Below are 222,693 nucleotides of genomic sequence, written 5' to 3'. Positions count from 1 at the left end.
AAGGCAGTGGACACTATTGGTAATTACTAAAAATAATTATATAACACCCAAGCAGATCCTTGCCATTTGATTGGAGGATTGTCCGTCACGTGATAGCAAATAAAAGTACCATTGCACGCTGAGTCACTCGCCGTGCTTTTTCGTTCCATCCGAAAAGTACCATTGCACGCTGGCAGCGTGCAATGGTACTTTTCGGATGGAACGAAAAAGCTGAGTAAAAACATCACTGCGTGCGCGTGTCTTTGGTAACGCAGCAGGTGTTACTGCAAGAAGGCATAGTAAAATTACTAGCATTCGGCTTCTACAGTTGAAATTGTTTGTTTTGAAAGTTGTTTCTTTCAATCAAAATGACAAAGTTCTACTTGGATGTTATATAAAACAAATAATGAATGTTTTTCATTCGTGCAATGGTGCGAATATGTTCATTCGTTGGAAGCTGGAATGTTCCATTCAACTCGGCTCTGCCTCGTTGAATAGAACATTCCATCTTTCAACTCATGAACATATTCGCACCATTGCACTCATAAACATTCATTATGTGTATATTATCAGCATAAAACCTCACTTGGTAACGAGTAATAGGGAGAGGTTGTTATGCTGTTATGAGTTTGCTGGGGTGCACCAGAACATTTTTCTTCTAAAAGCGCCCTCATTTTACTCAACTTTCTTCAGCTCACTTAAACCGAACGCACACACACACACACCCACAGTGGCAAAATCCCGTGATACAGGCCGATAGTTGGAGATAAAAAACGGCTGAGGTATGAGGCTACATCCATTGACCCCGGACGTCTGCTCCCAAAACCTGCGTCAGCCACGGGTCTCTACGACGGGGTGGCGATTGGTGTGCCGCGAGGCGTGTGTTGGGGATGGGGCAAGCTGTGACGACACGCAGCGAGCCGTCCGGAAGGAGGAATATCGCAAAATAGTATTGTAACCAAACCATTTTATTAAAAAGACGAGCAAACCAAAGGAAAGAAGTCTCTAAATGCGCGCTATTCCTGAGCTTCATTACTTACCTAACTTTCAATTTGCAGCAATACACCGACAACACTCCCCCCCCCCCCCCCCTAACCCCTAGCTTTTTGCTGGGTAGGTGCTGTCAGAAATTAGCAGATTCAAAAACTCACACGTGGTTCCAGAACTTGTAATTACAAGGGTAAAGGTAGCTGCGTCCCCCTATTACTGAAAAACAACAATATTGTTTTAACCCCTAGCTTTTTGCTGGGTAGGTGCTGTCAGAAATTAGCGTGCAGGAATCCAGGCACAAAGTGTGTACACGCCGTGACCGTAGTGCGGCTGGTAACCTTATTCTGGCAAGCATATGTTGTGCTAACTTTTTTCGCGTACGTACTTCTATGAAATTGGACCCCGGTTCGTGGGGCTTGAAAGGGGCGGGGCTACATAATTGCGGCCACTTTTCATCAAAGCAATGGGTGGTAGGTTACGGTCCAAATGTGAATTTACAGATGAGTTGTTATATCTAATGAGTGATGAGTGTATGCCCCCCCTCCCCGCCCCTCCCCCGCCCCGCCCCCCCCCCCAATCGCACTACACACTGCAGCCGTCTTTGTCAGAACATGGGCAGATTCAATGTATACACAACGACATTGATATGATTCCTTAAAAAGGGGGGTCTGAAAATTTCCCCTTCCAGTCTCGGTTTGGTTACATTGCGTTGAATGGGAATGAATGCAGCTAGCCTGTTGTGGCAACGAGCTTGAAGTGGATAGATTTATGAACACACGTTGGATGGCCGGCCCTCCGATGTTCTAGTTGTTCCTATTCAAGTTGAGAAATTATATAATTGCTGATACTTTCTACAAAAGCCTGAAGTTTTGACCGTGAGGTACCCAGCTTTTATAGAGGCTCTTTGTTGTGCAGCCCTCTGACTGTGGCAACCGCAGTGTTTATTGGAAACGGATGCAACATTCATGCACGACTTCCTGTTCCAACTCCCCAGTGACATGATGACCTTTGGGGTCAGCGTAGCCTTGATCTTTTTACGTCTACGTCTGCTTCGAGGCTAGGGGAGGGGGAAGAATGGGGGTAAGGCCAAGCTTTCTTCCTCCATGGGCCAAGGTAGTGGGGTCATGTCGTGGTGACTCGGTTAGGGCTCAGGGCAGCTAGAGAGAGAGGAGGCCTTGGGTGGCAATCGTGCCCCTTTAAAGGCACCGGACAACTTGGTAATATTGTCAAAATAACCAAAGGTTAATGTTTTAAAACGTTTACCTTCCCTTTTAAAGGCACTGGATAGGTTTGTTTGTCAAATAATAGTATCCTCACTTGGTGTATTCAACATTGCATAAAATAACAAATCTGTAAACATTTGTCTTTGAAGTTGCACGAGTATAAAGAAAGAAAAAATACAATTGCTCACACAAATTGTGTGTGTTTTCAGATGCCATAAAAGGGCTTCGCCTTAAGTATTTCAATAACATTGAGTGAGAAATTACCTCTTTCTAAAAAACTACGTTACTTCAGAGGGAGCCGATGTTTTGAACAATCAACAGCTCGCAATTTTTATTTTTTATTTTATGCAAGTCGCTGTTTCCAGAGGCCGTTGCCACCTACTCCTAGGGCTGAAACAGGGTTACCCCTTTCACAGTCCATACGAATGTAGGCTTGGGTATCATCAATTCGAAGCCTGGCCGGTAGAGCAGAAAGCACTAACTCCCCAATCTTTAATTGCTCGTTATCAAGAAAGTTCTTATGCTAACAATCTTTTTGAGTAATAACCAATGTGTCAAGTGCCTTCTTTAAGCGTCCCATGTCCGTCTGTCGGCTTCCTCCCTAGGTCCCTAGCCTCTCGGGGGTTTAAATTAGTCATAGTCAGAAACAAAACAAAAGTCAGTGTCTTAATGTTTACATTGGCTGCGAGTGGCATTTGAAAATTTTGCACGATGGAAGTATAAATAATAGAGGCTTGCGGTAACAACATTGTGTAAATCTCTTCTATGTAGTGTTGGTTATTATAAATAAGAAGTGGTTATATAATGACTCAACGGTTCGATCAGCATGCTTTGATTGTCTTCAGAAAATAGAGAATTATTAACCCGGTGTTACCGCAAACCTCTTTAACGGTATCTCTATCATCACGTCTTCAAAGGTTAAGGTCAAAGATTGGGGAGAAAGGTTCACAAGAAAATAAGTTGATCTTAAAAAAAAAATACGGCAATTATTGTTTTGATTGTTCCATATTTTTTTAGTTAATAACGGGTAGCACCATGTGCATATTTTTGTTTCAGAAAAGAACCGGCGGTAAACGACTCGTTTTATAAACCACTCGTTCTTTTCAGAACCAACCCTAATCAAAAGAAGTATAGTGCTACCAAAAACCTAACCCATACTACCACTATTTGCAAAAAGAATCCTCTACATATACTGTATAATGTCAAATAATTTTTGGGGAAAACTATGTATTTACAATCTGGATAGTCAGTCAAATTAAACAAATTTATAAACTAAAAACGTTGAAACTTAATCAATCTCTCAAGCTCATGATTTTGTTTGATACAAAAAAGAACACTTATATTGTCTTTATTTGCAATATTGCATGTACATTCGTTAATGTCTTTACATTATCATTATTTATTTCAATACAACATTATAGTAACCATTATGATCAAATTACACGTTTCTTAGAGGTGTTACAAGAACACTAACATTTCATTTCTTTAAACTCATTTCTAAGGGTGCGTTCGTTTAGCTTCCCTGGGTCGAACCGGTGTGTGGCGGTTTTTTTTTCCCAGGACGAACGTGGGTAATTATCTGCACACGTTCGTTCTGGAAAAAACAACCGCCACACACTGGGGTCGACCCAGGGAAGCTACCATAAATTCAACCAAGGTGGGACCCTCTACAACATACATGTACACTGAGCCGATATACGTCTAGTCACCTGACGTCTTTTTCAAACACTGCTTTTTCATATTGTTTCAAATACTGCTAGGTGAAAACTTTACAAAAATGACAATATCAAGCGATGTTAAAAAAAACACGATTTCATTTTTAAAAACTACTGTAAACAAAGCGTTACACAAGGCCAAAGAGAGGTCAGAAGGGAATAGACGGGCACCTTTTTGTTTATATATACGACATAGAATGACAATCATTATTGTAAGCAAGAAAGATACTAGACAAAGATGGCTACGTTAAAATTATACAACTAATTAATAAAAGACTAACTATGTGGTTTGTACCATACTGTTCAGAAGTGAAACTATATTAGTCAAATTGATTTATACAAAAAAAAACATTTTCAATCATTTTTTTTATCATTAAAGTTAAACTTTACACTTATTTTGTTATAATCTAAAATACAAAACGTGCAGCCAAGACTCAGAGGGTCGATGAACACATTCGGATATTATTCGGATTTGACTCAGACGAATACTGGGAATCGTTCGATTCACATTGTTCAGAGAAGTATTCGAATACGTGTATTCGATTTTTATTTTGTGTCAAGGGAGGATTTCAAACCAATTAATAGTATCGACGGATGATGTTTGTAGGCAAGGAGGCAATTAACTACACATGGCCCAATTTCGTTAAGCTGTTAAGCAGAAGAAAAAAACTGCTAAAGAAATTCCTTTGCTTAGCAAAAAATGAGTGGGCACCAGTCACAACAACTTTATGGAATGTTAGCGGGAAACCTATTTTCTTTCCAAGCAAGATGTTTCTGTGCTTAGCAGGTGTTTGTGCATGAGTTGGGCACCAGTCACAAAAACAATGTCAACTTCATGGAATGTTGGCGGGAAACCTATTTTCTTTCCAAGCATGATTTTTCTGTGCTTAGCAGGTGTTTGTCCTTACAGTCATAAGATTGGGCCCAGATACACAAGAAACACTTCCACAGCACAAGAAACAGTCTTCTAGCTTTAACTTGTTTCCCCAAGAAAATAATGAGAACACTTATTAGTGGATTTTCATATTGGAGATACATGCCTGGAATTGCCTATAAACTGTATAGTAATCTGCATCGTGTGACGTACATAGACAGAGTCATAAAAAGATTTGATTAAAACCGATAAACTGTAACAGATTGGACGATTATTTATGGCAGATCGGACAAACTCTTCTTAGGTGGAATTCCGGCTGGTTTTTCCTTCTCTTTCCTTTTCTCTTCAAACATCAGGATGCTGAGAAACAAAATAAAGAAAGCAAAAAGTTACCCCACAAAATTATTTTATCCGATGAAAACTTTACATAATAGTATTGTAAAGTCGTTGAGTTGCGAGACCCGCTGCTAAAACATAGGATTCGAACTGCCCCTACCGGGCAACCTCTGAGTCTTTAGCTACCGGGCCATCTCGGTAGTCTAGTCGGTAAGACATCTGCTCTAGATTGGCAAAGGTCGTGGGTTCGAATCCCACCCCGAGTATTTATATGCATGTGATGTCCCCCCCCCCCCCCCCCCACAGAACTGGGAGAAGGTACCGACTATACAGTGCATCAACACGTCGGTTTATGTGGGTCACCAAGTAATACTATTTATCCGGTGCAAATTTAACATCATCAAATGTTACTTCTCAATATTTTTGATAGAAAAATACAATCGATATTAACTGTTCACTGACGTCCCTTTTGGGTTGGATTTTAGAGGGGGAAATAAAGGTGAGGTGATTATTTTGTCAAAGGGTACATTTTTGAAAGTTTGTTTTAAATTTGAGACTCAGTGTGCGTGTCGCGGTTCTATTTTGTTTTAGCGAAATTCTCACGTGACCCTTGTGGTATCTATAATATTTTTCTATGGTGATAAATATTCGATCTTTTTACCGCTTGTTTTGAAAACAATATTATGAAAAACGATGTGACACCAGACATGTTTTGAGAAAATGTGACATTCTGTTTATCAGTTCATATGTCTATACAAACGAGGGCTAACGGATCCGTTGGTACCGTCCTACTTTCGGTCAGTTTGGCGGCCATCTTGAATTACGTCAGCCATCTTGGATTTTCAAACCTCGGTTGAACAATCAACATTGCGTTTCATCATAAATGCACGCATTATATTACAAATTTTTGGGTTTTTAAATTTTAACTTATCCGTGAAGTGACAGCAAAGTGGAAATATGTCGAGGGTAGTTTTGTTCAAGCCTTTAAAAACAAGAAGAGCAACCAAAAAAATGTATTCGGTCTTTAATCGGTAGCCAGCGATGGGGTAATTATGTGATACTCACATCTTTAAAACACTGTTCTTCTTGCCCAGCATCATCTCAATGAACTCATTGTAGTTGATTGTGCCCGAGTTGTTGGTGTCTACTTCAGCAATCATCTTCTTCACTTCCAGAAGGTTCTTCGGTTGACCTAGTTTCTCCATCATGAACGTCACATCTTTGACGTCTGTGATTGGATAGTTTTTATATGAAAAAGATTTCCATGAGAGCAATTTAGTTCTACTCAAGGGGTATAAACTTAGGAAGAAACTATAAATAAATAGTAAATTTCTGGGTACAACCACGTGTAAATCTCTTTAGTGTGAGTGTTGGCTTTGAAAAGAGGTGGTTTGGTCTGAAAAGCGCCGGTTTGGTCTCGAAGTTTCGGACAGTATACTCTGCTCGTCTTCAGGGTATAAACTTGTTATGAAAGACTTGATAATCACACTCTATAAAACACACTTCAAAAATGCATCCCTGTGGAGACATCTTTTGTTCTTTCCATTGTCCCTGTTCTGTAGATCCTCCCGTATACATGTACTTTGTACACAAAATTCCTTGAGGAGCACCTGTCTTTAGAATTTCCCTATGGAGTTTTTCCCCCCTTTTTGTTTTGTCCTTGGTCTCCAAAAGGTACCGAATATGGGGCAGAGTTGAAACAAACAGTGTGTTCCTATTTCCATGCGTACAATCCATATCAAAGAAAACATTATTATTTCACACTCGAGTGCACGCCTTTAAAACAAGAGAGTGTAGTGTAACAAATTAAAAGATTGATAGAAAGTCAACGTAGATTGCAAATTTGGTTGCCCAAAAGCAGTCCTATGACGATCTGGTATTGGTTTTAAAAATCAATTTGAATGATTTAAAGACCATATGCTCTTTTCTTTGTGGGAAATCTGTCATCATGCCAGATGAATTATAAGAATAAATAAAGTAATAACACTCTCCTTCATGGCTTAATGGATGGTTAAACATGCATCACAAATTGAAGCTCTTCTTAAAGCATTGGTCTCACCCCAAACTATACAAAGACTTACCGAGGTCACCTGAGTCATCCTGATCGAATTCCATGAACTTGACTGCAATTTTAAAAGACATAAACAGTTGGTTTAAATATTATTGCGGCCATAAAATATTACGACTCTCTCTCGGAAACCACTTTAATATCACACATCACCATTTTGTAATTCGATCAACAATTAAGTGACATATAGTATTTTGTGTTTTCACTTCCTGTAACAATTTGTGGTGTTTCCCATTTAAAGGCACTGGACACATTTTTTTGTAATTGACAAAGACCAGTACTCTCACTTGGGGGATCCAAATAATGCGTAAAATAACAAACCGGTGAAAGTTTGGGTTAAATTGGTCATCGAAGTTGCAAGACAATAGTGAATGAAAAAAAAAACCACCCGTGTTGCACATATTCTTTGTGTGCTTTCATATGCATAATCATCATCATCTTCCAATACTGTGCAGAAACCTCCTCTGGAGTATAATACAAGGCTTGCCGTGTACTATTTAAGAGAGAAATTACCTCTTTCTCACAAACTACGTTACTTCAGAGGAAGCCGTTTCTAACAATGTTTTATATTATCAACAACTCTCCATTGTTCGTTTGTCAGTTTTTATGCTAACAATTGAGTATTAAGCAAAAGTTTCCAGTGCCTTAGAAAGGACTACTCTCTGTTAAAATTAAGATAACGTCCATCAGAGTGATTCACCACAGCACACAAATCAGTGGTGCATGGTGTTTACAGATAAGCTGATAAATTATCTACATCATCTTTGAACATAAGCCAAATAATGTTATACTCTATCTGTATATGATTATAAAATTGCAACCCGAATTAGCCAATATTAAAGGAACACTACAAAACTGGTTTTTGCTAACAAAACAGTTGCTGGCAGTGTAAGCACTTTATGTAATACACCATATACATAAACTGACAAACCTGTAGAAGTTTGAGATCGAACAGCCATCTGGGTCACAACAATAGTGAAAACCCGATTACACATTTTTGCAGGACATCCATTTCAATTTTCTTTAATAAAACGCTCACTGTGCGACAAACTCCGAACGGGAAATAAATTACTATTATTTTATTCCTAATCAAATAATATGACAATTCAGACAGAAATGTTTCAAGGGATGTCTTCTACTATCATCGTCATTACATACCGTGTAAGTTTTATGTAAATCTGTGATCTTAGACGATTTTTGTTCTTACTTATTCTGTCAAATGTTCCTTTAATAATACATGTTTACCAGATTACATTATGAGTAATGGCGGCAGCTCTTTGATGACATAAAGATACGTGTTTCAATATTAATACACTGCTATTTACTTATAGACACTACAACGCCTTCTTTCACAGTTGGCTGCAGCTTTCAATAAATTTCTGTCACAACTTGGCAGAAGGAATAACATCTGTCGTTGTATTTCAAGCTGAGGTTTGTTGACTTGGTGGAAAATAGTCTCATTATGACTTGACATCACATACATGACTTTATAAGATTAAGTGACATGGTTTGTTTTGTACGTAACTTAATTGGACCTGCAAATTAGCATCATTATGCACTGCGACTCTGGAATAGAGCGGTACTGTTTTGACTTTATTGCCGCCTTAAATATGGCGCCAAATGTTAACACATTTAATATCCAGGCAGGGCCATCTTACCCTTTTGAGATTTGGGATTGTACTGTTAAAGGGAACGTAATTTTTTTTTTTTTTTTTAGAATAGTTAAATTGTTTTAATTCTATATAATATATATACAATAAAACGAACCTGTGAAAATTTCATTTCAAAACATAGTTTTCCTTTTCGATCTGTGCTAGTATTTCTTGTTGCCATTTCACCGGTTTTCTAAGTTTTCATTGCTATGTCCTTTCACTTAGTTCTATCAAACCACCGGTTTTCCTACAATGTCCCGTTATTGTGTAGAGTGCATTATTTCGTTTATTCTCACTTAATTATGTTCCTTCTTGGTAATTTTTTTCTCTCTCTCTTTTACCGATTAATAATGAAAGAAAAAAAGAAACAGAAGTAGACCCAAAGAAAATAACACATAGACATGACTAAGTAGGCCCAAGTTAGTTAATTAAAGAAGATAATCATTCAAATTTCTGCAAACACATATTACGCCTTCATGGGTGATAACTATAATGTAACACTAATAAGTGAATTGTGATTCCCTCTTCGGTTTGTCTGTAACGTGATAACACCCATTGTGTCAATTTGAACACCCCAGTTTCTGCAACCAATATCTGGATCTTGTGAAATAATACTGCATACTCTCCACATAGTATCGGGGCATGCATTTTGGGGCAGAATAAATAACATAATGCAGGCCTGATACACGGAGACAATAAAGGCGATTGCCCCCCATGCCCGCTGGTCATTGCCTTGGTGCCCTTGAAATACTCCAGTATAAATTTACAATTTCCTCATTATCGGGTGCCCTTACCGAGGAGAAAATGCCTTGGTGCCTTCACTCTTTCAAAAACGAAGCACACAATCCATGATAAGTAACTATAAATACTGAATATTAAACTTGCGGGTACAACCATGTGTAAAATCTCTTTTGAAGGATTGGTGGCTCTGAAAAGAGCTGGTGTGGTCTTGACGTTTCGAACAGTATACTCTGCTCGTCTTTTTGAAGCACACGTGCCTAATAAAGTGCCCCCCCCCCCTAATGTTGTGTCCCATGTCCATTGGGGGATTGTAAACTTTGTCTTTAAAAATACCCACTTTTATAGTTGGCGAGTCTCTCTTCCAGATCTTCGTAAGAACTGTAGTCGCCATTTTTGACAAGTTCCTGCCAGAAAAAAGGAGAAAGAAAAACAATGTTTTTTTTTAGATAAACGAACCGGAAGTCAAACAAGTAAACCGAAAGTCAAACAAGGATATAAAACGGAAATGACCTTTGTAACTGATGCGCATGCGTGCTTTGATTGATTTGTATCCGTTTAAGAAGAATAGATGCATAACACTATAAGGCAAGAATTCATGTGCCAGACTAATTATTATTATTTTGGTAAACCCATCAGTTAGTTTTTATTTTAAAGGCAGTGGACACTATTGGTAATTGTCAAAGACTAGCCTTCACAGTTGATGTATCTCAACATAATGCATAAAAAAAAAACTGTGAAAATTTGAGCTCAATCGGTCATCGAACTTGCGAGATAATAATGAAAGAAAAAACACCCTTGTCACACGAAGTTGTGTGCGTTTAGATGGTTGATTTCGAGACCTCAAGTTCTCAATCTGAGGTCTCGAAATCAAATTCGTGGAAAATTACTTCTTTCTCGAAAACTATGGCACTTCAGAGGGTGCCGTTTGTCACAATGTTTTATACCACCAAAGGTTTTTGCTAATAATTATTTTGAGTAATTACCAATAGTGTCCACTGCCTTTAACGTTTTTAGGGTAACGAAATTAATAAATTGTGTACATTATAACAACCTAAGCTCCGCGTTTGGAACCGTCTCCCTCATCAAATCCGTTCCGCGGAGTCACTTTCAGTTTTTCAAGAAACATCTCAAAACTTTCCTGTTCAATGACTGATTGCTTTCACTGTTTTTCCATTATCAGTGCCATTATTTATTTGCTTATTGTACAGTTTCTTGTAAAGCGCTGTGGTACCTTGTGTAAGAGCGCTATAATGTCTCTTGTAGACCTTATGCACATGACGTCATTTCAGTAGGGCGCCCTCACCTAGAGGTCAAAAGCAGGTTGTTCATTGGCCAATCCTGCGCCCCGCGCGTACAAATCTGTGCGTTTCGATTGTTTCGTCACCGTTTTTCCTACTAAGATGGCCGCTGGATGACGTCAATGCATAATTTCTATTATAATTATTATTAACCTGTGGTCTCTGTGCTTTAAAGGCAGTGGCCACTATTGGTAATTACTCAAAATAATTATTAGCATAAAACCTTACTTGGTAACGAGTAATGGGGAGAGGTTGATAGTATAAAACATTGTGAGAAACGGCTCCCTCTGAAGTAACGTAGTTTTCGAGAAAGAAGTAATATTTTCCATGAATTTGATTTCGAGACCTTAGATTTAGAATTTGAGGTCTCGAAATCAACCATCCCAAAGCACACAACGTCGTGTGTGTGACAAGGGTGTTTTTCTTCCATTATTATCTCGCAACTTCGACGACCGTTTGAGCTCAAATTTTCACAAGTTTGTTATTTCATGCATAATGTTGAGATACACCAAGTGAGAAAACTGGTCCATATGACAATTAACAATAAGGTCTTTAACTTTTGAGGAGAGTTGATGAATTTAGGCGGTACAGTTGGTCCTGCAGGGTTTGGAATTTGAGGAGTGCATCATAAAATCTTGCAGCTAATCGGTTTTGGAAAAAGCATATTAATTTTTCGGGGTGTCTTTCTTTTTTGGGGGTAATTAGTAACAATTTCAGCCGGCTAAGAAGCCAACAATTGAAAAGAAATCTGATATTTAGTTGTCAGAATATATATTAGATTGATTTTCAAGAGTTTGATTAATCGTTGCCCCGCCCCTGGTTAAAAACAAACATACCGTAGGCCTTTTCGAAACATTAGCTCCAGCTCGGCCCTGGCTCCGTCAGTGTTGAGAACGTGCACGATTTTTGTAAGAGGCTTACGCATAGGAAAACAAAGCCTAAACCATGACCCAAACTAAAAACCGTGTTTTCGAAAGGGCTTCTAAGTGACAAACGTTGAAAACATACCTCGTTTATTTCCGACAATGCTCCGTCTTGGTCCTTCTTCAACGCGCCCCACTTTTTCCCGCCTAAAAACAAAAAACAAAAAAAAAACAACCAGAATCAATACAGGAATAGAGTTTTCAGGTATAGGAATGGGTATTTTGGACTAGTAGATAAACTGTATAAGGGCTGGCGTGACGTCATGTTGCTATGAAGTTTAAACAGCGTAGAATAAGAAAACCCACCGGTCTATATATCTATGGCAACGTGACGTCACACACTTGCAGCAACACGTGCGTAAAGTATGTGGTTGGAGCTTTCCCATGGTTTGAGAGTTGGCTGCGAAAGCGTGACTCAAGATCGACACCCAATAGTAAAATGCACTGGACACCTTTGGTAATTGTCAAAGACCTGTTTGTCTTAAAGGCAGTGAACACTATTGGTAATTGTCAAAGACTAGTCTTCTCACTTGGTGTATCTCAACATATGCATAAAATAACAAAATTTGAAATCAATTGGTCGCCGAAGTTGCGCGAGAATATATGGAAGAAAAAAACACTTTGTTGCTCAGGTTGTGTGCTTTCAGATGCCTTGAATTCGAGACCTCAATTGAGGTCTCGATTTGAATTCAATGAGAAATTACTTCTTTCTCAAACACTATTTTACTTCAGAGGGAGCCAGTTCTCACACGATGTTTTACACTACCAACAGCTCTCCATTTCTCGTAATCAAGTAAGTTTTTATGCTAACAATTATGTTGAGTAATTACCAAAAGTTCCTTTAAGGGCACTTGACACGATAGAAAACACTCAAAATATATAATTAGCATACAAACGTATAATTTGTCACGAGCAACGGAGAGCAGAGTAACAAATAGACTCCCTCTGAAGTAACGTTTAGTTTTTGAGAATAAGGTAGTTTCTCACTGCAATTTGATGAATCTGAGAAAGACTTTAGGACTGAAGCAAGCCTTTACCAGTCATCTGAAATTTGCGCAACAAGGGTGTTTTATCTTAATTCATGATTTTCTTGCAACTTCGATGACCAATTGAACCCAAATTTCCACAGATTTGTTATTTGGAGCATGTTGGGATACACCAAAGGAGAATACGGGTGTTGGCAATTACCAAAGGTGTCCAGTGCCTTTAGCACTAATACCGTAATCAGTAGTAGGCCTATACACAGTAATACTTGATTTGATAGTATACTTTATTTCTTGTTTACACAAAAGTTCCTATAGTATGTGGATTTCTGGGGCCAATGTTCACTCATGCCAACTTTGCAAGGTGTAATCCCTTCTATTTTGAGAATAAAAAATTACGCCGCCCGATCAAAACTAGGGTCAAAGGTAAAGCGTTTAATACCAAGTGTCAATAGGTAGGAATTAAATGAATCTAAACTTACGGATTCAGAAAGGGGATTATGAATAAAAATGATGTAGGCGTACTGTAAAGTTTAGGTTTGTTAAAACTGTGCTGAGTACGGAAGCAGCGCCATGTTGACACAGAGGTTACTCTGTCCCCCCCCCCCACCCCTTCTATAAAGAACTGCACTTGACGCCTTGAATGTGTGTTTTTTTTTACATTCTGGCGTGCGTTCCGGTCATATTAGTTTCTTTGCATGTCCTTTATCGTATATCATCAACATGTTTTTCGTGCCCAAATGGTCTCAACTTTTGACTTGTTTGCACACGGCCTAAACGGCTACATGTACGATCCCCCCCCCCCCGTGAAATCTGGAAGTGGATGTTTCAACCGAGTGTACTTTTTGGGCAAAGCTTTCAGAAGAATCACCCCCAAAATAAACGCCTCGAGCAAACTGTAGAGTCACGCATGATTTCAACTACCCTTTTACTTCCTTTTCCTTTATGAAAGAGGCCATTTTAAAGCCACTGTTGGACACATTTTGTAATTGTCGAAGACTAGTATTATCACGTATCACAACATGCACAAACATCTGTGAAAATGTGTACTCTATTGGTCCGTCATCGAAGTTGCAAAAAATTGATAAAAGAAAAAAAAACACCCTTATTGCACAATAAATGTTTGTGTTTTCAGATGCCTATAATAAAATGATTCAGGCCTGGTGAAACCTTTTAAATATGAGTGAAAAACTGCCTCTTTCTCAAAATCTTCGTTACTTCAGAGCATGTTCAGAGGGAGCCGTTTCTTACAGAGCAACAGCTCTCAATTGCTCGTTATCAAGTACGTTTTTATGGTAACAATGATTTCAAGTATTAAATTACCCAAAGTGTCCAGTGCCTTTAAAATTAGGTTTTGTTGTGTCCCCCCCCCCAAAAAAAAAAAAAATAAATAAAAATGTTGTTGTACCATATAGGGTACATTACAGAAAGTGTTTTTTTTCTTCTCTTGAATGAAAGATAATTTTAAACTACATCAATAAACGACGTGCAAACCATATCCGGGGTGGGAATGTATTGCGAAATGGAACAAAAATCCAGGGCCTACTCATCAATCCACAGAACTCATCAAAACAACTCTATACACCAGCGGTATGCTTTTGAGTCTAATCCAAGCATAAACATAACAAAATATAGGGGAATTCCCTTTAAACGACCAAAACAACAATAATCCAAAAGGTTCTTATATATATGGGCATAACTCTTTCAATGAGGAAGTGTTCCTCGTTTTCTGTTGTATTGCTATTTGATGCCAAGTGATGTCAAATTATATTATAATATATTTCTGGTAATGAAACCAAGGATGTCTCATAAAGTGAACTTAATCACCGTAGCTCGCAAGCCTGAGGAAACCTGTAAAACAGGGGTGCTTGTTATGTGAACCAGACACACCGGGGTTAGCTCCTATATTCTTTCACGATTATGGGGGCTATAAGGTACACTGCCAATCCCAGTAAACGGGACAACACCATACTTTAGCCATCCCAACCTCACTTTGAATTTAGAAAAGGAAGGTATGGAGAAGGTATGAAGAGAACGATGACACATGGGTTAAATTTCCAAAAGCCTGTATAATCAAAGACAAAATTTGCTTAGCACAAACAAACTTTTGCTTAGCAAAAATAGGTCACCAGGCAGACCGCTGCAACTGGTATACCCCGGCAAATTTGCTTAGCAGACTAAGTCTTCAACGGAGAGTCAGAACGGGTAAGAAGTTTGAATCTTTACATGGTGTTGATAATAATAATAAAAAACTATAAATAAGCTGTATGAAAACTTGCGGGTATACAACAACCAAGTAATAAAACTCTGCATGCTGAGAAAGTACCAAGAGCCGGTTTGGTCTCGACTTTGCGAACATATCTGCTCGTCTTCAAGGAAAACAAATTCAGAGCCAACACTCTCAGTCTCATAACAGAGTTTACTTACATAAACTATTGTACCCGCAAGTTTACTATTATTCATCCTTTTTTCTTCATAGCCTGGTATAGTTATCGATCATTCAATAAGTTTTGTTGTTGAGAAAATACCATCTTCAGAGAAATTTTGTGAGAGTCAATAACACCCCCCCCCCCCCACAGAAAAAAAGAAGTTGTACATACAAAGTTTTATATACATGGTTGTACCCGCAAGTTTGCTATTATTCATCCCTTTTCTTCTTAGCCTGGTATAGTGATCGACCAACAAGTTTTGTTGTGGAATATTACGGACAAAAGGGTTTGGAAACAAATATTGATTAGATTGAACTGTCTTCGATTTTGGGACCGTCGTGAAGATAAGGGGGGTTATGATAATCGCTCTGCGACGAACTGGGAATAAAGTGAACGCTGTCAATATAGATGCATATAGATCAAGATAGGAACAGATGCATAAAACAATTTTCTACCTCCATGGTTGAAGAGGAAGACAATTGGGAGCAGAAGTACACATTGATGAAATTGTTTTAATCTGAATCAGAATTTTATAATCGGTAAAGCATCCAAATGGAAACATCACACAATTTTTTTGTAGATAAAACAATGAATTCACATGGGAGGAAAACCATTATAGGCAAAACTCACACAGTCAGGTAGTGAGTGAAAATCCAACCCACTTTCAAGGCTCCGATCTGGGTATCGAACCGAGTTCCATTGCAGAGGGAGGGAGACCAAGCCTTCCCTGAGCCAACCTGACTGCTCTGACGATCTCTAAAGCCAGTCCGTCAACCATGAATCAAACACACTCGACAGCCGTTGACAAAGCAATTAAAGAGCAATCAGAGATGTACACAAGTACAATTGAAGACCACTTCACGTTGAAATGAATGACTAAACACAAACTATGCGCAGTGCACACCATGCAACTATACTGTGCACAATAATTACCATCTCTGTCTCCTCGAGATGGGATAAGATGATGATGGAATGCTAATTATTTACCTTGTTTATCGGCATGATCCACCTTGGTGCTCGGCATCTTGTGAAGTGTTTTTTTTTTCACAAACAATGGGATATTCTCAAACGTCCTGAGTGATAGCGTTGTCTGGATGTGTTCAGATGGGGAGTTTGAGCCTTGACCCTTGTCAAACCACAGTGTTTGTGCAGACGGTGTGAACACCTTGCACTGTCCTAATACAGGTTAAAATTAGCAGACGATCCCGGTAAAAATGTCTTTCAGATTGGCTCTTGTAACAGTATCCTCAATGGAAAAATCTTGCTGTCGAGTGTGTATTGGTTTCGCTTATGAAGAGTGGTACTTTATTTCCAAGCCCGAAAATCCCCCTAAAAACACTTCCTCAAATTCTGTAATGGATTATGCACATCGTGGGCATGCAGTCAACGGAGATTTCCTTGTTTGGATGCGACCATTATACGAAAGGGGGGTTATTTTATAACATCGCTGGATTTGGGCCCGCATAACAGTAATTTCTTCAATTCAACATGATTATCAATAAAACCAGCCACAGATTATTAGTTCATAATTAATATCTTGCCAATTTTGTGAGAGTTAATTAAGTGCGACCCCTATTTTACAATGGTTTTTCCCTTTCGTCACCGTGCACGCTGGTGCATGAGATTATAATTGGAATGGTTGAGTCATCGCGCCTGAACTATTTCTTCGGATGCACTAGACGTAAAACCAGTCGTTGAAAAGTTCTTACAGTGAGTGCCGCTTTGAACAATGAGGGCTCACTCACATTATTTGAAGTTATAATCTAAACAAAGAGCAAGGGAAACCTATGAAAACACAGAAACGAAACATGAAATTCGGTGCTAAAGTATTTTGTAAAAATTACACACTGTACTCGCGAGCAATGCTTGTAAATCCTCACAAACAAAGAGAGCGAAACGGGGAATTCTACATAAAACTCCTTCACGAAATCATGCAAAAAAAACCCCTAGACCTTTTCAAAGTTGAAATAGTAGGTGACTTAGTTATATTGAAGAGGAAATCATAGAATAAGCTGTTGCAAACTGCACTGCCTACCAACAAAACGGACCTATAATATTTATTTAGTGTTAATGGTAGTATAGACGGTTCAACACCCTACATACAGAGTCTCTCTTGAAGGCTAAAAAAGCCTTCGAGAAATACTTTTTCTTAGTGGTCAAACCGTATGGGTAAAAGGAGTTCCAAAAAGATGATGTTCGTGGAATAAAGCTTTTGGGATTAATTTTTGTTTGACATCTCAGAAAAGCAAGAGTTTATGGGTAAGAAACAAGCGTCAGCCTTCTTCCACGCAACTACCACCATGTGAACTGTGGATTATTGTTAATTTTAATCTGTAATGCATCCACAGGGTGAAACTTAAACAAACATAAAACTAAAACCACTCAAAAAACATTAATCTCATACACAAACTTTTCAGATAATAACAGGGTCCGGTCCCAGCCTAATCGGTTTATAGACCGAGACTGCTCCTTTAAGCTGGAGACATCACAACAAAAGAGGGCGCTATTCATATACACTGTTAAACAACAACAGACGAAAAGTTCACGGAAGGTCACCCGGTTAACGCGGAGACACTTAGCAACCGGCACGCTTAGTACGTCACGAATAATTACACTACGTAAATAATCAGAAATTTATGTATGTCGATTTTGGCGCGCCATCTCTTGTGCGTAAAACCGCATGGCCTGCATACTGCGCTATCGTCGTATGCTGATTGTTGATGAAGTGAGGTACGTCAGCTAGCTCGTCGTTGTATGTAGGAGACCGCACATTATGGAAAACATGACGAAGAAAGACCGGCCGGCCGTCGTAGTAAGCGAATAATTAAGTGACTGGGAAACATTTTCAGTGAATGAAATTGTAAATCCCACCTTTGTGATTCTTGTACACCGCGTACGGTTTCTGTAGAGGGGCCACAACTAGCTGCACAGGACATGCGTGTGGTAGACCGGCCGAAGTAGTAACATCAGACACTAAAAAACTACGTTTACCGGTGTCTGTGATTACCACATGGGACAAAATTACTCTGGAATTGTCTGCGTAGCGCAGTCTGTTTTGTGATAACTGAACTCAAGATTATTTGAGCACTGCCACTGGGATTTAGCTCTTCGTCACCACGAGGGGAGGTGTTTTACAGCCACAGCAAGGTTTGTAAATTTGTAGTTCTCTTGTATTGTTTTCACGAAAAGGTGCTTGGAAAAGTTTCCGTATGGCGCCACCACTTTTTCATTCGATATGAAACAATATAGTATCTTATTTACCTTAATGAGATTGAGATATCCCTTTTTGTAAAAATGAGTGAAAAAATGGTGGCGCCATACGGAAAGTTATCCCCATGCTGTCTGAGTATTCGAAGGAAAACTATAAACTATAGGGAAATAGGTCCCTATTCTGGTCACTCAAATGCCCTCGGCTCGGGGGAATAGTGTACATTATATAACACCCAAGCAGATCCTTGCCATTTGATTGGAGGATTGTCCGTCACGTGATAGCAAATAAAAGTACCATTGCACGCTGAGTCACTCGCCGTGCTTTTTCGTTCCATCCGAAAAGTACCATTGCACGCTGGCACGCTGCCAGCGTGCAATGGTACTTTTCGGATGGAACGAAAAAGCTGAGTAAAAACATCACTGCGTGCGCGTGTCTTTGGTAACGCAGCAGGTGTTACTGCAAGAAGGCATAGTAAAATTACTAGCATTCGGCTTCTACAGTTGAAATTGTTTGTTTTGAAAGTTGTTTCTTTCAATCAAAATGACAAAGTTCTACTTGGATGTTATATAAAACAAATAATGAATGTTTTTCATTCGTGCAATGGTGCGAATATGTTCATTCGTTGAAAGCTGGAATGTTCCATTCAACTCGGCTCCGCCTCGTTGAATGGAACATTCCATCTTTCAACTCATGAACATATTCGCACCATTGCACTCATAAACATTCATTATGTGTATACTAGTTTTAGTTACCTCATTGTTGCCAGTCAATATGTGTATACTATTTCTACCTCCATCCATGAGTTATGAGTATACGCAGTAACAGACAAATGACTTGAGTCTTGATCACTTAAAATAGAATTAGTAAAAGAGATTGCTTTTTAAACTTTAAGTTTAGTACCCCCGGCATGGGGATGATGTTTCGTTTTGATTTTAGACCGCTGAATAAACAGTGGATAACTTTCCGTATGGATGGCGCCACCACTTTTTCACAAATTTTTACAAATAGGGATTTGATGTAAATTAGATACATTATTTCGTGTCGAATGAAAAAGTGGTGGCGCCATACGGAAACTTTTCCTAAGTAACTAAAATCTACTCCTCTACAGAGAAGTAGAATATAATGAGGTTCATTCCTGTACCGTCTCCACGTACCCATGATGTAGACGATAGCGGAACGAGCCTCAACAAGTCATAGGAGTAATTAATATACCATGCTGGCAAGACAATCTACTTATGCTTTATTAAATTTGACGAGAAGAAGTAGTAAGGCGGACAAGACAAAACACGTTTATTAGAAAAGATGTTCGGTTCTGCATTTTGCTCTCATTTTCTGTTGCATCTTGCCCATGATGCAAATTATGCCATTTGTTGAGTCCAAGTGGCAGTGGCCATTTTTTAAAACAGCTGGGGACCATCAGGAAAAATATTTACTTGTCTTGGAATCGGATGGCCATTTTAAGGGGGGGGGGGAAAGAAAACATAAATAAAGCCCTCTTCTTTCCTCTGAATTATATGGTGACCCAAGTGACCGTGGTCCTTGGGCCGGGGAATAATTTGTGAAATTCCTCCAAGTATTTTGACCTTTAAATTTGTCAACAAAAAACCACGGAACAGCCGAGTGAAGAGGAAGTACGAATGCTTTCAATCAAACAAAATAGATGCTTCCCCTGATAAGAAAAAATTATATACTGCACGGAACGCTGTTCTACGCGATATTAAACCAATACTTCACATGCAAACAAAACTTGTATTTTAACAAAAATATAGGCGTAAATTTATGTTTACAATCTTTATACCAATGTTGTACACACCCTAAAGAAAGATAAAAATTAATAACTAGGTAGTTTTTTGTACTCTTCCCAATTCTCACCGAGTTAACAGAAACATTGTTTAATCAGTACTGGTACAAAAACACTTATCCGATGAATGCACACAATCACACCCTGATAATATTTTTCTGTGTAGTATAAACCAATATTTGTTTAAAAGATAATAACTGCAGATGTGTTGACTCACCGTGTAGTACCCTGACCCCAGATATTTAGTTAATGCTGACCTGACTGGGTTTTGTTTGAATAGTTGAATATTTACAGTACCAGTTCACAACAGGTATCGGCAAATCAATCATTTCCAGACGGGGGAAAAAAATACACTGGCCTCAAAATAACCCAAAACACTCTAGCAACTGCCGTGGTGCCCTGTGCGTTTGCTGTGGTGCCCTCTACAATGGACCCTTCCCATGAAATATGCTAATTACATTCACGCATGCGTACAGACCCTGTTGGTTTGCAAACGCCATAGAGTTGTGCACTGAGCAGACGCGCAATCGCGTCTGCGTCACGCAGCCATTAGTCGTATACAAAACAGCGCGATATTCCCTCATTTTGCCAACCAAAACGTTAGTGCGCACGCGCTATGTGCAATTTACATATTTCATGGGAAGGGTCTATTGAAAACCTGTCACGTGCCCTCCAAGAGCAAAGTTGAAGGCCTGGAACTGTTTCAAATTAATAGTTGAAATGTTCTCGAAGAGGGTCTGTATTATTTTTTCCAAAATAGTTTTGTTGGACAAATATTTGATTTGGTTCTTTGTGTATTGGGGTTAGTCATTTGTTACTCCAGTGAACACACTCCACAGTGTGAGGTTTGTGGTGTTAAAGGGAAGGTTAGGGCCACTGATTTTCCGCGATCGCGGAAAACGGACGGAATTCGCGGAATCCGCCCTTTGAAACGGAAAACGGGATTTCAGAAAATTTGATTTTTTTTTTTTTTTTTTTTTTTTTTTTTCTTGACGCCAAAACTATTGAAATTGCATTCTTTATTAAGATTCTTTTTGTTAAACTAAAAAGGCATCAGAAATCACACCATTAAAAAATACGAGATCGTAACCGTGGATCATTCTGTTCTACTTCTGCCACACCATCCTCAATGTTTACACACATGATGTACACACGTTGTTAACATGGTGAAGCGAAGGGCATTATTCGCGGCACAATAATACACAAACTAGCTTACCTATGATCTATAAGAACACATACAATGTTTTTTCATCTCGGAAAGGTCTAAAATAAAACCGTTAACTGTCAACATTCTGTCGCCAAAGCGAAAACAAAATGGCTGACATTTTGTTTGTGGATGGAGAATGGTCACGTCCATAGACTTGTTCCCAAGTCTTTGATCATGCTGAAACAGCGCCCTCTTGTGGATACACTCCTGTCATTAGCCTACAATGTGGCTGATGCAGAGAATCAACTGCAGTTTTAGACTTGGAATCAAGTCTATCACATCATGTGCATTGATACTGCAGTCACAGTGATACTGCAGTCACAGTGATACTGCAGTCACAGATCAACCTTTTTACCCTGACTACATGTTTTTGTTTCATCGAACAGCAGTATATAAAATAATCCACAGTTATAAAAAAAGTATTTTTTTGAAATTTGTCAGTTCAAATGAACATTTTACAAAGTCAACAGTGCAACTTATCTCAAATTGATTTTTATAATGTGTCCCTGGGTATTAAACAACCTTTTATCTAATTAAAAAAACATGAAACGGAATTTTTTGTGCCTGAAACGGAATTCATGTTTTTGCCAAACGGAATTTGCACTTTTCTGAAACGTTTTTGCCAAACGGAATTTGCACTTTTCTGAAACGGAAAATCAGTGGCCCTAGAAGGTACACTTTTGGCAACTACTCAAAACAAATATTAACTTCAAAACTGACTTGGTAACAAGCATTGGAGAGCTGTTGATAGTATTAAACATTGTGGGAAACGACTCCCTCTGAAGTAATGTAGTTTTTGAGAAAGGGGTAATTTCGCACTAAAATAATAAAAGACTTCTAGCTAGAAGTCTTTTATTCTTATCTGAAACCACACAATTTCGTACAACAAGGGTGATTTTTCTTTCATCATTTCCTCGCAACTTTGATGACCAATTGAGCGGAGCCCAAATTTTCACAGGCTTGTTATTTTATGATTGTGATTGGATACACCAAGTGAGAAGACTGGTCTTTGACAATTACCAAACGTGTACCTTCCCTTTAAGTGTGTTCTTTTAGTGAGTTGTTGATAGGGGGGGGGGTGTCTGAAAGATTTGTACATTTTTGACAAAATACAAATATTGGATGCATACAAGTAAGTGAGTGCATTTTGTCATTGCCAGGATGTTCATGTTCTAAAAACAACGCAGCCTGACATGTCCAGTCATTAGTTTACTGGCTCAACATAAAAACCTACTGGCCTCGGGCCTGCGTAAAATTCCAGTCCAGTATAAAATTCCAGCCCTGGACTACACGTAGTTTGCAGGTCTGGAATGTCGTCTGTAGAGTGCAAGGTCATCTTCGTTTTTCAAGGGGTACCAGGACAAACTGAAGACTCCTTGGTCTTGGCCTCTGGTAGTTTTGGTCTAGGCATTGGTTATAGTTTAGCCTTGGCCTTGGTTATTTTGGTCTTGACTTCAGTTATTTGGTCTTGGCATGGGTAAATGGTCTTGGTTATTTGGTCTTGGTCTCCGTTATTTGGTCTTGGTTTTGGTTATTTAGTCAGGGCCTCTATAGTTTGGTCTTGGCCTCAGGCCTGATGTAGCAGGCTTGATAGGTATGGAGGCGTTGAGGCTAGCGCCTTGATGCCCCTTGAAATATTCAAGTAGAAAATTTAAGTTTCCCTCATATCATACAGGTGCAGGCCTCTATGCGTTTTTGAAAGGGCAAGGGGACCAAGGCATTTTCTCCTTGGTCAAGTGCACCCTATGAGGAAATGTCTACTGTAAAGTGTTATAAAGGCACCAAGGCAATGACCATGGGGCATGGAGGCAATCGACTTCATTGTTCCATGAAGGGCCTGCCTGCAGGTGCCTTTTGCTTACACAAAAGAGAAACTGCCTTTCCCTTTAGAGTTACAGAGTTTCAGGCCTTAAGTCTGTGACTTGCATTTGTTGCTCCCAGAATTATTTATCCACTGTTAGTTAGGTTTCAATTTGTTCACTCTAAGTCCTAACGACACGTACACCATGACAATTTCAGGATATATCCCATGTGTTCATCAGGAACCTTGGAATCTGAAAATCCCAGGTAAGTCAAAACTATTGCACCATCATCATTCCATTTGTAAACAGTTGACATAATTATCATTTGGCAGTTTTGTGTACTTGTGTTCCTGGTAAACTGAACATCCTGTGTGAGGAAGATAGTTCCGTTTTAGATCAAAACAAACGCTAATATAAAGCAGAGGTTTGGCCTACTGTACATTGTATTACAGTAATTTTTAAACAAAAACATGCAAGAGAACACCAAAAACAAAACCAATCAAATCAAATAGATTTTGAAAGATATGCCGGAAATAAATACCTTATTGCAATGCTATTATCCAACAGATCTTAAAATATGCAACTTATAACATCAAAAATGTTTAAAACTATAAAAAATAAAAATTAAAAAAACAGTCATTTAAAACAGCAAAAGCTACTTTCTTCTTTATTTGTTTTCAAACACTTGGTGTTTCAGTCACTCTGTTGACATTCTTTTGTTCTGTACACTGTACACTTGACGAAAATGCTATTCTTCAACAGTGTAAATGTGTGGACGTGTGTAAGTCCACACAGTGTTTTCCTACATTATGTGGACTTATTTTGTTCTTGGGTCCACACTTTGTATCCACACTTAGTATGTAGCGTTAAAACACAAGACTTACACCACACTACTGCTGCACCACACATGTTTGTCGACTCTGTAATCAAGTGTACTTCTGTTTTGTTCTGCCATTATTTGTCCTGTTGATCAACTACAAATTCCTTTTAAAACAATCAAGAAAGTAAAAATTTTAATCAAGTACAAACAATAATCTGTGATCAAGTTTATTAGTTTTAAGATTTTATTTATTTTTTTTATTTTTTTTGGTTAAAAAATGTATGTTTTGCTGCAAACATTTCATGACCTGTTGAAATAGTTAGTCCAGTAACTCATACCATCCCACACACTGTTTCATAATGGAAGAGACTTTCCCCCGCAAGGGAATTTCCAGATATTAGGCCAAGTAGAATAAATAAAATGTTGCTCGTCCCCGCCCGTCTTGATTTTGGCAACCGCACCGATTTTTTTTGTTATTTGTTATTTCAAAAGAAAACAAATCTTTGAAATCAATTTACATATTATTGATAGCTATTTCAATTGTACCCTTCATTTTTATTGAGCAATTTCATCATCTTTCTTACATGTATGCCTACAAAAAATGCTATCACAACGCATAATGAGAAACTTGTTACTTTGAGACGTTTTGCCCTTCACGTTTGCATGCCACAGTTCTTTGCACCAGGGTGTGATGCCACACACACAGAATAACTTTGGAGCAAAAGCAAGAATAACTCTTTGGAAAGAATAACAATGTATCAAAATGGACACAGAAACAGACACAGAATTTGAGGACATACAGAACATACTCATAAAACGATAAAACCATCTTCAAATTCGATATGGCGGCCATCTTAGACATGGTGGCCATCTTGAAACAAAAAATAACAACAAATTCGAAAATAACAAATAACAAGGACCTCCCTCACCAACTTTTTCAAAAAGTCCAGACGAGCAACATGTTATTTATTTTAATTGGCCTTATGGGTAAGATGGTCGCCAATACTTGTTGAGGAAACACTTCAAGCATCACATTTTGAAATTACATTACTTGGTCTCTTTCCTGGAAATGTTGTTGTGAGTCTTGCAGCTGCCGACAAAGTAGTACATTTATCCTGTGGTAATGATCAACCGGGGGTTGACGCAAATAACACCTCTTGCAAAATGATCTAAAAGGAGAACAAGAATCTTTTTTTCCGGTGAATCTATCTATTTCCACTTGACTGCTTTTGTTACACTATTTGATTCCTGTTTATGTGTGTTGGGTTGTCATTTAGACTGTGAGAAAGACTGTGTAGTACAAGTAGGGTCGAAGGGGAGACGTCAGGCCATTAGCTAATTTCCTTGCTTTTGGAATTTATTGTATTTTTACAACGTACAACATAATACACAATGTACATGATAATGCAGAATTTGTGATAGTGGGGGGGGGGGGGGGGGGGCTTGTTACACGCTCTGTTTGTATGTTGTGTTGTCAATTGCCATTCGAGATAGGCTCTAGTAGGGTTGAAATGTCAGGAGGCAACTATTTTGTCTTGCTTTTAAAATTCTTGTTGTAACTTATGATAATACGCCATTTAAAGGCAGTGGACACTATTGGTAATTACTCAAAATAAATAGCATCATTAAACCTTTCTTGATTACGAGTAATGGGGAGAGGTTGATAGTATCAAACATTGTGAGAAACAGCTCCCTCTGAAGTGACATAGATTTCGAGAAAGAAGTAATTTTCCACGAAATTGATTTCGAGACCTCAAGTTTAGCACACAACTTCGTGGGACAATGGTGTTTTTTCTTTCATTATTATCTCGCAGCTTCGACGACCGATTGAGCTCAAATTTTCACAGGTTCGTTATTTTATGCATATGTTGAGATACACCAAGTGAGAAGACTGGTCTTTGACAATTACCAATCGTGTCCACTGTCTTTAAATGGTTTATATGTATCTGTGAATTCCTCTTTTACTTCAAATTGTCCCCTTTCTTGGCCTCTTCCCATCCCCTCAGTAGCCTTTTAAATTGTGAGTTTGCTGGAAAGGATCCTTATCATTTATACACACAATGGCTCTGTTTGCAGCTATCTGTTGGGACTGGTTTGCGCAAGAGTATTAGGCATTAAGCCATAAGGTTTATCTGGTTATCATCTCGTGACGCCTTGTTTTTAATTTCGAAATGCGCTTGACCCTTCAACAGAGTGATCTTTATTCCTCCAGGAAAACCTCCAAGGAATGACTCTCTTTATTTATTATACACACCAGGGAACGATTTCGGCAAGCAAATTTGCATGACAAAATATTGAGACTGAATTTCATGTGTGCACACTGAATGCTAATTTTGAGAAGCAAATACTAATTGTTGAGTAGCAACTGTCAACTGAGATAGCCTACATTTTGTGTAGCATTTTGCTCTGCTATCAATACAAGGGAAATCGTTCACTTCACAGAGTTTCTCTTTTGCAGCTTCCTGTTGCCCTGGTCAGAACAAGGCTGTTGTCTGGTCATTTTGTTGACTCTTTGTTCTTTATTTGAACATGCTTCTTTTTCTCTCTTTTTTTTTTGACCCTTCGCTGAGTGATCTTATCTCTGCTAGTCTCCTCCCAGTAGTAAGCTGTTTATGGACCAATATAGAAATAACTGCCATGTAAATAACATCTGTGTCATATTCCTGTTTCAACCAGTCCTGATTATAGTTAAAGGGACACACTGCCTTGGATCGGGCAATTTGGTCTATGAAAACCATTTAAAAATCGTTTGTTATAACATGCATATGGTTTGAAAGAGGTTTTAAAAGTAGTACTATAATGATCCACCAAAAATGCTTCAAAATTGAACGGTTGTCCTTATACGTCCTTATACATCCTTACGCCATTTTGTGGAGTAAAACCAAAGTGGCATGTCGTGTTAGTTCACAACGTACAAGGAAACCCTACAATTTTGAGGCATGTTTCTGTGGATCATTGATCATTATACTACTTTTTAAACATCTTTCTAACCATATTAATTTCAATTTGAGGTAAGCGCGGATTCCCTTCTTTGGAAAGCACCGATTCATAGCTTAGGGTATTAAGCAGAGCCCTGAAATTGGGCTCAGGCCATTGTCGTGTTTCCACCCCCTAGCCTCACTTTGGGTTGTGTGCATTTATATGGAACAAACAAGATGGCTGCAATGTTTTTCAGAATTTGTCTTCACCCACACTCCGATGTTAAAGCACTTGTACATATATATGTATACATGTATTCTGTACTTTCCCATGTTCTGTGAAAACTGAAGCCATATATGTAAGTTCACATAGAGAGTCTGATCTGTCTTAGTTAATTATCATACAGCATATACTCTCGATATAGTTGTTTTGTGTATAATGTTAGTCCATTTTGTGTGTTTGTTTGTCTGGTCATACATGTACCTACTACAAGCTTCAATGGCTTTTCAGATTATCACCCATTTCTCTTTCTGTACTTTGTAATCTTTGTTATTGTTATAAAGCAAGACAGTTCTCTAAGAACAAACTCTACCTGGCAAGTAAATACACACATGGTGTTACCGCAAACCAAATATATTTGTATATATACATTGATACCTCACCATGCAATGCCTCAAATCCTATATTTGTTATTGTTATTTTGATTCTCTGTTGGAATGGAAATGTATTGAAATGAACATGAAAATGAGATGTAGGAGGATAGTAGATAACTAATGGCTTGACACACCCAATCAGACCATCTGACATTTACATGAAAGGCAGTTCGTTGAACAGTCGAAGACCGAGTCTAGGCCTACAGCCCTTGCGTCTCGGCCCTCAAATTGCAGAAGCTCTTAATAGCAGACAGCGACCATCAAATAAATTGATCGTCGTTCGTTTTTAAGCTGGGGAAGTGTTGTGTGTGAAGAGGATACTCTTTTGTGATGAGAGACTGTGACACAATGACGGATAAGCCTTGTATTGTGTTTAATACAATATTAGAGCCAACATAGGTCTGCTGTGCTTGTTTCACGGATGTCCTGGTGTCGTTCGGTGTCATTGTGTCTTTTAGTTACAATCTATACATCTTATTGGTTTTTGGTAGAGCAAATTCACATGTCTCCTTGATCCCTCCTTGCCCCACCCCAATACTAGGCCTGACACATGTACTTCTCTGAGGCAGCGAAGGCGATTGCCTCCATGCCCCCTGGCAATTGCCTTGGTGCCCTTCGAAGCTCCAGCAAAAAGGAGAAAATGCCTTCGTGCCCTAGCCCTTTCAAAAACGAAGCATACAGGCCTGCATGCTATATTTCCCCTCCAATGTGAGAAACTACTTGTTGGTGGCCCTTTTTTCTTTCATATCAATGTTTTACTGTCACCGTACACATCAGGGCCCAATTTCATGGCTCTGCTTACCGCCTAATTCTGCGCTTACGATCACGATTCCCCGCTTACGTGCAAGCGCCAAATTTCTGCGCTAGCCTTGTAAGCGTAGAATACCTACATGTAGTAATGTGAATTACGCATGCGCAGAAGCCAAAATTCGCTGCTAACCCGTGAAATACGCTTGCCGTGAGCAGAGAATTCCCTGCTTCTGTAAGCGCCGATTCTATGCTTACGGTAAGCAGAGCCATGCAAATGGGCCCTGATATTGACAATTCTGATGAAGTATTGCTTCCATGAAGTATCAGACCAGTACATGTAGTTCAGCACTTGTACTCGAAAAAATATTCCTACTTTTTTCCAGGGACCAATGCCTTTTTGATAAAAGTTTTATTTGGGTCATTTATGTTTTCATTTCCATGACCTCTGTTCTATATTTACCTCCTGATATTTCTATAGTTTACAGAATCCAACAGGCACCTGAGTTTGTTTGCTTTGTAAATTTGTGGGACAATTTGTTGACCTTTTCACACTTGAACTGCCCACCCGGTAAAGTCCCAGGGACATATGGCTTTTTCTCAGGCAAAAGTTATCTCTACAAAGTACGTATTATCTGGCAACTTTGATTAACTCGCAACTTGGACGACCGATTGAGCTCAAATTTTCACTGGTTGTGTTGAGATACACCAAGTGAGAAGACTGGTCTTTGACAATTACCAATAGTGTCCACTGTCTTTAAAGACAATTTAGAATCTAAACAAATGTTACTGACTGTAACATTTCTCAGAATGTGTATATTTCATTTACAGATTATTCTTCCTGCATGGACATAACCTTTCGTTTCTAGAACATTTCTGTTGTTTTAATGCTACATGTATAAATAAGTGAAGTAAGTACAATAAAATCTGTTAAATTTCTTTTTCAAAAGAAGTAGCGTTTTTTTGTGGAAACATGAAATGCAAAATGGCTTCGCATGGAAGGGCACCTGCTGATGGTAGAATGGTTAAACCAAAGATCGTTTGGATTGGCGTTATCACTTCGACGAAACGTCCAACCGATTTTCTTAACTGACATGACTGAGGTGGTTTAAAACACATTAAGAAGAAAGAATATAGAGTGCCAAAGCAGTCAAATTATAGTATTCTTGACTTTAGGTCCAAAAACTTTTGAAGAAAAAGTATGGCAATACAAAAGTTCATCTAAACATCTCTTAGAATTAGACTTAGAATTATTTATTCAGCCAACGTTAAAAAGTTAAAAACATAAAAACATTGAATATTGTACCTCAAGCTCTCTAAATTTTACAATCACAAAATCACATTTAAAAACACTAATGAAGAAGATGGCAAAACTTCTCTTAGATGCCTTTAGATTATAGGGACTTCAAAGAGGAATCAAATTTAACAAACAGATAATGCACTCAGGGTTTTGAGTTTTGATGGATTGTGACATTCTTGATTCTTTGTAAATGCCAAGAGAGATGAGAGTGAGATGTCTGTTAATGCAAGGTTTTTTTTCTAATAATTAGATTCATTTGTCTTTATATTCATGGACTTCCTGCAGCTGGGAATATTAAATGGATAACTTTAGATTTTGTTCCTAATTGACCAGGCTCTTGTTTATTGATGACTACTATATATTTCCAAGGCCGAGAAAAGTGTAATATCGCTAAAAATAGAACTCAGGAAAGTACTGAGTAATACAGTGCATCAGTGTAAGGGTTAAAAAAACAAATTATAATTCTTTATCCCTGAAAAAAAATGACATTTTACTTGCGGTACTTGTGATAAGAATTTGAAATTTGCCTTCTAGTGATTGGGCTAGTAGTGTTCTAGTGGTAAGACAGAACTGCTATTTGTAAGCAATGCAAAGGTCGTGGGTTCGAGTCCCACCTTGATTTGCTTTTAAATGGATTTTTTTCAAAGAACTTGGGAAAGTACTGAGTACACAGTGCTTAAAGCAAATCCGTGTAAGGGGGGAAAAACAAAATAACAGTGGCTTAAAGACAGTGGACACTATTGGTAATTGTCAAAGACCAGTCTTCTCACTTGGTGTATATCAACATATGCATAAAATAACAAACCTGTGAAAATTTGAGCTCGATTAGTCGTCGGAGTTGTGAGATAACTATGAAAGAAAAAGAAAAAAACCTTGTCACACGAAGTTGTGTGCTTTTAGATGCTTGATTTCGAGACCTCAAAATTCTAAACTTGAGGTCTCAAAATCAAACTCGTGGAAAATTACTTCTTTCTCGAAAACTAAGTCACTTCAGAGGGAGCCGTTTCTCACAATGTTTTATACTATCAACCTCTCCCCATTACTCGTAATCAAGAAAGGTTTTATGCTAATAATTTTTTTGAGTAATTACCAATAGTGTCCACTGCCTTTAAATACATCAGGGGTTGAATTTGGGGTAAAAATCTCCAAGAGTGAAGGACTTGTTCATTGTATGTAGCTCAGATTTTTAACTGACTTTCTCAAAAACTTTGTAACTTCAGAGGGAGCCATTTCTCACAATGTTTTATACTATCAACAGCCTTGCATTCCTCAATACCAAGTAAGTTTTTAAGCTAACAAATATTGTAAGTAATTACCGATAGTGCCAAGTGCCTTTAAAAATATGGGTTATGAAAACTTCCTGGGGGCTAATAAAACGCCCGGTTTATTACCCTGGAAGTTTAAGGCTGAAGAATATTATCACCCACTGTAATTACTAGGTGTTCTCGGATATCGTGTCTTGACATTTACTCAAGAATCTTGGAAGAAAACTGCAGGCTCTTGCCCTTTTCAAACCCTAGACTTAACGCAAACAAGGTATACATAGTTCAGCTGTAATTACCAAACCAGATGGGTGGACTATAAGACATGACGTTAATTGGCGAGCTAAAGGCACTGTTGGATGACATTTATCGGGAACGAAAAATATGAAATAGATCTTCCAACTGAATTCAAACTTCAGTAAATATTCGCCTGGCGAGGGAAGTAGCTGTTGTTTTCTTCAGATATACAGTAACATAGACCTTGGTTGGTAATCCTGTTTTTATCAAAGAAGAAATTTGATGCTAAGCAAGTTTTTGTGCTTACAGGCTTTACGAAAATTGGGCCCAGGCCTTATAGCTGAATTCTGCGCTTACAAACACCATTTTCCGCTGAATTTCTACTCTAGAATGACATGAATAGGGCCCAGGAGAACACAACAATTAATTTGTTCACACTAGAAACGACCCGATATTTATAAATACACACATGAACCAATCCTCCAGAGGAATTTCTATCAGTCAAGAAAATAGCATTTAAAGGCAAACGCCTAAAACCCTCGTCTCTTATTTTGATTGGTCTTGACACTAATGACCTTTATGAGTAAGAAGTAACTGGTTCGAGGTCATACTTGGTTATTCTGATCCGTTTAGTTCTATGCCTTCCATGGTTACAGTGGCCTCTTACTGGTAGTAGGGACTTTTCGTTTTCGGCGACGGATGGTTCTGCGACGGTTGTTCAGCTAAACGTTGTCGTTTTCAGCACAACGAAGATTCATCCCAAGTACTGTCGTAGAAATTGAGGGACGACCGTCCTCAAAGCCGACGCATGCGCAGATGACGCCAAATGTCATCTTTACCGTCGCAGAACCATCCGTCGTTGAAAACGAAAAGTCCCTAATAAAGTACAGGGAGTGATGCATCTTAGCGTACAATTTTGCAAGGAAAACATTCACACTGAATTTCTGAATGCCAATATTGATAGCATAATGATGATGATTGGGCAGCAACTGGGTACATTTGATTACATACATGTACAGTATGATGTACAAGGGAAATCGCTAGCTGTAGGCCCATGTGGTGTTTGGGTGGCACACTGAATGCCAATTTTGAGTAGCAAATTGTGATTTCTGAGCAGATAGTTGATACATTGTGTGCAGCATTTTGTTATGCTAAAGCCGTGGTCGCACTGGACTTAATTTGGGCAAACTAACCGAGCCAATGGGTAACTTACCCATTTTAAGTCCAGTGCGAACAGCCTGGGTAGTTTTCCTGACAGGTAACTTACCCACGCCGCTCTGTTAGTTTAACCGAGCCAAAGGTGCCCAGGAAGATTGACCGAGTGCCCAGGAAGATTGACCGAGTCAGTTTAACCGAGCCAGAAAGTCCAGTGCGGACGCGACGTCTCGGTTAAATCTTCCTGACCCGAGGAAGCTGACATGTTTTGTCATGGAAGAATAAGATTTTTGTGATTATCGAACTATTCAATGTAGCACAAATCAGGAATGCAACTCGTAAGCTGAAAACCGCGGAATAATTTTCCCGTACACGGATTTATAAGTTCGAGAAATGACCCATTCAGAAGTTGCGATCAAAAGTTTCAATATGATAGGCAAATGCAGTCAACAACCGCTAGATCGCGTGTACTAAAGCTAGCCGAGTATTGGTCCCTATATGTCTTTATGCACAACACAAACACAACGGAGCCAGGCCGTGCAGAAAATAGTGTAGAAGGTATTCCTAGCCGAGTAATGGGCCCTCTGTGTCGGAGCATGCCTCATTGGCAGGCGGCGCTGTTTTCCAAGTTGTAAAAATACAAAAGAGGAGCGGTGAATTTGATATCGAATCGTTTGGATTAACAATATTGTTTGCCTGGAGCCAGCTCGGTTAGTTTACCCACGGTCTCGGTAAGTTTACCCGAGTCAAATCAATCCAAGTACGGACGGTGGGAACGTTAACCCGTCGGAATGTTACCCAGCGTCATGGTTAAGTTACCCAAAATATTAACCAGTGCGAACACGGCGTAAGGGGATCAATGTAGGGAAGTACAATCTACATGTGGCTATTTGGTTCAAGAAATGTGTTTAGTTTTGAAGACTGGTTGTAGAAATGGTGCAAAAGACTCTGAAACATTTTACAGGTGAAAGAAGATTTGGTGGGGTGCCCTATTAAACCCCTCCTCATCTTCTGCTAACATAGCATGGAGTACGCAAGCCCGCAAGCCGAAATTCCCCACATAACCTGTGAAGTACGCTTGCCGTAAGCACAAATTTCGCACGCAGATTCTTTGCTTACCATAAGCAGAGACATGAAATTGGGCCCTCGTAGTCCCGGGCTAGCGGCGTGGCAATTTCGCCCCTGTCCCCCCCCCCACCCCTAGCGCTGCTACTGTTCTTTTGTCATATTAAAATAGTATTTCCAATAGTGAGTTAATCTTGACCAAAAGCAATCATGCCATGACTAAACCCAGATCCTCTTTTAGCTTCATATAATCTGCGCCAGTGAATTAGTTGATGAAATATCGTCAACGGAGAGCGTGGTTGGAGCGCTATTTTTCCCCCAAGGTAATCTCCGAGTATTGATGTTAAGTGACTTTAATAATGATGCTAGGAGAACACTCGGTCTAGTTGGGGGTGTGATGTATTCTGTTAAAGCTGTGGGACATGGATGGTTTTATTCGGTGAAATAGAGTGAGAGCGCAAATACCAAAAATTTTACATTTTGTTCTTACAAGGGAAAGTCAAATATTTTGCAATAACTCTTAAAATAAATGGCAATAAAAACCTGGTTAAAAGCCTATGACAGCAGCTTTCGATAGTAAAGTATTTTGAGAAATGTTTCATTGACATATTCGCTCTAGATTTTCGGCGATATCTCAAAAACATGCTGTTGAAATGAAATGTTCACACAATTTTCTTTATTGTATACATCATCTACACTTGCATAGGATTAAAACAATCAAATAATTACAAAACAAGGACGACAAAATAGCGTTGAGCACAAATATTAAATGTATTGCAATGTACAGGGAAGTATCTGAAATGTCGTGTTCATTCTGCAAAAATGGTAAATTTTGTCAAAACTATACTGTCAAAGTGTCCCATAAAAAAATTACAAATCTCCAAGAAACCTGCCATGAATTTATTAACATAATGTAGACAGAAAAAACTGTCAATTCTAAATTACTTATTGTATTCCTTGCCGGGACTCTCAAGTTACAGTGAAAACATTCTTTGTTCCCTTCTTATTCGCATTCGTTTAAGGAACATGTTGCCTTGGATTGGTCGAGTTGGTCTATAAAAAGCGTTTGTAACCGTTTGTTATAAGATGTATATGGTTAGAAAGATGTTGTAAAAGTAGAATATATTGATCTACACAAATATGCCTCGAAATTGCCTGTTTTTCCTTTTATCTCGTCGACTAACACGGTCGGCCATTTATGGGAGTCAAATTTTTGACTCCCATAAATGGCCGACCGTGTTAGTTCGCAAAGTAAAAGGAAAACCACGCATTTTCGAGGCAAATTTGTGTGGATCATTATATTCTACTTTTAAATTATCTATCTAACCATTTGCATTTAATAACAAACGGTTTCAAACGCTTTTCAACGACCAACTCGTCCGAATCCAAGGCAACGTGTTCCTTTAATGTTATCTGTAACCTTTTCAAGTTAGTTGTGCAGTGCATAGAGGCACGAAGATATCTCTAAATTCAAATAGAGATATGTCTCCTAGTGATTTGTTATTTCATCATCATAATAATCCAGCTGCTTTACCGAGATTACCGATGCCCTATCTTATCTTTAAACGTTCCTTAACTCCCCCCAATTCTCCAGCAGGGAGGGACACGGTTATATATGCAAAGGCTCGATATTGCATACGTACATCCTGCACTAGAGACGAACAAGAAACGTATCTCATATTAATCCACAGCGTGTGTATGCAGGGCTTTTTTGTCTCCGGCGATATTTTGTGATGTTAATGTGGTGCCGAGAATGCGGCCCTCGGGCGTATAAACATCGATCTGAGTAAGGTTCTGAGAGCTTAAGGAAGTGCGCAGGATTGACTGTTTCTAAACAGATGGATCTACATAGAGGTCTTGCGTTGAATTTATAAATAAAGATGGTGTTGTTGTCTAATTTTCCATGTAGATATAATTAGTATTTGTTCATCTGAAAATAACCTTATTTTCTGTAAAAGCCATTTTAAGTAATATGTTGAGAGCAGTCCATTTGCGTTTGTCATTTTACTATATATGCCATTCATGTAAATGGGTTTACCCAAACTGCTCCGCTGAGAGCACTCTATGCCTCAACAGTCAGCTTGTCGCGTGTACAAAGCGTGATGCTTGTCATCTGTTTCATTTTGAACCGAAACAAGTCCCAGGGATCAGCTCTAGAAAGGCGTCATCACACACTTTCTGCGCAACAATCTGAGTGTTTGTGTATACACTCGTTGCAATAAAACAGCGTTAGAAAGTGCCCCAAGGTAAAGCAATTGCACTTTCCTTGCAGGCGAGCTTAGAATTTCGAGGCGAAGAAAAACCTTTCATCTTATTTACAAAAGGTCATCTCTTCAACTAAAGAACGAATATCACTCGAAATCCAACCTACGTTAGCCTTCTATTTGTAGCAACTTATATATTCGATGTACGTCGTTTAAAAGAAGGAAAAGGATCCTTCAAGAAAATGAGCTGCTGATAACTCGGTTAATTTACTCGGGCCAGGAACTTTTCCTAGCTGCATGCAACCCCCCCCCCCCTTACAAGGACTCTCTGGAGAAAAAACCCTGACGTAGAATCAATGAAACACGTCGCCCATGGAGACTTGCGCGGTGGGCGAGTAGAAAGAAAGAGATTACCTTGCATTCATCACCTTCTGATTGTTTTCTTTTTCAGTCTTTTTCAGATGTTTCATTGGAAGGGAGAATTTTAAGGTTTTTTCAGATTTTTCTTCTTAAGGAAGAAGACAAAACAAAATCAAATGAATGAGATGAATTTGGGGGTATTTTAAGATTTAAATCAGGAATGTTTTGGCAAGTAGTGTCCACTTCAACGATTTGGGATACAATCTGAATATTAAATGCAGATTCCGGACACTGTTGTTTTGCAGCAATTTTCAAGTGAATTTTTCATCAGTTAGGCCTATCCAAACCATACATGCAACTGGATGATTGGTAGGTTTACTGTGTAACCAACACTTGTGTGTACATGTATACAAAAAGTTCATGTACATTAATAAGGGTTGAATGCTTGGCGCATAGAAGGATTTACTAAAAATTATCACCACTTTTTATTTTTTAATTAGTAAAAGTTGGACATTATATTTTTCAATTTATTGCGTTATGGTTTTACTTCTTCATATCCTCACATCCAGGAGCAAGTTCGAGTGGCGACCATTTGTCAACCACTGGTCAATGTTCCATGGTTACCTATGCATTCAGTACATGCTGGGTACCAGGCAAAATCAACCAATGGTCGACTATAGTCAACTATAGAAGCCTCACTCGAACTTGCTCTTAGCTGTTAATAAACAAAACCTGTCCACATTTCTGCATACATCATGGAGCCTACTTATTAACTCTACGCCTGCATTCACCATATGGCCTTTCTGTATCTATCCACCAGGGAATGCCCGACCTCCCCTGGCCCCGCCCTGCTTGTGAATGTGCCCTCCTTGTTATTAGAGAACTTGACCCCGCCCAGCCATGAACTTAATCTGAACTCATGGCCTAAATACAAAATGGCATCGTTGACTACTTCACTACAAAATATATTGTCATGGTTGCAGTATTTACGCTACAGCCCGGATACTTTATTTGACATTTGACGTGAATTAAGTGCATTCATGACAACTATTATGAGGAGTTGAAATGTTAGACTAGGTTTCTTGTCACGGAGGGAATCTGTTACCGGCTAATATTTCACCGCTGATTTACTATTTAATAATTTATGACAAGCCCAGCCGGAGGGTACTGTTTATAGAGGCTGATCAGACGGTAGATTATGCAGAGCTGAGGGTTCTTTTCTTTCTGTCTGTTGCAAAGTGTCAGCGCTATTAAAAAGCAGCTTTCACATTCCCTTCAGGGTGCTGATATGTTCATGGAGATAGATGGCACATTGCTCTGATGTCACTGTATTATTATATCAATTAGCCGGGGGGGGGGGGGGGGGGCATGGCTTGTTACTGTCAGCTCATTAAAGGGTTTTGATACCTTTTGTAGATCAAGTTGTTGGCCATATCATGAATTTACATCACTCACTGTGAATGTAGTTTTAATTTACCTAGTCGGCAAGTTTTTGAGGGAAAAAAAGTGAAAATCGCCGAGCAATGTTTTTAGGAGAGTTCCTTAAACTGCTATACATGCTAAAATAATTACCGTCTCACAGAGAGTGAGGCAAACATTATTTTTGTGAAACTGTTTCACTAGTTAAACAAAAAACTACAGCACCCCGGTAAGTTGCATGTAAATCTGTGGTATTTGAGTTTTTTGTAAAATTATATTTTGGAACGCAGACTGCGATAGATGAAAGGTAGTTTTGTTTGCACAATTCAGTTGTGTCAATAAAAAATGAAGGTCAAGTCTGGTTTAATACAATCTTAGTCACCCCCCCCCCCCCCTTCGATGAGATCACAGGAGACTGCAATACAAGTCCTTGTCGATGACTAGTGAACGAATCATTCTCAAAACCTGAACAGCACCGCACGCGAGATCAGAGTAAATATGAAAAAACATGTTGTCTGCTACATTGGAGACAGAAATTACTCTTCATTCTAACGTATATAAGATGTGTCATTCCTAGGCTGTTAAATCTCTGTAGAAGAGGTGCTTGGGGAATTTCCAGCATTCGATTAAAGACACTGGACACTATTGTTAATTTTTCAAAGACCAGTCATCTCACTTGGTGTGTCTCAACATATGCATAAAATAACAAACCTGTGAAAATTTTAGTCCAATTGGTCGTCAAAGTTGCGAGATAACTATGAAAGAAAAACATCCTAGTCACACAAAGTTGTGTGGTCTCAAAATCGAACTCATATGAAAAATAACTTCTTTCTTGAAAACTACGTCACTTCAGAGGGAGCCGTTTCTCCCAATGTTTTATACTATAAACAGCTGTCTATTACATGTTACCAAGTATGCTTTTATGCTGACAATTATTTTGAGTAATTACCAATAGTGTCCAGTGCCTTTAACGTATATAAGATGTGCCCTAGGTTGTAAAATCTCTAAAGCAGGGGTGCTTGGGGAATTTCCAGCATTCGATTAACGCCTCATTGGTCTCCAATAATTACAGCAAACTGGGTCAACATGACTTAATTTCTTCAAAACTTCCTTAACGTTAATTTCGTCTAATCAGATTGTACAGTCAAAACTCTGTCGGCCACTAATCCATTTTGCAGCTAGCCTTGGGTGATTATTAGCCTTAACTCAATCCGGGTTTTTGTTGCGGCTTTGTTTTGATTTCCGATATCACTGTTTGGATGGCAGTCCTGTTGTGTAACTAAGTAGGTCGCCGCCGAAATGTACACAGAGTATTAGGTGTCGATGCTATAATGATTGTTCGTACCACATTTGAAACCGTAAAGGACAAACTTGACAAAGTTATCTTTGAAACGTGATCGTAAATGTCATTTTGCACAATATGTCCTCTGTTGTTCCATGGAGGAACAAAATAGTTGTTCCAAGGTGGAAGGAAGTCTGACTTATGGAATTGCTTTCTCAAGTGTGGTGTATTACTGTGAGCCGACCACGCCCACTTCAAACAAACTGCCTCAAAAGATTACAAGAAGCCCATACGAAATGTATAGAGCAAGGATTAATTTATTTAGTTTTGCATCGGGGATCACAAATATGATTTGTTTTTACCCTTAGGGCCTCATCACACAAGGCAATTTTTACATGCAACTTGCAGGCAATCAACTGGCCCGGTTTGGTAGCACATAAGCAATTTTTCAACAGTGTCTCAAAGAAAAATATGTGAACATTGAATGTGAACGAACTCATTTTTTTGAGATGGCGTGAACTGGTTGTCTGTAAATTCCCTCATGTAAAATTACCATTAAACTGACGTGTATGTATTTTAAAGCACTGTTTACTCAGTAGTTTCCCGAGTTCTGTAAAAAATTCTGCAGGCAAATCACTCGGGTGGGATTCCAATCAACAACTTTTTCATGCTAGAGCAGATGTCTTACCACTAGACCACCAAGCTACATTAGCTAGGAATAGTTTGAGAATTTATGTGTGCCAACAAAATGTTTGTTTTCAAAATCTCCTCAAGGTCTTGTCAGAATGATCAGTTTCTGTCATAGGAAATGACATTGATCAATTAAAGACCATAGACACTATTGGTAATTGTCAAAGACCAGTCTTCTCACTTGGTGTATGGGGGTACATCAAATAACAAACCTTTTGACGTGAAATTTTCAAAGATTGGTTTTATTCTATAATTTAGAAGTGAGAGCTTCAGTGTGTATCAGTTGAGTGTAGTTGAAAATTATGCTTATCAGAGAAGGTTTATCAGCCAAAATACCATGCCAATTGAACAATTTGTGACTGGTATCTTGCTTTAATTTGCTGAGAAAAATGTTTGCTTAGAAAAATATTCAACAATGTTTTTGCTTGAGCAATTCTATGAAATCCCGCCCAGATCTGAACAACAATCCATCAAAAGTGTTTTGCAATTTGCCAAAACTAATTATCTTTATTACTTTTAATCCGATTGCAGGAAATTGAATCAGTAACCAACCCTGTTGTCTGATCTGTTACGCATAAAGTGGTCTTCAGTCGAAGCCCCCAACGAGGGAGGCTGTGTGTTGGTTTGGCAGACAACCAGCAACCTAGAACTTTGCACCGTCCGAGAGCACACAGTGAAGTGTGTTTTGATTTCATGCTGATATAAAAGCACCATCGCATCACTCGCCAGACATTGAACACGGGACCCCACTCTTCAGATTGTGCTGTTTTTTGTTTTGTCAAGGGTGACTTGCCACTGAATAGCTACGGCCATGAGATCGGGTCGAGTCTACTAAAGAGTTTCCAGCGATCTAGAATGTCTGAAAGCTCCTCATCTGAAGAGGAGATCCTGGTTTGTCCCCCAGGGTACGGCGTCACATTCACTATTGGGGGACTACCCTTGATGGCCAGCACGTTAGCCAACGCTTTACCCTGTACATCCACCGGAGAAACTTGCAATGACACCAACAATAAACTCTGCCAGGAATGGCTCGAGGACGATAACCGCCGACGAGACCTGGAGAAATGGGCCATGCTGGCCGGTCAGGCCGCTTACAAACTCGAATCCCACATCTTCCACCAGGTCCTGCCGGATGAGTTCATCAAACCTCACATCTTCCCGAGGAACATTACAGACATGGAGGCCCTCATCAAGAAATACGGGCAGAGCGGCGAGGCTGCGAGGCTTGAGAATGCCAAGGGAAAGTGGAAGCAACTTAAGAACCACTGGAGGTGGACTAAAGACCATACGGCCGCACTTAGCCACATCAAGTTCGCCTACTTGCACATTTCAAACCCTCTGGAGGTCATGATGAGACTGGATCGGAACCAGGAAGAAAGCTTAGAAGAAACACGGCAGGCATTCCATCAGTCCTTGCCAACTAACCTTGACGAGGCAGGTAACCAGATCGTTGAGATGATGCACGAGGCAAATCTACTCAAGACAATGTCTTCCTTTTAAACTAAGTATCATTATAAAAGCACCGGACACTTTTGGTAATTACTCAAACTTATAGTTAGCATCAAAACTTACTTGGTAAACAAGCAATGGAGAGCTGTTGATGGCATAAAACATTGTGAAGAAACATAGTTTTTACGAAAGAGGTAATTTCTCACTCAAATAAAAAAAGACTTCAGGTCCGAAGCCTTTTTGGGGGGCATCTGAAAGCACAGAAATTTCTTCAACAAGTTTTTTCTTTTCATCATTCTCTTGCAACTTTGATAACCAATTGAGTAATAAAAGTTAACAGATTTGTAATTTTATGCCTATGTTGGGATACACCAAGTGGGAGTACCGGTCTTTGACAATTACCACAGGTGTGCAGTGCTTTTATACCCTGAGCAAATGATGATACATGTAAGGTGCTAAATCGATGTGATTGATTGCTGTAAATGTGCAGGTCATATCAATTTATTTGGGCAGCAGATTCCATTAGCTGGCCACGAAGATTGATGATTTAGACGTCTGTCTACACACACAGGTTTGATTCAATATTTTATGCAAAACAAAAACCCCAGCAACAGCAAAATGGTAAACATAAACTGATTTTAATTGGTGGAATTTTGTTTCAATTCTCGTAATTTTGCAGTTCTGATAAAATATTCACGATAATACAAATAATAAGTAGTTGTTGATCAAGTAAAATGGTCTAGATACATCCTTGCATATATTTTTTGAAAATTTGAAATAGTTCTACTTCAATACGCCTTGAATGTCAGCCTTGTATTAGTAATTGTCCTGCCTATATGACATATTTGTGACACTAAATGAGACATTCAGGGGTCTTTACTTGTAATTTCTTGATCAATTAACGAGCACCAGCAGACCTGGAACTTCATCTTTAACAAGAGTATGTGAATATTTTGAAAAGACACCTTTAAGCTAAGACCAGGGCAACAGATGCCATGGCCTCCGTAGTTTCTGTGTAATTCCAGGCACAAAATATACTAATAGGTAAGGCCAAGACCAGGGCAACAGATGCCATGGCCTCCGTAGTTTCTGTGTAATTCCAGGCACAAAACATACTAAAAGGTAAGGCCAAGACCAGGGCAACAGATGCCATGGCCTCCGTAGTTTCTGTGTAATTCCAGGCACAAAACATACTAAAAGGTAAGGCCAAGACCAGGGCAACAGATGCCATGGCCTCCGTAGTTTCTGTGTAATTCCAGGCACAAAACATACTAAAAGGTGGCACCAAGGCCAAGACCAGGGCAACAGATACCATAGCTTTCATGGCCCCATGTGTAATCCAGGCACAAAGTGTCAAAGGGGCTACCAAGGCCAAGACCAGGGCAACAGAGGCCATAGCTTCCATGGCCCCTGTGCTTTCATGGCCCCATGTGTAATCCAGGCACAAAGTGTCAAAGGGGCTATCAAGGCCAAGACCAGGGCAACAGAGGCCAAGGCATTTAAAGCCTCTGTGTAATTATTCCAGGTACATAAAATCAAAGGGGGCACCAATGCCAAGACAACAGATGCCACAGTTTCTGTTGTCACCATATAATTACAGGCCTCCAGCCTTAAATAATAAAAAAAGAGATTAATCAAACACTTGGATTCAATTCTGATCTTTCAGGCACATCATTATACCCCCCCCTTCCCAAGAGATTATCTACATGTAGTTAGACTCGTCAGACCCAATTGCAAGGGTTATGACTCCATTCCTTGATGCTAACAGCACATCACATCCTCTCTCTCAACCACATCCTTCACTACCCCCTGTTGTACCTCTTGCCCTCGGTCAAGTTTAAAGGCACTGGACACCAAAGGTTATCACTCAAATGGAGAGCTGTTGAGAGCTGTTGAGAGCTGTTGATACATGTATTTATAAATACTGAATAACGTAGTTTTTGAGAAATGGGTTTATTTCTCACTCAAATAATAAAATACTTCTGGCCTGAAGCCTTTTTATATGCATCCTGAAAGTACACAAATTTGTGCAAAAGGTTTTTTTCTTTCATTATTCTCTTGCAACTGCGATGACCAATTGAGCCAAATTTTTTCACATGTTTGTTATTTTATGCATTCGTTGAGATACACCAAGTGAGAATACTGGTCTTTGACAATTACCAAAGGTGTCCAGTACCTTTAAATGCAGTCAGGAGATCAGTCATGTTCTCTTTTGCACAGAGAGTAAAGCGAGACCCAAGACGGGGCAGGAGTTATCCGCAGCATTGCTCATATTAAATAAAATTAGAGGGACGTTTTAAGGGAATGGACAGTTGAGTCATAAGGGGGGGGGGGGGCACTCACAGTCGGCATGAACTCTGTGGAAGGTTGGGTCCGAAACAAACAGCTGGTGGCTGTCTGGTGGCTGTAATTATGGACTGGGTCCAATTTTATAGCTCTGCAAAGAATTTGGCTTACGGAAGCGGGGAACTCCGCGATTACGTCAATCGTATCCCAGGTCAAAATTCCAGTTGAACCTAGTTAACTGGTGTCAACTGGTTCAACTGGATAGTGACCAAACTCGTCCGTTTTCCATATTAACCAACTGGTTTGGACTAGGTTTAACTGAGTTCAACTAGGTTGAAATTAGAAACCAGTAGGTATCTTTCCATTTTCCATATTAAACCAACTGGTATTAACTGTGTTTAACTAGTTTATCAACTGGTTTTCAACTAGTTCCAGTTAAACCCAGTTTAACTAGGTTCAACTGGAATTTTGACCTGGGATTTAACAGGTTAGCGGGATATTTGTTTTTATGCGCGTGCGTACTCCTCGTATCTATGCATTCTTTGGTCAGAGATGGCGCAGAAAATTGGCGCTTGCACAGTAAGCAGAGAATTGTGATTATAAGCGCATTATTTCGTCGGTATGCAGAGCCATGAAATTGGGCCCAGAATTTTGGGGCATTCCGCCCATAGCCGCAGCTAAAGCCAGTGATTTGGACACTGCTTGTGAGGCCTGAACAACACCAGCTCTTTCAAGCCTTTTAAAGAACTTAATGGTGTAAAAGATTTCTTTTATTAAAAAAAAACCACAGTTTTGGTCGAGCGTTTTATGAAACAGAAGTGTCAAAACATACTTGCAAAAATTTAACACAGGGCATAATAATAATACGAGTCGCTTTAAGAAAACACAAACTCAAACCCCCAAAACATGGTTCGTCCATCCAAAAATTAATGTAATTTTACCAAAAACACTCTTTGCGACATGAGAAATATAAGGCTCTTACAGGTATGTCAATGATTGGTAATGGACATTAGTTTATTTGTTTTTAACCATTTAGTTGATGTAAAATATCAACTCTGCATATATGCAAATTGAGTTGAAGTTATCCACCTGTCAACTAAAAGACGTCAACAAGTGTTGGAATTTTTGTCATCAACATTTTTAATTTGATTCAATCAAACGTCTAAGACATTTCAGTTTTTATATTTTGTTTTTAGGCCTAATTTGATCTTTTAAAGGATTGGCATTCTTCCGTCCAGGAGAATTTTCTAATCATACCAAATTCAGAATATTAATTTATACATTTTTATTTTTTAATTTGATGATGTGCTTTCATTTACAATTGATTTGATTGGTTTATTTCATTGAGTCTTAAGCCGTATCTGAATGAACAGCAAATATGACTGCGGCTAGGTTAATATGACTGCGGCTAGGTTGTTGCTAGGGAAGAGTTTCCCATTCTGCAGTGCATGATGTAGCCGTAGCAAGAGCCTTAGCCGCAACATCAGAAACGGCTTTTTGTCTTTGTTGTGTTTTGCTGAGACCTATTTTAAAGAGCTGCTAAGCAGTTAAACGTTTCCTTGACAAAACAGTAGCAGGGCACCTGTGACAGTCAATGTATAAACACATGATGATTTAACTGGTCACCGTTTCTGCTAGGCAAAAGCTGTCTATTTTGCTGAGAAAGAAAAGTTTTGCTTGCCAACTCTTTAAAATACATGAACTTGTTTTCTCTGTAAAATAAAATATATAAAGTAATGGGATTGAAAAGAAGTAGTGTAAATAATGTAAAATATAAACTCTTGAGAAAAATTACCTGCAAAATAGCTACTATCTATATATTTTTTATTTCCTGGGTTTTGTTTTGCTGGGGAGGAAGCCATGTACGATTTCCAATATATCGCTTCCGTTGTGCGCGTGTGTGTGTGTGTTTATTTATATATATTTTAATAAGTTGAATTTCAGGGTTTCAACTTGATTATGAAGTTATTCAGTAGTGTGATATTTTTTAATGGGCTTTGATTGGCTGAAATAGATTATATTACAAAGCTATATTTATACACATACACACATCTTACACTGCAGTTTTGGTCGCCATCTTTTTTATTGAAGAAAACGTAAACAATACAGGCTTGCAGATTTTCAGCCTGGACCCAATGTTATGAAGCTGTTTGGCAGAAAATACTGCTCCGAAAGGCCTTGAGTGGGGCACCAGCCACACAAATGCAAAATGAATTTAAATCTACACTGTAGCTGGTGACCTGTTTCTGCTAAGCAATCCTATTCTATGCTTAGCAAGTTTGGTGCTTACAGGCTTTATGCAATTGGGCCCTGATAAGCTGATTTTCTCTTTAAAGTTGGATACCTGAAAACAGTGCAGCAATCAGGCCTGGCAGTAATGCTTTGATTAATGTCAAAGAAGGTGAGAGAAATTTTTCAAAACTGAATATGTGGAAACAAGTTTTCTTTTTAGTTTGGCCATTTGAAATTTTGATTTGTTATCTATCACAGTGTAGTGTTATGTTAACTACCATTACACATTATTGATAGTTTAATAATTCCTCTATGGTTTATTGACAATAAGTTGCTGGGTGGCCAAACGCATTTCTTTGCGACATATTTGTAACATTGAAGATGGAAACGTTCATTTAAAAAGTTGTAAAAAGCACATACAAAATTATCTCAGCTGGACTTGCATTTGGAAAGCTATTAGACAGGTCATGATTTGGCTTCTTCATTCTGAAGAAAAGTTACTTCCCCAAAAAATAAAGTGTAAATTTGTTAATTGTCCAGAGTGATTTTACATCATGGCTCAAACAAGGTGCGGAAAGTTATTAGCAAACCAATAATTAATATTTAACACCTGGAAGTACATGAGATAATGGTCACAGATAACAAAGTTATTGAAAGTGCATATTGTTGAACATGCGGTTTGGCGTTTTAAAGCTAGACTTTTGTGTAGGGCTGCAATATTATTATTATTTTTATTCAAGGGGCTATGTCGTCATGATCAAAGCAGACCTGTGGCTGTGTACACGACGTTATGAACTCTCACCCCAGTTACTGCATGCGCATTCACCATCCCTCGTACAATCCATCTTATGCGCATGACGTCATTTGAATAAGGAGCACTCGCCTTGAGGTCAAATGGAGGTTGCTCATTAGCCAATCTTATTTGCTGCGCGTTCAAATCTGCGCATTTCCATTGTTTTGTATTCATACAGATGGATTGCACTAAGCATCATCGACCACTGATGAAATGTGCACGGCTATCATTGGCTTACAGTTGTGTGCAGCGCGTACAAGCGTGCACTTTTGTTCTGTTAATCACCAAATATGGCGGTCGAATGCTTAGTGCATTCCATCTATTATCTCTATGATGGCAGCTTGATGAGGTCAATGCATTATAAGGTCTAGACCTTTAAATGGTTTGCACGCACACGCTGCAACTTGGGGCAAGTTCATACTAGACCCCTTGCATGTGATGTCATACTTTCAAATACTGCCCTCACTCGGGCAAAAGGTGGCAGATCATAGGCTTACAGCTGGGTGTGGGGCTCAAAATTATGCGCGTGACCTCAGCGTTTCAGCAGCTTTGCGCGTTATTCGAAGGGGTCTATTCCATGCAACAGCCACAGGCATGCGTTGATCAGGACAACATAGCCCCCCTTTAAGTTGTTGGGTTGAGCATTATTTAATTGTTGACTGACGTGACATTAAAGAAATAAAATTGTGATTAGTAGTTGGACTCCTATCTCTGCGGTTTGTCTCTTGGTGGTCTCCTCATGAGGTAGCCAAATGCTTAATTTGCTCAATGTCAGGTTCGCGTTCATTGCCAGATATGTTATGACATCTGGTTCCCATTAGAGAATGCTGCGGGTATACAAAATTCTGCTAATTACAGCAGGGAACCAGTGAAAGACGGTCACACTGCAGCGATAATGAAAACGATAACAATCACGACGCAAAGAGAACGAATTCTATTGGTTGGATTGCTCCACGCAGAACACGCACATGCTCATTCAACCAATCAAGGGATTGCATTTTTATCTTTGTCGTTTTCGTTCTCGGGGCCTGTGTGACCGGGCCTTAAAGGCTGTCGCACTGAAACGAAAACCATAACAATCACGACGCAAAGAAAACGCATTCTATTGGTTGAATTGCTCTACGCAGCATTAATGCACGCTGATTCAACCAATCGATGGCATGAATTAAAGTTCTCGTTTTCAATCTCGTCATCGAGGCCAGTGTGACCGGCCTTAAGTTATCACAAAAGCACGAGTGGAACATGAACAAGTATAGAGCATCTGCGTCCCATATCCAACACGCTGCGGTAAAGATGGATGACGCACCCGTCTGTACTCCGACTATTGCTAAGGCTGTTTCTTAGGACGTCTTACACTTCAATGCATGACCGGGCAATCTAGTAGCCATTGCCAAAACCTAAGGCACTATAGTGTGCTTGAAATGTTGATGCAATTTGCAGGGTACAATTCAAAATATTGCTGGACAAATTGTTGCTGATCAAAAATAGCATGGGTATTAACAATTACCAGGTGCAGCTTATCAGTAGTTAATGTGTGACTCACATTTCTTGGTATGATTTGAAAGTCTGTTGGGGTGGGATACAACTCTGGTTGTAGGGTTGGGTTTTAAACTTGGAAACAAAGAATGCCTCCCACGCCACGCCCCCCCTTCGCTTCCTCCGCCCGCTTTAAAACCGCAGCAACGCGAAACAATATTCATGGTTATTTCATATAGCAATAAACCTTGTTGATACCAATACTGCACCCCCAAAAATCAAATTTAGTGACTCTTTTTTAATCAGTGTTGGTGGGTGACTCGCATTTTTGCAGTATGATTTGTTAACACTCTTAAAGTCTGTCGGGGTACAACTTCGGTTATTGGGTTGGATTTAAGACTTGGAAATGAGGAATGTCCCCCATTGCCCCAACACCTCATCTGTGCATAGCTGAAACAACACATAGCCAAGCAACTCTTTCTTTCAAGTATGAATTCGACGCGACAGATTGTTGAACCATCGGTGAGCTCGACTGACAACTACAAAAAACGTCACTTGCATGAACTTGAATTATGATTTAAATTTTCATATAAATTGTATCATCGTTTCCATGTTTCTTTGTATGATCGCAAACCGCTGCGGTCTTGATGAAATTGCGGTATTATCATACCCCAAGTTTCCCTAATCTTCAGAACCCACCCACTTTCGGGGGGAAATTAAGCTTCTTTTGTAGAAAATAAAGTGCAAAGACGAATGTTATGACGTCACTGTTGAAGTGAGAGAACACGAGCAGAAATGTACCCATGGTCAGGGGCCTCTTTTACCGCTGACTCGTTATAAACAGAGCTCTAGCGTGCATTAACAAAAGGTTTATGCACACCCACGTGACGCGCTCTCCACAAATAGGAATAGCGAAACTGTCTGAGGTATTTATGAATTCTTGTTTAATCTGATGATTTGTGGAGTTAAACACGTAGGCATACGTGTAGCCTTCATAGACGTACAGAAAATGAATAAAACCAGGAATTCCTCCTAATGACTAAGAGATCAGAGGCAATGCCCGCTATGGGCTAGACGTGTTACACTTTAACCTTTGAGCAGTGCAATCATGCGGCGAACCTCAGTCATTAATATTAATATCAAGTGTGATTAATTTTATTTGAACTACAAGAAGACAACATTCCAATTGTTATTTTTGACAAACAGTTTGATTTGAACGACTGGAGTATGCTCCGTGTAGCGTAAATAATCCCGATACTTGAAGATAAAAATGTTGGAATTATCTTTTGGCGGCTGGCCTAAAACCATATAGAAACACAAAACCTAATAATGCGCACAGGAAAATCTTCCTTAGCAAAAAAAAGGTTGACAGCCAACATTCCATAAATTTTGCATTGTTAGGACATGTTTTGTGCCCCACTCATTTTTTTGCATAGTGAAAACATTTTTAAGCAGAATTTTCTGCTAAACAGCTTTATGTTTTTTTATACAAATCTTGAGAAAACAGCCATTCTTTTTCAAACCTACGATCTATGGCCCTTTTTCGTGTAACAGCAGGTTTTTTTTCTTCGTGGTCGAATCGAAACCGCGGGAGGTAAACCATTGGTTGGTTTCCCTATTAGCAGTGTCCTGCGCCGATAAATTGGCTCAATTTCAAGGTGCTGACTTAAGTCTACCCATTATATAACACCTTTGTCCTAGCTAAAGCTAAATGTCTGACCTTACTAACCCTTGTGGAAGGTTGTTGTTGTCGAGAACAGCAGTTTGTAAATTTGGCTTTGGGTGTAGTATTCTCATGCATTCATTATCTCATAGAACGGGTTTTTTTTTTGAAAGAATTACTTTACATCTTTAAAGGCAGTGGACATTATTGGCAATTGTCAAAGATGAGCCTTCACAGTTGGTTTATCTCAACATATGCATAAAATAACTAACCTGTGAAAATTTGAGCTCAATCGGTCATCGAAGTTGCGAGATAATAATGAAAGAAAAAACACCCTTGTCACACGAAGTTGTGTGCGTTTAGATGGTTGATTTCAAGACATCAAGTTCTAAATCTGAGGTCTCGAAATCAAATTCGTGGAAACTTACTTCTTTCTCGAAAACTATGGCACTTCAGAGGGAGCCGTTTCTCACAATGTTTTATACCATCAACCTCTCCCCATTACTCGTCACCACTGAAAGGTTTTATGCTAATAATTGTAATGAATGACAATAATGTACACGTATTTCAATGGAGAGCTGTTGATTGTGTAAAACATTGTGAGAAACGGTTCCCTCTGAAGTAACGTAATTGTTGAGAAAGGAGTTGAGTTTTCTCAATAAAACATTTGAATTGAATTCGAGACCTCAGCTGGGGTGTCGAATTCAAGGCATCTGAAATAAGCACACATATAACTTGTGCGACAAGGATGTTTTTCTTCCATTATTCTCTCGCAACTTCGACGACAATTGAGTTCAAATTGTTAACAGGTTTGTTATTTTATGCATATGTTGAAATAAACCACGTGAGAAGACTGGTCTTTGACAATTACCAAAGATGCATTATGGACATGGTAAAGAATATGGCCATTCAGACATAACCTGTGCATGATATTGACACCAAGTATACCAGAAAGGAAACGCACTCTGGGCTACATACCTATTGAGCCATGCAGTGACCTTACTAAACCGTACAAGTCAATACAAAAGAACGACCCCCGGACAGACAAAATTTGTCCCGGTAGCTTCATTGATTTGTTTGGTATACACAACCAATTCTACCTCCATGACACAACCAAATTGATCATACACAAAAGCCATCCCCAAACTCAATTGATTATCAGCTCCAATACAGAAAATTGGTCTACCGTGTCACAGTCCAGGCATGCTTGATGCACCATGATAATATCGTATTTCCACCATGCAAAGTTTCAAATCCTACTAATGATAATATTTGATAATAAGTAAGTTACACTTCAAACACAGGGGTTGGATTTCAAAAAAGAGTTCAGACTAGTCTTTATAAGGAAGTTTTGGTACTAGCTCCCAAAGAGTCCTTGGACAAGTCCTAAGTTAGGACTATCTTAATGAAATCGACCCAGTTAAAGAAATCGTCCCCGTGATAATATTTCTATAGATCGTACTTTTCCACCATGCAAAGTTTCAAATCCTACTAATGATAATTATATTCGAGAATAAGTTGTTACACTGCAAACACAGGATTTCAAAAACAGTTCAGACTAGTCTCTTATCGAGTTAGGAAGATTGATACTTGCTCCTAAAGAGTCCTAGGAAAAGTCCTAAGTTACTAAGTTAGGACTATCTTTGTGAAATCGACTCCATTAAATTTGACACCATGGGTTTTGTCATTAGATACGATACAAAGAGAGAATTTAAAAAATGACATAGTGTTAAAATAACACCAATGTAAATGTTTTGATTGCAGAAAGAAGTAGTATTTTGTTAAAGGCAGTGGACACTATTGATAATTACTCAAAATAGTTATTAGCATAAAAACTTACTTGGTAACGAGTAATGGGGAGAGGTTGATAGTTAAACGATTGTGAGAAACGGCTCCCTCTTAAGTGACGTATAGTTTTAGAGAAAGAAGACATTTTACACGAATTTGATTTCGAGACCTCAGATTTAGAATTTTAGGTCTCGAAATCAAGCATCTGAAAGCACACAACTTCGTGTGAATAGGGTGGTTTTTCTTTCATAGTTATCTCATAGTTTGTTATTTTATGCATATGTTGAGATACACCAAGTGGGAAGCCTGGTCTTTGACAATTACCAATAGTGTCCAGTGTCTTGATTCTTCTATTTCTAAAATGCGACAACCCCCATTGCGTAATTAACACCCCAGTTGTTGCAGCGTTAGTCACACACTAGGTACTCGTTGCGGTGTTACTGTTGGTTGTCAGCAAATCTTAGCAAAATAACCAATTTAAGAAAATAAATTGATACTATAGTTCGTTGCTTTTTCTCAAACCTTAAATAGAAAAAAGAAAAAAATCTCTGTCAATGACGCACCATTATCGGTTTATTATTAGTTTGTTTTGGAATGACAGCAACATCCGTATAATTAAAGCGTTGCAAATTGGCTTAATAAGCCTATGGATTTGAGGGGATACATTTCAGAATATAAATAGATATTGTGATTACATAAATAGATTTTTACATTTCCTGTCTCTGTATAATTATGAGATTTGTGTTTTATCGATGCTGTTGTCATGTCTACAATATGTTCCACTCACGTAGGCCTACGACCATTTACACACAGGATAGGCTTGCTTAACCAAAATAATCGAATTTTGTGTAATATAAAGTATCCTAAAAAATAGAGTTTGTTCTCCAGTGATCGTATAATTTAGCAACTGGCCTTCTGACGACTGTTGGTTACATTTTAAAAAATATATATATATGGAGAGTTTTAGAGGGTATGGCTTTTCATAAGTATAACAAAAAGCATGCATACTTAAATAACCATTCGCTCCTTATCAAACTCCCGCCATAATGTTACGCAGCAACATAGTCTGTTGTGTAAAGAGTGGATCCATTTAGTATGAGACGGTGTGCAGCCGGCCAAGCTGAAACATTTTCTTTAAAGGCACTGGATACATTTTGGTAATAATTCTTGTCAAAGACCACCTCAACATTATAGGCCTATGCCTAAAATAACAAATCTGTGAAAATTTGGACTCAATTGGTTTAGAGAATAACGAAAGGGAAAACCCTTGTGGCACACATTTTGTGGTGCTTTCAGTTGTCTAATTAATAGGCCTTAGGCCTGCCTGAAGCCTTTTACTTTGAGTGAGAAATTACCTTTCTCAAAAACTGCGTTACCCAGCCGTTTCCCACAACGTTTTACCAACAGTTGCTCGTTACCAAGTCAGTTTTCATGCCAACAATTATTTTGAGTAACTACCAATAGTGTCCAGTGATTTCAAATTACACCTGCTTTGAGTTTGATTGGAGTATCCAACCCATACTTATTGGGAATAGTCCAACTTTTTGTTTATAAAGCACACACACACCTTGACCATGTTCGTGATAAGTGAACTTTGAGCGCATGCTCAGATAATAATAATCTTCGTCATCGTAGATTTCCGTTCATCGTGCTGGGCACATGTTAGTCACATGCACAGCAAAATAAAACTATACTGATGGAATTTAACTAAGCCTAGGTCTTGTAACAATGTCAAGTGTGGAAAGAAAAAAGCCAGTGCAAATGCAACGTTTGAATATTTTTTATGACAAATTTTGAGGAGCCATGTTTAAAGGCAGTGGACACTATTGGTAATTACTCAAAAAGTTTATTAGCATAAAACCTTACTTGGTAACGAGTAATGGGGAGAGGTTGACGGTATAAAACATTGTGAGAAACGGCTCCCTCTGAAGTGACGTAGTTTTCGAGAAAGAAGTATTTTTCCACGAATTTGATTTCGAGACCTCAAGTTTAGAATTTGAGGTCTCGAAATCAATCATCCAAAAGCACATAACTTCGTGTGACAGGGGTGTTTTTTCTTTCATTATATCTCGCAACTTCGACGACCGATTGAGCTCAAATTTTCACAGGTTTGTTATTTTATGTATAATTTATGTTGAGATACACCAAGTGGGAAGACTGGTCTTTGACAATTACCAATAGTGTCCAGAGTCTTTAAGTAGGAGGAGAGTGGAGACGTACCTTTGAGAAGCTCAACATGGAAACAAAGAGCTGAAATAATATTGCTGACGGTTCACCCTGCTAAAACGTGCACAGAGAGATTTGTTTTTAAAATCGAATCATTTGGTTCAAGGGAACCCATTCGTTTGGTAATCCCACTTCTTCAAACGTATATGGCAATAATGTTAATTAGAAGCTTATAGCAGCAGGTTTCGTAAGTATAAATGATTTTGAGAAACATTTCACATCGAAATAATAATTAAAGGTTGTGCAAAATATATAAGAATATCCATTTGAATCTGAGAAGCGTTACTGTCAGTAACAAACACCCCCAACACCCCAACAAACAAACACCCCGACAAACACTCCGACAAACACCCCACAAACAAGCAAGCAAGCAAGCAAGCAAGCAAACAAACAAACAAACAGATAAACAAGCAAACAAAAAACACACAAACAAAAAAGCAAACAGGCAAACAAATAACGTACAAACACCACAACAAGAAAACAACAACAAGCAAACAAACACCGCAGCATCAAAAACGAACTTACAGGCAGTGGACACTATTGGTAATTACTCAAAATAATTATCACCATAAAACCTTTCTTGATTACGAGTAATGGGGAGAGGTTGATGGTATAAAACATTGTGAGAAACAGCTCCCTCTGAAGTCGCAGTTTTCGAGAAAGAAGTAATTTTAGACGAATTTGATTTCGAGACCTCAAGTTTAGAATTTGAGGTCTCGAAATCAAGCATCAGAAAGCACACAACTCGTGTGACAAGGGTGTTTTTTTCTTTCATTATTATCTCACAAACTCGACGACCGATTGAGCTAAAATTTTCACAGGTTTGTTATTTTATGCATATGTTGAGATACACTAAGTGAGAAGACTGGTCTTTGACAATTACCAATAGTGTCCACTGTCTTTAACAACAGTAAATATTAATGTTCCTGGCACAATGTCACTATAAAAATAATTGCATCTTTATGCGGGTATCATTATCCATGAACAGTCTCATCCCAGTTGAACAATGACAAGAAAAACCTTGGCCCGCCCAGGGACCAAGTTATTTAATTTAATTAAGACAACTGGATACCTGTTTACCCAAAAAAAATCACTGTTAACCAGCCAGTATCGAAAACAGTCAGACCTATATAATATGCAATTAACTTGGATCGAAGCCAATAGAATACTGCCCTCATTTATTATCCTTAGATATAAGATGACGCCATAGCAACAACAAAAAGGCGCTGACATTCTTGCGGCAAGAATTATATTCACACATGCCATGGCCACGCAGGAGGCCCGATGCAGTTCCTTCAGAATAAACCCAAACTGGCCCTGACATGAATGTTCTCTTGGATTTTATTTGATGTTGATTACTTCTTTGCATATGTTGTGGTGTGTGTGTGTGGGGGGGGGGGGGGGCTTAGCCTGAGCCTGGGACGGGGGACCAGCCGAGGTGATGTAAGACTAAGTGTTATAGAGGGCGTCCTTGCACGTTTATGGATTATCTAAATAGATTACTACGACTATGACTGGGTGCAGTGTGAGTGGGTGACTAAAGACTTGTCAACGCGTCATAATCATGCGTAGGTGTTCTGTCGATTGGAAGCTGATGCCGAAGAGGGCGCTCAGAAGACAGCGCCTTACGTGTGGAAGGAAGAGAAAATCTGTCACAATCTCCGGGGGGGGGGGGGGGGTTCAGAATTCTGAAGAGTTGTGAATAGAAAATTGTTTGGAAAAAATCTTATGACGTTTAAAATCTTGAGCTTGATGCGAAATCTGATTTTGACCATTGTGGGGGCAAAGTAGAGATCATTGGGGCAACCAGTGCCGGTGTGGCGGTTTCAGTCTTCCGCCGTGTTCAATTTTCCGGGTGACGTAGCCGGACATTTCAACACGTTGTTCGAACGGTTTTAGCTTTCCGGCGTATTCAGTTTGACGTAGCCAGACAAAAATACCGCCGCGAGTACCCTGGCAAGTACTGTAGTTCAGTGAAATAAAAAAAATAACTAAACAAAATACAATAAAATAAAAAACGGTAATAAATAAATTTAATAAACTAAACCAGAATAATAAAAAATTCTTCTGATTCTCTGACGCTCGTTCGGTATAAATACAGGATAATTTGCTTGGTCTTCACACCAAATTCTCTCATACGATCCATGCGTTCGCCGCTCGTTGTACTCGTGGACGCCGCCATGACAGCTACCGGAGAGTAACACGAATGACTCAATACGGCACTAAAAATGGACTACTTTCGCTTGCTGTGCGCAAGCATCGCATGACGTAATGTTACCGTATTTGGTCATTCGGAAAACTGAACACGGCCGGCGGAAAGTTGAAACCGCCACACCGGGAAGGACATGAGACCAACGAGCTTCATCGAATCAAAAAGTGTCATAGCGCCCTCTTTTGGTAATAGCCTTACCCAGTGATATGGATACTGACGGCTCTTTTATGATGATACTTCCCCCTTTTATGAAAGTTCTTGTTTGCAGATTCATGACATGGGTTTCTGTAAAACTGTAATCTTTACAACAATTTCTTGTAAATAAAACATACAAATGTGATAAAACATTTCAAGTGATGAGCACAAAATTATTGAACTAGGCAAATAGCAAGAAAAACCATACCATAATAGTATTTGGACATAGAACAGTTCTTTTGATACGCATGCGCACGACGAACTTGGTAGCAGACGATAAAAACGAGTAAACGACAATTCTTCGGAAAGTGTTGAATTGTAAAATCTACGGCTCTGATTTTGTCCATTTCGGGAAGGAACTCAAACATGTTATCAACCTGAAACTACAAGTGGGACTCGAAGGTGAGAATGAATAATACAATTGTAATTTATATCATGGCTACACGTGCTCAAATCAAGATGAAAAAAAAAAGCCCCCGTAAACTCAAACTTGGCTGTGTTGCCCCAGCTGAATGCAACATGCGCTGCCGTGTACGTTTCGCTGTCGCCGGCACGACGAACGAAGCGATCGCGGAAAGAACCTCGCCACGGACCCAGGCCAGGGGAGGGGGAGGCAAATACTAAATCATAAAGGGCACTGTGGCCGCCCCAAAAACTAACATCTGAGTCGGACTTCACGACTCCTGACTCCTGAGTTACCGGGACATTTTTCCTGTGAAAATTACTCTACTTATTTTAAAAGAAAGTGTGAAAATTACCACCAAAAATGATAATGCCAAAGAAAGTTTGAAAATTATCCACAACAAAAATTACCCCAAAGAAAGTTCGAAAATGAAAAAAAAAAAAAAAACAAGGTAGAGAAGAAAAGAAGACTAACTAGTGTAGTAATACTATTTAATAATAGTATTACTAGTCTTCTTTTCTTCTCTACTTTTTTAACAGTATTATATGTTACGTAATAGTCATGATAGTGGATCAGTGCAGTGGTTTTATTTTAGCTTAATATGTCAAAAATAACATCCACTATTAGAGTACAGATTAAGACTTTTTTTTCATTATAAAAACATGTGATGAAGAGGTTTTCAATTAGTGGTTTAAACCCAACGAGGCCTGGTTTAAGAACGAGGCCTCGGCGGGTTTAAACCACTAGTTGAAAACCGATTCCCATTCATAAATACCTCAGACAGTTTCGCTATTCCTATTGCTCTCCACCAATAGGAATAGCGAAACTGTCTGAGGTATTTATGAATATAGAATTGTGTAAGTAACATTTTGTAACTTATGTAGGAAAAAGGAATGTATAGCTCCATGGTTTTAGTAAAGGAAACACCTTCTTAATCTTACCTCCAATTGTCGAACAGCCAATTGTTGAAAAGCATTATGATTTATGGGAAGGAACAGGTAGAAAGGGGGCTTAAAAAGCCTCCCGTTCCTTCCCACAATGCCTTTTGACAATTGAGAAATATCAGCCAGGCGGGATTCTCGAAAAGGTCTAATACATTTATAGCCAACGTTTTTTTCACAGAGGAATTATTTACACCGTGAACTAATTGAAAAACATAAGACCACCACGCTTGTCCCGTCATCGTGAGTTTACTGGCTAAAATCACTTGCCATTCAGGCCTTTGGTTCAACGTTAATTTTAAGCCCTGAAGATTGATTGTCAGTACATTTTTCCAAACTTTCATCTTGCACAATACATGTTGTTAAAACCTTGGTCTTATGTAGACAAGCAACATGTTCTTATTAGTTATAATATAGCACATGTTATATTAGTGCAGTGATATTTTGAAGGTTGGTTGAGTCTGTGGCTTGCTGAGATTAGTTTGTCCATCAACAGGCAGATAATTGGTTCCTGCCCCTATTGACTTGCACTGTTGGCTATAGATTGCCAAGGCTCTATGGGAACACTCACTGCAAAATCACGCTGTGAAATGTACATTTGCATGCAGGAAGAACACTGTTGATGCCAAATCTAGTAGCTGGGAATCCAATTCCAACCACTCCTTTTTAAACATATTATGACCTTGTGTATGAACAAAGGATTCATTTTCCTGAAATTTCTACACATTTAGTTAATTATTCGTAGCCAAATAATTTGTACACAAGCGAGTACCGCTGCGGCTTCTGTATGCAAAGCAAATATTGCAACTGTATGCATGCATGCACAGCAAACACCCTACAAGGCACTTGTTAAATTAATAACACTAATTTAGTTGAAAATGTTTTCAGTAATTAGATGCACCAGTTAGACTGGTCGTCGACAAACTTGCTTCATCTCCGAGTAGGAGAATAAGTGTTGAAAAAACATGCCACCTTTTTCTGTATGCATGAACAAAAATGGCAGTGAAGGGTGGAAATTGTTGTTGAGTAAAATTGAAAACGAATTACTGCACTGCTAATCAACGTAGAAAAGTTTTTAAATGAGGATTTTTACCACTAGACATAATTTTGTAATTGATAGTTTTTCTGCCAGTAGGATTAGGGTTGCCAAAATTGTTGTTGTGATCTGGGCCCATATTGATAAAACAAATTTAAAAGCAGAAAACCTGTTAAGCAGCAAATACTTCCTACTAAGCCATTTTTTTGCTTTGCAAAAAATTAGTTGGAAACAGTGGCATCATCACTATAAACTCTATGAATTTTGGCTGGTAACCTGTTCCAGCTAAGCAAGATTTGTCTGTGCTTAAGGAGAACTTTGTTTTTGCATAGTGCTAATAGAAATTGGGTCCTGTACAAGTTTATTGTTTATAAGATGGTTGTCTTTTTAAACCATGGAGCAATAAACTAGAAACTCACCCTTTAAAACAGTACATGAGCACACTGTGCATTTATCTTTGTGCATGTTTCATCCTCCTAAATCCCTTTCTCAGTTTTCATGGCGTATATCAATCAATTTTGCCTTTTCCCTTTCTACTTGGCCGAGGGGCTCTAGAGCTTTACTTTTGAAGGGAGCTGATGTGTCAGTACAAGGCAGGTGTTTACACAAGCAACTGCCAGAACACTGAAATAAGGGCCAGCAATAAGACGGTGTAGAATTGGAGAAACAAAGCAACTTCATCACAAAAATAACAAATAAATAAAGAAAATCTATCTCGCATGAGGAGAGTTGAACATTTCAACAGCTGTGGCCATGAAGGGAAATAACATTTGGAATGAACTGGGAGATTGACATGAAAACAAATTATGATATTTCAAGGTTTTGTAATAAACAATCTAGTACAAGATGCATTGTACTCAATTGGAGCATTATGTTATTTAATGCACTACTATGGTTTGCAATGTAAATGAATTTAGGCTCAAGGAGAGAACTATCAGGTTTAAAAAAAAAAAATTCTTGTGAAGGATTCAGGAAAATTTCCACCATGCTCGTTATTGTTAGACTTCATTGTCACATCAGTGTAGTGTATGGTGTAGTTCATGCATACGATGTACTGGATGATTCACAATTTGTATTCTGTTACACAATTTTGAAATCACTTTTAAAATCAATTCCTGAAATCATCACTGGTGTACCAAAGAGGTACAATGGGGATAGATTTTAAGAACAAAATAACATTTTTAGTGTCACACAATGTAGTTGCAGAGTATCTCTGTCTGTACATATAGCGTGTGCTTAAAAATGCAATAAAATATGACAACTTTCAAGGCTCGGGCATCAATTTATGCTCTTCCATACATGAATAACATATAATTGAGAATTGATGAATCGCAAGCCATCAGATATATAGGTAACTGAACGCTATGGGATTCACACACAGACAAAGATCAGACAGGGTTCAGATGTAAAACAAATTTCACCAAACATATTTTTGAAGTCTGATGTTAAATCATGTTTGACATGGTCCCATATGACTTTATGAGTATCAGGATTTTTATGTTGCAGTGTGTTTGTTGTTGCCATGGTTACATATATTGGGTATTTAGGGTAGGTCTGACGTAGATTTCAAAGGTCTATAAAGGGCCAGCAGGGGCAGGGTCTTTTGCTTTAGGGTCCCGGTCATTTGATTATTTGTTACTACAGATTCTAGACTTGGCAAAGGTTTAGGGCCTACAATATACCATGGAGCTATTAAGTATACATACGTTTGTTTACAATCTTAATTAACGTGCATATATTTTTCCAATTACTAAAATATTGTTGTATGATTACTGAATCAAAATTTATTGATGTGTTCAATGCATAATCACAGACCTTAAACCAATGTGTGTATTAGAGAGATTGTCTGTTGCCAGCTTAGTGTTTATATCCCCTTGTGGGAGTTTGCCGAGTTCCCTTGACGGGAAAATCATCTAAACAAACATGCAATTTATTGGCTTGTATTGCTGTACACTGTGTACACTATACATTATGGAATTATGTAAATAATATTGGTTTGATAAGTGTATGATGTCATTGGGCCATGAAGGCTACATAAATCAAGATCCCTCCAAATAAGTGCAACTTGACTGTACAGATAAAGCAAAATGTGGCCGGCATTTTTGTCAGCACACTCATCCTTTAATGCCACTAGGGGGTGCCCTCAATTGAATCTCAAACCCCCTGTTGTAGCTAATCTTGTGGCTGATTCATACCAATAACATGTGCATTGACCACTCTGATGATAAATCCAAGTCAATTTAAACCATGGAGGATCATCAGGCCTGCCTGGTCCAATCTGCTAAAAGGCTTTTAAGAGATGATGCAGGAGTGATGTAAACACTGGGGTCTGTCTTCTGTCATCGTGGTGAGGTGGTAGTCTAGGAAACCAAATACAGTAGCAACAAAATTGCATCTTGACTGACCAGATGCAGCATGGAAAGACAATCTTATTAGAAGAAAATAATAAGAACTGTTTCATGGAAGAATAATTTTTTTGGGAATATCCCTGTGTTCACTAATGTGATTTCCCTGTGTCTTCCTAAAAAACTGGCAAGATGTAAATTCACCTTCTGATACTTGGTTAGAATCTTCAGCTCAAAGGTCTTAAAAAGCTTAGCTGTTAGGAGGAGGAGGATGTGGTTGAAGCAGCATTAATGAGCTTGCTACTTGGCACACAAATTTTGATGAAACAAAAATAAATGAACTTAAGGCAACACAATCAAACATACATGTAGTAAGTAAAGTGAAAATGTGACCATTTTATTTTTGTAAACAATCTTATTTATTATCATATTTTAAGTTCTTTTTTAGTCCTCTTTTCAGAGTTATTTTTACTACATTCTGATTTTTTTGTATGTTAAATCTCAATTAACGTGTCGATTTAAAAAAAAATATATTGTGATGCTTAGGAGTTCAAACTTTTCTTGAAATTAAAACATACATTTCCTTTTGACAGGTAATGTCTCTAATACATGTGCGTACCATGGTAGCAGTGAGAAGTCCATTACACTAAAAGTGTCCGCACATAAATTGTACCTCAGACTAAAATTTGATCTTCCCTTGGAATGTAAACCACACATATTACAATACCCAGTGCCGGAAACATGCAGGAAAGACTTGTGTTTAAAGTGCTAATCAGGACTACCAAAGGTTTCCATTTCCAAAATAATAAACATCTGGCATCCATTGTCAAGTCCTGATGAATTGGGAGCGAGAAATCAACTAATAAATCCCTTACATGTTTGGTCTGTCCAGTGATTTACAGTTACAACTGATGGTGACAGTACAGATAGAATGACTAAAGCCCCTTTTACATTAGACAAATTGCCCAGGAAATTCCCAGGTTCACACCTTTTCATACTTTGAATTGCTAACCCGGGCAAACTCCTGGAATAAAGCTACATGTATTTCCCCAGGAAATAGCAATTTCGCAGATTGTGAGTCTGGTTTAAAAGTGAACTCTAGAGCTAGCATACTTTTTTTTTTTAAATCTTTAGACATACACAATAGTGTATTAGTTTACTGAGTATCTGATAGGGAAATTGCATTGAGTGTGAAGCGAAGATGGAGTGGCGGTGGGGTTAAAACACCACAGAAATTTCCAGGGGGGTTTGTTCACTGGGAATGGGCTCTGTAATGTGAAAAGAGATAAAGAGATCGGAAAAATTGGTTTTGAAGTATTTACTTTACCCTTTGTGTTCATTTTATAAAACATAATTGTTAGACACTAGTAGGATTTTTGACACAATATTTTATTAGTTTATGTCTTATCATGGGCAAGAACCAGATGTTATAATACAAAACAATAAGTGATTTCTACAATGTCCAAAAGCAATCGATTTATCAGTTACCAACAAAACAAACCAGGAAGGATGGTGGAGTGATGGCACTTAAAATGCATCAGGCCTATACATACAATGAGTGGTTTTTATCCGTCATCTGTGGCACTTAGGAAGCTGGTTGTCTTGTTGAAACACTATCACTTCCTATCCACTGCTTTCACTTGTTTTTTTACCTTCTCCTGTCACAACATTACATTGAAGTGATGCACATTACGCTATACATAGCTTTATTCACTGCCTTTGGAATCCCTTATAAATATTCAGAATTTCAGGGGCACTGGCTTAAATTAGGAAAAAATGGGCATTTGTTACATCAAGACACTGTAATTTGTATTCTAATGAAAGTTAGCCCCTACATTTGATGACATTTTCTTTTTGCTTTTGCGGTCAGGTGAGCGGAAATTGTGTGCATTTGTCAAAACTCTAATTTGCTACTGTACATGTGTTAAGATTTAGTATATTTTAAAGAATGTTTAATATGCCAATATCAGTTTGTGAAATACTGTAAGGAATTTATAAATGAAATAATGAGTGAAATTCAAAAATAATTCATATTTTCGGCCACATATTTCACATATTGTTGACCTAAATTTATGCACCGTGAGTAATATTATGCAAATTGCATTTGGAAGAAATTATTGTAATGAGCAGAAATTAAAGTACAGTGCATCATTATGGCCTGTACTTAAAGGGGTTTCGACCTTGTGTGGCGTGGCTATTTTGGTTGAGCTCGAAATTAGTCACTTGCTGTCAGACAAGGAACCACAACAAAACCCATTCCCTCTATCACTCATGATGTCAAAGTCATTTCAACTAGAAAGTCACACAAAGAATTGACATTTGTTGGTTAGCTGATTTCTGTAAACAACATCCTTTAGAAGTGCCATTAAACCGATAACTGTCTGTTCTTTTTTTATCCACATGATTGGTTTGGGCCCAGGTCTTTTTATAATTGGATTTAGTCATCTGTGCATCAATTATCAGAATACATAAATATACCCAATTACTATACAAGAGACTCATCACTTTAATAATGTATTGTCTGTAATTGATGGTTAGACTGTTTTTAACCTGTGTGCTTCGCTAATTGACTTACTTACAGCATAGATAACCCTGTAGGAAGCCAATCTCTGTTGTATGCACTCGTACATATTGTATTGTAGATGCCTTTAGATACAAATTGTGTTAACAAAAGGAATGGATACGCTGCAATATATCATAATGAACCAAGTAATAAACCACAATCGAAACTGACTGACTCGGTAATTTGTAAAAGTAATTTTAGCTAGAGTAGGATTTGAACTAGCAACCTCAAGATTTTAATGTGCCAGCACCTTAATCTGGAGTGTGAGTTCAAATCCTGCTATAGTAAATTTTTCCTTGTTCAATGCCAAATAACATAAAGAATGTATTTTGTTTTGTTATGTAGTAGTAATGCCAGATATTTTGAATTTGTGATGTTATTTACATGTATCAGGGATCTTTTAAACCTGTCAAATTGTCAGAAGAATATGGCTTCATGTGGAACAGTTGAACATAATGCGTTAAAATAAAACCTTTAGCCAAAAACAGGCACATGTACACTTTTGTATGTAGATGATGATGTTCACTCTTCCAGTTTCATGTACAGAGTTCACGATCGAACTTGAGGACATGACCTTGTCTCACCTCATCTCACCTCATCAGTTGTAAATTCATCCCCAATTTACAACAATACAACCGCAGTGAACTTCGCTGAACCCAACCCATGCCTTTTTAAAGATCTTATACAAATATTTACATTCATTTCATAATTCACAGAAACTTTTGGCACCCTCTTGTCATTTCCCCCATTGATGCTGAAATTTGACACTCCATTCAGTCTGCTTTTATGATTATGACAGCGAACTGGTATTGTAAGCAAATTCTTGTGTCTGACACATGGCCCACATGTGACCCCAAGCGCAGGACCTCAATTGATATTTCCATGTCTTTGACAGTTACCAATAAATTTGGTTGACTCCAAATTCAGAATGATTTTCCAGACACTTCTTTTGAGTTTGTAGTAATGGTTTTACAATAGATTGGGGATACATACATGGATCCTAATTGGCCAAAGTCTACATGCCCAGTTTGATTGAAATACAGTATTGAGTTAAGATTTAAAGTGATTGTTAAGTAAATTGATGCCCCCCCCCCCCTTTAGGGAGTATCAAAAGTTGGGCACACTGTAGGTGCGAAGGAACGTTTTCTGTTCACATTAAGTCTGCAGTCCAGTTGATCATTCTGCTGTCAGACCGCAACATTGTGCCGAACTATGGAATATCCTTACACCGAGAATATTATGTTGGCATTTTTAATATTCCAATACATGCCCATAGGAATATTACTAAACCTATCCAATTGCTCAAATTAGAATGTTCCTATCGTTCTGATCAGTACAACAAAACAACAGTGGAGCAGTGGGCGGAAGCGACTAGTGATCCTCTGTTGGTACGACTCATTAACCTTGCCTGTTGGGGTGGGGGCAATTGGTGACTGTTGGGGTGGGGGTGGGATGGTACCATTTTACTACCAATGGTATACCATGCACTTATGAGGCTGCCCAATCTGATCATTTACCATGAATGTCCTACCACTGATAGTGAACACCCACATCAATATTTATCTTTTATTTCAGTACTCTGCCCCCCCCCCCCCCACCCTTAAAAAGAAACCGCCAAATGTTGACCTACCCTAATTTGTTTTTTGTCGGCACCTTAGCAGGAAAACAACAAACATGGCATTTGGGTCAAGCTTAGTTGGTTCATGCTGGGTCAACATTCAATATTGACCAATAGACTGAACGGTAGGAGAAGAGGGCTGGCGTTTGGAGTACAAGTGCGTTCTTGTATACTGATTAAACAGTGCTTTATCCATGCTAAAACACATCAGTGTACATGTGCCATATTGGGGTAAAATTCCCCAATAAATCTTGGGAAGGGGTTCATTTTTAGATTCTATAGAGACCCTTAGCTGTGATCATCTTTCCTTTGAACAAAAATACTCTTGAGATACTTTGGGTACAAATGAAAACGTGATCTTTGGTTGCCATTTAAATGCCCCAAGGGTGAATAAATATAACCATCTTTGGGTACAAAAAGTCCCCCCCCCAAAAAAAAGGAGAAAAAAAAAAAGGTCATTGTGTCCACTGTCGTTCTTGAAATTCTTTGAGGGTTCTAAACCACAGGTCAGTTCTGGTGTTACTGTGTTACTTTTTTCTCTCTCAATTACTGCTCAATGTTGACCCCCCTTTTTTGTTGGACCAGTGGAGTCAATTTGACCGCCGAAAGACGCCGCTAAGGGCCTCACAAGAATGTGTGAAGAGTTTGAGGTGAATTGAAAATGCTCACACAAACGATGGATAAGTAGCCAATGTGTCTAGCCTATACAGGAGAGGTATGGAGATTTGTCTGCAAATGAAGGGTGGTCAAAATATTAACTACTTGTTAGGTTTGGAAACTTTGACCAGTAAAGCACAGTAAAGAAAACAGGATCATATCTGAGGAAAGTGCCACATTGCTCTTATATTGCTGGAACTAAACCCTTCCCCTCCCTGTGATACTCTTACCCCCAGGTCAGGTTATCATCTAAAAATAGTGGACATTACAACAAGAGCACTGAAATTGGGCTTGTGTAAGAAACGTGGAAACAGAAAGTACAGTTTCAATTGACAAGAAGTTTTTTTTAAAAACCTTCCTTTCGAAAGGACTCACCATGGGGTTTTTCCGGAATCTAACGTGATGCTCTCGAACATGTATAAACATGGAGGTAGTATAACCGTCTGTTTCATTTAACGAAATTAGTGAATGCCTACCAGCAAATCTTTTTACTGTATGCCTAATAATCCGACCCTGTTAACCCGGGTCCTCATGTACAAGTAGATAATAGATAAAATAAGTTTGCCGTGGGTTCAAACTGAAGATTTGGTGGCCTGTTTGATATGAAATACTTAGCGGCCATCTTGAAAAAAAAAAAATAATAATAATAATAATAAGGCCCTCATCCTCCTCTTTTTGGAAAAATCTTTACGATCAACTGGTATTTTTTATTTTATTTGGCCTAATAGACCTTATGCATTGACGTCATCCAGCGGCCATCTTAGTGGAAAAACGGTGACGAAACAATCGAAACGCACAGATTTGTACGCGCGGCGCACAGGATTGGCCAATGAACAGCCTCCTTTAGACCTCTAGGTGAGGGTGCCCTACCGAAATGACGTCATGTGCATAAGGTCTATATATAAAACTAAAACAACCTGATGTCACCTGGTAGGCCTACAGGTAGGATACTTTACTCACTGAATCAAGGGCAAGATTTTTCTGCCTTGCAAAAAGAACATTGCTTTGGGAAAGTAACACTTGTGTTGGAATATTTCCTGGGGCTGTAAGGCATATTGGCTCTGTGGCTCTGTGGTTCTGTGAAGTGTCAATCCTGCGCAGTACCATAGTTATAATAATCAGAAGTGACTTAACTTCTTGTGAAAACAAAGATGTTCTTTTAATTTACAGACAACAGTATTAAAGATCATATTTGTTTGGTAAAAATTGTTAATGGACAATTCTTGTTGTAATGTGAATCGGACTTTTAGGTGAAAGGTCATATAGTGTTATACGCATGGTCTGCTACATTCGGAAGATTTGTGTGTGATGTAAACACGCCAGTCATCCCACACAAATCTTTAGTAATGTAATAACTTGTTTAGCAACAAGGACAAAACTGTGACAATGCTTAGAGGAAGCAGAGCACAGAATCTTGTTCTTTGATGCAGCTATGCTGAATAGCTGAGTCAGTTATGGATTACGTTGAAGCCTTTACAAAACTACATAGAACCACAAATGGTTCAGTAGTCTATGATTGAAGTGGCAGTTTCTATTCATACTGAATGCCTACTGAATGGGGGCTTAATGTGTCTGGAGTAGTGGAGTTGGTCCCCAAGGTCTCTGCTGGGTGGTGTTTTCTGCCTATTCTGATATTGTGTAAAGGTTTGGACCAGCATGTTTATGAGTGACTCACCCAAACCTGCTGCTGGCTGATTAGCGCCTGCGTGTTTAGAAAGTAAAGCTGCATCAGCAGAATCGGTGTGGGTATCATGTTTGTTCTGGATGTTTGTGAGTGTGGGAGAAGTGCACCTGTATTCTTGTTGGGGTGAGTCCTTCCTCCATGGTGTGATCACCTCTGTGCGCATGTGTGGTGAAATCAGGCATACATTTGCCAGCCTGATAAAGATCTGTGATTGCTCTCATTTTGGGTAAACTTTAGGGATTTGTTTCGTTTGTTACTCTTCACAATGAAGTCGAAACTTGATTGTATTTGTTTGATTGCTTGAATTCTATGTTTCTTGAATGGCACTACAGTTTATGGTTGCTTTCACCATAAATGTATGTCTTATGTAATCTGGGACTTCCTCATAGACTCGACTCTACTCATACTTGATATAGAAAACACACTATTAAACTATAAAAAAAAAAAAAAAATAAAATACAGTTTTGAAATCTGAGACAACCATTTTTATAAACCCCTTACAAGTACTGATTTATCTTGAGCCAAGAATTTCCCCCAAATAACCAAAACTGCTCCCTACAGCACAATGTATGATGAGAGGAAAGTAAAACAAATTCTCAAACAACTGAACCGATGAGAATGTGTGAAAATGGGACAGGGATATTTATTGGGAACAAATGTCCCATCTCAAGTAGTCCCCCTGGCCATGAAGTGTCTTGGCCTTACAGGTGATACTGATTTATGTGCCAGCCTGGTTTAGTCGTGTTTATTTCACATGGAGGTTAGCCATGATGGATGGTGACAGGTTACTGCTGACTTTTTTTATTTATTTTCACTCGGAAATTATCATAAGTGAGTCTTGTATTGTTTGAACCATACAGCTTGAACTGATCACCGATTCAGAGGAAAGGATAGTGCCACGTACTGCAGTGGTAAATTGGCAGGAGCAACATTATGTGAGATAGTTGTAGAAGGTAAGTCAATGTTTTTGTTCACCCAATGCCTGAAAATGGCTTCACATAATTTTACCATTGTGCGTCCCTCCTACCTACTTTAAGCCTCAGCACCATCAGTAGTCCAGCATTCTCCTGAAGACGAGCACAGTATACTGACTAAAACACGAAGAGCGCAACAACATCTCTTTGTACAGCCAACTCTCTTCCCAAAGAGAATTCAAACCTACATCAAGTACTTTGTTGTACGTCTGCAATTTTATCTCCTATATTCCACACCAAAGCTCAAAACTTTACTTAATTTTACGACAGTTCAGAAACTGATGTTGGAAAATATATAAATTCAGTTTGAGTTAAACAAATTATAACATAACAGTGTCCTTAAAATTTTGATATCGTTGATTTCTAAAAAGATCCTGAAGAAGAGGATGAGATTAATAACTTTCTAGAGCTTGGCTGTGGCCAGTTCTATTTAGTGTTATGCAGAAAAACTGCTTAGCAAATTTCTTTGCTTAACAAAAAAATGAGTGGGGCACCAGTTGCAACAATGTTAATGCTATGGAATTTTAGCAAGTTTTTATGCCTACAGGCTTTATGAAATCGGGCCCTGTGACAAGTTGAATCTAATTGGCAGCTGGTACTGCCACAAAAATATCTAATTGAAACTTTAATTGCATCAGGTTAGGAATGCTATTTAGATTAGATTTTAACACCAATATGTGATAAGCACTTTACATTGTATGTAATTTCTGCTTTCTACATCCTTGTGATAGTAGTGTCTTAAACATGTCTATCCTATCATGAACAAATTTTTTCGATTTGATGATCATTTTGTGACCTTTTTGTCACCCTATTGCCAATCACTGTAAGACCAATCAATTTTTGTTTAGTTCACCAAAGGTTGAGAAGGTATTGTGGTCAGTAAACCACACCACTTGAAAAAGGTATAAATCATACAGTCGGCAAATTTATTGTGCTACACATTCTTGTATCAGTATGAATCCAAAAGTGCAGGGAGATGTTCACTCACAATAATGTACACCAGTCAGTTTGAACTTGTTACCAGGATATTATGGGGGGGGGGGGGTTACTGGCCCAATGGATTCTTGCCAGTGGTGCAGTGTGTATTGATGAATTCTTTGGCTGCTTGTTGTGACTTTAACCCGCAAGTCAGACAAGAGTAGAGGCAGCCGGTTCAATCAATCAACTCAGTTTGTGGTCAAGTTCATCTGTGGATGACCTTATGTCAAGCAATAGAAATGGTACTAAATCCTTTGAGGGTTTTCATAGCCTTGAGAAACCCTATGGCCTGGAGATTTTTTTCCTACAAAGGAAACTTGATAATGCAGAACGTGTGAAAAGTTAACTGGTTCCTCACAAAATATCTAATAATGCATGTAATATCAAGTCAAATGCTAGTAAGGGGGTTTGACCCCTGGTGTTACTTCAATGTTATATGAAGTAAAGGGTGTTGGAGCCAAAGTTTTAGCCAGGATTTAGTAAGTGGGTGTCCAAATTTGTTGGAAATTTAAAAACTGGGTGTACAAATTGTTCACTTACAATAAATTCACAGTACATGGTAATGGCAGATAGACAGATGAGCAGGATGTTTGAGTTTCTAACAGGGTGTCCAAAAGACAACCATACACCCCTCTGGCTATCACTATGGTTGGAACTTAAAGGCAGTGGACACTATTGGTAATTGTCAAAGACTAGCCTTCACAGTAGGTGTATCTCAACATATGCATAGAATAACAAACCTGTGGAAATTTGAGCTCAATCGGTCATCGAAGTTGCAAGATAATAATGAAAGAAAAAACACCCTTGTCACACAAAGTTGTGTGTGTTTAGATGGTTGATTTCGAGACCTAAAGTTCTAAATCTGAAGTCTCGAAATCAAATTTGTGGAAAATTACTTCTTTCTCGAAAACTATGGCACTTCTGAGAGAGCCGTTTCTCACAATGTTTTATACCATCAACCTCCCCCCATCACTCGTGACCAAGAAAGGTTTTATGCTAATAATTATTTTGAGTAATTACCAATAGTGTCCACTGCCTTTAATGGTATGAAGCATACTTCATAAATAAAATGCGCCAACCAGTGTATTCAACAGGTGAATTACACAAAGATTTTTGGATTTGCCATATCTCACTCATGGAGTTTGGTTTCAAAACTAATTGGAAAAACATGTGTTTTCAACTTCATGTACGCGGTGTAAATAACCCGATTAATAATTGCAAAAAAGGTGTAATTCTTTGAATTTGGTGTATCCAACCACATCTTTCTTGATTGACATCTTAACTTGGTATGTTTTACAATTGGATGCTTATGAGTGAATTGATTCAGAAATCTGGAACAAGATAAAGCCAAGTGAAATGGAAAAAGCTAGATTTCACCATGATTTATATTTTGTGACAACTGTGCATGATCGAAACACATTCTATATTTGTTTTTAAGTATAACTCACACGTATGCATTTAATGTCATTTGAATTTAATTCACAAATTGTGCAAAACAGACCTGGAAACTTGTCATGGGGCGCCACCCAACTTTGTAAATTCTAAAAAAAAACTTCTAAAGAACGCGGAAGACTCTATCTAGACACAAACTTTGTCTCGTTTGGATAAACGTGCAGGGAATTATTTTTTTTGTAACGACTCTGCAAAGTGCCCAATGATTGCTTCCTACAATTATCCATACAGGACTCCTAGTCCTAGTCCTATATTAAATTTTTGAGGGTCATGGCAGTATACATCATGGCAAAATAAATGATGACATGTGATGCGTGCTCCACCACTCAAATGACAAGGATCTGTGTGTACGTTATACAAACATCACTGTCTGTTATTTTTAATACACAAATTCGACCATACTACAAACCTAACGTAAAATATATTTTTCATGTAAGCCCCCTATAATATAGGTTTGATGACAGCTGCCACATTGCAACGTACATTACATGTAAGAAAAACCTCAGTGATTTCAATGAGGGACATTTCAAAGAAAAATTTTCTAAGCCCTGGTTGTTTGATTTTGTGGTTCCTTTTCTAGGAAGACTCAAGGTCTTACTTGAATAGGATTTTCTTGTACAACTAGCCAGGTAAGCTTACTGTACATGTGTCCTGTTACCCATGGTAAAAACCTAATCACAAGACAGTGACAGCACACCTCATGATAAGATTTACTGTCTTATGTCATCCCTGTTACCACAATAAGGTGTAAATTGCTTAACTCCTTGCAATGCCAAGTAATTAAATGTCAATTACACCCTAATGTTGAGGCAATTAGTTTTGTTTTATGGCATGTGCTGATCCACTGTTCTTTTGATAAAACAGGTGTGAGTGGCATAGTGAATCACATCTTGATGTACCATTACTCCTACTCTAGTTAGTTGGCAAGAAGTGTGGTGGAGAAATTGAATTATTAAATCTTTCTGGTAATGAAACCAAGGGATGGCCATAGGTGATTGGCAGGCCTAATACACATATAAACAACAGTAGCACAAACATTTTGCATGGCAAGTCTTTTTTTGCAAGAAACACCGATAATCAAAACGCTAATTATTTCACAGTAAGGGAGTGCACAAGTTTTTGTCGTCATATACTAAAAGGCAATCTCTCTTCTTCCTTGTCTATCGAAAGGAGCACTTTTATGTGTTCAAAGACAGTTATCTGAAAGCAAACAAACAAAGTACTCTGAAATAAACAGCAGATAAATGCATGTAAATAAATTCACCCACTTGTCTGTGTAAACTAACTCTCTACATAATTATCTGGTGAGTCACATACATGTAACCTGTTGATATTTCAAAAGTTCAGGATATTAAAAGATTTAGTTCACATGTGCAAAATATTTGGCATAATTGTTTCCCCTGTGGTTAGCAATCTGGTTTATAACTTTTTAATGAAAATCTAACACACATATTTCAGGCTTTGAAATGAAGGGGCACGACAATTTTCCACTGGTAGGGGGCACTTCAATGAGGAAAATCTGAATCATATTGAAATTTTGCAGATGGCACCAGAGAAAAAGCACAGGGCACCATGAAAACTGCTGTGATGTTAATGTTTTTTTAATTGTTTTTTAAGTGTTATGGGTCAATTTTTAGTTTGTGAAATTTTCTCTTGTTAGAACATATAGGCCACAATTGTTGTATAGGCCCTAAAAGCAAACTTCTCAGTGATTTTCAATGTGAAGGACTTTTCAGAGAAAAGTTGTCTAAGTCTTGGTTGTTTGATTTGTCCATGGTTCCTTTTTTGGAAAGACTCAAGGTTTTACTTGAATATGATTTGCTTGTACAGCTAGCCAGGTACGTTTACTGTATGTCAGTCATGTAACCCATGGTTAACCATGGGTTAACCAATGGAGGAAGGAAAATATTGCTTCTCCTCTATTGTTAAACCTAAGCACAAGATTGACAGTAAGACATATTTACTTGTATGTGCACATTTTGATTTTAATTAAAGTGTGAATGACCTGTAAGAGTGGGTGTATGGTATTGAAACCTCTGCCAACTCAAAGTTTGATGTTACAACCCGCAAAGTCCCAAGACAATTCCTCAAACTGGTAAAGTCACAACTTTTTGGTATGGAACATATCAGTAAACAGTTAATTTTGCAAACACACCTTCCAGTTTCTTAGAACACCCTGAAGTTTTCTTTTAAGATCCAGACCAGCCCAATCTTGACCCCTGCGTGAGGTGATGCCTCTGGGTGCGATTTAACATTACAGAAAAATCAGTAATAACTGGACTTAATTGTAACCAGCCTGACACCCACTCACTTCCTGTGGACTTCACTTTTCTCATATTAAACAGGCCCTTATTATTAAGTAGTTAAGTAAGTGATTCTGTGAAACCAAGGTTCCCACCTGCTTAGTGGTCAATATTTTCAAGTGGTTTAACTTCTGAAATGTTCAATATCTCAACGGTTATATCAGAAGTAAGCGATCATGAACCTTTCATTTACAAATTCCTTCTCAGATGATGTTCTTATTTACTATAGGCAATGGAAACTTCCCTGTGACCAAAACAACAACTTTTAGGTAGGCCCTACGTTCATTCTTACAAGTTTTCCTTTACAAACAACCAAAATGCTTCTGGGTAAGTTTCAGGGGTGATTCAAGATGTTTATAATATTTTGATAATTTTACAGGCTACAGCTTGTAAAAGTGAATCGACATAACCATCACAATGAATGTCTGTGAATTCATGCTGCAAAGGTTCCTGGCCACCTTGGAATCATTTAAAACCCCTGAGGCAAAATGAATTCCTACAGTTTGGTTCCCAAGCTTTGGTGTGAACTTGAGACTGAAAGTTTAGAAGGTTAAAGGAGAAAAATAACCTACATGTGTTCGTATGCAGAAAACAAAAATTCATTGTGGAACTTATGTGCTTTATTAATGGTCCAAATGTTAAAGTTGGAGGGGGAACCATGGCTGGTTTTGTGCTTATTAGCTGCTGTAATGTTTCATGCCCTTGCTACTTTTGTTTGACATTCCATAGACTCCTGTTGACATGTGTAAAATGACTTGTTTACAGGAAACACAAAACAAATAATTTTGGGATACATTCTTCCAATTTCATACTCAATTTGCAAAGTGGTTTTCCGTACAAGGACATTCAGTTCTCCAGAAATGTAATGTATACTTGATGATGTTTTGTTGCATGGTGTTGTCAGACCTGTCTGTATGCTTCGTTTTTGAAAGGGCATCAAGGGCACCAATGTATTTGCTCCTTGGTAAAGGGCACCCTATGAGGAAATTGCCAATCTACTGGAGCATTTCAAGGGCAGGGGGCATGGAGGCAATCGCCTTTGCTGCCACCATGAAGTATCAGGCCTGTGTTGTGTCTTGGAGACATTGCAGTGTAATCCACAAGGATAAAGAAACCAAAAAAAGTAAAAAATTTAAATTAGGAAGGAATGGACCACTTTTGCCACTGCTTGTGCACTCAGGATTATTGGGCTACCTCCTCAATGGTGCAAACCATGCCAAGAATGTCGTTCCTTGGTATGATGACAGCAGGTCATTCTCTGTTATGGGATTATTTTGATGGCAGAAGAATTAGGGCAGCTGCATTGGGTCTGTGGCAAGTCAGTTAAATGGGTTATGTAGAGACTCCAAGTGTAAGATTATACATCAAAAGGAGTTTAAAGGCTGTGGTTTTTGGAAGTTTTCTTAATGGATTTACAGTGACCTTAGATTGACTGGAGGGCTTGGTTATTTTTGGTTATTTTCAGAATAGGTCACAACTTACACAAATGTAACCTACATTTCATACTTTAGGCTGTCAATCTAATTTTTAAATAAGAATTCAAAATTTGCTATTTGCTGTTATACATAATGATGAAATAGTGTGGTCTCAAAATTGCTTCTTTTCAATACTTTCAGCATTTCAGAGATGTCATGGTATGTAGGCTATGTATGTGTAGGCCTACTGTATAGGCTAATAGACAGGTTGACAAAGTATGAAGTATATATATAAATAATATTAATCATTATATCTAAATGCATGAGGGACAGAGAGATCTGGGGACAACTCTGTCATAACATCATTGACAGAGGACACTACTGGAAATAGAAGATTAGTACAGAGATGTGTACCTTTTTTCGTTCTCCAACATTTAGGCCTCTAGCAAATCCAAGTTCCAATGAAATACCAGTGAACTACATGTAGTTATTTCTTAAATACCAGGGAGGTGTACTGTTCTTTTCATGTACTGTATTAGTTCGTGGAACTCATCAAGTGACAAACTCCCCTACATAGCACAAATATTTACTGTGTCAACAGACCAACAGACATCAAAGTGCACTGCACCCCTTGCCGGCTGCCCGGCTGCACCTGGCAGAATTAAGCATGCTAAATATGTGTACACCAGTAATCAACACAGGATGTACAATAAAAAAATACTTGTTGGCTTCTTTCTAGCTCTACAGAAATCTGCAAATTGAGAAAGGAAATCGCTGTTTTAGTTAGGTAGTTCAATTGTAGCAGAATTATCAAGTTTGCTGTGTATAACCTTCCTCCGTGGTTAACATGTAGGTAGAGTTGCCATGATATTATTACCTTCCTCAAGCATTCACTGCTTTGAAAGACGTGCACAATGGGTGTCTGGTCGGGGTCAAGCAATATCGCATTGAATTCCTGCGTTAAACTGAAGGATTGGGAAATGGCCAAATTTAGGGTTGTAAACACCGAACCCTCTGCTTCTACTGAGTTCCCATGCATTTATCCCAGTGGGGAGAACTGTCTGGCCATACTGTATTCTGGCAGCGGTGTCTGGATGGGCTTATTTGGATGCCAAGGAGAATTATGAACCCCAATTGTGTTTCATATAACAAGCAAGTTGATCTGAGAATGAGTGTTCAATCTTGGTTCAATGTTACTGGTTTTGCCTATGTAGAGAACACATAAACCAGAACATGGGCCAAAATAAAATGTACACAATTTGTGACTTTTATCAATCAGTTGGGATTTTACAACCTTTCAATTTTTTGTTATATAAACATCATGTTAATTTTGTCCCAGTTTATGATTTATTACTCACTAATTCCTCATTTCATCATGCTACACTGCTAAGTTCAACTAACTTCTTCAACACAAATTGAAACTAATATTTGTTTCATGATCAGATTTTATTATCTGCTTGAACGGGAGTTATACTGAAAATTTTTGGAATTTCTGCCTCTCCAGCAAACCATCAAACCATGACATGGGTTTCTCAGCATGATGTCCCCACAGAGACAGAATTCATTGTGATGTTGTAATTTGGTACGAACCATGTGGCAGCCAGTCTGTAACTTTAGCTGGGAGTAGTGGAGAAACCTAAGGGCATTGTCTTTGACCTTTTGAGGTCAGGTGTGGAAAATGGTATATTTGAATGTTGACGTTTTCAGATAATGAATTCCTCTGAGACTTCTTGTATCAAAGCAGATAATGTTCAAGAACTTGTTACTGTGTCAGCCTATCTACAGGCTTGGAATTAAATCTTTGAAAGGGCAAGGCCATTTTCATTTTGCAAAGGGCACTTTCGTTTGAAAATGTTGAGTCAAGTAGAAACTTTTGAAGGGGCATCAAGGCCAAGACCAGGAGCAACGAAGGCCATGGCCTCCAGGGCCTGTGTGTAATTTCAGGCCTGTAAGTATAATATAAAAAGCACTTTTTAAGGCAGTGTCCAAATTGATGGCTTAGCCTGAATGACAAAGTGTCCTCTTCTTCAATATTGTTGATGCAGCCAGTGGCTACATGTATAGCCATAGTCGTTGTGAGCCAGCGGCTATAGCCATAGCCAAAGTGGATTGATTCGGTTGTGCTTCATTGATTTAAGAAACACATCTTTCTCAGTTTCGATCATTTTGTTTGCTGATTTTTTTTCTTCTTAAATTGCGCACATCCAGGCCTGACTCTTGTAAGGTCATGGCAGATTTTCTATTAGGGAAACCTTTCTGAGGAAAAAAAAAAAATAAAAAATACTGTGATATTTTATGGGCAACAAGGCATGAAGGCAATGACCAGGGGCCTGGAGGTTATTGCCTCATTTGCCTATTGATTTTTGAACGATAGATCATGAAGGAAGGAAATTGCATTAAAGCAGCCTGCAATGATATCAATTTGTGAAATGCAAACACAATACACAACAAAGTAGTTCAGGTTTTGAGTCATTGGTCGACTCACTGAAAAAACGTTACCCATAACGAACTTTGTGTCTAGTTATCCCTATATATAAAGACAACAACTAGTTCAAGTAATTAGGATATTAAACAGTTTCCTTGTTTAGCTCTTTACTAATTACATATCCTGTGTTTTGACAAGCTGGCATCAACTGTTCTAAAGAGATCAAACTCTCAATAGAAATAACTCCTGGGATCAAAAGGAGGGGCAATTGTCATGGTGCTGAAACCCAGAATTACTTTTTATCACAATTTTCCTTTCTAAAAATGGTGACTTTCCAGTCACTTTGTATCTTGTTAATTGACTCAGTTTACAGAAGGAACACATGATGGGTAAATGCACTATTAGGTTGTGAATAATTGATTGGGAGTATTTGTATGACCCCAAGGTGTGAGGAAACCAAGCAGGTGGTTTATGTTTATATGAAGTGTTTAATTTGGATATGTAACGTTTAAATGTTGGATTTAACAATGCAGTTTTAAATGCATGTCTTTTGAAGATTTCCAGTGAAACATGTCATGCTTTCTCTGTTAATAAAACCCTTACAATAGGAAACTTTTGGACGGTCCTTTTTCACAGGTACTTCCTCTATGGTCCTTGCAAGTAGTGCGCGTGCTCAGACCTACATATACATGTACGCGTGCAATACTGAGCATGTGCGCACAAAAGGACTGCGCACAAAAAGAGTGCCATAAAAGGACTGTTATGTCTGCTGCTGCCAGCGTCTTAAAAGTCTCCCATTGAAACAAAGGTATTGTGCTGTAAATACACACTTTAAGTTACAAGTCACATACACCTTTAAGTTACAAGTAAGCATACACTTTAGGTTACTTACAAGTACGCATACACTTTTAAATAAAATGCCTTTTCACTTCTCTATTTACCTATAACTGCAAAAAGAAATTGTAAGTTGCAATGTAAACATTATATGGAAAAGCCTCAAGCTATCATTTGAATGGAAAGGTTGAGCCGAGTATGTTTTTGATTGGGTGTGATTATGTATGCCTTGGCTGAATGGCCCGTGGTCTAATTACCAGAGTAGAGCTACCCAGCCCATCAATGATATCCCGATTGGTCTGGCCTGCTCAGGCCTGTCGCCAGCGATTTCACACTCTGCCACCTCCGTTGAAAAATACCGTAATTTTGGTGCGAAAGGAAACGGGTGCAGCGTTAAATATTTTAGTTGAGAGCAGAATGTCACATCCAGATGTCATCAGAGTTAAATTAAGATGGAATTCTTCATATTCCCAAGACACTCAAGTGAAGGAACAAGGAATCTTCAACGCTTTTGAAAACAAGGCGTTGAGTTCTTTGACTTTTGAGATGCAGATAATTATCTGGATAAAATATAGGGGTTGAATTTGAGGTAAAATTCCACAAGACTGCAGGGCTTGTTGTAGCTCAAAGTGTTTACTGGACCAGAATTTGTTTCATAAGACCAGAATCTTCATGAGAAAGAGCTTTCTACGTACAAAGTGTAACATGTTGGGCCTACATTGTTTTATTAGAACAAACTAGGCAGGGTATAATCCAGAGTTCAATGAATTTTAAGAAAATCTTGTACATGTGTAGCTCTGACTTATCACTGGAACAGAAATAATTGTATACAAGGCCAACAGTTTTTGGGGGTATATTGACTGAACTTTGAGGAGAAGATTTGGATTCGAAAAGATTTTTGGAAAAACACTAGACTGTGGCATTTGATTGGCTGTTGGTGTCCTGGCACGATGGTAAAATTACGGAAGCTGAACAGTGGTCCAGTGGATGTATATTTTGAGCCTTGTATTCTAAACTGACACTGTACACATCACATCAGTTTGTCAGTATGCAAAATATAGGATCAATCAACATGTTTCCCCCTTCCCTCACATCATCTCATCGTGCTTCAATTTTGTTTCAATTTCCCAAGCTGTCAGTCAACACAGTGTGGGTTTTGGCCAAGATCATCTATATTTAGGTGAGCAGCTCACCAAATTATTGATGCCACAGTGGGGGGCTCTGTATTATACACTAATGCTCTAGCAATAGAGCACATCATGGGTTACTAGTACGCAGAGGGAGTGCAGCTAACTCGTAATCTGTAAATCAAGTTGAATCTAGTAGACTCTTGTCGTTGAATAATTATTGGAAATCTTTTGTTAGTTTGGTTTCACTACCTTATACTACAATTTGAAAAACGTGACAAGGTTAGTAGTACTGTTGTTCCCCCTGCTGTTTGCTCTTTTATTATAAAGCTTCAGTCGCAGAGTGAGGCTAAAATACATAGTCATTTGCCCTTTATAGATGTATGACGTCATTGACCACCATCTTTGGAGAAACGTATCTGCGTGAAAGGCGATCATTGGCCGAGAGTTGTGCACAGTGCGTACACGCAGACACTTTTCCATTGTTAATCATCAAATATGGTGGTCGATGAGGCTATGTGTAGTGAATCTATAGTCTATGGTTCAAATCCCTCCCCTTCCCTATTGAACTGTCATGACTCAAAGCTATTTCCTGGTGTTAGAGTTTCGTTCACTATTATATGGCAATGAAACCCAAACTAGATGCTGCCGGGTTTGGATCAATTTACTCTTTTTCTCTCTTTGAGCATCATCTTTTGCAGAACATTCTACTTTTAGTTTGTGGGGTTTCTGAATAGTACACAAATCCAACTTCAAGTACCTGAAATGATGATTGGAAAGCCTCGGGAGGAGGATTTTGTGTGTTATCTTTTCCAATCATGCTAGTTTCCTGGCATCTACCTCTGGGCATAAAGAATTGCAATAATGCGCTCATTATTGATTTCCTATTACAGTGCCATTGATTTCCTGTATGAAGTGGAATGAGTTTGGCTAAGCTTTAAAGTCTTTTCCTGACTGTTAAACCTCCTAGCTTATTGATTTATAGAATGGCTTCATTTATGGGATTGTGAATTATACAAGCAGGATAATATGAAATTATTATTCAATACTGTGTTTGTGTCAATGCTTGGATCTCCTGTACAGTGGAACGGTTTTTCCAATTATTAGTGGAACAGTACGGGCCTCTCCAATAACTTTTTGCACTGTATCTCTTATCCCTGTGGAATACAACCCCGGGGAAGTTTTACCCCATGGCTACCCTGGCACACTTTTGAACTTTGTCCCTATTCCACAGGGTTAATGTTTCAAGAATGAATACCCCAAGATTTTACCAGTACTTATTCCCGGGTATGTATGCCTATTTGCTGGGGCAGACCGGGGCAAAGTGCTCATGTGTGAAAAGGCCGTCCTTCATGCCCTGGGGCAACCCCTGGGAATGCAGTAGTGTGAAAAGGGCTTAAAGAAGTAACAGGAAGGTTGATAAAAGGTCTCATTCCTTGACCATTCTTGAAAGTCTGTCTTATTAAGTTTGACGCCCTGTAATAACTGCCATGGGCCATTGATAATTAACAATTAGATTAGTTGGAACTTTTATATAGGTTGTTTCAACACAGATAGTTTTGATACATGGATTTGTACTCTGATGTTCTAGTTTATAAATATCTACAACATTGAATTGTCTTGGGTAATTGGTCTTCATTTATTACAACTTAAACTTTGCAAAGGTGTTACAAAAAAATGGCAGGACCCTGCAAAGTATATTTTTCAAAATATGCCCATTTCTTTAAAAATGGTTTTAGTTTTGTTGTGCCATATGAGGCCAAGGACTGGAATGTTGTAGCATGGTAGGTATATCAAAGAACATGAAGAACATGTGATGAAGTTGTAATAATTTCTAAAACAAACTAATCCCCTATCAGTGCCTTGCATCCTTGGAACATAAATCCACCTATCCCTTCCTCCCCTTGGGGCTAATCCGGAAATAGCAGCAAACAATTTATTTGTTGGGGGCTACACATAGCCAGAGGGGGGAGGGGGGATTTAATTTGAATACAACAGACAAGGTTGGTGTGAAATTCATTTGGGCGATCATAATCCGCTGTGACTATTGAAGGCTTGCGTAGTCCGTTTGTTGTTGAATGACTTGAGCGTGATGAGATGTGAAGTGTTTCTAATGTCCACCACGGCCTTGAACTTATAACATGATCCGATGAAAATTGAAACCATTAAATTCCGGCCACAGTGAAGGACAGTTAAGTGAGCACAGCAAATTAAAGCAAAGGGAAATTATGAAGAACAAAGACGAGCAAATTGTTACCAGATGGGAAATTTTGAAATATGTTGACAGCTATTAATGGGGTGGGGGCAAAAAAGCATTAATCTACAACAGTTCCTGAAAGTTGAAGAGGCATTGACTTACCAATGACCCTAGCCCAAACTTGAGTACCACAGAGAATAACAACCAATGCATATATATGCATTTTAATGTGGAGACAATGGGTTGGCTCAGGTTTATTTAGATTTCAGCCATCAAAATGGACTGAGATTGGGGGGGGGGGGCTAGCTTACGTTCACAACTTCATCATAATGAACACATCGCAAAGAAATGAGTTATTCACTTATTCAACATTCAACAATGTATCATCTGTTCTCATGCTTGAAGCTTTAGCTAAAATAAAATAAAAATACCCTATAAATAAATTCCTGGATGTCTACGTAAGCGTACATTTTAAATTATTCTATTCGATTGTGAGTCATCATTTCCAGCACACCTGAGAGATGCAGCATACTGCTCATGTACACAGCATTAACACCTGTACAAAAGGAGAAGTTGACTATTTGATACACACTACATGTCCTCCCAGGATCACGCCACTGTCACAAAGAAAGACTGGTGACTAAGATTGTTGGTGACAGCTCCTTTTTTTAAAAGATCAACAATCAGATGTGCTGTTGTGCAATACCACTCCTTTGAATACTTACAAAAGAAGCAGTTTGGCTGGTTGAAATTTTGTAGGCTTACAGGAGTAAAATATACTTTGCCATTTATCACTTTAGGTTGAACGGAAATTGGGTTTTTAATGAACAAACACAAAGCTTACACTTTACACTTCAGTTTACTGTCCATGAAATAGCTGCTTTAATTAGGTTGTGGTTTATTTTACATGAGAGATAAGGTATTTGTTTGGTAATCAATCCTAAAATTATTGGCATTAAAAACTCACTTGGTTTGAAGTACAGCAGCTTTCAATTGTGTATTTACAAGCAATTTGAGAATCCATTCACTTTGAAGTAATGTGGTTATGGAAGAAGATAATTTTTATAACCAAAAGTTTGAATTTGGGAAGCGTTACTGTCAGAAACATTGTGAATTCCAATTATCAATTAGTCATTTTTAGTGTTCTCAAAAGCACCTTTTGAAATGAAATGTTCACGCAAGTAAGGTTTGTTGTTTATAATCTACATTATATAAAATTAAAACAATCAAACGGTTCAAAAAACAAAGGTACATGATGATGTATACGTTCTCTTTAAAAATATGTCTTTGTAAGATTTAGTAATGTATAACTTCAAAGCAAAATGAAAAAATTACATTGAAACCTTCTGATATTATTAGTCTTTCACATTTAGTTTTCTGCCTGTTGTTTGATCAATCGGCAATAGGACAGATTGTTGGATTTAAAATGTCAGCGCTGTTTTCTTTTCTTGTGGCTCATTCTGAGCATACCTTCTAACATGGCCTTGCAATATAGACAGTAACTGGCTCATTTGCAATGCATGAGGTTTTCAAGTACTTTACCCTGGCTCGGAGGTAATTTCCGTTTGCGAGTATCGGCCCGGTAAATTTGTTGATTAAGTTTGCAGCGAAATATAAAACATTTGGATGTAGAAATGAATTCTGCAGGGCATATAGAGTGTCCAATTCATGTCTCTGTGTATATATTAATGTCAGATGAACTGGGGTTTTTGTTGCCTCGCAAATGTTTTAATACTTATTGCCAAATACAGCCTTATTTTTTATATCGAAATTTTGTTATCTTAATTTATTTGCAAAAGGAAAACCTCAAGTCAATAAGTATGGTACATTTTGTCATTAAAGTATTTTTGTTTACCTGTGTAAGACTTCAGCAGGTTGTTTGTTTTTTTGAAACTACATGTATCCATCCTCAAAACAAAGAATAATTGTGAAGATCCAAACCACTTGAAATTTAAAACAATCTCACATACACTCTAGCATGAAAACAAGACATCTGTCAATGCGTTTCAAAACATGACCACTCTTACAAATTGATACCCCAGTTGTAACATCAAGAGAGCGAGTAAATGAGCAAAATGTTATCCTTTAGAGGTCAATCACCATGCCAGACATTTATGTGGTATTTCACAGAAAAGCCAAGTATTTCTGGTCTGGTCATAAATCAGGGAGACAGTTTGTGCTATTTTGTTACAAATGTTTGATTTTTATTGATGTCTAGCCCATTTGAAATTTTCTGAGAAATTGGTTGGCAAATATTGTCATTCTCAAAATTTTAGTCTGAAGATGCTGTACTAATGTAATTTTATCATTTTTTTTATTAAATAGTTATCAAAGGATGTTTTTGATTGATATTATCATGGAGCAAGGACATTTAGGTTTTTTTTATTGTACAGTTTTATAGGGGTCACTCTCATCATGGAGGAATTTTCTTCCTCCATGCTCTCATACAGTACATTTTGGGGAGTCTTCACAAGTCATTTATAATGTGTAGGCCTATGGCCATTGGTACATGTATGGCCTCAGCAAAAACACCTTGGTTATGGGCAGACAGATTATCACTAGTCATTCACACAAACGTATGATTTTATCCACCTGGCCAACACAATACCATTTTGCTGGCATTATATGCTCCAAGTATTTTAAGTGGATGACAGTCAAGGGTCAATACCCTATGGGGGCTCGATGCACACACAAGCATACAACACACTGGGGTGTTTACAGAATTTGGGCAAATGGCATTCACTCACTGAGGACCATTCTGTGTTGAATGATCGAATGTGTTGGTGCTGTGGAACAGACGTGTGCAGCGATTCAAAGGCAGTCTCACTTCAGAACGGATTACGCGGAGGATTTTCCAACCGAGGGAAATTGGATGTAAGCGTGGATATAATTGTATGTACAGGATAAGATGTAATTATGCTTTGGATGTCTTGTACAGTCTATGACTTTTGTACAACCAGAGGCTCTGTACACAGGTAGGCTGTGTACAGTGTACAGCAGATCCCAGCAGTGCACCTGTCTGCAAGAAAGTAGTAGCTGTTTTCTTTCTTCGTGCCCATGATTTGTACATGAATGATTGTGGAATACAACATTTATACCCTGTATGTGAAGTGATGGTGAGTGTTGTCTATGATTACATCTGCTGTTGTCTATGATTCCAACTGCATGTACAAAGGATCCTTATCACTGAATATTGATCATTATGGACCGATCAGTGGTCTCACAATGAGGAGTACGCTCTTTTGTATAGGCTGTAATCAATGTACTGTACGTATAATAGTTACCATTCAATTGTGAAAACAATTCTAGTAGGGAGGATGGTAAGTAGAGCTGTATTACTGTATGTAGGTTGTCAATACCTAATGTTTTTTGAGGTGGCCAGTGGCCTTATCATTAAAAATAGCAAAAATGACATTCTGAGTAAACATTTGAGTCGGTAGGATCATTTTTCAACTGTACTTTAAATGGTACTAAAAATATACAGAAATGAATATTGAAGCAGTTCATGTCCTACTACATGTATAGTGTCAAGAGTTTGACCCCTACAGTTCGCCATTTTAGTCAAATTGGGTTTTTGGTGGTTTGGAATGAAGTTATTTTACTACAGCGTTGCAAAGCAATCCCATGATTGATCAGCATTTTGGGGACATCTTAAGGCTTCACGATTTTCTTGTTTGTTTTGCTCCAGCAAAAAACTATTAAGGACACCAGCTGGCCTGGCACTTCACCGATGCAACGGAGGCACTAAAGAGCAGGCATGCAACTTTTCCTTGGATCAGCTGATTTCCCCTTTTTTAATCTCAGTTTTACCATTCAAAATTGAAAAAATACTGTACAAAATCAGTGAAATTTTGTATTTTCCTCTTTTTTTGGTAAAGTTACAGTTGCATGCCTGAAAGAGGCAATGGAGCAATTGTTTCTTTGCCCGGCCTCTGGTCATAATGCCTCTTGTTGCCCCTTCGTTCTCGTTGCCCCTTAAAATGTCTCAGTACCAATTTACTCTTTCTTCATATAGAGTTGCCCTTTATCAAGGAAAAAAATGCCTTGCCCTAACAAACAAGAAATTAAGCAAAGCATCTTGCTGAAACCGTTAGGCATATTATTTTGTGTTGTTCTACCTAAACCTCTGATGTGTTGGTGAAATTGTTACCCTGGAGCTTCAGGGGGGCTTCATCCTCCAGCCATACAACAAGGAGGGTTTCATTTTCTTGTTAGGGGTGGATCTCTGCCCACTACACTGTTTCGGTGTTGTTATCCCATTATCCAAATCACACCATCAGCAAACATTATGTATTGCTGTACTGGAGCTTCATTAAGAAAGAACGATTTAATTAAGTTGTGCAATAAATTACAGGCATCACTTGCATGATAATAGAGTGTATCCACATGCTGTGATTTGCCAGTCAAAACAGCATCCCATGAAAAATTAATATGATGGCGGTCGTTCCAGCCTTTACCTGCAAGCAGCGGAGTTTGATGAGGTCTAAACATCGCTGTCGGATTAGATTTCATGCATCTGGGCAGGTTGCTTATTGGATTTCTTGGGGTTGTTTGTTGTTGTATTATCGGGAAGTACAGTAATTGATGGACAGGTAGCCCACTGAGGTCGATCAAATTAATTACTGAATGTGATGATGACTCAATTTATGGCTCTACAGAAATATACTATTACAATGTACATTACCGTTTACAGACTGTGTTTGATTGCGTACATGGAAAAGAGATAGCGCTGGGATATTAGATCAAGTTTTGGTAAGGGTGCTCAGATATTCATGACAATACCACATGCCTCTATGATTTGTTTTTGGAAAAGGCAAGGGCACCAAGGCTATGACAAGGGGGCATCGAGGCAATGGACCGTTCCGGCTTTCCACTAAGCTCCGCCCACCGCGCACGTGAGCAAGACATGTGTACGAGCACTCCCAATGACATTCTGCACGATTCTGCAGCGCGTGCCAAATATACGCGCACGCAAGACCGAGTTTGTCCGACCACAATCATTGCTGTGATTGGTCAAATGGGTGAACGCGCACAGTTTGATTGACAGGCCGGATCGGTCCATTGCCTTTGTTGCCTCTGTGTTGTATCAGGCCAGGTACCATCTAGAGCAAAGTAAAGATTACATTGTTACATGTACGTACCTACTTTTACATTACAATGTAATGTAGGGCCTATGTACCCACTTCACAGACAGTAAAACGGGCATGTTTACAACAAAATGATTCCCCTTGGAAGTTGATAGCATCATATGGTACTCTCCACTAATGTAATTTCACAATTGCTCATTTTCTTCCATGCCTTTCATCTCTGTGGACCCCAGTTTAAATCCCTGACCAGAGCCTTGCATGTGGATTGTGTTTTCAGTCCCTGCAAGTACAGGCTACCTACGATTGCGTCGGTTTTCCTCCTTTGTGTAGGCCTACATGGGACATGAAAACTGACATTTCGTCATCATTTATACTTGGCTCATGACATTATCAGCAGTGCAGGGAGAGCAGAACAAAGGAACACAAAAGAAACGATGCTCTCCTCACATTGGAAGGCCGTGTATTAAATTTGGCAAGGCCTGTATTTATCTCTAGCTAGGCCTGCAGGATATTACCAGAACATTTCATTATGATGTAAGGGACTGTGGTTTCTTATATAAAGATGTGTTTCTATGTAGGATGTATGTTTGTTGGATGGATGCAAATCTTGAGGAGTGGTCCATCTGGTTCAGCGGTTGTTTTAAGATCAAGAAGTTTTACACATGTTTCTTGGCATTGTCGATGTGTTGCTCTTCAGTGATTTATTAATTAGTTTTCTGCATGTGAGTGTTACTTCAGCAGCAGCAGCCCTAGTCTTGGTGCAAGACGTTCTTGTTGAGTTGGATGGTAAACATACCATATAGGTCCAACCATAGGCTACATACACACTTAGCGACTGTTCCACTGATACTGATAGAGGGCATTTCTGTGAGGCGCGCTCCTGTCAGCAAGATAGTGTGGTGGGTCTGGAAGCTTTTCAACAGCGCCCGCTATCTGTCAAAAGTAATGGGCTCAGCGAGGAGAAGTAGTGGAGTGGGGGATGTGGATATGAGTGATAGTGAATAACAAAAGTCAATGTAAGCACCAAGACTACATCATCCTGTGTTGTGCCAGCTCCATGGTTGTGCTGTGGGCATAGGAACTGGTACATGTATTACTGAGCCTTGAGAAGGAAGCATCCTCTTTGCAATGGACTTGATGCGTGGGAATATGGTAAAGCAATCATTATGATGTTGTTCCCTAGAGATTGACACTGCATAACCAGGGCTCTCCTCAAATCTTTCTGGAGGTCCTTGTAGTGTACATGTAATGCCTACATTGAATGTACCAACTATGTACAGTGTAGCCTAGTTGGCATTCCATAGTTTATTAGTGGTCAAAGGGCAGCCAATGTGAATATTTTAAATGGACCATCAACTCACCAGTGAGTTGGTTTTATGAGTCTGATAGAGTCCATTAGAGTCTGATGTGCTTTGTGGCATGGAAATCACACAGATTTTACATTGCACAAGATGTCCAAAATCTGTGTAGCCTACATCTTACAAAGATTGCACATTGCAAGCGTAGTTTGATTTGTTGTTGATATGAAAGCCTACAATACCCTCAGAAGTATAGCTTGGAAAATATATAAGACACTCCATGCAAAAACCATGGGCACTTCACTGCCAAAATCATACCTGGGTTCTCGTATAAGATAAGTATACATTTCTGACAGTGGCTGTGTACATGTACAGCTTCTGTATCCACCAATAAGTGCTCAAGATGCTTTCAAAAAGGAACAAGTTTCACCATAATATTGATTTGAGTGTTTTGCGCAGTTTGCAGTAACAAAGCAGTGAGAATTTGTAAAAATCCTACCCCCACCTGAAAAAAGGGTCAAAAAAAGAAGAAGTAGGCCCTATGCAAACAAATTCAAGAAGTGTTGATATTTTGTAGACTAGTAAGGTACATATACCATGGATGTACAAAAAAATACAGACAGCTCCAACTGTGGGCCTGGCTGTGATGTTTTCACCCATTATGAGAAGTTGAACTCATAAACATGTGGAGTGAGGTGAAAGATAGATTTCCAGATTTAGACTGCTTGAGTGCTTCATATCATGATGTCCTCACAGTGTAAATAAACATGGCTGTACTAGTATCATATTGTCTCCATAAATCCCAGCGGAGATTGCCGGACTGTGAATGATTTACGACTGATGTACCCTGGCTGCCTGATGAAATAAATTCCAGAAGCATTTAGGAAAAACTGTGAACGATTTCCTGGCCCTATGATTCTGGAAAATGTTGGTCAAAATTCTGTTGTGACTGAACTTGTGTTGAATGAATAATGGTTTTGTGTAATTTTGTAAAAAATATTGTCTTTCCAGAAATAGTTTTTATGGTACTGGCATTGTACATGTACATTGGAAATGCCCTATCCCTGGAGATTGTACAGATTATTTTAACTGAATAAATTGTGGTTCCAAAAGTTCTTTGATGGACTAAAAGAAGTACATATAGGCCCCCTTAATGTAAATAAATAATTTCTTCCGTTTATTTACATAAAAGCAAATGTACTGAGTGAAACATATTTTCTTCCTTCACGGTGAAACCATGCTCATATCAACTTGATATGAAGTAATTAATGTCTCCATTTTGAAAACAAGCACAGAAACTACGTTTCAAGTTGTTAAAAGGCTGCCTAAATGCTCAAACAGAACGGTGGTTGTTGTTGTGTAGTGAACTGTCTCAGCAACAAAACCTCCACCACTGTTCCAGGGTACATGTATAGCAACATATTTGTGGGCATAAATGTTTACTTTATGGTTTCATGAGGCACCATTGTTTGGCAAGGAGGCATACCAGTCCCTGTGTACACCAGCCAGCCTCCTGGTATTTTGTTTAGGATTTATACTGGAATTTATTTTTCTAATCCATCATGTTTATAGCATTTCTCCAAACACTAAATAGCGTTTTATTTAATGCAGCGCCACAAGGGGTAGATTATCTGATAAGGGGGCAAACAATTTTCATGCTTGAAGGCATTTTGCTATGTTTGTTAATGGCTAGCAGTGTTTCCCAATGTTTGTTAATAATAATAGCAAGGTCAGAACATACAGTTAGCATTTTAAAATCTCCTCCTTTTGACTGTAATTTGTAAAACATATTTTTGTGGGGAAAAAAATGGGAAAAAAAATGACAAGGATCTAGTGAGTTATATTTTAAACGCTGAATACATTTCACTTGTGCATTGTCGGAGAGTCACTCCTTGAAGTCAAGCTTTTGCATTTCACTCCGCTTTGCCTCGAATAGTCCAGATTTCACCTCATGGTTGTACTCAATGCACTCAAATGCCCTCAAACAACAATACTCAAATGTATCCAAATTGTGTTCAACTGGGGGTCTACTTGTTTTTCTTTCAGTGGTAATTATGTAAACAGAACCCTCTCATTTAACGGAGAATGTATTAACCCTCCATTGAATAATGGTAAAAGAAAAGCAAATTGTTCTTCCATATTCTTTCACTGCTACTTTAATATAATCCTACAATCCTAGATTGAAGAATAGAGAGACTGATGATTACCCTTGCAGCTTTTCATCGATTGGTGGATCGTACCATAGAACAAGGATTCATACCAATAGTATATTACCCACGTAGAATGGTACATCCCCGCTAGCGAGCATCCCGCTATTTGCTGATGTAGGTAACTGGAAAGCGCCTGGCCAGGCCAGGTGATGATGAAAGCTTTCACTTCTCATTGTGTTGTTGGAATAATTGCGAATGACAAGCCAGAATTTTAATAAAGTGTTTTTTGTACACCGCTGTACCGCAACTGAGAACTACAGATGAATCTGTAGATTGCATTTTAATAATTTTGTAATTAAAGTATGACTAAAAGAATGACTGTGTTATTTGGAACACAGCTTTGGATTACTCATGTTTCTTTATTTCCAGTCAGTGTTAGTGGGCAAAGTGTTCAGGGTTATGGGGGGGGGGGGCGGCATTGCAGACCTAAAGTCTTGGGATTTTTGGCCGATGCATGCTGAATTGAAACGGGGTCCTCGGAATGTTGTCTACTTGGTTTTTATCTTGGTTTTAAAACTGTACTGTTCAATCTGCTGCAGAGCATTCTACATGCATGGTTGTCTTTGGAATCATTTTTTTTAGAACTTTCAGTGTCCCAAAGTGTATTTGGGATGACATGTAGATTTGTTGCTGTTTTTTATCTACATGTACATGATGCAGAAGTGCTACATACAGACTATTAGAAGATGAATCAACACATATTAATTTTTACAATTATAATGATAGGCCTCTGGATCCAGTTTTTGTAATCGCAGAGAATTTTTTGATGATCAAAACAAAACCTTGAGTTATGACCCTGGCAAATATTGTGGATCTACAAATGCCAAGGCAGATGTCGTGACGTTCACAGAACAGCGTGGGGTCCGCCATCTTGTCCCCTCACTGATTGCCTGATAGCTGTCTGATTTACAGACGAGGCCTCCCACTATGGGTCAACTGGTATCCCGCCAGGCCCGGGCAGCGGTTGAACGTGCTGCACTCGGCAGTCGGTACCCAAAATGCAGAATATGAATGTCAATTACAATCGCTGTGTCAAAACAAAATGAGTTTCGAGGTTTAGGCTTGATGTCAGAAAATCGTTTCTGAAGCGTTTGATATAAACAGAGCGAGTGAAAAAACAGCTGAGTGAGCTGTTAATGGAATTGAAGTGATACATGTAGGGCCTATAATATAATAATACATTAATTTACACACTTTTTACATGTTTTACAAACACTGGTTCACACCAAAATACTTTTAACACAAGCCTGGAATTTCTTCTTGGGGGGGGGGGGGGGGTCAAGACGATTTGCATTTTGCAAAGGGGCACTTCCATTGGAAAATCTGAAAGTCTATAGAAAATTTTGAAGGGACAATAAGGCCAAAACCAGGTTAAGTATTATTGGCTGATTCCATGCCGATACATTTATTTTTACATCGTTTTCCTGAAATATGGTTCTTTAAAAATGAGTTCATGAATTCTGATATTTGAAAGGTTGAAAACACAGTGGGTTTTTGTTTCATTACAATGGTTTTGGTTTCGAACGCTATAATGCGCTTTGTTTAATGGACATTTTATATGCATTAATAAAAAAATAAGTGAACCATTTCATTCTTGTATAGCGTAGGCCTGGAATTTCATCTTTGAACCTGTTGAAAGTGCAAGGCCATTTTATGTTGCAAAGGGCATTTCCATTGGAAAATCTTAAAGTCAATGGGAAACTTTTGATGGGCACCAAGGCCAAGACCAGGGGCAACAGAGGCCATTAAAGTGGCCTGCGTGACTGTAATTCCAGGCCTGACAGTGCTTACATGTATCACACTCAAAAAGAAATATTTTGGGTATCACAACTGGAGCAGCATACCACCTCAGTGTTTCAAAATGAGATTTTGTTTCAAAGCATGAAAGGTACAATGGGAAACTTTTGAAGGGCACCAAGGCCAAGACCAGGGGCAACAGAGGCCATTAAAGTGGCCTGCGTGACTGTAATTCCAGGCCTGACAGCGCTTATCACACTCAAAAAGAAGTATTTTTGGCATCACAACTGGAGCAGCATACCACCTCAGTGTTTCAAAATGAGATTTTGTTTCAAAGCATGAAAGGTACAATGGGCACCAAGGCTAAGACCAGGGGCAACGAAGGCCATGGCCTCTGTGTAATCCCAGGGCTGATAGCGCTTATCACATTCAAAGAGAAGTATTTAGGGTATCACAACCGGAGCAGCATATCACCTCAGCGTTTCAAAATGAGATTTTGTTTCAAAGCATGAAAGGTACAATGGGAAACTTTTGAAGGGCACCAAGGCTAAGACCAGGGGCAACGAAGGCCATGGCCTCTGTGTAATCCCAGGGCTGATAGCGCTTATCACATTCAAAGAGAAGTATTTTGGGTATCAGAACTGGAGCAGCATACCACCTCAGTGTTTCAAAATGAGATTTTGTTTCAAAGCATGAAAGGTACAATGGGAAACTTTTGAAGGGCACCAAGGCTAAGACCAGGGGCAAGGAAGGCCATGGCCTCTGTGTAATACCAGGGCTGATAGCGCTTATCACATTCAGAGAGAAGTATTTAGGGTATCACAACCGGAGCAGCGTATCACCTCAGCGTTTCAAAATGGGATTTTGTTTCAAAGCAGGAAAGGGACTATCATCCTCGAAAGTTTATCTTCCTGTTGCAGATGATGGCCTCAGACATGGCGAAAGTGCTTATGAGACTGAACACATGAAATTAGATCCTATCGAATCTGAAATGTTGTTTAGCTATGGTGTTGCTTTTTTGTTATCGCAGACATTTGATACATGTATATGCAGTTTTTGTTTTCAAGACAGAGTAGCTTGTTGCAGTTCAGGCATTAGTTTGTGTTTTTGGAAATTATTCTGCTCGGATTTTCAATGTATACCCTGGTAGATTGGCAGATGCCATAGAGTTGTGCACTAGTACGTAGGCAGGTGCACAAACGCAGTGCGTCATGCCACTATTAGGCCAAATAAAAAAAAATACCAGTAGATCGTCCAGATTTTTCAAAAAAGATGAGGATGAGGGCCTTATTATTTACTTTTTACTATTTTTTTCTTCAAGATGGCCACTTAGTATTTCAAATCAAACAGGCCACCAATTCTCAGTTCGAATCAACCGCAAACTTATTTATACCTATTAGTTGCATGAGGACCTGCCTGTGTTAACGCTAATTACACTAAAAGGGTCAGAAACACTAAAAAGTTGCTGGTAGGCATTCACCAATATTGTATTATGAAACAAACGGTTACAAGTGTTCGAAAGAATCACGTTAGATTCGGGAAAAGTTTCTAGGCAAGACTCCTTTTACAAAAATCAGAAAATAGTAAATAGTTAAAAAAAGGATGCGGGCGGGGACGATCAACTGGTTTTTGTTTTGTTTTTTGGGCCTTATATAGCCCAATACAAAACAACACGATGTTCCCCCTTTTTGCCACCCACTACTGTTGTTATTGCGTTGTTAGTGCACACACTAAGTGTGATTTATTGTGATAACTTTTTATGTAAAGTAGCTGTACATTAATTTCTAGTCCATCAGCAGAATTACATGTTGAACACATAAATCTGCATACATTGCACGTTTATGTACATTGTACAAGTGTACCCGTACAAATACAAGTGAATTTGCAATGATTAGCAAGTACAATAAATGTAGGAAGGTTAAATACTTGATTGTGATGTCAATCAGTTGTTAAACTTCAACTCGGCTGGTAGTGTACAAGTAAACCGACAATCGTGTGTGCTAGTATACTCCAGAGGAGGTTTCTGCACAGTATAGGAAGATGATGATGATGATTAGTTTCATAGAATACTTGCACAAAGAGGGACAATGTGCACTCATACATGTATCATGTTTTACATGGTTAACATACAATGCTTAGACCAGTTGATAGTGAACTTAACCTTTCTACCCCTGCCCAAGGCGTTGTTTAGAATACCAAACACCAAGACCTGCTGGCACTTGGGCTCTCTGGGATAAATTACTTGAACTACTGACTGCTCCATGAAATCAAAACAAACCTACCCTCTTTTTCCCCAAACAAATGTCCTGGCACTGGCAGAGATTAATTATTTGGACATTCTTTTGGTACAAACAATATTTGACAGGGAGATTTATTTACAATTTACCGGTGGAGTTATTAAACCGTGTTTCATGGGAATCAGCATTTTTGCATGTATTTTTGATGATAAGGATTTTGTAAGGTTCATCGCGAGACTTACTTTTTCTACATAAACCGTAGCCTTTAGTCAAGGCGCACGCGGCACACCGGATGGCACACACAACCCCAAAAATGTAACGCACGAAAAAAGACTATCACCGCGAGTGGCAAAGCCGCGAAGCGCCTTTACCAACTCGTTTTTGGGCCTTATGTTTTTTTTTACATTTGCCAACGATTTTGGTGGGAGAAAATGTAATGCATAATGCATTAGCGTGGTGAGTTGCTGGCCAACAAGAAGTCCGATTACTTGCATGACGTCACAAGAACGTTTGATGCAAATTTGTTACATTTTCTCCCACCAAAATCGTTGGCAAATGTAAAGAAAAACATAAGGCCCCCAAAACGAGTTACATTTTTGGGGCTGTGCATGCTATCCGGTGTGCCGCGTGCGCCTTGACTAAAGGCTACATGAACCGGGGATACAGGCAAAGTTCAGACTTTGATCAGAAGTCAGACTTGTGTCAGTGTGGTGAAAGAATTTGCTGTTATTTTCTTTGGATATAAAGAAATCATGCTCTGCCAAATGATCTATTGCTTTAGCGCCGAGCATACTGTTCCCAGAAGCTTATTGATATCATAACAAGGATTACTGAGTGAAAGGCAGAAATTGTTTGACATACCCCCCCCCCCCCATAAATTTAGATCTTAGTTTTATAATTTTGTGTAAGCATTGCCTCTCAGTCTCACCCTGGATTAAAGTGAAGTCAAGTTTTTGAAGTCAGGCCTGGGTACAATTTTATAAAGTTACTAGGCAAACAAATTTGCTGAGCAGTGAGCACAGAAAATTATTCTTAGCAGAAACAGGTTACCAGCCAAACTGCCATTAACTTTACATTGATGCCACTGTGCCATTATTTGGTTACTTGGTTAACAATTTCATGAAGCTTTGTTTTCTGCTTAACAGCTTTATGAAATTGAGCTGTGATGAACTTTGTCTTGCTACCCTCAACAATATGTTTGTTTGCCCAGCAAAAAGGCAACACTTCTTTCACTTTGCCACAACAACAAGTTTTTCATCAGGATGTTGAACCGTGGGAAAAATCCAACTGTCATTGTTAGGTTTCTTCTCTTCTGTCAACCAAGCTCTTACATTTATTTCCTCTGTTTATGTTTATGTTTGTATACTCATTGCGCAAAACACTCATTGCTATTTTCACAACATGTTGATGCAAATGTATGTTTACAAGTCATTGTTTCCTTAAGTTGTGCCGTTTATTTCACAATTAACGGAAATGAACAAGAAAGTTGTTATACTGCTTACATAAATCTGTACTAGACATTTGGGATTGAACTTTATTCTGAAAGGTTCAATACTGTAATTTAAAGGCACAAGTGAAAGACTTTGGATTTATTGATTAGAAAGTTGACAAGACTATGGTGTCTGGTTTTGTATTAGTTGTGTACTTATAGACACAATATTTTGTTTGGCAACCATGCTCAACTTAAAATCATTCTTTCACTTTCATTTTAACAGATCTTGTGACAGTACCTGGAGACAGTCGAGGGATACTGAGAGTCGAAAGAAAGTGATGTGCAACCCTTCTTCTATTTTTGATGTCCGCAGCAAGCACTTAAGAAACCTGACTACGCCAAGTGTCTGTGGTTGTCTTGGATTGTCATCGGATAAATTATCACATTTAAAAATGAGCTGCACTTCCTTCATGTGGTAACTTTGTAGAACATTCCATTAGTAGTCTTAACAACTCAGCTGAGCCAGTTTCCAGAAACGCTCATGCATCATAGCGATCATCAGGATGGTAAACACAGCTCTGCCGGGCTAACCAAGTTCCCATGTCGGCGTACAGAGAACAGCTTCATGAAGCAACCAATCCAGGAACTACTATTATGAAATCAGACACCTGAAAGGCTGTACATATTTCTACAGGTGTAATATATCGGAGAGGATTTATTTTGTATCAAGTTTTAAGTAAGATAGAAACAATGACTTTGACATTGAAGATGAATATGAGAGAGTGGATCCTGCTGACGTGTGTGTTTCTACAGAGTTTGCTTGCGGTGATAGCACGACTGGATTTACGTAAGTTTTGTATTAAAAAATGCCCGAGGTACGCGCCACTCGTGGGTAGGAATGGCCCGAGGGCCATTCATCCCATGAATGGCGCGTACACCGATTGCGTTATGCAACTTAATCTCCACTTGTGACACCATACTATATTGTTCCAGCACTACGTTATTTCGCCCAAACAGTGTGATATTACTTAAAGGTAGCCATCACGCCATTTGTTCCAAAAATTTGAGCGACGGAACAATGGCATGACGTCGCTGGTGGAGGTAAAATACAGATCAACTTTATAAATAGTGCTTAATTTGGAGATGTCATGAGAAATTATCTTTAAAACCAATTTGGGTCAGTATTCAGAAAAAAATTATGACATGGTATTCCTGCGGTATTATTTTTCAATTTTTTTTTTAGAGCTTCTGGAATAATCGTTTTTTCTTCAGAAATATTGTCCTCACAATGAAACCCTGACTTGACAAAGGAAAGACAATACAGATTCCATAATAAACACTGGCATTTGATGTTGTCTTTGTGAGAACTTTGAGTTAGCGCTCACAGTGAATCGCAGTACCTCAGGCATGGCCGATAATGTGCCATGGCATGCATGGTACATGTATCTCGAAAAGCTTACCTCACATTGAACCTCGCTACATTGCAAAACAATGGTGGCGGCCTGTCCCCTTGGACAAGGGGATACAAATATTGCCAGTACCCTTCTATTCCTCTTTGTGTGGGTGAAGTAAAGTGTAACGCATTAGGTGCATGCCTATGACCGCTATGCAATGGAGGGTCTTCTAGATATTCACGTTAGCCGACCAGCTGCCAGCAACAAGTTTAGGGTGCTCTGAAGCAGTGTTGTAGGCCTGCCCAGAACTAACAAGTTTTGCCCAGCACTCTGAGCACTGTGCTGCCCAGCACAGATTTCCCCCATATTGCACTTCAGTAATGATGGCCCCATATCTAAACATGAATAATTTTGTTGAACCACTCCCCCTTGGTGGTCTAAATTGGAATTAGAGCCCACCACTAATAAAATTTGTCTAGCTACAGCACTGCTCTATAGTTGGTTCAGTTAATGAAAAAGTTACAATTTTGAGTTAATTTTCTTCCCATTGTAGCAACATGTCGTACACCGCTAGGAATGAACAGTAAGGAGATAACAGATGATCAACTCCAGGCAAGCTCTGTATACGGGAATGATGACCTCACTTTCGGACCTCAGAATGCAAGGTGAATATCAAGGATAACCTATTCAAATTCTGCCAATTTTCTATTTAAAACGTGACTTTCAAAATTTTCTCCACGGAACTACAGGTACTGTAATAATGATTATCTTCAAAAAAAGTTTAATCCTTGATTCTAACAGACAGACACATAGCATCACGAGTGTGATATGAACCTCTTTTGCACTGCCAATCTCAAACCTTGCTCTATGGTAGATTGGCAGTGCAATTTAAATCCCTCTTACTCAAACCACATTCCTTCAAAGGGAATTGTTTCTCAAAATCGCATATATTATCAACAGCTGACAGTGCTTCATACCAAGTAAGTTTTTACGGTAATAAATGTTTTTGAGTAACAACTCTCCCTTTGATTTGCTTAAATAGGTTAAACTTAGATGAGGGTGCTGGGGCATGGTGTCCAGTGAGTGCCAAGCCAGAAGCCGATGGACACTATGAGTATCTACAGATCAACTTCCGCAACATCAGCGTGGTCACAGCAGTGTCCATCCAGGGTAGATGGTACGATGGTGAAGGGCGAGAGTTCACCAGGAACTTCCGCCTGGAGTACTCCAGAGACGATCGCTGGGTGAGGTATCGGAATATGGAACAGCAACAGGTGAGTGTAAAGGACATTTTAATGATAATAAGATTTTTGGTGTTGAACAAAGAATTGACTAGAGTGGGATTCGCACCAACGACCCCTGGATAAACGTGCCGGCGCTCTAACAACTGAACAATTCTTTGTTCAACCCCCAAAAATCATTTGAAAGTTTACCCATTTATTTATTTTAATAATAATAAGAAGAAGAATTCTCATAATTGATGGGCATCTTAGAGCGCTCACTATGTTTTCCAGCAAGATGCAGAGCTACCTTTTGAAGTATGAGACCTTTAATCTTTACATAGCACCATGTTATGTTTGACAAGATGCTGTGGCGCAATATGCAGCCAATCAAACCAGGAACACCGGGGCTGACCCTATCTCCTTTCAGGCAACTTGGAGACAAGCACTTGTTTGTATGCACAAGGAAACAATTATACAGCCACGACCCTGTGGTTTTAAACGACCATTTAAGAACTTGTCTCTTTTATTGTCTTATTTTCTTGCTTCCTGTATAGATATTTGATGGGACACGAGACACGTTCTCCATCCAGACAGTTCATATCCACCCACCAATCATTGCCATGCAACTAAGACTGGTGCCTTGGGTAGAGAACTCCACGCCAGTTTGCATGCGAATAGAGCTTTATGGCTGTCTATGGGAAGGTAAGGATGTAAATAGTTTTAAAAATAATCCCCCATCCTTTTTTTTTTTTGAGGGGGTCAGGTAGGGGTGGAGTTGGGGATAGAGGAGTTGCAAGAATAAGGGAATAAAAGGGTAGCGATGAGTTCTTTAACGGCCGTTTAAAAGCGGCAGGGTCGTTGCCGTGTGATGAAGGCATTGACCCTGCAAGGTTTCGAAGGGATGTTTAAGAACGAGTCACTACTCTTTTATTCCCATTCATAAACGCCCTTTTGTTAAAAAAACGTTACAAAAATACAATTATAGACACTTTGACAATTGAAAATTTGGGTTTGAAATATGTTGCGCGTGGGTTGTGTGTATGTGCGCGCGTAGAAATAGATTACGTGCGCGTGCTTAGAAATAGATAACGTGCGCGCGCTCAGAAATAGATTACGCGCTGTTACTAATAGCTATGAATCGCGTTCCGCGTGATAACCTTGTGCGCTCGTGCCTGACACGGGTTATAAACACTGGTCATTATCAACCGTTTAAACACCCCCACATGCCGCGCTCTCCACCAATAGGAGTAGAGAAACTGTCTGGGGTATTTTTGAATGCTATTTCCATTATCCATACTAAAGGCACTGGACACTGACGGTAACAGCGATAATGATGCTGTTGTTGGATAATGGTAGGCATGGGGTTTCATCAGTAGGTGGTTAAAGTGAAAACAAAAGTTACTTCAAAGGAACTGGTAAAATTTGTATGTTTTGTACGTTACAGATCATCTTATTAACTACAACATGGTGGAACCAGACATTAGAGGAGATTATGCCTTTGAGGATGACTTTTACGATGGATTCTTTGATGGCGCTCGACTCATCAAGGGCCTTGGCCAGCTCACTGATGGCATTATAGGCCACTCCAACTATCGCCTCAGCCCATCCAACCTGGATCAGGCCCACGAGTGGGTGGGCTGGCGCAACACAACCCATCTGAACCCAGTGATAGAGTTCAAATTCGACAGTGTGCGAAATTTCACCAGCCTCCAGTTCCACACCAACAACTTCTTTACCAAGGACGTGGAGACGTACAAGTCGGTGGAAGTCTTCTTTGGGATGGAGGAAGGACTGTACTCAACGAGGACGATAAACTGGAATGTACGACAAGACCTCATTCATGACGACGCCCGCTGGGTGACTGTTAATCTCCAGAACAGGCTGGCGAGGTATATCAAATGTCGACTGAGACATCGGAATAAGTGGATACTCATCAGCGAAGTGTCTTTTGCATCAGGTAAGGAATCAAACGAAGATCAAAACGAGCAAAATAATAAAACATAAATTTATTTTAAACATGGAGATAAGCGTGAAGTTTTCCACATCAGGTTCAGGGGTCGATTTCACAAATACCTTAGGACTAATACTAAATTAGAACTAGTCCTATGAGATATTAAAAGCTTAAGGGTAGTTCTAAGTTAGGAAGAGTAACTCATCCCTACTCGAGATAAGACTAGTCTTAACTCTTTGTGAAATCCACCCCAGGACACTTCATTGTTGTGCTGTGAACTTTTTATTAAGCTGGTTAAAAACACAAACAAAAAGCTATGAAAGCAAAATTACGTTAACCAGAATAAGGCTACCAGACTTCATTGCCAGGTCACATTATGTACCTTTTGAGACTGGTATCTTGCTAACTTTTACTTAACAGACAGTATTCAAGCAATATTTTCTGCTTAGGTAGGCCTTGATTTGTACAGTATGGAAATCTGCTTTTAATTCCTATATTTGTAATGCTGTGAGTGACCTCATATTAAACATTTAAGGACAGTGACAACTTACATTGTAATAAATTGTGATACATCTTTCCCATTTCCCCCTAGAAGACGTATCGAGATATGAGGAAGTTGCAAAAAGCAAGTGAATTCCATCATTTAATATCATGCCCATCCAAACACACAAGTTTTTGTTGTAAACTTTTGTTGGAAAACAATATATTGATTTGGATTATTTTCTTAACCCATATTGATTTGTGCAAGGATGGTATTTTTTGTTGTGTAAGGTTGTGCTGAGCATGGTTTATTTCTTAAGTATATTTTAAGGGTTGGTTTAAAGATGCTATGTCAGATTTTTGGCCGATTTGACCCAAAGATTTTGATTTAAAATTCAATAGGTATTTTGATGGGGGTCAAGAAAGTTACAAGCTTTCATTTTAGCCATTGTTTGAAAAAGTCCGCCAATTATTAGTAGCAGTGAAATAAAGTGCTCAAAATTAGTTTTTTGTCGGGATCCCGACAATATATCACGTGACCAATTCTTATGTGTTTTATAAGAAACGTTTTAAATTTTTGTCATGGTTCCTGACCATTAAAAGTAAAAGTTAAACTTTTTTTCGTTAGAGCGGGTGATACTCTTTGAAGTACCATTCACTCAAAAAAATCTACTTTTTAATGTTTGGGGCCAAAAATCTGACATCTTTAACATTTGCAAGGCATTGTGCAATTCTATAGTAGCCATTGACAGACCGTACCGTAGTGGCATGCAGGCCTGATACGTCACAAAGGCAACGAAGGCGATTGCCTCCATCTCCCCTGGTGCCCTTGAAATGCTACAGTTGAAATTTACAATTTCCTCATGGGGTGCCCTTTACCAAGGAGAAAATGCCTTGTTTCCTTTTCCCTTTCAAACAAGGAAGCATACAGGCATGTATAAATGAAAAAGGCAGTGATCAAACTAATGGTTTGGACAGTGTGGCTATGGCTAGATTGATGGAAATGCCTATTCTCCAGCATGGCTGCTGGTGCTAGCAGCCATAGCTGGAGCTAGCAGCCATAGCTGAAGCCGCATGATTAATGTAGACTCTGCATCCCGGGGTCGATTTCACAAAGAGTTTGGACAAGTCCTAACTTATTCTCAACTAAGGACGAGTTGTAACTCAAGATAGGACTAGTCTTGACTCATTGTGAAATCCACCCCTGGTCTTAACTGCTTGTGCCCCCTTACTAATTTGTATACATTTCTTTAAATCTCAAAATGCATTTGCGGACTTTCAAATGTAGGTGGCGACAGTCATACCAGGGCCCTTTTCCATAAAGACTGTAAGCACAAAAACTTGCTAAGCAGAAAAGTGTTGCCAGAAACAGGTTACCAGCCAAAATTTTATTAAGTTTACATTGTTGCCACTGGTGCCCCACAATTTTTTTTTTGCTGAGCAAAGAAATTTGCTTGCAGTTTTTTTCCTGCTTAACAACTTTATGAAATTGGGCCAATGTAAGTTTATTTTGTCACAATGAACATTTGATTTACCTGGTATGAACATGTACACCTTGCTACCGAGTGTCCCCCGAATGTCTGCTTTTATTTTTTACTTCCACCAGAAGTTTGCCCTGTCATTAACACAAACAATTTAAACACGGGCAAACCCATTCATCCATTTAAAGTTTAAAGAAAGAAGACCTTTCTGAAATCAAATACAGCCGAGTCATTTAAAAAAAAAAATATGTGTTTTGACAAAATATTTTTTTCGTCAAAGCCTTTTGCAAATTGACCTTGCAAATAAAAAACAAAATGATAGCCATTCAATTAGTGGTCATTCACCAATGTTAAACCTTTCCTTTAGGATATAATAATACTGATTGGGAGAATTGCATGTGTTGCATGACCATGCTACATTAATAAGTATGGCTCCTTCATAATACTAATTATCATACTTGATTCAGTGGCGTAAATCGATGCGAAGTGTTCTACCTCTTTGAATTTCTCTTGATTTTCAAATATTTACAGGTTTTCTTTTCTTTCACCTGTCCTGACAAAAAGTAAATCCACCAAGTTTTACCCTTGATTCTCCTCCTTTGAGCTACATGTGTGTACAAATTATACAAATAACCTGGTACTTTATCTTTGCCAAACATACATTATACATCGTATGCTCCAAATAAGTTGGTGTTGCAATTACCATTCTTCTAAGTTATGAGATGAATTTTAAAGGCCCGGAATTTCATCTATCTGAGGGCAAGGCCATTTTCATTTTGCAAAGGGCACTTCTAGTGGAAAACCTTTAAGTCTATGGGAAACTTCTAAAAGGGCACCAAGGCATTTTTAAAAGAGCATAATTCTATTGACCCCTTGCACGCGCCTCACACGTGGCGACTGATGCCACTCTCCCCATGTTGGTGGTCAATAGGTTTACGTGAAAACGCCGCATCGCCTAAAACGCGCACTTCTCTGAATAACACACATTGACATTGACCACCAAAATGGTGCATCCAAGATTGTTCTGAATAACACCTGTGACATTGACCACCAAAATGGTGCATCCAAGATTATTCTGATGATGACGTCAGGTGAATTTGGTCAATTGGAAAAAAAACTTTAAAACTACGGGAAACTATAAAGGGCCACCAAACCCACGACCTGGGCAACAGAGGCTGTTTGTATTATGTATGTAATTGTGATGTAAAATGTATCCCCTTTGTGATGATAGTTTGGTTTGCCTGTGCATCTGTTTGCAGATCCTGTAGATAACTATGTACAACCTCCCCTGACGCAAATCCCAGCCTTGTCTCCGTCCTCCACCCCAGGTTGGTCTTGCTCTGTGTCTATGTGGGTGTCTGTCACCCCTTGTGCCCGAGATTTGATTTCTTCCTCTTTTTTTTCTTTTTTAATACCACCATTAGGTGCATTAGGTTAATTTTCTGTTAATCAAAGCATTATAAATATTTAAATAACAAAAAGTAGCAAGAGTTTTGGCAACATAAAGTTGCCACTCTAAAATCTGGTTTGGGTTTGCTGGGGGGCAAGAATTGACACAAAAATAATGACAGATTGTCAAATTGTATTATAAAATATTGGTGTGGTGATTTGTAGCTTCAGAATTTCTAAATATTCAGTTTAAAATAAAACTGGCAACATTTTAGTTGAAAAGGAAATTATAAAAAGTTAAACAAATTCCATTAAATATCTTTCGAAGCTGTATTTTTCCCCCAAAAATGTAGAATCACAAGCACAAGAAACACATTGGCTCAAACAGATTTGATTACATTTACCTATTTAGTGTTGGATGTTTCCCAGTTAAATGTTTTTGGTCCCATTTTCTTACAGTGGAGCATGAACCGGTCCTAACTGTCAAACCATCGGGGGAGCCAGATATCACTAGAATTGTCATCGGTGCTACTAGTTCAGCTGGTATGTAATCACCAATCAGATTAATGGCTGATTAATTATACTCTTTGAGAAAGACTCTGTTAGAATCAAAACGTGAGGCATTGAGTTGACAAATGCTTTTTTTGCATTCAAATCAAATGTGATTTTGGTTGGTAAACAGCTGATGGCAACATTAAATGACTTCTTCTTGGGGGTCAGAATTATCTAATTAATTCTAAGTACTAATTTTAAGGAAATGGAATTCGCTGTTGCAAACTGCTTGCACGTACCGACCCAAAGATTTGTTGGTAAAAGTTAAAACAATGGTCAATGGCCTGACGTTTCAACCCTAGAAGAGTCTTTCTTAAAAGATTTAAGTGACAACACAATACACATGATCAGTTGAGCTTGGTAACTGATTTGTTGGAAGGAGCGTAAAAGAAGCAGGTTATGACAAAGTCTTCTTTCCCATTACTAAGTGTTCATTTTTAAAGCCACTCTTTTAGCTCGGTAACCAATTTGTTGGTAGGAATTCTTCCTACTTTAGTCTGATTTAGGATTGTTTTTTGGGGGCCTTGGATGAATCAGAAAAATTGCGATTAAACAGCTTGAATAAATGTCTGTAAAAGCCTACTTAATGTGCACATAATAGGTCAGCCCTTGTACTTGATGTAATTGTTCTACTTTTTCCCCCAATGACCGAATAATAATAACACCGTATTTGTAAAGCGCACTTTATCTGTGTGACATTCGAAGGCGCTGGTCAAGAACAAGAAGAAAATTTCACTCGATATCTTTATAGGCCAATCTGAAGAGATGGGTTTTGAGAGAATGTTGGGTTTTGAATGTCATGCCTAAAAGAAGCAGTGTGTAACAGTAGTGTGTAACAAAGTCATCTCATTTTTACACCTATTAGAACCACCTACTGATGAAACCCCAGGCCTACCGCTATCTAACAACAGCACCATCATCGCTGTTATCGTCATAGTCCTCCTACTACTGCTCATCCTGGTCGGCATCTGTTTGTACTTTTACCGTCGCAAGTACCTCAAACTCAAGCACAGTGTGCCTGCGGTCTTCTTCGACAGCAATGGCAACGGGAGCATCGTGAATAACTCACGGGCGGTGACCATGCCGAGTCGGAGGATGAACCCAACGTACCAGATTGCCCATCCCGATGACGAACCGCAATATCACGTTATCGATAACATGCAGGACAGTGATGACGGTAAGAAGGTCACAATCTTAAAGACCTACTTGGGCGAAAACAGCAACAAGTGATCTTTGCTATAATTAGTTTCAAATGCAATAACAGGGATGTGATTTCTCTGTTTTTAATTGAAAATACCTTTTTTGTTTACCCCCATCCCCCAATAAAAGATAATGAAAAAAAAAAAATAATAATAATAATAATAATAATAATAACATTAATTAAATCATATGGAACACCTCAGATTGCAAGATAAATGTATGTGAGCAGGCTTTCATGCTTATAGTTCAGGTTGGGCTCATGGTTCAGACCTGTATGCTTCGCTTTTGAAAGGGCAAGGGAACCAAGCCATTTTCTCCTTGGCTAATTTCTATTGGAGCATTTGAAGGGCACCAAGGCAATGACAATGTGCTTGGAGGCAATCGCCTTCATTGCCTCCGCAAAGTAGCAGGCCTGAAAGCAAAAACAAAAAAGTTATCAATATGACCGCATAAACCCAAACAAGCCTTCAAAGATTTTAACTTTGGTGTCTTAACAAATTCACTTTAAAAGCAGAAAGCGCCCGAATCTACGCCGAGCCGGAGACCATGGGTTCCACCCTCAAGAAGGGAAGCAAGTGTGACACTCTAGCCCACTACGCCGAGACAGACCTGGTGAACATCCAGGGGGTGTCTGGGAACACCATATACGGGGTACCGAGCCAGGCCATGGAGAAATTGAACAATAACCGCTCTCCTGTTCCGGAGTTTCCCAGGGAGAAACTGAAATTTTTGGAGCTGTTGGGTGAAGGAATGTTTGGTGAGGTAGGTTATTCAGCATAGAATGGAGGCACACACTTTTGAAACAAGTTGAACAGCGCCCAATTTCATAGCTCTGCTTAATGGCCGATTTTGTGCTTACTGCGCGATTTCCATTTCATAGAGCTGCCAACCATAATCACACAATCATTATTTCAAAACATCATTTGGCGTATGTTTTTTAATTGACCAGGTACATCTTTGCGAAGCTGAGGATGTCCATGACTACATCCGTAACGGTTTCCCCTTCCAGAACAAAAACAAAGGAGAAAAGACGTTAGTTGCGGTCAAGATGCTGAGAAAAGATGCCAACAAGAATGCCAGGTAAGTTGCTTAATGATTTTTTTCTCTAACCCATGGATTCCTTTAAATGTTTGAATTGCATCAATATTAACACCATAAGAACCTTGGCCTAGTTTTGTAGAGCTGCTTATGCACAAAAAGAAGCTAAGCAACAAACAAATTTTGGGTACCAAAATAAGATTACCGGCCAAAATACCTTTTTGACTTGTATCTTGCTAAATTGCACCATGAAGCAGAAATTTTGCAAGCCATATTCTCTACTTGAACAGCTGTATGACATTGAACCCTGGGCCCAATTTCATACAGCTGCTTTAAGCACAAAAAGTAGCTAAGTCTTACAAAATTACGCTTGCCAGAATAAGGTTACCAGCGAACTACCATGTCACAAGCACAATTTGTGACTGGTATCTTGCTTATTTCTGCTTAGCAGAACAATTTTAAGCAATATTTTCTGCTTAAGCAGCTCTATGAAATTGGCCAACGGTTAGCTTTTAATTAAATCATAAAACACGATCTGCTTGAAGACAAGGGCAGTAATTGTGTGTGTAGTATGTTTCTTAGTGTTATTCTGCCAAAAACCGTTAATTGTCTGATGTTTCAACCCTAGCAGAGTCTTTTCTCTCTCTGTGTTATTCTATGAGGACTTGTTTACTGTCTTTGGATTTTCTGCCCTGAGGGCAAACCTGCACCTGATCCATCCCACCATGCAGCTCCCATGACCCTGGTAGCCTATCCCACTCATGTTCCTAATCCCAGCACTTGACGCTGGGTCTCCAGCCAGGGGGCCAGACTCCAACAGCTCACCCCTAGATGCTTTGGTTTTTACTTGCATCCATTGGGTTTTACTTAAAGAAACATTACAGAATTGGTTTTGTTAACAAAACATTTGCTGGCAGTGTAAGCACTTTATGTAATCCACCATATACATAAAACGACAAACCTGTAGAAGTTCGAGATCGATCGGCCATCCGGGTCAAGAGGAAGTTTTGCATGACATTGATGCAAACAAAAAAATGAATAAAACGCTCACTGAGCGATACACTCCAAATGCAAAAATTAGATTATTTATTTCTCATCAGATTTGACATTTCAGACAGAAATATTTCAAGGGATGTTTTCTACTATCATCATCATTAGACCGTGTTAGTTTGATGTAAATCTGTGATCTTCACGATTTTGTTCCTGACCAATTCTGTAACGTTCCTTTAAAGGCACTGGACACTATTGGTAATTACTCAAAATCATTCGTAAGCATACAAATTTGCTTGATCACAAGCAATGGTGAGCTGTTGATAGTATACAACATTGTGAGAAATGGCTCCCTCTGAAGTAAATAGTTTTTGAGAAAGAAGTAATATCTCACTAAAATATTTGACTCTGAGAATCACATCAGGCCACAAGCCTTTCTCAGGTCACTGAAAGCACACATATTTGCGCAACAAGGATGCTTTTTCTTTTATTATTCTCTTGCAACTTCGATGACAAGTAGAGCCCAAATTTTCACAGGTGTGTTATTTTATGCTTATGTTGGGAAACAATAAGTGAGAATACTGGTCTTTGACAATTACCAAACAAGGCCAGTGCCTTTAGCTGCCCTCGGTGTATACAACAAGCACCTCAAGTGACCTCCCTTGCTAATATCCCCCGTCTCGTGTAACTAATCTCACCCCATGACACTGGGTTACAGCCAGGGGGCTAGACTGGCTTTCATATCCCTGGATGTCTAGATGCTGTACATGGACCGCAAGCCCAAGACCCTTCAGTCTAATACCTCCAAGAGCTGAAGTCCTTACTGTCTTACCACTAACCCCTATTAACCCTGTCTACCTGCCCCCCTTGGCCATGGCTCTCTCCTCATGAGCTCTCACCAGCCTATCCAGGGTTGTCCATAGTTTTTGAAGTAACAGGTGAAAAAATATAAGTAGCTGGTTTTGTCAAAAGGACTGAGGAAGAGCGCTTGCACCTTAAGGTAACAAAAATATACCAGGCGGCAAATGACCGGGTAGTTGGCGCTTCTTGACAACACTGGCCTATCACTTGGCTGTGGCCTGGATGGTTTTTATAACAACAGTACATGATATTTCCCTCAGCCAGCCCCCAACTGATCTTGTGTCCAGTTGTGTTGTAACTGAGCCAATCACTAGATCACATTAACAGGGAAGATATAGTTTGGTTATAACTCTTAAAATTAGTGGCAAAAAAAACAACATTTGTTTAGAAGTGCACAGCAGCTTTCGGTAGTAAAAGCATTTTGAGAAAAAGTTCACATTAAGATGTAAAAAGATATCAGTTTGTATGCCCCAAAAGTTGAATCTGAGAAGCGTTATTGTCAGTAACGTTTCTCAGTTTTTGTAGTCCTGTTACATGTAGGAATTATTCTTCCTGCATGGACTTTTCAGCGATATCTCTGAAGTGTAATTTATCTAGACTTTTACAGGAATAAAATCCAAAGGTAGACTTTGCCTTTAATTAAGGCTTGCCTGCCGGATGGGCGCAGGTAAGCATCCATGTACCTTTTATTAGCAGTCAGACTCTTCAACCCTTTCCACCAGACCCTTCTTGACCCTGTCTGCTGGTATCAACTTCTCTTGTTACCAATCCCCCAGTCACCTAGACTTGACTCAAGTCCCCAATCCCGTGCCATCCCCAGGAAACTACTGTCTTGTGATGCTCTGCTTTCCAAAACCTGTTCTGCATGCAGGACAGGGACTTGACGATATCGCAGTCGCCTGGTATGTAAATGTATTCAAGTCCCATTGTCGGGACCACATTTTGACGGCGAGTGCGCACTGTACGGTGTATGCTACGTGTTGTTTTATAATAAGTTTGGGTATATGCTTAGGGACCTCTCACACGAGAATGGGACTTGAATCAAGTCTACCAGTCACCTGGCAATGGGTGTCACCCCTAGGGGACATAATTCACCAGCCCACCCCTAGCCTTGCAAAGCCTTCATGCAAAAACCATAGAGCAAGCTTGCTGTATCAAGTTGCTATGTTGTTTTGATGGATGACCGCCATATGGTTAGGGAAAAGCCACGGAGGTTTCAAAACACTCCATGGAGGCCAATTATGGAGCTTTGTGTTGTTGCAACATTGCACTTGTTTTCTCAAGTGAGGACCTATCAAATCAAATCAAATCAAATCAAATCAAATCAAATCAAATCAAATCAAATCAATCAACATGTATAACCATACAAACACAATATACAAATAAAAACAATAGGACTTATACAACCTATATTCTACAACTCAATGTTTCAAGTGAAGTTATTTCGGTAATTTTTAACTAAAGTACCAATATTTATTGTGCAATACTGCATTTGTTTTTCTTGTTTGAGGACCTACTTTGTTTTAAGTGAAGATTTTTTTTCCGGTAATTGTTAAGGAAACTTCATGGAGACTGAATTATGAATGCAAATGTTACTGTAGAAAGCTTACAGTATTAACATAACTTTCATAAAGGAATTTTGGAAATTATATGCCATTTCAATTCTAGAAAATGCATACATTACAGTCACAATCACGGGTACAGGTTTTTGGGGAACATTTTATTTTTATGAACAACAGTTTGTCGAATACAAGATCTGCAAAGACTTACTCAATACTTATCTTATGTTCATTTGGTGTCTTGTAACAAAAATTGAACCCATGATTGTAGCTGCGCACCATACACACATTAATCGATAACTCCCGATGGCGATCCACAGCCACATACTGTACTGCCACACCAAATGAAATTCCCTCAGCTTGTCAAGACCTTGTCAGTGAAATCTCAGCGGAGCTTTTAAAAGACCTCGCTGGAGCGCGAGAGTGTCCGGCCATCCTCTGAACGTATCAGGTTTAAATGGCAGAGATGTGTGACAAAGCTTGTCAGTGAGTTATTAATGCTACAGCATAGCGATGACTCAACACGACTAATTGAGAAATTGAGGCGGATCGGGGAACGACGGAATTCAACATGGGTTCAAATAAATAAATTGAAGTAATCAAAACAAGAAGTAATCAGTGCAGCATCCGGAGGGGGTCAAACAGGGCAACAAAACTTTTAGAATGGGTTTGAGTGCTTGACCTGTTTTACACAATGAATACTCAAACGATTACTGAGAGATTCTTGGTTTTTTTGTAGTTTTATCAAAAACTTTTTTTGAAAGAAACTGTTACAGCATGTACAGGGCCCAATTTCATGGCTCTGCTTACCGTAAGCACAGAATCGGTGCTTGCGGAAGCAGGGAATTCTGTGCTTACGGCAAGTGTATTTCACGGGTTAGCGGCGAATTTGGGCTTCTGCGCGTGCGTACTCCTTGTTACTAGGCATTCTACGCTTACCAGGCTAGCGCAGAAATTTGGCGCGTGCACGTAAGCGGGGAATCGTGATCGTAAGCGCAGAATTCGGTGGTAAGCAGAGCCATGAAATTGGGCCCAATTAGAAGCAAGTTGTTCCCATGAGCCATTGTTCAAATGAGGTGTCGTTAAATTTCGAATCAAGTTACAAACTCAAATTTAGGTACTCAGTGTTTGGACCAAAAACTCAGGCTGGTTCTACAATGTGGAAATTTCTTTTCATAAGGTGGTTACGTTTTGTTGGAGATATCACCAAAAAACTAGAGCGAATAGGTCCTTGCCAGAAGATAAATCCCTAATAGGAATACACAATCTGAGAAATGGTACTGACAGTAACGCTTCTCAGATTCAAATTTTTGGGCAAAACTTATATCATTTTACATAACCACATTACTTTGGAGTGAAATGTTTCTCAAAATGCTTTGTACTATTGAAAACTGCTGTCGGCTTCTTACCAAAGGTTTCTTTTGCCATTAATTTTAACAGCGATTACCAAACGTATATTTTGTATACCTTCCCTTTAAAAGCTAAGGTTGTGTCTTGGTTGCTTGTGAAAATCGATCCTTTAGTGTACCGAATTGTTTCCACCACTCTACTCGCCATTCAATTTCAGAAGGATGAAATATGAGAAAAAAATTATATATAATTTAAGTTCCAAAATTAAAAAGCCTTCATGATTGATGTGCAGCGATGTATCTCACACGTCCATTAATCTTGACTCTCCAAAAACTCTTAGCAGAGCTCTTTAATTACGTGTCTAGCTCGGTCGTGGAATGTATCAGCTAGACTATGATGTGGCAATGCCGGCCATTAATCATTTTTTGCGCGATATATTATCACGCACAGACACTATGGCTCTGTTTATGGAACAGCAAATCACTTCGGTATTTTTGAAGGAAAATATTAAACCTCAAAACACAAGTGGCAGATAACCTTCTTCAGGCATTTGTTTTTATATAATGGTAGAAGCATCCGGTAGATGTTAAGTCATTCATTTGTGGTACATATCTTGATGTAATATTGCTTAAGAAATTTCTGCTAAGCAGAAATGAGCAGGATACTAGTCACAAAATGTACTTGGGACACAGCAGTTTGGCTGGTAACATTATTCTGGTACGAACGTTTTTTGTGCTTAGCAGCTCTATGAAACTGGGCCGAGTGCAGTCCAAATCTAAAACCAGATGCCCAAGAAAAAGTTTGTTTGAAAACAATTTTGATGGTATTTGTTTTGATATTTTTCATAGAACGGACTTCATGAAGGAGATGAAGATTATGTCACAGCTTCGAGATCCCAACATCGTCCGCCTCTTAGCTGCCTGTACGGAGGATGAGCCGCTGTGCATGGTGGTAGAATACATGGAAAGTGGTGACCTCAATCAGTACTTATTTGAATCCGAGGCTCAGTGGGCCGTGGCCCCAACTGGAGCTACAAATGTCAGAGTTGTCACGTAAGTTCAGGCATTAAGCTCCTTTCAAACTTCCTGCAAATGCTAATGTGAAGCAAATTTTGACATCACAAATTTGCAACGAACAAAAATATGCAACAGTTGATCTGTACTTAACTCCTGCGAAACATTCGCAGCGAAAACAGCCATGTGACGTCAAAATTCCCTTCGTATCCGCAGGAAGTATGAATTGGGCTTAAATTTCATAAAGCCATTTATAGAGCTGCCAACCTCCCTGGTTCTGCAGAAAGTCTGTTCCCTGAAAGTATAACAATCTTACCATCTTCTGATGAACACTTTTTGGAATCTCCCTGATTATGGAAGCGTTCTTGTATTGTTGAATCTAATTCTAAATGTCTCCCTGATTGTTGTACAAAATCTCCCTTATTGCAAGATGCAACTGTTGGCAGCTTTACGTTGAGCACAACTGAATTTTGGGGTATATATAAAGCGTACATGTACATGTTTGTCTCAGATTAAAGGGAAGGTACACGTTTTGTAATTACTCAAAACAAATATTAACTTAAAAACTGACTTGGTAACGAGCATTGGAGAGCTGTTGATAGTATAAAACATTGTGAGAAACTGCTCCCTTTGAAGTAGCATAGATTTTGAGAAAGAGGTCATTTCTGACTAATATAATAAAAGACTTCTAGCTAGAAGTCTTTTATTCCTATCTGAAAGCACACAAATTCGTCCAACAAGGCTGTTTTTTCTCTCATCATTTTCTCTAGCAACTTCGATGACCAATTTAGCTCAAATTTTCACAGGCTTGTTATTTTATGCTTATTTTGGGATACACCAAGTGAGAAGACTGGTCTTTGACAATTACCAAACGTGTACCTTCCCTTTAAACTATGTTTAGATGATACAATTTTAATAAGTCATTGTGTGGCCAGATTGTTTCGGTCCTTTAGGGACTGCTCGCCAGGGCAACTGTGAAAAATGCAGTGGTGATGTAGGCTGCTATTTGGAGGGCAGCTCCACACTAGGCTGGACCTACATGTGTACAATCAAGCCCATCCGGGCCCAATTTTATAGAACTGTTTAAGCAGAAAATTTTGCTAAACACTTTCAAGCTTAGCAGAATAGAACGAGATACCAGTCACAAACATTCCATGTGACATGGTATTTTGACTGGTAACCTTTGACTTTTAAGCATAATGTAGCTACTTTTTGTGCTTAAGCAGCTCTATGAAATTAGGCCCAAAACTGTTCAATAAGCACTAAGCTGAATTTTGGGGTAAAAAAAGAAAAATCTACAACCATGGTGGCCAAAAATGACTTATATTTGAAACAATTATTTTGCAGACTTGGAGCTCTGATCTACATGGCAACGCAGATAGCCTCCGGCATGAAATTCCTCTCCTCACTAAACTTTGTCCATCGCGACCTGGCCACGCGCAACTGCCTCGTGGGCCGTGCCTTCACAATACGCATCGCCGACTTCGGGATGAGCAGGAACCTGTACTCTGGAAACTACTACAGGATAGAGGGAAGAGCCGTGCTACCAATCCGATGGATGGCGTGGGAGAGTATACTCATGGTAAATAAATAAAACTTTTGAAACATTTTTTTCCCTGAAATCTTAAGTCACCGTCGTTTTTATCGACCCCTTTACAGGCCTGTATGCTTTGTTTTTGAAAGGGCGCGGGCACTAATGCTTCTCAGATTCAAATTTGGGGGGATAAAAAGTTATATACATTACCTAACCACATTCCTTCAATTTTCAAAGCGAAATGTTCCTTTAAATGCTTTATACTAGCGACAGCTGCTGTACTTCTAACCACGTATGTTTGTACTGCCAACTTTAAGAGTGATTACCAAACATTTACCTTCCTTTCAAAGGCAGTGGACACTATTGGTAATTACTCAAAATAATTATCAGCAAAAAACCTCACTTTGTAATGAGTAATGGGGAGAGGTTGATAGTACAAAACATTGTGAGGAACAGCTCCCTCTGAAGTGAAGTGGTTTTCGAGAAAGAAGTAAATTTCCACGAATTTGATTTTGAGACCTCAAGTTTAGAATTTGAGGTCTCGAAATCAAGCATCTGAAAGCCCACAGCTTGGTGTGACAAGGATGTTTTTTTCTTTCATAGTTATCTCGCAACTCCGATGACCAATTGAGCTCAAATTTTCACAGGTTTGTTATTTTGTGCGTATGTTGAGATACACCAAGTGAGAAGACTGGTCTTTGACGTTTACCAATAGTGTCAACTGCCTTTAAAAACAATCTTTAAAATATTTTGATTATAAAATCTCACCAAATGATTGTGATTCACAGGGTAAGTTCACCAACAAGACAGACATGTGGGCCTTTGGGGTCACCCTGTGGGAGATAATGACACTGTGTAAGGAGCAGCCGTACTACCAGCTCAGAGATGAGCAAGTGATTGAGAACAGCGGCAAATTTTTTGAGAAGAACGGCAGCCCAACGATGCTCGCAAAGCCTTCACATTGTCCCAAGGTGAGAAACAGTTCGGATTTAATATGAGTTTTCCCAGCCAATTTCTGCTAACAAATATTTTGTTTTATTAACATTCTGTTCAGCAAGGTTCGTCATTTAACTCTTTCATGCCCCAATCGGTCGCTCCCGGTTTAAATCCCTTAAGAAAAATAGTTGTAAAATGAAAAATAAAGATCGCACAACCAAACAGTTTTCAGAATGGGTTGGTTGCCATTTGGCAAAAAGGACTACAACAATTAATGTGTTCATATGGTAAATTTATTACTAGAATAAATGGTGCATAACGGATTAAAACAGTCAAAAACTCTAGCAGCCAATTTTCAATGCACCTCTTACCCACTTACTTACTGACACACTGTTCCATTAATCATTGAAGGATATTTACGATGTCATGCTGCGATGCTGGCGACGGGAACCATCCGACAGACCTTCCTTCCAGTACATCTTCACATTGCTGCAGGCCAAGAATCTCGGCTACGAGCCACCGGTACCCGTCTAGATACCAGAGCCGCAAGTACTACACATAGAAGTCTCGCATTCTCAACGGTAACCAAAGCCTCTCGTTCTAGAGCAGCCTGGTTAAAAAGTGATCTATGCCTTTATTTTGAAAACCCTGTTGTCGGCTATAAATAGCTCCTCTCAGCAGTGTTGGAATGGGTATTATAAACCTTCTACTCTTGGTGATATTTTCCGATGAGTTCATCGTCCGTTTGAAACTGTTTAACTGCAGGGGACATGTAGGGTGGCACAGCTGTGCACTGACCTAATCGTGTACTGCTTCTATGCATTCACTTCTTGATATCGTATTGCAGGTTTGCATGGTTTATCTATCATCCAAAACCACACTGGATGATATTGAATGGTCAGACAGTAGGAGGGTCAACTGTGTAGATGCATTCACTTCATGATATCATATTGCAGAATGGCATAGTTTGTCTATCATTCAAAACCACAATGGATTGTAATTGGTCAGACAGTAGGAGGGTTAAGTGTTGCAGAGCTTATTGAACCTACTGAACGCTGTCAGCTATGAAGATTGGAAAACAGAAAAAGGGAAGTTGCTTTATTTATGAGCAATGTGGAAAGAAAAACTTAAGCTATTGGCCGCCCATGGCATTGCCCATAGTGGTCACTTTAGTTTACAGAGATGGGAACTTTGCATTGATGACCTGTGTGTGATTGAACATTTTAGTAGTTTTAAGCTATCCATTGATACCATTGATCCTTAAGGTTCCAAATCATGTCCAGGAGATTTTCTGACTTTGTACTGTGGGCTCAAATAACCATTGCTTATCATTGGAACTGGAATACTGATGATGTCACAAAACCAGACATTACAGAGATGTGTAACCATCGTGTGGAGGGTTTTGTAGGGTCTATCACCTGCAGACAAGACGCCCTTTGCAAAATTTGAAAAATGGCCTTGCCCTCTCAACGATTTAATTCCAGGCCTGTACGTCCAGTACTTGGTACGTTGAATTATTCCAGCACAAGTGAGTGTTAGATTGTATATGCGTGTGTGTGTGTGTGTTTTTTTTGTACTGACCTGTAAAATAATACTGTAAAACATTTTGTAAAAACAAGAAGCATAATATTAAAAAAAGTACTATATCAATTCTAAGAACAATGATCATTCTTAAGCAGTTCTACTTTACTGATGATTTTGAGGAAGTTTTCCTGTTTTTTATTCAGTTCTATGTTATTTTTTAATTATCCCTGCATTGTGCTTGTAATTTTTTGTTAAGCTGTTTTATTGGGAGTAAGATTATAGCGTTTTAAGCCAAAGTTATTGTTTTTGTTTTTTGATTTTGTTCATAATTATGTTATGCCATGTAGAAGGAAAAATTGCAAATTGCAAATTATATCTTTAAATAAAATTTAAAAGGTTTTCGGGGAGACTATGAAATACTTCATGTTCACAGAAAGATATTATGTAAAAAATGATTGAGATTTGGTAATTTTGAAAATTGAATTTTTGTATTGCAAAACTATCTGTATATAAAGCAATGTAATTGTTGGTGGTATATTCTTGGATAACAAAATATAGTTGAAGTGGTATCATACTTTAACAAGAAGAAGTAGGTGGAGGGATTTTTCGTAAAGATATTAAAACACTATCAAAGGTCCCTTGAAATTTCAGAACATAGGGTTTAAAGGCACTAGACACCACACCACTTTCTCCAAATTCACCTGACTTTGGTAGCTTGTGATTCTGATAGAAGAAGAAAAATTTTAAAACCTAAAAGGCAGTGGACACTATTGGTAATAATTCAAAATAATTTTTAGCATAAAAACTTACTTGGTAACGGGCAGTGGAGAGCTGTTGATAGTATAAAACATTGTGGGAAACGGCTCCTTCTGAAGTAACATATTATTGGGGAAAGAGGAAATGTCTCACTAAAATAATAAAAGACTTCAGGCCTGAAGCCTTTAATTATGCATTTGACCCAAAGGGTCTTTTTTTCTGTCATCTATCTCTTGCAACTTTAATAACTAATTTTCACAGTTTAAAAAAATTTTGTATACATATGTTGGAATACACCAAGTGAGGATACTGGTCTTTGACAATTACCAATAGGTGTCCAGTGCCTTTAATTAGGAGTTTAGATTTTCCACCCAAATTCTACTTTTTCAATTTTAGTGTTTTGCCAAAGCCAGTCAAATGTAATGATGTTTACAGTTAAAAGTGTGAGTCTTATAATGCACATAATTTTTCACCCCAAATATTGGGTTGGAACTATAATGATATTTTATAACAAATTTTATAAGAAAAATCAATTATGATTAGGTCAACATTTCCATGAAATGTTTTCGCCACCAAGAAAAGATAATCAAAAATTGCTGTTTGTCATTTTTCATTTTAAAAATTTATATTGTACCTAAAAATGCCATTGAACATATCTTCCTGGGTTTTATTCCTCCCCGACTTTTGTTTTGTAAAAAAAAAAAAATACTTGGTGATGAGTGTTAAATTAATATGCCCATTCCGCAATATTCTATTTACTTTATGCTTCACCTATTAGTACTTATGAATTTGTTCATTGGTTCATTTTTAAAACTGAATACCAGGGCCTAATTTCATGGCTCTGCTTAGCGCCGAATTCTGTGCTGACGATCACCATTCTCGGTTTACATGCAAGCGCCGAATTTCTGCACTAGCTGTGTAAGCGTAGAATGCCTAGTAACATGGAGTATGCACATGACAAGTCAAAATTCCCCACTAAGCAGAGCAATGATTGTAAACAACAGAAATGTCTTGAACCAAGGCTAATGGTCTTTGAACAGTTCTGTAGAATGTACATGTAATTGATTTCTTTTCGATGAATTTTTTATCCCACCCATAGTATAGAACATTCATTTTGTCCTGTAACTTTGTTTTTTTCCCCCTGGAAAGGTCATTGGTGTATGCAAATAACCTTAAACTGCAGCAAGGATGCCTCATGATTATCTGTACCCTGCAATGGTACCTGAAAATGAAGAAATTGTTCAATGTTTGTTAATTTTCAGGGTTAAACTTGGATGGTTTTGGATGGTATCCAAAAAGGATTACCAATAAATTCCGTGAAGTACTGTCAAAAAGCAACTTTTTTTTATTTTGAGAACTTTGCAGACGAGGCACACAAATACTTTTGGAGTTAGGTGGGTTATTTCATGACTTTTTTTGAAAAATGTTTTGGTTGACAATAATGCATGCATTGATGAGATACGTCATTGTGCAAAGTGTAACCATATAGCGTTGTAATGGTAAAAATAGTCTGACCCCTTTGTTGGTTAATAAAAATCAATATTTAATCATTACTGAAGATAGGGAACAACACGTCAAGGGCTGATCAGTTTTGTCCAAATTAAAACACAAATTTGCAAAGCAGGGAGATATATGTAACTAAGTTTTGTGGAAACGGGGCCCAATTTGATAAAAACAAATTACTTAAAAACGTTTTGCGAAGCAAACAATAGACAGGATACCAGTGACAGATGGTAAAAAAGACTTGGTGTTTTGGCTGGTAACCATATTCTGGTAAGCATAATTTTGTTGTGCTTACACATGTAGCTACTTTTGTTCTTAAGCAGATCTATGACATTAGGCCCAGGGTACTTGCTGGATGCACTTTTTGCAGTATTATACGCTAAGAAACTACGTGAAGTTAGTCCTAAATGAGTTACTGTTATGTGTATACTTCAATGTTGTTTTTAATTAAATTTCCTATTTGTATTATTAAGCTAAAACCAAAATGCCTGTACTATTGTATTATCAATTGCTAAGCGTCAACAGCTGGTCTGTATTCGGCTTTTAATTTGTATTCTTTTTAATTTTATGAGATGAGAAAGATGATATTATGTTATTATTTTAGTTACAGCTTCGGAAGTAGTGTAACAGATTTCCGCGTGAAATGTTCATACTGTGATTTTCAAAAGTTTCAGGGTAAAATTCCATCAGTCAATTGTTTGTGGACAGCTTCACAAATGGACTCTGACTTCAAGAGATAAATAAAGGATAAATTTGTAAAAAATTATGACCAGAGCATACTAGCTGAAACATTGAGAATAAGCTACAAGGGCCCAATTTCATAAAGCCTGTAAGCATACAAACCTGCTAAGCACAGAAATATCATGCTTAGCAGAAACAGGTTACCATGCAATATTCCCCAATGTTTACCTGGTTGTGACTGATGCCTCATTCAACTTTTGCTCTGTAAAGAAATTTGCTAAGCGTTATTTTCTGCTTTAAAACAGTAATGAAATTGGGCCTAGATCATTTTACTTTAAAGATTCTTTTACATGCTGATATCTGCTTAGCAGATATTTGTCAAGTGATACTTTCCGCTTAAGAAATTGGGCCTCTCCAGAATCTTAAGGACTTACATTAAGTGTCATGTTTGCTGAAAATACTTAAAATTGTAGTTGTTTTGATCCCTTAGTTGAGAAAATGTTTTGAGTTAAGCAAATGTTATGTTTAAAAAGGTGCTTAAACGTTTTTGTTCTCATAAGCATGGACGGTTCCCACCAATAAACTTGCTCAGTCAGAGATCAGTAACAATTTGTCAAGTTGTAAAATGTTTTTCATTTTGTAAATGTTAACTTAATAACTATCACCCTTGAACTTTTTTTCCTCAGCTATTTTGGAGTCTAGGCAGAGTCCGAGCCTGCAAAGACAGGCAAATCACAAAGCCAGAGTCGGAGGACCAGACTGATTCCTTTTCACTTCTTACCCAAGACCATGACCCAGAGTTCAAAGATTTAATACCGAAAAAACTTATAAGTAGTTTTTCCTGAAAGAGAGAACGGAAAACTGGATGATTGCAGTCAGTTTCAAGTAAGATTGAAAAAAAAAACATGTTCAGTTCATTTTTGTTTGTTCTTATGAGTTTTCCAAGGAAAATAAAGAGGTTTCACATGTTCATTAACAAGTATTTCTACTTTGAGAAACAATAACCATGGAGGAGACTTTTCTCCAAAAAATATATTAAGTCGTCCTTTTTGATCTACCTTTCTTGTGCTGAGGTTACTGTGCCCCAAAAGCTCCTTGGAATATATAACTTGAGGGGTTACATCCATTGCAGAAGGAAGTTCCTAAATCTCCATATCATGTTATTGTTTTACCGTTGCCCACCAATTTTGCCAGGAGAAAGTATGAAGTGAAGAATAGGATTCAAACTGCCTCGAGCTGTCGGGCAATCTCAGTGGTCTAGTTGGTAAGACACTGCTCTAGAATTGCAAAGGTCGTGGGTTAGAATCCCACCCAAGTAATATGTCTGTGATTTTGTTCACTGACCTCGGGGAAAGTACTGTGTGTAAGGGTAAAACCAACATTGAAAATTAACTACAGGTTTTCAGTTTGTTACTTTGTTTAATAGCTGGTGTAATGTGATGTTTATTTTGTCGTGCATGTAGTAGTGTGATGGACCCAGACTTGTCTTCATTTTTTAGTGCGGTTGAAAGACGGAGAAGTATCTAACTGGTAAGTATTTAATGCATTGCATGCTTACAGATAAGGTCAAGTTTGCGCAAGGACTATCAGTGACCATAGTTTGACCAACGCCCATTTCCCAGTTGGGAGCGACTGGAAGCGCTTAGGAGTCGAAAGATTGACTGTGGCAGTCATTCAGAACCACTTGGGAGCGCCATGGTTTTGGGCCATGATCTAATGTCATGAGCAAAGCCAATGTAATTGTTATGTTTAGTTTGCTTGTCTGAAACCAAAATTTATTTGGATCGACCTTGAGTCACTCCTAATCTACATGTATTTGGTTCAGCGGTGTTTGAAACGGGTGTTAGTTTGCCTAAACTCTGTCTACTCGATAATAGTAGGACTACTCTAGTCGACTATTTGGAACCAGCCAACTGGGCATGGTCAAACCGCTGGTTATAAAAATCTGTTTCACAGCACAGTGCAGAGTGGACCAGTTTGTTTTAACAAAGTAATGACATACACTTCGGATGGGATTAATCCAATCTCGAGTTAGACATTTCCACCTTTTGATGACCTGTGGAGATATAGATTGCAAGGAGCTTTTGGTTAACAATTTCTTGATGTCCGAAGACAATAACAGCTACTTTTTCACCTGGCAGACATACAAATGTTCAAATTCAAATGTCCAAAACTTCTTTCAGTTCTGTTTGTTGTTCCACACTGTACGAATAGTTTTAACAGGCATGATATTTGGTACTTAGAGAAAAAGTTGAAATGTCTTTAACAGCTGTTGTTTTATTCAAAAGCAAATATGGTCTTTGATTAACTGTCCTAGGGGTCGTTCAGACACAGCGCTAAAGTCGGTTTTAAGCCAGTTTTAACTCATTTAGTTAACTTTGTGTGTCTGAACGCCCTTAAAACTTAAAACGGTCGGCGAGGGTGGTTTAATGCTAAACCACTTCGGGACGACTGTAGTTAATGAGATACCGTTTCTAAAAGCTCATTGAAATCTACAACTCCTAGGGTTACTAAAATGTGGAGCTACCGTCATTTCAACATACCTTCCAAATTTGGGTCATTCTCCTTGTTTCGGACCATTTTGTCTGCATTAACTTTCACTGATAATGCTTTGTGTGTTTATCCTGGATTATCCGACTTGAGTTGTTGCCTTATTGATGTCCATAACATACATATGACACTAGACAACACTGATGAAACAAATAAAAATACTAAAAACAGAAGTCAAGTTCCAAGTTTATTTGAGACTGGCATTGTTAAGGACACGCTAAATTTACAAATTGTCATTCATAATGGCATATTATACCATATAAAAAAAATCCTATTATAATACCATTCACACTCATTGTCCAAACTTTATTGCACATACTTCTATTATTACCATTTCCTTTGTAAAATCTGGAATCATACTGCGTCCAAACTAACTCTAAACCAGTAAACATTGCATAATCAGTCAATATTTGGCTAACCCACTTAATATTTAGTCAAACCAATCAACATTTAGCCAAACCAATCAAGATTTGGCTGAACCAGTCAACATTTAGCCAAACCAATAAAGATTTGGCTGAACCAGTCAACATTTGACCACACCATTCAACAGTTGGCTAAACCAGTCAATATTTGGCTAAACCAGTCAAGGAGGACTTGGGAGTGTTATGTTCAATGCTTTCTGGACTTGTTCCCAACACCAATGTATCTTTCAACACTGCAAACAACCATATATAGACACAAATGACAAACAGGTAACAGACTTTTTCCATGCATATACATAAGAAAGTTATAAGGACGACATCCAATTTCTTTATCCTCAATCTCAATTTCGATTCTGAGTACGATTTGAAGAAAACAAAGATAGTTGCATTAAGTAGATCTACTGTCTTTGATAAAGTTACAGTACTGACATTTAACAAGATTTAAGAACAAGGCCAAACCATCCGCTTTTATCTGAAGTCATGGGACGGACTATTATTGTGATCATACAGTCTGGAAGGCATAATTCCAAATTCTGGTGTTGCCTGTACACGACGATATGTCAGTTTCGCGAGTTAGATTTGATTGATGTCCGTGACAATGCCTCGCTCTTTAATCACTCAATTAGTAATCCTCATACTAACACCGGTGTTTCTTTGTCACATGGTAATGGGCAAGCTTCCGTAAAACAAACTCCAGATTAGCAAAGACTGGTACCCTTGTACCACAAATATTGGATGGGTGTTGACTGCCTCTTACATAACTATGTACAGGCTCGTCCCAAAAAATGTGAAAAAAGTAAAGTCTGTCCCGAGCCAATATGGCTCATCAGGCCAGTGTTTATATCCAGTTTCTCAGGTATTAAACGACTGACAATATTTCCATTCCCCTGGACAGGATGCCAGTCCATCAAAGGTTACTTCCCAGCTCACGCCAGTACCCATTTATACTCCTGGGTGAAGAGAAGCACTTATGCTAAAGTGCCTTGCTCAAGGACACAAGTGGCTTGACTGGCCAGGCCAGGCTTTGAACACCCATTCTGTAACTTAAAGAACTCGAGTCCACCGCCCTAGACCCTTTGACCCGCAACCATGACATTCCTAAAATGTGACAAAACAACACTGGATATAGTCAGAGGAATTCAAAAATTGAGCATTCAACTGAGAGACGACAAAGCACACTCAGAAATTATAATCAAACTCGCGTATGGCTTAAGTACAATAATATTCTCTTCGGCTGTACATTAATATCATACCTCATAAATATACTACAAATAAAAAAAAGCATAATCAGTCGTAATATAAAATGGCATTCCTCTTTGTACAATTTGTAATCAGCAAAAGCTATATATAAAAAAAAGAATAACTCAATATAATTCACACACAATGTACTTAAATGTATCTACATGTATACATGTTTGTATCGAAATATGTATTATCATCAGGGCCCAATTTCATAAAGCTGTTAAGCAGAAAATACTGCTTGACAGGCAACAGCCACAACAAGGTAAATTTGATGTGGTGGCATGTTTCTGCTAAGCAATACTGTTCTGTGCTTAGCAAGTGGTGGGCGATTTACATGCATAGAATTGTCATGGGGACTTTTGGGACGCTAGGTGGCAGCAGACTTGCCAGATAAATCCATTGTTCTTGATTATGTGTGCATGCTCAGAGCAATGTAAGCAACGGGAATCTACTTTTTAAGTCTGCTGTTCCAAAGTCTCTCATTGTAACTTTACCTTGCATACAATTCACAGTTTACCTTTAACACTTCAGAAATACTATCAATTTGTAAGTTAATGAATACAACCACATAAAAGGTCATAAAATGTGTACCTGGTTACAGTCAACAACTGCTGCTCTAAGTGCAACCGTTTCCTATTATACCACAAGAAACGAGCAGTAATGTTTAAGTGTTGAATACAGTCTTAAAGGCACAGTTGTGTACCTCGTGAGAAAAGTATTCCTGAGTCATCAACATCTAGGCAGCATATGTAATGTCAAATTTAACATTGGAAATTAATCGTGGGCCGTTTTCAAAACCACTGCTTGGGCTTAGGGGCTTCAGCTTTGGATCCGTCAGCCTGCTTAAATCCAGGGGCAAAATTCATAGAGCTGCTTTTGAAGCACAAAAAACAGCTAAGCGCAAAGCAATTTTGCTTATCAGAAAGGGGTTACCAGCCAAAGTACCACATTATGTACATAGGTTGTGGCTCAGCAGTATTTTGCGCTTAAGCAGCTCTATGAAATTAGACCCAGGTAAAGAAAAGCAGGTGTTTTTTCAATAATTGACAAGAGCACTAGCCAAAGCCGAAGATGTGGTTTCGAAAATGGCCAATAGATTATCAGTTGAAAGACTTTTCTTTGACAGTGTAAATCTAATCATATATTTATTAACTTAAGGGTCTGTTCCAGAGCCACTTTTACCTGTAAGCAAAGAGCCTGATGCATGTTTTTTTCACAAAGGCCCCTGATACATGGTTTCGCAAAGACCCAGATACACAGTCATTCAAGTTGTGTAATACGGATAAGTTTTAATGTATAAGCACCGTGTTTTACTAAAATCTATCAAAACATGCATTAACATGGGAATGGTTTAAGATTTGGGGTACAGGAGTGGGTGAAGGCAATTTGCAGACGTACATGTATAGTGTATTTCAGAGAACTAGAGTCAATGGTAATACTACTGCTACTTTCTGCGCTAACACCGATTAAAATGTTGATTTCTTTACACTTGACCGAGAAAAAAATGTTCCAGTTGCATGTTTTAAGACTACCCCAGGGTTTTACCGCTTACTCCTACTCCGGAGCAGTGGTGGCTATTCCACAGGGTATTCCCACTTGCCAGGGTAGATCAGGAGTAAAGCGATCCAAGTGTGAAAGGGCTGCCCGTTATTCCCTGGGGTCACTCCCTGGGGTCACCCCCGGGGAATAGAGTAGAGCGAAAAGGGCTAATGAGTAGGAGGGTTAATGAAGGTCAATTGGTCGTCGAAGTTGCGAGATGAATGAAAAAACACCCTTGTCACACGAAGTTGTGTGCTTTCAGATGCTTGACTTTTTCTAAGGTCTCAAAATCAAATTTGTGTAAAATTACTTCTTTCTCGAAAACTATGTTACTTCAGAGGGAGCCGTTTCTCACAATGTTTTATACTATCAACAACTCCCCATTACTCATTACCAAGTAAGGTTTTATGCCAACAATTATTTTGAGTAATTACCAATAGTGTCCACAGCCTTTAATAGAAGTACGTACTAGTTCATTTCAGATTAACCGGGTCCTCTTTGAGCAATGTTGGAAGCCTCGATTCCCATTTAAGTTAATGCATTTGTTTTCTTCTTCTCAATAATCCCAGCCGGAAGCACCTACAAGATCACGGGCCACTTCGTGCCACCACGGGTCACCCTGTGTCACAACGGGTCACCCGGGTCACCATAGGTCACCCTGTGTCACAACGGGTCACCCGGGTCACACCGTCTCACCTCAACGCAGGTCACCCCGTGTTGCCACCCCGTGTTGCCATCCCGTGTTGCCATCCCGTGTTGCCATCCCGTGTTGCCATCCCGTGTCACCATGGCCTGTTAGAGATGTTGTGTGGGCTCCTGTGGGTCCCATTACCCTGTCCCTGTGGTTGACTGGGTGGGATACCCAGTATGTTCCATGATGAGTGCATTGTCTTTTTCTGTGGTGTCAAGCAGTAGTTACCCTCTTTAGTTACCGAGGTTCCAGGGGCGTAGCTCGTTGCAGATGAGTCTGGGCTGTGGTACTGAGTGCCATTAAGCGATCCAATACCGGGAAGAACAGGGCTGGCATGGGGAAGAAACAAACAGACGGAATTACAAAATAAACTGAAATTAGTTCAAGCCCGGAGATGGATCTATCTACCTTGGACCAATTTCATAAAGCTGTTTAGCAGAAAATGCTGCTCAGCAAATATCTTTGCTGAGCAAGAAATGAGTGGGATACCGGTGGCAAGGGTATAAACTTCATGGAACGTTGGCTGGTACCTAAGTCTGCTAAGCAGATTTGTTTGTGCTTAGCAAGATTTTGTGCTTATTGGCTTCATAAAATTGTGCCCTCGTAAGTCTGCAGCCACCTTGCGACCCCCAAAAATCTCTCATTACTCTTAATTTTTTTCAAACTTACCTTTGTCCAAGTTTTCCGCCAGGCACAGTGGTTGTAGCACTGGGAGATAGTTTCAAATGGCCGTCCCGAGTTCGAGTCGTCTGGTGAGAGTTGACACCAAACGTGTTCGGCCGTCCAAAAGGGGGCGTGGCATTTCTCACTCGTCCAACAGGGGGCGTGGCTTCCCTTACTCCCCCACTGCTCCCAGGCGTGATTGGCGGCGTATTTTGTACTAGATCAAGAAAACAAATTTTAAATTTCAAATATTTGATCATCTCAAGTTTTCTTAAAAATCTTACACCATCGTCACTGTTTTTCTTGTTTTTTCACCCTATGATAAAATGGTACCTACATCGGGTTGTGTTGGTCGCTATGGGTGAACTGCTCGCTTTTCCAGCTCTACCAATAGGAGATGGGGGTGTTCCAGACTGATACCTGCTATAATTGTTAGCTTGGGCCCCATAAGCTCTTGAGGTTGCACTGCGATGAAAGAGAACAGGTAATTAGGGGCAAATCAGAGTAGTCAATATTGAAAAATTTAATTGTGTTGTTGAATTTGGTTTGATCCACCCCAAATTCAAAATAAGGTTGTTGGCTGCAGTGACTATGCAGTGCTGCAGTGACTAAAATTATGCTGCCAGCATAAGGAAACCAGCCAAATTACCATTCCAATATTTGTGACTGGTATCCTGCTCATTTATGCTAAGCAGAAAATTGTTAAGCAAATCTGCTGCTAAAGCAGCTCTACGAAAATGGGCATTGGTCACTGCCACTGCTGCTGAGACCTTCAATTCTGGGCCTGCTTACAACGGCTCTAAGCTTACGGTACCCTGTGAAGCCCATAGTTCCATGGGCGGTAAGCACAGAAGCCTGGAAAGGCTGTGGCCGCACTCTTTAGAAATTTGCGTCTGCTCCCACCTAGGGTCTCAAAATCAAAGTTTCTCACTAAATATTCTTGAGAAAAATTAACTGATTATATCATACTGTTTCATTTCTGGCGTCCCATTACTCAGACGACTTCCACCGGACCCCCGCGAGCTAATGGAACCTGCTGATCCTGACCTTCCTATGCCAGGTAAGGGGACATCTCTCATTTGGTCCGTAGGGGTGGCTGTTGTGGGATTGTCCAGGGAGTTGCGTCTGGCTGTCACAGCACCGTGGGACCATAAGGCAGCGCTGGATGCATTCCGGTAACCAGAGTATTGGACTGATGGGGAAAATGTAATTGTTGCAATGTTAATGGACCTTAATAATAATAATAACCCATTTTTAAATAGCGCTTTTCACACCCGGAGGGCGTCCCAAAGCACTTCATTGACGTCATCCAACCGCCATCTTAAAGGTAAAACAATGTGGCAACAATCAAAACGCACAGATTTGTATGAAAACACACGGATTTGTGTTTGCTGCGCACAGGTTTGACCAATCACCAGCTCCCTTTTTACCTCTAGGTAAGGGCGCCCTACTGATATGACATCATGTGCATAAAAGGTATATTTAAATTGAAACTTTTATGTCAGATAGTTGGGCGTAAGGTATGTAAGATGGGGGCGGGGGGGGGGGGAGGCACCTATTACAGACTGATAAAGAAAATCATGGATGGCCTGAGTGGAGATTTGCAACCATGAACAGCAGTGAGTTCGCTAAACAGCACGTATTGTTGCAACTAGAAATGCAGGTTTTATTCCCTGGTTTTCACAAATGCAATAAAAATGTATACATTTTCTTTTCCACAGAACTCAAAACGTACTGACTATACAGTGCTTATGTCATATAAGTGCAAGGGTAAACTACAAAAACAGTTAGATTTAAGCATCTTGTTACGGAAACTATAAGTGCATCACTTAATGTGTAGTTTTAGAACAGGCCTGAAATTTTATCTTTGAGAGGGTAAGGCCAATTTTCACTTTGTAAAGTGCTCTACCATTGGAAAATTTTAAAGTCTGTGGGAAAACTTTTGAAGGGGCACCAAGGCCAAGAGCAAGGGCAACAGAGGCTGTGGCCTCCAGGCATGTTCGAACTGCAAAGGTCACTTACCATCTCTCTTGATTGGAGCCACTGGGGGCTTTCTATTTCCCACGGCTGACGATCGTTTCCGAACAAAGCTCTCCTCTGGTTGGCCTCGAAAGAATCCATCGAAGATGACAAAGTTGTTGACCTAGTATTAACAATAGACAAATAACCTGCAAAACCAGTTGTTTCTTTGAGTTTTAACAATAGGAAAATAACCAATTATGTTTGTGTGTAGCGGTGTTCCAGTGGAGGATATTGGAGGCTTCAGGTCCTAAGTGGGCCTGGAGGAGCGAAGGCTTTACCCTTTTCTCACCTGATGGATAGTAGCTCGTAGATTATAATGCTTCGTTAAGAATGACGTGAATTTGTGAGAAGGTCTGTCGATGGGTAGATGCTGTGCTTGAATGCCCTCATACTTTAATAAAAATCACAAGAAAAACAACATTATTAGTACAGTAATTGATTTATATTCAACGGGAGGTTGTTGGTTCAAGTCCCACTCCAGTCAAATTTTCTTTGTTAAATCCCAAATTATTTAACATTGTCCCAGTTAGTTTCTGTTGTGGTTTATTACTTTATAGAGGACAGGCCTGGAACTTCATCTTTGAGAGGGCAATGCCATTTTAATTTTGCCAATTGCACTTCCGAAACATTAAAAAGTCTATGGGAAACTTATGCAGGGGCGCCAAGACCAGGGCAACAGAGGCCATGGTCTCTGTGTAATTCCAGGGGTGGATTTCACAAAGAGTTAAGACTAGTCTTATCTCGAGTTAGGACGAGTTACTTGCCTAACTTAGGACTAGCCTGAAGTTTTCAATACCTCCTAGGACTTGTCCCAAGAAGTTAGGATTATAACACCCCTTACAAATAGTCTGCCTTCATTGGTTTAGAGCGCGTCACATGATATGTCTTAGTTTTACTAGAAACGTTGGCCGTGTGTTAGTGCATCGTTTGCCGTGTGATGGTCCGACGACTATCACACAGTATGCAGTACCCAGACGTCTTTTTACCCACCTCGAACCCAATCAGTTGTGCATCTGTGTATCTGAAACGCGCTTACCAACGTTATGTGTACGAGGATGATAAATAGTCTGTTGGGGTGTTTTAAAACAAATATTGACTGCTTTTACTTGTGCATGGTTAAAACTCCGACTCCCTCGGTGATCCCGGGACCATTCCATTTTAGAACACTCCGGGGAACGCTCCTGGGATCACCTCGGGAGTCGCAGTTTTAACCATAGCACTCGAAGCAGTCAATATTTGTATACTAGTCCTAGCTCTTTGTGAAATCGACCCTAGGCCTGTTAGGATCTTCAGCCCATGCTCCAGTGACTGCCCATGCTCCAGTGACTGCAAACTTGTATAGCCTTCTCTTTTCCCTACTGCTGTTTTTTATGGCAGATGAATTGCTTATTGCATGTAACACTCTAGTTTAAAACTACCATAATACAAATCCATTTCCACTCACCGATAACATTTTTTGGAAGAGCTGCTTGCCATACCCTTTCCTCTGGCACGACTCGTGAACATAGAAATCCAAGACGCATAAGGGCTCCATCTCAATTTGGTTGCCATGTGCATCCAAGACGAACAGTTTCTTGCGTCCTGTTTTCAAAATTCCCACTGCTGCACCAAGTCCTCTGTAATTTATTGTAGAATGAAAAAACAAACTGCAAATTCAAATTGAACATTCACGTGTGACCAAGCAAGGCTTTGTACCAGACATCAGTAAAATATTATGTGTTAGGCCGAATCCAAATTGGCAGCTACGGCTACGACTGTTGCTAAGAGTGCTGCTAAGGACGTCCTTAACCTCAATGCATGGTGACGTGGAAATCTAGCCGTAGCCGTCGCTGTAGCCACGAATTCGGACACGGCCTTACTTTTATAAAATTCAGATTTCTGATCAAACTATGCAGTTTGAGATGTTGTTTTATAACATTTACACTTGACCTACCCATTGGCTTCACCATCTTTCATGACATACAGATGGTGATTCGAGAAGCGGAGTTTGTGCGCTGATGTGATTGGCCCATGAAGACTTTGTGCCTTAAAAATAAGAAAGACAACAAAAGTAAACTACATTTTCTCCAATATTTTAGAGGAGTAAAGGGTCTGTATGGCCTATACGTTTGTTAATGTACAACAGCAGTTTAATAGTAAGTACAGCAGCTTTTGATATAATACATTTTTAGGCACTTTTACTGTTGTGGAAAAAGATATAACTTTTTATCCCCCAAACATTTGAATCTGAGAAGCATTTCTCAGAGTGTATACAATTATGTAAGTTGCGATTCGGATTATTCTACCTGCGTGGACATAACCGCTCCAGATTTTCGGCAAACAATGTATCTTATAAACGCTACTAGTTGCAATAACGCAACCCTCCTGCCGACGATTGTAGGATTTAAATAAACAGTAGGTTCCTATTTAGCAAATGTACACGATCCCTTCTAACTGAAAAAGATCAGAATTGCAGGAAAAAGAATTTGAAGAAATTAATCAGAGCAGGCTCACCTTGGCCGAGGCCTGTCCCATTTCATTGATGACTTTCTCCATGTTCCCTCTAAGGTGTTCACTGCAGAAAAAAACAACCACATGGTCAAAGACGATGAAGTTAAAGTCACCTGGAAGTGGTATTTTTTCAAAATAAAGCTTTTGTCACTAATATATGTTTTGATGAGTGGAATGTGAATAAACAGTTAACTAAGGTTTTAAAAAATCAGTTCTTATGTTATTTACAAATTTAAGAGTAGACCCCGACCCGAGAGGGCGCTGTTCGTGGCGTCAATCGAGGCAGACTTTGCCTGTAATGCGTAGAGTAAACACAATTGCAAAGTACATGTACCGACCAAGTCGTGAGTTTGTTCGTTTCAAAAAAAGATTGTTTGGGTTTTTTCCCGGCAATGCCGACCGGCTGCTGAATGCAAAAAAACACTTTTTGAAACGTACCAACTCACGACTTGGACGTACATGTACTTTGCACGTGTGTTTACTATACGCATTGCAGGCAAAGTCTGCCTCAATTGACGTCACAAAAGGGGTAGGCGGAGTCAGCCCCCCAAACAACTTTACATATTTTTTAAACATATAAATTGTGACAAACAATTACTAAAAAAATTGTTTTATTGTTCGTAAGCATATACTCTTATGTTTGAAAGAAAAAAATATATATTTCCAGGTGACTTTAAATTGTCTTTCCTTTGTCTTTCCTTGTATTGTTTATCATCTTCATTTTAATTATGTAATGGCCAGATGCTAAGGATCTGGCTGCTGAGGCCGGCAAGGTTTGTGTGCTGGAAACCTCTCTCCTTTTTGTGTTTGTATTTTTTATATATTCCTTTTTGTGTTTGTATTTTTTATATATTCCTTTCGTTATCTTTAGCCATTGTGAAACACCATTGGTTCTGTTCCTTTTAGTATTGCAATGTTAACAATTTTAGTCATTGTTTTCTGTTCATTGATTAATTAAATTAATTACTGTGGAATAAGCTTATTCGGCATTGCAGCTGCTGCGCATTTCCGTTACTGCTGACAACGCAATTTGTCTATCTTAGACAATACCCTAGCTGCAATTCCGAATAGGCTTGTGTTGTAAACAAGTCCCCAGGTGACAGGTCCTTCCTTCCTTATTATTATTATTATTGGATAACTTTCCGTATGGCGCCACCACTTTTTCACTCATTTTGACAAAAAGGGATATATCAATCAGGTAAATTAGATACTATATTATTTTATTTCGAATGAAAAAGTGGTGGCGCCATACGGAAACTTTTCCTTATTATTTTTTTTATGTAAATATAATTATTTTGTATGTAAATATAAATTTTTAGAATTATTTAATAATAATAATAGTGTTAAATTTTCCCCATTTCTTTCATTATTTTAATACTTACGCCTTAACTTAAACACTTTATTTTATAAAACATGTCTTTGCAGCTAGTTCTACCCCCATGGTGTCCACACAAAAGTGGGCCAATATGGCCAATCTAAATTACACCGGTTTATGCAAAATATGCCATTATTGTAGTACTGACTGCGGCAGTATGGTGGTCACTGCAGTTTAAAAAAATATATATTATTAGTTTGTATTACCCTGTCGATCTGCATGGCTGTAAGTTGCAATCTACCACTGTCACAGTCTCTCCAAACAGGTGATTAATATCAAAGTTAAACTCCATCTTTGAAGCTGATTGTGATGTATTCTTGACTTCAATATGGGTTAAAATCTTCACCAGTTACCTCCATCTTTAGGGACACTTCTCACCTTTTTCCAGCTAGTTACTCATCGTCAACACTAACTATTTAGATAAGGGTGACAGGCGATTCCATTATTTTAGGTAAGCTTCCACAACTGTAATCACATGTATATCCCTTTTTATTGTCCTAAAAACTTATAATTATAATTGATGATAAGATAATAACATTAATAGGTAAGTTTAAGTTTTTATTTTAATAAGTATTGAAATAACAACATTAAAATGTATTAAAACTAATGACATGTTTATTTGAGTTTTATAAACACCCCTATTTAAAAATGTAGCATGCCACAACAAGGTCAGGGATCAATCATCAACTGGTGATCGTCAACCTATCGCCGTTTATTATTGGCATGAAAAAAAGCCACGGGTACCACCTACTCGCACACACTGTGTGAAAATGTGTGGTTGGTGAAAAGGTTTGTTTTTCTGTGGAAGATTTGCTGACTTGCGGAGTATTTCGTCTATTAACAGCTTGATTTTGTGACATTTTGCAAAAAGAAGGTGCCTCATAATAAACAGCAATGCCAAGGAAAAAACCATACAGCGGAAAGCAGAAGAAGAAACAGCTACAGGAGAAAAGAGACAAAAAGAAAGGGGATGGTTCGTCTTCGGGAAGAACGAATGCAGGTAAATGTAGAAACATACATTACAACAACAGAGGGCGCTGTGGTTTGTTATCATTCAACATGTGTGTAGGCTAGATGGCCTCACTAAAATCAAATTGATAATAATTTGTTGATTAATCATTTTATTTTTTGACATTTTTTAAGGTAGCACTTAACGTAGTTAAAGTTATGGAATAAATGTTGTTTGGGAAAAATGTCCGTATCTGGCCGCTAATTTGTGATTCATTAGATTAGAATTAGTAGTATACTATAAGTATGTCATATGATTTCTTTTTTAATTCAATAATAATAATATTAATAATGAGATTTGCCCGATGCAAAGTTTTCTCTAGTCAAAATGACATGATTAATTTAAATTTATTTGTTTAATTATTTGTTTTCCTGTTTTTTTAAGAGGGTAAACTGAAATTGGAAGTCGTTCAGCCCCCAGCCCAGCACTGGGAAAAGTTTCCGTATGGCGCCACCACTTTTTCATTCGATATGAAATAATATAGTATCTAATTTACCTCAATGATATATCCCTTTTTATATAAATGAGTGAAATAGTGGTGGCGCCATACGGAAAGTTATCCCAGCACTGCTATCCATGGTCGCCCTCATTACAAAAGCTGTAGTAAAAAATCAAAAAAACATATACACCAACCACAATTGCTTTGAAAAAGACACAATGGTCTCATGCTAAAGTTGCAATTTCTTCAAAGAATTGGAGATTAAAAGACACATTTAAAAATAGACATCAAAAGGAAGAAGGTTGGTTTGTGTCCTATGTAATTGAATTTTTCTCAGGACGTCAACTATGGAGGAAATAAAGGAAAAGTTTCCGTATGGCGCCACCACTTTTTCATTCGATATGAAATAATGTAGTATCTAATTTACCTTCAATGAGAATATCCCTTTTTGTTGAAATGAGTGAAAAAGTTGTGGCGCCACACGGAAAATTATCCGAAAGAAAACCGTATAACTCCAATATTTGTTTGAATTCTAAACATATTTTTACAATTTGTTGCCCACAGCAATTTCCCATCGTTCTCGCCAGCAGAGCTACGAGCTGAACAGCAGTGAGGAAGAGCAAGGTTCAGGGTCCGATGCTGAGCAAAATGCTGGCGCTTCAGTCCCTGATGTCAATAGACTTAATTATCAGCCAGTCAGAACCGATAAATACGACCCAAACAGGTATGATTGTTATCTCCCTTTTTAGTGATTAGGGTAGGCCTGGGTGACTGGTGAAATTTACTACTCTACTAGTCACGCCTAAAATAGCTACGACATCAACTAAGTTTTAAATTAAAGGCACATCGGTGTGTATGGGTAAAACTTAAAACTAGTATTCTATTAAATTATAATTTAGTCGTAACGGACTTCTTCTACTTTATTACTCGGCAAAGTCCACAAGTTAAATTCCAAGAACCATTTTGTTAAGTGTCTTGCTCAAGGCCACTAACATGCGTAATATGCTTGGGGAGTGAAGGGGGGGGCGATATTCAAACCCACATTGTGATGACTCGGCCAACACAACTCAAGACTCCTTGATTCTGTATTATGGTGTAAAGATTTAGAGCATTCTTCTTTCTTCCTTGAGTTTAGAGTAGTCCACCTTTACATGTATTTTCATCATTTTCAAAATGGCTGACTACAGCCTTGTTATTCAACTTGAGATCTTTTTAAAGGACAACTCGGGGAATCACCCTTAAAGGGTCTGTACTTTTTTCAGGACAAAAAAACACAATGCCCATACAGATTTACACTGAACTTAAATATTTTGAAGATAATGATAGTAGCAAGCTTCCCTGAAATCATTACTTGCTTAGGTGCTGTAGTTTTTGAGAAAAGCCCTGAAAGAGTGTCATAGACCTTATTGCAATTACCAATGCGCAAGCGCAGACTGTTGAATGACGTGCATTGTGGGATAGATATCGATCAAATTTGGATACCAGCTAGACCACAATGCACCTAATTCCAAGCTTTACGCGCGCGCCCCAGTATTTGCAAAATGGTCTATGAAAATAGTTTTTGTCTCAGTGATCATGAGACGAAAAAATGTTTAGCGTGTAAAAATGTATTTTTAATTTTGTCCGTGAAACTATCAGCTCATCACTGCTGCATCAGTCAATTGTTCAGAAGAAAAAATCTTGGGGGAAATGGTGGACGAAGAATTTGATTTACATTTCACCAAAGTACAGCGAACATCGTCGTGATTGCCATTGCCAATTCCGTAGTTAGCCTTGTAGAAATCTATTCCTGTTGAAGAGGCTCCGATGACTGTAATTGTCTGTGCCAATAGCCCCCGGGCACGGAAGAGGCTTGTAGAGCTCGGAGACTTCAACCTAACAACGACAGCGAGGGAGAAAAAAATGAAAACAATCAAATCAAGGGTCTGTGTGATTATACTCGATAGCAAATCACACAAGGCCAGTGTAATTATGTGACGTATGTACGTACTTCATGTACACACATAAATGTTCTTTGTTTGGTTGATTGTTCTGAAGGAATATGATTACTTTTCTTTTTGAGCTGGTCGCTGTAGTAAAGCAATTAGCCATTTTGAGATATGGTGGACACACTTCTATAACACATAAAGGTTTGGGTAAATCTGTATACACCCAAACCACACAGTGCACTCCTATAGATAGTGGCCACCATAAACTGAGTAATTGTTTTTGCGATGTGGAATTGTTCAACCACGAGAAGTTAAAATTAAATTTCAATTTTATTGCTGACAAACTTTAATTTTTTTTTTTTTTTTTAGCATAATTTTGATGAACATTAGTTCTCATATATATGCAGAGCTTATTAACATATTATGTTAAATAAGTTAAATGAATCTGCCACCATCTCACCCAAATGTTGTTACAAAATGGTTTGTTTTTTATCTAGCCCTCAAAGGAGTACAGCAATAACTTTTGATGTCTCTAAATATTGTTGGATGAATTTATGCAACCTACAGTACATGGAACAAATTGCCAACAAGTAAAATCATCTATTTCTTTAACCCAATTTTAATTTAAAAAAACCTGAGACCTATCTTTTCAATTAAGTATTTGAGTAATATACCCTAGGATTTTTGTTATATTACATTTTTGGGGGTATTTCTTTACCACATGTATTTTGTTCTAAATTTCTTCTTACAATCTTAGCTAAGGCTCATGTATTTAGCGCCATGAGCATTTAGCGCCACAAGCATTTAGCGCCATGAGCATTTAGCGCCATGAGCATTTAGACCTTTTTGTGGATTTGTGAGCTTTCAAAGTTTTCATTATTACTATTATTATTTATTATAATGAATAGGGTAGATGGCCTTAGCTTTCGATCCAATCCGGACCTTCTTCAGAGGCATAAAACAAGTACAAACAAATACATATCCATTTATAGAAAAAGAGAGGGGGAAAGGGATTAAGGAAAGGATCCAGAAAGAAGCGGGAAAATAACAGCCAATCAAAGTTCCTATTTCAGAAACAATATTGGTGGCTATGAACCAATAGGAGTGGAGTGGCGAGGACAAAGGATGTTTAGAATGAAAGGAAGGGTTACTGGACCATAAAAGTGGTAAAAGTATTGTTCGACAACAATGCAGGGAGACATGAAAGGGTAGGATTAGAGAGCAAGTTGCATCATGATGCAACTAACAATGGTCAATTATTATTTATTATGATATAATCGGTAGTTTCAGATTTAGATCCAAGTCTTCTCACAAACTATTCCTTTTACTGAAACCTTTTAATATTTTTACTCCTTTTTTGTTTCTACATATCATTTGCCCAAATGGTAAATTGTAGATATTTGTGCCGTTGCAAGAATTCCACCCATTGTCCCCACTTTGCATTAATATTATCTGACAGTGGAACAGTGTGCAAATGATCGTATTACCCGTGCGTTACAGGCCCTGTGTAATTTGACTTCGGCCGTAATTGTGCATGTACGTGTAGGTCCTTATAGTAACTCAATAATGTCACTTTGACAAGCTAATCACTTCATCTGCAGTGCGTGCATGTCGGATGCACTCTATGTGTGGGTAGTTGCCGCTAAGAACCTTTAGAACTCTAACGGCCTTCTCTCTCCACACTGTGGGTGTAGAGTGTCATAATCAATGGCTGGGAATGTGTGGTGTTAGATCATGATTATATATGCAACGTCCAATGAAGACATAGATGTGTGTACTTGAGTACTCTGGATTTTTCAATGTGAAGCCGATGTTGAGAAATACCGATGCATGTAATAAGGCCTCAAAATAACCCACGGCACCAACAGCAGTTGCCGTGGTGCCCTGTGCTTTTGGTGCATGGTGCCCTAATAATAATAATAATAATGACAATGAAAGTTGTTCCAAGCTTGTGATGCGCACAAATCCACCATGCTGGGTGTTCAGGGCGCAGGTAACCCCAAACAAACGCAAGAAAACAGATACAGAAACAACAGACTGAAATAGTCATTGAACACCTGTGACATAAGATACGTTTTGAGAAGTGATTTGAATTTTCTGGTTCAAGGTATCAGTACAAATTCACATTTTCCTCATAGAGTTGCCTCTTACCAGAGGAACATTGCTGTGCCCCTTCAAGAACGATGCATGTTTCTATTGTACTGTCATAACCTTTCGTACTATCGGTCATAATCATAAAAATAATAATAATAACAATAATTTATTTTGAATATAGCGTCTTACATAAAAAATCTCAAAACGCTGTTCACGTCTAGTTATTATTCTTATTTTTTTGCAGTGCTTAAATATAAAGCACACATTGATGTAAGTGCTAATCCAATATCAATCTCATTTAATGTAGTCATTAGTCATACTTTAAAGGGTTTTGAAACCTTTTATACATGTAGATCAAGTTTTCGGCTATGACATGAACCCCTACTCACTGTGAATGAAGATGTATGTAAAATTCAGCTTTATTAGTCGTCAAGCTTTTGAGAGAAAAAAACCTGAAAATCAGAGAGTAATGTTTTCAGTAGAGTCACGTACATGTAATCCGTTGTACAGTATAGGCCTATGCTAAAATAATGTTTGACTCACTGAGATGAATTTTTTTGTGTGAAATTGTTTAACTCATTTCTCAAAAACTACAACACCTCAGCAAGTTGTATTTTATGGGAAGTTTTTCTACCTTCGTTTTCATTAAACCGTGTAAGTTGATTGTAAATCTGTGAACTTTTGTGTTTTTTGTCGTACTAAAAGTACCCAAACCCTTTAACTTTATATGCACTTTGCGTATTTGCTTCAGCTTTCCCGAGAAGACGATCAGAGCATACTGATCAAAATGTCGATCAGAACCACCCCAACTCATTTAGAGATTATCATTACATGGTGTTACTGCAAACCTTTCTATATCGTATTTCAAATCCTACTTATTTGCTTCATGCCGATATATTTCTACTCTTTCCCAATAGATTTCATCTTCACTTTGAGAAGGACTCCAGGGCGGAAGTGGAGAAGAGAAAGAAACAATCTATGCAGCCGTTTGTGATTTTACCTGAGGTAAGCTTGGGGCAAATCTCTGACTGGGGACAGGTACATGTAGAAAGGGATCAAAGTGGGAAAGAGGATGGAAATTCCATCAGGGGGCAAGGCCAGTTCTCAATCCTTGAAGGGGCAAGGCCAGTTCTCAATCCTTGAAGGGGCAAGGCCAGTTCTCAATCCTTGAAGAGGCAAGGCCAGTTCTCAATCCTTGAAGGGGCAAGGCCAGTTCTCAATCCTTGAAGGGGCAAGGCCAGTTCTCAATCCTTGAAGGGGCAAGGCCAGTTCTCAATCCTTGAAGGGGCAAGGCCAGTTCTCAATCCTTGAAGGGGCAAGGCCAGTTCTCAATCCTTGAATGGGCAAGGCCAGTTCTCAATCCTTGAAGGGGCAAGGCCAGTTTCGTTTTGCACAGGGCACCTTCATCAGAGAATCTTGAAGGGCCCATTCAGAATTGTCAATGAACTATATTTTTTGTGGAAAATTGTGGGTGGGTTGTTCAAAAGGTACAACTGAAAATTGAAATTCAGTTTTTTAGATGTGGGAGGAGAGCTCAAAACGTGGGGAAACCAGCACCATTTGTGTAAGGATACAATAGGTCCTATAATATTATCAAATGAAAAAGAAGACAAAATACCCAGATGGCCAAGGTTGTCAATTTCATTACTGATTAAAGGGAAGGTACACGTTTGGTAATTACTCAAAACAAATACTGACTTAAAAACTGACTTGGTAACGAGCATTGGAGAGCTGTTGATAATATAAAACATAGTGGGAAACGACTCCCTCTGAAGTAACGTAGTTTTTGAGAAAGCGGTAATTTCTCACTAAAATAATAGGCCCCTAAAAAACTTGTATTCTTTTATTCTTATCTGAAAGCACACAAATTCGTCCAACAAGGGTGTTTTTTCTTTCATAACTTTCTCGCAACTTCGATGACCAATTGAGCCCAAATTTTCACAGGCTTGTTAATTTATGGTTATGATGGGATACACCAAGTGAGAACTGACTGGTCTTTGACAATTACCAAACGTGTACCTTCCCTTTAAACTACAAAGTAAAAGGTGTTTGTTTAAGTCAGGAAAAAGCTGTTGAAAACTACTGATGTTGGACACCTTTGATCTAAATTATCTGGTTCTTTGAGGTATTACTTTGTTCTTTAGTGTAAAGATTATATTATGAAGCCATTTAATATTTGAAAATAAAAATTAGGTCGGATGGGTGGGTCAAAACAATTTTGAAAGAAAAACCAGTAATATATTTTTTAATTATGACTATTCTGAATGGCCCCATAAGTTTATGATAATTCTTTTGAAGGGGCACCAAGGCCACTACCAGGGCCACAGATGCCCTGGCCTCCATGTTGTTATTCCATGTCTGGGAGTACGATGTGAAACTTACAGGAACACAGTGCCTTGGATCGGTCGAGTTGGTCTTTGATAAGCATTTGTAACCGTTTGTTATAAAATGCATCCGAGGTAGAAAGATGTTATAAAAGTAGAATATAATGATCCACACAAACATGCCTCAAAATTGCACGGTTTTCGTTTTACCTCATCGACTAACATGGTCGGCCATTTATGGAAGTCAAATTTTTGACTCCCTTAAATGGCCGACAGTGTTAGTTTGCACAGTAATAGGAAAACCACACAATTTCGAGGCAAATTTGTGTGGATCATTATATTCTACTTTTAAAACATCTTTCTAACCATATGAATTTTATAAAAAAACGGTTACAAACGCTTTTTATAGACCAATTTGTCCGATCCAAGGCAACGTGTTCCTTTAAAGTATCCCAACTCTATACAGCACACATTTTGTAGGGTTCTTAATGTACAAAATCTAATCTTCAATTTCATATTTTATATTCAGAAGTGTAAAGGCATTGCTAACATACCTAGAATTTTGATTGAGTAGCAGCAAGGACACTTTATGTGAAAGAGCAGCTGACCAGCTGCTGTTAATAATAACAAACCTAAACAGGCATCAAGTCCACAAGGGCATAGGGGTTAAACATGCAGCCAAAGAACTTTGAATAATTTTAAAGTCAAAATGTACCTTTGGTTATTGGAACCATTTTCGATTATTTGAATCTTAACCTGTGAAAATTGTGTTTCAAAAGTTGAAATATTTTTGAGGAAATACACAATCAGAGATTCAGATTCAAATTTTGGGACATCAAAAACTGAAATCTTTGTACATGTACATAACCACATTTAACAGTTTACTTCGACGTGAAAACTTGTGTTTCTGGAAATGTTTTTATACTATTGAAAGCTGCGGTAGGCTTCTAGCAAAGTAGTTTATGGAAGTGTCGTGGCCGAGCGGTTAAGAGCACCGAATTCAAACTCTGGTGTTTCTGATCAGCAGAGTGTGGGTTCGAGTCCCGAGTCGTGACACTTGGGTCCTTAAGCAAGACACTTAACCGTTGCTTCGTCCTTCGGATGGGACGTAAAGCCGTTGGTCCCATGTGGTGTGTAACATATGTAAAAGAACCCAGTGCACTTTTCGAAAAGAGAAGGGGTTCGCCCCGGTGTTCCTGGCTGTGGCTGCTTTATGCGCCTTAGTACCTTGTGAACCCTTATAAGGTGCAAAAATAAGGGTCTCAAAATTCATCACTGCAATTACCTATCTTTCTGAAAGTGTGTATATATACTCAGCACCTTGAGTACCTTGTTTGGCAGATACGTGCGCTATATAAGACATCGATATTATTATTATTGATATAAGAGTGGTTGCCAAACGTGTACCTTCCCATTTAGTGGAGTCTAGTAAAGAGCATGTATGCACCTTGGATGGGAGGTGCTAGAAAATTATCGTCCCTTTTCAGTGAGGCATACTTTCCTGGTACGTTTTTAACTCTCTTGGGAGTACACAACCTCGGCAGCCTGTTAATAATAAATAATAAAGTGAGATGTTTATGAAGTGCATAATGCATGATGCACAACACAAAGCATTAGCAAAAAAGCAACGAAATGAAATAATATAAAGCAATAGTTACAAAAGTAAAGATTTAAACATATTGAGTCTTTAAAAGTCCCTTAAAAATCTGAAGCGAGTTGGCTTGGCAAATATGAAGAGGTAGTGGTTCCATAATGAAGGTGCAATAAAATGGAATGCTCTTTGACCATAGAATTTAGTGGAAAAGGGAGTTTGAATCTTTAGGGATTGGCCAGCAGAATGAAGGGGAAGAACATGAATATTAAGTAGAGATCAGTATTATAGAAAGGAGATAGGCCACGAAAATCTTTGAAACTGATGAAGTTTAACTTATACGTGATACGCAATTTGATCAGGAGCCATTGGAGTTCTTAAATATGTTTTTTGCTCTGGAGCAACCTTGCTACCATGGGCAGCGCGCCGTATCACGCTAGCTCTGCGTACGTCTCTAACCCCTGGGAGCAAAACTCCGATCCGTGTCTTTGATTGGCTAACACATACGCGCAAAATATGAAGCGCTGGGCGTCTTCAAAAAGCTTTATACGCCGAAACGCGTGTGTATAAAGATGTTCGTATTCATCACGCAACACTGAACGTCAAGGCAAGTTGATGACTTTTGTTACACACAGCGTATCCAGCCTGTGCGCGACTATTGCCCAACACAGAACAGATTAACCACAGGACTAATTGTAATATCCCATATATTTGGATATTTTGAAATCACACTTCCAGGGGTTATGATCAAGCAAGGCATGCTGGGAAAAAATGGCGCGCGAGATCGATCACCCCTAGGCTCTGGAGGTAATCAAACACAAAAACCACATCTGCCCTCACAGGTCACCATTGATACTCCTGGTTAAAGTGAGGCAAATTATGGTTTTGTGCCTTGCTCAAGGACACAAATGCCATTTTCACCAGTCTGGATTCAAACCACATTCTGATGACTGCCAACATCAATTTTGGCCCCGACAGTAATAGACCTTTTTTCGCAAATACTCGGGCGCGCGTAAAGCTTGGAATTAGGTGCATTGTTGGTGATCAAATTTGGTCTATAGCTATCCCACAATGCACCTCATGCAACAGTTTGCGCTTGCGCAATGGTATTTGCGAAAAGGTCAGATGTTTCTCAGATTTAAATTTTTATTTTTCTTTTTTTTTGGGGGGGGGGATAAAAACAAGCATCTTCTTACATAACAAAATTATAATGTTTTTTAAAATGCTTTATACATTTACCATCGTAAGCTGCTATAGGCTTCTAGTCAAAAGTTGACATTTTGAGTATGTGTAGCAGCATACCTACTAACGTTTAATCACCAAGGGATTCGTGATCCCGTTTTGTTGAATACGTTCTTTTATTAATTGTAACTTTCCCACTCAATCTCATTCCCCCTCTGACGTACCACGCAAAGAGAAAAAAACCACAAGAGGATTGTGCAAAATTATTATGCGCGCCGCTGCGCCCGGGATTATACATAATCCTAACATCTTTGCTTAGTGGGGGTTTAGGGACCGGACGTGTCAGTGTTATGCACCAAGCATTAATCATTGACGATTAGATTTGGAAATATTACCCCCAAAAAATATGTACATTATACAGGGTACCTATAGCATACCTGCAAAAATAAAATGGCAATCATTATATTACAATTTTACATAGTACGTGCATTTTACATTTACATGTATTCGCAAGGGAATGAATTCCTTCCATTAAAACATTAAAGGTAGGGCCATAGATTGGTTTTTGTCAACGTAATGCTGATTTATGGGCCAAATTATCAAGAAAGAGACTGAAAAGGTCACCGGTGAAAGTGTTTAGAAAACGGCATAAATGGCAGGATATTTTCATCAAGAATGTCAAATCTATCTATTTACATCGTCGCCGATTACTCTGTAATTCTTTCATGAAAATGACTCTTAATTTATAAAACAACTCAAATTCAAAGGAACACGTTGCCTTGGATCGGTCGAGTTGGTCTATGAAAAGCGTTTGTAACCGTTTGTCATAAAATGCATGTTAGAAAGATGTTTTAAAAGTAGAATACAATGATCCACATAAATTTGCCTTGAAATTACGTGGTTTTCCTGTTAGGCCTACTTTGCGAACTAACACGGTCGGCCATTTATGGGAGTAAAAAATTTGACTCAAATAAATGGCCGACGGTGTTAGTCGACGAGGTAAAAGGAAAACCGTGCAATTTTGAGGCATGTTTGTGTGGATCATTGTATTCTACTTTTACAACATCTTTCTACCCATATGCATTTTATAACAAACAGTTGCAAACGCTTTTCAAAGACCAACTCGACCGATCCAAGGCAACGTGTTCCTTTAACAATACTTGCCAGCACCCCAAAACTCAAGAACTCTTAGACGGAAAATCAGAATACCTGAATTTAATTGGCAGCAACATTCACAAACGGACATTATGGAAATGTCAACTAAAGAGCGCCGGCACGTTAATCCGGAGGTCGTTGGTTCGAATCCCACTCTAGTCAATTCTTTGTTCAACCCCAAAAATCAGTTCAAAATTTACCCAGTCAGTTTCCCTTGTGGTTTATATCGAGAACTAAATTTCACCATACTTTTATTGATTTCTATTTTCTAATCAATGGGTACTTCAGATGAATCAGATGACATTATTTCACAGGATGCTGACTATCATTACCCTCTTTATAAGTAGTAAGATTTCTGAAAAAAATTACCCAAATCAATTATTTTCAAGTTCATTACCAAATTATGACCCTACCTGTTCAGGGAAGGTATATGTTTGGTAATCACTCTTAAAGACAGTGGACACTATTGGTAATTGTCAAAGACCAGTCTTCTCACTTGGTGTATCTCAATATATGCATAAAACATCAAACCTGTAAAAATTTGAGCTCAATTGGTCGTCGAAGTTGCGAGATAATAATGAAAGAAAAAACACCTCTGTCACACAAAGTTGTGTGCTTTCAGATGCTTGGATTGGGACCTCAAAATCTAATTCTGACGTCTCGAAATTAAAATTTGTGGATAAATACTTCTTTCTCGCAAACAACGTTAGTTCAGAGGGAGTCGTTTCTCATAATGTTTTATACTATCAACAGCTCTCCATTGCTTGTTCCCAAGTAAGTTTTTATGCTAACAATTATTTTGAGTCATTACCAAGTGTCCACTGCCTTTAAACATTAATGGCAATGAAAACTGACTTGGTTATAATTAGAGCAGCTTTCGATTTCATTTCACTTTGAAATAATGTGGTTATGAGGAGGGGGGGGGATAATTTGTTGTCCCCAAAATTTGAATCCGTGAAGCGTTACTGACAGTGTCTCTCAGATTGTTTAATCCAATTACGGATTATTCTTCCTGCCTGTACATAATCGCTCTGGATTTTCTGATGTTCTAGAAAAAACACGTCCACCATTTGAAATGAAATGTCCACGGGTTAGATTTATTGTGCATGTACAGTATATCAATTGGTTTTGGGGGTTGAACAAAGAATTGACTAGAGTGGGATTCGAACCAACGACCTCCGGATTAACGTGCCGGCGCTCTACCAACTGAGCTATCTAGCCCTATATTGGCGGTGTCCCTATTTTGTCAATAACTTTGTTCGGGGGTGCCAGTCAGAAGCCATACAACCGTTAACTGCCGTGTAGCCAGGGATCACACCCAAATTACGATACAATCAATTGGATTACAACAATCGAACGGTTTCATAAATCAAAGGTATTCTTTTATGTATTGCCTTTCCGTGAATCAAAGACAGTGAATATTTTAGGCGGGGAAAGAAAGGTTCATGTTGCTAGGGGAGATGTAATGCTTGGAACTAGCGAAAACGTTGTGCATTACAGCGCAGTTTGTTGTCTTAGGTTTTATCTCTAATGTAAATGCTGCATCACTGATCAATATTTCATGAAGTCTAACCTCTTGGACAAAGGGTCTCTGTCTGTCTGTCTTTTTTTCTAGAATCGCATAAATTTCCATCGTTTATTATCAGCAAAACCTTACCTAATAGATTTAAAAGCACTGGACACTATTCGTAATTACTCAAATACTAGTGTATCGAAAAACTTACTTGATAATGAGCTACATGTATGGAGAGCTGTTGATATTATAAAACATTGTGAGAAACGGCTCCCTCTTTTAAAAGTAATGCAGTTTTTGAGAAGGAGGTAATTTCTCAATATTAAAAGACTTCAGGCCTGAAGCCTTTTATTAGGCATCTGAAAGCATACAAATTTGTGCAACAAGGGTGTTTTTTCTTTTATTATTCTCTTGCAACTTCGATGACCAATTGAGTTCAAATTTTCACAGGTTTTGTTATTTGATGCATATGTTGGGATACACCAAGTGAGAATACTGGTCTTTGACAACATTACCATCTAGGTGTTCAGTGTCTCGAAAGAGTCTTGGTTTTATCTCTGATGTAAATGCTGCATCACTGATCAATATTTCATGCAGTCTACCCTTCTTCCTCTTCAGCAACGATGGACAAAGGGTCTCTCTCTCTCTGTCTCTCCCCCTTTCTAGAATCGCATAAATTTCCATCGTTTATCATCACAAAACCTTACCTAAGTAATAGGTTTTAATCAATTCTAACTAATCCTTTCAAATGATCAGAATGCCCTTGTGTACATTGAAGTGATTTTAAGGGCCCCTAGCTTGGATAAAAAGACTACAGCATACAGTGCTGTAAGTTTATTTTTTAAACAAAAATCTTTTAATAAAAAAATGGAAATTATAAATTGTAAGAGAACTGCAGTATTCTGAAAGCCTCACACCTTGACAAAAGAAAATATAAATTTGAGCAAGGGCGTCTTTTGTTACAATGATCAAATAAAAATGTGAAATAACAGACAAACAAATCGCATTATCATGCTTTGGAATCTCCTAGATACTCACCACAGTCAAGCGGTAGAGACTTCAGAAGAATATAAATTTACTGACACTCAACGTCAATACAATTATTTCCGAAAACCCACTTTGTGCAAGACAAATTTATTAAAGGGACACGCGAGTTGGTCTATGAAATGTTCTTTAAAACGCATGGTTAGAAAGATGTTTTAAAAGTAGATTATAATGTTCCACACACATTTGTCTTGAAATTGCATGGTTTTCCTTATACGTCCATGAACTAACACGGCACGCCATTTCGTGTAGTCAATTTTTTTACCATATAAAACAGTTGAGTTAGTTCGCAAAGTAAAACCACGCAATTTCGAGGCATATTTGTGTGGATCATTGTATTCTACTTTAAAAAAATCTTTCTAACCATATCGATTTCATAACAAATGGTTTCAAGCGCTTTTCATAGACCAACTTGACTGATCCAAGGCAGCGTGTTCCTTTAACAGAAACAAAACATCCTTTGGAATCTCCAAGCCACTCGTCATAAACAAGCGGCACTGAATTGCCAGGAATATAAATTTACAAGGAGTCACTACAATTATTTCCGAAAAACCCACTTTGTGCACGAAAAATTCATCAGCACGACGCAAGGCGCTAGCGTTGGAGCCAAGGTTTTACCGAGATCTCGCGTTATTAAAATTGCAGTGAGACGTCGGAGCTGATCATAAATTTCATCTAGTGGAGATTGAACTCGTGAAGAGTTGAAACGTTTTCTCAGAGAAATTTTAATGAGACACCCCTTGTTAAAAATGCATCTGATTTCTTAAGGTCAAGTGGCGGATTGTTATGATAATTTGGTAGTGAAAAAAGCATTGTGTTTTTTAAAGACACTGGACACTATTGGTAAATGTCAAAGACCAGTCTTCTCACTTGGTGAATCTCAACGTATGCATAAAATAACAAACCTGTGAAATTTGAGCTCAATTGGTCGTCAAAGTCTTGATAGTAATGAAAGAAAAAACACCCTTGACACACAAAGTTGTGTGCTTTCTCAAAATGCTTTATAATAGATCGCAAGCTGCTTTACTCCTGACCAAGTAAGTTTTATCGCAATTAATATTAAGAGTGATTACCAAAGCTTAACCTTCCCTTTAAAGGCAGTGGAACTATTGGTAATTACTCAAAATAATGTTATCATAAAACATTACTAGATTGCGAGTAATGGGGAGAGGTTGGTAATAATATAAAACATTGTAAGAAACAGCTCCCTCTGAAGTGGCGTAGTTTTCGAGAAAGAAGTAATTTTCCACGAAATTGATTTCGAGACCTCATTAGAACTTGAGGTCTCAAAATCAACCATCTAAACGCACACAACTTCGTGTGACAAGGGTGTTTTTTCTTTCATTATTATCTCGCAACTTCGATGACCAATTGAGCTCAAATTTTCACAGGTTTGTTATTTTATGCATATGTTGAGATACTCCAACTGTGAAGACTAGTCTTTGACAATTACCAATAGTGTCCAGTGTCTTTAAAAACACCCCTCCAATGCCGCAACAATACAGACTACATGTACAGTGCTGTTAGTTTAGATGGTTATGGAATAATACTTATTTCTGGAGTGGTTATCGGATATCAGTTGGACTGTGTGCCAGCACTCTGTGCTAGCTTGCAATACGATATCCCGAGGTGAATGCGTCAATACTAAATGTAGATTGTGTACACCTACACACTGCTTCTATAATCTGCACTACAAGAGATGCTACTACCTTTCTCTATGCTACATTGTAAAATCATTACATGGTGCTATTAAGGAATACACATGTAGATCTCATACTTTTCTCCACATAGGGCCTACCCTGCAGGACAAAATATTAAATTATTGTTAATATAAAAACTTGTCTCTATGCTACATTGTAAATCATTACATGGTGCTGTAAAGGAATACACGTGTAGATCTCATCAGCCATTCCGTGTAAGCTTGGGCGATATCGATTTATTTTAATCGCGATATATCGGCGACAATATATCGCGATATTCAATATAATCGCGATATACATTTTTGTATTAAATTTGACATCATCAGTCTTCAAACTCCCAGTGAAAGTTGTAGAAGAGACAGTCATAGCATAAGAGAGGTGTTCTAATGACCTTTCCTTCTGGTTTGACTCCAAACCTATGGGGTGCAAGATGTCTCAGCTAGGAAATACATCGCGATATTGCGATACTTAATCGATATCGCGATATACATGTATCGCGATATTTCGATTAAAACCAAATCGATCCGATATCGAAATCGTTTCCAAATTAGTATCGCGATATTTGATAATATCGTGTTATCGCCCTTACTTCCCTCCACATACCCTGCAGGACAAAATATTAAATTACTGTTTTTTTATAAAACTTTGTACAATGTACCTTTTTCCATAAACACATTACTTTGAAGTGAAACTAACCAAGTAAGTGTGACGCTCATCAAATTATGGGTCGTTATACATTGTTGTAGACTTCTGAGGAATTGGCTTCTTTTATTTGTCTGAGAGAATGAAGACAATCAAAGTTTTGGTAAATAGACTGCTGTCTTCATAGAAATTATGGGTTTATTAAAGTTGATTAAACCATAAAAACAAGGGGGACCTATTTCTATACAGGTGTACCTGTCACACAAGTTTTTACTGCCATTAATTTTAGTGATAACTAAACAGACACCTTCCCTTTACAAGTATGTACACTTTCCCTTAAAAAAAAAAAAACATATCTCCACATACCCTGCAGGACAAAATAATATGAGCTTTGATACGCCGTGGGATAAAGTGCTAATTATAAGAACTCAGTATTATCATTACTAAATGGCTTATTATTGTCAATTCAATTCAATTTAATTCAATTCAATTTGATGTTGTTCCAAACTATCTTTGGAAAATAATTCAATATGAGAATATTGAAAGGTAACAAAATCAGTAGCACATATCAAGTATATACACAATTAAAGGCAGTGGACACTATTGGTAATTACTCAAAATAATTATTAGCATAAAACCTTTCTTGGTGACGAGTAATTGGGAGAAGTTGATGGTATAAAACATTGTTAGAAACGGCTCCCTCTGAAGTGCCATAGTTTTCGAGAAAGAAGTAATTTTACACGAATTTGATTTTGAGACCTCAGGTTTAGAACTTGAGGTCTCGAAATCAAGCATCTCACTGCACACAACTCTGGTGACAAGGGTGTTTTTTTCTTTCATTATTATCTCGCAAGTTTGATGACCAATTGAGCTCAAATTTCCACAGGTTTGTTATTTTATGCTTATGTTGAGATACAGCAACTGTGAATGCTAGTCTTTGACAATTACCAATAGTGTCCACTGCCTTTAATATAGTGTTATAGCAAATAGCAACAAATTTTCACAGGTTTGTTATTTTATGCTTATGTTGAGATACATCAACTGTGAATGCTAGTCTTTGACAATTACCAATAGTGTCCACTGCCTTTAATATAGTGTTATAGCAAATAATAAATAAATAACTAGGAATGAACAAGAGAGAAGCGAGACCATGAGACTGTTGACACACTGCACACCAAGTATAGACCGTGCATAGAGTAATATATAAGAACTCGAGGGCGCACTGGTGATGCTGCGTGCACAAACGCAAGGAGATACGCGCGCCATTTGGTAAGATTAACGTTGTACGCATTGAACATGAAGTAGGTCTACATGTTGGTGTGTGTATGATAAATACACCAACGTGTAGGCCTGCGATAAATACACACTATGCGATGTTTTTTTTTCTCAAAAAGGCCACATGCGCGCAATACCATGCCGCGTGTATAGGCCAGTGCGCCCTCTAGTTCTTATATATAACATGATGAGACTGTGTTACCTTTACCTACAAAAAGTGTAACCTTGTACATTCCAGTGCCTTTCTGGCAGGCAAGATACTACACTGGCCTAATTAGGGAATTTCACATTTTGTCTCGTAGTTTCCACATTAAGTCAAAGAGTTATATAAAAGTAACGACTGACTAAGTTTAAAGATGTAATCCCATCCCGTGCATGCGTGTACGCGCTGCAGGAGATTCTCAGCCAATGGTAATAATAATAATAATAGTAAACATTTCTATGGCGCTCTATAAAGAACTCAGCGCCTCCCAAGATAAACAAAATAACATGAGTAGAAAACATAACAAAAGAAAAACTACTAGTTGCTCACAGTGGGAAGCAAAAACGTTTTGAGAGACCGCTTGAAGACCGAAGTAGACACTGCTTCTCTGACGTCACAGGGCAGTTGGTTACAAAGCTTAGGTAGCTCTTTCTGCGTGCACAATTCATCAAATCTGGCGGCCGATGACGCCTATTGCAATACATCTATTGCAGAGCAAAAAAATGCTACACAAAACGTATCATCAGTGGCTACTCAATATTAGCATTCAGTGTGCACAAAACATGTTCAGTCCCAATAGTTTGCTATGCAAAATTGCCGGACGAGATCAATCCTTTAACTATTATATACAATGAAATTTTCATCTCTTTTTCTTAGCTGTTTATATTCATTTTGTTCCTATACGCTACTTAATTTCTTCTCCTCTGAACACCCATTCTTCAACCGACACTATCGGTAATTACTCAAAATAATAGCATAAAAACTTACTCGGTAACGAGCGGTTGAGAGCTGTTGATAGTATAAAACATTGTGAGAAAGGGCTCCCTCTGAAGAAACGTAGTTTTTGAGAAAGATGTAATTTCTCACTAAAATATTTGAATTAAATTCAAGACCTCAGCTGAGGTCTCGATTCAAGGCATCTGAAAGCACACAACTTGTGCGACAAGTGAGAATACTGGTCTTTGACAATTACCAAAGGTGTCCAGCCGTCGATTCCACCAAACTCTTCCTAACTTAGGATTAATCTTAGGACTTGGGACAAGTTTTGTATCCAAAGACGTAGGACGCATTGAATGATTGACCCCATCCTTAGCTAGGAGGGGTTACTCGTCCTAACTCGAGATGGGATTAATCCTAGCGCTTTGTGAAGTCTGCTGCAGTGCCTTTAAAGCATCATGAGCTATCCTCTCTCTCGAGGCTAGTTGTCTCCGCTCCGTGTGTTGATTGAGTACCGTTTTCCAGAGGGGAGGCTTGATTTCATTTGGGGCCGAACTGTAAAAACAGCATCCGTTCCCTTAGAGCTTTTTTTATGGGATACAACTTTGTCACACCTCGCTGTTGGGGCTAATGCATCAAGTGAATACACGCCCTCTGGGATACCAGTGGGGATTAGGATGATATGTTGGACTGATGACAGCCCACAAATCTTCTGAGTGGTTCTCTGTATAGCGTACGTTAAAGAATCGTATCAGGACGTAATTAATTTTTTTCATTTTTGTCTGTGTTCTAATGAAATATTCATTCATTCACTCATTACTATTTCTCTTTTCTCATTCCTATGGAACAAATTGCCAGCACTAGTCAAACCATTGGTTTCTTTAGCCCAATTTGAAGGGAAAAAATTACTGTAAGACACATCTTTCAATCAAGTACTGTATTTGAGTAAATGGTTAGTTTTTACCTTTTTACCCTTTTGATGTTTTCTTAGATATTGCATTTGCATTGCATTTCTCTACCACATGTTCTGGATTTTTTTCTTAGCTTTGGCTTACGTACAAATTGTTGGTTATTGTACAACATGTGTATGTTATTGTTTGTATTTAGGGCCATGAGCACTTTGATGGATTTGTGCGCTTCATAAGTTTTCATTATTATTTCATCTTATCACAGCATGCAAAAGAAAGAGAACATTTTCCTTTGTGCCGGTAACTCCTGGAGTCGGGCTGCGTCCCCTAGCGTTCGATTTCAAGGGTTTTTCTCAGGATCCTTGCTGTTCTCAAAAGCGTCGCCTTCTGGCTGCCAATCCAGCCAGGATAACCGGGGCGAACCCCTTCTCTATTCAATGGGTTCTTTTACATGCGCTACACAACACATGGGACCAACGGCTTTACCTCCCATCCGAAGGTCGAAGCAATGGTGAAGTGTCTTGCTTAAGGACACAAGTGTCACAGCCAGGGGTTCGAACCCACACTCTGCTGATCAGAAACACCACAGTTTGAATTCGGTGCCCTTAACCGCTCGGCCACGACACTTCCGAGACGTTGGAGTCTTCAAATGGTTGGTCTTGACAGGCCTTCCAATGCTCCTCTTTCAAAAACAAAGCATACAGGGCTGAGACATCATCTAAACAAACAACAAAACAAACAAAATCAAAGCAAAAGTAGGAATGTCATTACGCAGAGTTTTGAACTAAAAAAAATTCTTATTTTGTGTGGTTTTTTTTTGGTTTTTTTTCTAGACCGCCTTAGAGGTAAACCTGGAGGACATCTACCAGCCTGGGTCCGTGCTGGACATGCCAAAGAGACCCCCCTGGGACTACTCCCTGACCAAGGAGAAGCTTGAGGCGCGGGAGGAGGCCGTGTTCCAAGAATACCTGAAGAAGATCTTCACCATTTACCCCACCAAACAACTTAGCTTCTTTGAAATCAACCTAGAGGTGTGGATTTAATCCTCTTGAATAAGATTTGGGCCTAGTTTCATAAAGCTGTCAAGCAGAAAATTCTGCTTAGCAAAATTCTTGTTTGAGACACAGCCTTTTTTTGGTCAAGCGTTTCCGCGGAATTCCATTTTTTTTTATTTATTTTTTTTTAACCTAATATATGCCTGGCAACAACAGTGTACACCTACAATCATGTTAAATAAGCCTAGTACATGCTAACAATTGACCTAAGAGCATAATATATCTCAACATTTCCTAAGGTACCATTGTGGGTATCATGTCCCGTGGCGTTTCGGCTGCCTCGCTCCTCACTTGCGTTGTGCCTTTGAAAATTGTCCTCTTTTTTTTTCAACAGGCATTTGCATGCCTGTATGGTTTGTGGTAGTTAATAAAAAATGTTATTAAAAATACTTGTTTGCAAACAAATTACTTAAGGCACTATAGAAAAGATACTGCAAAAGCATCAAAGTCTCTACTTAAAATTACACCAAAACAGGAATGTTAATAACTTGCTGTAAATTTTGTTAAAAGAGTGGGTGTTTCTGATGTCATTTGGTAGCTTGCTCCGTAAGACTGGTGCAATGTGGGAAAATGCGCGGTCGCTATATATAGTGGATGGTACGAGATTAAGGTACAGCAGTGCCTTGTTTGAAGAAGATCTTTGATGTAGGTGGCTGTTGGTCATGAATTGCTTTAATTTAAAGACAAGTGTGAGACCTTGTTTTCAGTTTGTTAGTGGTACCGGGAGCCAGTGGAGTTCTTTAAGGGTGGACGTAATGTTTTCATGCTTCTTGATTTTTGACAGAACTCGAGCGGCGCTATGTAAGAAGTATGGAAGTATTTGACCTGTTTGGAATTCTAAATGTGCACGGTTAAATGCAATACAGACAAAATATCATATCATTCTTCTTACATCTCTACCCTCAGACTTGGAGGCAGATATGGCGAGTCCTTGAGATGTCTGACATCATCCTCCTCATCACGGACATCCGACACCCGGCCGTCCACTTCTCGCCCGCCCTCTACGACTATGTGACCAAGGACCTCCACAAACACCTCATCCTGGTCCTGAATAAGATTGATCTGGCCCCTCCGTCACTCGTGGTGGCCTGGCATACCTACATGAAGGAGAAATTCCCTGATGTTCACGTGGTTTGCTTCACCTCCTTCCCGAGAGAGAACCTGACGCCGAAGAGTATCGACCCTGGAAAGGGTAAATGATATTCAGAATTGTCAATGTTAAAAAATTGCGGGTCTTGGGTTTTTTTTTTTTCTTCATGAAATTGTGGGTGGTGAGTTAAAAGAAATAACCGAAAATTGAAATCCAGTTTCTAGATGTGGGAGGGAAACTCAATAATCGAAATTCAGTTTCATATATTTAAGTGAGGTCTGGCACCATGTATAAATCATTTTTGAGTAGTGTTAGTTCTGAATAGAACCAGTGGTTTACAACCCAACGTTTCGATCAGTATCTTTTGTTTGTCTTCCATTCTCCTGAGGACAATCAAAGCATATTGATCAAAACAGTGGGGTTGTCAATCACCACTTCTTTTTAGAACCAATTCTACTCAAAAGAGATTTTCAAACGGTAATACCGCAAACCTCTCCTATACTCACACCATGCAAATTTTAATATTATAAAATATAATATATATCCACAATTATATGCATGTGCTATCCAAGCTTTCAAATGAACATGAAAAGAGTATTGTCTGACCTCGAAATCAATCAATCAGTCAAAAGAAATTTATAAAGCGCCAAAATCAAAAGTTTGCTCTATGGGCAAAAGCTTTTTTTCCCTGTTCCCTAGAGACAAGGACAATTTACACCAAAGAAAACACTAACAAACAAAAGGGACATGGACATTATGCATGAGTGAGACTGGGCAATAGATAAAATATTTACTAAAAAAATGTTATTGATGATACACCTCCTTTCAGGAGTGTCTTGAATGTATGCAGTGAGGTGGTATCTCTGATGTATTGTGGAACTTGGTTCCAGAAATAGTGTTGGACTTGAATTTGTTATTGTTCTACTGACTGTGCTGATATTGAAATCGTTGCATATATTTCAGTGCTCCATCGTAAGAGAAGAAGAGGTGCGTACACTGCAGTGGGTCCTATGCAATTACTCAAAGCCTGTGAGACGATATGCCAGGGCAAAGGTAAAGTAGCTGTACTAATACTCTCCAGGGCCCAATGTCATAGAGCTCCTTTAAGCAGGAAAAGTTGCTTAACAATTTTGTGCTATAAAGCAAAAAGGTGCAGGATACCAGTCATAAATTGTACACCTGATATGGTATTTTGCCTGGTATCCTTATTCTTGAAAGCATAATTATTTTGTGCTTATCTACTTTTTGTGCTCAGCAGCTCTATGAAATTGGACCCTTAATAGAATCTAACACCTGTGCCAAAATATTGCTTAACAATTTTCTGCTTAGCAGAAATGAGCAGGATGCCAGTCACAAATGTACTTGTGACATGGCAGTTTGGCTGGTATCATTATTCTGGTAAGCATAATTATGTTGTGCTTAGCTCTATATGGAATTGGGCCCTGAATGGAATCTAACACGTGTAGATTTATTACGGAAGAGCTCTGTCGTCTTGTGTATCTTTGTTGGAGAATCGTATTGGATGACAAATTGACTGTCGATGGTTAGGGTACTTGCTGTAACAGGTGTATTGGGTTACTTTCAGTGTTGAGTTGTAGGTTGGATTAAAGGCAGTGGACGCTATTGGTAATTACTCAAAATAATTATCAGCATTAAACCGTACTTGGTAACGAGTAATGGGGAGAGGTTGATAGTATAAAACATTGTGAGAAACGGCTCCCTCTGAAGTGACGTAGTTTTCGAGAAAGAAAAGATTTTCCCTGAATTTGATTTCGAGACCTCAAGTTTAGAATTTGAGGTCTCGAAATCAAGCATCTGAAAGCACACAACTTCGTGTGACAAGGGTGTTTTTTTCTTTCATAGTTATCTCTTAACTCCGACGACCAAGCGAGCTAAAATTTTCACAGGTTTGCTATTTTATGCATATGTTGAGATACATGTACACCAAGTGAGAAGACTGGTCTTTGACACTAACCAATAGTGTCCAGTGTCTTTAAACCGAATGGTATTCTCAGTATTTCATTTGATATTTTGCTCAATGGAGGTACATGTGAGTCAGAGCAGGCTGAGACTTAGCCTTGTTAGTAGAAGACCAGGGGCAGGTTGCCCTGGGGCTGAAACAGGGTTACCCTCTTCACAGTCTGTTATAAGGATGTAGGCATAGGTGTCATCCACTGGGAGCTTGGCTGGTATAACAGAATTCACTACCTTCCCAATTTTTAAGAAGCAATTATGGTTAAATGCCTCGCTCAAGGGAAATAAAGGCATGACCAGGATTTCAAACCCCCACTATGCTGCTGACAATATCAGGGCCCAATTTCATAGAGCTGCTTAGTGGCCTATTTTGTGCTTACTGTGCTGATTCCTTTTCATAGCGCTGCTAGCCAAAATGCAACTCCATTGTGAACGCGCAATATCGCCGCCTTATTTTTCTGCTAACCTGTGAAACACGCTTGCACCTTTGCAAATTGTTCTGCTACAGTAAGCACAAAAATTTGCTTGCCATTAAAGATGCTATGTCAGATTTGGGGCCGTTTTGACCCAAAAATTTTGATTTAAAATTCAATAGGTGTTTTGATTGGGGTCGAGAAAGTTACATGCTTTCATTTGAGCCATTGCTCGAAAAAGTCCGCCAATTATTAGCAGCAGTGAAACAAAGTGCTCAAAATTAGTTTTTGTCGGGATCCCGACAATACATGTATATCCTGTGACAAATTCTTATGTGTTTTATAAGCAACGTTTTAAATTTTTTTCATGGTTCCTGACCATTAAAAGTAAAAGTTAAACTTTTTTTCGTTAGAGCGGGTGATACTCTTTGAAATACCATTTATTCAAAAAAATCTATTTTTTAATGTTTGGGGCAAAAATTCTGACATAGCATCTTTAATTATAAGCAGCACTATGAAATTGGGCCAAGAGCTTGGGTGCGGTGAACTAGACCGCTCAGCCACAACGCACCTGAAATAAAGAGAAACTGTTAAAATGACTTGCTCTTTTCTTGTTCATCATCAGTTGACCTGAGCAGCTGGAGGGACAAAATAGAGGCGGAGCTTAGGGGAGAGGAGGGCCTCGCGGCTAAAATCATTGAGACTTCGGACACGACGCAAGATACAAGCTTTTCTGAACACGAGTTTTTTAAGGAATCGGTGCTGACAATAGGATGTGTAGGTAAGAATGTATATCATGTGAGGTTCCCTAGCTTGCCTATTGGGTGTTGAATGATAAAGGGTTGTGATGGTGGGTTGATAGTGGAAAGGCACCAGCCTTGTCGGTGCTCAAATAGTTTGTGTTTCATTTTGTTTAAAAAAAAAAATACACAAGACTGAAGGGCTTGTAGCTCAATATTTTTAAGTTTACTTTATCAATTTTACATTAATTGGAGAAATGTTTCTGACAGTAATGTTTCCCAGAGTAAATTATGGAGAATGACAACTGATATCTTTTTCATAACCACAATAATAATAATAATAATAACAATAAGACATTTGTAAAGCGCCTAATGCAAAAGCCTCTAAGCGCATTAAAGAAACAATAAAATAAACAATTAGAGAAAGATACAAGATACAAATAGGCAAATTACAAAAAAGAAGCTTTAAACAAATGAGTTTTCAACAAGGACTTAAAACATTGTAAAGTATTAGCTTGGCGAATATACACAGGAAGACTATTCCAAAGAAACGGTGCGGCGTAAGAAAAAGATCTGTGGCCATAAAAAATGGAAGAAGCTCTAGTAGCAGAAAGCAATGACTGTTGAGATGATCGTAAAGTCCGAGTAGGGGAATAATGATGAACAAGTACAGATAAAAATACCTTAAAAGGAAAATAATTCTCCAAATGCTTTTTTACCATCGAAAGCTGCTGTACGTCTAGCCAAGAAAGTTTGTATTGCCAATAATTTAAAGGGTCTATGTACTTTTTCCTCACACAAAACACAATGTTCACAGATTTACATTAAATTTACACAGTTTGAAGATTATGATAGTAGAAAGCTTCCCTTGAAAGTTTACTTACTGAGGTTGATGTGAATGAAAAAGCCTTTGGAGCGATATAAACGGTTGCCCAAGGGAGCTGAGAAACTTTATAAAGGGATGTTATTGGCCCTATGACCAGGGCACTAATGTAAAGCGCATTGATACGGTTATTGTGAGTTGCGCTATATAAGAATTTTATTGTTATTATTATTATTAAGATTATCATTGGTTCTCTCTCCCAATCCTCAGGGCATCCCAATGTAGGTAAGTCATCCCTCATGAACGGTCTGTGCGGTAAGAAGGTCGTCAGTGCCTCTCGGACGCCGGGTCACACCAAGCACTTTCAAACCATCTTCTTAACGCCGTCGGTCAAGCTGTGTGATTCCCCTGGCCTAGTGTTCCCATCGCTAGTAGATCGACAACTCCAGGTTAGTGTAGCTCCTGGGCTGAAAGCTCTATACTTGGTTGAAAAGTTGAATTTTTGTAGTTTTTAAATTGCATTGCATTGCATAGTGAGGTATCAATGATTCAACTTACAAAATGACCGCACAAACACACGATGTGCGATGCTGTTTTGTCATCTTAAAAAACGGTCGCATGCGTGCATGCCGGTGTGTCGGTTTCAGTCTTCCCCCGTGCTCAGTTTTCCGGGTGACGTAGTCGGACATATCAGCACGTTGTTCGAACGGTTTTAGCTTTCCGGTGTGTTCAGTTTTCCGGGTGACCTGTCAGATACCGCCGCGAGTACCCTGGCGAGTACTGTAGTTCTCTCAGCAGTGACCCCAAAATTGTTTATATTACGATTCTTTTCTGTGTAGTCACATAATCTCTTGCCCCATCTTTACATGTATTCATGGGTACAACTTAAGGCAGGTCACACTCTGCTTGCATAGAAAACAACTCATATGATCCACGCGTTTGCCGCTAGTTGTACTCGACTCGTGGACGCCGCCATGACAGCTACCGGAGGGTAATGGATGACTCAATACGGCACTAAAAATTGACTACTTTCGCTTGCTGTGCGCAGGCATCGCATGACGTAATGCTACCGTATTTGGTCATTCGGAAAACTGAACACAGCGGAAAGATGAAACCGCCACACCGGGCCACGTATATAAGCCAGTGCGCCCTCTAGTTCTTATATATAACTCTATGGTCTATAGTAATAATATTGGTCTGACATTTTCTTTTGCAGATTCTTTCAGGCATGTATCCCATTGCACAAGTCCAGGAACCATACACAGCTGTTGGCTATCTTGCCCAGAGAGTCAACCTCGTGCCCATACTCAAGATTAAGCATCCTCTGTATGGGAATAAACCTGGAAAGGAGGAACTTGAGGAGTGGTCAGCGTGGGATATATGTGAAGGTAAAATTCAACCACTTAAAGGCAAAGTATATCTTTGGGTTTTGGAATTGTTTGGTTGTTTTAATCTGCATAAATGTAGATCTATAGATACAATAAAATTAACCTTTGAAAACTTCATGTCCAAAGTTTTTTAGAAATCGCTGAAAATCCCGAGCGGTTATATCCAGTCAGGAAGAATGATCCGTAATTGGAATACACAACCTGAAATATATTTCTGACAGAAAAAACATTGCTCAGATTCAAATTGTGGGAGATAATTACCGTTATCTTTTTTCCATATCCACATTACTTTGAATTGAAATGATTCTCGAAATGCTGTGTACAACTGAAAGCTGCTATAAATTATTTCACACCTTTCATTGCCATTAATTATGAGAGTGATTACGGTTCTCTTTCAGCCCAAAATGATCACAAGTTTGTGTTTTTATGTTGGACCCCTTGCATAGAGGTCACACTCTCAAAGAGCACCATCCCTAAGGTCAAAAGGATGACTGCTTTTACTCGGGCAATTATGACTCCCTCGGTGATCCCCGGAGCCTTCTATTTTCCCTCAGCTGCGCCTCGGGAAAATAGAACGCTTCGGGGATCACCGAGGGAGTCATAGTTTTAGTTATAACACCCCTTACCAATATTCTGCCTTTTCATTGGTTTAAAGCACGTCACATGATATGTCTTAGTTTTGGTAGACGACGGCTGTGTGATAGCGCATCGGTTTGCTGTGCGCTAGTCCGAAAGACTAGCACACGGCGTGCAGTACCCAGACATCCGTTGTGTGTACGAGGAGGATAAATTAATAGTCTGTAACCATTTCGGATTACATGACACTGCTGCAGAGCACAGAAAATGTTTTCGCAATCTGTATTCGTGTCGTCCGTGGTCTGTAAAGTCTGTACATTATTTAGAAATGTTTTTGGGTGTTATAAAACAAATATTGGCTGCTTTTACTTGTGCAATGGTTTAAACTATGACTCCCTCGGTGATCCCCGGAGCGTTCTATTTTCCCTCGGCTTCGCCTCGGGGAAAATAGAACGCTCCGGGTATCACCTCGGGAGTCATAGTTTTAACCATAGCACTTGAAGCAGTCAATATTTGTATACCATAGCACCACTCGAAGCAGTCAATATTTGTATATTATTATAGACCCCTCACACAATGCAGACTACACCTCCGAACAGTGACAGTCCAGGCCTGGACTAACACTCAAGCCATGGAGGCTGTGGCCTCTGTTGCCCTTGGTGCCCTTCACTTTAAGATTTTCCTTGTTTTACCCCTTTCAAAATGAAAATGACCTTTTGCCTTCTTCAACATGTTCATAGATGAAATTTTAGGCCTGCCTGTCTACAATTCTCAACATTTTGGGAGTCAAGTATTTTGTGCATGTTTGGGCTAGATTTTGACTCCAAAAATGGCGTTCTGGATAGGCATACAAGCCTGAGTGCTACAATGCATTCCTCTTAATGCACACATTTGTTTCGTTTGTTCCACAGCATGGGCTGAAAAACGTGGTTTCATGACGTCTAAAGCAGCCAGGCACGATGTCTACAGAGCGGCTAATAACTTACTCAGACTGGCCGTAGAGGGCAGACTATGCATGTGCATGAGACCTCCAAACTATACAAGTCAGAAAGGTACGTTTATAGGAAGACATTTTAGGCAACCGACCCTTAACCCTGAAAGCCAATTCTTGTACCTTTGGTTTTTTTTTTACAATTCAATTGTTATAATTTTATATGAATGTAGATGTAAACAACAAAACTAACATGTACACATTTTATTTGTAAAATGTAAACTAAAATGTACACATTTTATTTGTAAAAGTTTTTTAGCGTTTTTTTTAGATGTTGCCGAAAATCTGTAGTCGTTACGTCCACGCAGGAAGAATAATATCCAAATGGGAGTAGACTATCTGAGAAAAGTTACTGCGGTAATGCTTCTCAGATTTAGGTTTGGGTGCATAAAAACTGATATCTTTTTGCACAAAATTACATATACGCTCCCTATAATTCTACACTTCCAGATAAATGGGAGCATCATCCGGACACCCTAGAAATCTCCAAGATCCAGGAGCAGCACAAGGAGCTGAACCCCGAGGAGATTGACCAATCAGAGTTCACCAGCTCAGCCGGTGAGGACAGCGATGCGGACATTGAGAGCAACGAGGTAGAACGAGACACGGACACAAGGAGGAGACGCCGACGGAAGGCTAAAGAGGATGGAGAGACAGAACGTCTCGTAGCGACCAGCAATAAATTTGCTCTTCTAACGGCAGAGTGATGATGTAAGGGGGGATTCCCCTACCCCTGATATCTAAGAAGAACATGGTTAAAGAGCATGGTTCCAGAGCAAACAGGTATCTTTTTGTATTGAGATTTTTTCATGAGAAGACTTGGTGCCAGATTCACACTGTACAGATATACCGTGTATGGATGGTTCCATCAAGGTTCCCCTCCCAACCCTATCTGAGAAGAACATGGTTTATGAGCATGGTTCCTGAGCAAACTAGTATCTTTTTGTATTGAAAATTCTTTCATGAGAAGGCTTGGTGCCAGATCTGTAAGTGATGGATTGCTCCGTCATTGTTTGGTATGGTGCTAGTCAGATGCAAGGGTCTGGGAATTATAGACACTAGTGAGGGACCGCTGTGAAGCGGCATTTAAGATGGAGACGGTGCTGCTCCTAAAGCAAGTACGTAACTCTCACAGGGCTTTTATTATGTAGGGCAGGGTACCAGACTATAGACCTTTCTATAACAACTCCCCAGCCTGAAGTTTTGCCAACCAAGGCTGGCAACTATAGGAAGCTATAAATGCAAAGCTAAAACAGATTTCCACAGTTTGTAAAAAAAATGTTGTGTTTCTTGGATGCAAAGCAACCAACCATGGGATATGTTTTCTTTTACTTGGAAGTTTGCAGAAATGTTTAACTTGACACAACATCTGTTTAACGGGATTGGATGTTTTTAAAACATTCGGCCGTCCATGCCAACCAGTAATAGAAATGTCTATTGCTCTGTCTGCACATTTCCATTTTATTTACACTGATGTCATGCTGCATGCTGTAAAGGAATTTCATTGTCTGGAACCATAGTGTTAGCCAGAGGGGTAGTCTGGGTGTCTTTTGTACACATTTGTTAAATTTGGACACCCTGTTTTATCTGTCATTTATGTGTAATTTACACAATTTTGATGCCCAGTTTTCAAATTTTCAGCAAATTTAGACACATTTTTAACCACATCCTGTCTAAAACCAAAGTACCCAGTTTCCACTGAACTTTGGATAGTTCAAGGATAATAATCTGTGATTTCGACATTGTTACTAAACTGCACTTAAAAACCAGCGAAATTGCACGCGGATAACATGGGCAATTTTCAAAGACCAGTTTCGACACTCTTATGTGACCAAACAGTTTCTTGAAGTATGAATTGAGAAGATATCTATTCTGTCATTTCTAAGTAGCATGCTGCTTATGCTGATCTGCCTAAGCGGAAAATACTGCTAAACAAGTTATGAGCAGGATACCAGTCAAAGATGGTGTACAGTATTATATGTGATTGATATTTTTAACAATTTTCTGCTAAACAACTTATGAGTAGGAACAGTCACAGATAATAATATTCAAAATGAAAACTTGAAGAGCGCACAGGTCTATCAAAATGCTCGTGGCACTAAAAACAAACAATAATAATAATAGACCGTTTTTATATAGCGCTTTTCACGCCCAAAGGGTGTCTCAAAGTGCTTTTGACATTATTATCCCTATTATTACACAATAATAACAGATAAACATGTACAATAAACAAAATGAAAACGTAAGCCTAAAGCTGCATTCGCATTGGACTTTTGGGTCTAGTAACTTACTTGCCCGGTAAGCCGGTAAGTTAAGTTAACAGACGGGTCGGTAAGTTAACAGCTGTTTGCGCTTGGATTAATTTGTGTCCGGTAATTTACCAGGGGCCTTTCTTGAACCCTCGGCTTGGGCTCCGGCTCAGGCTAGGGCTCTGCGCGCTGCGTACGCAGTGGGAACGCAGCTATGCTATTAACACGCATTTTTGGAGCAGTGCCTATTACATGAGGTGGTTCTAACATCAGCTGACCTTTTACAAATAGGTCAAGTGACAGTGGTGTTAAGTTCCTGGAGTGGTCCGTTCGCATTGGACTTCTTGTCTCGAATGGGGCCTGTTAACAGCGCTGTGGCGGTAACTTACCACCCCGGTTAGTTATCTGCTGTTTATACTTCCAATGTGAAACCGGCTTAAGCCGAGAAAAAATGGAATGTGATCGATATATTTAGGCTGGTAACCTTATTCTGAACAGCATAATTGTTTTGTGCTAAGCTCCTTTTTGTGCTTAAGCAGTTCGATAAAATTGGCCCTTGGTTTTTAACCCCATATCACTAATCACATCAGTACATGTATTCAACACACTCAAACAATATTTGTCCTATTATGCAGCGTATTCACTTGATACTTTTGTATGAGATATTTCACACCATATTGTTTGGGAATTTCCTACCAAAAATAACACCACTGTGTTTTCCTGTTTGTGCTATTCATTTGAATTAGACTCAGCCATACCCTAAGTGGGGGGGGGGGGGGGGGGGGGAGCTGTCACAAACGTGATTAATAAGTTCAACTACACAAACAAGCCGTTCAAAACCTGATGTGGAAATTGTTGTACAGGTTAATCAACTGTATTTATCTGTGGGACAATTTCACAGCAAATTTAAAGGGGCTGTGTCCTCATGATCAGTTCTAATAATAATAACCAGTTTTTATATAGCGCTTTTCACACACGGAGGGCGTCCCAAAGCGCTTCACGTTATTACCACTGGTCACTGGGCCTTAATTCACTCCTTAAATCATCTCAGCTCCCTGGGGAGTATACAGCCTGTGCCGCCAAATATGTAGTGCACTAAGCTAAATCAATCACAAGAACCATCTCAGCCGATTTCACGAAACGCTAGGATTAATCCTATCTTGAGTTAGGACGAGTAACCCGTCCTAACTTAGGACGGGTTCAATGCGTCCTTATGTCTATGGCTACAGAACTTAACTCGTCCCAATTCCTTTAGAGTAAGGACGAGTTTGGTGAAATCGACGGCTATGGCTGTACATGAACACATTAACCCTTGCCCAGTTACAGCACATGCGTGCACTGTACATAGATGGAAGGAAGGTGGAAGCAGTAACTGGGTGAGAGCCGAGTTTATCATGACGACGCAGCCCCTTCAACATCCAGGCCCTAAAGTCAGTCAGTTAATCTGCTTTCCAACTTAGTGTAGAAGTTTTAGCGTCATGCTCTTGCCCGTGTTTTGGGTGGGGTTTTTTTTTTGGGGGGGGGGGGGTGGGTTGTTTGAAAGTGGTATATATTTTAATGTGTTTCGCCCTAACATGTGAGAGATTGGGCCCTATACGCCTCTCTAAATATTTATGCATGAGGTACGTCACAATGCTAACTCGAAACGAGGCGAGGGGCGCAGCCACTGCAAGTGATGGGGGAAGTGCGCCCATAGCCTCATTTTCGGTAAGAGTTATGATGTCATGCATAAATATTAAGAGAGGCGTATTATAAGAGAGATTGGCTGTTGCCAGCTTGGCATTTATATCCCCTCGTGGGAGTTTACCGAGTTACCTTGTTGGGAAGATCACTAAACAAACAAAACATGGCTTTAGTTCACCCCAGGCTTGGGCTCCACTCTGAAAACTGTGTTGCCATGCGATCAACTATTTTTTTTTAAGGAAATAGAAACTGGTTGCGAGCGACGGGTTGGTAGGATTGCACTTGACGTCATTGACCACCATCTTTGATGACTAACAATGGAACCGTGTACGCGTTGCACACGACTCTCAGCCAATGTGTGACGTTTCATCAACAATGGCAGCCAATGCAAGGGGCCTATAAGGGGGGGGGGGGTTCTGTGAGATTTCAAATAATAGCCAAGGATAGACTACTTTTTGTTGTCCTTTTTTCCATTTGTTTATTTCACTTAAACATTAAAGGCATTGGACACTATTGGTAACTACGCAAAATAATTGTTGACATAAAAACTTACTTGGTATAAAGAGCAATGGCTCCCTCTGAAGTAAAGTATTTTTTTGAGAAAATCAAAATTTCTAACTCAAATACAAAAAGACTTCAGGCCATAAGCCCTTTTCAGGCATCTAAAAGCACACAAATGTGTAACAAGAGTGTTTTTTCTTTCATAACTCTCATGCAGCAGATTTCACGAAATGCTAGGATTAATCCTATCTAGAGTTAGGACGATGGGGTTGGTTCAATGCGTCCTAACGTCAATGGATACAGAACTTAACTCGTCCTTAGACCTAAGATTAATCCTAAGTTGAGAAGAGTTTTTCATAACTCTCATGCAGCCGATTTCACATCGATTTCACATAAGATTAATCCTAAGTTAGGTAGAGTTTGGTGAAATTGACGGCTGCAACTTTGATGATCAATTGAGTAAAAAAAAATCACAAATGTGTTATCTTATGCATATCTTGGGATACACCAAGTGAGAATGACAGGTATCAAAGGTGTCCGGGGCCTGTAAGTATTCAACCAAATGATCCAATGGGATCAACACGTACCAATGATGAATTTATTCACCTTTGTTGCACTGGGAAGAAATTTGTACATTTACTACCTACATGTAGTATACTCCTTAATGAAAATACATTTTCTGCACCTATATCAACATACTTAAATTCACAAAGTTTAGTTAAAATGTACAGCCAAAAATCAACTTGCTTATTTTTGACTTCATATATTTGTAAATCTGCTTCTTACAGTTTTTCTTCTGTCCCAAATTTTGAGCAATTTGCATATTTTCATGGTTTTCAGAATTTCACAATATGTGCTGCAATATTTTATGAAATTTTAATGTTACCGTCTAATGCAGGTATACGTTTTATTCATAGCTTACATGTGATAAGATGCCAAACAGTACTTTGTTATGTTTACAATCATGCAAGATTTTCGTTTTGAAAAACAAAAATTATTATGAAGACAATAAAAGTTACGATTCGTTCAACACATTAAGATGTATGGGTGGTTATTTCATAATGAATACTGGAAAAAATACCCAATCTTTTTTCTTCCTTGATTTCCCTTAAGTTTTGTTTCTAAATCCCTTTACCACTTGAACATTATGTTTATGTTTCCAGATTCAATCAATCAATCAATCAGAGGGAATTTATATAAAATCGTAATAATTACAACATTTATAGAGCGCTAAATATGGATGTTTCTAAGCGCTATAACCAGATTGACAAAACAGATGGGTTTTAAGTTGAGATTTGAAAGTGTCCAATGAAGGAGCTGCTTGAATGTGGGTGGGTAGCTTGTTCCAAAGTGTTGGAGCTATGACTGAAAAGGCCCGATCGCCATAGCGTGTCATGGTGCGGGGTCCCGGGGAAAGCCGGAAATGAGCTATTGAAGAAGAGCGAAGGTGAAGAAGACTGAAGGGCTATGAGGTCTTGGAGATATACCGGAGCCAAATTATGAAAAGCTTTATACACAGGAAGAAGAATTTTGAAGTGGATGCGTTGGTGAATTGGAAGCCAATGAAGAGAGCGAATGATGGGAATATATAGCACCAAAAATCACCAAAGTTGGTCAAAGGCGCACAAGACCGTTGGATGAAATTAATTTTGATACACTTGTTGGAATAGAAAACATTTGAGGAGTTTCTTAAAAATGTGAATAATGTTAGCATCCTTGATGTGGTTAGGGAGAGTGCTCCATTGTTTTGGTCCAAAACAGGAGAGTGAGCGATCTGCAAATGACACAGCACGGGTTCTGGGCACGATAAACTGATAGGAAGATTTGGAAGATTCTGGAAAACATGCCTTGTCCCTTTCCGAGGGTTATAACTCTCCTCGACGAAGGAACTCTTTTCAGTCTTTATCATAGCAACTTTATTTTTTTCCTTCAAACTGCTGCTTCATGGACGTCCTCTTTTTTGAGGGATAAATATTTTGTGTTTCCATTGATCACGTTGCCATTGTTCCATTCAACGACCCCGCCCATGGTTGTTCCATAAAGGGTGTGTACTTCTGCCGCCTCCCTGCGATGTTCCACCAAGGCGGGGCCCCAAGAATCTGCAGGAGATGTGATTGCACGCAAGCGCTGCAATAAAAAGAACATTGTCATCAATATAATGGATGGAAATTTGGATCGGAGATATAGACACTGCTCTAGATGCAAAGGTCGTGGGTTCGAATCCTACCTGTGGTATATGCCTGCATTGGTGTTTGTGGGTAAAACATCCACAAGGAGAAAGACAGGCACTGTTTTTGGAGACCCATTGATTTCATTGGAGAAGGGTGCAGTGAGGTAAGCTTTCTATGTGCTTTGGTTGATGTTTATCAGCTGCAATGTTTGGTCGTCTGCATGCACGGTGTGTGCACAGTTGTGTTTGTATTACTATGTACATGTACTTGCTTGTAACTTTGTTTATACATATTTACATGTAAGTAGGATTTGACTATGAATCTCCATGTAAAATGGATGCAAGGTTGAAGGTGCTTTTGGAAGGGGATTGACCAAGGCTTTTTCGGCGTAATTTACGAGCCTCGAAGCGTGACGGCAGTTCTTCAGGCTAGTTCAATTCCCACTCTAGTCAAGTTTTTTCCACTTACCTCCATAAAATTCCCTTTGTTCCTGATGAACTCAAAGATTGCATGTGCAGGAATTCCCAGGAGTGTACTGATCATTATCATCCAGCCAATGGCCCTAGCCCAGAGCGGGTACTCCCCGTTGTACTCTGGCTCGGTCCAGCTTATCCAGTTCATGATGAGGACACTCTAAATCCAGGTATAATTGTGGAGAGAGACAAATATTTTTCAAGGGGACATTAACCTTTCGATTTGTTTTGACGGATTGTTTTAATCCTATATGAATGTAGATATATACCATTAAACTTCATTTCAAAAAGTGTTAGCATCTTTAAGAAATTGCAAAAAAATCGGTTATTCCCCGGGGTATGCCCATTTGCCCTGGCAGACCAGGGTAAAGCGTACATGTGTGAAAAGGGGCAACCCTGGGGCATAAAGAAGTGTGAAAAGGGCTTAAAGGGAAGGTACAAGTTTGGTAATTACTCAAAACAAATATTAACTTAAAAACTGACTTGGTAACTAGCATTGGAGAGCTGTTGATAGTATAAAACATTGTGGGAAACGACTCCCTCTGAAGTAACATAGTTTCTGAGAAATAGTGTACCAATAGTGTACCTTCCCTTTAACATTCTGTAAACAAACGGGGAATGGAAGGGAAGTGAACCTACCCCCATCAACATTGGTGTCAAGACGGCCCAGTTAAACGGCCACCACATGAAGAACCAGGAGTCCACAAACTTGTTACCAAGCATAGTTCGGATGTCATTCTTGAATCTTCTGACACCATACAGCCAGCTGAGTCCACCACAGAGAAGGAAAGCGAACAGCACCATGGCGAAATTAGCGCCGTAGTTATCCAGGAGTGACATCCAGTAGGGTCCAGCCTGGGTCAGATGTCATAGTGCGGGTAAACGGTAAGCATGTGTAATATACTTAGCAGTAAAGTAGCACTTAACACACTACAATGAACCCTTATAATTCTGTTTGATGTCATAGTGTGGTTTAACGGTTAGCACATTATGTAATATGCTTAGCAGTAAAGTAGCACTAAACACAATACAATAAACCCTTATAATTCTGTTTGATGTCATAGTGTGGTTAAACAGTTAGCACATATGTAATATGCTTAGCAGTAAGGTAGCACTAAACATTCCATTTGGAAGTCCAACCTTAGGCCTATGTCTATTGACATTTTTCTCAATTAACAATTAATAACTTGTAACTACTGACTGATTGAGAAAGCAAAAACAAAACTGCCAATACCATAAAACTAGTAGTTTTGTGTAAATACTGTAATCAAAACTTCCTTGTGTCAACTTTCAAAGGTGCCTTTTGGTTGTGTTGCTGGGGCTGTTATGCATCAAAGAGAGTAATAAAAAAACTAAATGAGATGGTACAGAGAAAATCCACCCAAAGCATCAAGCATCTCCGACATTCAAGGTACCTTTTATTTATTTATACCGAATGTTAGCTCAGGGCCCAATTTCATAGAGCTGCTTAAGCACAAAAAACTACACGTCGTCGGTGTAAGGATAAAAAAAATATATATATATTCTGAAGCCTCTGATGCAAAACTAACATGCGGTACTTGCTGCATGCTATTCACATAGGATTGGAGCTGCGAGGCCAGTTCGAGAGTATAGTGGTAAGGCATGTGCTCTAGCAATACAAAGGTCACGGGTTCAAATCCCACTGATAGATTTTGTTTTCACAGTACTCTGGAAAGTACCGTGTATTGACCCAATTCACCTGACGTCATCATCAGAATAATCTTGGATGCACGTATTTTGGTGGTCAATGTCAACGTGTGTTATTCAGTGAAGTGCGCATTTTAGGCGACGCAGCGTTTACACGTAAACCTATAGACCATCAACATGGTGAGCGCGGCATCAGTCGCCGCGCGTGCAAGGGTCAATACAGTGCTTAATACACTAACACAACGGTGTAAGGGTAACAAATTATATTCTTTATCCCTGCTGCAAAACTAACATCGTCCTTTGGATCCCGTTGGTTCTGTATGTTGTGTAACGCATGTAAAAGAACCCAGTGAACTTATCCGGTTTCACTGGCTGCATATTGTGCCACAGTACCTTGTAAACCATTACATGGTGCTGCGTAAGAGGAGTACACCTCATAATTCAAACGAAGGCCCACATACCTTGCTGAAAATACTGTTAAAGCGCCACTGAGTGACGGATATGCACACTTTATAAAAAGCCACTATTATTATTATTTATTATGTACTAAATTACCTGTGTAATACAAGTTAAACTGCACAGAAGTAGTACCAGGCATATTCCAGTATTGACCCAAACTCGTCTGTGCGGTGGGAAGATATTAGGAAACTCATCTATGAGTCCCGTTGACATTTTCTCAATAGAAACAAACTGCGGGTGAAACAATAAAAATTGAAGTTACATGCTGTTGTCAAAATGTATAATGGTCAAGTAATAAACCACTAGGGAAACTGACTGCCAACATAAAAACAATAACTAGTTCTTTGAATAGCGAATTTTACAATAACCACCTTAAAGCTTCAAGGGAAGGTACACGTTTGGGAATTGTCGAAGACCAGTCTTCTCACTTGGTATATCCCATCATAAGCATAAAATAACAATCGGTCATCGAATTTCGAATTTCCGAGAAAATGATGAAAGAAAAAACACCCTTGTTGGATGAATTTGTGTGCTTTCAGATAGGAATAAAAGAAATTACCTCTTTCTCAAAAACTACGTTACTTCAGAGGGAGTTGTTTCCCACAATGTTTTATACTATCAAAAGCTCTCCAATGCTCGTTACCTAGTCAGTTTTTAAGTTATTATTTGTTTTGAGTGATTACCAAACGAGTACTTTCGCTTTAATGTGTAACTAGTTTGTATGCCTTCAATTATTTCAGTCTATTCTTGCATTGTTCTTTCTCATGGATACGTACATGTATGTACAATGTATGTACACACATTCAGGGGGCCGTCATCCTACAAGCTTACTTTTAGGAGACCTCCTCCACTTAATGTAATCTATTAAGTATTTTTCTCCTTTACCATTATATTTTGCCATCATAAATTTGTAGGTTGACTCTTCAAAACAGCTAATCTCTGAACTTGCTTTTCTCAAAATGTCATTTTGTGCTTTCCTCGGTTTTTGACAAAGTTATATAGATTTTCCAATGAAAATATTTGGCAAACTTTTGACTACCTGACTGTCGACACCTAAGGTGATGAGCATAAAGAAGAACAGCACTGACCACACAGGAGCAGCAGGCATCCTAGCTACTGCTTCTGGGTAGGCTATAAATGCAAGACCAAAACCTGAAAGAAATCCCAAATTACAAAAAGGATAATAATAATAAATTTAAAAAAATGTTTTACCCATACACACCGATGTGTGTTAGCACTGTTTACTCAGAAACTTCCCAAGCTCTGTTAAAATAAAATCACAGGCATATTACTTGGGTGGGATTCGAACCCACAACCTTTGCAATTCTAGAGCAGTGTCTTACCAACTATAGACCACAGATATTGCCCGGTAGCTAGAGGCAGTTTGAGTCCTATATTTTAGCAGTGGGTACTGCAACAATTGTGTAAAGCGTTATATAAGTACTAGTTGCTATTATTATTATTTATCCATCTGTCTTATAAATTACATCATGCAAAGAATAACAAAAGCAGAAACAGCAAAAACTCAACTTTGTAAATTCGTAAAACAATAAAGTTAAGTTTAATGCTCAAAATACTTGGAACATTTTTTCCATGGATTATTTCCCCCTGAAATGCAGTCATATTCAAGAAAACTCAGAAGCTGATTTTGGTTTTTACAACCAGGGCCCAGTTTCATAGAGCTGCTTAGCACAAAAATTTGCTACAATTCCTGCAGTCTTGTGGATTTTCTCCCCAAATTCGAGCTCTAACTGGAGACAAAATTAAGAGGAAGTCATGGCCGAGTGGTTATGACCATCAAATTCAATCTTGGGTGTTTAAGTCATCGACGCGTGGGTTTGAATCCCGTTCATTACATGTGTGTCCTAAAGCAAGATACTTTACTGTAATTGATTTTCTTTACCATGGGGTATAAATGGGTACCTGCGAAGGTTGAGGTTGATATTGTGTTTGGAAAAACCTTCTGAGTGCACGGCAGCTCGGACTGTATACTCCTCAGGGAGCTGAGAAAGATTAAATGAATGTAATTTGCCCAATGACTAGGGCACTAATGTAAGCATAATGATACAGTAATTGTAAAATGTGGTACATAAAAACTAGTTATTATGATTAGTTATTAGTAAGAAAGATTGCTAGCACTCAGTTGACAGCTGTCAAAAACACATCTGATAACTAGATCTGCAATTTATTACCTTGTCGTACGACATCATCAACCTCAACACCCTGCAAGTCTGCCATGTATCCAAGAATAGCGAAGATGGCAAATCCGGCCAGGAGGCTTGTGAATGAGTTTAGAAGAGTGACAATCATGGTATCCCTGAAATTATGAAAAACATGACATTATTTGGAGATAAAAATACTTTTAGAAATCTTGACTAATAACTGTAATAAGTCTCAATCAATAGAAGGAAATTTGCATCAGGGATAAAGAATATTAATTTTTGTTTTTACCCATATACACCGATGTGTGTTAGCACTGTATACTCAGTACTTTCCCGAGTTCTTTGAAAAAACACTTTAGGCATATTACTCGGGTGGGATTCAAATCCACGACCTTTGCAATTCTAGAGCAGTGTCTTACCAACTAGACCACCGGGTAGCTAGAGGCAGTTCGAGTCCTAAACCTCAATTATTTGTAACTAAATGTGCTCCGTTTTAGTTGATCGGAAAAAAAACTGAAATCTCAGCAAATATGTAATACACAACCATTGTTGGTGTATTATTTTGATTTATTCTTGATTGTGATAAAGAATTTGCTCAATTTTGACGATTTGACTATTTGCTCATACTCTTTGTGCTATCCTAGATTAGGCCTCAAAATCCAAGAGACTGCAGGACTTGTAGCTCAGAATCTTTACTGTACCAGGAGTTTATTAACAAGACCAGAATCAAAGAATGAGAAGAGACTAGAATCAAAATGAGAACACGTTTTTTCATCTTAAACTGTTTCATTTCAGCAAGACACTGTGAGAAGATTTATCATTTGATACTCAAAATAATTGAAAGATATTTGTGTGACTCAAACTCATCATTAATGAACTTCTCATTTTATTGAGACAAAGATGTTGAAAGGCAAAAAAAGAAGACCACCACACTTGTCCTGTCTTGAGCTCGACACTGAAAAAAAGGTGACCTTTGGTGAGTGGTCCAGAGTAAAATTTGAGCCATGTTGATCGATAGATTTCAAAGTAAAAGCTAACCTGAAAGTGTTGTTGTGGAACTTGTTGTAGGATGCCAGGGTGTGTAATCCTCCTAAGCCGACGCTTAACGAGTAGAAAATCTGTACCACAGCATCAAGCCACACCTAAAAGGAGAGAGAGAATTTATAAAGTTTTTTAGTTGTAAAAATTAACTCCTGACGATGACTAGAGCAAGCTAGTCGAAATGTTGAGACCTATTCAGAACTGACTCCGCGGCAGTACAGTTAATTACGATCCTATAAGCCAAAGTAGTAGTCCAGTCTATTTTCTATACCATCCGCCCTGGTAATAGTTAAAAAGCAGGACAATTCTTTTCAGAACTGAGAAGTCTCCCGAACCTCCGATTATCTACTCCGCGGCAGTAGAATAAAGCAAGACAGTTCCCTAAGAACAACTCTACCTGGCAAGTAGATACACACATGGTGTTACCGCAAACCAAATATAATATAAGAAGTAACTATATATAGTAAACTTGCAGGTACAACCATTGTGTGAAATCTCTGTATGTGTGTTGGCTCTTAAAGGCAGTGGACACTATTGGTAATTACTCAAAATAATTGTTAGCATAAAACCTTACTTGGTAATGAGTAATGGGGAGTGGTTGGTAGTATAAAACATTGTGAGAAACGCTCCCTCTGGTGTGGCGTAGTTTTTGAGAAAGAAGTTATTTTCCATGAATTTGATTTTGAGACCTCAAGTTTAGAATTTGAGGTCTCGAAATCAAGCATCTGAAAGCACACAACTTGTCCACATGTCTAACAGATAAAAGGAAGAAAAAGCACTTACCTTTGGTTTGCCAAGGAATTCCCAACGAGGAGTAATGAAGAATGAAATGCCTTTTTCAGAGCCAGGCAACATTAGTCCTCGAATAAGCAAAATGATCAGGACAACATAGGGGAAGGTAGCTGTGAAGTAAACAATCTGCAGGAATGGAAGGGATGTAATACAAATCTGAAGCAAATTTTCAAAACAAGAGTTTTGCCTGAAAAACTGTCATCTATGTCAACTTCAAAACTGTTATTACCATCTTTCAAAAACCCATTATTTACCTTTTAAAGCCATTGGACACTTTCGGTACAGAAAAAAAAGTGCAGAGAATTACAAATAATTTACAGGGTTTACAGAAGGTAATGGTGAAAGACTTCTCTTGAAATAGTATTCGATGGAATGCTTTACTTTTTTATAAAACAATATCAATTCTCGATAGAATTACGGATTTATTTTAAACACATGTCATGACACAGCGAAACGTGCGGAAACGAGTGGGTTTTCTCGTTATTTTATATATAAGTTGTGATACACGAAGTGTGGGACTTGGACAATGCTGTTTACCGAAAATTGATACTTGGAGGTGTAAATTACACCTTAAAGGGAAGGCACACTATTGGTAATTGTCAAAGACCAGTGTTCTCACTTGGTGTATCCCATCATTCGCATAAAATAACAATCCTGTGAAAATTTGGGCTCAATCAGTTATCAAAGTTGCGAGAAAATGAATTTGTTTGCTTTCAGATAGGAATTAAAGACTTCTAGCTAGAAGTCTGTTATTATTTGAGTGAGAAATTATCTCTTTCTCAAAAACTACTTTTACTTCAGAGGGAGTTGTTTCCAACAATATTTTATACTATCAAATGCTCTCCAATGCTCGTCAGTTTTTAAGTTAATATTTGTTTTGAGTAACTGCCAAACGTGTACCTTCCCTTTATAAGGTAAGATTGTTTTTAAAACTTTGAAATGGAAAAAATACCCTAATTTTATACAGAAATGATCTTATTATAAGAAACCAAAATGTTTGTGTGGAATCTTTTGTGCGCATGTGATTCGCCTGCAGATTATTTTCTTTGTATATTCAGCTGAATTCCTTCACGTTGAATAATATTTGAATGGGTCAACCATGCGTATATTCAACAAAGGAGAACAAGCTTTAGTCTGGTTAGGATAACTGACAGAGACTGATTTATGGCTCAATGTATAACACATCCTTTTTTCAATACAGCCCCTTGCATACAGACAGAAATGGGGACTCTTAGGTCACACAGCTATCGTCCAATTATTTCTTGCCTCTTTTGGCCTCAGTGAAGGCACTTTTTGGCCTCAGTGATGCAGCCTTTTTACCTCCAGTGAGGGCACTTTTTTGGTGAGGGTGCTTTTTGACCTCATCTCTTTGGCTTTAGTTGAATAGGGCACTTTTTGGGCCTCAGTGAGGGCACTTGTATGGCCGAATGGAGGGTTCTTTTTGGCCTTAGGGCACTTTTTGGCCTTAGTTAGGGCACTTTTTGGCCTGAGTGATGGCACTTTTTGGCCTGAGTGTGGGCCTTTTTTGGCCTGAGTGAGGGCACTTTTTACCTCAATGACGACACTTTTCCATCAGTGAGGGCACTTTTTGGCCTCAGTGAGGGCACTTTTTCGAGAGTGTGACGTCATAAACAAGGAAACTATTGCAGTGAATGATAGCGTAATACCTAACTAACTACCTTGCCTGCTGTTTTAATTCCCTTTATGAGACACATGAATACAACAAAGTAGGAAGCGAAGAGACATATCAGTAGTTGCCATACAATTTCACCAGTTTCATTCATCGTATCGGTCTCTTGTATAACAGCTCGTCTGTATCAAACCAAAGAAAAACGTATTCACAAATCACAAATTATTGTTTATCTCATAAGTTTGTGCATAATGGGGACCCTTAATTTTTCTCCTAAAGCCTGAAAGCCACTTCAAGGCGAGGGCTACACTTTAACTATCGACCCTTATAAACTGTAACCTGGGGCACATTGCCACCTACATGTACTCCTGAGTCTGAAACAGGATTACCCCTCCACAGTCTGTAAGGATGTAGGCAAGGGTATCATCTACTAGGAGCCACTTGGAAGAGCAGAATGCACTACATGTACCTTCCTAACTTTTTACGAAGCAATTCAAGGGCACAAGTGTCATGATCGGGATTCGAACCAACACTCTGCTGCTGAGCACCAGAGCTTGGGTTCAGTGAACAAGAACTCTCAACCACAACACGCCACGCATTGAAAATCAAATTTGCATACAGGAATGCGACAATGCCAGTCCTAGGTCCAATTTCATAGAGCTGCTTAAGCACAAATAAGTAGCTAAGCGCCGAATAATTATGCTTACTAGAATAAGGTTATAACCAGCCAAAGTACCATGTCACATGTACAATTCATGACCGGTATCCTGCTCACTATTGCTTAGCATGGATTTTTAAGCAGATTTTTACTGCTTAAGCAGCTCTATGAAAGTGGACCCTGCTCCTTCGATATGTAACTTACATCCAATACTCTTCACTTGGCGTCTTACGCATTGCCTTGAAAGGATCAGTGTAGTTAGCGAGGCTGAAGTTCCCTAAGCCATCCGTTGTAACGTTGAGGTCCATCAGGTCAGGTTGTGTGAGATTCATTATGGGAATACATTCATTGTTTGTGGTGATGATACCTCCTGCTTTTAGACAATCTCCAACAATGTCACTGTGAGGGAAAGAGAGAAACTGTTAACTTTCCCCCAACCATAAATGAACCTAAGCAGGATTTGAAACTTTGCATGGTGGAAATACGATATAGAAAGGTTTGCGGTAACACCATGTAATAACAATCTCTCAATGAGTTGGGGTGGTTCTGAAAAGAACCGTTGGTTTTCAACGCGACGTTTTGATCAGTATGCTCTGATCGTCTTTTTTTTGTTCTTCCAAATTCTCCAGAAGACGATCAGAGCATACTGATCGAAACGTCGAGTTGAAAACCAACGGCTCTTTTCAGAACCGCCCCAACTCATTTGAGATAGTCATTACATGGTGTTACCGCAAACCTTTCTATATCATAAATCAACCCAAAAATACAATACAATACAATACTATTCAAATGTTGTTGTATACAGCTTTGAACTTATGACTTTGTACAATGTGCAACATTTCTGTGTGTGTATTGTGCTATAATGTATTATGTGGATATATTTATTTTGTGCGCTCTTGCAAGCAAACTTATTTTTTTTATTTGGGGGGAAGGTACAATTTGTTAATCACTCTTAAAATTAATGGCAAAGAAAACTTACTTGGTTAGCAGTACTTAACAGCTTTCGATAGTATAAAGCATTTTGAGAATCATTTTGAGAGTCACTTTGAAGGTAGGTGTTGGAAAAAAAAATTTTTATCCACCAGCTTTAAATTTCCGAAACTATACACCTGTTCAGATAACTAAAGGTGTCGTGGGAGTGTCGTGGCCCGAGCGGTTAAGAGCACCGAATTCAAACTCTGGTGTTTCTGATCAGCAGAGTATGGGTTTAAATCCTCAGCCGTGACACTTGTGTCCTTAAGCAAGACACATAACCATTGCTTCGTCCTTCGTATGGGACGTAAAGCCGTTGGTCCCATGTGTTGTGTAAACGCATGTAAAAGAACCCAGTGTACTTCTCGGAAAGAGAAAGGGTTCGCCCCGGTGTTCCTGGCTGGATTGGCAGCATATTGCGCCACAGCACCTTGTAAACCATTAAATGGTGCTTAAGGATTAGGTCTTATATCTCAAAATTCGCCCCACTCCTGCCAGTAATAATACCTGGCACTTTGTATCCATTGGCAAAAGGCGCGTTATAAATACGGTTATTATTATTATTATTATTTAGGTGTACTTTCCCTTTAAGCATCAGATACCCATTGTTTGGAGTTCAATTGTTTTTTAACACCTGAAAGTTCTTCTACAATACATTAAGTTTGTGAGATCATTGTTTCAATGATCATCTACTTTGATTAAAATCCTTTGTGTGGACCATATCACTTCATTAGACACGCTATAATATTGCCTAAAATCATCTTTGTTGAACCATCCAAGGAAAGTCTAACTATCAATTGAATGACATGATACCCAATGGGTTTTTGTTCTTTCAGTTCTGGGGAGGAAGTAAAATATGTGTGATCACCTGCACATGAGAGAGTTCCAGACTTGCCCACATCCCACCCAAGGTAGCAGTGTGGTGAAGGAAACAAAGAAGTAATAGAAGGTGTAGGTGATGACAACACCATAACTGATTGTAAGGTAGAAGTTCACGAGAAACTGCCCATAGCTCAATCCTGATTGTTATAGAAGAACAAAAAACAGAGCAAGTTAACACAGGTTTGTCAACAATGTTAATAACTACACATCAGACTAGTTAGGCTCCAAGAGAGGTTTGTAGTAGCCCCATGACAATATTTTCTCTTTTTTTAGTATGTGTTAGCCTATTGGTTTTGAACAGTTTTAAGGTTAAAGGCAGTGGACACTATTGGTAATTGTCAAAGACTAGCCTTCACAGTTGGTGTATCTCAACAAATGCATAAAATAACAAACCTGTGAAAAATTCAGCTCAATCGGTCATCGAACTTGCGAGACAATAATAAAAGAAAAAAAACACCCTTGTAACACGAAGTTGTGTGCGTTTAGATGGTTGATTTAAAGACCTCAAGTTCTAAACTTGAGGTCTTGAAATCAAATTCGTGGAAAATTACTTCTTTCTCGAAAACTATGGCACTTCAGAGGGAGCCGTTTCTCACAATGTTTTATACCATCAACCTCTCTCCATTACTCGTCACCAAGAAAGGTTTTATGCTCATAATTATTTTGAGTAATTACCAATAGTGTCCGCTGCCTTTAAGGACCCAACGTTTTGATCAGTATTCTCTTGTCATACATAATTATGCAGCATCCAGCAACAGAGTCCACCGTACTTCTGAAGACGATCAGATCGAGCCTCGTGCCAATCGTACTAGGTTTTTTTTTTTTTTTTTTTTTAGAACCAACACTACACAAAAAGGAACATGCACTTGGTAGGCCTACTACCACAAAAAAATTATACAGACTAAAGCAGCGGACTGGTCTGTGATGAAAAAACCTCCAGTGGGTAAACGCTCTTCCCCTGGCTACTAAACTTTTAACTATACCCGTAAAAGTCAAGGGAATTGGATTTAAACTTAATTCATATGCAGGGTAATTAGAATCTGCTTAGTCAGTTGCTAACTGGTATTGAGTGAAAAACGGTTGTGTTAAGCTTGCAAACCTTTCATGATGGGCAGAGCTCGCCAACAAGTCAGCATCCCCAAACTGCAGTACTGGCCAAAGTTCATCTCCAGGAAGAACAGGGGCATGCCAGCAAAAGCCAAACTCAGGAAGTAGGGGACGAGAAAAGCACCTGGTAAATAATATAAATTTAAAAAAACAGTATTGTATGGCAATACTAAAATCTGAAACATATATTTAGAGGCAAGCATACAACGTTTTGGCATAAGTAAGTTGTGGGGCATCTGTTCACTACTTCGCACAAGTCTGATAACGCCCGAATGTTCACATGTATGATCAAACACTGTCAAGCGGCATGAGGTTACTGTTTGGGCCATAGGTTTTTTTTCCAGGGAACACTCGGAAAACAAAAATGGTTCATACAGAAATAATCCCAGATTAATCTGGTCGAGTATATAAACATTTCGTATCCAATCACGCTGGGATTAAAGAATTGAAGCCCCTCATTTCTTAGAAGGCATACAGACAAAAGTTTGTCACTAATCACGCATAGATTTTACCAGTAGCTTCAGACCCACATTTCTTTGTACAGAATTAATCTTAGGCCGTGTCCGAAACGACGACTTCGGCTACAGCAGCTACGTCTAGATCGGCGCGTCTACCAGTGTTAAAGAATTGGCAGACGCGCGCGATCTAGCCGTAGCAGTAGCTGAAGTCGCCGTTTTGGACACGGCCTTAGAGAAGTCTGAGCGGCTTTCATTTTGTTTTTCACCGATCACGCTAAGATTTTACCGGCAGAATTCAGAAGCATCACATGATTTCTTAGGCCTACAGAATTAATCTTAGAGAAATCTTAGCGGCTTTCATTTTGTTTTTCACCGATCACGCCCAGATTTTACCAGCAGCTTCAGAAGCCCCACATTTCTTACAGAATTAATTTGAGAGAAATCTGCGGTTAAAAACATTTCGTTTCCGATCACGCTGGGATTTTACCAGCATATGCAGCTTCAAAAGCCCAACATTTCTAAGTACAGAATTATTCTCGGAGGACTCTGAGCGGTTATAAATTTGTTTCGTCTCCGATCAATTTAAAGGCATTGGGACACCATGGTAATTGTCAAAGACCAGTAGGCCTATTCTCACTTGGTGCATTTCAACATATTGCATAAAATAACAAATCTGTGAACATTTTGGACTCAATTGGTCATCGAAGTTGCAAGAGAATAACGGAAGAGAAAAACACCTTTGCTGCATGTGGGCTTTCAAATGCCTGAAAAGGGGGTTCCGAGACTAATGTCTTTTAATATTAATTTGAGCGAGAAATTTTTAGAAAAACTACTTTACTTTAGAGGGAGCCGTTCTCACAATGTTTAACACTATTCACTCTCTCCATTGCTCGTTACCAGGTAAGTTTGTGTGCCATAACAATTATTTGGAGTATCTACCAATACTTTCCAGTTCCTATTGTGCTATAATTGAACGTTATTGCTCAGCAAGTAGTGTGACGTAACTTACCGCCCCCATTTCTGTAGCAAAGGTACGGGAACCGCCATACGTTGCCCAAACCAACAGCCACGCCCAAACAGGACAAGATGAAATCAAACGGATGCGACCAATTTCCCCGTATCTGGTTTTCGTCCCCTTCGAACCTTATATTTGGGTCTTTAGCAGGACGTTTGCCTCCATCTAGCTCTCCGGGTGCTCCTTGTTTTGTGGGAGACATCATATACTATTCGAGACTTCTACTAGCTAGGCCCTACTATAAAGTTATACGTGATGCAAATGTTAGGGCCCACTTGGCAGATTGTGTAGTAAGCCTACTTTAGAAGGCCCCTGTTCAATATACCAGTGTAAGCAATCCTGGGGAAAATCTCTTTTCACATGTATTATTAAAAAGCAACCATTGGCGACCCCAATCCTCAATGGGACACAAAGGCACTCGGGTCACGACCGTCACAGTTCTAACCATAGAGTGTTCAAACCAAAGAGTGTTCTAACCACGTTCTGATATTGTGTCCCCCACCCTCCAAAAGGTGGGGGGGACATGTCCCCCTGTACCCCCCCCCCCCCCCCTGATTGACGCCCATGGGCTCGGTCTATTGTTGGGGGAGAGTTAGCTTCTGTGTCCACGACCAAGGCCCTCACAAAGAAAGCAAACGTGTTTTCCCGAGGTATGGTGGGGGATGACATGAGTTCGTTGTTTGGTTTGGGTATAGGCCCCTACAGATGACCTAATCCTAAGGATATCGAATGGGTCCCTTATTGATATCCAAACCAACTTTCTGTGGAAGGGTTTTCTCTGACTTAAGCCGGATTGGATCGTTGTTTCATAAGTAGTTTTTAAGCGGTATTTGGGAAAGACCATGGAGAATTTATTCCTCCATGGAAATACTAAGTCCATTTGGGACATTAAACAAAAAGAGCCAAATGACATCTGGCAATGCTTGTCTATAATACAAGTCATGAGATAATCACTAATAGCAATCACACAGTCTTCCGGATAGTGTAGAGATTATCGTTTGTGTCTTGAGATGTCAACGGACCGGTCTTTGTTGTAAAACGCAAGCAGGAAAACGATCTTACCCTGGTCAGTCAAACTTTATAAAGTGTTTTATAATAAAGTAGTTTAACTCTTAAACCCTTTTCGCTGGTTTTCATGTTGTGTGCATTGTACCGGGGGGGGGGGGGGGTGTGCTTACACTGCAAAATATATATTTTTATATCATTATTTATTTTCCATTAATACCCGGGACAGTTTATCCAGATTGGTCGAGGGGGCATCAATTGGTCGTATTTAAACGTGCGAGAAGTATTCAAAATAGGCGTGGCGCGCCACGGAGGTTTCTCCCACGGCGGAGGCAGATTGAAGCTAGCTCCATCGGGGGGGGGGGGGGGGGCACACAGAATCTCGTCTACTCTTTTGTATACCCTAAATAAATAAAAACATTGATCTGTTTCGTCTTCCTCTCGTAATCAGTACCAAAGTTCTAACAATTAATCACATGATAAGATATTTTTGCAGTGTTTGAATTTGTTCTCATACTAGAAACAGTTTTCCCTTGCCATCCAAGCAGACGACGGCAAAAAGGAAAACCATTGCCGCTCGCGAGCACGGACTGGTATAGCGACCTCTGTTGGGGGTTACAAGATAATTACGGTCACTGGACGTCTCACCCTGCAATCACGCATACATTAACAATGGTAACCAGACTAAATGTTTGTGTACACACCATAAATACCGAAATAATTTTTGAGTTTACAACAATTTTCGAGAACTTTTCACAGAATCACAGTAAAAGAAGTTGAACTTTCTACAACAGTTTGCAAGGTATGAATTTAATATTATGACAATTTATGAAGTGTACATAATAACCTTTTAAAGTGTCAGTTTAAGGACAGTTGTGCTTTAATGAAGGGTTGTTTGGTTTTAATTACTAATAAGGGGAAGTAAAAGTAAAAGTAAAGTCACCGAAATTTGTTCATCGTCATCATGATCATGATTAAAAATGATCATCAAATATAAGGAGGAAACTCAATCCAGAACTCCCAACCAACAATCATAAATTGTTATTCTTCCTTGAAAAGTGCACCTTCAAATGATTTAAAATGTATGCGAATGAATGTTTTTATGATTTTGCGCCTCCTTATTTGACAGAGCTGTTAACATTGTACACACCTTCTAGAAATCTTCGTTCTAACAAGAAAAAGTTGTTTGTTATTCCACCAGTGATAACCAAATCATACGGTGAACGCAGCTTCGTTCACACTGCCTCAACCTTATGGAACAATCTCCCGGAACACATAAAAAACATTGATTCCATTATTAGGTTTAAGATTGCTTTAAAGACGCACTTATTTATCATTTAATTCATCCATTTTATTTGTTACCAAGTACGTCTTGTCTTTGTATTCTGTTGTGTTTTTCTCAGAAGCGCTTAGGGACATGTTTGATTTCTATGTGTTATGCGCTATATAAGAATGGTTAATTATTATTATTTATTATTATGCACTTCGTGTGTGCGCATGGGTTGGCTTGAGGCAACAGGAATTTATGTCGGGTGCAGTTGAGTTAGATTAGAATAATGTACACTTATCGGGTTTACCAGAATCCAGAGGTGCGAGTAGAACAAAATAATAAAAACAAATCATGTTCATTTGGCCCCTATAAGGATTATCGCGATTCAGAAACGTAATGCATTGTGGGAAGGAATATGGGGCAGTTTCTATGCAGTTTCTTTGACTCTCGCATGTAACGCCTATACCTTTGTGTGGGTTCAACATATATTTTGCTATTCGCGATAAACCTTATTGTTTAAGAGGGCCAACCCAAGTTCAAAGATAGGTGCAGGCCCCTTGATTAAATTTACCAGAAGTTGGTGTATTGTAGAATTCATGAGATAACTTTCCGTATGGCGCCACCACTTTATCACTCATTTTTACAAAAAGGGATATCTCATTGAGGTAAATTAGATACTATATTATTTCATATCGAATGAAAAAAGGGTGGAGCCATACGGAAACTTTTCCGAGTAGGCTTAGTAGTACTATAAACAGCAGGGCAGAATTTCATGGCTCTGCTTAATTACCGTAACCACTATCCTGTAACCAGAAGCAAAGAATTGTCGCCTACGGAAGCGGGGAATTCTGTGCTTACGGCAAGCGTATACTATTACACAGGTAAGCGGCGAATTTTGGCTTCTGCACGTGTGTACTCCACCTTACTACAGTAGGCATTCTACGCTTACAAGGCTAGAGCAGAAATTCAACGCTTGCACGTAAGCGGGAATCGTGATCGTAAGCGCAGATGTCGGTGGTAAGAAGAGCCATGAAATTGGGCCCAGTATAGTCGAGTTGTTTATTGTAAAGCCTTGTACTATACCGTGGCCGGGTCTCCTAACATTTTGGTTTAAAAGAAATTCACTTTTTTCATTGTCAATCTATAGTCAACTTTCATAATCTATAGCTAAGAATCCCTTATCGATCTGGTTAAAAGATAACATCTGAAATCTGGCAGAATTTTCTTTTAATATAAATATTTTTTTTTTTTAACCTACTGTATTCCTGGCTTGACCAATTCTTGTTGACCATACCTGCTCTGTCAAAACAGTGCCATTATATCAATCAAAATTGTACCTTCATTTTTCTGTGCATTGAAATATAAGTGTCCATATCCTGTGTCACAGTTAAAAACAGATTGACAAGGCAGTGCGTGTGTGCTGTTTGTTCCGATGCACGCTGTTCATGCACACATAATTTTGACACAATGCTGTGTGCTGTATGAGACTTATAACACCCCTTTCACAGAATGGTCTTGTCTCGCAATTTTCTGCTAAGCAGAAATTAGCAGGATACCAGTCACAAATTGTACTTGTGAATGTGAGTGACATGGTAGCTGGTAGCCTTTATCTAGTAAGCGTAATTGCTTCAGAGATACTTTTTGTGCTTAAAGGCAGTGGACACTATTGGTAATTACTCAAAATAACACCTTACTTGGTATTTGGTAACGAGTAATGGGAAGCTGTTGATAGTATAAAACATTGTGGGAAGCGGCTCCCTCTGAAGTAACTTAGTTTTCGAGAAAGAAGTAATTTTCCACGAATTTGATTTTGAGACCTCAGAATTAGATTTTGAGGTCTCGAAATCAAGCATCTGAAAAAACACAACTTCGTGTGACGAGGGCGAATTTTCACAGGTTTGTTATTTAATGCATATATGTTGAGATACACTAACTGAGAAGACTAGTCTTTAACCATAACCAATGGTGTCCAGTGTCTTTAAACATGAAATTTGGCCCATGGCTAATGATGACTTGTGCGTTTCACACACAGTTTACGACAAAGAAGATGGACAGCGATGACAGTGATGTCATGGAAGGATCCTCGGATGAAGAAGGAACTCTGAGCGAGTTCCAGCAAGCCGCTGAAAGGGTCCAGATGCTGGCTGCTGGTCTACCAAAAGAGAAACTCTTACATTTGTATGCACGTTACAAGCAGGTAAATAATACGTGCCATATTTTTCACATGAGTTGTAGATTTATAAGGGTTATGATATTTCAATGTTTCAGTGCAACAACAGACTTGGACTTGAAAGGGGCACAGCTCTTGCAGGGGCACAGCATTTTTGGTCTGATAAGGGGGCACATCTACATGTATGAGGGGAAGTAAATTTGTATTTGAACATTGCCAAGGGAACCACAGCAAAAGCACAGGGCACTAAAGCAATTGCTTTGGCTGCAGTGGGTTAGTTTGAGGCCTGAATATTATATCTCAAAAATTACGTCACACGCAAGTACGAACATGTCAAAATGTTGTAGCTCAAATCAGAGGTGTCCAGACAAAACCTAAAGTTAGCATGCCTTGAACTTCCTTCTTGAAGGGGCACAGCAACGTTGGCTCTGCTAAGGGGCACCTCTATGAATGAAAATGTAAATTTGTATTGGAACTTTGTAAAGGGCACCACAGCAAACCACACGGCACCTGTAAAGGGCACCACAGCAAACCACACGGCACCACGGCCATTGGTGTGGGTTAATTCAGGTTCTGAACATTGTGTCTCATCAAGTATGTGAGTATCAAAATGTTCAGACAAAACCTATTTTATTATAGCAGGCCTTGATCGTCACCTTTGAAGGGGCACAGCAATAATTTGGCTCTGGTAAGGTCACCTCTCTGTATTGAACTTTGCGTGTGACAAGGGTGTTTTTTTCTTTCATTATTATCTCGCAACTTCGAGCTCAAATTTTCACAGGTTTGTTATTTTATGCATATGTTGAGATACACCAAGTGAGAAGACTGATCTTTGACAATTACCAATAGTGTCCACTGTCTTTAAAACATCTAGATCATGCTCAACAGCATACTGACAAAAGGGTTTTGAAGTTCATTCAAATATTTTGATGAACAAGCATTTCCTTTGAAGAAGTTTGTTGTTTGTTGTAGGTCACCATTCATATCTGTGTGAGTCTTCTGCATCACTCTGGAACAATAATTTGCATCAGATGAATAGTGTTGCTCTGAAAGCGTGCAGTTTTTTATGTAATAACTAAGTCTTGATGTGCTACCACTACCTTTCTTGTTTGAAATTGTTTTGTTAATTTGTAAGTTATATCTTTTGGGTTTTTGTTTTCTTCCTTCCACAGGCGACCGTTGGTAAATGTAACACATTGCGACCGGGTCTCTTTGACTTCCAAGGCAAACAAAAATGGTAATATTACTTGTTTCTTTACATTTTTTCAATTAGCTGGTTTGTTTGTTCGTTAAGATGATCTTCCTGTCAAGGGAACTCGGCAAACTCCCACAAGGGAATCTGATACAATTGCCAAATGGCAACAGCCAATCTCTCTCGTACAAACATTGGTTTAACTTCTATGATTATGAATTCCTCAAATCAACAAATTGTGATGCAGTAACTGAAATCAGCGGTTAGAATGGTAACAACCTTGTGATTGCAAGTCCTGAATTCTAACTGCTAACCACTGGAGCATAGTATGACCATACATTGTTCATACATCAGTCCCATTCAGACAAAATATGATGGCCTACTTACTGATTCCCTGTGTCTTTTTCAATTCCAGGGATGCGTGGCACGGGCTGGGTCACATGACAAAGGAGACTGCCAAGGCAGAGTATGTCTCTGCAGTCCAGGAACTAGACCCGGAATGGAAAATTATTGAGCACAGAGGAGGGGGAGGAGCTATGCTTGGAGTGGGGGTCAGCACTATGTGCAGGGCAGAGGAGGATGTAAGGTGAGTGTATGGCTTCACCTCAGGGCCCAATTTTATAGCTGCTTAGCAGTGATTTTGTGCTTACTGTGCGATTTGCCATTTCACAGCGCTGCTAACCGTAAGCACCCAGAAAGCCATGCTAACTTACCGGTGCTTACTCCACTACTGTGTGCCTAATGTGCATTTTTCATTTCATAACGCTGCTGGTGCTAACCGTAACCACACGAAAAGGGATACTAACCTTCCGGTGCTTAAAAAAGTTCACAGATTTACAAATAACTTACAGGGTTTACAAAAGGTAATGGTGAAAGACTTCTCTTAAAATATTATTCCATGAAATGCTTTACTTTTCGAGAAAACATTAAAACAATTATCAATTTTCGTTGTCGAGAATTACAGATTTATTTTAAACACATGTCATGACACGGCGAAACATGCGGAAACAAGGGTGGGTTTTCCCCGTTATTTTCTCCCAACTCCGATGACCGAGTGAGCCTAAATTTTCACAGGTTTGTTATTTTTTATATCAGTTGTGATACACGAAGTGTGGGCCTTTGGACAATACTGTTCACCGAAAGTGTCCAATGGCTTTAAGGGCAAATTTCAACTTTGGTTATTGGAACCGTATGATTGTTTTAATCCTTTAAAAATGTAGATGAGGAGTTTTGATTGTGACAGATAATAACTAAATATTTGGCTCGAACCTTCTTGGTTTTCTTTTCCTGCAGTGATGTGAATAAGACAGCTTTTGACTGGTGTAAAGACGGAAACCCGGAACAGATGAAGTATCTACTGGACACAGGCAAGGCAGGCATAAATGAGATTGACGAAGAGGTAATAATAATGGTACTTATGGTAGGGGTTGAACTTGACACTGGACCACAGGCCCGAGGACAGTGATTTTGGTGTTTGGACAGTAAACTTATCACTGGTCAAGTCCGGTAGTCTTGTGTTTTTTTTTATATTTAATATCAATGAAGAATAATACCTCACTGTGTAATGTCTTGAAACAAAAACAAAAACAGTATTTTCAAATGTTGACTTTGATCTGATGAAATGCCATGGCGTGTACTCAATACCCTCTAAGACAAAGGAATACATATTTTCTTATTCTCTTAGCGTTTGTTCAAATAAAAACAATTCACTTAAAATGCATGTTAAACTGGGTTTCAAAGCTTTCGCAGCTTTCGCTTATATTGATAGGGTTCAATTTTATACGGCTGCTTAAAGGAACACGTTGCCTTGGATTGGACAAGTTGGTCTTTAAAAAGCGTTTGAAACCATTTGTTATGAAATGCATATGATTAAAAAGATATTTTACAAATATCACTATCAAGGTCGGCCATTTTGTGTAGTGTTTTTGACTCCACAAAATGGCCGACCGTCTTTCTTTGCGACGTAAAAGGAAAACCATTCAATTTCGAGGCATGTTTGTGTGGATTATTATATTATTATCTATCTAACCATTTGCAATTCATAACAAACGGCTTCAAACCCTTTTCAACGACCAACTCAACAGATCCAAGGCAACGTGTTCTGTTAAGCAGATACTTTTGCTAAAATTACAAATTCTGAAAAGAAAAATAAGCAGGATACCAGTCTCAGATGGTACACGACATTTGGCTGATACCTTTATTCTGGTAAGAATAATTTTGTCATGCTAAACTACTTCTTGTACTTCATTGAAATCAGCTCTATAAAATTGGGCCCAGGCTTTTTGTATAATTTTTTAAGCAGGGCCCGGGTTCAAATCCTTGAGATCACGATGTACTCTTCAAATTTTCTCAGAGTATTAACTATCAGTATTTGATGTTGCTAACAGGGAATGAGTTTACTACATTGGGCTTGTGATCGTGGTCATGTCAACGTAACGCAAGCATTGTTGGACCATAAAGCAGATGTAAATGTACTAGATGCCGAAGGGCAAACGCCATTGCATTATGGTAAGGCACCTTTGACTGTAGTCACTGCCAATTTTCGCCATGCTGTGCTTTTACACTAGTAACTTGTCGTGGCTGAGCGGATCAGAACACCGGACTCAAGCTCTGGTGTTTTAAATTAGCAGAGTGTAGTTTTGTGCTTGTGTCCTTAAGCTCGACACTTAAAGGGACACGTTGCCTTGGATCGGTCGAGTTGGTCTTTGAAAAGCATTTGTAACCGTTTGTTATAAAACGCATATGATTAGAAAGATATTTTAAAAGTAGAATATAATGATCCACACAAGTATCACTGGAAATTTCGCGGTTTTCCTTTTACTTATCGACTTTTACTTATGGCCGACCGTGTTAGTTCGCAAAGTAAAAGGAAAACCACCCAATTTTGAGGCAAATGTGTGTGGATCATTGCATTCTACTTTTAAAACATCTTTCTAACCATAATGTGTTTTATAACAAACAGTTACAAATGCTTTTCAAAGACCAACTCAACCGATCCAAGGCAATGTGGTCCTATAACTATTAATGCTGCATTCTTCAGATGGGACGTAAAGCTGTAGGTCCTGTGTGTTGTGCAGTGGGTTTTTTTCCGAAAGAGAAGGGGTTCACCCCTGTGTTCCTGGTTTGATTGGCTGCATATTGCAAAACACAGCACCTTGTAAACTATTACATGGTGTTATAAAGGAATAGGTCTCACACTTCAAAACGTAGCTCCACATACCTTGCAGGAAAAAAATACTGAGCGCTGGAGGTGTGATTAAGCGCTATAAGAACACGATATTATAATTATGCTTGTACCAAATTATGATTTCTACTTCAATATTATCTTTCAGCTGCTGCCTGTGAACATATACCGATAGTGGAGCTTCTTCTTAAGCATGGAGCAAATCGTAAAATAAAGGACAATGAGGGCTGCACGCCACTAGACACTACCTCAGACAAAGTCATCCAGAAAATGTTGGCTGTCCACTAACAGTGACTTGAGAGGAGGCTAGCAGTTTGGAGGTTAATGGGACTACGTGTGCAACTATTTGTGTGCAACAGACAACACGTCTCTGCAGAGAAGTAGTCTTGATTCAAGGTGAGATCTTTGGAAAGGTATGAGTGACATGTGGTTTGTGTTTGGAGGCTACAGTCTACAAGAACAGTGTCCAGCTTGCTGGTGCAATATTGTGTTACGGACGTGTCCTACGCCTCAGTGATGACAACTTTGTGCCACAGCCTTGTTGAGGATGCAGACTTTGGCCTCGTTTTAACATCTGAAGTCACATTTTGAGGCTCGTGAATTAGGCCAGATACCATCCTTGAGCGAATGTCTGGGTCCGTAGGAAATGCACCTTTGACCTGGCATTCATTTGACACGGAGATTTGCAGTCATTTCACATGATACATACAGTATGTGTATTAGATAAATACAGCAGTACATGGTGTACACATTATGCACCGTACCCTGCATGCAGACGGTCGAGAGTGCAAGCTGACTGTTCATCACCTTTGAGCTTGGACCAATCACAAGCCTGATAGAAGCTTACCTCACAGCACGGTTATCCAATGAAATCATTGGGCCTGTATGACCAGTGCCTTTCTTTAGTATAAAGACAGGGAACCAGTCTAATTTTGGCCAGGCATAACTGTCCACTCACACATGTGATTGGTTGAGATCCCAAGGGCTATATAACAAAGTGTTGTTGAGTCACAGCCCTCTGTCATCTCATGGTGAACTTTTCACGGTGCGGCCATCTTGCTTATTCTTCTATTCAACCTAATGTAGCGTAGCCTTGCTACCATGGGCAGCGTGTTGTATCGATACCTCTCGTCACTTACCCCTGGCAGGGATGGACTGAGAAACAACACTGATTGGCTCCCAAGGGTGACTACTTTGCATACACTCTGTTTAAAAAGTTTTGAGCGCTTGTATGGCGCTAAGTAGAAAAGGCAAGTACTGTTTTGACGAGATTCCATTTAAGTAGGATTTGAAACTTTGCATGGTGGAAATACAATATGGAAAGGTTTGTGGTAACACCATGTAATGACTATCTCTAGTGAGTTGGGGTGGTTCTAAAAAGAACCGTTGGTTTCAACTCGACTTTCTGATCGCTTCTGGAGAAAGCTGGACTCTGATGCTGCATGCTGCTTAAGTACTGTGGAGGTGGATTAGCTTGGATTACATGTTGTTACCGCAAACCTTTCCATATAAGATTCCATTTCAAATGAGTCAAGTTTTTAGTTGGTCACCCTAAACTGCATACAGTTAGACATAATCACAAGATCAAAGAAGAATTAGAGGGGACCAGTTGCTCTTTGTCTTGCTGATTATTTTGTGTTACCAGGAGGCCTAATTAAAATGTACTGGTTTGGGTAATTTACAGTCCTGGGCTGTATTTCAAGGCTCTGCCTACAGTGAGCAAAGAATCAATAGACCCTTTGCATAAGGTTTATCGCGAATAGCAAAATATCAAGAGAGGGCGCTGTTGAACCCACACAAAGGTATAGGCGTTGCTTGCGCGAGTCATAGAAACTGCATAGAAACCGCCCCATATTCCTTCCCACAATGCATTGCGTTTCTGAATCGCGATAAACCTTATGTGACGTTCAACTTTCAAAAAGCACCCTCACTGGGGTCTAAAAGCACCCTAACTGGGGTCAAAGGAGGCAAATGATTAGACGGTAGCTGCTCTTTGTGCGTGAAAATGTGCGCGTCAGTAATGCGTTTGGCATTATGCAAGGGGGTTTATCCTTATGGAACAGGGAATTCCGCACTTTTGTCAAGCATAATATTCCACTGTTTAGCAGGAAATTTTCGCTTGTGCACACATACTTCACCTTACTGGGCATCATTTGCTTGCACAGTAAGCGGAGAATGGGGAGTGATTATATGCGCAGAACTAGGCTATGGAAGTAGAGCCATGCAATTGGGTCCTAGGCCCAATTTCATGAAGCTGTTTATAGCAGAAAATACTGCTTCACAAAATGAGAGGGGCACCAGTCATAACAATTAAAAATTCATGTAATTTTGGCTGGTAACCCATTCCTGTTAAGCAATACTTTTCTGTGCTTAGCAAGTTTTTGTGCTTACAGGCTTTATGAAATTGTGCCCTGGGGCCTTTGTGAAACCTCAGCTTGGGCACAATTGTCTCATTGTCTCAGGCTCCATGTCCATGCAATACACACTGCCACAAAAATGCAGGTTAAAGGCCCAGGCTGCTTTTCCATTGCGTACGCAGCGCATGGGGGGGGGGGTGGCCTTAGCCTGAGTGGGAGCCTAACCCGAGGATTAAGAAAGGCCCCTGCTCCTTTCTCCCTGAAGGGTAATCATCATGGGGGGTTGGGGCAGGTGGAAGGGGGATGGGGGTAGATGGGAGAGGGAACTGCTCCCTATGGTCTAATCATGAGTTTGCGTCTCTTTGTAGAGTGAAACTAAATACACAATACAAATAGTGAATCAAGGTAACATCTCAAACCAGTTTATTAGTGCATTACATCGATTGCACAATGTGCATCATAATGGTTTTAGTTACATGTTTCCATGAATTACAAATAGTAGTACTGACAGCAAAATTACCACAAAAAAACCCATCACAATCATATAAAGACGTTTATTATATAATCATTTCTGTTTTTAAAAAATACACTCCAATATATATATCTACCCTGTATGTTTATACAAAAGGTTAACATTTCAGATTAAGCATACATATCAGTAAAATTGTTATCTTTTGCCAGGCACTAATCAGTTCATTAAAGGCAGTGGACACTATTGTAAATTACTCCAAATAATTATTATTATAAAACCTTTCTTGGTAATGAGTAATGGGGAGAGGTTGATAGTATAAAACATTGTGGGAAACGGCTCCCTCTGAAGTAAAGTAGTTTTCGGGAAAGAAGTAATTTTCCACGAATTTGATTTCGAGACCTCAGATTTAGAATTTGAGGTCTTGAAATCAAGCATTTGAAAGCACACAACTTCGTATGACAAGGGTATTTTTTTCTTTCATTATTATCTCGAAACTTCAATCCGATTGAGCTCAAATTTGCACAGGTTTTTATTTTTTTATTCATTTGTTGAGATACACAAACTCTTTGACAATTACCAATAGTGTCCAGTGTCTTTAAAACAAATTCAACAACATTCATGAATCTGGAATAAAGAATAATAATTTAATTTTGAATCCCACCCGAGTTATATGCCTGTAATTTTTGTTCACAGAGCTCCAGAGATTACTGAGTATAGAGTATTGACCCACATTGTTGGATAATTTGGAAAAACAAAATTAATATTCTTTAATTTTTGTAAAAATCTAAATACCGTTTATACTGTAAACATGTAACAAACACTCCTGAGCCGATATATTTGATTAATTTTACCAGAGGTAAGTCCAGCCGTTTTATCAAAAAAGACCAAAAATTGAAAAAACGACAAGGGGTTAGTCCAGCTGTTTTATCAAAAATAGGCCAAAAATTGAAAAAACGACAAGGGGTTAGCCCAGCTGTTTTATCAAATTTGGGTCAAAAGTTGAAAAAACGACAAGGGGTAAGTCCAGCTGTTTTATCAAATTTGGGTCAAAAATTGAAACAAACCGACAAGGTGTTATATCAAATTTGGGTCAAAAATTGAAAAAACGACAAGGGGTAAGTCCAGCCGTTTTATAAAATTTGGGTCAAAAATTAAAAAACCGACAATGGGTAAGTCAGCCGTTTTATCAAAAAAGGCAAAAAATTGAAAAAATGACAAGGGGGTAAGTCCAGCCGTTTTATCAAACTTGGGTCAAAAATTGAAAACACGACTTTTTCGTCAAAAGTTGAAAAGTTCACAAGGCTATACACTTCTTCGTCAAAATTTGAAAAGTTCTCAAGGCTATATATGAAAGTTCACGAGGCGCCTTGTGACCTTTTCGTCAAAATTTGAAAAGTTCACAAGGCGCCTTGTGACCTTTTCGTCAAAATTTGAACAGTTCACAAGGCTATAGCCTTGTGACTTTTTCGTCAAAATTTGTGACCTTTTCGTCAAAATTTGAAAAGTTGACTTTTTTGTCAAAATTTGAACCTCAAGACCTTTTCGTAAAAATTTGAAAGTTCACAAGGCTATAGCCGTTTTGTCAAATTTGGGTCAAAAGTTGAAAAAAACGACAAGGGGTAGTCACGCCGTTTAATCAAATTTGGGTCAAAAATTGAAAAAAAAGGACAAGGGGTAAGTCCAGTTATATTGAATTTGGGCCAAAAAATGAAAATCAAAAAGTGATTTTATGCCATTATATCAAATTTGGGTTAAAAATTGAAAAAAACTGCAGAGGGTAAGTCCAGCCGTTTTCTGAAATTTGGGTCAAAAATTGAAAAAACGACAATGGGTAAGTCCAGCCGTTTTATCAAACTTGGGTCAAAAATTGTAAAAACGACAAGGGGTAAGTCCAGCTGTTTGATCAAATTTGGGTCAAAAATTGGAAAATCAACAAGGGGTAAGTCCAGCTGTTTTATCCAAAAAGGCAAAAAATTGGAAAATCAACAAGGGGTAAGTCCAGCCGTTTTATATTAAAAAAAGCCAAAAATTAAAAAAACGACAAGGGGTTAGTCCAGCCGTTTTATCAAACTTGGGTCAAAAATTGAAAAAACGACAAGGGGTAAGTCCAGCTGTTTGATCAAATTTGGGTCAAAAATTGGAAAATCAACAAGGGGTAAGTCCAGCTGTTTTATCCAAAAAGGCAAAAAATTGGAAAATCAACAAGGGGTAAGTCCAGCCGTTTTATATAAAAAAAAGCCAAAAATTAAAAAAACGACAAGGGGTTAGTCCAGCTGTTTTATCAAAAATAGGCCAAAAATTTAAAAAACAACGAGGGGTTAGCCCAGCTGTTTTATCAAATGACAAACGACAAGGGGTAAGTCCAGCCGTTGGATAATTTGGAAAAACAAAATTAATATTCTTTAATTTTTGTAAAAATCTAAATACCGTTTATACTGTAAACATGTAACAAACACTCCTGAGCCGATATATTTGATTAATTTTACCAGAGGTAAGTCCAGCCGTTTTATCAAAAAAGACCAAAAATTGAAAAAACGACAAGGGGTTAGCCCAGCTGTTTTATCAAATTTGGGTCAAAAGTTGAAAAAACGACAAGGGGTAAGTCCAGCTGTTTTATCAAATTTGGGTCAAAAATTGAAACAAACCGACAAGGTGTTATATCAAATTTGGGTCAAAAATTGAAAAAACGACAAGGGGTAAGTCCAGCCGTTTTATAAAATTTGGGTCAAAAATTAAAAAACCGACAATGGGCAAGTCAGCCGTTTTATCAAAAAAGGCCAAAAATTGAAAAAATGACAAGGGGTAAGTCCAGCCGTTTAATCAAACTTGGGTCAAAAATTGAAAACACGACTTTTTCGTCAAAAGTTGAAAAGTTCACAAGGCTATACACTTCTTCGTCAAAATTTGAAAAGTTCACGAGGCGCCTTGTGACCTTTTCGTCAAAATTTGAAAAGTTCACAAGGCGCCTTGTGACCTTTTCATCAAAATTTGAACAGTTCACAAGGCCTAATGACTTTTTTGTCAAAATTTGAAAAGTTCACAAGGCTATATGAAAGTTCACGAGGCGCCTTGTGACCTTTTCGTCAAAATTTGAAAAAGTTCACAAGGCGCCTTGTGACCTTTTCATCAAAATTTGAACAGTTCACAAGGCCTAATGACTTTTTTGTCAAAATTTGAAAAGTTCACAAGGCTATATGAAAGTTCACGAGGCGCCTTGTGACCTTTTCGTCAAAATTTGAAAAAGTTCACAAGGCGCCTTGTGACCTTTTCGTCAAGATTTGAAAAGTTCACAAGGCTATATATATAGCCTTGTGACTTTTTCGTCAAAATTTGTGACCTTTTCGTCAAAATTTGAAAAGTTGACTTTTTTGTCAAAATTTGAACCTCAAGACCTTTTCGTCAAAATTTGAAAGTTCACAAGGCTATAGCCGTTTTGTCAAATTTGGGTCAAAAGTTGAAAAAAACGACAAGGGGTAGTCACGCCGTTTAATCAAATTTGGGTCAAAAATTGAAAAAAAAAGGACAAGGGGTAAGTCAGTTATATCGAATTTGGGCCAAAAAATGAAAATCAAAAAGTGATTTTATGCCATTATATCAAATTTGGGTTAAAAATTGAAAAAAGAGGGTAAGTCCAGCCGTTTTTCTGAAATTTGGGTCAAAAATTGAAAAAACGACAATGGGTAAGTCCAGCCGTTTTATCAAACTTGGGTCAAAAATTGAAAAAACGACAAGGGGTAAGTCCAGCTGTTTGATCAAATTTGGGTCAAAAATTGGAAAATCAACAAGGGGTAAGTCCAGCTGTTTTATCCAAAAAGGCAAAAAATTGGAAAATCAACAAGGGGTAAGTCCAGCCGTTTTATATAAAAAAAAGCCAAAAATTAAAAAAACGACAAGGGGTTAGTCCAGCTGTTTTATCAAACATTGGCCAAAAATTTAAAAAACAACAAGGGGTTAGTCCAGCTGTTTTATCAAATGACAAACGACAAGGGGTAAGTCCAGCCGTTTTATCAAAACAAAACAAAATTGAAAAAAACGACATCGGGGTAAGTCTAGCCGTTTTATCAAACTTTAGTCAAAAATTGAAAACACGACAAGGGGCAAGTCCAGTCGTTTTGTCAAATTTGGGTCAAAAATTGAAAACACGACAAGGGGTTAGTCCAGCCGTTTAATCAAATTTGGGTCAACATTTCTTTTTTTAAAGGACAAGGGGTAAGTCCAGCCGTTTTATCAAATTTGGGTCAAAAATTGAAAAAAACGACAAAGGGTAAGTCCAGCCTTTTTCTGAAACTTGGGTCAAAAATTGAAAAATCGACAAGGGTTAAGTCTAGCCGTTTTTATCAAATTTTGATCAAAAATTGACAAGGGGCAAGTCCAGTTGTTTTGTCAAATTTGGGTCAAAAATTTAAAAAACGCCAAGGGGTAAGTCCAGCTGTTTTATCAAAAAAAGCCAAAAAAAGCCAAAAAAAAAAAAAAAAAAAAAAAAACGACAAGGGGCAAGTCCAGTTGTTATGTCGAATTTGGGCCAAAAAATGAAAAACGACAAGTGATTTTATGCCATTATATCAAATTTGGGTTAAAAATTGAAAAAAACCGACAAGGGGTAAGTCTAGCCGTTTTTATCAAATTTTGATCAAAAATTGAAAAAAGTTACGAGGGGGAAGTCCAGCCGTTTTATCAAATTTGGGTCGAAAATTGTAAAAAAAAACGACAAGGGGTACTTTGAATACTTTTCCCGACAAGGCTATCTATCACTTCTTAAATTTAGGGCAATAACAGTGTCCTAAAGGTAAATAATAAATTTGACCGGGCATTCCTAAATTGTTTGGATTGAAAACTAGTCGATAAGGGCGTTACTAATCAAAAAAAGGAGGGCCATCGTACTTTGGAGCGAAGCTGTTGTCTAGAAAGGTTTTCTGCTTATTTAAGAACTTACTCCATGTAGTCAAGTTAATAGCAAGCCTTGATCCACTAAGCGAAAAATGTGATTCCCTGTCAATCCCTACCTTCCACACGGGAAGTAGTTAACAAGCTTGACACTTCTTTTCAGAACTGGGAGTTCTTTTCAGAACTGGGAGTTCTTTTCAGAACTGAGAGTTCTTTTCAGAACTGAGAGTTCTTTTCAGAACTGAGAGTTCTTTTCAGAACTGAGAGTTCTTTTCAGAACTGGGAGTTCTTTTCAGAACTGAGAGTTCTTTTCAGAACTGGGAGTTCTTTTCAGAACTGAGAGTTCTTTTCAGAACTGGGAGTTCTTTTCAGAACTGAGAGTTCTTTTCAGAACTGAGAGTTCTTTTCAGAACTGAGAGTTCTTTTCAGAACTGGGAGTTCTTTTCAGAACTGAGAGTTCTTTTCAGAACTGAGAGTTCTTTTCAGAACTGAGAGTTCTTTTGAGAACTGGGAGTTCTTTTCAGAACTGGGAGTTCTTTTCAGAACTGAGAGTTCTTTTCAGAACTGAGAGTTCTTTTCAGAACTGGGAGTTCTTTCAGAACTGAGAAGTCGCCCACATTCCGAAAAATCTACTTCACGGTAGTAGATTATATATAAAGCAAGACAAGTTCTCAAAAAAACATAATCTACCCAGCAAGTAGGTATTTATACACATTGTTTTACGGCAATCAAATATACCACCACCATGTCTCAAATCCCGCAATTAATATAAGAATAAGCTGGTACCTTTCACAAAAATTACATTGTTACAGATTACAGATTGTTGGCCGCTATCCTTTTCTGGTCAGCAAAATTGATTTTTGCTTTGTAAAGGCTGGCCCAGTTTTAAAAAGTTCCAGAGTGAAATAAAAATGTCTGCATTACAAAACTTAATTAATCACATTGCAGCATGGAGAATTTCTATACAAACAATATTTGTTAAATTATTATCTCAATATTCTTCGAACATAACTACATGGACTCTCAAAGTCGAAAATATATTAATAATATATGTTTTCCCAGCCAATTTCAGCAGAAAATCACTCGATTTTGTAAACAAACGTCCAAATTCATGCATTTCCGACCACTCCAGTCAAAATAGGATTTCTTTTTAGCTATCAATGCAATCAATTTCCTGCACACATGATTATGTTTTTCTCGTTCAGATTCGTTTCAGTCATTCTATTTCATTTAAAGGCATTCAAGACTACTCTTTCACCATTTCTTAAGTTGAACTTCTACAACCTATTTTCACTTGATGAAATTGTATGGTTGACCAGCTCTTGCTGCTGGCTTTTATGAAATCCAATAAGTCATGCGGTCTACTGAAATTGAATGATCTTATTTGACCAGTGAATGCTTAACTGGTGAAATTGAATCCCTCTTTTTGACCTTTGCATGCTGATTCATCAGAGCATTAATTTTCAAACGAAATTGGATAAGCTCGGGTCTTAAAATGAACGTATTTTGGTTGAACTTGACCTTGAAAACCTATTTTATTTTGCATTTTTGTACAGTACTAGGATTAGGTCTAATAATTCAAACTTCCTCCCACTCACCTTGCAGTAAAAAATACCTGGCGCTTTGTATCCTTTGGCAAAAGGCGCATTGTAAATACGATTATTATTATTGTTATTATTACAGTACACGTTACATGTTACAATATAACAATAGTATACACATAATGAATGTTTATGAGTGCAATGGTGCGAATATGTTCATGAGTTGAAAGAGGGAATGTTCTATTCAACGAGGCGGAGCCGAGTTGAATGGAACATTCCAGCTTTCAACGAATGAACATATTCGCACCATTGCACGAATGAAAAACATTCATTATTTGTTTTATATAACATCCCAGTAGATCTTTGTCATTTTGATTGAAAGATACAACTTTCAAAACAAACAATTTCAACTGTAGAAGCCGAATGCTAGTAATTTTACTATGCCTTCTTGCAGTAACACCTGCTGCGTTACCAAAGACACGCGCACGCAGTGATGTTTTTACTCAGCTTTTTCGTTCCATCCGAAAAGTACCATTGCACGCTGCCAGCGTGCAATGGTACTTTTCGGATGGAACGAAAAAGCACGGTGAGTGACTCAGCGTGCAATGGTACTTTTATTTGCTATCACGTGATGGACAATCCTCCAATCAAATGGCAAGGATCTGCTTGGGTGTTATATAATACAACATATAATCTGAAATGGTAAGCGCGTGGCTACACTATGTTCAAGCTGTAGGCGTGCAAGGGTGCCTTTAGCAGCCACCCACATCGACCCATTTACAGCACAGCCAGAGATCAAAAGCGTTGTTATCTTTTCTGCAGGGAGGTAAATCGGAGGGCCCATACAAACAAAAAACTTGAGGTACACAGGATTCCGCCCACAATTGTCAGTGCTGGAAAATCTGCCCAGCATTCAGGAGTCCCCAAGCACCACGAAGAGAATTTCTTCATTTCCAACCACCTCACATTTTCAAAATTGTTAAATTACACTGGCAATTTCAAAGGTTTTCAACAAAATGTAAAATTTGGTAATTACCAGTTCAAAATGGTAGTATCCGAAGCCACTACTTTTGAGCACTACTTTGATTTGAAACTATTTGTATGACCTACCATGTAACTACTCAATCTCGCAACGGTTTCCTTGGTAAAGGAGAGGAACAACTCATTAACCTACTCATGGCCTCGGCCGGGAATCGAACCAGGGCCACAGTCATGAGAGGGGAGGGCTGCTTACACCAACCACCCACATAGATGTCAATGTGGAAAGTAAAGAGGGTCACATTTACACATGTATAAAACATTCACACAAAATAGATTCAGTGGATAAATAATCACAAACCTTTCGTAAATAATATCACCAGTGACACTGAACAATAAAAAAAAAAGGGTTCCCCCCCCTTTTTTTTAAGGGGTGGGGAATAATTTGAAGCATAAATATCCCAAAAGGAGGGAGATACATTTATTGGTGTAGTTACAAACCTTATCAACAAAATGCAGGGTAAGTGATTTTCCACAGATTTGTTATTTTGTGCTTAATGTAGGTATACAGCAAGTGGGAACACTGGTCTTAGACAATTACCAAAGGTGCCTTTATTAGGGTCAGACTAGATAAGGGAATCAATATGTGGTGAAGGAGTTTTCAACTAGTGGTTTAATCCCAACGGGGCCTGGTTCTTGATAATTTTACCAAGACGAAGTCGAGGTAAATTATAAAAAACCAGGCCTCGGCGGGTTTAAACCACTAGTTGAAAACCGATTCAACACACTTTGATTCCCATTCATAAATACCTTTTCGGTCAAAAACATCATCACTTTTTGGTCAAAAAGTAAAATAAATGGAAAAATTTTAATTGTTAAATGATTTCTTTCAACACAACAACCCTCCAGCTATGAAATGGTAAAGCCCTCCGCCGCCCTCGGATAAACAACCCCATATAAGGGAATGCTGTGCACATCGCGCGTACTGCGTGATGTGGCACAACTGTTTCAGCTGTTGCTCTCGACCAATAGGAATGAAGAAACTATCTTATAAGAACAGGTGCAAGGTCGCGTGTCACGCCCATGAATTAAAACTTTTAACCGTCATAAACAAAGGTTTATACACACCCACGTGACGTGCTCTCCACCAATAGAAATAGCGAAACTGAGGTATTTATGAATCATGGTTTATGATTCGCTTGATTGTCACGCTCTATGTTAAAATTAAAATAAGCTTCCTTGTCCCAGAGTTTTAAGTTTGTTTCAATAAAATTAAACAAATTATCTGTATATTTATTATAAAAAATTAACTCATTTTCAAAAAATCATAGTTATGAGTATTTTTTTCATAGATAAAATTTAACATAAAGATTTGATTAAAGTACATGTGTTCTTGTTCTGACGCGTGAGACTTGTCAGGTCTTAATGCCAACTTTGTAAAGTTGCTGTTCCTTGAAAGATTTACTGTGGGTTTTAACCCTTACACCGATGTGTGTACGCAATGTATACTCGGTGCTTTGCCGAGTCCTGCAAAAAAAATCAGAGCATTTCGAATCATATGTTTTGGCAGTGAGTACCACACCGCTATATAACAGATGTAAATTTTGCATCGGTATAAAAAATATAAATTTTGGTTTTGCAGTACACCAAGTGAAAATACTGGTCTTTGACAATTACCAAAGGTGCCCAGTGCCTTTAAGTACATCCCAAGAGTTTTTAAACAATAGAAACACAGGTACAATAATCAAAAGCAGAAACACTAAAAACACATTCTCACGAAAACCTACACTGAATCCATGGCTTTTCCGGGGAAGTGTCGGTGCCGAGTCGGAACATCTCATCGACGACCTCAAGGTGGCAGACGGTCTCCAGAGTGACCTGCTGGCAGACGCGCTCTATCGCCGCAAGGCTCAGCATCAGATTCCCGGCTTGGCGTCTGTTTTTGGGTTCCACTTTGGACATGAAGGTAAAGAAGGTGTTCTGTATGGACTCTTGGTAGGAGCGGACCTGCTGCCTGTTCTGAAGCATCGGTGTATCTGAAAACCAAGACAAACAAGTTTGGCATGCAATGATAAGAAATAATACTAGGTTCTTATATTATACAAATATAACATGGTTTATTTCAGGTGACTAGTCTATATTAGCTCCCGAGGTATTGGAAGTTGACAAACTAGTTCCCGAGGCGGGCCGAGGGAACTAGTTTGTCAACTTCCAATACCGGAACATGATTTGGAGCAAGGGAAACAGAAGAATGTGAAATAAAATGCTCATGATAAGTTTGTTCATGTGTTGGATGTTGCTAATGCTCTCAGGTGCAATCTCTGAGGCCTTTTCAGAGACATTTCTTGGACCCTTTAACTAAGTTTGTCCACAAAAAATTGTTGGGGCCTTGTGATACTACTGATACGTAAAATTTAAATGAAGAGGCATCTTTCCTCTCGTGTTTTTTTTTTCTTTTCTTTTTTTCGTTTTTTATATATATTTTTTAAATTATTTTTTCCCCCGGGGGCACGTTTATAGAGAGCTAAATACGTAAGTTTCTAAGCGCTTTAACCAGATTGACAAAACAGATGGGTTTTAAAAGTGTCCAATGAAGGCGCTGCTTAATAGACCGATCCATTAAGCTCCGCCCCGTTGCGTATTGACCATTCACAACGCAACGAAGGTCCGTCAAATAAGGTCCGACATGCGTGCGCGTTGTGCAGAAAGGCACTGGAGAGGCTCACGTGTTCTTGTTCACACATGCGTCGTGGGCAGAGCCTAATGGATCGGTCTATTGTGGGTGGGTAGCTTGTTTCAAAAGTGGTGGAGCTATGACCGAAAAAGCATGACCACCAAAGCGTGTCATGGTGCAGAGTGAAAAACTTTTGGTGCGTTTGATAAGCTTCCCTGTAGAAACCAACGGTTCTTTTCAGAACCACCCCAAATCATTAGAGATAGTCATTACATGGTGTTACCGCATACCTTTCTATATCGTATTTCCACCATGCAAAGTTTCAAATCCTACATAAGCTTCCCTGTGTCGACCCCGCTGTGCTCACTCGGGTGAGCCTCTGACATGAGCTAATCGAACGATCACTCACCCTCTCGTGGTGACGTCATGCACCTGGGGCCAGCCCCAAGTGACTTGTTCCACAAGCAGGGCACTTGGGGCTGACCCAGGTGAGCCCCTGGAATTACGTCAAAGCTATTCGAACACACCAGGGGCAGTTCAGGGTCGACCCGGGGAAGCTAATCAAATACAATAATAAACAGAACCAGTTATTATTACATAATTGTAAATTATGTTGCTTTTACCTGGATTCAGTAGCAAAATAAGTTTCAAGCAGACGAATGACGTCATGTTCAGGCCATTACTGTGTAGCTGGTGTCCAATATTGGTGATCTTATGTACCAGCTGGTTGAACTTTGACACGCTGAAGTCGTTCAGGTCAATGACCTGGTTCTGTGGCATCAGAAGTCGACCCTTGTTGTCCAGGCAGTAGAAGATTAGCTTTAGACACAGCAGATTAAGGACTGATCTGTGCAGTAGTCTTATCTGGTCTTCGATCTAAAAGTAGAAAAAGGTTCAAACATTTGAAACATTGGTATTTGTCAAAGATCAGGGCCCAATTTCATAAAGCCTGTAAGCACAAAACCTGCTAAGCCCAGGAAAGTCTTGCTTAGCAAAACAGGTTACCAGCCAACATTCCATAAAGTTTACACTATTGCGACTGGTGCCCCACTCCTTTTGTGCTTGGCAAAGAAATTTGTCAAGTGGGTATTTTCTGCTAAACAGCTTTAAAATGCTAAAGCAGAAAATATTGCTTAAACAATATTTGCTTAGCAGAAATGAGCAGGATACCAGTCACAAACATTATACATGTAACAAGGTACTTTGTTTATTCTGCTAAGGATAATTTTGTTGTGCTTAGCTACTTGTTGTGCTTAAGCAGCTCAGTATCGGCGCTTGACATGTATGTGACCCAACACATACATGACTCAACGAACCAGTGAACATTTAAAGGTAGGGTCATAGGTTGTTTTTTGTCAAAAATTGCTGATTTATAGGCAAATTAGTTGATAAAGATACAATGTAAGTCACCTGTGAAAGTTCCAGCTAAATACAGTGTCAACTTGTTGAGCAAAAAGCAAACAGCTGTCACTGAATTTTCATCAAGAAAGTCAAATCCATCCATGCTTTAAAGGCAGTGGACACTATTGGTAATTACTCAAAATAATTATTAGCATAAAACTTTACTTGGTAATGAGTAATAGGGAGAGGTTGATGGTATAAAACATTGTGAGAAACGGCTCCCTCTGAAGTGACATACATGTAGTTTTCGAGAAAAAAAAGTATTTTTCCACGAATTTGATTTCGAGACCTCAAGTTTAGAATTTGGGGTCTCGAAATCAACCATCTAAAAGCACACAACTTCGTGTGACAATGGTGTTTTTTCTTTCATTATTATCTCTCAACTTCGACGACCGATTGAGCTCAAATCTTTGGCCTAGGCTTGTAACATTTATGATTGCGAAACAAAATCTGATGCGCATCCAATGTGAACAGGTACAATTAGTGTGTCTGAATCTGTATCCATGTCCATGCGGGGCCTGGGCGTCTAGTGAAATTCACTACTGGACTAGTCGCGCCTCAAATAGTCTCGACTTTGACACTAGTCGCAACTAAATTTTTATTACAAAGATGCATTCCGGCATATTGTTTGCCGCAGGTGAGTTAAAGTAAAATTCATGCTGAAAGGATTGAAGGATTGTGCCACTGATGTCTGATTGTGTTTTTTCGTAAGTAAATTATGTTGTCGTGAATAGTCATGAACGACACGATTGGTTCACCAAGCAGGTAGCCACGACTATTTTTTTTGTAGTCGTTGCGGCAGGGTTAACCGAGTAGTTGAAAAACAGTAGCCCGACTCGACTAAGCTGTCAATAGTTGCAACTACGACACTAGTCGCCCAGGCTTAATCCATACGCTTGCGAAACCTCTGTATTATCAGCCTTCAGTCTGGATTCGAACTGCCTGTAGCTGCAGGGAAACCTCGGTAGTCTAGTTGGTAAGACACTGCTCTAGAATTGCAAGGGTCATGGGTTCGAATCCCACCTGAGTAACATGCCTGTGATATTTTTTTCACAGGACTCGGGAAAGTACTGAGTATACAGTGCTAACACACATCTGTGTATGGGTAAAAACCAAAATTAATATTCTTTATCCCTGATGCAAATTTAACATCTATTAACTCTGTATTATTATTAGACTTTTACCGTTAGTTCCCTGTAGAGTGGAAGACCCTGAACCCATCTGATGAGAGGCAGCATTGTGTGGTTGATGATGTGACTCAGAGTCACAATCAAGTTCTTCTCTTCCCGTAGGATACAGAGGCAGCAATCTCGGAAGGACTGCTGGATAAAATCTTTCTCCTTGTCCGACAGATCCAAAATAATTTTTGGAACAGAGACCACTTTGGGTAGTTTGGATTCGACTTTCAAGTCTTTTCGATGTTCTGGCGCTTCTGTTTTGCTCAGCTGCGGCGACAAAGCGACACTCTCAGAATCTGTCAAAGTCTTGTTTGACTGCGTCGAGTTGGCGCTTTTATCTGATGCGACTGGCGGTTTACATGAGATACATGTAGACTCTCTCCGTTTGCGCTTCTTAGGCTGAGAACACTTCAACTGGTTCTGTTTTTCCTCTTCCAACTTGCTGAGGCGACGTTGTTCAGAAGATCCGTTGTACAGGCTGCGGCCGCCACGCTGGCGATCGGACCTGATGGCTAACGGACACACAACATCTCATTAAAATAAACATGTATAAGAAATGTTTCCTTGGCATCGCACACATATTTTGTTTAGGACTCAGGAAATACTTCTTGTCCAATTACCATTTTGAGCGACAAGCCCTTAGATGGGTGGTCGTGTGGATTTTTCTCCAAAATTCAAGCCCTGCACACATGTAGTTTTCACACATGATAACAACACTTTTTTTAGTGCATGCACTGCGACTCGTCACCGTTTGCTATAATTGCAGATCAAATCCTGATAATATAGGAAATGTATTGATTTTGTTTTTAAATCAAATTTTTTACAAGCACTTTTTATGTCTTATTTCACACTCTTGCTTGTAGCTCTAAATATTAACTGGATCAGAATCAAAATTGAAAGGGAAAAAATGTGCCTGCTGCCTCTGACGACTGAAGTACGGTCAAGTGTAAATTTCGAGCCCTGCATAGTGTTTTTCATCGGTCGAATTTATGAACGCGTGAGGGCGCTCTCAATAGTATTTATATCACTTCTAGGGGTATACGCGATTCGTCCTGCACAGTTTTAATCGCCATTCTGTCACTTTTGTAGCGGTGAAGTTTTAAGTTGCTTTAGAGGTCGATTATAACGGCTCCTTAAAAGTCTTATTGTTCATGATGGATTAGATGTCTGTGGTGGTAATGTGTTCCAGTGTTTAATAACTTTTTTGGGTAAGAATGAATATACCCCCGGAAATGGAAGTTTGAGAGCGGTAACAAATACGGCGCACTATTGTGACATCACACTTTTCTTGCCAATTCAAGATCGATACACAGCTCAAGTTCAATATCTTTACAGCTTATAAAATTGGGCCCTGGCCTCATTACACAAAACTTGAAACACCAACTTGACACCTTTCTCCGTTCACTACACTGGCTGCCAAGTACATCAAATACAATATTATCTTCTTCTGCTGGCTTACCTGACAGTTAACGGACATGCTCCTACATATCTTCAAACTCTAATTTCTCCAAAGTTCCACAGCATTGCTTCAATTGACTGTTGGCATACGACTCACAATATTATTTAGAATATTATTTGGTTTGACCCTTACACCGATGTTTGTAAGCACTGTAAGCACTTAGTACTTTCCTGAGTTCTGTGGAAAAAAATCACCTTGAGGCATAGTACTTGGGTGGGATTTGAACCCACAACCGTTGCCAATCTAGAGCAGGCACAATTTGGCTCTGTGTGCCGCAATATTATTATTATTACTATTATTATTATTATTATTATTATTTTTATTACCTTCAAACTTCATCCCCAGTGAAAGGCACTTTTGAAAGCGGCATGAGGCACACACCTTACGACTTTTCAGAGTGATCACACACGTCCCACCGTTGACACATTTGAGCTTCTCAAAGCGCTTACTGTGAATCGTCCGCTTGAAGAAGCCCTTGCAGCTCTCGCAAGAGTACATGCCGTAATGGTAGCCGGACACCAGGTCTTCACAAATCGGGCATTTCTTGTCAGGTGGTGGCTTCATTTTCAAGTTCACACTTTCCGCATTTTCCTCTGGCGCTGTCTCCTGTTCACCTAAATCTTGCGGTTTTTCATCCGCAGAATCGGAGGAAACGTTCAGCGATTGTTCCTTAGACGACTCCAAAAACTCAAGAGTTGCTGATGTTGTTGCAGAAAGAGAAGTCTCGGGGGATGAGAAAAACTTTGAGACGGACTTCGAGAATGGCGTTTCATGCGATGAGAATCGCTTGAATGCCAGCTGCTCAAACGGAGTAGAGTTCCTGCTTTCTGAAGCAACTGTTTGAGAGATGGAATCAAGACTTCTCGGTGGCATGTATTCCTCGTCGACCCGTTCCACCTTCACCTGAGACTCTGTTATTCTGCCTCCTGCGCCATGACACTCTTTGAGTGACCCTTCTCTGTTCCGAGAAGTCAAAGTGGTTTCAGGAGCACGAGAGGTGGTTTTATTCACATCGGTGGAGTCCGCATTCAACAGGGGAAAGGGAATACGTTCTGACCAGGCGTTGGGTGACACAAACTGATCTGAATTCCTGGCCAGATGTGCGTGCTTCATTGACAAGGTGTCTTGACTAAAACATGGACCGTGCTGTTGACCATGTAAATCTGGAGCTGTTATCACTGACTTCCGAAGCTCCTTCTTCGATGACGAACCTGATGAGGATGCAGCAGAATGGTTTGCATTTTTTGTGCTCAGATCCAGTACTGAATGCAAATCCAACCAGGCGCGGGTAAAATCAACATCCGAAGAGGATGTCTGGTGGTTATTCAAACCTGACCATGCTGTCAAGTCCGGGCACTGAGGTAGACTTTTCTTGTTGAATGCTGAAGGAGAACCTCCAACTGTCTGGGCGTCTGAAGAATCGTTGACGAGTTGTCTAGTGGGAGAGGTCAGTCTAAACGGATGCAAAGGTTTCTGTTCGTGGGAGTTTGCACTGCAGAGAGGCCCCCTACCCTGTTTGATCATCGCAGGCGCCTTGGGCTGAATTTGATTTTTTTGTGCGGCAGCAGTAAGTCGACTTCTGGAATTGAATTTAGAAGTAACATCAGAAGGCCCACTCTGAGAGGTAGTATAATCAACTGCAGTAGTCACGTCCGATTTAATTGATTGCGTTACTCTTGACTGCAATGCGCCTGAGGTTAACACGCCAGGGGGGAAGGTGCCCCACAGGATGGATGGGTCTACAACATTCGATGATCTGGGATCACGTGGAGTCATGGTGACATCTTTACATTCCTGTGGATCACCAGCCACCACAGACGTGCGGAATAACTGCTGCATTTTGATGAGCTGGTGGAGCCAGTGCATCCTCTGTGCATGATGGTCCATCATGTCTTGAAGTTGCGAATCTGGTATTAAGGGGGGTAACATTTTATCGCCATCACCGCTGTCGGACATTTTTTCCCCCTTGAATCCTCTTTGATAAAAAGTTTACAGTCGGAAATCTCTCCTAACGTACTGGCGGGATGTGCATCAGGCTGATGTGACATGACGAAAGGACTGGTTTTCCATCTGGACGTCTGTCCATCTTTGGGATACCAAATCGTTCCATTGCTGCTTAGCGCTCAACCTATAAAAAAAGGAAGAGTCATAAGATTTCATAACAATCACAATATGCAAGTCAAAAATAATAACAATAATTTTTTTTATATAGAGCTTTATACAACCGAAGGGCATCTCAAAGCGCTTCCAACTTTAGTACCCCTGGTCACTGGGCCGTTTAATTCATTCCTTAAACCATCTCAGGTAACTGGTGAGTATACAGCCTGTGCTGCCTTACATGTAGCGCGCTATTGCTAAATCAATCACAAGAACCATCTCTGCCCTCACTAGATACCCATTTACCCCTGGGTGGAGAGAAGCAATTATAGTTAAGTGTCTTGCTCAGGGACACAAGCGTCACGGCTGGGAGTCAAACCCGCACTCTGCTGTCAAAGTCAATGATAAATTGAATGTTTTTCTAATTGTAGGCCTATTTGTTTGTATTTTGCAAATGTGTAATAATGGGATGCTGTGGCCCAGAATGTGAGTCAAAATACACCAAACTCAAAGCTCCTGGTGTTTCTGGTCAGCTGAGTTGGGTTCGAGTCCCGGTCTTCAATTAGAAAACGTTAGTACGCAAAAGAAATTGCACCCATTGCAGTGAGTCCACGCTTTGGGTATCCCCTGTCAGAAGTCAACAGTGAATATCTAGAGCTAAGAATTTAAACTAACTGATTTAGTTTCTTTAATATTTTGCACCTAAATTGTTTACTAGGCCAAGAGCAAAAAGTTGACCTTTTGGTATTGACTACAAGTTGAATTGTTCAAACATAGCCCTTTCTTTACAGTTGTCCTTGTTTTATGGTGGTTTATATATAACGCTTCTAGTACAATACACCTCTCTTAATATTTATGCATGAGGTACGTCACAATGCTAACTCAAAACGAGGCGATGGGCGCAGCCACTGCAAGTGATGGGGAACGTGCGCCCATAGCCTCATTTTGGGTAAGAATTATTACGTCATGCAAAGTATTAAGAGAGGCGTATAGGCATTCATAAAGCTCCCACAAAGATCGGAGCGCTTTACAATTTACGCTACAGACAAACGGTGCAATAAAAAAGTACAAAGCTATTAAGACACCCTAAAGACATCGCTCCAGAAGTGTAGCATCAATACTGCATCCTGGGATGAGCAAACAGGAGATTGAGCCTCATGGAGGCAACTATTGCGACTGCTGAGAAAGGAGAGGAAACGAGAAAGACATCTCCATGGTCCAACCCTGTGACAACGGCTTTAAAAAGAGTATGTGGCTCACGGATTGGACTTTTGAGTCATCGATTGAGTCACCTTTAGGCACCAACTACCTCAACCCTAATAACTTTGCTTACGTGTGGGGAACATCTTCCTCGACATCAAGGGATTGCCTATAGGGTTATGATTATTGCAACAAACGTTCTACCTACTAGATGTGCTGAATGACCAGTGTTGTAGACACGGTGGGCGGTGCCTGGCAGGCCTGTCCAGGACTCACAATTTTTTTCCCAGCGCTCTGAGCAAAACACATTGTGCCACCCAGCATAAATTTCCCCAGGAGTAAATCAAAATATTGTCCACTGTGCATTGATCTGATTCTGAGACATAGCTAATGATAAGGAGTATCAGATGTCACAGACAGCAAACACAGTCAAAATGTCATTCAACTTATTGCATCCAGGCCTCATAACACAGTTTGGAAACCAGGCATCATGCCTGACGCTTGCACTTCAGCTATTAAGCCAAATGACATAAAGCACCAGTTGATCGTCCGGATTTTTCAAAAAAGAATAGGATGAGGGCCTTACTATTTACTATTTACTATTTTTTTTAAAGATGGCCACCAATTCTTCAGTTTAAATCAACCGCAAACTTATTTATACCTATTAATTGCATGAGGACCTGTATTAACACTTCCACTAACAGGGTCGGATATCATTAAAAAGATTTGCTGGTAGGCATTCACTAATATTGTTTTATGAAACAGGCGGTTTCAAGTGTTCGAAAGCATCAAGTTAGATTTGGGAAAAGCTCCTTAGGCCAGTCCTTTTGAAAAGATGGATTAAATATTAAAAAATAGTAAATAGTATTTAAAAAAAGGATGCGGCCCCAAACAAGGATGCGGGCGGGGACGATCAACTGGTATTTGTTTTTGTTTGGCCTTATGGTCCCAGTCGAATCCCATCTATTGAACAAATTTTTCATCAGACTAAGAAGCGGTAGGAGATGGCAGTCACTTTGATGCAAAACAAACAGTACCTCAACTCCTTCATTTTCGTCTCCTCAATGAATGATCAGCCTCAGGCGTTTAACTACTTACTTTACTTTCTGCTTAGATGTTGGTCGGTGGTTTTCAGTATGATTCCATTGTGTATTTCCAGTAGTTTATTTAAGATTGTGTGTTCTTAATTTTTTCCTGTGTTGCATGTATGCAAAATGAATTTATTTCATGGTAGGATCAATAAAACTTGAATTGAATTGAATTGAAATGAATAATTAAACATGAATAATTTTGTTGAATTGGATTTATTGCCCACCTAAAAATTAGTCTACATGTACTGGTAGTACATTCTGTGCAAGATTCATTCTAACATCCTTGGTTCTGGTTTACTTCGACTAGATAAATGAGGTTGGTCCCGCTATACATGATCTTCTCCAGATCCAAAACTGTTTGAGGAACAAATCTCATTTACTCGTAGTTCTAACGCTAAAAATGCTAGTAAAGGAGTACATGATGTATTATGCAGAAAACGTCGCTCTTTGATATTAACTTTTTTTTTCTCAAAACTTGACAACTAATGCAGCTGAATCTTCTACAGGTAAATTATATTTAGTATTGTTCATCTTCATTAACAGTGAGTAGGGTTTCATGTCCACATGTCATGACCAAACACTTGCTACACAATGTACGTATAAAGTCACCCTTTAATTATTGGGGATGTTCTAGTGGTGGGCGATAAATCCACCAAGGACAAGCGGATCAACAAAATTACTCATGTTTTAAGGCACTGGACACTATTGGTAATTTACTCAAAATAACTATTTAGCATAAAACCTTACTTGGTAACAAGTAATGGGGAGAGGTTGAGATTATAAAACATTGTGAGAAACGGCTCCCTCTGAAGTCACGTAATTTTCCATGAATTTGATTTTGATACCCCAGAATTAGATTTTGAGGTCCCGAAATCAAGCATCTGAAAGCACACAACTTTAAGTGACAAGGGTGCTTTTCTTTCATCATTATCTTGCAACTTCAACAACCAATTGAGCTCAAATTTTCACAGGTTTGTTAATTAATGCATATTTATGCTGAGATACACTAAGTGAGAAGACTGGTCTTTAACAATTACCACTAGTGTCCAGGAACTTTAATTATGGGGGCCATCATTGCTGCAGTGCAAGCTTCAGGCATAATGCCAGGGCCCGATTTTGTGCTTACTGTGTGATTTCTATTTCATAGCGCTGCTAACCGTAAGCACACGAAAAGGCATGCTAACCTTCCGGTGCTTACCGCACAGAAATAAATGACGTCACAATGCAAATCCACGGTAAACACGCAACATGGCTGCCCAATTTTTCTGCTAACCAGTGAAAAACGCTAAAGGCTTAAGTAAATTTTTCTGCTACAGTAAGCACGCAAATTTGCTTACCGTTAAGCAGCGCTATGAAATTGGGCCCTTGTTTTTGTTATGTGACCGTGCAAAAAATTGAACAACCTTTTGAATGAATTCTTTCTCTGTGTCATTTCATTCTCCTTTAAAATACCTGTGTCTCAAATCAATGCACAGTGGACAATATTTCGATTTATTCTAGGGGAAATCTCTGCCGGTGGGCACATTGTGTTTTGCACGGAATGCAGGGCAAAAATTGTGAGTCCTGGGCAGGCCTGCCCAGCACCGCCAGGGGTCGAAGTTGCCACTAGCCCGCTAGCCCGGGACTACCAGATTTACAGCCAGGCTACTCATTTTTCCAGTTTGATAGCCCGGCGGGCTAGTGGGAAAATAATGTCAAAATCAATATCACAAACCGCAATGAACTGTGCTGATGGTGCATTGTAAAGTTTGTGTCGTGACTCAATGTGTTTTTTGGGCAACCAAAACCTCGTCGGGGATACTAACACTTCTCGGTTACTAGATAGCCCTGCCGACTACCATGAAAATACACTGAATTTTGACCCCTGACCGCCCACCGTGGCTACAACACTGAGATGACTTATCAGGCATGCAACTGCCCTTCGAAAAAAAAAATGGAAAATTTTCAAAGGCACAACGCAAGAGCGGAGCGAGGCAGCCGAAACACCACGGAACATATTGAGGCTACCAGTCTGATTATGGATTAAATTACGGCTGGAGGTGTAGTTCCCTTAAGTTGCACAGTTTTTTTTCTTGAAAAATGGCTAACACAAAATTTAGATGCAGATTGTCTGGAACATGAGAGTTTTCGGAACACAGGGGTGCAAGGGTTGTCTGAAGGGGTGTCGGAACATAGGGGTGTTGGAACTTAGCCTAATAGGGATGTCGGAACATGGGGGTGTCATAATATAGGTTGAGTTGTTGGAAGCATATAGGGATGTCAGAACATACGGATGTCGGAACATAGGGGTGTCAGAACATACAATGTAGTCTGGATAATGTTCTCACTCAATGCTCTAATTAGAGCCGCCAAACGAGAAGAGAAGATGATGAAGAAATTTCAGTTTTAGATGTGGGAGGAAAACCCCACGCAGTCAAGTAGGGACCAATTTAACCCAAAAATGTGTGCCCTGCCTTCCGCATAGTAGCAGTGTGCACGCGGTAGGCAGGGCACTCCGATCAAGCAGAGAGTCATCTAAGAACACTCGACGTGATGGATGGTCTTTTAAATCATCATTTTGGAGCACAAAAAATTACCATGAACAAAATTTTATGACTGATATTGCATCTTCAATATGGAGAGGCCAGAAGACGTTTCTCAAGCAATTTCATTGGATATTTCTGTAATTTTGGGGCATTTTTTTGTGAGAACAGAGAAAATGGTGGTTTCGCACGTGCCTTAAAAAAAAATGTATGAGGGGCTTTTACGAGTGATATATATATTACAAATTTCTAAAAACAAGTAGTGCAGTGGGATATAAAGCGCCCCAGTAACAGGTTTTACTAGTCACACATTTAAAATACAGTGAAATTCACTCTGGTGTACAAGTATAAATCATTAAAATTACAAAAGTACAGTATAGGCTACACAAAATAACAAATCAACAATAATCACTGTGCAGATATTATTAATAGTAATACTTTTAATTAGGGACCTCCATGGGGTTAGTTAACAACAGTGAAAGGTTGCACAGGCTAGGGATACATGTAGGGCAGCCTCCAGAAAGAAAACATTATCAATTTATTTTAAAAATAATTATTAGTAATACTTTAAATCAAACCGTCATTAGAGCAAAAATATTGACAAAATAGTGACACCGCCAATATAGGGCTAGATAGCTCAGTTGGTAGAGCGCCGGCACGTTAGTCCGGAGGTCGTTGGTTCGAATCCCACTCCAGTCAATTCTTTGTTCAACCCCCAAAATCATTTCAAAATTTACCCAGTCAGTTTCCCTTGTGGTTTATATTGATATCTGAAACAAAAAGTCGCATCCCCTTAAGGTGATCCCCTGGCTGCCGCTTCCCAGGTTGTATCGTAATTTGGGTGTGATCCCTGGCTACACGGCAGTTAACGGTTGAATGGCTTCTGACTGGCACCCCCGAACAAAAATATTGACAAAATAGGGACACCGCCAATATAGGGCTAGATAGCTCAGTTGGTAGAGCGCCGGCACGTTAATCCGGAGGTCGTTGGTTCGAATCCCACTCCAGTCAATTCTTTGTTCAACCCCCAAAATCATTTCAAAATTTACCCAGTCAGTTTCCCTTGTGGTTTATATTGATATAAAGCAAAAAAGGTAACACTTTTAAATTGGAGTAATAAAACTTGTCACTACTAGTACTAAAATTAAAAAGTGTTAACGTTTTGTATTTTTAAACACTCGAATCTACCTAGATACCGATAACGTAAATTTATAGAATCTAACCAGTCTTGTATTATATCCTGGTGTCATGTGTTTTCAGTAGGACAACAGGAAAATTGTTCACAATCAAAAACTGAATGTTTTTTTTTCAAATCATCTATCCAATTTTTTAACAATAACACTTACACTTCATGGTGTGTGTTGAAATTTTTAAAGTTTTGGTTTTACGTTGCGAGAGACAGTCCGCCATTAACAGTGCTTATAATGCATGCACGACATTGGAGCAACGTCATATGTTTTCACACCTTTCATTGGTTGGTATTTTATTGAATATTCCGAAGCAAGTATGGCGTGCAAAATAAATCAAAGAATTATGTAATTACTACTTAACAAATTTAATCACATTTTTGTCCCAAGGCATTTTTTATGGCTAAATATTAGAATCGAGAGATATCATAAGGCATGATAGTAAAACACCCCACCCCCCTTTAAACACACACACTTCATAACAAGCCGGTTTCCCCCTTTTTAGACCAGTAATGTTTTGTTTCAGGAGATAAGAAACTAATCTATGATAATATAGATGTATTATATTTTACGCTTGCTGGAATTTATTACAGTATGCAGTTAATCAAAAACATTTTTTTTTTTTCATTTTCACTTAAAATATTTTAATTTTTTCCTCATATAACACCAGAGAATCCCAAATAGTAACCACCTCAAGTGATCCATCTAGTGACTAACACAGAATGAAACTCAATCTTGCAGATAGTAATTTTGTTTGGAACTTTCGAGGTTGGATGATGTTTCTTTGACTCATTTGAATGTTGGCATAATAATGCACTAGTGGTTTGTACCAAAAATCAATCGTTTTATAAATATTTGAGCATAACCAACGCCAGGAAACTTTATTCTCAGCATGATTAAGCCTGATAAAAATACAGTCCATGAGTAAACTGCATAGCTTCTGTCACCGGTGCAGCTTGCACAATTTCGCAGTAAACGGGAATCAAAGTTGGGGGTTCGAAAACATATGAGGGTTGATATCGTATGACGCTACGATATTGTATTAATATTATAAGTTATCACACAAGCGCGAGTGGAATACGAAAAAATATAGCGCTTCTGCATCCCATATCCAACGAGGCCGAAAGCCGAGTTGGATATGGGATGCAGACGCGCTATATTTTTTCGTATTTCACGAGCGCGCGTGTGATAACAAATTTATCTTCCAGTCTCACTTGCAACGTGCAAAATTTAAAACTTCAGAGCGTTAGTTCATGCGCACAAAGTTTAGAATGTAATTTTTGCACTGTCCGTATACGGAGCGTGACAAAATGACATTTCACAATACGCACTGTGTAATAAAAACAGAGGAAGTAGGTTATAAAACAGAGGTCGTAGCATATATGTTTTTATCCCCCTAGTAGTTCGAGCTTCTGAGTGGTGGATTAGCGCGTACTGGAAGATAAAAGGGATAACTTTTCGTATGGCGCCACCACTTTTTCACTCATTTTTACAAAAAGGGATATATCAATCAGGTAAATTAGATACTATATTAGGATAACTTTCCGTATGGCGCCACCACCTTTTCACTCATTTTTACAAAAAGAGATATCTCATTTGAGGTTAATTAGATACTATATTATTTAATATCGAATGAAAAAGTGGTGGCGCCATACGGAAACTTTTCCCTATATTATTTTATTTCGAATGAAAAAGTGGTGGCGCCATACGGAAACTTTTCCGATAAAAGTTTATAATAAAAATAAGAGAAGACTGGTAGATTCGTGTGTTTTGCCCCTGCCTTGATGATAACAAGTTTCCAGTAAATTTTAAACCTAGTGTCACTAGTACAGTAGTGAGCGTAGACAAGTATAATACATATGATAAGGATATTGATAAGGGTCATGTGATACCTCGCCTGAAGAACAGAATTTTCCCATGCATATATCCATCCTCCATGCGTGCTTTGCTGACGAGAAATTCACATTTAAATTACACACAAGTCATCAAGTCACAGGTGACAGTTTAAAATTAAATATATTTTTACTGGCCTTGTCCCCCTGTAAATACAATATCCCCGCAATTTACCGACTAAATACATTTATTTAAAACTTAACAAAATATTTATTGTCAACAAAATTTACTTACAATCCCTCTTTTCCGTCGAAATACTGCTATAAAGTGGAATAAATTCGCCAAACATTCACAGGGTTGTGTGTTGTGACATGTGGGTCGGGCGCTGGATGTACAATGTCTATGGGGTGTGTATATGTCCGTGCAACAACAAAACGGTACGCTTTTACAAAACCAAGGCCAATGACGTCACACTTTACAACACGACAATGAACCACTGATGCAATGAACACGACGACTGACTGGGGGCCAGTCTACGATCGATTATGTTACAACAACCTGCTATTATTAGCAAGAATTAACAGGACACCAGTCCCGAAATGGTGTACATTATACTACATGGCATTTTTAACTGGTAATCTTAATCTGCTAAAGAAAATTAGGCCGTGTCCGAAACGACGACTTCGGCTACAGCTACGTCTAGATCAGCGCGTCTACCAGTGTTGAAGAATAGGCAGACGCGCGCGATCTAGCCGTAGCTGTAGCCGAAGTCGCCGTTTCGGACACGGCCTTACTTTCTGTGAAATATAGAGGGCGCTGTACTTACTTGATTGATGTTCTCGGTGCTCTCTCTCGAGCTCTCTCTCCATCAGTGAAATAAACAAACGCGGGACACAGCAAGAATATGAATGTCGTTGGGTATTCCCCCCAGTCAAGAGTGAATTTTGAAGAAGATTAAAAGCACGGTAAAGTAAACATTTTGTAGTTTGTGATTCCATGGGTTTGGATAACTTTCCGTATGGCGCCACCACTTTTTCACTCATTTTTACAAAAAGGGATATATCAATCAGGTAAATTAGATATTATTCTATTTAGAATGAAAAAGTGGTGGCGCCATACGGAAACTTTTCCACATGGGTTTTTATATCAGTTCAGATATGGCCTATTATATGGGTTTTTTATGGAGCAACGTTTGAAATTAAAATATATCCTACCCTTACCAGTTTTCATGCTATTATGCCTTTTTCTTAGAATTGGGAAACAAATAATGATGCCTTATATCAACCGATGCCCTAATTACCTTCTTTTGTTAATATGAAGTATGCAAACATATTTCAAACTTGATGGACATTGAAATGTTCACACTACACACCAATCTTCGATGACTTCAACTGGCCCCATTTGTTTTGATTGAGTTTTTCCTGTTTTCACGGCAAACAAGAAAGCATAGTTTCCCGGTGAAGCCATACATGGAAGAAACATCTACAGTGACTACAAGTGTTCTTTGAGACTCTGTGTATTACTCTATAGCCAGCAGTTGTCTTCGTTTTATTCAAAATATTTTTTACTGAAATTTTAAAATTACAATGGTAATTTGCAAAAAATAACAAAAATAAATAATTTAAAAAAAAGTGTGAATAATCATTGGCTTTCAAATCTGACATTTATTTGTTTTTTCTCTTAAAATTTATAATAAAGCGTATAAATAAACAGTGATAATTGAATCAACAAGCTGATCGTTTAAATTTTAATATTATAATATTGATCAGAGGGTTAAACAAAAAAATCTCAAAAAATATTAGAAAATGATATAAGGCACATGGCTTCTTTAAGCCTCTGTATTTTTTTTCCAGAATGCTCAGCAAAATATTCAGTCACATGGTTTGATCATCATGATTTGTGAATTGAAATAGTGTTTGATGAAACTTTTTCGGTGGGCAAATATTTTTATATGGCCTCAATATTATGGCCTCAACATTATGACATATTTGTGTACCTTGTAGAAATGCCTAAAATAACAAACTTTTTGCATTTACAAGTGCAAATATCCAGTGGAGCCTTACGTGTTTCTAAGTTTTGGTCAAGGGAGAGGAGACTCTTTGCTTGGCAAATAAAAACACACAATTTTTATCTAGGGACTCTTTACATCGCGCACAGAGAGGTAAAATATTTGCAACGATTTTAGGGACACCTCGAAAACAGGACCTCCTACGATAAATGAAATGAATGAAATTTCACAGTCAATCATTCAATTCATAAAATAAATATAAATAAGATAAATAAGTTTTTTTCAAATCTAACTCTAAAAATTCAATTTTGTTTTTTAATTCTAAATTTCAATTTTGTTTTGTCTGTGTGAAATCTTATTTTAAAACACCCTAAAAAAAAACCAGTAGACTACCGCACAAATCATAGAGTAAATCTCTGTCCTTACTCTAGGACTCTCTGTCCTACTCTAAAAACAGCATGCTTTTCGCTAGTTGCAATAACGTAACCCTCCTCCCTCCTTATGTTATCGCAACTAGCTTTTCGCTATCACCGCGGCAGACTATTACGACTTGTCCATAAATTAAAAAGTAGGCCTATTCTAGAAAGTGTGCAAGTTCCAAAAAATAACAAATGATTTATGTTTTAATTGCAGTGTTTTCAAACTTGTGAGGCCATGCGAACAGCCATCTCAATGCCGGTCACAAGATCGCAAACGCTTTTAAAAGATAAGGACATGTCGGAGTCGTCGGCGATAGATGCCGCCTCCGGGGATTCATCTCTGGAAGTACGCGAGAGGTACTTGAAACCAAATAAACAACAAAACAAAGATGCACACCCAAGAGCCAAGGCAGTCACACCAGATTCAAAAGCCCAATACAAGAAGAAAAAGGTAGTGTCTGAACAGAGTCAGTACTCCAGCTTGTCCAAAGTATTATTTGTGGCAGCTCTAGCAGTACTAGTAGTATTCGTTGGGGCTTCTTACTGGGTGGGAGATGGTATGTTAGGCTCTGGAAAACCTTCCATGCGCAATTCAAACGTGGCCGATATTGTGGAGGAAAACATAAGCAGCATCCGAAAAAACTTCCCAGGACAGGAAGAAGATCTCTGGGTGACGGTCAAAGCTGCGGTAAATTACCACATCAGATCTGAACCAGAATGCCCGATCATCCTTCTATTTGGAAGTCATCCGGATGCTTCAAAGACCTCCAGGTGCCTCGTGCAGAAGCTTGGGAGGACCCTCTCTGAGATCCTCGGCAAAGAAAAACCTCACGATTCCCTGTATGAGATCGACGGTGAAGACTTTCAAAACCAGAACGCTGACCGAGCTAAAATGGATATGGATCGCGGTCTGCGAAAAGCTTTCCAAGGAAAGCCCGGGAAGAAAGTCGCAACCGTTTTTAATCTGGACTACCTCCCGCCCTGCTCTGTGCTTCTGTTTCATGGTTACTGCGACACGGATAATGCGATCTTCAAAGATGTGGCTATGATTTTCACAGTCACCCTAAATGATCATTCCCCAGGGCCCAATTCACCGAAAGACTGGGAGCCCCTGGTTATGGAGCACCTGAAGAAAATGTGGGTGGATAAATGTCCGTCACTGCCCTTGGAGAAAGTGCAGGCTTTTCTCAGTAGGATCACCAACAATGTGGTTTTAGTAAAAAGAGAAGAGTCAACAAAATGTTAAGGGATTTGGGGATAAAAAAATGCTGTGCAAAAAGCACCTTGTGCCCAATTTCATAAATCCAGTAAGCAGAAAATTTTGCTTAGCAAATTTCTTGGCTAAGTGAAAAAGGACAATGGTTCCACAGTTCCAGGTAAACATTTTTTGTGCTAAGCAAGTTTTTGTGCTTATAGGCTTAAACTTGCTTAGCACAGAAAAATCTTGCTTAACAGAAACTGGTTACCAACCATAATTCCATAAAGTTAAATTGGGCCCAGGCAGGGAATAGAACCCAATCCACCGGTATCATGTATGGCTCAGGTCTAGGTGAGATTTGAACCAGAGATCACAGAGGTGAACTTCGGGACGAAATGGGTAGGGGGGGGGGGGTTGAAAAACAACCAAACCCAAGAATGCTGCACCATTTTAAGGGTCATCATACATTTAATTCTTAAATTACCGTTAAATTACAGTTTAGTTCTTACCATCACTGTTCTTCCTTAAAACGTTATGATGTTAAAAAGGAACCTTTGTACGGTACTGTAGTGATTTGTTTACCCCTTTTGGGTTTTTAGTTTTTGCATGGTGGGAATACGATATGGAAAAGTTTGCGGTAACACCATGTAATGAATATATCTTATTGAGTTGGGGTGGTTCTGAAAACCAAAGGTTCTTTTCAGAACCACCCCAATTCATTGAGAGATATTCATGACGTGGTGTTACCGCAAACTTTTCCATATACTATCAGTGGGTTTATAGTGGTTACTGTATTAAGCCTACGGGTTTTAAAGAGTACAACACCATGCCCAAATTGATAAATGTCTGACCAGTTATATTAGAGAGTGGGCAGACCAGACTAGATTTAGAACCATAGAGTTATATATAAGAACTAGAGGGCGCACTGGCCTATGTACGCACTCCGGCATGCGCGCAGGCGGCCATTTTCTAAGTTGACAAAACTGGCATCTCACAGCGTGTGTTTGTGCGGCCATTTTTTAAGTTGAACAAACAGCATCGCGTGAGCGTTCAATAAAAAACCCTCAAACGTGTATTTCATATTCAACGCGCGTGCAGAATGACGCCAGTGCGCCCTCTAGTTCTTATAATAACTCTATGTTTAGAACATATCAAACTTTAGTCTGGACCATGGTGTGGACAGGCCCAATTGGAGTTAAAACTCAAGTTGGGACTAGACATGTGGACATGTCGTTAAATGTCTGTCGCGGTAAAAGCGTTCTGACTCTATAATTCCGAATCTCCCCGCGGTATTCTCGCGAGACTGCTGGCCCAGCGAGACTACTGCTCTGAAGACAGAGTAGAAGTCCGCAACCAGCAGTTCGCTTGAGAGCAGTGATATTGCGAGAGCACCGCCACAACTCGACTATCTCCCTGCGGCAGAACATTAACGAATTGTCCACAAGTCTAGTTGGGACAAGCCCAGGCTAGAGTTAACTCAAGTTAGCAAGTAACTGAACTTGAGGCTGAGATAGCCAAGTCTTACCTCTAGGCAACTATAAAGAGATGTTGCCATTTGATTTACTACTTTTTCAATTGCCATTTTTTTGTAACATTAATATTAAATATTAATGTTTCAAACACCAATGTTCGTACTTTTACATGTGATGCCCTGGGCCAAAATCAGGCCGCTTAAAAATACTGAAGTGAAGGCACTTTACACCTTTGGTATAGTTAGCACATAAAAAACGTGCTTACCATAATAAGCAAGGTTATGAAATTGGCCCTTGGCGTTGGCATTGGGCATCACATAACAAGTTTTGACTTGGTTGTAAACAATGGTAAAAAGGGATTTTGTATGATTTTCTTCAATAATAATAGTTGTAAATAAGGCATTAAATGCTTCGAAGATTTTACCAGTGTCACAACCTTTGCCTGGTACCCTGTAGACTGTAGCAGTCATGAGAACCAATTTGTATGAACAGCACAGGGACAGTTTACCTTCAAGCCTCTAGTCTCTGTTTGAAGAGTCTAAATAACAAAATAAGTTCCAAGACTTGCATGTATTTTGCCTTTTTGGGTGTGCTTTTTGCATGGACAAATGTTTTTTTAATTAGGCTTTTCACACCCGGAGGGCGTCCCAAAGTCCTGGTTACTGGGCCTTAATTCATTCCTTAAACCATCTCAGCTCCCTGGTGGGAAGTATACAGCCTTGTGCAACATTAATATGTGCTACTCGGCTAAATCAACCACAAGAACCATCTCTGCCCTCACAGGTACCCATTTACCCCTGGGTGGAGAGAAGCAATTATAGTTAAGTGTCTTGCTCAGGGACACAAGTGTCACGACCAGGATTCGAAACCCACACTCTGCCGAATTTGATGCTTTTATTTGCTCGGCCACGACACCCTAATGACACAACTAATGGCATGTCATGGACGAGCAAATGAGAGCAATGGACTCAAGCTCTGGTGTTTCTGTTGAGCAGAGTGTGGGTTCGAGTCCCGGTCATGACACTTGTGTCCTTAGGCAAGACCACATTGCTGCTCCTTCTTGTGTGTTGTGTAGTGCATGTAAAATTAACCCGGTGCACTAATCATAAAGAGAAGGGGGGTCGCCCCGGTGTTGCTGGTCTGATCGGCAGCCTCATCACTTTGTAAACCATTACATGGTGCTATAAAGGAAAGGGTCACATAAAATGTACAGTTCCACATACCTTGCAGGAACAAATACCGAGTGCTTTGTTACACCTGTAGGGGTGTGATAAAGTGCTATAAAGGGTGTGTTGGATTAGCTTCCCCGGGTCGACCCCGATCTGCCCGCGGTACATTCAAATAGTTGCGACGTCGCTCCAGGGGCTCACCCCAGGCAGCCCCAAGTGCCCTGCTTGTGGAACGGGTCACTTGGGGCTGGCACGATATCACCGCGAGAGGGTGAGTGATCGTTTGATTAGCTTAGGCAGGGGGTCATCCGGATGAGCACGGGTCGACCCGAGAAGGCTAATCAAACGGACCCAGTATTATTATTATTCAAGAGGGTGTTGTATGGTGCTTCTTCCTTCAGGATACAAAGACAACAGTCTACATTGATGACAATAAACAGAACGAGACAAAGGTTTTAATGAAATTAGTTGGTTTAACCATCATTTTAATATAATTAGAAACAATTGTTACATGTAGTGCAGTATGTAGTGAGTTTGTTAAACAAATTCCATTAATACAGAACTTTAATTTGTAGTATTTTTGACTGCATGAGAGTGTGGTCAACCAAATTTATGCAGTCGAAAACAGGTTCAATTTATAGAAATTGTACCAGGAAAAAAATATCTCATTCTAAAGGCTGATTCGGAGTGTCATTTGACTTTGGGGGTGACTTGGAACAGTATCACCACTTGCTCTATCGTATTACCAGCCGTCGATTTCATGATTTCACCAAACCTTTCCCAACTTAGGATTACACTTGGGACGAGTTCAGTTCCGTATCCATAGATGTTAGGACGCATTGAACCCATCATAAGTTAGGACGGGTCACTTGTCCTAACATAGGATTAATCCTAGCATTTCGTGAAATCGGCGGCAGGACTAAATCAGAAAATGGTTTTTCTTCTGTTTAATGTGATAGGCTTATCGTCTTACATCACAACTTCTGCCACCCTTAAAGTTTCAGGGTTGAC

General features: G+C 39.0%; 9 protein-coding genes across 21 annotated transcripts; 5 read left to right on the top strand and 4 right to left on the bottom strand.

The window, feature by feature from the left end:
• Window positions 1-4,958: 4,958 nt before the first annotated feature.
• Window positions 4,959-16,569, bottom strand: LOC117303262 (allograft inflammatory factor 1-like). Its single transcript, XM_033787418.1, has 6 exons — window positions 16,199-16,569; window positions 11,885-11,946; window positions 9,916-9,982; window positions 7,199-7,240; window positions 6,183-6,345; window positions 4,959-5,141 (listed from the first exon to the last, which is right to left on the bottom strand). The coding sequence occupies exons 1-6, from the start codon at window positions 16,233-16,235 to the stop codon at window positions 5,057-5,059; spliced, it is 456 nt and encodes a 151-aa protein (XP_033643309.1). The 5' UTR covers window positions 16,236-16,569; the 3' UTR covers window positions 4,959-5,056.
• A 1,367-nt stretch (window positions 16,570-17,936) lies between these two features.
• LOC117302910 lies at window positions 17,937-40,942 on the top strand. Of its 3 annotated transcripts, XM_033786885.1 has the most exons (3): window positions 17,937-18,358; window positions 23,450-23,497; window positions 39,877-40,942. In XM_033786885.1, exon 3 carries the CDS (start codon window positions 40,201-40,203, stop codon window positions 40,843-40,845), a length of 645 nt encoding a protein of 214 aa, XP_033642776.1. In that variant the 5' UTR covers window positions 17,937-18,358; window positions 23,450-23,497; window positions 39,877-40,200; the 3' UTR covers window positions 40,846-40,942. The 3 variants fall into 3 exon arrangements, with proteins under 3 accessions (XP_033642776.1, XP_033642775.1, XP_033642778.1); XM_033786884.1 differs by lacking the exon at window positions 23,450-23,497; XM_033786887.1 differs by lacking the exons at window positions 17,937-18,358; window positions 23,450-23,497 and adding an exon at window positions 35,097-35,176.
• A 15,017-nt stretch (window positions 40,943-55,959) lies between these two features.
• LOC117303040 (discoidin domain-containing receptor 2-like) lies at window positions 55,960-114,527 on the top strand. Of its 11 annotated transcripts, none has more exons than XM_033787087.1 (17): window positions 55,960-56,067; window positions 67,773-67,865; window positions 94,902-95,465; window positions 96,566-96,677; window positions 97,055-97,286; window positions 97,790-97,937; window positions 98,680-99,192; window positions 99,782-99,811; window positions 102,407-102,475; window positions 102,996-103,079; window positions 103,954-104,265; window positions 104,800-105,050; window positions 105,238-105,368; window positions 110,935-111,138; window positions 112,447-112,681; window positions 113,422-113,604; window positions 113,981-114,527. In XM_033787087.1, exons 3-17 carry the CDS (start codon window positions 95,369-95,371, stop codon window positions 114,101-114,103), a joined length of 2,724 nt encoding a protein of 907 aa, XP_033642978.1. In that variant the 5' UTR covers window positions 55,960-56,067; window positions 67,773-67,865; window positions 94,902-95,368; the 3' UTR covers window positions 114,104-114,527. The 11 variants fall into 11 exon arrangements, with proteins under 11 accessions (XP_033642978.1, XP_033642977.1, XP_033642972.1 ...); XM_033787086.1 differs by having other exon boundaries at window positions 99,779-99,811; window positions 104,803-105,050; XM_033787081.1 differs by having other exon boundaries at window positions 99,779-99,811.
• A 9,641-nt stretch (window positions 114,528-124,168) lies between these two features.
• LOC117303229 (alpha-tubulin N-acetyltransferase 1-like) lies at window positions 124,169-131,417 on the bottom strand. Its single transcript, XM_033787372.1, has 10 exons — window positions 131,234-131,417; window positions 129,656-129,716; window positions 129,096-129,187; window positions 128,607-128,778; window positions 127,452-127,553; window positions 127,163-127,283; window positions 126,110-126,332; window positions 125,478-125,605; window positions 125,147-125,357; window positions 124,169-124,806 (listed from the first exon to the last, which is right to left on the bottom strand). The coding sequence occupies exons 1-10, from the start codon at window positions 131,317-131,319 to the stop codon at window positions 124,569-124,571; spliced, it is 1,434 nt and encodes a 477-aa protein (XP_033643263.1). The 5' UTR covers window positions 131,320-131,417; the 3' UTR covers window positions 124,169-124,568.
• A 358-nt stretch (window positions 131,418-131,775) lies between these two features.
• On the top strand, window positions 131,776-162,812 carry LOC117303270 (guanine nucleotide-binding protein-like 1). Its single transcript, XM_033787430.1, has 11 exons — window positions 131,776-132,027; window positions 133,040-133,199; window positions 137,415-137,502; window positions 151,584-151,781; window positions 152,712-152,997; window positions 153,859-153,948; window positions 155,908-156,063; window positions 157,116-157,294; window positions 158,062-158,233; window positions 159,721-159,861; window positions 160,251-162,812. Exons 1-11 carry the CDS (start codon window positions 131,922-131,924, stop codon window positions 160,505-160,507), a joined length of 1,833 nt encoding a protein of 610 aa, XP_033643321.1. The 5' UTR covers window positions 131,776-131,921; the 3' UTR covers window positions 160,508-162,812.
• A 2,716-nt stretch (window positions 162,813-165,528) lies between these two features.
• Window positions 165,529-179,968, bottom strand: LOC117303431 (sodium- and chloride-dependent neutral and basic amino acid transporter B(0+)-like). Its single transcript, XM_033787624.1, has 13 exons — window positions 179,716-179,968; window positions 178,241-178,372; window positions 177,128-177,278; window positions 175,492-175,686; window positions 174,679-174,811; window positions 172,991-173,125; window positions 172,205-172,308; window positions 171,197-171,321; window positions 170,044-170,156; window positions 169,101-169,235; window positions 167,517-167,732; window positions 166,873-167,037; window positions 165,529-166,360 (listed from the first exon to the last, which is right to left on the bottom strand). The coding sequence occupies exons 1-13, from the start codon at window positions 179,924-179,926 to the stop codon at window positions 166,163-166,165; spliced, it is 2,013 nt and encodes a 670-aa protein (XP_033643515.1). The 5' UTR covers window positions 179,927-179,968; the 3' UTR covers window positions 165,529-166,162.
• Window positions 179,969-181,418: 1,450 nt separating this feature from the next.
• Window positions 181,419-189,886, top strand: LOC117303016 (acyl-CoA-binding domain-containing protein 6-like). Its single transcript, XM_033787046.1, has 7 exons — window positions 181,419-181,528; window positions 184,029-184,193; window positions 185,339-185,403; window positions 185,774-185,944; window positions 186,652-186,757; window positions 187,746-187,866; window positions 188,691-189,886. The coding sequence occupies exons 2-7, from the start codon at window positions 184,044-184,046 to the stop codon at window positions 188,828-188,830; spliced, it is 753 nt and encodes a 250-aa protein (XP_033642937.1). The 5' UTR covers window positions 181,419-181,528; window positions 184,029-184,043; the 3' UTR covers window positions 188,831-189,886.
• Window positions 189,887-199,885: 9,999 nt separating this feature from the next.
• LOC117303015 (nuclear hormone receptor FTZ-F1 beta-like) lies at window positions 199,886-215,817 on the bottom strand. Its single transcript, XM_033787045.1, has 5 exons — window positions 215,711-215,817; window positions 205,813-207,614; window positions 204,034-204,539; window positions 202,072-202,324; window positions 199,886-200,810 (listed from the first exon to the last, which is right to left on the bottom strand). The coding sequence occupies exons 2-5, from the start codon at window positions 207,440-207,442 to the stop codon at window positions 200,548-200,550; spliced, it is 2,652 nt and encodes an 883-aa protein (XP_033642936.1). The 5' UTR covers window positions 207,443-207,614; window positions 215,711-215,817; the 3' UTR covers window positions 199,886-200,547.
• A 443-nt stretch (window positions 215,818-216,260) lies between these two features.
• LOC117303224 (torsin-1A-interacting protein 1-like) lies at window positions 216,261-219,733 on the top strand. Its single transcript, XM_033787367.1, has 2 exons — window positions 216,261-216,381; window positions 218,058-219,733. Exon 2 carries the CDS (start codon window positions 218,079-218,081, stop codon window positions 219,087-219,089), a length of 1,011 nt encoding a protein of 336 aa, XP_033643258.1. The 5' UTR covers window positions 216,261-216,381; window positions 218,058-218,078; the 3' UTR covers window positions 219,090-219,733.
• Window positions 219,734-222,693: the final 2,960 nt, after the last annotated feature.

The sequence above is a fragment of the Asterias rubens genome, chromosome 19 (genome assembly GCF_902459465.1).
Source record: "Asterias rubens chromosome 19, eAstRub1.3, whole genome shotgun sequence".
Lineage (NCBI taxonomy): Eukaryota > Metazoa > Echinodermata > Asteroidea > Forcipulatida > Asteriidae > Asterias > Asterias rubens.
Note: the sequence above shows the minus strand (reverse complement) of the source record. Positions and strands in the feature narration are given on the sequence as shown.

Bases quoted from the DNA above. Each gene is read 5' to 3' on its own strand.
- LOC117303262 (XM_033787418.1), bottom strand. From the start codon at position 16,235: ATGCCGAGCACCAAGGTGGATCATGCCGATAAACAAG. The intron at 7,241-9,915 runs GTGGGTATTTTT...TTAAAATTGCAG, and splicing joins GAGACTCGCCAACTATAAAA to TCAAGTTCATGGAATTCGAT. The intron at 6,346-7,198 runs GTAAGTCTTTGT...ATCCAATCACAG, and splicing joins GGATGACTCAGGTGACCTCG to ACGTCAAAGATGTGACGTTC.
- LOC117303270 (XM_033787430.1), top strand. From the start codon at position 131,922: ATGCCAAGGAAAAAACCATACAGCGGAAAGCAGAAGAAGAAACAGCTA. The intron at 156,064-157,115 runs GTAAGAATGTAT...CCCAATCCTCAG, and splicing joins GCTGACAATAGGATGTGTAG to GGCATCCCAATGTAGGTAAG. The intron at 157,295-158,061 runs GTTAGTGTAGCT...TTTCTTTTGCAG, and splicing joins TAGTAGATCGACAACTCCAG to ATTCTTTCAGGCATGTATCC.
- LOC117303040 (XM_033787081.1), top strand. From the start codon at position 95,369: ATGACTTTGACATTGAAGATGAATATGAGAGAGTGGATCCTGCTGACG. The intron at 95,466-96,565 runs GTAAGTTTTGTA...TTCCCATTGTAG, and splicing joins GATAGCACGACTGGATTTAC to CAACATGTCGTACACCGCTA. The intron at 104,266-104,799 runs GTAAGAAGGTCA...TCACTTTAAAAG, and splicing joins CATGCAGGACAGTGATGACG to CAGAAAGCGCCCGAATCTAC.
- LOC117302910 (XM_033786884.1), top strand. From the start codon at position 40,201: ATGTCTGAAAGCTCCTCATCTGAAGAGGAGATCCTGGTTTGTCCCCCA.
- LOC117303224 (XM_033787367.1), top strand. From the start codon at position 218,079: ATGCGAACAGCCATCTCAATGCCGGTCACAAGATCGCAAACGCTTTTA.
- LOC117303015 (XM_033787045.1), bottom strand. From the start codon at position 207,442: ATGTCCGACAGCGGTGATGGCGATAAAATGTTACCCCCCTTAATACCA. The intron at 202,325-204,033 runs GTAAAAGTCTAA...TTCTACTTTTAG, and splicing joins CACTCTACAGGGAACTAACG to ATCGAAGACCAGATAAGACT. The intron at 200,811-202,071 runs GTAAAAGCAACA...CTTGGTTTTCAG, and splicing joins TATTTTGCTACTGAATCCAG to ATACACCGATGCTTCAGAAC.
- LOC117303431 (XM_033787624.1), bottom strand. From the start codon at position 179,926: ATGATGTCTCCCACAAAACAAGGAGCACCCGGAGAGCTAGATGGAGGC. The intron at 171,322-172,204 runs GTTAGCTTTTAC...TCATAATTTCAG, and splicing joins TTCCACAACAACACTTTCAG to GGATACCATGATTGTCACTC. The intron at 167,733-169,100 runs GTAATTTAGTAC...CATCTGACCCAG, and splicing joins GTTTAACTTGTATTACACAG to GCTGGACCCTACTGGATGTC.
- LOC117303016 (XM_033787046.1), top strand. From the start codon at position 184,044: ATGGACAGCGATGACAGTGATGTCATGGAAGGATCCTCGGATGAAGAA. The intron at 185,404-185,773 runs GTAATATTACTT...TTTCAATTCCAG, and splicing joins TTCCAAGGCAAACAAAAATG to GGATGCGTGGCACGGGCTGG. The intron at 186,758-187,745 runs GTAATAATAATG...TGTTGCTAACAG, and splicing joins TAAATGAGATTGACGAAGAG to GGAATGAGTTTACTACATTG.
- LOC117303229 (XM_033787372.1), bottom strand. From the start codon at position 131,319: ATGGAGTTTAACTTTGATATTAATCACCTGTTTGGAGAGACTGTGACA. The intron at 127,554-128,606 runs GTGAGTGGAAAT...TTTTTATTAAAG, and splicing joins TCTTCCAAAAAATGTTATCG to TATGAGGGCATTCAAGCACA. The intron at 125,606-126,109 runs GTATGATATAAT...CTTTCATCGCAG, and splicing joins GGGACGCCAGAAATGAAACA to TGCAACCTCAAGAGCTTATG.